Here is a 229,064-nt window from a genome sequence, read left to right as displayed (position 1 = left end):
GAAAGTTAAGGCACTTGCCCCATTTGAACTTGTTCTCCACCAAAGATCCCAATAACTAGAAGGCCCTTTTAAAAACCGTAAAACTAAAAGTGTAAAAATATGAAATGTAATTCCAGCCCTTGTTTGAAACCTTCCATGGCTTTCCATAGGCTTTATGCACTGGCTCCCTGTGTCCTCTGCACTTTCCTCACTGCTCTGAACTGGTCGTCTTTGTCCGCTAAGCTTTTTCTCTTGTGGGATCTGAACACTAGTTGCTGCCACCTGTTGTCTCGAGTCTCCTTGGAGGACATCCCAGACAATCTTATGTAAAAGAGCCACCCCGTCCCACCCTATCACACCCTCTTGATTTAATCATAAGTCTGGACAACATGGTGTATGCATTCATTCATTCGTTTGTAGCTTTCATGGGTCCACTAGATGGAGAGAAAGAGACCCTGTGAATGAATTATGGTTAACTTCTTTGCCACGAACCTCTTCACAATCATTTAAGAAATTTTCTTATCTACAGATAATTGATCCAAGTTTTGTTGCCCACCGAATTAAGAGTTTCCAAGGTCACAAACTACATCGGTAATTGTATTAATCAGGGTTCTCTAGAAGAACACAATCAAAGGAAGTATAATGATAAAAAGTTGACTTATTAGGTTAACTGGGTAGTCCACGAAGGCTGCTGCAGGCTGGAAAGCTGGGAGAATCAGTAGCTGCATAGTCTTAAGAGGCTGAAGCCCCCAGAACAAGAGAGGTGGATGGTGCTACCCTAATCTGAGACCTAAGCCTTTTGGAGAATCACTGTCCGCTTTGGAAGAGTCCAGAAGAGAGAATCCGCACCCTGAGGGCAACAGCAATCAAGAACCCGATCAAGAAGAATTTAGCTTGAATCTGCTGCTGGTTCTTTGTTCTTAAAATTTTTATTTCATATAAGCCATCCTATTGATTGGTGCTGCCCATGCTTGGGGAGGGTCTCCATTTCAGTAGACTATCCACAGGCCAATTATTCCTAGGCACACCCCCATAATCTTTTTAAGCCTTGGAACCTCTTAATCCAATCAAGTTGACGATTCAAAAATTAACCATTATAGTAATCAACAATCAATACCTGGGTTCTGATTCTTATGCTGCCCCTTTAGAATGGGGACAGATAGTCTAAATGGGCGTCAGTATTCTCACCTTTCAAAGGGTAGTTAATGGGCTAGCACCGACTTTTTGAAAGGATCAAATAAGTCAATGGGATGTAAATTACTTTGCAGCTCCCTATAGATTGCCCAACAAGCAGAACCTCCATAATTGCCCATTTCTGGATGTTTATCACGTGTCTCATAGAGATCTTCACATTCATATTTTAGTTAATTCTCACAACCCATCTTTTTAGAGGAGACCCTATACCATGAATCTCCTTTTATATGAGAAGAAATGAGACTAGAGATTTTGGGTGAGTTGCCCAAATGCGTATGGTTAATAAGTGACAGATGACTTTAACCCAGTCACATCTGACTGCAAAGCACATTTTCTTAATCCCTACATTCACTATACTATTCAAGTGTTAAGAATCTATCCACAACCTTACATATAATAGACATCAATAAAGACTGGTCTAATAATGGCTATCATTTTCTTCTTTTTATTCCATATATATTATTCTGCATTACAGATGAAGAAATTGAAACTTGGGATGTTGTACCAACATCATACAACTGGAAGGTAGTAAATATATTTCTGAGAACTGTCAGATGTTCAAATCTAAGAACACCCAGCTCTTAAGTGACTCAGTGCTGGGAAAGGTGCTACAGAAGCTTTAGTTCAGCCATTGGAACCTCTCTCAGTTTAACATCCTCAGCTGCTGCTTAATATGGTGCCCCCCCTCAACATCCTCAGGGGCCCCATGAAGGTGGACTTTGATCTGTCATGCCTATATTACCTTCACTGATGCTCCAATGGCTCCACAGTAATTGAAGGAAAAAAAAAAAAAAGACAACCAACTCCCCCCCTGATGGAGAGCTGGCTAATAATCTGCTTTTCTTTGATAACAGCAGGTCACCAGCCTGGCCAGCCAATACCTAGATCTTTTCACCCCTCCTACCTAAGCCTAAGCATTTTCCCTCTTGTTGGTCTCAGGGTTTATAGGGGTGGCCAGCAACCTAAGGGCTACATATTATAACCATTACTCTGTTCCAAACAGCTTCACCAAAGAATAACTAATGTGTATTAGCTGGGGGAATTATGGGTCAATAAGGAAGTCATTTTAGGTTAGGGACCCCATTAGGATCCACCATCTCAGTACTTCCTGAAGACCTGTTTTTTTTTTTTTCCTACATGGCATAGGCCACTTCCTCTAAGACCTCACCCAACCTTAGGATGACTTTCACTATTTATTGGACCATTCCTGATTTTGCTCTTCAGGAGTCATTGTCATTGCTCTAGATGTTGTACTGTTATTTATTTTTTTTAAAATTCCACGTCTTAAAAATAGTTGACAAAAACTCAAGTAAATAAATTCAAAACATCAAGAGGCTGGCAATGTAGTTAAATAATAGAGCACATGCTTAACATGCACAAGGACCTGGGTTCGTTGCCCAGCACAAAAGAAAAAGAATTTACAGTGAAAAGAAAAATCTCCCTCAGGCCCTATCCATTCTTACCCAACGGTACCTTTCTCCAGTGTACAGCCCCTGTTTCCTATGTTGCCTTTCACATTTATTCTATGCCATCAGTTCTCGATTGTGGCTGCACATTAGACTCTCTTAGGGGAATTTCTAAAAGATACCAGTGTTTGGGTTCCATCTCCAGATATTATAACAGGTAGTATAGAGAGAGTTCAGGCATCAATAGTAAAAAAACAAAAACAAAAACAAAAAACCCTCTTCAGGAGTACACTTGGGATCAGCAAACCAATGTTCTATGCATATACAAGACTGCATGTGTATTTTTAAAATAAAAGTGGCATGTAGTATACACTAACCTGTACTTTGAAAAAGTAATATACCTTTAAGATTGTTTCATATCAAGGTACAAAAAGCTGCCTTTTGACTATATTGCTTAGTAAATCACTCTACAACTTAGAGAATATATATATATATAATATATATTTTACAGTTTCTGAGGGTCAGGAATTTGGTAAGCTCTGGTAGCTTCTGGCAGATTAACTCGAGAGTGGCTAGAAGTAGGATAGAATTGGGATAGAAAAGGGGCTCAGCCCTTTCCCTTCATGGAGTCTCAGGGTCACTCCTGTGCTTCTCTATGGGCCAGTGTCAGCTTCCCCACAGCACAACAGTTTCAGGGCAGTCCAAGCTGATGTGGCAGCTAAAGGTTTCAAGATCCATTGTCCCTGCAAATAAGGAGATCACAGTACAGCTTTTTATGACCTAACCTCAAAAATCATTCAGGATCATTCTATTGCAGTCTGTTAGTTTAACGTGATAAAAAGCCTTTCCAATTTCAAGGGGAAGGAAATATATATCAAGTGTCAATACAAGAAGTGTCAAAATCACATTGTATAGGATGAAAAATATCATCGTGGCCATCTTTGACCTCAGCAACTTCCATTACATCCATTGTTTGGATGTGTTAAATAAAAATCATAGGAGGCCATTGTTTTGGACTAAGATCCTGCACTGGGCTCCAACAGACCAGACTAAAAATCAAAATGGAGTCACCCATGCTGAAGTTCCATATAATGCAATGAAAAATAAGTCCTTATCTGACCTAAAAAAAATCAGGAGAATGAGACAACTAAATTTCCCAAACAGTCCCATTAGTATGACAATGAAGTTCCCTTTGCATATATCCTTCAAAATTTTAATCCTTGCAAAAACTAACCTAGAGTAATCTGATATTAACCACTGAGCAAGAGCCTGTCTCAAAACAAAACAAAACAAAATATTAAAAGGACTGGGAATGTAGCTCAGTGATAGAGTACCCCTAGGTTCAATCCCAGTACTATAAAAGTAACTTTAAATAATCAATCTACTTTGTGGAGAAAGCAATGTCTTGATGTACACCAGTATACCAGGGATTCTGGTCATACAAACAAATTAAACAAACTAAACAAGCGAATGCTGATAATGTCACTGTTTCTGCAACCTAACATATAAAACCCTTCTCTCAGTGGCAACTGGTGTGGAACTGAGGGTACTATGGGAAGGATGCACGTCACTTATCCAGCCTGCCACCACTAGATAAATACCATGAAGGAAAGTAGGTCTGCGACGTGAATCGCCTTGAGGAAAAAAAAAATGCTATATTTTCAGCCTATCACACCTAACTCTAATTGGAGCAGTCATTGATCTCTTGTAAGCTTTCCCTAATAAATCCTGTCTAGCATGCTGCCTCTGGGCACTTTTTTTGGCCTTTCAGCAACCTACCCCATTAACCTGGCACAGCTGAAGTAGGGATACTATTCCATCAAAACATTTATTCTATTTTATGGAGTGATAAAGCTAACCAAGATCTTTAAATTGTTGTGTAGTTCTGTCTTTTGTTGGGTATATTGTCACTTATTTAGGCATTGATGGACTTTCATGTTGGTTAGATTCTTACAAAATTCTTAGATTTTATAGTTGTTACTATTATAATTTTTGAGGTGGCAGGGATCATACCCAGGGCATCACACATGCTATGCAAGTGCTCTACCACTGAGCCGCATCCCCTGCCCCATTCTTTTAATATCACAAATAGTGCTTTGCATTCATAGGTGTTTTTCTTCTTCTCCGTCTCCCACAATTCTGAGTAGGGATTGTTTCTTCACGATGACTTGTGTCTACTGTGTGGCAGGGGGGAAAGCAACCATTCTCGCTATTGGTCTTGAAGGGAAATTAGGCCAAATTGTTCCAGAAGGAGAGAAAATGAAAGGCCAAATAGCTAGGGAAAAAGAAGATTTTTGGAAGCTTCCCCCAAAACTGAAAAATAAATTGAGTTTTTCATGATCCTTGAGTGAAGAGGCCCTTTTCCCTCTCCTGCATGGGTGGCTATTGGGACTCTGGGAGTAGAAAGCCTTAGCCACAGCAACAAGATTTGACCCCCAACTGACAGCAGAACTGCTCCTGGCCTTTTAGGGGCCACATCAGCTTGGATGAGGTGGATATTTGTGGTAGCAGAGTGGACTGAAGGCCAGAGAGCTTTTATGGGACTAGACTAGTTTAGCCCAGCAGGGCTTCACATGACCTGGGGTGGACCATCCGTCATAATAATCATTGGGATCACATGTCCTGCCAGCACTGTTGGGTGGAGTATTGGAGCATATAAAATTTGACTTGGATAAAGAAAAGAAATGTGACTCTTAGATCCAGGGGGAAGGGAAAACAGATTACTTCTGATATAAATATTTAGGCACTGAAAACGATCTGTTATTTGACTTTTCATGGAGATGGCAAACCCTAGCATCCAGATCTCTTCTTTCAGAAACATGGGTTAAGAGCTGTGGGAAATGGTCACTCAAAATGAAATAGGATCTTTGCATTAACATACTGACTTACTTAGGATTTCTTTATATAAACTCAAATTTTTGGATGGCCAGGGTAACGTCTTAAAGAATTAGTGATGATCTTGTTCTATCTTTCTGGTCAAGTTTTTGGTTAAGAAAAAAAAAACAAATATGCAAAGATTTAGTACACAAATATTTATTTAAGAAACAGAAGAGGGGATGGAGTTGTGGCTCAGTGGTAAAGCACTCGTCTGGCATGTGTGAGGCACTGGGTTCAATCTTCAGCACCACATAAAAATAAATAAATAAACAAACAAACAAACAAATAAATAAATAAAGGTATTGTGTCCATCTACAATTTAAAAAAATATTTAAAAAAAAAACAGAAGAAAAAAATTAGAAACAGTCTAAATAATAATTGTAAATATGTTGAATAAATTATGGTACATCCACCCAGTGAAAGACTATGAGGCCATTAAAATTAATTAGTAAGCTCAATATGGTGACACATACCACGCTTGGGAGGCTGAGGTAGGAGGATTGTGAGTTCAAAGCCAGCCTCAGGAACTTAGCAAGGCCCTAAATAATTCAGTGAGATTCTGTCTCTAAATAAAACATAAAAAAGGGCTGGGGATGTAGCTCAGTGGTAAAGCACCCCTGGATTCACTCCCCAGTACAGGGAAAAAACAATCAATTGGTAAACTGGACATGGTGGCACATACCTCTAACCCCTATATTTTCAGCCTATCATACCTAACTAGCAATTTAGGAGGGAAGCTAAGAGAATCAAAAGTTCCAGGCCAGTCTCAAAACTTAGTGAGACCCTGTCTCAAAATAAAAAATTAAAAGGGATGAGGATGTAGCTCAGTGGCAAATGCCCTTGGATTCAAACTCCAATACTAAAAAAAAAAAAAAAAAAAAAAAAAAATCAACTAGCAAAAAGGAACATTTAATGGCAGAGAAAGATGTTTATGTATTGTTAAACAAATAAACCACAGCACAACCATAGTTTTGTTTAAAAATTATATGATTGGAGGGGCTGGAGATGTGGCTCAGCGGTAGAGTGCTCTCCTAGCACATGCAAGGCCCTGGGTTTGATCCTCAGCACCACATAAAAATAAATAAATAAGGGCTGGGGATGTGGCTCAAGCGGTAGCGCGCTTGCCTGGCATGCGTGCGGCCCAGGTACAAACAGAGATGTTGTGTCCGCTGAAAAAAACTAAAATAAATAAGTAAATTCTCTTTCTCTCTCTCTCTCTCTCTCTCTCTCTCTCTCTCTCTCTCTCTCTCTCTCTCTCTCCCCCTCTCTCTTTAAAAAAATTAAAAAATAAATAAATAAAATAAAGGTATGTGTCCAACTACAACTAAAAAAATTTTTTTTTAATTATATGATTGAGAAAAAAGGATGCATATCAAGATGTTTCTCTGGATTATGACTATTATGTTCTTTTTGTTTATATTTTTTCAACTTTCTACAACACAAAAACATATGACTTTATAAAGAGATAATTAAATTTAATCATAAAGATAATTAAAGTTTTGAGTTTAAAAAATGATAGGGAGATAAATACAGCTGTATTACTTTTGCTTTCTACCAAGTATTACTGCCTCATACTTAGCTTACATTATTAATTTGTTACATTTATTGATAACCAGCTGTCAACAAGTTTTAATATATAATCCTCCCAACAGTTCTATAAGTAAGTATCATTGTTCCCCTCAACTTGCAAACAAAGATAATGAGAGCAGAGACTAATAGTTCTCCCCAAATCAAAGTTTGAAAATTATAGGAAAAGAATTTGAATTCAATTCAGCTGTCTCTGGTTCCAAAGCCTGAGTGTCCCCTTCTTGTCCATTGTCTTTTTGCTACTGTTGTCAAAACACATATATTTAAGACCTGATTATACCTGACTTTTCAGGATCACCCTACTATGGTTTGAATATTGTTTGAATGTGTCCCCCAAAAGTTCATGTTCTAGAAGCTTGGTCCCCAATGTAATGGAGTTGAGGTAATGGAACTTTGAAAACATAGACCTAGGCTTTTCTTAATTTTAGTACTGAATTCCTCATTTTAACATAAGTGCTCTTTCTAATCCAAAAGTTATGTTCTTTGGGGATTCTATGCATGGGGTTCTACTGATGTTAAAATAGTTCGGGGGGAAAAAAAGCATCAGTTTAAGTCCTGTAATCATTTCAAGTGTATTATCCATCCTTCAAAATTAAGTTCATGAGATTTAAGACAATTATGTTTTCATTAAGTTCTTTTGTTATGCATGTAAATTTCTTTTTTGTATGATTAAAGAAAGATTATGATAAAATGATTAGTTCATTTGTATTCATTTGTAGCAATTACATAAGAATTTGAATTTCCATATTTGAACTCGTTCATTCCTGTGAATGATTTTCTTTTCTTTTTGAAACCCTCAAAGATTAAAAAGAACTATCGGGTTTCCTTAAAAATTACTCATTCATTTAAAATAAAAAAGAAAAAGATGGAATCTAGTGGAAGGAGATTAGGTCATTGGAAGCACTGCCCTTTAAATGGATTAATGTAGATTTTGAGGTAACCTAAGATAGCAGATTATTATAAAAAGAGAAAGCCAGGTCCCTGAATCCCTGTGGCTCCCTGTCTGTTCACATGTCATTAGCCCAAAAGTCCTCACTAGAGCTGAGCAGATGCTAGCACTATACTCCTGGGTCTCCAGACTATAAGCTAAATAAACCTCTTTATAAGTTTCCCAGCATCAGGGGGTTGGTTTGTTTGGTTTTGGTTTTGGTTTTTGCTCGGGGTTCTTTATTTTTACAGTACTTGGGGATTGAACCTGGAGATGTTCTACCTTTGAACTACATGTTCACACACCCACCCACCCACCCACCTGTTTTAAAATTTTGGGACAGGCTCTTGCTAATTTGCCGAGGCTGTTCTTGAACTTGGAAAACTTCCTATCTCAGCCTTCTGCGTAACTAGAAAACAGACTTGTGCCATTGTGATAAGCTTCACCATCAGGTGTTTTGTTATAGTAACAGAAAACATACTAAAACATACTCCAATTTTCCAATGTTTTAATAGTAGATTCCTTTGAGAATCTGAACTTGAGAAAAAAATGTACATAGGTTAAAATGCACATAAGGACAAATTTTTAAGGCCTGAACCATGGACCCAGGTTAGACTCTTAAGGTAAAACAAAGAGGACTTTGCAAACCGGCTAAGCTCTACATATACAGACCCAACAGGAAATCCATCCAGCTGAATATAAAGTCACTAAGTCACCATACAAGTAGAAAGTGACATCAACTCAAGGTCAAGGGTAAAATGAATGCAATATGGAAGTGAGCCACAAAATGTATAAAAAGAGGGTGGAGACCAATAAGGGTATTCTGGATCCTGTAAGGGCTGGCTGACCTAGGAGGGAACCAGTCTCCTGTGGTTTCACAGAGGAAGAGGAGTTGGGCGAGCCTTGGAGGAGAAAGGTCTTCCTTGAAGAAGTAGAGGCTAAATCAGGATATATTGCCAGGGAAGTGTCCTGAAGCAGGAGGCCCAGTGCTGAGTTTCCCACAAAGGCCCAATGCACACAGATTCCCAAGTTCACACCACTGCTTCTCATGCTTCCCTCTCCCACTCAGGCAGCATGTCCTCCATATTCTATATCTTGCTTCTATACTGTTTCGGTTCTCTCTCTTGTTTGCACCTGCTTGCTGACTTTTAGCCTCAGGTTTATCTACCTATGAAAATACTCATGGGTAAATCCTCTTTACCATGTCCTCCTCTTACATACCTGCAATGGCATGACACTTACCCCCTATAAGGTAATCCAAATCTTTTATAGTGAAAATAACTGATATAATAATTATTAAATATCTATAGTAAATTAAACAATAGAAAATTGCTTTTTGGGTAGGATGAATATAGTCATTGGAAGTTTTAAAGGGTTTGACTTAATATACACCAGGTACATAACTTTACATTATACATTGCATTATCTCATTCAATCTTCATAATATCCATGTAAAGTAAGTCTAATTTTACAGATAAGCAAAGCTAGGTCCAGAAAAACTTGATTAATTACACAGCTAGCAAATATCTGACCCAGACTCAGTCCCAGGTTTAACACTAAACTATCTCTTTTAAGTACTCTGGATGCTGTGTTTTTATAATAACCTATGCCTCTGTCCTGATAGCTTATCCTGCTCTCTAGAACCTTCCTGAACAAATTGGCATGCTACCCCCACTTTCAATAGGTTTTTAGAATTTCCTTCTAGTTGAGCACCCCCAGCTTCTTCACCATTGCTCTTGGCAGAAGTGATGAATATCTTTTGCATATCTTTTGTTACTCATACACATGTTCTTCTAGGCAACTGGTAGAGTGCTTCATACCCCACACTGGAATCTGTGGCCACTAATATGTCCACATTCAAGCAGGTCCTCAATTTCAGAATTCTATTCTTTCCAAATTGATACCTCACAAAGAACTTCTTTGTCCATTCATTCCTTTCTTGTTCCTGTTATTTTCTTCTATTCTATCTTATTTATCTCTAAACTTGGACTCCAAAAAAAAAAAAATTCACCTGTGGGATGAATGGATAAAGAAAATGTGATATATATACACAAAGGAATATTACCCAGCCATAATGAAGAATGAAATTATGGCATTTACCAGTACATGGATGGCAGAACTCTATAGTTATGCTTTTTTAAAAAAGATGCAGAACTCAAAAGGAATGAAAAAAATATTCAGAAAATAGTGAATGTTTTTACTAAGAAATATAAAAGTTCCTTACAACATCGTTCATAATGCTATAAAATCAGAAACACCCTAAATATCTAACTAAGGGACAATAGTTCTCAATTGAGGTGGTTTTGCTTCTCGAGGGACATTTAGAAATGTCTGCAGATATTTTATTTATGTGGGGGGTGGTTACTGGGGATTAAACTCAAGGCACTTGACTACTGAGCCACATCCCCAGCACTATTTCATATTTTATTTAGAGACAGGGTCTCATCAAGTTGTTTAGCACCTCACTTTTGTTGAGGCTGGCCTTGAACTTGAGATCCTCTGCCTCAGGCTCCCAAACCACTTGTCAGCAGGTATTTTAGTTGTCATAACTTTCAGGAGTGATATTGGTATCTAACAGGTCGAGGCCAACGTAAGCATTCTCAGTGTTCTGCCTTTCACAACAAAGAATTACTGAATACAAAATGTTAATAGTGCCAAGGTTGAGAAACCCTGCTGTAGAGGGTGGTACTGTGTGGCATTATGGTCCCTCCATACAGAGGAGTGCTCTGTAGTCACCAGAATGAATGGGAGATCCTCAGAAAGATGTTCATGTTTAGCAACACATGTTACAGTCTGGTATAGATAGGTATTCTCAAACTTTTTAGAGAGGTGGGAAAGAGCATTTGGACAGAGTGCTCAGTTTACTTTGGTGGGAGTGTTTGAAGTTTTTTAAAAAAATGATGGGTAAATAAATTGTAGCTTATTCATCCAATGGAATACTATACAGCAAGGAGAATGAATGAACTTACTGCTACACATAGCATATAGATGAATATCACAAACATAACTTTGAATTTCAAATCTCACAAAACTAATCTGCAGTGTTTGGAGTTATAATGTTAACCATGGGTCAGGTGGACACCTTTGTACACAGTACTAAATGTGTCCAATGCCCAAAGGCCTTATACTCTACAACAAAAGAAGTAATCTACTTTCCAATAAAGTTCATTTACAAAGTTCAAAGTGCCAGCCACTGTTTATGATCATGCATTCTACAGTGGTTACAATGTAGAGACATCAAGGAAGGGAAAGTAAGGTTCACCCAGAAAGTAAAGTGTTCTTTTGCTCCTTCCTGGTGTGCAGGAGGGGCACTTCAACAAGGATTCTGGTATTTTGAGATTCACTGCAATTGATAGTCTGTGGACCACTGGGTGTATTTCTGATGAACAATCCAAGAAGTTACAGGCTGGAGCCAGAGAAAACATTTTAAAGTGCCAAAAGAAGGTCAAGTGCATTGAAGGGAAACAGATTTTTAAAGGTAGGCCTCTATGGAAAGGACAGATTATCTCTGAGTAGCAGAATTATGGATGATTTTAGTTATCATCTTCATGCGATTTTCTACAGAGAACATGTATATTTTTGTAATAAAAGAAGAACTATGAAAGGTGTGTTGTTTCTCTAAGGACCCTTAGAACAACAGAATCAGAATCACTGAAATCTAAGACTGAGAAAAACTTTCGCACAGAAATCGTGAAATCCGGCCCCTCAAGTGCCAGTCCTGTAACGGATAGGAAGGAAGCAGTCTGAGTGGCCGCTGGGCAAAGACAAGGCAGATACCGAAGAGGCTTTGGGGAAAGCGTGGGGCCGGGAAGAGCAGAGGAGGCTGGTGGACAGTCATCTCCCAGCTCCAGTCATTTCTGCCATGGAGGAATGTGGAAAGGGCTGTTAGATGTCAATATTCTCCAGGAGAAGCCAAACAAATCTCCTAAATAGCATTAGGCTTCTGTGTCAAAGGTTTAAGGAAACGATCTTAAAGGACAGAAGAACACATACAGAGATAATAGGCTAGGCTGTTCCTGTGAGGCCCATTGCAACCTCCTGCTTGAGTGGTGTTTAAGTTCGCCTCCTGCTCTGTGCACAAATCTCTTCTCTGTTTTAGCAGATCAAGGTGAAGAGGGAACTCTCACCTCCCACCCTGGGCCCAGCAGCATCTGGAACACACTGATCCCCATAATCCTTGTTCTTGGGAAATATTAATGACTTAATCTCCCAAGCTCGCTCCCACTCCTATGTGTCTTTCTCAGTGAGATTTCCATGCAAGACCCAGAGAAGTCCAGATCAGAGCAGGGCACATTCTGACTCAACTTGCCACAGACTGCAAAAGTGTCCTCGGAAGGCATCTGTCTCAGTGCCTCCAGAGAAGTAGGCAGAGGGCTTCCCAGCCATGGGTGAGGTGACAGCAGAGGAGGTGGAGAAGTTCCTGGACTCAAATATTGGCTTTGCCAAACGGTATTACGATCTCCACTACAGGGCCAAGGTCATCTCAGACCTCCTTGGGGCCAAGGAGGCAGCGGTGGACTTCAGCTACTACCACCCGCTGAGCAGCGTGGAGGAGAGTGAAATCATCTTTGATCTCCTGAGGGACCTTCAAGAGAACTTGCAGGCTGAGAAGTGTACCTTTAATGTCATGAAGAAGCTGTGCTTCCTCCTGCAGGCAGACCGTATGAGCCTGTTCATGTACAGGGCCCGAAACGGCATTGGGGAGTTAGCCACTCGACTCTTCAACGTCCACAAGGATGCCACCTTTGAGGAATGCCTGGTGATGCCCGATTCCGAGATCGTCTTCCCTCTGGACATGGGTGTCGTGGGTTATGTCGCACAGTCTAAGAAGGTCATCAATGTCCCCAACACAAAAGAGGTATTCTGTTCCCCATAAGAGAGGGTGGTGAGATATTATTCAGTGGGGCTCTGGGTACAAATGGGTCGGGGAGCTGCTGGTCACCACATCTGGGCTGATGACAACACGGTGCCTCTAATTATTTACTTATTTTATTTTGAAAAAAGTTCAGACTTAACAGAAAAGTTTAAAATACTACAGATAACTGGATATTTTCATCCAAATTCACCAATCATTTGTATCTTGTTAAATTTGTTTTCCGACCCACTTGAGAGGAAGTCGCAGACATATGCCCCTTTGTCCCTAAGTACTTCATTCTGGATTTCTAGAACAAAGAAAGGTTTTATATCGCCACAGTATAATGACTGAATTCAGGAAATGCAACATTGCTGCAGTATTATCATCTAACACACAGGTCACTTTCAGGCTGTGCCAACATCCTGGTCATGCCTGTGCAGCCCTGTCTCTTTAATCTACTTTAGCCGGAAACAAGTCCTCAGTCAATCTTTGTTTTCCCTGGGGCTGATGTTCTTGGAAGTCACAGACCAAAATATATTTTCAGAAATGTCCTTCATTTGGCCTTGTCTGATGTTTCTCTATGATTAGATTCAGGTTGTGCACTCCTGGCAGGACTATCATTGAGATGGTATTGTTTTCCTGGTTGACATCAGGAGGCAGGATGGATGGCTGACTCTCTGGTTCCTGGAAATGTTAACAATGATCTCTTGGTTAAGCACTGGGCTCCTTCTAAGAGTCCAGAAGTCCACTGGATTCTACCAACAGTTATGATAAAGTTCTCTTTGGTCACCATGGGCAAATCGTGTCTCTTTTCTGGACATAAGCTTTCAAAATCTGCGGTCCACATACTACTCTTCACTGGCCAACTCCACAACTCCAACCCATCCTTTAGATTGCTGTTTAAAAGTCACTTACTCAGGCTGGGTATGGTGGTGCATTCCTGTAAACCCAGTGAATCAGGAGGCTGGGAGGCTAAGTCAGGAGGATTGCAAGTTCAAGGCCAGTCTCAGCAATTTAGCTATGCCCTAATCAATTTAGCAAGAACTTGTCTCAAAATTAAAATTAAAAATAAAAAGGGCTGGAGATGTGGCTCAGAGGGTAAGCACCCCTGGCTTCAATCCCTGGTACCTTTCCCACCCAAAAAGTGTCACTCAGGAAGGCTCTCCTGATTTCCTTGTTATAGATTGCCCTTCCTGAAATTGCTTGTCACAGTAAGCCCGCAGCCAGGGCCCGTGTCTGCCTTATTCCCCAGGCATTTATCCTAAGATCCAGAACAATGTGCAGCACAAAGCAGGTGAGGAAACACAGCATAAAGATCACAGCCAGGTAATTATGCAGTAAATTTCTTGAGTCTGTGTCACACCCAAAAGAATGACTGCCCCATAGTAGAGGGCCCGTGTGGGGCTCACTTACCACCACATTGGCCAAACCAGGAGCCCAAGTTGAACCATTTTCAAGATTGAGAACCTGGACTTTTTGTGTCTTTGTCCCTACCTTATTATGGCCTTATTTCAGATGAAGGGTCTTCTTAAGTTAAAAAAAAAAATGGAGAGGGAGGTAGGGCATCAGAGATAATTTTATTCAACTGTTTTATTTAAGAAAAACAGGTCCAGGAAATCTCAGAAAGGGGATCGTGCAGGATCACCAGAGAGTTATGGCCAAGCCAGGACTCCATACCTACTATTGCCAGTATTCAAGAAGGTCATCAAGTCCAGGCTTGAGCCTCTGTGGGACACACACCAGGTGGACTCCCTCACGGCGTTAGTTTCTCCTCTTATTTTCCCTGGGGCTTTCAGTTTTCTATTTTTTTATGATGAATACATAAATTGTAGTTTACTCATCCAATGGAGTACCATACAGCAATGAGAATGAATGGATTTACCACTATACATAATAATAGAGATTAATATCGGACTCCAGATCCTACTCAAGAGTCTTTCAGGAGGACTTGTCTAACTGGATTGGAGTCTGTTATCTTTCCAATTCTCTCCAGACTTTAATTGTACCCCACAGGATTATCTCATTGCTTTCATAACCTTTGATAGCATAACTCTTAATATCTCTGTCCTATAGATGATGAAATTGAAAGCCAGAAATATTAAATAACTTTTTCAGAGTCACACAGTAGAAAGTAGCAGGCAGGGATTTTAAACTGGCTTTTTTTTTTTTTTTTTTTTTTTTTTGGTACTAGGGATTGAACCCAAAGATGCTTTACCTCTAATCAATATTCCAAGCCCTTTTTTATTTTGAAAAATAGCTTATAATAATTGCTGAGGCTAGCCTTGAACTTGCAATCCTCCTGGCTCAGCTCCTGAGTCACTTGGATTATAGGTGTGTGCCTGGTTACTCTCTGGCCTTTAGACCATGATCTTAACTCTGACGTTCTATACTTTCTCAGTATCTAAAACATGAGGGCATGGGATTGTGTGTCCAAGAAAGGTCATTTCTAATCAAAGAGAAGAGAGTTAAGATCTTATCCTTTGAGATGAGATCTGGGTGTGAAACCTGTCACTTTCTAATTATATGTGCTTGGCAAATCACTTAGCCTGATTGGATGGATTTCCTAATTTATAAAACAGTGATAAGAGAAGCCTGGGGCCCTTCTTCCTTTCTGTAGCAGGAGGTTTCAATCATCTGACTCTTTATATAACTCCTCCATTATTTTGGGGGACTCCTGTGCATATATAATTAATTAAATGATCTTTTCTCCTGTTGTACATAAATTTAATTTGTAGCCCAGGCAAAGAAGTCAGAAGGGCAGAGGGAAGCTATTTTTCCCTCCCCTACAAATAGACTCTCGAATTAGATATCTCAGGTTTGGGAGGTCTGCTTCAGCTTCCTCTGGTAAAAGAGGTTGAAAACACTAACATGTATCTCAGGGTTGTTATGAGGATTTAATTCATTAAAATTTATACACAGAACAGTGATTGGTATACAGTTAAAAAAATCAAAGATTTTGATAAATTCTATTTTTATAGATAAGGAAACTGGCACAGAGGGCTTAGGTAATTTGCTTTAGATAACAGCTAGTTGCTGGGCATGGTGGCACATGTTTGTAATCCCAGCAATTCAGGAGGCTGAGTCAAGAGGATTGCAATTTCTAGGCCAGCCTCAGCAACGTAACAAGGTCCTAAAGAAAAACCCTGTCTTAAAATAAGGAATGAAAAGGGCTGGGATTTAGCCTAGTGGTAAAGCACCCCTGGGTTCAATCTCCAGGACCCCAAACCAAAAGCGAACAAATAAAAAGCAAACCGCAATAAGATTTATCATCCAGCGTTGTAAGGATTAAGCAAAATCATTCTTTCTCATCTAGCGGTGTTCTTGGCACATTGTAATGGCTCCCATTGGTGGCCCCCATTCCTTATTAGTATTATTATGTTGTTAAGGACTTAGATTCTAAGTAATGGGTACTTCCCTGGGTCTCTGTGGAATAGGAAGAAGAATCTAGTCTTATCTTTCTAGAGCTCTCGGTTCAGATTCTGTTTGTGGGAAAGCAGAGAACAAAGGTGCTGAGAGCTTCTGAAGACTCGGGCACTATGGGATGGAGGATCTTAGAAAGGTCTTTGGATTTCCCATATCTAAGCCTAACAGTTTATGGAGCCACCGAGCTAAGGGATGGCCTGTGACTTTCTCTTCAACCCTCAAACTTCACCCTGGCAGCCAAGCCTGTCCTTCCCTGGAAGCTCTTGAGCCTGGGACAGTCTCCCTAGCTGTGACTCAACCCCGAGGGCAAAGTCAGACCAGTATTTGGGTGTTGTTTGCTTCTGTCCTCCTTGGGAAATCTTACTCAGTTCTTGCCTTTGGGCAGGACACAGTCTTGGCTGCCAAAGAGAAACTGGAAGTGAAGCAGGGGAGGAGGAAGATGTTATGGACCGGGGTCTGGGTTGTCCCTGAAACCTCAAGTCATACTTTTAGCCCTCAGTGCTGGCAAAAACCTGGGGAACGATTACAATCGCTGCACTGTTGGGGTAGGAAAACACGAATGGAGTTTTCCATGCTCTAACGTACCTCCCCACCCTAGAAGACTCCTATTTATCCTTGGGGTCTCCTTAGGAAGACTTGCAGTTAGGATTGCCAAGTAAAATATAAGATGGCCAGTTACATTTGAATTTTATATAAGCAAAGAATAGTATTTTGGTATAAATATGTTCCATGCAGTATTTAGAACATATGACTAAGGAATTATTTATTACTCACCTGAAATCCAAATTTAACTGGGTATCCTGTATTTTCTTACTAAATCTGAAAACCCTACTTGGCACTCAATATTTATGAGTGTATTAAGCTTTAATTCTTTCTCCTAGCAGGAAAGCCCATGAAGCTGCCTGTCCCCAAGCACAGTTGTCTTATTCACCACAGGTGACCAGCACCTAATCTAGTGACTGAGACAGAATGGGACGCTCTTTGCAATTGACTGAGTGAGTGAAAGAGTGGACAGCAGCCCTTTCCCAGCACCTCCTGAGGTCAACCAGTCCCACTTTTGAAGGCTGAACCCTGATAGGACAGCATTCTAAGACACTCACGTTTAGTCTTTCCCTTCCCAGAGATCTGGGACTTGGCAAATTAGACAAGGAAAAAACCTCCAGAAGGGCCTGAGCCCTCACTCTGTTTTTGCCAAAGGGGAAACCAAGGCTCAGAGGGATTCCAACTACTGATGGTGCATTGAGTAGCTCCTAAATCCAATCCTAGAACAAGCCCCTCCCTCTCTGGGGCCCCAGCCATTCTGTGAAGGGCTGCTTCGTATTATGGTTTGAATTGTATGTTCATGTTTTACAGGATCCCCTACTATACTGTGAGAACCCAATAAGAACAACCTCATATTATTGGTCTTGGCATACTAGTGCCTGACCCAGAGCCAGGCTCAATAAATATGAATGAATGAATGAATGAATGAAGTGATGAGCAAAACAATGGATAAACCAATAAGTCAGTGAATGAATGAGTGAAGTGACTGTGGCACTTAGCAGTAAAGGAGTTGGCTATAAAAATGAGGGGGGTGAGAGTTTATTGTGGCAGGGCTGATGTAAATTAATGAGGCTATATGTGAAAACTGTCTGGTCCTGAGCCTAGCCCATCATTACTAAATCATTAACAGATCTCATCACGGGATACAATAAAGCTTAGCACTGTGAATGTTTGAAAAAGAGAATTGAGAATCAAGAATGAGAAGGGTGCTACATTGCTTTTCAAAATCTAAACTGTAAAATAAATAAATAAACAAACAAATAAATAATAAAATCTAAACTCTACCATGTCCTCCAAGACCCTGATGAATGCGGTTTCTGCCCCCTGTCTAACTTCCTCGCCCTCCATTCTCCCTCTCCTTCTAGATGCTTCAGCTATACTGATCTTTCTGTTTGTCAGAGCTACCAGGCTCATTGCCACCTCCGTCTTGCATTCTTTGTGCCCCTTACCTGGCTCCTTTCAGCTCTCGGCTCAGCATCACATCTCTAGAGAAGCCTCCCTGTCTACCATCATTAACCAAAGTGGCTTCGGCCTGTCACCTCTTCCATCACTTCCTACAGCATCACCCAGTTTATTTCCTTCAAAACTGTTATACCACAAGCTGGAGGGAGAATGCTTACCATGAACCTGCTTTTTGTTGGTCTTTCCCATTTAAATGTAACTTTTAGCACCCCTCTTGTTCACTGGTACGGCCCCAGGCTCCAGAGCAGTTCCTACATATAGAAGGGGCTTTGTTAATTCTAACCAAATAAATGGATGACTTTGTGCTTTTCCTAGCCAGGCTTCTGATTCCTGAGCTTCAAAATAAATGGTTTGAGCTACATGTCATCTAAGTCACCTTCTGCCTCTGATCATCTGAAAGTGTATAATATGATCATTTAGAATGTACTGAACACATGCAGATGACAATGATTGCATAGATGCCAGTCAGTTGGTAGCTGGAGTGCTCATGAGGGAGTTCCAGGGCTGGTGGATTCATGGAAAAGAGGATTCTGGTGGATTTAGAAACATCTGCTTCAAATGCAGGCAAGGCTCAAGGGTCTGCTTTCTCTATTAGAGGCAAACTCACTGCATGAAATGAATGTGAGCATGCCCTATCCTAACCCATACTCAGGAATTCGTCAGTGTCCTTAGAGAATGACACAGAAAACTCTTCTTGGCTAATGCCTCTTTAGAGATTTTGCTTAATCCTCAAATGCTAATTCAAGTAGAATGCTACAGGCTTCTCTTAATTCCTTTACCCTTCACCTGGTTTAAAACTGCTTCACTGACAAGGCCATTGTCTATTTAATCTCACTCTAACCAGAAGAAATCCAAAAACGAAGAATATCACCCTCAGAATTTTTGAATCATGGGAAAGATTCGGCAGACTTGGTTTTAGAAAAGTTCTATGAGTCAGGCACAGTGGCACACACCTGAAATCCCAGTGGTTTGGGAGGCTGAGGCAGGAGGATTATGAGCTCAAAGCCAGCCTCAGCAACAGCAAGGCGCTAAGCCACTCAGTGAGACCCTGTCTCTAAATAAAATACAAAATAGAGCTGGGGATGTGGCTCAGTGGCCAAGTGCCCTGAGTTCAATACCTGGTAACCCCTGGAAAAACATCAAGTTCTATGAATTGGCTCTGTGAAATACATTTCCATTCTCACAACGGCATGTGCTATGCATGTTTGGGTTGGCTTGTGTCCTAAGCCACATTGAGAGTTGGGAAACTCATGGAGGCACCAGCAGCAGAAAGGTGCATTCTTTCAAATTCAAGATAACAATCCAGGCTCTGTCTCTTCATTCTGCACACATGGACTGCACCACAGCCTTGACTGGCTTCCCAGGCTGCTTTCAGTGGGGGATGTGAGGGGATGTCTCCCCTGCATCCCTATAACTTTGAGTCAAGCTCTATGTCCCTGTGTTACTATGACTGATTTATCTGTGAGAGGCCTGAATCTTAGTCATCTCATATTCCTGGTGTTTGGCAGAGGTCTGACACATAGTAGGGCTTCCATTGAGATTTATGGGAAGGGGATATCTGTTGAACTGGCTGTGTGGTACTGAAACTAGATGTTAGAAAAGCTGAAAATAACAAATCCTTTTGTCCAATGACCTTGACCCCATGCTAACCACATCCCAATTTCTGTGAGAGGCAGCAGAACTGAGGACAGGTTCTGAAGTCAAACACACACACACACACACACACACACACACACACACACACGTAACATTAGCTTCGACTTAGTTCCCCCTTCTGTAAGATGGGCTCATGGTACCTATTAGGAAGAATGTATTACTTAGCTTTTCATTGCTGTGATGAAAATACCCAACAAGAATAACTTAGAGGAAAAAAAATGTTTTTGACTCACAGTTTCAGAGGTTCAGCCCATGATTGGCTGAATCTATTGCTCTAGGCCCAAGGAACAGCAGAACATCATGGCAGAATGGCATGGTGGAAGAGAGAGCTGCTCAGCTCACGAAAGAGGGGAAGCAGAGAAAGAAAGTGCTCTGCTCACCAAGGACAAAATATAAACCCCAAAGGCACAACCCCCTTACCTACTTCCTCCAGTCACACCCTACCTGCCTACAGTTATAACCTAGTCAGTCCTTTTAAATTATTAATCCATCAAAGGGATTAATCCACTGGTTGGGTTACAGCTCTCTGATCATTTCATCTCCTGCATTAACACAGGAGTTCTGGGGGGACACCTCATACATATCAGGAAATGAAAATGAAATGATGAAGGCAAAGTGACATGCGCAAATACCTGCAAGTGATCGTCATTATTATACTCATTCAAGATTCTATTTTGGGCTTAATTGTCCTGATCTCAAAAGCCTCCTCCAAACCTCCCTCTCTAGAATGTCCCCCCTCCAATCCTCAGGCCCCCACAGGTCTGCGTCTCAGACCTTCTGGATTTTGGAGATTCATCTCTGGCAGGAGTCATCTCTGGTTGCCCTGCTCTTGCCCCAGGGGAGTAGATGGCAATGCCTTCATTCCCTCCTCAATGAAGGGCTCTGGGTCATTTTATTGTCCTCCCATTTGCCTCCTCATGGTGGTCTCTGCTTTCCTTCAGGATGAGCATTTTTGTGACTTCGTGGACAACCTCACAGAGTATCAGACCAAGAACATTCTGGCTTCCCCTATAATGAATGGGAAAGACTTGGTGGCTGTATTGATGGCTGTGAATAAAGTAGATGGACCCCACTTCACTAAGGGAGATGAAGAGGTAAGAATGCTTTAGAAGCTGCTGGGGTGGCCATGCTGGCACATTCTCCTAGCTCATGAGGTCCCGCAAACTGTGCTATTTGGCTGGCCTCAGTTTTCCCATCTGTAAGACGGGGATTGGTCTGAGGCTCTCTGAAAGAGGTGCGGTAGGATAATGGTGAAGATGCTAGGTTTTGCAGTCAGGAATAAAGGAAAAATTGTTCTTGCTTTTCCAATCTCTCACTGACTTGGGCAGGTCACATAGCTTCTCTGAACCTGTTTTCTTATTTGTAAAATGGTGATGATTTTACAGAAAGTAATAGCTGTAATTAATATCCTCACATCAACATTCTATATTCTGTGAGTTTTACATTCATAATGCAACATTTTATGAGTCTGCTTTCTAAATAATCCTTCTGCTTAAATCACTTCTGATGAAGCTTTTAAAATATTCAGACATTTGCTGATGGCAAAAGTGGCCAGAGAGTGGATTTTTCCTTCTCATCTGCTCCTCCTATGCTGTTTGATTTTTTAGATTCTTCTCAAGTACCTCAATTTTGCAAATCTACTCATGAAGGTGTACCACTTGAGTTACCTGTACAACTGTGAGACTCGGCGTGGCCAGGTAAGGGTTTGGCTCTAGGAATGGACTGGACATGTCCTTTTACTGAAGCACTGATGTGGTTAGAACTGGCAGGACAGGTCGGAACGAAGGTGCCTGGGAACCATTCTACAGTCTCCAGTGAGAATCCCCAGTGGTATCAGGCAGAGGAGGTTTGTAAAGCTGAAACCCAGAGTGATTATATACACAAAGTTTCAAGTGAGACAGCTTGGATTTTAATTCCTGCTCATTACCTACTCCTACACCCTGAGCATATCAGATGGCCTCTGAGCTTTAGTCTTCTCTTTTGAAAAATAGAGCTAGTTATGGTACCACCCTCAAAAGATTGCTATCAATAGTAAATTATGCCAGGCTGGATGGCACACACTAAAATCTCAGCTACTTTGGAGTCTGAGGCGGGAGGATTATAAGTTGTCCAACTTGGGTAACTTAGCAAGATCCTGTTTTAGTTATCTAGCATGCTTAAGGCCCTAAGTGGAATCCCCAGTACCACCACTCCCCCTCATCCACATAAATGAGATGAAATATGTAGGGCATTTGGGTCCAATTAATATTCATTATTTATTTATTTATTTATTTATTTTGTAGTAGTGGGAATCAAACCTGAGGCCTTGTGCATGCTTGGCAAGTGCTTTACTAAAAAGCTACATTCCCAGGCCCTTTTTATTAATATGTTCATTAATAACATATAAGATAGAAAAAGTACAGAGTTGATCACAGTACTTGTGCATGCTTGGCAAGTGCTTTACTAAAAAGCTGCATTCCCAGGCCCTTTTTATTAATATGTTCATTAATAACATATAAGATAGAAAAAGTACAGAGTTGATCACAGTATAAACCAGCCAGTTAATTCACCTCTTCAAGCCTCAGTTTCTCAATCTGTAATATCTATTTCTCCAGGTTATTGTGTCAATTAGATGAAATAAACTCAAAAACTTTACAGGATTGTTATTTTTATCTAGCTGAGTGAACTACTGCTCTGTGCCTCAAAAGCTCTGCATACTTTTTTGTATTTCTGTAGATACTGCTGTGGTCTGGGAGCAAAGTCTTTGAAGAACTTACAGACATTGAGAGACAGTTCCACAAAGCCCTGTATACAGTCCGTGCCTTCCTCAACTGTGACAGATATTCTGTGGGTCTCTTAGACATGACCAAGCAGAAGGTGAGAAAACTTCAAGGTCAGACATTTCCAAAGAAAATCAGTGCCATGACTAGTGTGTCCAGTCTAGCAGTTTCTGGCAAGGGGCTATGGGGGATTAGAAAAATAAAGACTCACAGATGCAGATTTTGAAGATAAATAGCTGGGATCAGGTGGAGTGCTGATGGAGAAGCAGATCTAAAGAGATATGCCAGCAATCTTTATTTATATATGTCTCATTATCAGGCTAAAGACTATGCAAGTATTATTCTTGGTATTCTGAAAGTTACCAGGCAGGAAACATTTATGTAGCTTTTACACAGTTGAAGTTTATCATTGCAATATTAGGAGCTTTGTGTAGTTCTCAAAAAAGTCCATTGTTTAAAGTTACTGTTAAGTGGGCAGCTTCCAAAGTAGTGGACCTGGTGAAACACTGTTGTTGTCTAGCAGGAGAGTCCCTCAATTCCCAGGAACTATGTGCCCGATATCAATGTCGAGGCTGATAAGACTCGGCATCCTGCACCCTTGCAAAGGAACACTCCCAGGCCCTAGGCTTGCCACAGCCATGAGGTCATCAGAGACCCCAATCTCAGACACTGTTCTCCCATTCTCTGTCACTGCTTTCCCGAAGAAGAGTCTTTTTTTTGGGGGGGGGGGTCACACATGTCATCGCACAAGGAAGAGGCTGGGGAGTTTGCATGTTGTGAAATTCTTACACAGGTCCTAATTGAACATAGGCATACTGGCCTTTAAAGGGGAAAGGTTACTCTAGAGCTCAAGTGTAGCTTAAAACAAGTTTACACTCCCGGGTCATTTAGAAAGGAAAGTGTAAGTGAGAAGAAGGCTGGTGAGGTGAGTGAGAAGTTTTATTGGTTGGCAGTCCAGAAGAAGATGGCCAACCTCTGGATTTCTTAGAAAATGTACTGAAAGTTGGGTATAAAACTTTCCTATGGTTTGTCAAACCCAAGGCTCAATGGAAGTAGAGACAGGTGCTTCATCGGGTCCTTAAAAATGCTCAGGGGCCAGATTTGTAGCCCACATGGCAGCTAAGGAGGCAGAGTTTGATGCGATCCCAAGCAATGGTTCTCAACTATGTTCTCCCAAACTAGTTCTCCAATTCCTTTATTCATCTCTCTACCTCCTGAGACTAATCATTTTCTGTTTTAGAGGAGAACTTCTGATTGCCCAGATTTCTCCTGCACAAGGTGCAGGAGGACTCAATTTCCTTTTATGTGCCTTGTTCTACTGAGCATGGTGCATAGACCATTGCGCACCCTCCTCATATGGAGTGGAGTGCAACACAGAATCTGGGGTTGGAAAAGGCCTCCAGATTTGACAGTTCATCAGAATCTACTGAGTGGCTGAGTCAAATTGCTGGACCACATTTTCTGATAGTCTACATCTTTTGCTTAGTGTTTTATAAACAACTGTCCATACCAATACACATCAATTCTTTTTAATAAGCCTTTATATTGAGGCATAACATAGACCCAGAAAGGGGAATTATCACAGACTGAATCTCCCTGTGTAATCACTATCAAAACTAAGCAATGTTACCAGCCCCTCAGCAGTTTCTTTCAAACCCTCTTCAATATTCCCATAGCTGACTCCCTGAAGGTAACCACCATTAGACATTGACCACCGTATTTCTTCTGCCTATTTTGAGGCACATTAAATGGAATCATACAACACACATTCTCCTGTGCCGGCTTTCTTTGGCTCAACATTTTGTTTATAAGGGTCATCTTTATTGATCTATGTAGCAGTTTTACACTTGTTGTATGTTCCATCATATGAATAATCCACAACAATTTATTGATTTCTACTGTTGATGGAAATTTGAATTTTCGGATCTCGGATGGTACGAATATTGCTAATGTGAATGTTCTAGTATGTGTCTTTTTTGATCAGTTGTACCTGTTTCGGTTAGGTATTTAGCTAGAGTGCATTTTGGGGTAATAGCTTTAGAAGCCATTGCTTATATCTGATTTTCCAAATGATTGTACCACATTTTGTACTCCCACCAGCAACGCATAGGGTTTTCACTCCAATACTTGGTGTTGTCATTTTTACTAACTTTCCACTCTGGTGAATATGTGGTGTTTTTCCTTTTGATGGTAACATGTATTTCCCTAATGATTGATGAGGTTGAACACTTTTTCATGTTTACTGGCCATTTGGATATCCTTTTTTGTGAACTGACTGTTCCAATCTTTCCCCATTTTTAATAATTATGTTGTCTTTTTAAAAAATCATTGATTTGTAGATATTCTTTACAAATTCTGAACACAGGTCTTCTGTTGATTATATGCATTACAAATATCTCCTCTCCCCCCCCCCTTCATTCTCTTAATGATGTTTTTATTGTTGTTATTTTGGTACTGGGATTTGAACCCAGGGGCACTTAACCACTGAGCCACATCCCCAACCCCTTTTTTATATTTTATTTAGAGACAGGGTCTCACTGAGTTGCTTAGGGCCTCACTAAGTTGCTGAGGCTGGTTTTGAGCTCATAATCCTCCTGCCTCAGCCTCCCAAACTGCTGGGATTACAGACATGTGTCACCATGCTGGACTTAATGGTGTGTTTTAATTAATATAAGTTCTGAATTATAATGTAATCCAGTTTATCAATATTTCTTTATGACTATTGATTTTTGTGCTCCATTTAAGAACTATTTCTCACCTCCAAGGTCATAAAGATATTTTTCTATGTCAACTTCTAAAAGTTGTATTGGGTTAACTTTTACATGTAATTCTACAATCTACCTAAATTTTTTAATGTATAGTGTGAGTAAGGCAAATATTAATTTTTCCATACGGATATCCAGTTGGCCTAGTACCTTTTATTGAAAAAAAAAAACAACCCTCCTTTTCCTACTATTCAGTTGAAAAGATCATCTTTCTCTATCATACCTTTATCATCAGTCAAATATGTGGGAGTCTATTTCTGGATTCTGTATTTTGTCTCATTGGTATGTTTATCTATTCTTCTACAATACCTTACTGCCTTGATTTTTTTATATTTGTAAACATACTTCCTAGTTATAAAATTAGCTGTAAATTTGTTGCTATATGTTAGATATTTTCACTGTTTTGTGTCTCTAATATGACTCTCTGTATTTTTACTTTCATATTTTTGTGCTTCAACTTGAATATTTCTTCTGATTTATCTTCTGTTAATTACCTATCTTCTCTTTGATTGTGTCTAATTGACTGTAAAACTTTATATTGAATTCTTCATTTCAGCTATTTTTATTTTAAATTTTGTTTTTCTTGGTGTGAGGGATCAACCCAGGGCCATGCACATGCTAAACACTGGACTACTAAACTATATCCCCAGTCTTCATGTATACTTTTTTCAATTTTAGATTTTCCATTTTATTCATTCACACTTTCTCTTTCTCTCTGTAATTTCCAGTTTTTTTGTTAAAATTCTCTCCCTTTGTTTGTCCTTCCTCCTCCCTCCTCCCCTCCTCTCTCCTCCCCCTCCCCCTCACTCTCGCTCTCTGTTCATTTGTAGTGCTGGGGTCAAGCCCAGGGCTTTAAGCACGCTAAGGAAGTGCTCTACTACTGAGCTATATTCTCAGTTCTCTATATTATATTTAATTTCTTAGACATAAACATGATTACTTTAGAATCTATCTGAGCCCGGCACTGTGATCTTGGTACTTTGAAAGCTGAGGCAGGAGTATCACAAACTCAAGGCCAGTCTCAGCAACAAACAAACAAACAAAAAAACAAGGTAGGGTCTGTATCTGAGAGCAACAGTATCTGTGGATACCTTCTATAGACCTGTTTCTATGATCTGTTTTCCTTCTTGATCTTTTAGTTAATTCTCATCTTTTACATTTCTGATAATTTTTGCTAGACCATTAGAGATACGCATGAAAAATTATAGAGATGATTTAAAACTCTGGAACAATGTTATTTCCTTCCAAAATGGATGATTTTACTTCTGGTAAGCAGTTAGATTGCTTAATCAGGGATTATGCTGCTTTCAAGCGGGTTTGCAGTCTCTGTGAGAGCTGGTCTGCTTCCGGTTCAGTTTTACTCCAGGATATAAACTTTGCAGGAGGGTGTGGATCCCAGCCTAGGGTGTTTTCAAGGATTTCTCTTCCTTGACAGGCCCTGAATTACAATTTTGTCCTTGCCCAGTGAGTCATCTGTCAGCTTTTATCAGATTCTTAGCTTCTCAACAACTTTGGCGTCAGCAAGTGGGTTGAAATGAAAAGTAGAATCCGGTCAGGCTTCTAGCACTGGCATCTTGGCTCATTAAGTGCTTGCTGCCTTGCTAGCTCTATGATTCCTTAAATCAATGTTTTTACATACATACACCCCAGATTTTGCAATTTTCCTATTGAGAGGCTTGATTTGAAATAAATAGCCATGATTAATCAAAGTAAAAATCCCTTTTTTGTTCTGTAGTTCATATCTGGGGTTTTTGAATAGTCTGGTTAATTTATCCTTTCCCCTGTTGTTGGGCATTAAATGTATTTCTAAATATTCTTGCAATTAAAGACAAAGCTGCAATAACAACCTTAAAGTTGAGTCCTTATGTTCTTAAGTGAAAATGTCTACAGAGTTGTAGAAGTGAAATTATTAATTTTTATTTCGATTTTCTCAAAATTTTTTGTCTAAGGGCTATACAATTCTCATTCTCACTCATACTGCATTAGAGTCTTTTTTTTTTTTACCAAAACTCTTACCAATTCTTGACATCATACTTTCCACCCACTCTGGGTAAAAACTGGTGTCTTTTTTTCTTCCAGTTTTTTTTTTTTTCACTGATTACTCAAAAAAAAAAAAACTATGTCCTTTTGTTTGTGATTTGATGTTTCTTTCTCCCTGCACTTTCGGACATATCACATGTCAGTTGTTAAGAGTTGTCTGTTTCTTGTTAATTCATAGGAGCGCTTTGTATATGATGGAGATCATACATCTATAACATGTGCTGTAAGCTTTTTTCCCTATAAATTATATTTTAACTTTGTTTATGACATCTTTCAACATACAGAAGATTTAAAATTTATTTTATGACTTCTGAGCTCTAGTTTTTATTTAGTAAAACTTCCTTACTGCCAATGTTATAAAGATAATCTGAAAAAAATCTCATGTGTTGACTTTTAGTGTTTTTGTAGTATTTTGGGTGTTGGTTGTTTTGGTACTGGAGAATAAACCCAGGGGGTGCTTTACAACCTACATTCCCAGGGATTTTTATTTTTTTTTAATTTGAGACAATGTCTTGCTAAATTGCTGAGATTGGCCTCAAACTTGTGATCTTCCTGCCTTAGCCTCCCAAATTGCTGGGATTACAGGTGTGCACTAACCCAGCCTTATAGTTTTGATTAATATAATTTAATCTTTTTTTATCTTGAAATTAAGTTTATGATTTGAGAAAGGGGTATATATTTTTTTCCTTCTATTTTTCTCCACTTAAAAAACAGCCTACCTTCAGGATTGGGGATTCAGTGGCAGAGTGCTTGCTTTGTACATGAAAGGTCCTGGTTTTGATTTTTGGCACTGAAAAAAAATAGAAGAAAAGAATGGTCTACCCTTTAGCCATTCTTTAGCATGCTACCACTTTGAATCCTCTTTAATACATATATTGCATTTCCATGTACCACATAGGCTTATTTTTCTGATTTTACCTTTAAAAATAAATAGCTCCTTACACGATTCTGGTGTAGTTGGCTATATACTATGATATTAAGGGACTCTAATTCTAGTGCAAATATTTATATGACTTTTATATTTTTGAGTCATATATTTTTACCAAATATTACTAATTCCAGCAATATACTCTTGGCTTCTCCTTCAGGAAGTAGCAAATAAATTAATCATACAGATAAATGATTCCTTTTTAACCAAAATAATTTGTTTTCCTACCTTTCCTGCATTCTTTCTTTCCATTTTTATTTTAATTAAAAAAATTTTTTGATAGAGTCTCACTATGTTACCCAGAATGACTTAGAACTCCTAAGCTTAAGTGATCCTAATCCTAAGTAGCTGGGACTACAGGTGTGCACCACTATGCCCAGTTCTCCCCCCACCCCACCCCCCGCCCCTTCAGCATATTTATTTGCAGTGCTGGGGATTACCCCCAGGGCCTACTAAGTACACATACTAAGTATACTAAGTACACAGTATACTACTGAGCTATATTCACAATGCAATCAAAAGAATATCCAAGCTGGGCACATGCTGGTAATTCCAGCATCTCTGGAGGCTGAGTTAGGAGGATCATAAATTCAAGGCCAGCCTATTATTTTTGAGACCCTGTCTCAAAATAAAATAAAAATGGGTTGGAGGTGAAGTTCATGGTAGAACACTTGCCTAGTATATGCAGAGCCCTGGGTATAATTCTCAGTACTGCAAAAACAAATAAACATCAACAACAAAAAATTCTGAATAGTCAAATTTCCACCAGGCGCACATCTTAATCACAGTGGCTCAAGTGGCTGAGGCAGAAGGATCAAGAGTTCAAAGCCAGCCTCTGCAAAAGCAAGGCGCTAAGCAACTCAGTGAGACCCTGTCTCTAAATAAAATACAAAATAGGGCTGGGGATGTGGCTCAGTGGCCGAGTGCCCCTGAGTTCAATCCCTGGTACCAGGGATTGTACACTTCAAGTGGATTCATTTTATAATATCTTAGCTCAGTTTCTGTTGCTATAACAAAATTCATGAAGCTATATACTTTTTAAAGAAAAGAGGTTTATGTAGCTCATAGTTCTGGAGCTGAAAGTTTGGCCTCTGGTGAGGAAACCAGGGGCAGACGGAAACACATGTGTATAACATCACATAGTGAGAGAAGCCAGAAAAATCCAGGGGCCAAGTTCTCTCTTTATAACAACCTGGTCTCTCAGGAACTAACTCGGGTTCGTCAAAAATTAAATGACAAGGGCAGCATTACATATGACCTAGCCACCTTCCACAAGGCCCCACCTCCTCAGGGTTCCATCACCTCTACATTGTCACGCTGGGGACCAAGTCTGCAGCACAGGAAGCTTTGGGGGATATACTGAAAGCATATCCTAACCATAATCTATGATACATCAGTTGTATCTCAATAAAGCAATTAAGAACAAAAAGAGAAGAAGGGAGGAGAGGGAGCAAATGAGGGAGAGAAATTTGGCCCCCTCTCCACCCGACCCTGCTTGGCCATTCTCTTCTCCTGGTACAGCCTTCAGATCCACTCAGTGTTTGGCCACACAAAGCATCAGCCCAATGTCCTTGTTCTTCTGGGCTCCTCTGGCCTCTCCCATCTCCTTCCACCACTGTTTCAGTTCTTGCTCCATCTACCTGAGTACTCGATCGTCTCCTTCGTGGGGTGGTGAGTTCCTCTAGGAATAAACCATGCCTTATTTATCTCTGTATATCTAGCAGCAAACAGGTTGTGGGGCTCAGCTAGGCCCCAGTTTACATCTTCATCCAGTACTGAATTTCTTCCTGTTGCTAGTCATCTAGAAAAAGGGCCCAACTGGGCAGAAGGCTGAGGACATGAAGGCTGAGTTCCACGTGGATTCCCTTGTGCTTGTCCTTTGGATGGTATGAGAACAAGCAAACCATCATGATAAGATGTGTTGTTCAAACAGAAGAGAAGCAAAGGAAAAGTGCGGTTGGCCTCCTACCCGTAATAACCCAGGCTAGCCGAGTACAGTTTGTGCCTACATATTACAGCTTAATGAACAGCCCTGGAGGTGGGAGGACCCAGACTTGACCCAACACAAGGTTTGCAGCTCTGCCTGCAAAGGAAACCCAGCTCAGTAGCAGGCCAGAGACTGTGTGGGGTCCCACTGGCTCCTCCTCCTGAGACTGCGTGACCATACAGATCCTCTCCAGGCTCTTTTCTCTCTTCTCTGCCTGTCTTGACCATGGGAAAAGAAAACCTGAGGACAAAATTGATGTAATAGAGCTTTCTTGAGTAAAGAATGATTCATGAATTGGGCAGCACTCAGGGCCAAACGATGTCCAAGAGACATCTGCTCTGCAGCATGCTCACTGAGGTTTTTTAGATTGAACTAAGAGGTAAAAAATACAGACATAACTTGTCTTGTTAAAGGTAGACATTTGCCTGATTTGGACCCGATCCAGTCAGTTGGCTGCCTGGGATTGGCTGAAACTTCTATTTGCTGTGAAAATATGTTCCTAAATTTGGTTTTTGTTCTTTTACATAGTAAGTCAGGTTGCACTTTGTATTGTGGGAACTCAAATTGCTATGCAGGAACCCAAAGTACAGAGACAGCCTCAGGCTAATAACCTCCTATTTATTTTTGATTTATTAGCTCCTCATTTTAGAGGCAGCAACCTTTCTTATTGGAGTTATCTGTTACATTTGGCACCATTGTGTATTTTTTCTTTATTTCCTTCTTTTTTTCTTTCTTTCATTCTTTCTTCCTCCTTCTTTCCTTCTTTCCTTCCTGTACTCAGGATTGAATTGACTGAACCATATCTTCAGCCCTTTTGGCTCAGGGTCTCACTAAGTTGTTTTAGGGACTAGAGCCTCACTTGGTTGCCAAGGCTGGTCTTGAAATTGCCATCCTCCTGCCTCAGCTTCCCAAGTTCCTGGGATTGCAGGTATCCACCACTGTGCCCAGTTTGGGCACCTTTCCAATCAGTACACACACATCTGTAACGTCATTGTTAATAGATTATTATCTACTAATGTTGTTAATAATTATGTGCCATATTTATTTTAATAAGTCCATCTGGTTGGACATTTAAATTGTTTCTTATTTTTCACTGCTATCAATGGTACCGCAGAGGGTAATTCCTTCCATCATATATTAGTGTGTCTTTATGGTAAATTCCTTAGCCATGGAGACTCCACTTTCCCTTTTGCATCCCACCACACTGAGGGTGCCCCCAACTCAGCTCCAATGTAATGGCTAACAATTAGACAAACCCCGTTCATCAGTATTTTGTAGGGCAGATGTGATTATCACGTAACTGCAGTTAGTGATTCTAGTGAGTCTCACTGCTCTTCCATGCTTGGATCTCAGCAAGCTCTTCCCACCTTCTGGATTTTAGTGACAGATGATTCATATCTGTTAACCTTCTTTTCTTAGTCTCTTTTTCTTTACCTATTTTCAAAACACCTAAACTGATTCCTTCATTCCTAGGAATTTTTCGATGTCTGGCCAGTTCTGATGGGTGAAGTACCTCCCTATACCGGTCCCAGGACCCCTGATGGAAGGGTAAGTCTCTCTCTAGCCTTTTCAATATAAACAAATGCTTAATAAAATTCAAATATAAGATACAGTAGACTGATGAAGGACACTTTTTTTTTTGCACATGCTTTTATCTTCTCTGGGTTTGTTTGTCTCTCTTGAGTTAGAATAATTCTTCACAATCACCCAGGCCTGTCTTTTGCAGGGTTATCTTTAAATACTTACTGAAGTTTCACAGTAACCTGGTGAGGTAGATTAAGGAAGAAATCAGTACCTTCATTTCAAAGGTCTTCTAAATTCTAAATTCTAGAAAGACTTTTTTTTTTTTTTCTGTTCAATGCTGGGGTCAAACTTAGTGTCTCATGCATGCTAGGCAAGCACCCTACACCAAGTTACATCCCCATCCTGCAGTGGGGGCTCATTCTAAAAATGAGGTTCAATATTTAGAATGAAAGATTGAGATGCCAAAAATATGTGTGTGGGATGTGGATGTGACACATGGCACATAGAACTGGCACTCAAACGGCCTACAGAACCTGTTGAATAACTGAAGAAGCTTAGCAGGAACCTCAGAGGATCAGAAAATGTGTTAGTCAGTTTTCCATTGCTGTGACAAAATACTTTATAAAATCAACTGAAAGAGGGAAAATTTCTTTTGGCTCATGGTTTCAGAAGCTTTACTTTGTGGTCTCTGGACTCTGTTGTTTCTGGCCCTGTGGTCAAGCAGACCATCATGGCAGGGAGCATGTGGTGGGGTAAAGCTGCTCACCTCATGGTAGCCAGGAAACAGGGGGAGAGAGAGAGAGAGAGAGAGAGAGAGAGAAAGCCTTATAACAAAGGCTGTCTGCCCAGGCCCACTGAGCTAGGAATCCATCAATGGATTAATCCATTCTTGAGATCAGACCCCTCATAATTCCTTCACTTCCCAAGGCCCCCCATCTGAACATGGCTGCTTGGGGACCAAGTCTTCAACACAGGAACTTTGAGGGAACTTTTAAGATCCAAACCAAGCTGGGTGCCATGGTGCACACCTATAATCCCAGTGCTCGGAAGGCTGAGGCAGGAGGATCACGAGTTCAAAGCCAGCCTCAGCAACTTAGTGAGGCCCTAACAACTCAGAGAGACTCTGTAAAGAAAACATTTTTATAAAGGGCTAGGGATGTGGCTTAGTGGTTAAGTGCCCCTAGGTTCAATACCAGGTATAAAATAATAATGATGATAATAATAATGACCATGATGATGATGATAAGATCCAAATCATAACAGTAAGAAAGACAGTCTTATTCTGAATTGAGTATTAGTTCAGCTCTCTTCCCATAAGAATCTTCATTCTGGGTGAAATAGTATATCAGTTTCTCCCAGAGGCCTGATTCCACCCAAATAAAGAGCCCAGAGTGTGCACTCACACATGCCTGTATGACTGTGAATGATAAAGAGTCTTAATGATAAAGCTCTTTGTGAGCTTTCAGATGAGATTTCAAACTTGGAATTTATTTTGTCTGCTATATTTTATCCAAAATGACCTTTGTAACCTGTTGCCATCCAGTTTCAAATTATGTTTTTGCCCACACAATTTTATGATTGCATTTCCAAGGCTGAATCAGTGCTGGAGATGTAGCTCTGTGGTTGAGTTCTTGCCTAGCACGTGCAAGATCCTGTTGTACCATCTAGGGGGGCTGGCTTCGTAGTCTCCATTCAGCAAAGAATTGAAGAACAGAGACAGCAAATAGGAAGTAGGTTTATTGCAAAGATGACAGAGATACAGAGACAGACATCTCCCAAAACCCTAAAGCTGGGAATCCAGTGGGGGAGTTTTGGCCTATTCTTTTAATGGACTCTGGAATTTCCTCCTTTCCTTATCTACTCCCTTGTCCATGTGCTCCTCACTATTATTGATTAGTGCCTCCTCTGTCCACGTGAATGTTTTTGTGTTTCTGTTGGATCCCCCACTTAGGAGCACAAGTACAGAATTATCAGTTTGTTTGGGTCCCCCATTTGTGTCCACGAGCACTTTTATCAAGCAGGAAGTGGACATCATCAGAAGACCCTCTCCATGCTCATTTGTTCTGGCCCAGCTCCCAACCTCCTCACTTGACATCTTGCCCTGACCACCTGAGCACTTCTACATCTCCCTCACTGGGTTTGCACAAAAAATAAAATTAAATTTAAAAAAAATGCATCATGTCTTGCTGTCAATACTATTTCAAAAATACTATGTCACGATGGGCACGATGGTACATGCCTGAAATCCCAGCGCCTTGGGAGGCTAAGGCAGGAGGATCACGAGTTCAAAGCCAGCCTCAGCAAAAATGAGGTGCTAAGCAACTCAGTATCTCTAAAGAAATACAAAATAGGGCTGGGGATGTAGCTCAGTGGTTGAGTGCCCCTGAGTTCAATCCTAGGTACCTCCCACCCAAAATATTGTTTGGGGTCTCCTCCTCCTTCTTTTTTCTTTTTCTCTCCTTTGGTGCTGGGAATGAAACCAAGGGCCTTGCACATGGTAGGCTAGTGTTCTGCCACTGAGCTAAGGCCTCAGCCTGATGCCTTTCCTTTTCAAAGACAGCTTTTAATGTGCAGCTTTTCCATGTTGGCAGAGTTGATGTGTTCTCACAGGGCTTTTTTTTTTTTTTTTTTTTTAAAGAGAGAGTGCGAGAGATAGAGAGAGAAAAAATTCTTAATATTTATTTTTTAGTTTTCGGTGGACACAACATCTTTGTTTTGTATATGGTGCTGAGGATCGAACCCTGGCCGCACGCATGCCAGGCGAGCATGCTACCTCTTGAGCCACATCCTCAGCCCTCACAGGGCTTTTTCTCCAGCTCACATACAATGTGAACCTATATATTTTGGAAAACTAGAAGCTGGAGAACTGGAATAGAGATCCTCATAACTTTCGATAATACCAGCTTTAATACACTCTCATTGCCTTGGCTGAGTTGATATTCAACTCTTAGAGCTGAGCCCTTAGGTCAGAGGTCAGAGACCATCTTCAGCTCCAGGTCAGCCAGAGAAATGTCAGGAGCTAATTCTTCACCCTCAAGCAGATTAGAGCACGTGTAGTAACCTAGAGCAAGAGAGCCACCCACCTAGGACCCAGGAGGCCAAGAGGCCCAGGGGAATCCGGAAGATCAAGAAGCTCTTAAGAGCTTAGGGGTGGCCATGCAATGGCACAGCATGATATCCTGTCCAAGTGGCAAAAATGTTATCTGATGGCTTTGGAACTATCTAACATGAAGTCACAAGTAGACTGCCTTTCAGTCCTGCAACAAAAGGAGGAGAGGAAAAGAACAACATGGACTTTGACCCTTTCAAATCAATTGATGTGTCCCTTTATTGTGTGCCAGGAAGTTCTATAGAGGCTCTTACAGCACTGCTTTCAGATCATGGTCAAGTGCAGCTCCACTGGAACAGATGGCAGTGTGTGTTCTGGGGTGAGTTCCAAGGACACCCGAGAGAAGTCCTGCACAAATCCATGATGAATCTACTGAAGAAACACAGCAGAGGAGGCCAGTCAGCCTTGCGTTTTGCCCACTTAAGAATGACACGTAACTGTGTTCTGAAAGTAGCAGAGACTGCAGACAGCTGTTTATTTCTGGGGACAAAGAGAACGTGATTAGTCCTGTTTTAACTGGATCAGCTGATTTTTATCATTCTGATATGTTTGATCAGAGGTCACAATGAAAGCTTTAGAATTAATGAATGCAGGTGCCAGGCTTGGTGGCACACATCTGTAATCCCAGCGGTTTGGGAGGCTGAGACAAGAGGATCACCAGTTCAAAGCCAGCCTCAGCAACTTAGCGAGGCCCTAAGCAACTTAGCAAGGCCCTAAGCAACTTAGCAAGGCCCTGACTTAATAATAAAATAAAAATTGCTGAGAATGTGACTCAGTAGTTAAGTGCCCCTGAGTTCAATCTCTAGTACAAAAAAAAAAAAAATTAGTTGATGCATCCTATCGTAGTGAAATGGATCCAACCAGCTATTGAGTTACCCACTGAAATCCTCTCTAGCTTGAAATCATTCAAGAGAAGAAATTAATAGACAATATAACCATCCAGGACAGGGACAAGTACTCTTGGAGTTAGAGATACACTAAAACGCTTTTGAAAATGGAAGCTATAGAGATTCTAATGGTTTGAAAATCTGGATATATTGAGATACATTCTTCATTGCTAAAGCATGGAAAAGGACAAAATTCTCTATCCAACTCTGGAACAAAAGAATGATAAATCTCACTTCACAAAAAGACAGGAAAGAAACATGAGCTGATTGAGATCACAGATCCAACATATCAGAGTAGTTTGCAAACAACTATAAAAAAAAAAATGAGGGCTACATTGAAAATTGTCACAAACTGAGCATGGTGGTGCACGCCTGCAATCCCAGACACTTGAGAGGCTGAGGCAGGAGGATCACAGGTTCAAGGTCAGTTAGGGCAATTTCATAAGTCCCCGTTTCAAAATTTTAAAAAATGAGAAGGGCTGGCATAAAGCTCAGTGGCAGAATGCCCCTGGGTTCAATCCCCAGAACAGAAAATAAAAGAGAGAGATAGAGATAGAGATAGAGATAGAGAGAGAGAGAGAGAGAGAGAGAGAGAGAGAGAGAGAGAGAGAGGAAAAAGAAAATTGCTACAGTTAAGTCACAAGAAGGATCCCAGTTTGTGAAAGAATTTGGTAGAATTACAAGTATTTCACAGCACTGAGCAGACTTCCAGGGAAAGGGAGACTAAAGAGGAGATGATAAAGGCTTTGACCTTGATGACTACTAGGAAGTCAACATGGGTCCAGCGAAATGTGCCCCACATCTGTCCCAAGGAGCATATCAGTGGTGGAATCCCAGCAGATCCCTGACTTACAATTAGAATATATCTAGAACTTAATCCATGAGCTTTGACTGTTAAGAAAACTGGAACAAAGCCAGACCCAACCCTATACTTTACTTTGTTATGGTGTTAGCACAGCCGTCAACGATGAAGCTCCTAAATGCCACTTTGGTCTAACTTAAAAAAGAGGATTATCTTACTTTACCTTTACTCCATGGTGAAATTGCTCTTTTATCTTGTGGGAAAAAAAATGATTTTTTAAAAACCTTCATACATAGAAGCAAAAATGCTTTTTATCTGCTATAAATCTTCAAAAGTTAATAGAAGTAGTGAAAAAAAAATTCTTTCCTCAAATCCTTCCTCATCTCAGTCATCTGGGGTTTAGTCTTTGCAAGAATAAAGTTGTCATGGAAAAGACCGTGGTCCAGAAAACGAGGATTGGGGTTTGGCTGGTTGCTTGACTTTAGGCTGAGCTTGACCAAATAGCTCCTCAGGTCTTTGACCTCCCCAGCCACTGGGTGTTGTCCGTGAACTCATCTCTGAAGTCAGCCCCAGGCCTCTGACACAACTGTGAGGAACACATGCAGGGGCCTGAGCTGGGGACCAGACAGACATCCTCAGGACTGGCCAGAAGTGGATCTTCTGGCAAGGGCGTGGGCTTGGTGGGAGAAAGCCTGAGTTCTAGCCTTTGCTCCACTAGCTAGTTTCTCTCCAGATGGCTGGCCTTCCTCATCTGACACATCCGCCAATCAGGCTTACCTAGCAGGGCCTGCTTCTAACTCAGAATGCTTTTCGCTGTGGTAACCGTAATTACCATCATGCCTTTCATGTTCCCTGTGATCATTGATCAGGACCCTCACATTCATCTCCCACATTCACCTCAGAGATACGACTTTTGTTTGGGAGGGGTGGTGCATCCCTATAGTCCCAGTGACTCCAGAGGCTGAGTCAGGAGAATCCCAAGTTCAAGGCCAGACTCAGCAACTTAGCCAGGCCCTAAACAACACAGTGAGACCCTGCCTCAAAATTAAAAAAATAAAAAAGGCTGAGGATGTGGATCATAGCTTATATATCTTTTTGTTTGTATTCCAACCCCTTGAGTCTCCCCAAATCCTGGATCTAAAACTCCCTCATAGCAGCTACCTCTTGCTTCATCTCCTTTAAAAATTAAAATGGTGTGTATTTTTTTTAATTATTAAAAAGTTATATAGGCTAATTGGGCTTCATGAAAAAGCAAAGTTTTTTTTTTTTTTTAAGCGCTAGTTTTTAAACTGCTGCATCTCTGTGTACCACCGTCTGGCAACAGCTATACTGGTGACTTTTCCAAAGCTCCTTGTGTTAGAGTGTGAGTCACTTAGTTCAAGGTAACAAAGGTGCCCTTGATGGTTCTGTTTGGATTTCCCAGAGTCTGGTGAATTTAAGTGTGAATGTGGCCTTGTAGGCAACAGACTAAGCTATAGTATGTTGAAAAAGTCCTGTTTACCTAAAGCACACTGGTTTTCTTGTTGCTTTTTCTGAAAGCACATTGATTGATTCTGCTGTGGGTTTAAAAAAAAAAAAATCTAGAGAGTCTCATGGAGACATAGGTAAGGCAGCCTGCCAGGCCCGGGAACCTGGGGCTTGCTGGGGAGTATAGCAAGCAGCCAGGCCAAGGGCAGATGGCCTTAAGGCAAAGACATGAAGGTGGTCAGGAAGGTCCTAGAACTCCCTGGCCAGGGGGAAGCAGTTTTGCCAAAGCCTCAGCAGATGACATGACTATCTTTTCTTTTCTTTTTGGCACTAGGGATGAAGCCCAGTGCCACCATGTTACTTCTCAGGTTCTAATTGTTTATTTTGAAACAGGGTTTCACTACATTGCTGAGAGGCTCACTAAATTGCTGAGGCTGGCCTCCAACTTGTGATCCTCCTGCCTCAGCCTCCCAAGCTCCTGGGATTATAGGTGTGTGACAGGCACTATCTTTGCTTTTTTAGAAAACCATTTACAGGATGCAACTTCACTATTTTAAAATGCTTTGAGTTAGAGGGAGCTCAGTCACAGGGTGTTTGCCTAGCATGCACGAGGCCCTGAGTTTTACCCCCAATACCAACATCCCCTCAAAATTCTATACTATTTATTGAAAAAGCAATACATGAGCACAGTGAAAAGCTCAACTCTTACACATTGAAGCTTCCCTCCCTCTTGCCCAGCCTCCCCAGGCAGCCACAGTGCTAGGTCCATCTGTCTGGGAACGTCTACACACACATCCAGATATTCAGGAGAATTCTACCATCACCACCCTCAATAAATGTAGTGACTCTATTTTGTGCCTTGCTTTCTGAAGTGCATATCTGGGCATCTTTCACGATTAGCACAGGTGCAGCTGGAAAACTGCTAATCATCCCTGTATGGGCACAGATAGTTTGTGGCTTATGATGGTTCAACTTACAATTTTTTGACATTAGAATGGTGGAAAGTGATCTTCATTCAGTAGAAACTGAACTTTGAATTTGGATCTCTGTCCTGGGCTAGCACCATGCAGTATTGTATTCACTCACAATGCAGGGCAGCAGCAGGGTGCCATGGCTCCAGCCAGCCCCGGGGTCATGAAGGTAAACTGTTCAGTAGGTTGGGTGAATTTAATGCATTTTGACTTAATGATATTTCCAACTTACAAAGGGTCTATTAGGATGGAATCCAGCACAGATCGAGAAGCATCTGTACTCAATTTTGTTTAATCCCCTTCCTAATGTTAGATACACAACTGTTTCTGGGCTTTTTGTTTTATTTTATTTTTTAATTAGTTCATTTTAGTTATACATTATATTGGGGTTCATTTTGACTTAATTATACCAACATAGGATAAAATTTTCTCAATTCAGTCCCCAGTACTTTCCCTTCCCTCTCTGCCTCCATCCTCTGTTCTCTTTTCTTTCTTGATCTTTCTTGTATTTATTTATTACTTTTTTAAAAAATTGCATGCTATGGAGATAATAAAGGTGCAATTCACTATGGCAAATTCATGTATATGTACTTAGAAATCTCCTGGCTTTTTAGAGCAGTGTGGATGAGACCCCTGGATGGGGCAAACCATACTTCCACTCATAGTTGGGGATGTATCTACAGGATCACTGCCATATGTGGAATCACTAGCTTAAAGGAAATGTGCATTTTAATCTGGAGGGATATTGCTAACTATTCAACTTCATTCTTAGGGTCACAGCTGGGAAGAACTTTAAAGATTATCCTGTCCAAGTTTTTTTTTTTTTTCTTCCATTTGCCCTTAAAACAGTCGAGTTGGTTGGGCACGGTGGCACACTCCTGTAATCCCAGTGGCTCAGGAGGCTGAGGCAGGAGGATCATGAGTTCAAAGCCAACCTCAGCAACTTAGTAAGGCCTTAAGCAAGTTAGCAAGACCCTATCTCTAAAATATAAAAAAGGACTGGGGATGTGGCTCAGAGGCTAAACACCCTTGGGTTCAATCTCCAGTGGCCCCCCCCAAAAAAAAATCAACAGAACAAAACAAAAAAAAAAACAGTAAAAGTTGGCAGCAGCTGCCTTGACCAGGGGAAAACAGGGAGGAGGAGGTAAGGAACAGGAGTGGGAGAGAGCACAGAGAGCTGCAGGACCTGTGTATCCAACTTGGCTTCTATTTTATGTACTTTATGTGATAAGATCCTGAGCTTTGTTTGGCGAAAGAGGTCTGCTGCTTAGCAACAGCTTCGAACACTAACCTGATGTTACAGCTGGAGACACTGAGGCCAGAGAGCGTGCATCATAAAACCAAGACTGGACCCAGTCTTTTCCGTCTCGGTGGAGTCCTAGCTCCATGCCAGTCCTCATGTGTGGGGTCACCTGGCCTCCCGCTTGGATGCTTCCTATTCTGGGGAGCTCTCCACTCCCCGGGCAGCCTACACATTGGGGCAGTGCAAAAGTTCTGCCTTTGTTGGTCCAAGTTTGCCTCTTGGAAGTGTTCGGTCCCAGCACCATGACCAGCAGTGGGCTTTAAGGAGTAGGGCCTCGATTGCAGGAGGTTGAAGAAGGTCATGATCATCACTTTCCTGTCACCAAATGGGCATTCAGACATTCTTGCCTGGGTCAGGAATTCTCTGAGCCTGGACGTATCTACATTTAAATATCTAGGACGGAAAAGACACAGCAAAAAGTCAGCTGGTGGTAGGTGTGGAGGAGAAAGGGGGCCAGAGCCAAGGAGGCCCCCTGTGTGGAGGCTGGCTGGGTGAACTATGATTCTAAATGGATGGGAACCTCCGTTCACCTTCCCCTCCCTTTTCTCGACTCTAGCAGCAGTCTTTATCTCTTTCTTCTTGCACTCCAACTTCAGATCCCCTTAGAAAAGGTCCCATCCCTCTTCTCAGCCTCAGATCCCAGCTCCCTGCCTGGCTTCTGTCAGCTGGTTGCACAGAGAAGCACACTGAATCCTGAGGGTCAGCTGAGGACAGAGATCACCAGAAGCTAGGAGTGAGCACCCTCAGAAGGAGGCATGGCAAGCTGGGTGCTTCCTGAAAACCACAGGGCAAGTGACAGAACAAGATCTGGGAGTCCAGTACTCCCATGCCCCGGGCATGTAACAAATCCTGTGTGTTCTTTTCCCTCTAAAACAACAACATCAAAAACAGCAAGATCGGTCTCATGGTCACACTCCTTTTGAAGTTCTGTCTCTCACCCTTAATGTACTATTTTTCTATCTGTTTTGCCAGGAAATTAACTTTTACAAGGTCATTGACTACATCCTGCATGGCAAAGAAGACATCAAAGTAATTCCGTAAGTTTCATCTCAAAACAAGCAAAATTGTGGGCACCTTACCTACGTCCATAGGATACTCATTCCTGGATGAACACCAATCCATCCAACATAGCCAGGCTCTTGGTTAGAGGCAGAGAAAGCAGTGGAGGCATTGTGGAAAGGTAATGACGCAGGTGGGAGATGAGACCTGATAGGGGAAGGGATTTGATCCAAGTCGCAAGGGGCCAGTTGTTAATCAGGGGTTCTGACTTCCAGGCTCACAGCCAGTGTTAATAAGTAGCCTGTAGGGGCCTCAGTTTCCCATCTATGGAATCAGTGTATGGGATCAAGTCAGGGTGTGTTCTTTTCTCTCCTTCCCTGTCTGTCTTTCTTTTGTTTGTTTTTTTACAGTCTAGGGGATCAAACCCAGGGCCTCTCATATGCAAAGCAAGCACTCTAGCATAAAGTGGCATCCCTAGCCCTTTTAATTTTATTTTGAGACAGCGTCTTGCTAAGTTACAGGAGCGTGCCCCCACACCTGGCAGATCAGGATTTTTCAGTAGTTTTCCAAGGAGCTGCTTCTGGGGTCCAAGAATGGAGAGCAAAAGCAAGATACTGGCAAAGAAAGTGACTCAGCCCGAAGGAAAGGTTATTTTCTAGTGTTCTCTTCAAATGTGACCAAGAAGGATAATGAAGAGGACAGGAAAGGACTCTGTAGAACCTGATTGTAGGTAGCAGGGACTCAGAGACTGTTGAAGAATTGAACAGTGCACTCCTGTAATCCCAGCCACCCAGGAGGCTGAGGTTTGAGGATCACAGTCAAGGCCAGCCTGGGCAATTCAGCGAGATCCCGTTTGAAAATAAAAAAATAAAAAGGGCTGGGAGTGTAGCTCTGTGGTAGAGCACCCCTGGGTTCAAAACTCAGGAGCATGAAAAGAAAAAAAGAGTTAAACGTTGGCAGCCCTTTGTAGCATAGGCCTGAACTCTTGCCTGCAGAGCATTTGCAAAAACTTTGTCACCTTCTTATCTATTTGAATCCTCTCCTTGTTCCAGGATCCACACCCACAGCTCTGTCTTGAGATAGGGCTCTCTTTCTCAACGTAATTGCTGGCTCCTTGAGGCTGCAGTCAAGCTCTGTGAGAGAGTCGTGCCTTTTGTCTCTTTCCCCTGACCTCTAGTTCACCTGAAGGGACTGACTCTATATTGTCCTAATCCTCAAACCAATCCTCAAACTGTGGGTGTAATTGGAAACGCTGATTGTACCCTGGCCACCAGACCAAAACTAACGATTTTTTATCTTTTGCTAGTTGAGGATGAGAAGTTGTGTCAAGTTCTTCTGTTTCTAGGTTTTTTCTATTATCTTCCATTCCTGCTTGAGTAAGAACTGACTCTGATTCTGGTCTGAGCTCATCTCTTCTTTTTAACCTTGTCAAATGCATATTCATCTGCCATTCTGTTTTCTAACCCCTTTTCTAGAACTACAAGTTTATTAAACTCATTCCCTGGGTTGGAAATGATCAACGGTCAGTAACTAGCTCCCCGATGTTTTATCATCGCTTGTCAAGTATCACTTCTGACTAACCTCTGTTAGCATTACCTTGTCTTCCACTAAAGTAACCTATTTTAGACTTTTTTTTTTTTTAATGGCAGTATTCTGTTTCTAATACTTTTTTTTTTCTTGGCTAAACTTGGTATTGAATCCAGGGGTACTCTACCACTGAACTACATTCCCCAGTATTTTGTTTGGTTTTTGAGACAGGATCTTGCTAAATTACCCAGGCTGGTGTGAATTGCAATCCTCCTGCGTCACCCTCCTGAGTAGCTGGGATCACAGGTATGCACCACCGTGCCTGCCTAATATAAATTTTTGAATCAGTAGGATAGGCTACGTTGTGCTGTGGTAACAAGACCTTGAGATCTCTGTGGTATAAACAACAGAGTTTTATTGTCCCGTCTCCTGTGTCGCCATTGCCATTTGGTGAGTGTGGTTGGAGCTATAATGCATGGAATTGTGGTCAGGCAGGGACCAAAGCTGATATATCAGCCACCATTTTGAACCTTGAAGGTTTAAACCCAGAGGAAAGAGAGAAATGAGGAAACACCCTGGCTTGTAAAGTGTCCACCTGAAGGTGACACATCACTTCCACTCACTCACATTTCAATGGCCAAAGCCAGTCACACAGTCATATTTGACTTCAAGGGACAGACAGTGCAACCTGACTATGTGCCCAGAAGAAGGACAGCCAGGATGTTGATAAATACTCTGAATGGCTCACAGCATATGCCACCCATACTAACAGAGGGGAAAACTGAACAGTAAATCAATAATTCATCTAACCAAAAGAAGGCCAAATATGGGTTTAGGAAAAAACAGAAAGGTAGGAAAAATAGAAAGTAGAAGTAAAATTGATATTTAAATCCAAATGTAGCAATAGTTTCTTTAACTATAAATCAACTAGATGTTCCAGCTATAGAATAAAGATTGACAGACTGGATAAGGAAAAAACCTATTGCATTTCATTGATTCTGAGAGGCACAAGTTTCTACTTTTTGACATTTATGAAGCAAAATCAATGATGTTGTACAGTTGCTGTGAGCCACGCAGCAGTCTCCACATAGTTATCTTTGCCTGCGTATGTGTGAACTTGGTCATAAGCATATATAACTTCACTTGAGTTAGTGTTGAGCAACCACTATTGGATGCTATCCACAGGGAATTTAATTGCCACATAAACTAACAGGAAGAGCTGGGTGTGGTGGTGCATGCCTGTAATCCCAGTGACTCAGGAGGTTGAGGCAGAAGGATTTCAAATTCGAAGCCAGTCTCGGCAACTTAATGAGGCCCTAAGCAATTTAGGGAGATCCTGCCTCAAAATAAAAAAAAATAAAAAGGGCTGAGGATGCAGCTCAGTGGTTAAGCACCCCTGGGTTCAATCCCTGGCACCAAAAGAAAAGAAAAGAAAAAAAGTATCTGGAAGAGACAATGCTATGAACCGGGTACAGTAACATATGACTAATTCCAGTCACTCAGGAGTCTAAGGCAGGAGGATCCTAAGTTTGAGGCCATCCTGGGAAACTTAGAGAGAACTTGTCTCTAAATAAAAATATTTGGAGATGTAGCTCAATGGTAGAGCACCCCTGGGTTCAGTCCCCCATACTGAAAAGAAAATGATTCTGCTCTAGAGGTATTGAAACAAAAGTTGTCTCGAATGGCACAGTGAAAATAAAATTACAAGTGAAAAGCACGACAATGCAGATCAATCAGCAGCATTTTATCTTTCTCCGTCACACAAAAAAATTGGTTCCTAAAAAATGATTATTTCCAGTGGACAAAATGGTGTATACCTATAATTATGAGGAAGTTAAGGCAGAAGGATCACAGATTCAAAAACAGCCTGGACAACTTATCAAGACCCTGTCTCAAAATAAAAAGGACTGGAGAGGAGATGTATCTCAGTAGTAGAGCGCTTGCCAGCATATGTGAAGCCCTGGTTCAATTCCTAGTCTTTCTCTCTCTCTCTCTCTCTCTCTCTCTCTCTCTCTCTCTCTCTCAAACACACACACACACACACACACACACACACATATTACTTCCTAGATATGATGAAATACCATACACCCTGTCCAGTACTGGGGATTGAACCCCGGGGACACTCTACTACTGAGCTACATACACCTCTGCCTTTTTAGTTTTTATTTTGGGACAGGGTCTTGCTAACTTGCTCAGGCTGGCCTCAAACTTGGGATCCTCCTGCCTCAACTTCCTAAGGCTGGGATTACAGGCATGTGCAAATGTGCCTGGCTATAGAAGATTTATTGGAAGGATAAGAATAGAGAAGTTGAAAATAAAAGCTTAAAAAGATACATCATATGAATGCTAAACAAAAGAAAACTGGCAGAGCTAAAATTATGCTGCTTTTTTTTTTTTTTTTTTTTAGTGCAAGGAATTGAACCCAGGGACTTGTGCATACACTAAGCATGCCCTTACCACTGAGCTGCACTTCAGCTCTGGTGAAACTATTTAATATGAAATTTTAAAAGATGATGTACTGAATAACTTAGTAGAAATAAAGGTAGTCCCTTTTTAAAAAAATTAGTTGAAGATGAACACAATATCTTTATTTTATTTATTTATAAGTGGTGCTAAGGATTGAACCCAAAGCCTCACAAATGCTAGGCAAGTACTCTACCCCTGAGCCACAACCTGCACCCAGATAGTCCCTTCTTAATAATAAAGGGATCAATCCACTTTGATCATACAAGAAGGCATTATACTTCTAAATTTGCATATATCTAAAAAATATAAAGCAAAAACTGACCAAAATACAAGAATATATAGACAAATACAGGTTCACTAGTCACTAGGAGGAGAGTAGGACAGAGTATACAATATCTGCGTAGCACAGATAGCAAACATAACCTAATGCATCTATAGAGAACATTGCTCCCAACCTCCCAAAGTATAGAACACTCAGTTTTTTTCAAGCATACAGGCAGTGTTTACAATATTTGCTTATATACTGATCCATAAAGCAAACCTTAATAACTTTCAAAAGATTTAAATCATACTGGAAATGTCCTTTGCTCATAATAAAAATATAAAAGTCCAATTACAAAAAAAATAATCAGAATCTGGGTGCGGTGGTGCACACCTGTAATCCCAGTGGCTGAAGGTTAAGGTAGAAGGATGTTAAGTTCAAGGCCTGCCTCAGCAACTTAATGAGACCCTGTCTCAAGAAAAAAGACTGGAGATGTAGCTCAGTAACAGAGCATCTGTGAGTTCAATCCCTTGTATCTCAGAAAGCACAAACACAAACAAAAAATAATAAGTAATGGCCTGGGGTTGTGGCTCAGCAGTAGAGCGCTCACCTAGCATGTAGGGCAAGTGCCCTACCACTGACCTAATCCCCCAGCACAGTGACAAATACATTTATAGAAGAGACTCCATTTCATTAATTTTGCAGAGGAATGAAAAAGAGAACACAATGTGTCACCATTAGAATCCACCAGAAGGGTTATGATTTAAAAGTATGGAAATACTAAGTACTGGCAGAGACTTAGAGCAAAGGTAACTCCAACTCCCCCTGATGGGAGTGTCAATCACTTTGGAAAGCAATTTGACCATTGAAGAGATGCACAATTTTTTTTTCCAATCCTGAGGATTGAACCAAGGTGTACTCTGCCACTGAGCTGCCTCCCCAGCTCTTTTTATTTTTATTTTGCTATAGGGTCTTACTAAGTTATCAAGACTACCTTCAAATTTGTGACCTCCTGCCTTAGCTTCCCACATCACTGAGATTACAGGCATGCACCACCATACTCAGCTGAGATATGCACATCTTATGACCCAGTATTTCTACTTCTAGGAATATGCCATATAAAATTGAGAGCATATACTTATTGGAGTGTTCATAGAGGCACTGTTCACATTACCTGTTTACATTGGCAGAGGAGATGCCCATCAACCCTTGAATGGATAAATTGTTCTATTGTTCTGCATGGGGAAATTGCATGCCAATAAAATGAATGAATTATGGCAATATGAAAAAGAAGCCAACCAGGTGTGGTGGCAGAAGAATTACAAGTTCAAGGCCAGTCTAGGCAACTTGTCTTAAAATAGAAAATATGAAGGACTAGGGGTGTAGCTCAGTGGTAGAGGGCCCTGGATTCAATTCCCAGTTCTGCAAAAGAAGAAGATAAAGGAAAAGGAGAAGGATCCAGATAGAATAAAATAATATACATTGTTAATTCTATCTAAATGAAGTTGGAACACAGGCAAAATCAAATTAGAAGGTATAAGACATCATACTTAGATGGTACAACTACAGAAAAGCAAGAGTGTAATGATCATGCTAGAATAATTATTACGTTTGGGGTTAGGGAGAAGGCTATGATTGGGAGGGGCATGTCAGAGATCTCCAAGGTGCTGAGAACACTGTTCTTGACATCTATATGGATTTCTATGCATTTGTATTCTAATGCTCAATGAATTTTAATGCATTTTTCTCTGCATATTTTTCTCCCAATAAACAATCAAAAAGTAATGAAATTATACTTCACTTAAGAAAGGGGACACATTTATTTATTTGTTTAGTTGCTTATTGTACTGGAGATTAAACCCAGGTGTGCACTACCACTGAGCCACATTCCCAGCCTTTCTCATTTTTATTTTGAGATAGCCTCTAAGTTCCAGAGCCCATTCTTAAACTTGCAATCCTTCTGCCTCAGCCTCCTAAGTTGCTGGGGTTACAGGTATGTACCACTGCACGCAGCTAGGAAAGGGACACGTTTTGAGAAATGCTGGGCAATTTTGTCATGGTGTGAACATCAAAGAGTGTGCTTACACAAACTAAGATGGCTATGATATTATTAGATGATATGATCTTATGGGACTTTGTTCATATGTGTGGTCCACTGTTGACCAAAACATCATCATTTATGACACATAACTATAGTACCAAAAATTATAATATTATTATTATCTCCACCAAATATAAAGCATTTAGCTTAGTCACTAGTCCTGGCAGGAGCTCACTGTAGATGAATTTTCAACTCTCAATATAGTATGAAACCAACTCCATGAGGAAAAGTGATGGAGTTTGTGTTTTTGCTTAGCAGTCAATAATAATCTGTGAAATGGATGTTGTCACTTTTCTTGGGTCCCCAAAAGTCCCTACATTGAACTTCACCATTTGTCTTTACAGGAATCCACCTCCTGACCACTGGGCTTTAGTAAGCGGTCTCCCCACTTATGTTGCCCAAAATGGCCTGGTAAGTAACACAACTTGAAAAGGGGAAAAGTTTGATTAAGATGAAAGAATGAAAGGATTTCAGATGGAGCAAGTGGGAAAAAATGGGGGGGGCGAGGAGTGTGGATCTCCAAAGCCCGAGTCTCTTGTTTTTCAATTTACTCGATAGAGGGTCCCTAGAGATAAACAGAGAATTGACATTTGGGCAAATATGAAACGCAGAGAAATAATCTTTAGATGGAAAGATGGTCACTGACAAATGTGTCAGGGACAAAGGCATGACTGGGTGGTCTACCAGGCTCCCCAGGGACTAAGTCTCAATCTCTCATGTCAGACTTAATTGCCATTGTCCACCTCCCATCCCCACGTTTCCAGCCATGTTACACAAAGCAGAGCTCCAGAGCTTTACCTCCCACCTTGCCCCATTCACTAAGGCCAAGGGTGAAGCAGTGGTGTCCCCAGCGCCTGAGAGCAGGGTCATGTCTGCTGCACATCACCCCCATATTTGGTCCTGGTCACACCTATATCCTTCCCCCAGAACATACTACACAATGGTGCCCCTGTGGCAAGGTGTTTCTTTATTGAGCATTTTCTATTCCAGACAGTGTCATAGGCTCTGAGGATGTAAAGGTAGATGGATCATGATGTACTCTTTCTCTTCTGAAACTCATAATCGAATGAGGAGATGCCTTTATTAACAGATATTTATACTGCGATGTGATAAAGCCACCACAGGGGATACAGAATAGGGGACATATAAACCAGTCTTCATTTCCTAGAGTGTGTTGGTCTGAGTTGAATTTGAAATCATTAGTTCTTAGGCAGGTGGGGGCAGGAAACAGGATTCCAGGTAGAGGAAACATCATGGGTGTCAGTCAACTCTCCATTATTGTAACAAAACCCGGAGATAATCAGCTTATAAAAAGGAGAGTTTTATTTTGTTTTCAGCCTGTGGTTGGTTGGCTTTGTTGCCTTGGGGCCTCTGGTGATACCATACATCATGGTGGAAAGCTTAAGGTGGAGCTAAGCTGCTCACCTCATGGCCAGGAGGCAAAGAAGAGAAAGAGGAGCGATGGGTCCCACAATCCCCTTCAAGGACACGCCCTCCAATGTCCCTAAAGATCTCTCACTAGATCCCACCTCTTCCCAATAGTTTCCATCACTTCCTAAGATCCCTGAGTTGGGGACAGAGCCTTTAGTATATTAGCTTTTCAATCCATATCCAAACTATGGACAAACAACATGGGCATAGGAGTTTGGAGCAGGACACTGTGTGCAGTTTAGTGTTGCTGCTGTGTTAATTTTGAGAAAGCAAACTCCAGAGGGAGAGAGGGGCCAGATAACAGGCTTTGGATGCCATGTCCAGCGGGTAGGACTCGAATCTACGGTGATGGCTTTTAAAGCAGGAGACCAGTACAGCTGCTTTTTATCTTATTTGTTTGGGTCTTATTGTTGTTGTTTGCAATACCAGAGGTTGAACTCAGGGCTTGGTGCATGCTAGGCAAGTGCTGTGCCACGAAACTACCTCCCCAGCCCTGCTTTTCATTTTAGCAGGATAATGCTGGCAGGTCCATAGAAAATGGATCAGAAGAACTAGGACTGGAGGCAGAGTGACCAGTGCATGATTCAAGTAAGGGATGATGAGAATGTCAACAAATGCAGGCACCGTGAAGAATACTGTCCTCACTGCCCATGGCCATCTACGTAGTGCTACGATGAGGCACCACATAGATGTTCTCTTTTAATACAACATTCAACAAAGACAAGATGAAAAGGAGATAAGGGGCTGACCTGAAATCCAGAGGGCAAAACTGGCAGGACTTAGCCTTGGTGGGGAGCAGAGAGGATGGAAGAGAAAAGAGTCAGAGCTCATTTTAAGCTTCCAGGCTGAGAGTGCTGCCATCAGGTTTGGATGTAAGATGAGGAGGTCAGTTTTAAACAGGGTGAGATTGAGACATTCTTCAGGAGGAAGTGATCAGCAGGTAAATGAAGCTATGGAGAGAGAGGAAGGGTGGATTAGGAAGCTCTCAGGACCAGGTAGTATTTGAAACTATGGTGTTGACAACACCCAGGGAGACGTGAGGAGCAGTGGGTTCCCAGGGTACAATATTGGAGGATTTCAGAATTTCCAGAGCAGGTGGAGAAAGGGGTGTATGCAAAGGGGGGAAGCAGGAGGAGAATTCAGAGGTGTTTGCAGACCCAGGAGAGGCAGTCATGGAAACCAAAGAAGTAGAAAGTTTCAACAAGGAGAGAGACCATCCAGGTATGGTGGTGCACATCCATCCTCCCAGCTACTCGGAGGCTGAGGCAGGAGGATTCCGAGTTCAAGGCCAGTCTGGGCAGTTAATTCAGACACTGGAGGGATGATGAGAGGATGAAGAAAAGACAAACAGACACACATAGAGAAAAATCTGGGGCCAGGTGGTTTAAGCCATGGCTGGTGAGGCTTGTTTGACACCAGAGCTAGCTCAGCACATTTATTATACAGGTTTTTTCATCAGAAGGTTATTTGTGAGACAATTTTAGCAGAGCAGGTAGTCTGAAGGATGCAGCAAAACTTGGGAGATGTGGAGGTCATCTTATTATGCCCAGAATTCTCTACCCCTGGGAGTTGGTGTCTGAATCCAAGATTCTGACTGTTAGAGCCACGCACCTTTGCACATAGCCACCCCTGGCCGGCATTACCGTAGCAACTGAGCAATCTTGACCTGCACCTTTGCACAGTCAGCTCCCAGGGCAAATGCAGTCATAAGGGAATCAGGGACCACGGTGATTTGAACCACCCTGGGAACCCAGAGTCTCACTCTCCACAGTGAGACTCTTTCTAAAATAAAAAGGGCTGGGGACGTAGCTCAGTGGTACAGCACTTGCCCCACATGAGCACATGGATTCAGACTCCAATGCAGAAAGGAAAAAAAAAAAAAAGGAAAAGAGAAAGAAAGACAGGCAGATAGACCAAATGCAGCACAGTGATCTGGTGAGACAAGAACTGAAGGCCCCATCGTATTTGTCAATTAAGAAGTTTTGGTGGCCCTGATGAAAGCAAATTTGGTGGCAAAGTGGAGGCAGATACTAGCATGTGGTCCACTGAGGAATGGCATGCAGTAAAAGGTAGAGAAGGCAAGAGAAAAAGGGAGAGTACCTGTGGGTGGTTGCTATGGAGACCATGCTGTGTGAGGGAAGCATTTTGAGGATGGGAGATACACAAGCTGGCTCATGGGCTGAGGGAAAAGGGCCCGTGGAGAGGTTGCTGATCAGGAGGGAACAATGAGAACGGACGGACCAGGTCCAAGGAGAGGCTGGAGGATGATAGAGTGAGTAGGCAGTCCTTGGACAGGAGCTGGGCAGCTCAGCCTCTGACACCAGACAGTCCACGTCTGTGTTGACGGGCAGGGTTGCTGTAAGCCCATGTAGTAGCCTTTGAGAAGTAAAAGCAGGCCCTCTTCTCAAGGGAAGACTACAGTGAGAACCCAGGCTGGATCTCAGGGCCAGCCGCCCCTCAGCAGGTGCAGTTCGTACACTACCTAACTGCAATGGTGGCCAGCCACAGGAGGGATCAGATAAGTGTCATTTGGTTCCTTTTTTATTCTCTCCTTTTCAGAAGAGAAATCTAGCAATGTAGATCCCAAATTACAACACCTGCCATTTCTTGTTCTACTTTGAGGTTTCTACCCCAAGGAAAAAATGCTTTCCTGCCCAAGAAAGCAAAACAGAACCCCAAATGTACATGAATCAAATATGTTTTGCGTAGCACTGTTTCAGTTTAGAAAAAGCAACCCAAATGCTCAACAAAAGAGGAACGGCAAAATGAGACACTATTAATAACAGCAGCTTGTATCCTTAATTTTTGCAAAGTTTAGAAATAATTCGAGATGGAGCCAATCCTGAGAAGTAAGGCTTGCAAGGGGACTTTTCTTTCCAGTATCCTCTCTTAATAATCCAAAAGGATCTCTGGTGTAGCTACCTGTGAAAAAAAAATGTGAATGCTGTTGGCAAGGATATGGTGTTTGTGAAAAGAGCAGGCCCTTTACCACGTGCCCCTCGGGGCTAATGGCAGTCCCTCTTCCCTCCACTGCTTTTAGATTTGCAATATCATGAATGCACCTGCCGAGGACCTTTTTGCATTTCAGGTAAGACATTTTGGATTTGTTCTCTGAGTCACATGACTTTCCTCTCCATTTGAATCCACCTGCTTCCTTGGGTAGCCATCTAAATGGAGTGAAACCAGGATGGAAAAAAGCCATGTGCTAGTGGAGATGGGGAGGGAGCTGGCTGGGCCAATTCCAAGGTCTTATTCTATTTCAACACTCGCACTCTTTGCCTTCTGGCCTCAGGACCTTCAGCCACCACCCTCTCCTGTCCAAATTCCCCGTGTCCTTCAGTAACAATCTCAAATGCTACCACTTCTAAGAAGTTTTATTCTGATTTTTGTGGCTGTGTATAATTTCTTTTTGAAAAGTGCATGGAATATCGTTTAGCATTTCATTCGGCTTTGGCTTTTATCATGTAAGAAATGCTGGTGGAAGCCATCTTCTGGGCTAGGCTTTGACACAATGCTACTCTGGCTACCATAGTGGAACAGAGAGACCTGGTGGTTGTCTTCATGGGGCTCATAAGAGAGACACCTGAGTCATGGTCAGTAGAAATGTAGGGGCTAGCCTGGTGCAGTGGCACAGGCTTGTAATCCCAGCATCTCGAGAGGCTGAGGCAGGAGGATCATGAGTTCAAAGACACCCTCAGCAACCTAGTGAAGCACTTAGCAACTTGGTGAGACCCTGTCTCTAAATAAAATATTAAAAAAGGGCTGAGGATGTGGCTCAGTGGTTAAGCACCCATGGCTTCAATCCCCAGTACCAAAAAAGAAAAGAAGGAAGGAAGGAAGGAGAAAAGGAAAGAAGGAAGGAAGGAAGGAAGGAAGGAAGGAAGGAAGGAAGGAAGGAAGGAAGGAAGGAAGGAAGGAAGGAAGAAGATAGAGAATGTGGAGAGGAACTCTCAGGAGCCCTGACCTGACCTGAGAGAAATCAAGGAACATGTCCTTGAGGAAATTATTTGTGAGTAAGGACAGGGGAGAAGGCTGCAGCAAAGAGACGGATAACTGGAAGGGATAGCGTTGGCCAGCAAGTGAGAGACTTGCTGAGTAAGAGACTGAGAAAGGTGTGGATAAGCCGATTCTAGAGAAGTGGATAAAAAACAGATCACGCAGGGCCTGGAAGGGCAGACCAAAGGGGAATTTGTCTCTCTTACTATTTCCCCCTTATTTCATCTTTTATTATCCTTAGTTTTGCCTTGGACTAATTTCTGCCAGTATAATATTGGCTTTCTTGGATCAAGGAAGGGTTGGTTCTTACCTTTCTTGACATCCTCAGCTCTAGATGTCTTATCAATGTTCTTTGGGTTGAGCATGCCAACCACAAGAAAAATCATTAGCAATCAGGACATAATTAAGAAGGAGATAAAAATCATGCAAGAAAAATCTGTGCTTTTTTTTTTCTAACTTTCCTGTTTATTGAAATACAAATAACAAGTATTTATTTGTTAATACTTGTTATTTGTATTTCAATACAAATTGAAATACAAATAACAATTTACCTTAAGAATCTTGACATTTCAGAAATGGAAGATACCTACTCCAGGAAGCCATCCTTGACTTCTGTCTTTCCTCAGGCTCCCAGGGGACATAAAATACCGCACTGCAGTGACATTGCTGGTTTACTTTATGGAAAATGAGCCACCTGAGGAACATCTGCCTTACTTGCCTTGGTTTCCCCAGGTGGTAGCTTGGTTTCTTATACATTGTAAATATTGATGAATCCGTGAAAATAGAATCTAGAAATGAGTCACATTATCTGTTTGATAATGATGAAAGCAAGGCTCCCCACAGGCATCCTCAGCTGACCAAGAACCTCATTGCTTAGCAAGGCACACACTCCTCCCCATCTGTATGTAGGTAGGAAAATCAAGGCCTAAGGAAATAAAATTCCAAGCCAAAATTACACAGAAAGTCAGGCCAAGGGCAAAGAGTTAGAGGATATAGCCAGGTGATTCATTCAAAATTACGAAAACCACCAGCATTTGGTTTTTCAGTGCTGGAGGTTGAACCCAGCGGCTCTTTACCATTGAGCCACACCCCCAGAGCTATTTTTTTGTTATTGTTGTTGTTTTGAGGCAGGGTCTCACTAAATTGCTGAGACTGGCCTTGAACTTGTGATCCTCCTGCCTCAGCCTCCCAAGTGGGATTACAGCGTGCGCCACCATAACTGACCCAGAATTGTTCTCTGAAGCCAGCCAGTGCCCTCTGGTTTTCTCCTGTATATGAAAGAGAACTACACTCCCTAGCATGTTTTTGCACATTATTGTATCCCTGGCACACAGTCCACTGCCAGGCACCTACAGCCCTGAGCTCTTAGGGACGGAGACAATGTGGCTACCTGGTTTTGTATCAGGCACTCCACTAGATGGGCTGTTTGCTCAGGCTTCTGTGGCTGATACTAAATCCATACAAAATCCAACAAGCGCCACCCTCTTGCCAACCCCTCTCAGCCAATCAGGGTCCCCCCCACAGCCCAGAGTCCATCACAGCTGCCTACACAGCCCAGACCCAGAAGAGAACCTAAGATCTGCCCCTCTCTTTAGAAAGAGCCTCTGGATGATTCTGGATGGATGATCAAAAATGTCCTTTCAATGCCAATTGTGAACAAGAAGGAAGAAATTGTTGGAGTGGCCACGTTCTACAATCGCAAAGATGGGAAGCCCTTTGATGAAATGGACGAGACCCTCATGGAGGTATGGCGTGCTGGGAGGTCCTTGCATCTGGGATTCAGAGTCTGCTTGCGGCCAGGTGTGGCTTTCAGAGATGCACATTGCGACAGGAAGGCCACCTGAGGCAGCCTCGACCACCACCTTCTTTACTCTCGCTTCTGCCCCACATGTCATCAGAGAGATCCACATTCTGCTTTTTTTAAAAATTTTTTTATTTATTTTTATATACATATAACAGCGGAATGCATTACAATTCTTATTACATATATAGAGCACAATTTTCCATTTCTCTGGTTGTATACATAGTATATTAAACACCATATATTAGAGCAGTTTTAGGTCCATAGAGAAATTGAGCAGAAAGTACAGAGTTTGTATATAGTCCCCACGTAGGCAAAGAAGGGTCCCTTTTTGGGAAGCTTTTACATATAAAAATGATGCTTAATGTCTATTAGTGCTTTAAGAAGGCGCATTCACACCGTTGTTTTACCCTGTAATCACAACAGCTCTGCATGGTGGGCAGCACACAACCCCTGTTGTAGCTGAATAAAAAGAGTCCCAGGGGAGTCTTGCTCTAAGAGTCAGGATCAAAGCTGGGTGTTCTGTCTGATTCTTCCTTTCTTTCTTTTCAGTCTTTGACTCAGTTCCTAGGCTGGTCTGTCTTGAATCCTGACACCTATGAGTCTATGAACAAACTTGAAAATCGGAAGGATATTTTCCAAGACATTGTAAAATATCATGTAAAGTGTGACAATGAAGAAATTCAGAAAATCTTGGTACGTAATATTCTTTACTTGTTTTCGTCTTAGTAGAGACTAGCAGAGTTGAAGTGAGACTTGAAGTCCACAAAGGCACAGCTTGGGTGTGGGTTCGCTCAGCCATGTTCCTCCAGCTTAGCACAGAGATGTGGCAGCCCTCAGATGATGGATGGATGAGTGCCCAGAAGGTGGTGGGTACTAACAATCTTTGTGGCCTGAAGACAGGTATCCCTTGCAGGATCATTTCTCAATCTGGGGCCCGACCTTGGCTTAAGAGCTCTAGAAACTCCACTTTTCACTGTATCCAGGGTTGACTTGGAGACAAGATCAACCAACATAGCCCCTAATATGAGAAGAAGATTTATCTGATAGACCAATGGACCAGGGTCAGTTTCTCAGAGCCTCACTCTTTGGTTAGCTCACAGAAGACCCAAGAAAGTCACAGAAGAGTTTAGTGTGCAAAGAAGTAGTTCACAGTGAATAATAAGTCCTCGCCACTTTACATTTTATAAAGCAAATTCACATTTGGGCTCTTTTTTGATGCTTGCAAGTTATTAGTCCCATAAGATGGGCAGGATAAAGGTTTCTATTTTTATTGTATAAATGAAGAAATCAAGGCCTCCAAAGTGGAAAGAACTTGTCCCCGAATCACCTAGACCGTGAATATGTCTCACTTAACCTTTATCATAATAATGAATAAAATTCTCTACCTCTCTTGTGAATGGGCTGCCTCAGGAGGTGATGAGCACCCCAACACGAGAGTTATCCACATAAACACTGGATGACATGTATCAGGGATGCTGTAGAGAAACATTGCTCCCTGGAGTGGGAAATTGGACTAGATGCTTTCATGGATATGTGAGAATTGTTGATTCATTGTTCCTGAGGTTTTGGTCTTAAAGAGACCAAGATCTTAATAGCACACTGAGTTGGCCAAATGGTATTGGCTATGATGCCCAGCCAAGCTCCCAAGACCTTGGCTTATAGATAGACCTCTCAAGTTGAAAAAAAAAAACAGAGGTCAGTATTCTCAAACAAAGTTCCTTAAGCTGGGAAAATAATGTAACAAATTGATCATTTAATACCAATAACTGGTAAATTCAGAGAACAAAATATCCAGTTTGGATGATTTTCCTCATGGTTGGCTTGACTCAGTTCATAAGTTTCAATCAAATGATGGATATGTAGATCCTATGGAGGTGTAGCCTAAGTTAACCAGTTGAAAGCTAAGAGATTTTACTCTGGGCCAAGAAATCAGAAACAAATAACTGGGTCCAGGTTCCCTGCTCCTCTAGCATCTAGGGAATAAGCCCAGAGAGAGAAGAAACTAGCCTCAAGTCACCCAGAAAGACAGTGCCAGGATCATGGCCAAGCCCTCCTTACTCTCAGTCAATAATTAAAACAATAAAAATATAACAGAATTATTTTATTTTGGTGCATCCTATGTGCCACATACCATGCTAAGTGCTTAATTTGCATTATTTAATTCAGTTGTGCATATTTTTTTTAAAAAAAATGACTCTGTGGCTGGGGATGGTGGTACATACCTGTGATCCCAATTACAGGAGAGGCTGAGGTGGGAAGATCACAAGTCAGAAGCCAGCCTTTGCAACTGAGTAAGACCCTATCTCATTAAAAAGTAAAGTAAAATAAAAGGAAAGAACTGGGATGTAGCTCAGTGGTAGAGGTCCCTTGGGTTCAATCCCCAGTACTGGAAAAAAAATAATAAAAATTAGAAAAAAAATGACCTTGCACAATTGATATGTGCTATATGTGCTACACTGTCCGATTGCACAAATTTTAACTTACTGGTTAAAGGCTTTAATTATCCCCATTTTATAGGTGAAGAAACTGAGCTTCAAAGGCATTTGATAATGCAGAGCTCAAATTTAGATGCAGGTCTCCATAGCGCCAAAGCCTGTGACTTTGAATTTGTTCACCAATGAATGTTGAATGGCAGTTTCTTTAAGTGGGTGGTTCTGATGCAAAGACTTAGAAGGAAGGGCAAAAATGGAAATGGAAAAGTGGAGGCATATCAAGTTTTCAATATAATAACATTTCTTTTTCTCTCCTGTTTTGGGGCCTGGCAGAAAACCAGAGAGGTGTATGGGAAGGAGCCATGGGACTGTGAGGAAGAGGAGCTAACTGAGATCCTGGTAAGAGGAGCTGGAACAGAACAGGCCCTGATGTGTTTCTGCTCAGGGTGCTCCTGAGCGTGTGTGCGTGACTCTCTACAAAGCGTGTTCCTATCATTCTACTCTGATCCTCCCAGGACCCCAGGATGGAAACAGGGTGGCAGGGGAACCCAGGAACACTTCCTATCCCCTAATCCCTTGACTCCATTCCTTTTACAGCGGGGAGAGCTGCCAGATGTAGAGAAATATGAAATTAATAAATTCCACTTCAGTGACTTGCCCCTCACAGAACTGGAGCTGGTGAAATGTGGGATACAGATGTATTATGAGCTGAAAGTGGTGGAGAAATTCCACATTCCACAAGAGGTGAGATCAAAACAAACATCTGTGCTTTTCTGTTTTGTTTTTTTTTTCCCCTTGCTTAGGAAAAAAAATAAAGATCCCTCCATTTGTAAAGTACCTTTAAAAGAGTGTGCCCTCAGTGTTTGGGGTTTAAAGCAGTGGTCATGTTGCATGGTTGAATTTTTTATTAGAAAAGAGACACGCTGTTCCTCTGAACTTGGGATCTTCAGAGCTTTGGTTTCTTGCAGTGGGTTCTGAGCACTGCGTTCTGAAGGCAGGGAATAAATAGATATCTGACTAGGGTGGGAAACGTGGGCTAAATCCATTTTAATCAGGGTTCTTTCCCTGCAGGATTCCTTATGAGTGTTCACTGAGTCTGGGTGATGGGGACTGGCTAAGACAGTGGGATGGGAGGTATGCATGGTCTTCAGAGTTTCCCAGACTTTCATTAAGTAATGGTTCTCAAAGTGTTGCTTCAGAGTACATCAGCACCATCTGAGAAGTTTCTCTCTCTCTCTCTCTCTCTCTCTCTCTCTCTCTCTCTCTCTCTCTCTCTCTCTCTCTCTCTCACACACACACACACACACACACACACACACACACACACCTAGAATCTATTTTAATAAGCCCTCCAAGGTAATTTTGATGTTCTTACAAATTGGAGAACCACAGGATTAAAGAACCCTTTTTGCTGCTGCTGCTGCTGTGAAGCACCTGTTAGTGTCTCTGAGGACAATTGCTCTCTGAGGCACAATTTGGGAATCACTGATGGACGCTCGACCCGCAGGATAAGGGGAATGATTCTCTTTTACTTTGTTTCTAGCAACAACAGGCATCTTCATAGCATGGAGCAAAGTGCTTTCATAGCATTTCCGCATCTGTTGCTAGTTCCCACCTCCTAGTGTCTTCTAGCAATGGAGAGCCCTGGGCACCTGGGCAGGTGTGCACTGTCTCGCTGACGTGGGTGTATTCACAGGCCCTGGTGCGGTTCATGTACTCCCTGAGTAAGGGCTATCGCAAGATCACCTACCACAACTGGCGGCATGGCTTCAACGTGGGACAGACCATGTTCTCCTTGCTGGTGGTAAGCAGGGCAGGCCTGGTCCACAGAGTGAGAGGATCTGCCTGAGCTGTGGGCCCAGGTCATGTGGGACAACCTCATGCAGACTCCATATGGCAGTGACAGCATTGTTATCCTCTACTGCCTTTTAAGAATTCCAAAAGTAGTACATGCATAAAAGAATCCCAAGAATAAATAAAGATAGCAAATAAAACATGATAGGAAGCTGCAGTCTATCCCAATCCTGGTCTGTTATTTGGAGATAACCAAGGCACAAGTCCTTCCAAATTTTCTTTTTGTATACACTTGCATACACACACACACACACACACACACACACACACACAGAGAGAGAGAGAAACATGCACATCATTTATTTTGTTCATAAGCAATGGGATATTATTCTGTTTTTCATTTGAAAATGTGTATTATCACATTCTTCCATTTTATAGGTAAATCATACTCTTTCATTATGTATGCATATATATATATATATAACACATTTTCTATTATATGCAACACAATATTTAATCAATATTGCATGTATGATTCAGAGACATCAAGTACATTCACAGTGTCATACAACATTTACACTAAAACTTTTCATCGTTTCAAACTCTATACCCATAAAATAATAACTGCAACTCTCTCTATTCTGCAGTCCCTGATAGCCCCTATTCTGTTTCCTATCTCTATGAATTTGACTACTCTAGGCCTTCATGTAAGTGGAATCACACAGAATTTGTTCTTTTCTGTCTGGCTTAATGTCTTCAAGGTTCATCCATGTTTTAATTTTACAGCTGCATAAAACAGTCATCCTTGATATCCATGGGTTTTTTTCCCCCTAGGACTCTCCTCCCCACACATACTAAAATCTGCAGATGCTCAAGTCCCTTATATAATGACATAGTATTTCCATATAAGCTGCACAATCCTCTTATATACATTAAATCATCTCTAGATCACATTTAGTACCTAATAAAATGGAAATATAAGTGGCTGGGCATAGTGGTGTGTGCCTGTAATCCCAGCAATTTAGGAGGCTGAGGCAGGAGGATCACAAGTTCCAGGCCAGCCTCAGTAACGTAGCAAGGCCCTAAGCAACTTATGAGAATGTGTCTGAAAATAAAATATAAAAAGGGCTGGGGATGTAGCTCAGTGGTTAAGTGCCCCTGGGTTCAATTTTCAGTACCAAGAAAGAAAGAAAGAGAAAGAAAAGAAAAAAAAATGCTATTAAAAATAGTTATTATGTTGTAATGTTTAGGGAACAACTACAGAAAAAAAGTTAGTATATGTTTAGTACAGACAGATTTTTTAAAATATATATTTTTGGTCTGTAGGTGGTTGAATCCACAGATGTGGAGCCCACAGGTGCAGAGATAGGGCTGGTTTTTTGTTGTTGTTGTTTAAATTTACCATGATTTCTTCACCCAGCACCCAATTGTGAGTGTGGACATTGTTTTCAATCTTTGCTGTGACAAACAGTGCCACTGTACCCTCTGGGGGACAGACCTTCATGCATTTGTATCAGTACTTTTGGCTCAGAGGGTTCCAGCCCTTTATCTTTCATTGGAAAGCGTTCCCCATGCAGGGCATGACACAAGTCTGTCGGGCTCACATTCCCTGTCCTCATTCCTTTCCCTTCAGGGCTGGAAATGTCAGGCCAGAGCAGGTGCCGGAACCCAGGGCAGGCATTCTAGCCAGGCCACTGCCAGAGGTGACAAGGACACAGCTTAAATCTGGTTTATTCAGTAGGATCAAAGTCAGCATTGCCTCTCCACAACCCTTCCCCAACCCTTCTCCAGCCTCTTCTCCAGCACCAGCAGGAACAAGGGTTAACTATGTGGAGAAGCCCCAGGAAAGGAGGATTCCTCCGGGCTGTGCTTAAACCAGTAGACCAGGTTTGGGAGGTTTGCTTTACCCGTCTGGCCACGTTCATAAGCTTTCCAAATCCTGAAACTTGATGGTTCCAAGTTTCTCAAAAAACATCCAGAGCAACACCCTCCACCCCCACTGTGCAGATTGGGATACTGAGGCCCAGAGGCGCATGAACCCAGCTAAGGTCACCTAGTAATAAGTGGCCAGCTCTCCCTGTTTGCCTGGGATCATCCCAGTTTCAGTATGGAAAGTCCAACTTCCTGGAAAACTCAGCCTGTGGTAAAGCTCTGCTCACCTCAAGGTCAGAACCATGTCGGTCAGCGCCAGGCTTTCCCCCCAATCTGCCCTCTCAGCCCTGCTTCCAGCCCCCACAACACAGGAGTGACTTGTACCTCTGATTGCCCTTCCAGACAGGAAAACTGAAGCGATACTTCACTGACCTAGAGGCCCTGGCCATGGTCACTGCTGCCTTCTGCCATGACATTGACCACAGAGGCACCAACAACCTCTACCAGATGAAGTGAGTTAGCCCTTACTGGCTCCCTGCCCCTCCCCAACCCTCACCCCAGGATTTATCACCTAGGTCTTTATGTTCCCCGGGCTGGGTGACCAAGGAAAAGGCCCACTGTCCACATCTTCCCACTTCCTCTTGCCCCTGGGATCCAGCTCTACTCCTATGATAGACAGAATAATGGCCTCCTAAAGACGTTTACATCCCAAACCCCAGAGCATGGAAATATGTTATGTTGACTTACATTCAAGACAGACTTGCAGCCAGGTGCAGTGGCTCACGCCTGTAACCACAGTGACTTGGGACACTGAGGCAACTCAGTGGAGAATTGCAAGTTTGAGGCCAGCCTGGGCAACTTAGTGAGACTCTGTGTCAAAATTAAGTTTTTTAAAGGGTTGGAAGTCAGTGGTAGAGCACTTGTCTAGCTTGTGCAAGGACCTGGATTTAATCCCTAGGGCTGGGGAGAAAAGAAAAGGTGGGAGGGGGACTTGGCTGATGTGGTAAAGGAACTTGAGGAATAGGAATGGTCTAGATGGATTCCTTATAGTCCAAAGGGTCCTTGTAAGAGGGAGGCAGAAGGTCAGAGAGGAGAGAAGATTCTCCCCTAGGGTCTCCAGAAGGAGGCCACCCTGTGGACCACTTTAGACTTCTGAACTCCAAATCTGAAAGATAATCCATTTTTGCTGTTTTCAGACATTAAGTCTGGGGCAGTTTGTTACAACAGCAATAGGAAACTAGGAGATTAAACTCCCACACTCTCCTCCTCTCTGTCCTACCTGCTGAACTAATTTGAGCCAAGATGTTAGTAACCGATAATGTTCATTCATTCACATGTATTCTAATGCTTCTCATGTAGATGGTGAACTATGCTGGCCAAAGGAAGTACCATGTGAGCAGAACACATAGTGCCTGTCCTCATAGTGCTTATATTCCAGCTTGCCTCTGAAGCACAGTCCTTGAACTGTCTTGATGGATCCTTCTGATCACTGCATGGGCTGGACAGAGTAGGGGCTAGTTTTATCCCCATGGCACTGATGGAGAAACAGAGGCCTGTAACTCACTAATAAGCACTAGGATTCATTCTTCTGAGTCTTTTCAATAGTCCACGCTGCTCCAAGAGTGGAGATCGTGTTTACAGTTTACACTGTGGGAATCCAAGTATGGAGTGTAGTGCTCATCACATAGTAAGTGTTCAACAAATATTTATTACACTTAAAAAATGAACAAACACACTGCTGGAGGGAATTCAGTGGCTTCCCCTTACGAATGGAGGACTAGGGCTTTGTTGATCTTCAAAGCACAGCCCAGTGCCAGGATGAATGGACAGCTTCAGGGGATCCATAAATCTCTGCAGCTGCATGTGGTATGATGTGGGTTTGTGACTTTTTCTGAGGGTAAGGGTCTCCACTGCTCAGCAAATTCCATGAGCCAGACTAGGGTCAGAATCACTTGTGGAGAAAAGCTAAAGGCAGAGCCAAGAGATTTGGTATTTGGTCCTAATTTCCCCTCGTCTCACTGTGCAAGGACCCATGCAGAATCCTTCTCAATCTTGTACTTCAGCCGTTCTACTTGAAGATTTAGAGGTGTTGGGACTGGATAATAAAGTCCTTAACCTCCATCTTGGACCCTTCCATGTTGACTTTTTCTTTTTCTTTCTCTTTCTCTCTCAGGTCCCAGAACCCGCTGGCCAAGCTCCATGGGTCCTCCATTTTGGAAAGACATCACCTGGAGTTTGGCAAGACATTGCTGAGAGATGAGGTAGGACGGGGCTGAGGCCTCATCTCAGAAGGAGCCTGAGCGCACCCAGGCAGCCTCCTTGCATTGGCCTAGGCTGCCATGAACTCCCGCCATCTAAGGTGACCACTGGGAGGTGGCTTACTAACCGCCAGCATCATTTCTCACATCTCCCCGCTGGTGTTCTCTTTAGAGTTTGAATATCTTTCAAAACCTCAACCGCCGACAGCATGAGCACGCAATCCACATGATGGACATCGCGATCATTGCCACGGACCTCGCCCTGTATTTCAAGTTGGTATTCTTTTCTCACTTTCATAACAAGAAGACCAGTGATTATAACAACAATAGCAAACGTAGTTCCAATTGATCTTTATTATGTGCCAGGCCCAACACAATAGCCCTGTGAGTTATCATTCCTCTCATCCTGTGGATGGGGAAACTGAGACTCAGGGTAGGAGATTTGCTAAAATCCAATAGCAAATCGGCACAGACTGGGTTAGAGCCTGTCTTCACTCCCAGCCATGAGTTTGGCTAAGTGTGTCCATTTCATCAGTCCCCATCTGAAATGAGCAGTGTGAGCAGCACAGGTATGTCTTAACCTAAGACTTGCTTCCTTTAACAAACTGATGTGTTTCGTAGGAAGAGGACCATGTTCCAGAAGATCGTGGATCAGTCTAAGACATATGAAAATGAACAGGAATGGACACAGTACATGATGCTGGAGCAGACGCGAAAGGAAATTGTCATGTGAGTTGAGGCGGGGCTAAGCCCTGACCCTCGACAGCTAGGGTCGTGAGGTGGGAGGCTGCATGGGTAGATCTTGCTGCTTTTAAAAGATCTGGGACATCTTCCATGTTGGAGGCCTCCAGTTTATTGGGGAGGGGGCAGTTATTCCCAAACCAAACAGCACAAGTTATAATAGAGGTTTAGTCTTTATTTTAGCACTAAAAATATAAGAAACCACATCATTTATTTCTCTGTACACAAAAGGTGTAAAATACAGGATTTGGGTGGCAAAGTGATAGAACTTTCAAGTTTTTTTTATAAAACAACAACAAAAATACTAGGCTTTTGTGATTCACCTCTATGGAGGATGAGGTGAGAAGTGAAAGTTTGTGATCTTTCTGCAAATATGTAGCCCAGGCCATATGGTTCCTGCTTCTCTTTGATGGGTTCACAGCATCGATATTGATAATCAAGAAGGGTCTCAAGGGAGGATCACCAGGTCCCAAGGAAGCATTTCCTTGTTTATTCATCCCCTGATCCTTCTGTGGAAGTGAGCTGTGATTAAGTCACAGCACTGTAAATTGCTCCACAGAGGAGAGACAGCCACTGGGACAGGGAAAGGAGGGCCAAGATGCTCCTGCTGCAGCCCTTTAGCTGTCCAGTCAGGCCTCTAGAAAGGTCCCCTGATCCTGGGGAGCAGCATGACCGGCTCCTACTCAACAAGGGTGCATATTCAGGTTGGGACTGCTCCCAGGAAGACCAGGAGCTGCCCTACCAGACATTTCAAAATGGTCCAGCAGAAGAATTGAATCCATTGTAAGATTGGGAAGTTATCTGTTCTCCTAATTAGGTATTCATTTAAAGTGATTCCAAGAAAAATACCTACTGTGCTTTGGAGGAATTAGGAAGCTGATTCCAAAACTCTCATGAGGAATATGTACGCAGAAATCACCAGAAAGTTCTGAAGTAGAGCAGTAATAATGCAGGTCGGTCCTAGGCACGGTTAGTTGTCAGGTCAATGGAACACGCTTGAAAGACCACGCGTGTGCTAAAAGTGGATCTCCTACTGACAGAGAAAGCATAAGATCATAAAGGGCACTGGGACAACTGGGTGGTTTGTACAACAAAGTAAATTCCAGACAAATAAAGAATTTTTAAATAATAAGGGAAAGAGAGAGACAGGATGGGGAAAGTATGAGAGAATTAAAAAGAATAATTTCAGATGCGTTTTCCTAAGTATGGACTGTAATTCACATCATAAAAAATAGGTGAATAGATTTGATGGCATAAAAATTAAGAATTTCTGCACAACACACACACAGAAATTCAAGGCCAAAGTCACAAGGCACGTGATAGGCTGTAGAAAACATTGCAACACTTCAGACAGAAAAAAAAAAAAAAAAGAACTCATCTCCTCAGCAAAGTATTAATACAATTCAAGAAAGACTAACCCAATCAAAAATGGACAAAAGACATCCATTTGGGTCATCAAACAGATGTTTCCAGAAAACATGTTTTCAGAGGCATGAAAAAAAACAATGAAAAATGATGACCTTACTCCAGAGAAGTTCAAAACAGAACTGCAACAAGTTGCAATTTCTTACCCCTCCTCTTGGCAAAGATGAAAATGTTTAACCCACGGTGTTGGCCAGAGCCAGGGGAAACAAGCGATCTCATTCACTATGGTGGAAGTATATGGAGGCATAGTCCTTATGGAGGACAACTGAACATTACCATCAAAATTGCAAATGACCCTACTCTTCAACCCTTGAGTCCCACATATTTCTCACCAGGCATTCTCTTACATGTGCACCAAAGAGTGCATACACACCAGGTGTGGTAGTACACACCTATAATCCCAGCAACTCAGGAGGCTGAGGCAGGAGGATCAGAAGTTTGAGGCCTGCCTCAACAACTTAGTGAGGCTCTAAGCAATTTAGGGAGCCCCGATCTTAACTTTAAAAGTAAAAAGAGCTGGAGATGTGGCATAGTGGCTAAGTACCCCTGGGTTCGATACCCAGTATCTTAAAAAAAAAATAAGTAAATATATATGTGTGTGCATGTCTGTGTGTCTCTGTGTGTGTATACATATACATAAAATATATATCTAAAAATATGTATATATGTACACACACATGATTTGTATTCCCAGAAAATATTGAAAACAACCTAGTACCCAACTGGTGCCCAAGTTACAGAAGTGACAGTGCTTTCATACAATGGAATGTCATACAACCTTTGCAAACAAATGATGTCATATAAAAGATGTGATGTTTAATTTCTTTCAAAAGCCAGGAGCTGGACTTCGGTTGTAAAGGCAAGGTAATCTTAAGCAGGAGTCTTCAGGCTGAGAAGCACGTGTTCCCAAGGGAACCAAAAACCTCCCAAACACGTATGGGCATCAATAGCTTTAAGGGAATCAGTATTCTTTCTTAATGCTAATCATCTGGAGAATGCGGACGCACAGCGGGTGGGGCATTCCCTCTCCTCCCACTTTAACAAAAGAAAACAGGTGATACTAGGTGGTAATACGAGGAATGGAACCCAGGGCCTGCAAGCATGCCAAGCAAGGGTTCGACCACCTAGCCACATGACAAGCCTTCATTTCACCCTTTCTTGTAGTGTATTGGTCCAGTGCAAAAATCTTTGGGTCATCAAACAGAGGTATTCTTTGACATACTGGTGACTTTTTAAAATTTTTAATTTAATTTAATGGTTTCTTTTTTGTACTAGGGATTAAACCCAGGAGTGCTTTACCACTGAGCTACATACCCAACCCTTTTTATTTTTTATTTTGAGACAGGCTCTTGCCAAGTTGCTTAGGGTCTCAGTAAGTTGCTGAAGCTGTTTCAAACTTGTGATCCTCCTGCCTCAGCCTCCGGAATTGCTGAGATTATAGACATACACCCAGCCTAAAGTTTTTTGTTGTTTTAAAAGCAAAACAAGGTATTGAGAATGGAGGATTTTGTCCTGCGATATACGATGAATTGGCAGCATCTTTCATTTTAAAATCATAGTTCCTTTAATAATCATAATTCTTTCAGAAAATATATCACTGCCCAGGGACCATAATATTAGAGCAAAAGCATATCAGAATAAGTACTGAAGGTGGCAGTTCCTGATTTTATACAAACTTCTATCTACATTCTATAGCTATCTGTCTTAGTCAGCTTTCTGTTACTGTAACCAAATACCTGAGATAATCAACTAAACAAGAGGAAAGGCTTTGGTTTTTGGTTCATGGTTTCAGAGGTTTTAGTCCATGGTCTCTTGGATCTGTTGCTTTGCAGCTGTAGTGGCAAAATATATCATGTAGTATTGCATGGCAGGGGAGGCCCGTTCACCTCATGGTGGCCAGGAAGCAGAAAGCTAGGAAGAGGAAGACTTAGGATACAAATTCCCCTTTAAGTATATGCCACCACTATCTCTCTTCTATCCTCTGTCTTCATGTCTGTCTATCTAATATACCTATAAACCTGTTCATCTGTCTATCTCTACCTTCCTTAGAATTAAAAATAGAAAAGAAAATAAATGAAAAAACTTAAAAAAAAAAAAAGATAAAGTGAGTATCATTGGGACACACTCTAACATGCTTATTTGATTTGAAAATTAAAGTCAACTTCTTTCTGAGAGAAACAAGCCTGATTTGGTTGCTTTAGTGACAGTGAAAGGCTGGCATTTCCTCTGATGTTGGATGGCAAACATTTTCATAAATTAAATAAGTGAAACCTGCAGCTTCCAAGTCTTGAAGAAAACACAATTGAAATTCATCATAAGATAAAAGCATTTTATTAAAAAGCACTGCAAATATATATTAAAATTAACATTTTAATTTATCTAACCCATTCTCAGTGTCTACAGCTAATCCAAGTATTGCTGAGAAAATTTCAGGGGTGTCATATGAAAAGTCTTGGCTAAATCTTTATGGCGTGCTTCCCAGAAATTGAAGCAGTAAAAGATTCTTAAGCTTTCTTTCAATTAAATGGAAGGAGAACATAATTGAATTGTCAGCTGATAGGTCATTCAACATAATGATCACAGTATAATTTTTTAACAGTTAACTTGGAAGAATTCAAAGAATTGAGTGATGTTGTTATAACTAAACTCCATTTTCAGGGGTTTTAAGTACTTGCACTTATAAAAATGAAAAATGGGCATAAAATAGATGCTGATTCTATTTCAGTCTAGCGATAAGAAATATTCATTACTTAATTGATTGTTAAAAAATAACGTTGTCCTTCAGGGAACAGTGGCTTACGCCTGTAATCCCACTGACTCCGGAGGCTGAGACAGGAAGATTCCAAATTAGAGGGCAGCCGTGGCAACTTAGGGAGACCCCTGTCTCAAATCAGTGAAAAGCCTGGGATATAGCTCAGTGGTTGGTAGCCCCCGTGGGTTCAATTCGCAGTATAGAAAAGAAAAAGAAAATCCTATCTCATTAAAAGATAAATTCCTAAAAACAAATTAGTTTTGAGTTTTAATGATTATTATAAGAATAGAAAATATATTTTGGTGTTTTTAAATTAATTTTGTAATAACAAAAGAAAAATTCTGAACACTTAAAGGCTTATTGTCAAAGAAAACAATCTTATAAGTACCTCGCGCTAACCGATTGCGCCACTGGAGCTCCAGAAAACAATCTTAATTATATAATTTCAACTAATGAATGTATTCAGTTACAGATAAGTATGAAAGGGTATCAGTGAAAGATTCTCTGGCATATGTTTGCATACATACAGCAGACACACATATCCATACGCATGTACACACACAGTACTAGGACCAAATTCTATGGGGGAGGTCAAGTAGAACTGTGAGTTTACAGAGAAGATCTTGTGCATATGTTTGTTTTTTTTTTTTTTTTTTTTAACCATGGATGATGGGTTAGTATCGAATTGCTGTGCTCTAGATTCCTTTGGACCTAAAGAATGATGTAGCTATGCCTGGTGGTGCATGCCTGAAATCCCTGTGCCTCAGGAGGCTGAGGCAGGAGGATCTCAAGTTTAGGGCCAGCCACGGCAACTTAAAGAGATCCTGTCTCAAAATAAAAAATAAAAAGGGATAGGGATGTAGCTCAGTGGTAAAGCACCCTTGAGCTCAATCCCTTGTACCCCCCCCCCACACACACACACACAATCACACTGGCTGATGTAACGGTTTTATTTTTAAATGTCAGTATTTCTAATATGGCATAAATTAGACCTTTGATAAATATTGGAACCTGTGATAAAATAGTTTAAAAGGTACAAGAACGTCAGCATTTTTTTAAAAAATGTTTAAGCTAAGCATGTTCAAAATGTTGAAGAACTAGAAAGCAGGGTTTTGCAACCTCAGCACTGTGGACATTTTAGGCCAATAACTCTTTGCTGTGGGGGCTGTGGGATGCTGAGCAGCATCTCTGGTCTCTCCCACTAGAGGCCAGGAGCAGCCCCTCCTCCCCAGGGGTGACTGTTGATTATCTCCTGAGAAGCACTCTATAGAGCAGTTTGGGATCCATCCATTAGTTGTATAATTAGAACTGCTTTTGTCCCGGGTAGAATGGGACAGTCATACACTAGGGGCTTTGGTGCCAGACAGCCTGGGTTCCAGCCTTGGCTCTCACTGTATTGGTGGCCTGACCTTGAGTTGTTTACTTCGCCTGAGCCTCAGGTCTTCAGCTGCTCAAAGAAGATAATGGCCCAGCTCATGGACCTGGTTTTCCCAGTATGAGTCTGATAAGCCCCTCCATCCATGTGATTCTGATTAATATGACAAAAATTCAGAGGTGGTCATTCTTATTAGCACAATTGGAACTCAGAGCAGAGCATGGCCTGACCTCCATACTCCAATATTCCCTGCGCTTGTGCATTGCCCTTGAATCATGTTACATTTTGCAATCAAGGATGTAGATCAAGGATGAGGGCTGGGTTTTGCATCTCAAAGGTTCGAGGGTTCCTGGGCATTCCTGCATTCTAGCACTTCATGGGCACTTCTCTTTTGAGACTCAGCATATCTTTTTCCGTATCCCACAGTCTCTCCCCTGACAGTACATATTTTGTGGGTTTTTGAGCTGGGGGTAGGAGGAGTGTTCTGCAGCATTGCTTAGGTAGAAGGTGGTGGTAGGCACTTCCTGTCATATAATAAGACATATGCATTTGGCCTTTGTCCCCTGTTCCTCACACAGAGTTCTTCAGACCCTTGGAATTTCCTGAGTGATGGGAGTATCTTTTGTTTTAATGAGGTCACTCTTGGCAAGACCCTCGGTAACTTCATGATGGGGGCTGGTCACCAGAAAGACCAGGCCTTTGTTAGAACTTGGTGTGTCAGCCCTGCCTCCAACCTCTAGGGAGGGGACAGGCTAGAGATGGAGTCATCCTCCATGGCTCATGGTGTAAGCCATCATGCCTGTGTGAGAAAACCTTCAGGAAAACCTCTGCACCTGGGAGTTTGGAGAACTTCTGGGTTGGCAGGCACACGGAGGCTGGCATGTCTGAAGAGGGCATGGAAGCCCTGCGTGCTCCCCTTCTTCTGCCCTGCATCTGTCATCTGGCTCTTCCTGAGCTCCGTCCCTCATAGTAAACTGGAAAGGAGAAGTAAAGGGTTTCCATGAGTCTGTGAGTCGATCCAGAAAATCACTGAACCTGAAAGAGGACTATGGAGATCTCATCATCCCAACATGGTAGCCAAGGGAGACAGATATGTGGTGACCTGGGATGGGACACACAGCCAGCCTCTGAAGTAAGGGTGGGCTTCAAGGCCTGAGCCCTTATACCTATGGAGTATAACTCCCGGTAGTTAGGGATTGAATTGGATTGTGAAAAAACAGAAACATTCTGAGATGTCCTAAATTTAGTTATAAGGTGAGGGATGGGGGAGAGGAGAGTAAGAGAACCTATTCAGCTAACAACTTCAGCCAAATCAACAACAACAACAACAAAATACCTACTCCATGTTGATAACCAGGTATGGGAGTGCACACCTGGAATCCCAGTGATTCTGGAGGCTGAGGCAGGAGAATGAAAGTCTGAGGCCAGCTTAGAGAAACCTTGTCTCAAAATAAATAAAAGGAAATAAAAGAGGCTGGGGATAAAGCTCACAAGTAAAATGCCCCTGGGCTCTTTCCCCAGTGCAGCAGAAAAACAAACAAACAAACAAACAAACAAATCCTATCTGTTCTGTGTTCCTGCATATATTGAAACCATAACTCAAAACCTCGGGAGAATGACTGTGAAAGTGCCATCACATTCTGCTTATATCCCCAAGTGAGAGGCAAGTGCATCTCCATGCAGACTATTCTATTCCCAAACTTTACCCACTTCACATTGCCCACCCCTCCTATCTCTAGCCCATGTGGGTTACAGAGCTTTCAATCCCCCAAATTAAAAAAATACTCTCTACTCTGGCGGCAGACACTTTCCAGCTGCTGCTAGTAGTTGTGGGAACTTGTCCCAGAACCTGACCCTTTTCCTGGCTAACATCTGTCATGGCTCAATAAACCTTCTTATTTCAGAGATCCCTTGATCTGTAGTCTTGGTTTTATGTGAGGAAACCCCAGTGGTCCTTCCGGTGCTTTATCTCGGAGTGCTCATGTCATGAGCTTCCTGTGGTCTGACGTCCACGCCTGACCCCTTGATGTGTCAGGAGCCAATGGACAGCAGCTGGACTCTTGCACAGCAGTTTCTCGTGTTGGTCGCCCTACTTCAGTGTGTTTAGTCTTGGGCCAGGTTGCCCAGGAACTCTAGAGAAAGGGTGTGGCTGCCCAGGCATCTCCAAGCCCTTTAGTGTCTCTACTTAATTCCAGCTTTTATTCTTTATCTTCCCCCCTGAGTACTGGGGATTGAACCCAGGGCTTTGCAGACATGCTAGGCAAGTGCTTTATCCCTGAGCTACATCTCCAGACCTTTCTTGTTTGGAGACAGGGTCTCTCTATAAGATGCTGAGGCTGACCTTAAATTTGTAATTCTTCTGTGACTCTTTGGGATTACAGGCATGTGCCACTGTGCCTAGCTGAGCTTCCTTCTTAGATGCCATGTCTACCCGGACACTTCTATCACCACCTCCATGTCTTGCCCAGACTTTGCAATGACTTCTTTGCTGGGCTCCCCAAGTATGTTCAGTTCCTTCTGCAGTGATTTTGCAAATCTGACCGTGTCACTCTTCTTCTCAAATGCTCAGTACGTTTTCCTATTGCCCTGAAGATGCAGACCTGCCCCTCCCTCTGCCCAGGCCCTGCACATCACTGGGGCCTCTCTCCCATCTCTCCCTCCTGCTCACCAAGCTCCTCCCACCGCTCTGACAGTGCCAGGCTCCCTTCACCAGGTCTCTGGCCCCAGGCATTCTCTTTGCCTAGGATGCATCTAGAATTTTTCCTTCATTCTGTCTCTACCAAGTTAATGGTTTCACATCCTATAGTTGTCAGCTCAAGGGTCACTTCATCAGGGAAACCCTCCTGACCTCCCAGGTCCACATTGTCATCCTCAAGAATGGACCCCCTTTCCTTGGAGCATGCGTTTTTAGGATAAATGTGCAGGTCCCCAAAACATCTGCAAGCTCTTTGAGTGCAGGGACTATGCAAACTCACCCCCACGTGGCATCTGGCACACATCTCTGCACAGGATGGATAGATGGGTGCTCCCTGTGGTCTAGCTCCTGATGGCCCAATGTCCCCATGCTCTCCACTGCACCTCTGCCATGGTATCCTTTCTTCTGTCCCCATCTTGGAGAGTGTCAGCTTGAGCTGCCATAAAAAATAATCATAGACTGGGTGGCTTGAAGAGTAGACATTTATCTCTCCCAGTTCTGGAGGCTGGAAGTCCAAGATCAAGGTGCCTGCTGAATTGGTTCTTCTGTTGTTGTTGTTTTATTTTCCGGGGTGGGGGAGGTTGCTGGGGATTAAACCCAGGGATACTCTACCCCTGACCCATACCTCCAGCCTTTTCATTTTTTTGTTTTGAGACAGGGCCTCACTAACTTGCTTAGAGCCTTGTTAAGTTGCTGAGGCTGCCTTTGAACTTGCAATGCTCCTGCCTCAGCCTCCTGAGTGGGTAGGATTACAGACATGCACCACCGTGCATGGCCAGAGTTGGTTTTTGCTGAGGGCTTCCTAGCTGCAGACAGCTGCCTCTGACTGTATCCTCACGTGGCAGAAAGAGGAAGCTCTGAGGTTTCTTTCTCTTCTTATATGAGCACTAATCCATCATGAGGTCTCGACCCTCATCTAAAACGAATTACCTTCAAAGATCCCGCTTCCTAATACCATCACATTGGGGGTTAGGAATTTTATATGAATTTGGGGAGACTCGAGCCTCAATCTGTATCTACGAGCTCCTATGCACCCCCAAGTTCCTGCTCTACTGTCATCTCCTAGATGCCCTCTGGACTGAGCCAGTGGCTCTCACTTTTGGATTTTTTCTTTTCGGTGACTGTGAGCTTCTCCACACCTCTAATTCATACCCAGCCTAGCATCCGGGGCTCCAGTTCATGTTCAGCGATGGTGCTGCCATGAATGTCATGCCTGTCTTTAGGGCCTGAGGCTTCTGATTGGCTGTTCTGGCACCTAGGTGTCTGCCCCCAACCCTCTGCACACATTGAATCTCTGTCTATAAAACAGTTGGGTGCGTTTCCCCATCTCTGGGGGTGTTTTTCATGTGATCTCTGTTGTCAAGGAAAACAAACATCCAATGCTCCCCTGAAGCCACATTCGTAAACTTAATATGTGAACAATGACAGTTACCAGGAAGACAGAGACTTTTGCATGCATGGCTGAGCATGATTGATTTAATCAAGTTGCTAGTGAGCTTCACATGTCCATGACACATGACCCTAAGCATAGGCCATGTATTCTGCTGTCACTCTAAAGCATGAAGGTGTTTCTAAATGTTTGCATTTCTGAAAGCTAAAAGAATTATGTGAATTTTTGAGGCTAATGTAATTAAAGATTTTATTTAAACTTCTTAATACTTGATGAGTGACTTTTTTCTTACAGCCTCCCAGACTAGCCTCTGTGAAATGTGCCAGGTTCAGCTGATTGATTGCCAAATCACTCAAGCAGCAAGTTAAATCCAGAGCTCCAGCCTCCTTTAACTGTTCCCTCTCCTCTGCCCCTGCCTGGCCTGCAGGTCTCATCTATGGCGCTCCCTGCTGCAGACAGGTGCTGCTGCAGGTCAGCCCTGTAGCCCTCCTGCTGCTGCCTGGGTTGCTGCAGCGGCTTCTTCTTTCCCACTTTCTCCTTTCGGCTCCTTCCTCTGTGGGCTCCCAACACGCCTTCCTACAGCACAGCTCTGAGGAAGTGATGGTAGGCTCTGAACCCTCCTCTACTTACCAGATATAGGGCACACACGTGGCCCTGGATTATCTTCTCTGAAATGCCTTCTCAAATTTCTGCCCCACCTCGTTCTCCAATTCTTTGTTTCTCTCCCCCCACCCTTTCATTTTATGTTCTCTCCACCAGTTTTGGAACACCTGTCCACCTTTCCATCAGTGAGAAACTCTGCTGAGAGTTCACCTCGGGACCCTTTCTCCCACCCACCCCTTTCTGCTCTCCTTCACACACAGGGCCCTTGCTCTGCCGGTCCTACAGCTCTCTACCCCATGCCTATTCAACAGGGGCCCATAGCCTCTGGTGGAGCCAAAGGTGGTTCTTGAGGGGAGGAGGGGAAGATCTTAGATGTTACAATGGTCTGTGGCTATCTGAGCAGATATACAGTGTATCTGTGGAATTAAGAGTTCATAGGGCTGGGGATATAGCTCAGTTGGTAGAGTGTTCACCTCACATGCACAAGGCCCTGGGTTCAATCCCCAGCAACACAAACACACACACACACACACACACACACACACATACACACGAGTTCATGGTGAGGGCAATTAAAATATATATATATATATATATATAAAGGATCTTTTGCAATTGGGGCAGGGGACAGAAATGAGAAAAAAAGGTTGAGAAACATTGCTCTTCATGCTCAGCCAGGGAGAGGGATTCTGCAGGTGTGGTGAGATTTAAATAAAACCGATGGAGCCCTGTGTGGTGGGGCACACCTGTAATCCCAGCTCCTCAGGAGCCTGAGGCAAGAGGATCATCAGTTCAAAGCCAGCCTCAGCAAAAACAAGGTGCTAAGCAATTCAGTGAGACCCAGTCTCTAAATAAAATACAAAATAGGGCTGAGGATGTGGCTCACTGGTCGAATGCCCCTGAGTTCAGTCTTTGATATTACCCCCACAAAGTAAAATAAAATTAAATTTATAGTTATTCAGTGCCTAGAATGGTGCCCAGTGCATACAAAAAAACACAATATGTGTTTATTGTGCACATATGGTGTCTGGGCACTACACAGAGATTTTTACATATAAAAATTGTCTTTTTTTAAAAGAGAGATAATTTTTTTAATATATTTTTTTTTGGTTTTTGGTGGACACAACATCTTTATTTTATTTTTATGTGATGCTGAGGATCGAACCCAGTGCCCCGCGCATGACAGGTGAGCGCGTTACTGCTTGAGCCACATGTCATACTTACCCTGTGAGGGAACTACCATTATCATCAGACAGGCTTAGGGAGCTTGGTTTCCTGGCTTAATGTCAAATCTCTGATAACCAAGAGGCAGGAATAAAACCTCTGTCTGACTTCAATGCCTGACCCAGGCCCCAACAGGGAAGTGAGCCCTGTCCTCACAACAGGGTGAAGTCACCTACTATTGGGGGACAGAGAAAGAGAGAGCAGTGACTTACCCATACATGCAGCCTGAAATTGCCTTGATCTGATGGAACTCCCCTGTGTGCCCAGGGCCATGATGATGACCGCCTGTGATCTCTCAGCCATCACCAAGCCCTGGGAGGTGCAGAGCAAGGTATGGGCCCCTCCTGACCCAGAGGCGGGGAGCCCGCCCTGCTGACAGCAGGTAATTAGGCCTGGAGTCTCTCAAGTCTGACCCAGAGTTCAAGCACCTTTGCTCCAGCTGCCTCTGCCAAGACTGAGGGAATTTGCTTTCTGTTTTTTCCAGTGACAATAAAAAGTGGGGGTGGCAAGGCAAGGGTGGGTTTATCTTTTTTGCTAAATTGGAAACACAAGTGGGGTGGAAGCAGGGACAGGATTGGGGTTGGGGCTCTGATCTGGAGTGTGTGTGTGTGTGACAGCGTCTATCTGTTGCAGGTGGCTCTACTGGTAGCAGCAGAGTTCTGGGAGCAAGGCGACCTGGAGCGCACAGTGCTGCAGCAGAGTCCCATTGTGAGTAGACAGGGGACGTTGGCTGATTGCTAGGCACGTGTGATCTCATCCTGACCCAAAGACATAACCCCTGGCATAGAGATGCATGACCTACCCTAATGCACGGCGCCCAGAGGGTCCCTGACGGCCCTCAACCTCATTGCCTGAGAACAGGTTAGAGATGCAGATTCACAGGCCTTCCTTCCAGAAGCTGGGGGCGGGGGGCTAGCAATATGTGCTCTGATGAGCCCTCCTGTTGGAGGACCTTGTTCTGGTGCAAGTGTCCTTAGCTCACTCAGCTGCACAGAGCCTGAGAAGCGGACACCACAACTTAGAGTCTTGTCACTCTTTCAGTGCCAACAGTGTAGGGGTCCACCTCCCCTGGGCCTGTGCTGACAGTGCAGAGTGAACAAGGGAAGACTTTGTGAGGCTGTGAGTCTGACACATTTGAAAGTTTCCTTGGCTGGGACAGTCAGCTGGCTTCCTGGAAGAGGTGGGGAGGCCAGACACAGGGTGTCTCAAAGGCCCTGAGGGCAGAGCTCCAAAGTAGAGGAGAGTTTGGAGAGGAGGGGGACAAATCACTCATGGGGGAACCAACTAAACCAAGAGTGTGTAGGGGTGAGGGGCCTCCCTGAGGAGAGAGTGAGCAGGAGGAGCAGGTAGGGTCATGAACGGGAGCCTTGAGGGACAAAAAAGAGTTGCGGTTCTTGCTGGGAGCAGTGGTGCCTGCTTGTAATCCCAGGGGCTGGGGAGGCTGAGGCAGGAGGATCTCAAGGTCAAAGTCAGCCTCAGCAACTTAGCAAGGCCCTCAGCAATTCAGTGAAAGCTCCTTCTAAATAAAATATTTAAAAAGGGCTGGGGATGTGGCTCAGTGCCTCTGGGTTCAATCCTTGGTACCAAAAAAAAAAAAAATGTGTATAACCATAATATAGACAAAAACATGCATACATGCATATGACCCAATATCTTCACCACACTCACAAGATTAATAATTATACCTTAATATCATCCAATCCTCAATCTCTGCTCTTTTTTCTTGATTGAGAAAAAGAATTCAGTTGATTTGTTCAAATCAGGACCCAGTCATGGAACAGACTGTCCCCAGTTATTATTCTATTAAAGTCTCTTTTAATCAGTAGTATGTTCCCCATTCCCACCTGCTCCCTGGCTTTTTTTTTTTTTTTATGACCTTTACTTGTTGAAGATGGTTGGTCTTTTGTTGTGAAGTTCCCTACATTCTGGATTTTGTAGATTTTACCCGTAGGGTATTATTTGATGTGGTCCCTATTCCCTCTTTTTTCTTGCAAAGTGCTAGTCAGATCTGGAAACTTGGTGAGTTTAGGATTTGAATTTTGTTTAACTTTTCACTATTTATTTCTTGGGAGGGGGGCATTTGTTGAGTATTTTTCAAAAAGTAAATGCATATTCAAGGGAAAATAATCCACCTTATCATAATATCTAGAGTGAAGATCTCCCTCCCCCCCCCATTTATTTCTTTTTAGTAAGAATGCTTCATTAGGTAGCGGGGGCTCTTACTGCCCAGTGCGGTTAACTCTTTCTCCCCCTGACAGCCCATGATGGACAGAAACAAGGCAGATGAACTCCCTAAGCTTCAAGTTGGCTTCATTGACTTTGTGTGCACCTTTGTCTACAAGGTAGGCCCTGGGCTTCCTCAAACCCAGATAGATGTCTTTGTTGAGCCTGGGATCCCTAAGAATTCAGGGGTAATAAACACCAGCAAGGTAACCAGGGGGGATACTTCACAAAGTGCTTTCCATCTCCAGTGGCATTTGGACCTCAGAGCAGCTCTACAGGGACAGGGTGATTGTGTCACCAGGCTGGAGCCTGGAGCTTAGCACACCTTAGTTACTCAGTAAATTGTTGGGGGCCAGATGATTCAGCCTGGATTCAGACTGGGGAAGAGGAAAGAGCACACACATAGCCTCCTAAACTGGTGGGAATGTGACAGGCCAAAGTCCAGAATTTTTCTTGGATTTTTTGTTCAAGGTTAAAGTCTCCCTCTGGAGAAACCCACTGCTTCCAAATGTACCTCCGCTCTCCACTCCCTTTAAATTTTTTTATTTTGGTGACATGATAGGTGAAGAGACAGAGTTTAGAGATGAGCAGTGCCAGGGCCACCTTCCCTGGATCCAGCCATGAGGCAGACTCAGTAGTCCAGGCTCTGGGCTCTGTTAGCAGCCCCTCTTCTGCTAGGAAGGAGACGCGCAGATGCCCCCAGAGGGCCCGAGAGCCCCTCTGGTGCAATGCAGACCTATGGGGCGCCTGGTCCACAGGGCTGCGTGCTAACGCTCGCCCTACCAGCGGCATTATGATGAAATGAGGGAGGCTGGGCTTTACCTGCGTAATCACAGCTGTCCTTAGGGTAGGCACAGTTACTGTTCTAATTTCTGGCTGAAAATGACCTGCCCGAGGTCACAGAGTTTGTGGCAGAGCTTAAACACTTACCCAGGCATCTCTGAGCTCAGCTGGCTTTGGCGGGGACTCTGCTGTAGTGTGTCCTTACCAGGGAAATCCATTCCATCCACCTGCATGTTTCCTACATGCAGGAGGGGCGGATCTTATACATCCTGGGATCTTCCCAAGGCCAAAGGAAATAAATTGCTTCATGAACTGTAATATGCTGTGCTGACAGCATCATTTTTTTAAAAAAAAATTTTGTTAGTTGTATATGGACAGGATAACTTTATTTTTAAGTGGTGCTGAGGGTTGAACCCAGTGCCTCTCATGTTCTAGTCAAGCACTCTACCACTGAGCTACAACCCCAGCCCCGACAGCATCATTTTTTGTCCTCAGCATTGTAAGAACCCTGAAGAGTCACCTCAACATCTAAAAATCCCAATTGCATTCTGCACATGTTTACAGTATTTTTGTGTCCCAGATCCTGGGGTCTACCAGGGCCACGCCGAGAGATGAGGCTGTAACGTTCCTGCCCTCTCCAGGTGTCAGCCTCTGGGTGAGGCAGGCCAGGGGACTCATTTCTAGCAAGTGAGATATGATACGAAAGGGCTTTGGGAGCTGGGTGCTGCGGTGCATGATTGTAACTCCAGTGGCTAGGGAGGCTGAGGCAGAGGGTCGCAAGTTCAAAGCCAGCTTCAGCAACCAAGTGAGGCTCTAAGCAACTCAGTGAGATCCTGTCTCTAAATAAAATATAAAAAGGGCTGGGGAGGTTGCTCAGTGGTTAGGGCCTCTGGGTTCAAACTCCGGTACCAAAATAAAACAAAAAAAATGGGGTAGGGGTGCTCTGAGAGGGTCCAATAGGGAGTCTGATTTACCTAGGGGGTCAGAGGGGTTCCCCTGAGGAAGTGAGGAGTCAGTGGAGTGTCAGGGAAGGAGAAGAGATTAGAGCATTCCTGCAGAGGGAAGAGCTTGTGCGAAGCCCACACACACAGGACACTGAGGAACAGGGACCTGGAGTGCCCAGAGGGCTCCTGGTGGAGAGAGGCAGGGGGCCCTGGGCTGTGGAGGGCGTGGACACCCTGGTGAGGGCTTGCCCCTCACCCCGAGGGAAGGCTGTGCAGAGCACATTACCTGGGGAGGAAAGGCATCACGGGATCCCGTGGATGGGAGGCCCAGTGGGCGCATCTGCATCCAGAGGCAGCGCATTCTGGTGCCCTGCATTTCTAATCGTGCCTGACCTCGGGCTGGGCCCCTGGGGCATGGCCTCTGGGCCAGAGGCCCATTCTCTCTCTGTCCCAGGAATTCTCCCGTTTCCATGAGGAGATCACCCCCATGCTGGATGGGATCACCAACAACCGCAAGGAGTGGAAGGCGCTTGCTGACGAATATGAGGCCAAGATGAAGGCACTGGAGGAGGAGAAGCAGAAGCAGCAGGAGGCCCAGCAAGGTCTGCCCAGGGGAGGACAGGAATCCATAGCCTGCCGCACCTGCTTACTGTCCCCATTCTGTGTAGGAGGGCACTGAGGCCAGTGGTCACTGTCCGCTAAGTGGCACAGCCTGGTTATCAGATGGAGGCCAAGGGGGCTCCAGGCCTCCCAGCTAGAGAGGCTGACTGAGGCTGTGGACACCCCACCCCACCCCAAGGCCAAGGAAAGAACTAGAAAGGTCAGTTGGAAGGGATTTTAGAGGCCATGTTTCCTTCTGAATCCTGCCTGTGCGTACTACAAAGGCTCCGGGCCTGACATGAGACTCCCACTCAGTGCCAGTTGGGTCTTCCTTGAACTCACCTGGTCCTCTTTGTTGAAGCTTCCATCCAGCTTCAAGTCGGGTTTGTCTGCTCCAACTCTTCCCCAGTGACACTGCCACTCGTCATTTCTTTGACCAGCTCCTCCTAGGACTTGGCTTAGAGTCCCTGCCCCACCCTGAGTGTAGTCTATACTCTGTCCCTCTTACACATGGTTGCAGTCAGGTGCACAGCTCTGCTCTGCTCTGGGCACTGAGATAGGATCCAACCTGGGCAGCTGCAAATATGGAGGCACCCTGTTGATTTTGCCAGTTGTTCTTTTCATACCTCCGAGGGCCTCCTACCCATTATAGACACATGCAGCTATTGCAGTTTTCCAGAAAATGGCAGCAAAGTCTCTGGAGGAAGGAGTGTTTTTCTCTAATTCGCATAAACTATCTTTTGAACTTGTGGCAGGTTTGTGTGAACTTGTGCCCTGCATTTTTTTTTTCAAATATGTGTGTGTGTGTGTATTTGGAGTGCTAAAGACTTTCAGGACCTTATACAGGCTAGGCGAGTGCCCCACCACTGAGCCATGCCTCGAACCCCTGCATTTTATTTTTAATGTGAATTTTCCATCCATATTTTAAAATTAGGATAGTTCAGATTTAAAAATACAGACTTCCAGCTTTTCTTTTTAAAAGATCAAGGCCTAGCCACATCAGCCTTTCATTTCTGCATAAGTGATTGAAGCTGAGTGGGTCTCTCCAGTTTGTCACAGTTGCTAGTCCCCCCGACTCCCGTGTCTCCCAGACATTAATGCCAAATGTGGATGGTCATTTGTTATCATCTCTGTCCTATTTGTGTGTGTGTGTGGTGGTGGTGGTGGGGACTGGGGAATTGAACCCAGGGGGTGCTCTACCACTGAGCTGCATTCCCAGTCCTTTCTATTTCTTTGAGACAGAGTCTCCCTAAGTTGCCCAGGCTGGGCTTCAATTTAGGATTCTTCCTCCTCAGTCTCCCAAGTAGCTAGGATTTCAGGTGTGTGTCACCCCCTGACGGTTATCTGCTGGTGTCCTAAAGCCCTTGAGTTTTCAACTCTTAGTACAAACCAGGTCAAAGGGGAAGCCCACTGCAGCCTCAAACCAGAGTGCTGAACCACTGAGTCACATCCCCAGCTGTTTTTATATTGTATTTAGAGACAAGGTCTCACTGAGTTGCTGAGGGCCTCACTAAGTTGCCGAGGCTGGGTTTGAACTCATGATCCTCCTGCCTCAGGCTCCCAAGCCACTGGGATTACAGGTATGTTCCACCAGACCAGCTGCAACCTCCTCTTAATCTGTCATGATCTCTTACCTGTCTGATTACAGCTGCCTCCGGAAACCAGCCTACGGGGAATCCTAACCCTGGGGGTGCACCTGCATCCAAGTCCTGCTGCATCCAGTAGCACCTCCGGCCACTGCTGGTCAGAATGGCACCATCTATTCGAGGAAAGAGGTCACCCAAGCCATCAGAAAGTCACACACCTTGAGAAGTGAAAGCGTCGCAGGATTTGAGTGATGATAGATAATCCATTTACATCTCATCTAGTGGGTTTTGAACATTTTTGTTTTCTAGCCTTGAGAATTGTCCATTAAGCTAAAACCAATATTCTAAGTTTCATAGACATCAATTAGATTTCAGGTTCACCTGCTTGCATGGAGTCATTTCTGTTCTTATACTTCTGTTTAATGTTTCATTATACAAGTTCTTGGTTACTCTCAAAAGTAGAAAATTATAAATTGAGGGCTGGGGTTGTGGCTCAGCGATAGAGCGCTTGCCTAGCATGTGTGAGTCACTGGATTTGATTCTCAGCAGCACTATAAACAAATAAATAAAATAAAGGTCCATCAGCATCTAAAATAATATTTTAAAAAAAGAAAATTATAAATCGAATCCCCAGGTACCCACCACCCGGATGTGAATATCAAGATTTGGCTACATTTACTTCATCTTCCTTCTTACATTTCTTTATTTTCTCTTTTCTTAGCTGAAATACTTTAAGGTAAATGTGACATACCTTATCACTCCATATCTTTTCACTCCTCTATCACGTCTTGAAAGGACCAAGGGATTTTTCCAGCATAAGCAGGGACTCACACATAGCACAGGAACAGCTTGTGTACCCAGGGATAGCCGTGCAGACCAGTCCTGAATGACAAAGTCCTTCAACACTGGACATGGGGCCCCAGTATCTGTGAGTGCTGTCAGCTGCAGCTTCAGTGCCAGCTCCTTCAGGGTTCTCCTCAGGCATAGGGACACTCTTTGCAATTCCAGAATTCAGCCTGGGAGGAATGAGTGCCCTATATCCAGCAACTGACTCATGCTGGAGAAGCCTGGCCATCTTGACCCACCATGGGGAACTCTGCAAGGCCTTTCTAGCTCCAGGTCTCCCACGGGGTCCATCAAGGCTCTTGATAAGTTCCCATCACCACTCCCCTCCCTTTCTCTCCCCAGGTCAATCGCCAGGCCCTCCTTACTAAGCATCCTGCAGACCAAGCATCCCTTTGAGAGTCTGCTTCCTGGGGAACCCAACTTGTGGCAACGACCCTTCATCAACTTCCCCTATTGTCTCAAAAATGTCTTTTAAGAGCTGATTTGCTTGAATCTGACCCAAACAATTTTCACACATTGAATTTAGTTGCTGTGTTCCTGTATACTTGCTAGATTTTAGGAAGATAGACTTATTCTTGAATCTTCCATTGATTTCAAGGTGTATACATAAGCTAAGGTAAATCATTCTTAATTGTAGACCTTCAGTTTCAATTCATGGCATTTCTGTTGGTTGAAAAATAGATTATTTCTTTAAAACCAAATCAAAGTACACTCTGGTGGGTCAGCAATGCCTGCCTGGTACAAGTAGTAGTCATGCTATAGTAACCGTGTTGAAAAAGGCAAAAGAAAATGAAAGTATGGTTCAATCCCCAGTACCAAACAGAAAACGAAAGTTGAAATTGGCAAAAGCATGCTGAAAAGTCTGCTCTAAGCTTCTGCTAATTGCCCAAACTCGAATTTTCTTTCTACCTTTTTCCTCTCCCCAGCTTTATTGAAGTAGAACTGATACATAAAAATGGCTTCTATTTAAAATAAATAGGTCTTCTGATAGACCTATATACCGGGGACTGTCACATGATGGAGCCAACTCATGTCACCACCTCGCACAGTACTGTGGTTCTGACTCCTAAGTCTCTTTCGGTGTCCAACAGTGCTCTTTCCTCTTTTCCTTCTCCAGGGACTCATGTAGAAGCGAGGTCACTGTCCCACATTCTGGACTGGTGTCTTTGTTCTGTGATGGTGTACAACACATTCCTGTCTCCTATTCTCTTGCAAACAGACATTTCTCCCAAGTAGGTTTTGCAGAAGCTGATGGGTTAAAGCAGTTGCTTTGAGGAGGCGGAACCACATGGTTTCCCGAACTATTCATAAATCCCCAGTCTACTCTAACTCCTCTTTTTATATAAAGGGGGAAATTGAAGACCAGTGAGAGGCTGGAACTGGGCCAAGTTCATGCGGTTTCCAGGTTTCCCTCTAGCACACAAGAACACAGTATGCAGGACACACACCACCGTGATTTCCATAGCAGATCAATCTGGGTTCCTGATGCACAAGCCCTGACCTTATTTGCAGGCCACGTCAAAAGGGAGATGGGCCTGGCCTCCCATCTTTTAACTCCCAAGCTAGATTTTGTCCTGCCACTCACAAGAGCATTGGTCTTTTAAGCAGGGGCATGTCCCTAAGCATATTATGTGTCGTGGTTAAGTGGCAGAGTGGAGAGGGAAAAAAAAAATTGTCACTTATAAACCCACAAGCATTGCTGCTGGTGGTCTTGGCTTTGCCACTACATTATTGAGTCCCCGGGACAAGTTCCTTCTGTTCTATTTCTCAGCCTTTTCAACCCACCAACTGAATATCAGGCAAGGACTCTGCCTCTCAAACAGGGCTATGGTTAGCACCAAATGAAACTGCAATGATGAGGGTCATGGTTAATGTTTACCAAGTGCTTTTACAGTGTGCTAGGTACTGTGTATATCCAACTTTGTCCCCACAACAAACCTAGCCCCATTTATCACATGAAGAGCAAACTCAGAGAGGTTAAGAAACTTGTCTAAGGACAAACAGCTTCTAAGTGATGGAGTCAAAACTCAAAACCAAACTGCCTAACACCAGAACTCCAGTTTGTAAACCTTTTCCCTATACCATGCAGCTTCTGATAATCAGTTTCTTAGAACGTAAAGGACTTTGAGTTCATCTAAGCAAATCATCTTGTTTCATAGTTGGGGAAACCAAGAGCTGAAGAAATGGTTCACATGATACAGAAGTGTGATGCAGAGTTGGGTCTCAAACCCAAGGCAGGTCTTGAGGCTCTATGGTTGCCGTTCTGTTCCTTGCCCCATGGGTGGTGCCCACTCAGACTGCTGGTTGGTGGGGCTGGTCGCCCTGCAGTGAATGGAGCAGTCCCGTTCTCCCAGGGCTTACTTCCCATCTAATGGGGTAAGGGGCAACAGACATGGGGCAGCAGTCACACAGAGGCCCTTCCTAATGACTCAATTCACACTGGAGAGCTCTTCTCTCTGTAGAAACATCCCTGTTCATTTTAATGGGAAAAATTATGATCCACTCCCCTCCAATTTGAGAAATCCAAACAATTTTCATAGACTGAAAATTATCACCTGAACAAGGAGAAATGCTTACATACATAATAAACAACAATTTGAGCTGGGCATGGTGGCATATGTCTGTAATCCCAGCAGTGAGGCCCTGTCTCTAAAATAAAATATAAAAAGGGCTGGGGATGTGGCTTAGTAGTTAAGCTTCCCCTGGGTTCAATCCCCGGTACCAAATAAATAAACAACAATCTGAAAATGGTTTGCACATGACATGAAATGTAACAGGTCATTGTAGCTGTTCTTGTTTGTGTGTAATTATCTTCATTGACATTTTGACCTTTGGGGGGCTCATGGGCATCTTGTATACAGACTGAAATTTAAAAATCAAGTTCAATTACCAAAAGCAACTTTAGAGCAAAATAAAAGTTAAACTCTTTTAAATAACATACATGCATGGGATACCCTTGGAAGATGACCCTTGCTCACCCAAACACGGCACACGGTTCAGATCTGCTCTCCATGAGACACTTTTGTAATTGTGGGGTGGTGAGTGGTTTTGCCTGAAACTGTCAAAATATCTCCTAGAGTACATTTATTTAGTGTGTGTGAAAAACAGAACAAGGAGGTCTTTGTTCAGGAAGTGCCACATGAGACTGCCTGTGTGGTTATTATGAACCGTAAAGAGTACAGTAAAGAAAGGCAGAATAGCTAAGAGAAAGTGACACTGGAACTGGAATCGAGTCCCCATTTATGGACTCGATGAGCTCATAGAACCAATAAAGAAAGACACACCTGGGCAGGGCTGTGGGTGGTATTGTCTTTTTAATCTCCATAGTGTATTTGTTAAGTTTATTTATAAGCAGATCACTTCACTATTTACAGTACATGAGCATAGAGATTCTACAGTTTTTGTGATGTAAACAATAACTCCACCGTGGGAGCTTGAGAAAAGAAGCCAGTTCTGAAGTATTTACAGACGTTAAAATAGAACTTTATACTCACAGAATAATAATACATAGAGCCATTTGGTTAAATTATCTATGAAACTATAGAATCTGACAATGTACAAATACAGGGAAACATTTTCTCATTTAGAAGGTAAGACAGATAAATCACACCAGAAATAAAATAGGGACGATGACAACCACAGGAATTAAATGCAAAGAAGGTTTCTTCCTTGCCTCTTACGGATAAAGTATTTATATAAATAAGGACACAACCCAACAAAATGGAAAAAATATATAAAAATCCTCTACCAATTAAAAAAAATAGCAAAACTAAAAACTCGATTCTCAATCATTAGCAGTGTCCTTTAAAAAATTAAAGTTTAGCTTTCTATTATAAATAACAAAGCAGATGTGTCCCTCTGTGTAGGTGAAATTCTTGCACCTTTCTCAAGAAATGCATCAATGTAGTTTCCACTCACACACTACACACACACACAGGCACAGATGTGTGTCCACGTGCATACGCAAGTGCACACGCGCGCACACACACACACACACACACACACATACACACACACTTCACAAACACAGCCTTACACTCACACACCCCAGGCTGTAGTTACCTTTGTTGAGCTTCCTAATAAATAATGCCCCCTACAGTAGTACCCCTGGGGATGACAAAACCTCACAAGTTTAGCCACTCCCTGGTTTGACCCTGTCACAGAGCCAGGGAAAGCCCTGGCTCCCTATTGCTCAGAATTCTCTAGGCTGCATGGTCACACCAAGAGAAAAGGATTTTGAGTCCAAGATTTGGAAATGCTGGAAGGGACCATAGGGACCACCTTGCCCTATCGATTAAGGCTAGCTACAGACACTGTCTCTAGACGCCTGGGGGTGGGGAGAGGGAGCTTGTGTTGGTTTCAACATTAGCAGCTGCCTCTGGAAGAAGCAGACTCGCTAAGCCAAAGTTAACAACATGGCACAAGGAGGTGACAGGGTGGGCATGAATTTCTGGAGCAGATTGCACTGAGCTGGACTTGCGGATGGTCACCTTCCCCCAAAACCATCTAGAAATCCAGTGGTCCATTGCCCTGTGCCACATACCACTGACCACACTCCCCTTGGGATTTCCAACTAGTTTCAATCGGAATCAGAATATCCCTCAAGAAACAAAGTTGGGAATAGTTTATGACTTTGTATTCCTAACATAAATACATTGGACAAGAGTTTTAAATACAAGATACAAAAACAAACAAAAAAACCTGTTTGGCTATTTGGTGGACCACATCAAGGTCATGGCCAGCGCGCCCCCCAAATCCCACCAATCCTCTTTGTTTGACCTGAAGGTGTAATGTGGGCCACTAGCAGAGGTTCACTTAACAAGGTCAGCAGCTGGGCTGCCAGTATTGCATTTACAGTAAACCCCTCCCGGGCACCTGGATGTAGGGTTCACTCTTATTTTCTCTACTTACAGGATACCTAATGCATTTCTCAGATTGCATGAGTCTAAGTGGCTGCTTCTAGAATCTTCTGACCCTGGTGTCACAGTGGGCTCTGAGCACACAAACAGTTCACTCATGCCATTATTTATTTAATTCCCACAGTTGGAGCTGGAACCTCAATATGGCCAGCTCAAGGGATTTATTCATCTTCTCTCAGTAGTGCTGATGGATACGGTCTTGGCCACTAGATGGCGAACGCGTGTTGATAAGGCAAAGTGCTGAGGTGGAAGCTGACCAATTCCCTTCACAAGTACCCACTGAACAGGATTGGCAAAGCGAAAAAGAAGGCTCTTGGGAAACCTTTGATTAAAAAAAAAAAATCACAGCACGGAGGGGGTTCTAGCTATACGAACACCTCTTTGAGGAACTGTGGCACAGCCTAGGCACTGACCACTGACCAAACCATATTTTACAGGCCCCCAATTTGGATAGTTAGATTTCTGTACTCCTGGATGTAACAAGCCATTCTTATGAAAAAATTTGCGAAAAGCCGTCCCCCTCAATCCCGAAGCCTCAGTCACTGCTGCTATACCATTAGAAACAAAAAAACAAAAGCTGCCCTAAACATATGCAGTGTGATCCGTGCCTCCTGTTGCCCCATATGTTTTACAATCATTTGAAAGAAATGTGTGAAAAGTGCCTAAGTTAAGCTTGTTGGGGGTGGGGGGAATAGTGTATTGCTAGTATTGTCTGAGAAGAGAGAAACAGCCAGTGATCACAACAAACATTCAGATTAAAAGCTATTCGAAGGGGACAATGACAGGGTTAATGTGAGATTTGACATCACCACCTAACCACGCTGGGGAGAACTAAAAGTTCCTCACTGTCCCTACTAGAAACTATGGCTTAGATCTGTCCTGGGGAGCTGGCCTCCTCACATAAGGCAACTCGGCCAGGACCATGTGGGGCCTGCTGCGGGCTGGCGACCGTGCAGAGAGCCCTTACCCTGGACCGGAACTGGGCTCGGCCAGAGAATGGAATTGGTTTCACAGGGAGTGATGAACTCCTCATGTTCCAGGATGGGAATGCACATATCATTCAACAGTCTCATTTGCTGGATGAAGAAGCAGGGACCTAAGGCCACACCTTGGGGTTTCTTATTCTCAGATGGCTTATAGATAAATGATTTGCTCCATGAACCCATTTTAATCAACGGGGCAATTTTTAATCTTTCTACAAAATTAGGTACCAAGACCTAAACCCATCATTCCCTGTTTCTAGGGCTTCCAACAAAGGCTAGCAGAGGGCGGCTCCTCCTACTGGCTCCCTGCTGGAGCTGCCATCTTGGAAGGCCCCTCTGCTTTCCTCCCTCACACCTGCCACCCTGTCCCAATGCCTAGGACAGCACCTCATACGGTCATAGGAGACCTATATTTGCCAGTGCAGAAACATGGAGCCAGGCTGAAGTGTTGGAGTTTTCTCAAAGTGCTTTTATTGATGAATGCAAAGTCATCTTCTGCCTACTTCCTGGGTGTCCTGCAGCTGGCACCCAGGGCTCCCCTTTACCCCATGTTTGTTCTGGGTCAAGGGCACCCCTGTGCATGTTGACTTTTCCAGCTCACAGGCTCTCCCTCCATTTACCCTGTACCTCCGGACTCTGCAAACAGTCCTGGAGCCCATCTCCGTGTGCAAACACCACAGGAACTTTGGGACCAGCTTTAACATATTGCACATAGATACTGGTTGGTTTCCTTCTGCCCCATTGGGAAGAGGTGAGAGGGTCCTCCTTTGGCCAATGAAATAGTTTCACTTTACTTTGCTATTCTACATCCGATTTCTTTCCTTGGTCATTTCTGACACTGGAATATGGAATCCCGGCAAACTAAGGACAGTTCTTCCTGTTTGGGATGACCCAACTCTCAAGATACAGGTTCAGCTGACAATTCAGCTGAACTCAAGGCCTAGGATGGATCATGGCTGGAGCTGTCCATGCAGAAGGATGGGCTTCAATGCCTGCCCTTCCTCTCCACTCACCTCCCACACAGGGGCCTCAACCGGTATACTGCGTGTCTAGGAAAAGTCACTCTTGAAAATCTGACCAGCAAGGCTTTAGGCCATGAAAGACATCAGGACTTGGGGACTCAGTCCTTGAGGCTCAGAGCATTCTTCCTTCCCACATTTCACTCTCAGAACCCTGCTGCTTTCCTGAGGCTCCATACTCCGTGCTACCAGATCTCCAGGCAGATGTAGACACCAGATAGGTGCTATCTGGCTCAGAGCAGTTTTCTGGTTGGGGTGGGGCAGGACGTGATGGGGAGGGAGTGGGGGCCTGAGCTGCTCGCCATCCACTCATATCCTTTACCTCTTTGATGCATTTTCCTTCAGTAACCAGAACCCCCTAGAGTGAGGATTCTGATTCAGCCTTGTACCGACTGAGGAAGGAGATGGAAGAATTCCACTTAGTGGTTGGATCAGACAGTTCTGGAAAACACCAGCACGGCACAGAGATGGACAGTACAGCTTGCCCTGCCAGGGCGGCTGTCGACACAGTCTACAGGAAGCTGTTATGGCAAATTACATGTAAACATCATTGAGAGCAAACACTAGGACAGAGCTACAATGAGATGGTTGCCAATGGCAGCTGCTCCCTCTGGGTTACTCCTTAATTTGGTGGGAAAAAGACCAAGGTTGCCTCGTCCTGGAGAAACCTTGGAGTCTCCTTGGTAAATAATACACAGCACCGAATGGGTCTTCCAGATAGAGGTTGTCTGCAGGGCTGATCAATGTTAGGCCTTGTTGCCTTTGTTCTATGGGATGACAGAGACTACTGGATGCCCTTGGCAGGCATCTTCTCTATCAGCAGCCCCCAGCCCTGACCCTAGGCACCTTAGGGCCCAATGCCAGCCACACTCAGGTCCCTGTTCTGCTCAAGGATGTTGTCTAAGTGACTTCAAGTGCCCTATACTGAACTGGTGTAAAGGGGAAGCTTCAGCTGACCCTGAAGCAGAAAAGAGACTCATCTTTTGCTTAAAAAAAAAAAAAATGCATTTCTTGAAGCTCAGGAACCAAAGTAAAACCTCTGGCCTTGTGCAATGGAGGAAAAAGCAGACATGGGGCTTTGAGATCATCTGGACTACTTTTCCCGAACTCTGTGGCCTAGAGAGGAAAGAGGCTGAGCAAAGTTACCAAGGAAATTCTTGGTGGTGTCGGGACTCAGCCAGTTCTCTAGATGTGAATCTAGTGTCTTTCCCATCCACAGGGTGAAATCTCAAGTTTCCTCCTTGATGCATGCCAATTAGGTCTTAGTGGAAGCAGCAGCAGGATTTTAATTCTGTTTCATTCCATAACCATTGATTATGTGCTTTCCATGTGTGATGCAGTGAATGGCTATGAAGGAATTTAGAATGATCTGTGGAAAGTCCCTTTTTTGGTCAATCCTGATAAGTCTCACCTTTTCCAAATATGTTCCTGTCTGCTTGCACTCCCTAACTTCCCTGTGTGTCACAGTAGAATTGAGAGCCTGTTGCCAAGGAATGGCTTTAGGAAAGTTTTCTTTCATAGATTGAGAGCATGACAGACAGGTATGGGCAAGCATAAACCCTAGTCAACATACGGCTCTGTATGATTGATGAAAATCTCCAAAGATTAGACCAGGTTGTCAAATAGATTAAACTCTGATCAATTTATAATGACTGCCCAGAGCACTGTGTTGTGGACTAATAGCACATCTAAGGTTCAAAGAATCAGAGTGCTATGATCGATTAGTTATGTCTGCATTGGCCAAGGATGTGGGAATAGTTGTACATGTGCTGGGTATTTGCCATCTTGAGCTAGACATTGCCTTAGCAGAAGTTAAGACTGTTAGAACTGCCTAATTCTCCCTCTCAATGTATTTTATGGAGAAGGAAACTGGGGTTCAAAGAGGCCAAATGACTTGATGCACATGAGTTCAAATTCCCTATGTCTACAAAAGCCCATCTCCTCCAGCCTTATCTGGAGGCAGAGAGCAAGTTCACAACCCAGAACAAGAGAGTAGGCTCAGTTTACCTACTGAGGTATTTTTTTTTTTTAAATCAACTACCAATCTCCAAAGACTAGGCCTGGCATTAGCAACAGATTAATTTGGCTAGTTTAGTTTTATGAGTCACTTTCAAACTTTTTTAACGTGGCAGGACCTTTTTTTTCCCCTTCCAGATTCAAAAATGTCCCAAAGAATCCTGACGCATGAAAGAGATCAGGAGGAGTCACTGTATGAAGCAGGAGCAGTGAGCTCATACTCTGCTTGGTCATAGTCTCCCTCCTGAATGGCCCCAAGGCACCCTTAGAACATCAAGCTGGACATGGCTTTGACATCGCTCAAGAACACAAAGTTTGAAGGAAGCTTGGAGAATGCTTGTTGATCCGCAGTCCTTGGGGCCTCTTCCTGCTCCCATGCCCCACCCCACCAAACAATGTTACAGATGAAGAAAGGCAAAGGCAGGAGGATGGGCTGGCATCTGGCCCCCAAAGGATAACTGCTCCTAGCCTATCTGTTTATCCCACCACCAGGTATGTCTCAAAGCCCTGATGATATGTCCATAGGCTGAGGTAAGCCCCAGGCCTGCTCAGGATCAGAACCAATGGCATGCCCAAGAATGTACTGGAGCTGGAATTCACCCAGGGCTGGGGATGTTGAGCTGGCCCCAAAGGAGTCCTTAGGCCTCTCTGGGCTGTTGCCCTGTTGAGCTGAACTCACCTCTATCAGTGCCTGAGCTTTGTGTCTTTACCCATCTACCGCAGCAGCCTGGGACTGAGAATCAGAAGGCTGGTGTGGGTCATTGCTCTGCCTTCTCTCTGGCTGTAGGACCTCGGGCAAGTCATTGTGCCTCACAGCACACTGCCTGCCTCTCTTGGAAACAAGGACAACATGCTCATCCTGCCTTCCTCTCAAGGCACAAGGGTCTGAGCACTCACAGGCAGGCACTCTTCAAGTGTGAGCTGGACACTAGACAAGGGCTGTCATTGTAATTTGACTCAAATTGCTCAAAACAGGGCAAGGCTTGGTAGAAAAGATGGAGAATCTTTCTCCATGGCTCCTAGTCATGGCTGCAGGCCATGATCCCCATGATTCCTGGGGATCAGCCTATCGGTTACCCAGCACCCAGGGCAATCTGGCCAGGGGAGCAGAGCAGCTCAATGGCAAACACCTCATGACAGTGCATAGTTAAAAATCAAGGAAGCAATACAATAATCCCAGGCACAGTACATCTGAGCCATAAATACATTATTTTAAGGATATACTTTTGTTTTTCTTCAATTAAAAAATGAGTTTATAATCCTGATTCTATTCACAAGTGACAATTTCATCATCACACACTACAGACAAGAGATGTTATGGTGAACACAGCTGCAGGTCTACAAGAGGAAGTCAGTCGGGCAGGAGGGGCAGAGGGTGACTGACCCGGCACTTCGAGGCGCACCCAGGACAACCCGTCAGAAGCGGGGACTCTAATGTGGCAGTGGAACATCAACACCATGGAAACTCACAGACAGAAGCAGCTTTGTGCAATGTAAACATTGATCTGTTTTGTTTTTTTTTTAAAAGGACAGCAGTTTCAAGTCTCTCACGCTCGCTCGCTCGCTCTCCTTCTCGTATACTTGTTTCTTTGAAAACGTAAACATATTGGAAGGGCCTTGTCTGAGGTATTGAGGTATTCCTCGAAGGTTAAGGCTGTGATCAATGCAGGCTCTGCTGGGCCTCTTTCAGTAAGCTGTCGAAATCCATGGCTTCGTACTTGCTTTTCCCGGAGGCGGGAAGGGCCTCTTCTGGATTGCAATCTGGGGGTCAGGGAGAGGGGAAGGCGTGAGCACTGTGGAAAGGTGTGATGCCTAGCAAATCCATGCTTGTCCATGGCCCTGTGGAGCGGATCTGGCCCTGGGCATCAGAGAGCAGGGACGAGCCCTGGGCAGTGAGCACTGATGCCATCCTGCTATGGTGTCTCTGCCACACCATCAGCATCTCAGAGCCTCCACGGCCCTGTTGTAGAACAAGGGGCCCCTGACCTAGGACATTCCAGAGCTCCTTTCCAGCTATGACATCCTAGAGTCCTCCTACCTCACAGCTTCTTGCCCTTTAGTTTCCTGTTATTGAGTCACATGAGGGAGGGCCAGCAAAGCTGGGATCCTGACCTTGTGCAGACAAGGGAACCTAATCCTACAAGCCTCCTGACACTCACCCTGTACTATGAAGCCCATCTCACGCTCTACCCTATACACTGCACTTCTGTGTCCTTCTTCAGCAATATGTACCCACAAGGCAAGTGCATGATGATGGTATTATTATACCAAGGCCCACTAATGGGCACAGCTACTGTCTTGTCAGGAGTCACCATGGAAAGCCCCTTCCTGGACCAAGGCAGCAGTGGCCCTGTGAGTTAAGAGGGCCAGCAAAGCCAGGGTTCCTAGAGGCCAAGGGAGACTTGACAGTCCTTAGTGCAAGTCACAGGACAGGACCCAGTGGGCCAGAAACCAGAAGAAAAACAACTTGGTAATAGGTCAAGAGCTGCAGTTATACCAGTTAGCACACAGGGTTTGGGCACGGAGCCACGTCTAGAAGGGGCATTAGGTCAGGGTATCATTAGAGGAAGTCGTTGCCTCTGATGCTCTGGGTCTTACCAAATGTGGCAGAGTACTTACCATAGTCAGTGTATCTGGGCCAGCAGAAGTGCCGGAGCCCCCCGGAGCTCAGCTGGAAGGAGGGCTCATTGCGCTTGCTCAGGGCAGCGCCATTCCTCAGGGAGAGGGCTGCATGCTCAGAACACCGGTAGGTGATGAAGCCGTACTTCTCGCCTCTGGGGGGAAAAGACAAGGGGACCGTGTTTCCAGGCTGGCCTGGTAGACGTTGTCAGAGCACGTATTACAAGAAAAACAGAAAGCCACAAGGATCTGCTGCCCACATCACCCAGCCCCCTAGTCAAAGAAGATGACGTTTGCTGGGCTGATCTCTGCTACATGATAATGAGAAGATGAGGTCATTGGTTGAATGTTTGTGGGGTCAGGTGTGAGGCATGTGTTTGGCTCTTTAGGTGTGTCATCTGCACCTTATCATAAGGAAATCACTTGCTGGATTCAAGGAGCTACTCAAGGGCAAGCGACAGAGCAGGGATTCAACCCAGGCCTCCCAAGGTTAAGGTCAGTGCTCCAGGCACTCTCTGCATCTCCTACTCTTGCTGTCCCTGCCCCTAACCTGTGCCATTCCCACCCACAGTAACTAAGGGGCCCGACTTCTCCACATCCTCACTAGCACTTATTTGCTGTTTTTTCAAGCCATCTAATGGACATGAAACGTTTGACTGACTGTCACCCAAGAAACTATTTTCTTTGATCCTGGGGATTGAACCCAGGGGTGCCTTCCCACGGAGTAACATCCCAGCCCTCTTTATTTTTTATTTTGAGGCAGGACCTTGCTAAGTTACTAAAGTTAACCTGGAACTCGAAATCTCCCTTCCACAGTTACTAGGATTACAGGTGTGTGCTACCACGTCAGTAAGAAACGGTTTTATTATTGACGTTCTTCATTATTTTTATTTATTTTGTTGGTACCAGGGATTCAATCCAGGTGAGAATTGAGACAGGGTCTCATTAAGTTGCTGAGACTGGTCTCCAACTTGCAATTCTCCTGCCTCAACCTCCCAAACTGCTGGCATGACAGGCACTTGCCACCACACCAGGCACTCATTATTATTTTTAAGTCACAATTTAAAAATGCTAATAACTTAGTTTGCAGGCGTAATGGGAGATAATTTAGAAAAATTTCAAAACTGATAGTTTTGACATCTCAATTGTACATTCATAGGCAGCCTGTTCTTTTTGCAGTTCCCCTGACAGACGAAACACTGTTTCCCAAGTGAATGAGGAAAAACCAGAGCTGCCTGCAGAAAGGAGGCCCAGTATTTCTACTGCAGAGGAAGGAAGTGGTGTGAGTGGCATCAGGACCAGGCGGGGCAAGGCCCCTGTGCAAGTGTGTCTTTCAGCTGCCAAAGGCTGTTGCCCTGCACTATGACACATGGGTTTCAGTTTTGTTTGTTCCAGGAAGGTGCTGCTCAGTTAACTTGTCTGAGTGCCCCCAGAAGGAGAGCAACAGAAAGAATAAGCATGCCTGTCATGCACATTCAAAGGTTAGACAAAGGAACACATGGGGACTGCCTGACACATAGTAAACCCTCAGCCATTACTGGCTGCATGACCACTGCTGCAGGCTAAGGTTGGATTTTGTTGCATTTGTTACACACAGACCTTCTCAGGTGCCTTCTATGCACCCGGCCCTGGATGGGGACCTGAGCCTGACCTGCTTGTCTTGACTCACCTCTTACTTCTTGTCAGCACCTGACACTCTACAATCTCGCCAAACACTTCGAAGCGCTTCTTCAGCTCTCGGGAGCTCATGTCACTGGAGAGATTTCGAACGTATACCACACGGCCTTCACCCTGTTCGAGAAGGGGGACACAGAAGGACTCGGTCATGGTCATTGCTCCCATAGTCTCCTCATCCCTGTCTATGCCTGGCTAAGCAGCAACACCAGCTAGAATCAGAAAGAGGACAACACCAGAGGACCTGCCCTTGTATGGAGCAGGGGCTCTGGCGTATGGAGGGAAGTGGCCTCCAGAGGGAGCAACTGTACACATGAAGGTGGCCAGGAGAGGCTGGCTGGGAGGGAGGGGGCTTATCACCCTCAACTGAATTGCACATTAGGTGCCTTCTCGCTTGTGTTTGGAGTGTGACAGGGAAAAGCTGGGTGGAACCACAGGACACTAAGGATGAGTTAAGAGCCAGGTAGTTTGCAGGGGTCACAACGGGCTGGAAGGAAGGGGGCATCAGGGCTATGACAGCCACCATTGTCTTTGATCTTCCCTGCAGGGTAAGGTGGTTGAAGCCGCAGAACAGACATTGTGACAGAGAGGTCACCTCTAGGAGAGCTTGGTGCTATGCCAGAAGGTGCTCAGAACAGCCTGGCAGAAGGGGGGGGGGTGGTGGGGAAGCCCAGGCTGCAATCTCCCTCTTCCCCTTAAGATCTGTGATTTGATCTGGTTGAAGTCATTGCATGGACACCTGTGCTCCTGTAGGCAAAAGAGCAGAGTGTGGTTTGGACACACTGTATTTCTCCAGGAATAGGCCATACTCAGCACTCCTCTAGCCACCCACCTGGGCACCCATAGTGTCCAGATGGCAAGAAAGAAAAGCAGGCCTGGGCTCCACAGCAGAATCGTGACAATGGTCACAGGAACTGTAAGCCTCATACCATGATGTGCCTGCGTGCAACTCTCTAGAGAAAGCCCCTCCTCCCAGCCTTCTGGGGGCTTCTTGCATGCTTAAAGCCCTTTCCTGCCCCCACCCAAACATTCTGTTCCAGAGTTTTGCTGGTTGCCCCTTTTCACGTCCCCAGGCCCGGCTCCATGAGACCCCTTCTCCTGAGACCCCTTCTCCCCAACCACCCATGCTCTCAACAGTCCAAACAGGACTGTAAATTTCAGACATTTTAGACACGATGTTAATTTCACAGTGCTTATCCCAATCCTTAATTCCATTGTTTTCTCCTTCATTTACAAGTCTATTGTCTTTCCCTTCTGCCCCAACCATGTGATGAGGGGGCCCTTGTCTGTTTTTCATGTTGTTATTGCCCAAAGCATAGGCTGGCACTAGGCTTGTCAAGACAGAGGCTTGTCAAGCAGGGGAGGCTTGTCAATCATGGGCTAGAGAAGATGCCATGCTCAGCTGTGGTTGTAAGCACTGCTTGCAGACAGCTGTGCACCTCTGGGGCATGCAGCTCTCGTGTGTACTCTGCTCCCTGAAGCACAGCATCCAGTGGGAGTCATCTGTCCTTTTGCATTTCTGTCCTACTTTCCCTCCCTCCTCTCTAGTGGTACCACACAGCTGGCTGGCTATAGCTCCCCACTGCAGGCTACTGATGGATCCTTCACAGCCTGGGGACAAACTCTGGGAGAGGATCAGGGAGGTGGGTAGAGAGGGGGGAAGGCTGTCTTGGTCTTTTCGCTCTGATTAAGTTGGGAAAAACCTTAGGAAGCACCAAGCCCAGCATCCTCATGTGCAGATGACAAAACTGAGGCTCAAGGAAGATTAGGACCTGTCCAAGGTCACACAGAGGGTGGTGGCAGGGCTGGCTTGTGACATGGTCAGCCTGGTTCTGCTCCCCACTACTCCACCTCTCCTCTTGGCCTCCTCAAGACCCCTGAAGCTAAGCTCTAAATCGCCACCAACTGTGTACCTCATGTCCAGCCTATTGGCTGAACTCTGCCAGGTTGCCACTTTTAATAGCCTTAGGTGACCCTGGTGATATTCAAATGAGGAGAAAAAACTGTGTTCTGCAGGCCACAGTCCCTTAGCCCAAAGGCATGGGTTGAAGGCTGAGCGGCCTCTCACGCCTGCTAGCCATCCTGGGGGCTCGGGGCTGGGGGGGCCCCAGATCACTTACAATGGCCTTTTCCCGCCGCTTCCTGGCATGCCGGATGCTTGGGGTTCCGTCTGAACACGGCCCTCTGCTCTCACATCTGTCAGTGAAAAGCAAAGCAGAGGCACTCACTCTCCGGAAGGAGCTGGACGGGCGGGGCACGGGGCTCCTGGGGGCGGGGCTGCTGGGAGGCGGAGCTTCTGGGGGCGGGGCAAGGACTTCTCTAGGGTCCACCAGAAGTCCAGCTTCCCCTGGGCGATGAGAGTCCAGGGTCTTGCGCTGGCCTCTAGGCCTAGATACCTGGACCGCTGGGGCACTAATTATGACTCCGCCCTTCTGTGCCTTGCCTTTCTCTGCCATTAGGGGTGGAAAGGGCCAAAAATCCTATGAAGCATGTTTTCCAGATGAAACACCAGAGCCTCAGGTTCAGGATGGGATTTGCCTAAGGCTAGAAAGGGGAGAGGTCTGAGTGAGGAGATAGTCTGGCTCCAGAACCAATGCTCTCTACTGATTGGTGTCCAGCCAGGAACAGCTCCCCACTTGTCCTTCCCAGCTCCCTGTGTTTGGCTGAGCTCTGGGGCTTATCATCCACATACTGCAGCCCTCCCCACTCTTCCCTACTCCAGTCTGAGTCCTTGAGAACAGAACTTAGAGGATAAGAACTCTGGCTCAGATAGCCAGTGTTAGGGCTGGGCTCCATCGCCTGCTGCTGGGTGACCTTGGACCAGTCACTTAAGCCCTCTCAGCTCTACTTCTTTATCTATAAAATAGGGATAATCAATTGAGTCCACCTCCTCTTTGGTCATTGGTGAGGATTAAATTTTTTAAAAATGCACATAAATGCTTCACCCAGAAACTACAATAAACACTTGCTCGGTTTTTTAAATTTAACCTCTCTAAGCCTTAGCTACCTCATCTATAAAATGAGGATAAAAAGCAGCTAGGCCCTCCACATGCATCTGTGAGGCTCAAATAGGGTAAGAGGTATGTGATTTGCAAATTTTAAAGTACTATAGAATAGGGCTGGGGTTGTGGCTCAGTGGTGGAGCACTTGCCTTGTACATGTGAGGCACTGGATTCGATCCTCAGCGCCACATAAAAACAAAATAAACAAAGATATTGTATCCATAAAAAAAAAGTGCTATAGAATAACTGGTCATCACTCATTTGCAACAGAATTGGTCAACATTCCCCACCTAAAGGGCTAAGAGTGTCTGGAAGGTATTGTGGAGTTCAATTTATGCTATTAAACTAGCCTCGACATGCTGCTTATTGCCTGAGACTGGGTAATGATGAAGATAGTGGGGCTGGAGAAGGACAAGTATGAGTTTGCCAGGCTTGTCAGGTACCCAGTCCTGCCCAGCAGCTGAGCAGGGACTGAGATAACCAATTTACTCCTTCTAGTGAGCAGACAAAGCCAAAAGTGAGATGAGAAAAAGGAGAACCTGTGGGAGTTCCAGAGAGGGTCTCAGCTCTGGGCCTGGGATTGCAGGCTCAGCTCTAAACCTGAGCCAAGCAAGTCAGAAAGAGGTCAGAGAGCTTCTGCTCTGGTCATGGGGGATGGCTTCAAGGTCAGGAGAGCTCTGGAAGTACTCTGAGTAAACCTTCACAAAGGATACTGTCTTGTGTGGAAATCAGTTATTTCACAGCAAAGCAAGGCTAGAACTGAACCTTGACCATGGAGGGTTTCAAGGCCAAAGCTGCCCCTGGAAAGAAGAATGCAGCCAGAAAGACAGGCCCAGAAAGACATCCTCAGAGAGGTCTGCTGGAAGACAACTGGGACCCATGTCTCCCGCCTTAGTACGGAAAAGGGCTGATTAGAGAAAGTGCTAGGGAACTCATTTTCAGGAACAGATGATTTAGGGCTTCTTAATGTTGGTTTTGTGGGGAGTCCACGAATCCCTAAAATTGATGTTTATGCGCAATTTAATGGGGAGAAAGGCCTTTGCTTTAAGGAGATGTTCAAACAATTAAGAGCCATGGGTATAAATGTGCAATTATAAAGCTGACTTTTTCTAAGAAAAGGTACATCTATATGACCTGAATTCTGATCTCAGAGGATGGCACTTTGGCAATGTCATCATTACCTGGGAACTGGTTAGAAATGCAAATTCTCCTCCCCCACAGATTCAGATACTTGGTGGAGCTTAAACCCTCCAGGTGCTTCTGCTGCTTGGACCCAGGAACGCCACCTAGTGGCCACTCAGGCACACCTTCGGCACAGGGGCAGGAAGGGCACTGACTGCCCACACCCCTGCCCAGGATGAATCAGAGAGCAGCCAGTTCCTCCAAATGTGCCAAGCCTCCATGCTCTCTGCCTAGCTCCCCAGCTGACTTTTGGACTGGTTCCCTCTCTTGTCTGGTTCAGTGCACAAAGATGGTGTGAGCAAACAAGCTCATGACGCATAGTCTCTCCACAGGGCTTTTAGAGGGGCGGCCCATGCTGAAGTCAGGAAGCAATGCACAGTTTAGCAGGACCAAGAAATGGGAATAAAGCTCATCACTGCTTTAATCCAGGTATTTTTCAGAACATTAATTATTTTTTTCCTTGTGATATTGGAGATTGAGCCCAAGAGCACTCTACCACTGAGCTATATATCCCCAGTCCTTTTTATTTTTTGAGACAGGATCTTGCTAAGTTGCTCAGGCTGGCCTTGAACTTCCAATCCTCTTGCCTTAGCCTCCTGAGCCACTGGGATTGCGGGCATGCACCACCACACCCAGCAATAGCTACATTAACCCTTCTTTTACGTGTTAATGTTGTATAGGTTTTAAACTATGTGGGCCTGTGAACATTTGCAGAAAACCTATCCATTTGACAAATACAGAAGCAGAAAATAGAATAGGAGCAATTTCATTGAGACAAGGCCATGAATGGCCAAGAGATCTGGAACACACCTGAGTGCCACATGCCAGGCTTTGCTTGCCTCCAGGAACACACCACAACTCACCCAAGAGGGGGCTATCTTCAGGGCCTCTGACCAGCACACAGCCACACCAGGAGATGCAGCCCTAGTATCAGAGGACTTTTCCCACATCTCCTTCCTCCTCTGGCACCCTGGGGAAGGGAGCCCTCAGCTGTCCACTGCCCCTCCCGAGGTCATCCAGCCTTACCTGAAGTTCCTCCGGGTGGCTGGTGACCAGGAGCGGCAGGATGAGGAGCCAGAGCTAGAGCGGCTTCTGGAACAGAGCTGCCGACTGGCCTTGCTGGGTGGGCTCTGGTAGGGGCAGTGGTCAGAGCGAGGGGGGCTGACCCCTGAGTCCTCTTCTTCATCGTCCTCCTCCTCCCTCTCCTCATCTTCCTCCTCCAGGAGGAAGCTGCTCTCACCACTGCTGCTGCTGCTGTCCTCAAAGACCGTGTCATATTCAGGACTCTTGCACGAAGCCAAGTCTTCGTCCTCCAGAGCCGTCTCCAGCAGCCCAAAGTGCTTGGTGAGGCTGGCGCGGATCTCGTGGTCTCTCAGCTGAGCGCTGTCCTTGGGCGGGGCACTGGCCTCACAGCTTCGGGCTTCCTCCTTCCTAGAGGCCTGCATTTCAGCCTTTGAGGAGGCACCTTGCTGGGGCCAGTCCTCAAGATGGACCCCAGATGGCTCCCAGGACCTCAGCACCTTCCTCTGCATAGTGCCCTCTGGCCTGAGCACCTGACAGTAATCATGGTCTCCAAAGGAACAGGAGAAGGGGCGCTTCTGGCCAGCCTGGGAGGCCGGCTGGGCCGTGGCATGCCGCAGGTGGGACAGAAGCTCGCTGCGCTCTGGGTGCTTCTTGGGCAGCTTGTGGGCAGGCCCTGTGGTGGCCGTGAGCTGGAGAGCCTCAGGGGCGGGGGTGCTGGGGGCTGTGTCTTGGCCCAGGCTGTGCTTGATATCCGGCTTGAAGGGGTCCTCCTCGGTGGGCTTGTATGGGGGTGTGGTGGGTGGGGTGAGTCCTGCCCAGCAAGGGGAGAAATACATGCGGTGAAGGCAGCTTCCTTCTCCAAGGAACAAATCCCAACCCTTAATTTGGAATTTGGGATTTAGGATGGCAAAGAAGTGGCTATGTGCCACCCCCACAGACAGAGGGTAGGCTTCACTAATTGATCCTGCACTACTGCTTCAATTCTGTGGAGTTGGCATGTGACAAAACGAGTGTGCTGTCCCTTCTGTGGGTTGGTAATGGTAGCAAAAGCCCAAGTCATCAGAGAGCTTTTCCTGTTCCACCTCCCATCATCCAAAGGGGCCTGCTCCAGGTGTCTCCCAGCATACATCAGGGCAGGCTGCATGGGCAAAACTGCCCACCTGGATCTGACTACCATCGTGTTCTTGCTGCTCCTGCACCTGACCCTGGCTTCCGTTCTCCCCAATGCACCAGAGGAACTTGCCCAGCTCCTCCTCTCTGGAGCTCCTGAAGGCCTACAGGGTCAAGACCAGACACCTCTGCATTTTAGCTCTTTTGTGGCTGCTTTTCCTGACCTGCCCTCTACCACTTAGAAAGACCAGGTGACCAGCATATCCAGTGTGCCCTGGGAATTCCACTCCTCCACACCTCCACCCCTCTGCCTGGCTGAGTCTCTTGCCAGGCACACCCTTCCCCTTTGTCTTTCCAATGTCCATTCATCCTTGAAGGCAACTCATGCCCCTTGCCCTGCACTCTGCCCAGCCCTGACCCTCCTGTGCTGTCAAAGCTTTTATGAAATAAAAGCACATCAAACAGCGTTTGACAGGGCATGAGTCTGTCCCTCACAAGACTGCGGGCTCCTCCAGGGAAGGAGGAGGATGTGGGACATGCATGGCCAGGAGTCTTGCCACGCCCCCAAAGGCACTCCACCAGCTGCGCCCCCTGCTCACCTGCCGTGCCACAAAGCTCCACTGTCAAGGTCTGCTCAAAGCTCTTCTTGCCAAAAGGAGGGTCACTGATGGGGGCAGGGAAGACAGAAAGGAAAATGGCGGTCAGTAGCGGGCTTCCACTGCCCTGAGCATTTGAGGGGGGGTGAGGAGATACTAAGATGGATCCTGGTTCTGCTGCCATGGAAGGGGAGTGGGGCACTGGGAGAATGTGCTGGGGGACCCTACCCTGGCTGTTGGAGGAGTTCAAGTTGCTTTTAGGAAACTCAGGCAAGGTTTGCTGGAGGGTGAGGAGAGGACAAGGTGGGCCTCCTTATTTAGACAGATGGGGCCACTGAGGTCCAGAGGGGGAACGGAACTTGCCCCAAGTCACATGGCATTATCAGCTTTTCCCTTGGGAGAAAAGCACTCTTTGCGGCGTCCTGGGGAGGGCAGCTTATGAAATGGCCTGGTGAACCCCTCCCCAACACACAAGTCCAACAAGACAACAGCTCACAGAGTAATATACCAATAATTTCTAAAAATCTACCTTTGTGACAAGGCCAGCATGAGGCACCTGGGAGAGTCTGAAAATAAGACAAAAAAAAAAGCAAAATGAGCTTCCCTCTCGTGGCATCATGAGCAGACGTTTCCCCTCCAGAGACCTCAAATTTCCAGGGGCGGGGCAAGCACCAAAGCCCTTTGGGCAGGTGACCCAAACACCGTGGCCATGTTAAGGAAGGACAGGAAGAGCTCAAGTCCACCTCCATCCCATCACCTTGACTCTACAGAAAGAGTAGATGGGCACAAGGTCAACCCCTTCTGGCCACTGAGGAGCACAGTGGCAAAGAGCTCAGACTGCCCTGCCCCTGTGGGTTCTGGACAGTCCTGCTCAGGGCGGATCACTACCCAGCTCTGGGCCTCACTTTCTGTGTCTTCAAATGGAGATGATCACCGTGCCTACCACACAGGTTTCTTGGAGAAATCAAAGGGGAGATCTATGTCACATTTCAGACCAGTGCCTGGCATGGGAAGTACCCAATAGATGACGATCACCACTGTCATCAGCATTTAAAATTCAGCTCCACTGTGGAGATGAACTTACGGACACATCTCTGCCACATCAGCCCTGGTCAGTCTTCTTCGGGCACCTACCGCAATTTGTGATCATCCTCCTTTCTGTTTACTTTTGGATTGCCTGTCCCCATCACTGAAACAGGCCCCAGGAAGGCCAGCATCTCGCTCCCTGTTCTTTAAGCAGTACCTTGACCATGCGTGATGAAAAACTCAGAGGTGTACTGGTGCCTTCCTGAAAGTCTGCCCCAAAAGCCCAGTGTACAGACAGGAAAGTGGGAAGAAAGCCAGAGAGGGAAAGGGACCTGCCACATGGGGTTGGGGACTTGAGCATGGGGGCTCCAGGGCCACATCCACCCTGCCCCTCTCTCTCGTAGACCACTGATGCTTACCACCTTTGGAAGGGAGGCGTGGGCAGCTGGGGTCCTCATCCGTGTCCCCACACCCACTCTCACAGGGGCTCTCCAGGGCAGAGATCTGGGGTCCTCGTAGGAGCTGCTGGTCTTGGCCACTGTCCTCGTCTGTGGGGCTGCCCAGCTCTCCTGCCATGTCATAGGCCTTGGGAGCCAGGCATAGCGAAGGCAGAGCACCTTGGGGCTCTGAGGAGACCAGCAACTCATCAGTGAATGTCAGCCAGGGGCCCAGCTCGGGGTTCAGTCTCCGGGAGCGGCGTACTGGGCACACAGAGCTCTCCAGCTTCTTCCCCAGCCTGCCCCACGGCAGGCCTCGGCCCGGCCTCTTCCTGCCCCACTCCTCCTCCTCCTCCTCCTCTTCTTCCTCTTCCTCCTCTTCTTTTTCTTCTTCTTCCTCCTCCTCTTCTTCCTCCTCCTCTTCCTCCTCCTGCTGCTGCAGCCTGGTAGAGCGGCTAATGTCCCCCTTCACCTCCAGGCGCAGCGGGCGCAGGCTTGGCCTGGGCCCAGTGTTCTTGGGGGAAGCCGCCACCCTCACCTCCTCCACCGGGGAAGGGTGAGCGGGGGAGGCCTGGTTGTCCTTGGGGGGCCTGGGCCTCGGCCGGGGAGTGAGGGAGGCATAGACTGGCGTGGCCAGGCGGTAGGGTTTGCTGACATCGCAGAGGACATCTTGAGCCAAGAGTTCCCGCAGGATGGAGAACTCAGCCCAGGAGGCTTTGGAGGGGTGCCGGGGCCTGGCCCTGGAGGGGCTGCTGCATGGCTGGGGGGGTGGCTCTGGGGCCTGTGGGGGCAGCTTCCTCTGGGGGAGGCAGTAGGTGTGCATGTATCGAATGAGCTGCACCATGGCCTGCACGTCCTCCTGGGGAACCTGGGCACTGGGGCTCGCCCTGCCCGGTGCCAGGGAGTTCCGGGGAGAGGTTGGAGCTGGCTGGGGACTCAGACAGTCCTCCCCTGGCTCCTCCTCCTTCTTGGCAAGGAGCTGGGGACTCGGGGGCAGTGCTGGCTGCAGTCCCCTGTCGGGGGAGGAGGCTTTTGCCTGGGAGCAGGACGGCACCGAGGTGAGGTGCTTATGCAGTTCTGCACAACTCCTGTTGGGAGACCGCTGCATGGGGGCCTTCTTATCCTGGGTGCTGTCCGTCTAGAATGAGAAAGAGGCCAGAGTGAGGAGGGAGGGACACACTACTCCCTCTGCCCCATATCCCCACGGCCAGAGCTGGCCCAAAGTCTTGCGCTGCATCATGGAAATAGCTAGGTTTCCTTCCTTTCATTTCCTGCCTTCAGCCCCGAACCTGGCACCCAGCCATATTTGGTTGGTAAAGAATGAAAGAATACCCAGCCCCTAACATGTCTCCCAGCAATGGAATTTGGCCCTTGCAGACCCTGCCAGATGTATCCAAGGCCTGCTGTGAGCATCCCACATCCCCACCCCACACCCATCAGCAATAGGGCCAGGAAGTGGACTGGTGGCTGCCTGGGGTGGGCTGTGGGAAGGATTTGCAATAAACAGGGATGTCGGGAAGCATTCTGGGATGATGGGTAAGTTCTAAAACTGGACCGTGGTCATGACTGCCCAAGCCTACAGAATTACTAAAAATCATAGAATTATTCTTTTTAAATAGGTGGCTTTCCAACACTCTGGGGGCTGAGTGATCACTTGAGCCCAGCCTGGGCAACCCAGTGTGATTCCCACTCAAAAACAAAACAAAAACAACAAACAGGGGGCTTTCATGACGTACAAATGGCACTCGAATAAAGTTGTTATAAAAAGAAAACAATTTAGCAGCTTCCCAGAGCCCAAAGGATAAGGGGAGGCTGCTTGGGCAGGTATCCGAGGTCCTCTGTAATCTAGCACCAGCTGACGTCACTCGAGCCTTCTCTGCCCCCCTCACCGTCCACTTCCCTCCCAGGCCCACTTGCAGTTTTGCTGGGGCTTTCTAACAATGGCTGTCAGCTGTCTCCCTTTCTGCTGGGCCTCCCAGCCCTGCAAAGGGCAGCACTGGCTCATGGAGGGTCTTGGTTGCTGCCCCTTGAAAAATGAAACACACAAGAGGGTAGGCCTTTGGGAGGTAGCGCAGGGACAGGGGCCTGCCCCCTGGGGACGCCAGCAAGGGGAGAGGCTCCCACACTGCACCCCTGTCAGGCAGGCACCTGATTCTGCTTCTAGAGTGCAGAACCATGTGCAGCTGTCCCCTGGAGGAGTGTTCAGGGGCAGAGGGCAGAAGACTGAATGTGGCTTTGAGGAGCAGGAACCCCTCCTCCTTAGGCTTGGACAATGAGGACCAAGAAAGAAAGAGGACATGCTTTAGCCCTTGGAGTTCAGAGCACCAAACTCTCCAATGGCTTCCCAGGAAAGAAATCCTAGTGCTCTGTTGACTGTGGCCTTCACCTCTGAGGATGATCCTACTTTGGTCTGTCACCCTGTTAGAACTTGAGCCCCATGCTGGCCACACCTTCCTCGGTCAGCTCTAACCTGTGTTAATGCCTATCAGTGCCTGACGCACGGAGGCATGTCAAAGCCCAGCGTTCCTTCCAGGAGCGCACTCTGCAAGGTCTATGTGAGCAGCAGCAAGAGAGGCTGCTGGGGACCAAACCTGCCATCCCTAGCCAGCGGTGACGGTGGTGCCCTAAGAGGCCGCCTGGGATCTCAGGTAGACTTCTGGGCAGGTGCAGAAATACCTTGACACAAGACCGCTGACTTCTAGACCTGAGGCTGGCCTGGCGCCAGGTGGTCCCCTCCTTCTGGATGTCAGAGCTTGATGTCGGGGAAGACGTAGCCAGGAGAAGCCTCTGCAACTGGGGGGAGAAGCAAAGGGAGAGATGCATGGCCAGCCCCAAGGCTGACCCCGCCCTGATCCAGCACCAGACTACGGGGAGAGCATGTGACAGTCTAGAATGATGCTCCCAATACAGTAAGTACAGGAAGTTGATTGTCTAGTGATCCTAAACACACACAAATGTCCCACTATCTTGTAAGTCCTTTCAGAATCACCAACCCAAGAGCTTAGCAATGACTTTGAGAAACCCAAACACATCATGGGTAATGCCTACCCACCTGCTGTTAAAACAGTACCAGGCAATCTGCATATACTTGCACTAGACACACACATGCACGCGAGTGCGTGCACGCGCGTGTGCACACACACACACACACACACACACACAACATCTGGGAGATTAGGTACCAAAATGATTCTCTGATGTGAGATTCCAGCGGATTTCCCTTTTGTTCATTCATACTACCTTTAAAAATTTAATTTCTTTGATTATGTAAGTAATACTTATAAATATCCAAATACTAAAATGGAAAATTAAAAGACAGGCTTCCTCCTAGCAGGGTGCAGTGGCTCATGCCTGAAATCCCAGTGACTCAGGAGACTGAGGCAGGAGGATCAAAAATTTGGAAGCCAGGCTCGGTAAATGAGATCCTGCCTCAAAACAAACAAACAAAAAATAAATAAAAATAACTGAGGATGTGGCTCAGTGGTAGAGCACTTCAGGGTTCTACACACACATGCATACACATAAAGAGTCTTCCTCCTGCCCAAGGTCCCTTTCTCCTTCTCGGAGGCAAGTGCCACTAACTACTTTCTTGTGACCCTATCCCGGAGATGGTGGCACTGATCATACAAGAATACACATCGATATGTCACCTCCAACCCACTCAGATATTTTTACACAGGTGGAATAATGTTACAGTTAGCTCGTTAGACTTTTGTTCCAGGTTTTTTTTTTTTCTACAAAGATTGTTGAACTCCCCTGCTTCTGAGCCCCGTGGGCAGGCACACAAGGCATCCAAGCTGAAAGAACAGAGGCTGAGCACATCTGCAGGTTCTTCCCAGGATCCATCAGAGCTGAGAACTAGGCAAGAAATGTGATGGAATTTTACATCCTGGGGGACATGCCCCCAAAGCACCCAGCGAACACCAAAGGCTGGGCCTCCTGAGGAGCCCATGATCTTGCTATACCCCAAACCACACGCAGGCCTGTGACTCTGACTTTGGATTGGAAAAGACCCTTGGCATACCAAGGACAGGGAGGCAAAATGAATGGACCAGAACCTTCTTTTTGACTCTCAGAATGTAACAGAAACTGCTGACCTCGGAAAACACAAGAGACATGCAGAGGTCCATGGATCCTTCGAAGTCCATGGGTGGATATTCTGGGATCCAGGACAAGACCTGGGGTCTGGATGACTTCATTGGGCCTTTCTAGAACTGGCAGTATACTGAGGGCCTAGACAGTGAGTTTGGTTCCTAGAAGTATGAGCCTAGAAGCGTCTATAACAGAAGTGCTCAGAGTGTGGGGTGAAGGCAGATGGAGACTTGACCAGGAAACCACCTTTGACCAGCAGGGGTCGCTCTTTGCCTCTTTAAGAAATGGCACTGAGGATTCTTGTTACTTCCAAGGGTTGTGCCAGGACTATGAATTAGCTAATGTCTACTGAGCAAGCATATATGCCAGGTACTGTTCTAAATGCTCCCTATATAATACCTGCTGTATAGTCTCCTAATAGCCTTTGAGATGGAACTATTATCCCACCCGAATGGGTCAGGAAACTGAGTCAGAGAGGCTTAAGGAGGCTGTGTGCCTCAGAGAACCACAAGCACTGATTGGCAGGGATGGGATTCACACTCAGGCAGTTTAACTCCATTCTGGAATGAAGCAGGGTCCCATTGGCAGAAGCCATGATGTGAGATTGGAAATATTCTGTGTCAGCACATAGTAGGTACTTACTAAATATTTCCCACTGCTTTGAGGACCTTAAAGACCCCAAAGAGAGAAGACAGAGTACCTTCAACCAAGAGTCAGAAGACTTGGGTTCTAGTCTTCACTGGTGCACCAACTTTCTGCTTGACCTTGGGTGAAGTCAGCCTCAGAGTTGGGCTTGGTGGTCACCAAGGACCTTTCCAGCTCCAACTCCCTGAGACCTAAGAACCCTCCCAGCCCTGACAGGTTCTGGTTTTCCGGCTGTGCCTCATTGGCCCCCCAGGAGCCACAGATCCAATGTGAGAGAAGAGCCCAAGACAGGCAGCACGACGCAGCCTGAGTGGAGGGCAGCCCCGGCAGTAACCCACGAGGTCCAGACCCTTTGAAAATCTGATCAAAGCTGACATCTTCTCCCCAGGAAGCTGCTCTTCCAAGCACACATTCCGACACTCCTCAGACACTCTCACAGAAGGCATTTAACGTGCTGGTGGGAGTGTAAGTTGGCATGATCTCTTTGACGGGTAATCTGGAAAGATGTGTCTAAACTGAAAAATTCCCCATCCACGGACCTAGGGGATCTGTTTCTAGGAATTTATCCATTTACCCGGGGCAAAGGCCTACATATGACGGCAGCACTATTGGGGACAATGGTGGAGTTAAAGGAATATAAATATCCATCTGCAGGGACATGGTTAAACAGATGTGACACATCCTCAACCAGGAACACTATACAGCCACAAGAGGGACAGCACAGCTCCATACGTTCATTTGGAAGAGTTCCCAAGACACATGTTAAGTGAGAAAGTAAGGTGCAGAATGGTGGAGGAGCAGGCTTCCTTTTGTAGTAAAAAGAAAAAAAAATTAGGTGAAGAGGAAAGTCACATAACAGATCGGTAACCATGGTTACCTCTGGGGAAGGACAAAGCAATTGTGAGAGGGCTGAGGAGGTTTTGCTTTTAACTGTCCACACTTCCTGCCTGGATGTTTACCATGTGTACATAATCTTTAGGAAAAAGTTTGCATGCAATTTCAAGGATTTAACATAGGACTAAGGTCAGTCTTTGAAATCCCAAGGAGCCTACAGAATGTAGATGAAGCCTAGTCCCACTGCACAGGAGGGAAAGGTGAGACCCAGAGAGGCCTCCCACCTCCAGTCCAGGCCCTCCCCTGGAAACCACGTCACCGTGATGCACAGGGACCCAGGTTGGGCTGGACTGGTGCTTTGCACTCCCACCCCTGCAGACAGATCCAAATGGCAGCCTCCACCACTGTCTCAGCTGGAAACAGGTTCTCACCATCGAGAGCTCATCCACGTCCGAGGCAGGGGCTGGGGGCCTCTCCTTAGCGGGGCTGGGGGGCGCAGACAAGGGGGCGGGCGAAGCTGCGGGGCAGCATGGTGCATCTCCTCCATCCAGGACGGGGAAGGCAGCCAGCCCCACGTCATCTTCAGGGATGTCGTCCAGGGTCTTGGTGAGCGCCGCCAGGAGGGCCTCATTCTCACTGTCGATCTGGAAGGAAGTGGTAGAGGGGGTCAGTCACCTGGGACATAGCTGTTCACCCTGCTGGACCACCACCCTCCTCCTGCCAACCCTCTCCTCCCTGTGCCCCATCAGATCCGCTCAGATTCCTGGGACAGCAGATGCCCAGTAAATGAGTCGGTGACTCCAAGGATCACAGAATTTTGTCAGCAGGCAGTAGGTGGGAATGGAAAGGGATCTGCTCTGGAGTGGGAGACGGGGAGCAGAAGTCTGTCCACCTGAGTGAGGCTGCTCTAAACATGAAGAGCAGGAGCTCAGTGCAGGCCCCAGACACCAGGACCCTGGGGCCCAGGCAGGGTGAAGTTCAGAGCTCAACAGTGACAATGATAAGCAGTTCAACAAGAAAGCAGCTACCATTTCTTTCCCTGGGGGACCCCAGGGCTTGCTGTCCTTGCTCACGCTGGGTGAAGGGGTGGGTATGGTGGTCAGGAGCTCTGGGTGAATCCCAGGGTCCAAAATACTTAACAACAGTGGGCCCCTGGGCAAGTCAGTTTCCTCCCCTGTCAAATGGGGAACAGTTCCTACTCCAAGAGGTTCTTGTTGGGGACTAGATAAGTTAATATAGGTAAGATGCTTCCAAAACAGTTCCTGGCACAAAACAAGCACTCTCTATGGCTTCTGCCGCCATGATGACTATACCGCCATGCTCCCATGTCTATGCTCATGACAAGGGGGTGGGGGGCGGGGTGGTGACGATTCCCCCACCTTCCCTCCCCTACCACATGTCTACTCTGCACCCAGCTTTGTGCTGGACACTGGTACACTGGTAATACAGCCACTACCCTCCCTGCGCTTACCCTCCAAAGGAGAGTAGAGGAAAACCAGGAAAGAATCAAGACCATTTCAGAACGTGGGAAAAGCCGTTAGGAAAATAAAAGGACGCTGTAATGGAAAGAAAGAATGTGGCCGAGGCTGCGGGCTATTTAGGCGGGCCACAGGAGCCCTCTCTGTACAGCTAACAAACCTAGGCAAAAGACAGGCAAAGAGCTTAGGAAAGAAGACTTGGGCAGAAGGGAAAGCCAGTGCAGAGGCCTCAATGAGGGCAGCACTTTCTAACCTTCATTTTCCAGGGGAGGAAACTGGCTCCCGGCATTTCAGAAACCTGTCAAGGGCAACCCAGCAAATGTGGGGCAGAGCCAGGTCCTGGACCCAGGGTCCCCCACACAGGTGAACAGAAGCATTTCCTTTTCTGCTCTGATCTCTGAGGGTGAGCATGCGCAGCCCAGCCCCGGGCCAGAGGTGGGAGCAGAGATCACATTGCTTCCAGGTCAGCCATGGGGGCCTCAGTCGGGAACCCCTGCTTCCCAAGCCTGTCCTGGCAGAAGCACATGCTGTCACAGGATGCCTCCCGCAGCACGCGTTCCCACCCCGGGTCAGGCTGTTTATCCCTTCCTCAGGAAGTTCATCTGAAATACACATCTCGTGACGGCCTTTTGGCTGCACTAAATCTGTTCCAAGCCTTGCAGCCGGAGCAGCAGCTGAGTAACTGGAAGGGGGGACACGGGGAGAGGAGAACAAACGCATTTGTAATTTTTAGAACAGAGCTAAGAATAAAAGAAGGGTCAAAGAAGAACTTGACGTGGCCAGCTTGGCTCAGCCCTGGGGCTAGGGGCCCAGAGACTGTGGCTCTGGCATATAATGAAGGCTCACCTGGCTGCCCCCATGCCCTACCTGCCAGCCTCCCGGGCACTCGGGCCAGACGCCCAGTGTTGGGTTCCCAGAACAATTTGTCCCATCTGATGGTGAGTTAAGATCTGGGAACTCGGGGCCCAGTGGCCATGTTTGGAGCTGGTCACACAGGGCTCTGCCACCGACAGAGTAACCCTGATCAGATTGTTCCCCACATCTAAATCTCATTCCCTTTCTCACAGAATGGCAAGATATGGCCCCTGCTGGTGTCCCCTGCAGGGCTCCAGGCAGGCCACGCCTGGAGTGGTGACGACAGCACCTAGCTCTGTGCCCTAACAGCCGTTAGGGAACAGCCGGGTTGTTGAATGAAGGAATGAATGAACCGAACAATGAACAATGGCGGGAGACTGGGTTCTTCCGTGTCTCAGAGGCCAGCGTCTAGAGGGAAGCCATCCAGAAATGACATCACCAGTGCTGGATGGGATGAGAATTCCCACTCTTTCCCAGGAACTGCAGTAAATGGCCCAGAAATATTGTGAATTATCACATAGATCAGAGCTGAAAGGGCTCAGGGTGATGTAGTGACCAGGCGTGTCAAACACGTGGCACCATACCACTAGGTGACTGTGGTGCTGGTGGCTTCCATGCCGGTTTCTCTCTTGACACAGGGCTCCAGGCTACAACTACTAATCAATCGTGGCTGGTGCTCCTGAGACAACCTAGCTGCTACTCTTTGGGCTGGAGGGGCCTGAGACCCCAGGAAACAGATCTGTCAAGGTCATTAAGCAAGTCAGGGATGGGGTCAAGGATGAGAACCTGGAACTTAGAGCGCTAACAATGGTTTTCCAAGTGCCAGGCCCAGAGCAGAAATGAGTAGGAAATGGCAGAGACCTCAAGAAGCACCAACCAGGTTAGGGTGAAAATGAAAATGACTAATGAAAGCCCACTCCCCAAGACTGCTCAGCTTGGGAACAGGCAGGCCGGTGGGGCTAGAGGCGCAGAGTCAGCTGGGAAGAAAGGCCACACCTGCCAGGCCAGCCCAGCTCCCTCCAGACGAGGCCATCCCATAGGCACCCTAAGTTAACACATCCCAGGGAGCTGGCCACCCTCTTCTTTTTTCCCTGGGCCCATTAGCTCAGCTCCCCCTGCTCCGCTTAGAAGCCGAGTGCAAATTAATGGAGAGTTAATCAGCTGAGGGAGGATATTAATAGACCCAGCCCCACCCCCAGCCTTCCTGAGCTGATCTCAAGCTGGAGGAAAAGGAGCCTTCGAGACATGTGAGGGAAATGCTTCACTGGGGAACTAGAGTGGCTTGAAGGAATGGCTCAGAACAGCCTTTGGGCTGCCAGGGCTAAAAGAACACCTGGAGATCCTCCACTATCCAGGGCCTTTCACTGAGGCCAAGAAACTCAGAATTACCTCTCCCCCATTTTTCTGGGGGAAGGTCCATGAATCTCATCAGAGTCTAAAAGAACTCAGGGACTCTCCTTTGTCCCCAACAGATTAAAAGCTACTGATCCAGTCCATGTTCCCTCTTCATGCACACACGAGAAAACAGAGGCCCACCAAAGGGCGCTACCTGCCCAAGGTCACTCAGCACAGAATGGTCCAACAGCTGCTTCATCTAGAAACAGTTACCAAGTGCCCTTGTGCTTCAGCCCTAAGAACCCCGAGGCACACAGAGAAATGGAACACAATGTCCCTGCCCCCAAAAGGTTGTCAATCTTTATAACTGTAGCTTGTTCTTCACCTTCTCAGGCTGTTTCCATAGCAATAGTGCCACTCAATTGTTAGAACACAGCTCGGACGCAGGCAGCCAGGCGCAGTGATTCCCACTCGTCTCAGGGGGCCCCCGGATCCCAGCTCAAGGCTTTTTGTTTGGTTTGGTTTGGCTTAAAATAAATATATATATATATATAGTTGTTGATAGACCTTTATTTTATCTATTTACATGTGGTACTGAGAATGGAAAACCTGGGCAAGTGCTCTATGGCTGAGCGCCAGCCCCAGCCCATTCAAGGTTTTGATACTGGTTGTGTCTGACCTGTGGCAGGAAAGAAAAACGCTACAATCAAGTCAGTGTGTGAGGGCCCCAGATGAAGATCACATTGTCCCACGGTCTGAAGACACATGTGTACTAGCTGGTCACCCACAGAGAAAGCCACTGCCCAGCTGCTTCAGGAGGAGGCAACTCTAGAGCCAGGAGTCAAAGGGTGTGTTCACTGGATGACCATATAGTAGGCCCTGACAGCGTGCAATGCCCAGGACATGACCCACAGTATGGACACAGACCCCACAGAGTATGACAGCTTCGTGGGGGTGAGGGCAGGCCCTATGCACACAATCAAATGCACAGCAGGTGCACAGGTGAGAAATGGACAGAGCCGGCCTTGGGCAGAGCTCTGCCAGCTGGGAGGACCATCTTCCTCACTGAGCTGGGGCCCAGGGGCTATGCCGGGCTCACTTGGGTCTGAAGCCATTCCATGCAATACAGGACTACAGCAGAGACCTGCTGGGGGGGGGGGTCTGGCCAGAAGGAGCAGGCGGGCCAGCACTGTCTAGGTGAGGACTGTCTCAGGAAGCAGTCAACACGCTCTACGCCTCAGCTCCGCGCAACCCAAGAGCATTTTCAGATGTTGGCCTCCTAAAGAGGGAAGGAGCCACACGGGGAGGGCCGCATCCTTGGTGTTCAGAGAAGAAAACAGAGGCCCCGGATGGAGCCAGGACCTCAGTCCAATCCTGCTGACTCCTCACGGGCATGGCAAAGGGGTTCAGTGTAGCAGTGATGGTATGGACTCTTTGATTTTAGCCTTCTCCCTGACCCTTCCTACTGTGTGACTTTGGGCAAGCTCCTTCACATCATTGAACTTCACTTTTCTCACCTGTAAAAACTTACAGCTAGAACAGCATCAGGGAAAATCCAGACTCTTGGCCTGGTGCACAAGATTGCAAGGTCAGGCCCTGCCTACCTCTCCTGCCCTTTGACCTTCATGCGGCTGCCTCCTTCTCTTCCTTGGGAGGCCTTTCCTGACCACCAGCCTGCAGAACCTTTTCTATTCCTGGGCTCATTTCCTCTAGTTCCCTGTCAAAAGTGACTGCAGCTGTTTCCTGGTCTGGGGAAATGCCTCCTGCCAGCCTGTGAAGTCCACTGATGGACACGGTGCCTGACACACAGGGAGTTGCGTGATCCTTTCTAGAAGGACTGATAAAATCTGTCAGGAGGACCACCTGAGATGGCGTGTGGCACACCAGCAGGGCCTGTGGCACAAGGTGTGGTCAAATTGCCATACAGGCACAGACAGCCACATGTCCATTCCCCAGTCTTTACGGGGGAGAAAAATTAAAAAAAAAAAAAAAAAAGAATGAATCAAAAGGAAGCTAGCACCCAGCTTCAACAGGGCCCGGCCTATTTCATCCCCTGCCCTCCATGCCTCACCCCCACACCCACGCACACAGAGCTTGCTTTGTCCCAGGCCACATATTCTTCCACCTATTGTGAGCCCCCAGGGCACACAGGGTTGAGAGGTCTATGCACAGTGGTTCTTGGCACTGCCTTTTGTTAAGCGTACGCAGTGCCGGTGCCACTGTAGGCCCCACCTGGAAGATGGGGACAGCTGTCTTTACAATTGAGAGTTGTCAGGAGAATTAAATGAGTTAATATATACACAGGGCAGTCCTACCACAGAACAGGTGCTCAAGAAATGTGAGTCCTTCTCAGAACGACCTGGCTCAGAAGGCAGACTGGGTTTGAGTCAAGTTCAGCTACTGATTAACTCTCCAAGCCTCAGTTTCCCTATCTGGAAAATAATGGCGCTGCTTCATGGAGGTTCAATGAGACAATGTAGGAAACAGACTTTGGAGCCCCCAGCCCCAGAGGGTGTGGCTCTATGGGAGGCACAGAGGGACAGGTCACACTAGCTGTTACTTTCTTTTCTTGAACCAGAGATTGAACCCAGGGGGCGCTTAACCTCTGAGCCACATCCCCAGCCCTTTTTATATTTTTTCTTTAGAGATAGGGTCTTGCTAAGTTGCTTAGGGACTCACTAAGTTGCCGAGGCTGGCTTTGAACTCATGATATTCCTGCCTCATCCTCCCAATGTAAGCCATTGGGATTATAGATGAGCACCTCGGTGCCCGGCTCTAGCCCTTACTTTCTGGAAGCGACAACACAGGCCAGATAAGTGGGTGAGAACTGGCCCAAGTCAGGTGCAGATCCAGAGGAAACAAGGTCTCAAGAGACTGGGTGGGTAGGAGACTCTTGGCATGAGAGGGTATAGAAGGTAATGCAGCAGGGCCAAGGACCTTGGCGGCAGACAGGAGTGCTGGCACTGTGGTGGGCTGGTGAGGCTGGGAGGGCCTACCTGGAAGAGCTCGGAGTCGTCGGGGCTGTACTGGCTGGGCTCAGTCTCAGAGGTCTCCGGGCACCACTGCAGCTCTCCAAAGCAGGTGGCAGAGTCAAAGTCGCTGGCGTCCAGCTGGGAGAGGTCGAGCTCAGGAAAGTCAGCGCAGAGTTGCTCCTCCCCAGAACCCCCACCCTGCGGAGACAGGAAGGAAAAAGACAGATCAGAGCCGAGCACAGCTTGACCCACGCAGGGCCTTCCTACACAGAATGCTGCCAACCCGGACCCTTGACCATGGCCAGATTTTGCCAAATGTCCCAAAACTATTAAGATCCACCCCACCCCTCACAAATCTACCAGTAGCTAAGCCAGGCCTGGGGGTACAACCTCCCTGGGGCTCTCGCTCCTCCTCCTCTGCACTCCTACACATCCCTCAAGCCCTGCCCACACGGTGCCTCTTTCCTTTTACTGAAACTGTTTTGTTGAAAACTTGACTAGAGCCTATAATCAGAGTTACTCCTTTATACAGGTGTCCCCACCTTCAAGAAAACTTCTTCTTCTTTTTAAAGAGAGAGAGAGAGAGAGAGAGAGAGAGAGAGAGAGAGAGAGAGAGAGAAAGAGAGAAATTTTTAATATTTATTTTTCAGTTTTTGGTGGACACAACATCTTTATTTTATTTTATGTGGTGCTGAAGATCGAACCCAGCGCCCTGCGCATGTCAGGCGAGCGCACTACCGCTTGAGCCACATGCCCAGTCCCTGCAAGAAAACTTCTTAAAGCTAACAATCCTCAATACTAATGAGGAAACAAAATATAGCAGCAATAATATCTGACATTATTGAATGATGACCAGATTCTGGAGAAACACTCATGTTCTCAGGGATTTTAGAGGTTTATCTGTGATATCTAAAACACACAAGGCCACCCATTTCAGAAGGCAAGAGGCAAATAAAACCATAGCACCCCTGTATCCTGAAACACTGTAGAGAATAAGGCAGATCTACGGATCATCTCCAAGATAAATCAAATAAAAGACTAAGTTGTAGAATATCCACAGGAATATAATCCCACACGTATAAACAGAACGAAACAACAATCAAGCTACAGATTGCTCTATGCAGCATAATAAATATCCAAACACACCTGCCTGGCAGTGGGAGTGGGGAGAAGGGGGTCAGTGGGACTCTGGTAACAGCAGGTGGTCCCAGGACCAGTGATATCAGCATCACCTGGGAACTTGCTATGTCAGAAATAATGCAAATTCTCAGGTGAGGACCAGCCCTACTGAATCAGGGGCAATATACTTTCTCCCTCCATTTCCCAAGTTTAACTGTCACCACAGAAGGGCTGCAGACTCAGAGCAGCCTTGCTGGGAGGCTGACACAGAAGTGGACACCACAGGGACAAGGAGGGCTGCCCGGGCCCGGCAGATCTGAGTTGAGATTTCCCCCTCCTCAGCCATGAGACTCTGGGCAGGTCCCTTCATCCCTCTGAAACCCAACTGCCTCATCTGCAGAATGGGGACAGAAACAGCAGTACTGCCTATGGAGCCAAGAGCAACTTACAGCCTGCTCCAGTAGGTGCTCAGTAAGTCAGCTACAAATAATGACACCAAATAATGGTGACGACAACCACGATGATAAAAAAGGTGTTTCGCGGCAGGCAGAGAGGGTGGGACCTGCCGCAGCAAAAAAAGGAAAAAAAAAAAAAAAAGGCAAATGGGTGACACTTAAGGTTTTGCTCAGGCCTTTTCCTTAATTGTTCCCACTTACGAGACTTCATCAATTATGAATAAATGTATATTATTAGCTCAACTTGACACAGGAAAAAGGCTTTTATCCAAATTTGGGTCAAATGTCTTAATTGGCATTTTGCAAGAGTCCTGCCTGTACGGGCAACATCACAGCCACGTCCTCACAAGTGGCCCATCTCTGGCTTTCAAGCCAGGCAGCACTGCGCCCAGCAAGTCTCTGTCTACAAGGCCATACCCGACCCCTGCGCCCCACCTGCCCCTTCTTTCTCCAATCCACACACATTCAGCAGTCCTAAATATTAAGTTCTGAGTTACTGTGAGCTGGGCCCTGTGCCAAAAGCTGCAGCCAGGGGTGAAAGAGACACCACTGTCCTCTTGGAGCTCATATGTTGGGGAGACAGGAGGATGATATTAACAAATTTTCACTCAAATAAAATGCAATTACAGTTGTACCCCCTTATCTGTGTTTTCAGTTGCCTATTGATCCACTATAGTCTGAAAATATTCAAAAGAAACTTCCAGAAATAAGCAATTCACTAAGTTTTACACGGGGCCTAGCTAAGTTTACACGGGGGAGGGGGGTGCATTCTGAGTAGCATGATGAAATCTTGAGTAGTTCTGCTCTGTCCCATCAGGACATGAGTCATTCCTTTGTCCAGTGTATCCATGCTGTATACACTACCCACCCCTTAGTCACTTAGTAGCCATCCTAATTATCAGATACACTATCACAGTAATGTAGTGCTTGCATTCAAATCCAAGTAACTTATTTTACTGACTAATGGTCCCAAAGTGCAAGAGCAGAGACACTGGCAACTCAGATACACCAAAGAGAAGCCATAGAGTACTTTATTTGGGTGAAAAGGTGAGGAAAGGGGGGTGGGGAACCCTATGCTATGGTTGCTAAAATCTACAATACAAATGAATCTTCTATCTATGAATCTGTGAGGAAGGAAAAGAAATTCATACTAGTTTTGCAACTGTACCTCAAACTGCAACAATTTTGATCACTGTGCTCGGTAATACTTAGTTAAGATGGAAAAGGCATTAAATGTGTGTATGTACGCATTGGGAAAAAACTAGAGTCCATAAAGGACTTGGTACTATCTATGGTTTCAGGAATGTATCCCCTGAGGAGAAGCCTTACAAATTGCGACTCCCCGAGGAATAGGTGAACACTTCTGAACCTGGTTGGGAACCTGAAGACGAGAGGGAATTGGAGCTGCCTTACCCTGTGGGTCCCCAAGGCAACCCCAGTCCCCTGCAAGCTCCTGTCTGCCAGCCACTTCAGTTATAAAGCACCATCACTCAACTGCTGCCCCCACCCCAGGAGATCCTCTCCTCTCCTCCTGGAAGCTCTGTCTCCTTCACACCCAATCAGACTGCAGGGATGTAGCAGCTTTTGCCTGTTCTAGGCAGACATTTGATTTGTTTCTAGTTTTCGGTCATTATGAGTTAAGTCTTCAATATTTGTGTACAAGTCTTTGTTTGGACATATGTCTTTGTTTCTCTTGGGTAAATATCCAGGAGTGGAATTGCTGAGTTATTTGGTAAGTTTATGTATAACTTTGTAAAAATGACAAACTGTTCTCCAAAATGTTGTAGCACTGAACACTGCCATCGGCTGTAGGAGAGCCCAACCGTTCCATACCCTCACCAAGACCTGGTATTGTCAGTTGTTTTAATTTTAAGCATTTATCCAGGGGCATGATGAGCAAAGGCACTGCAATATACAGACTCGGTCCCTTCCTTTGTTTGATGCCATCTTAGTGGGGATAGGGGATCTCATCAATATTTCATGCAAGATGGGGAGCAGCGTTCGGGGAGAGGGACCTACGGGGCCAAAGACAGTGGGGACTGAGCTGGAGGCGTCAGTGAGGGGAAAGGCAGGTGGGGATGGGATCAGGGAGGGATCATAATGGATTTGGTTTTTCATTTGTTTGTTTATTTGTTTGTTTTGGTACTGGGGATTGACTCCAGGACCACTTAGCCACTGAGCCACATCCCCAGCACTTTTTATGTTTTATTTTGAGACAGGGTCTTGCTGAGTTGCTTAGGGCCTAGCTAAGTTGCTGAGGCTGGCTTTGAACTCACTATTCTCCTGCCTCAGCCTTGCTGGGGTCACAGGCATGCACCATCACACCTGGCAGGATTGGGTACTACTTCAAGTGAGATGGGGTGGGGTAGCCCAGAGGCAGGAAATAGCTGAGGCCATTGGAGCCATCCAAGACAGGTTAGGCAAGGGCTGGTCGTCACCTAGGGCCCGTGGGACACAAGGGAGGGCCAAAAGCAGAGATACAAGGGTGCTGGGCAGAAGGGGGTCTCCCTGGCCAAAAAAAGTCCCCCCATGATAAGCTCTCTGGGGAGCTCTTTCACTGTGCTCCTGGTTCGTCCCTCACCCCAGTTACTCAGAGTGGCTACCTTTGTAGATCTGTTTCCTGCAAAGAACCTTAGAAGCAGAGTCACAGAATCAGACCAGCCAGGTGGCAGCAGCTCGGAGAGGTGATGGGGTAGAGGTTGGGGGTCATGGTGGGCAATTTGGGACATAGTGACCCTCCAAGAACCAGTTAAAGCTCCAGGTACACTCTTCCAAGATGCATGTGCACACACAGAATTTATATACAACTTTCAGGCCTTCACAGATGTGCCTTAAGAACCTCTGGCCTGGCTGATCTTCACTCTGGAAACTGAGGTTCAAGGAGGGAAATGGATTTGCTCAGGGTCATTAGTGAGTATCCTTCCCTTGAAACCATGCCATGCCTCCTTTACAAAATGCTCATAAATGGCCAAGACGACTGCACTTATTGATCACCCATAGGGGCTCGACATACTGCAAGTGTAACCAGCATGTGAAAATCAAGAAACCTCAGCTTCACGGCCTTGTCAATTAGGCCTAAGACCACTCTCTGGCTAGAAAGCATCAAGCACTGCATTAATGGTGATTTCTGGCCTTCTCTGTACTGGAGAGGCTTTTGAAGGGGTGCCTTGAGTGACCCAGTTCTCTTCAGTCTGCACTGAGGCCTTCTCGCCCATCCTGGCTGCTTTCTTCCCACAGGCTCTGCTAGTGGGGCTGGGCGGGCAGTGCAGGACTAATAGCCTCTGCGCTCAGGATCCTCCAAGGGCTGTGCTCAGCACCACATGCGCTTCCTCTTATCAGTCTCAAAACAACCATGCAGGGCAGGTGCTGGTGTCCCCTCGTCACTAGCATTACTAGTAGAGAAACTCCAAGATGGAGTCACTCGTGTTAGTTCGCTAGGGCTGCCAAAACAAAGCACTTAATCTGGATGGCGTCAACAGAAACATCTTGTGCACAGCTCTGGAGGCTGAAGTCTGAGACCAAGCTGTCAGCAGGCGTGGCTCCTTCTGAGAACCCAGGGAAGGTCTGTGCCAGACCTCTCCTGGACTTTTTTTTTGAGAGGGGGAGCAGTTACTGGGGATTGAGTCCAGGGCACTCGACCACTAAGCCACACTCCCAGCCCTATTTTGTATTTTTTAAATTTAGAGACAGGGTCTCACTGAGTTGCTTAGCACCTTGCTTTTGCCGAGGCTGGCTCTGAACTCACGATCTTCCTGCCTCAGTCTCCTAAGCTGCTGGTATCAGAGGCATGTGCCAGCTCTCCTGGGCTCTTTGATGGCAATCTTCTCCTGTCTTTTCACACTGTCTTTTCCCTCTATTGGAATCTGTGTTTATCCAAATTTCCCATATTGGATCAGGGTTCACCCTAAAGACCTCATTTTAACCTAATTATCACTGTAAAAATCCTGTCTCCAAAAAAAGTTCCATTCTGCGGTCCTGGGCATTGGAACTTCAATGTGTCTTTTTTGGGAAGACAACTGAAAAGCCATAGCACCCCAGATGTCAGAAAGGTGAAGCTGAGATTCAAATCCAAGTTTTTTCTCTCCCTACAAGGCCATCACCCACATCCTGTTTCTGAAAATGAGAAGCACCATTCAAGGCCATTTATTCACAGTTACAGATGGGGAGGTAAAACTTCAGACCCAAGCTGGGAATGGCCCAAGTCACATGGCAAGTTCATGGATGAGCGAAATCGAGTCTAGGACCAGAAGCGCTGCACTGTGCCCAGCTCCTACCAGCCTCTCTGGTCTGCTGGTCTCCCCTCTCCTGGTGCCGTGCCTTCAGCAACACCATGTCCCCCCTATTTGAAAGGGCTGAAGCTTCCTCAAGCCAGGGAGATAAATGACCCTGGCAGGGGATTAATGGTGTTTCATCCAGACTCTCACATAAGTGGCTTCATTGGAAGCTTGTGTATCTTGTTGGAAATCGATTCCCTGCTTAAGAAAGAATGCATCTTCAGGAAAAATTGGTGGCTCCACTTTCCTGGCTGCAATCAGCAAATGGCTGAGCTTGGTGCCTGGTCCAGAGCCGATTCTTAGAATTATTGGTAGAAGGAAGCAGGAGGGTAGAAGGAAGCAGGAGGGGCGGGAGGGTGGCCCCAGTGGCAGCTTGGGTTCCAGACCTGTCTGGTATTCACCATGTGTCCTTCAGCAGGTCACCTTCCCTCTGGTTCTCACTGTCCCTCTGGAATGGAGAACTTTAAACTAGCCAGACCCTCTGGACCCTGCCTGCACACATCTTTCTGGGATCCACGGAGGCTTTGGGGAACTATTTTGGCAGAACTCAGCATCTAATGAACAGATCAATGAGTGACTTAATAAGTAAATTTCCAGGGGGGGAGACAAAGGGCAGAAAGAAGGTCTTGAAATGGGAAGAAACTTGGAAAAGGTGGGCAGAAGGGCAGGCCCTGGCTCCGCTTCTGACCGAAGACTTCGAGATCAAGACATCAGCTTTCACTGCTTGTTTCTTTCTTTCTTTTGATACCAGGGATTGAACCCAGGGGCACTTAACCACTGAGCCACATCCCCAGCCCTTTTTCTATTTTTTATTTTGAGACGGGCTCTCACTAAGTTGCCTACGGCCTTGCTAAATTGCTGAGGCTGGCTTTGAACTTGAAATCCTCCTGCCTCAGCCTCCTGAGCCACTGGGATTACAGGCATGTGCCACCGCACCCAGCCACTGCCTGTTTCTAAAGGCAAAGTAGTAATCATACCTTTCCCCGGGGCTCTTACAAAGGTCAAGTAACATAGGTTGGGAGCCCAGCATGTGTCAGACACACCATGAATGGGAGTCACAGATTGCTATGGTCTGAATGTGTCCCCACAGAACTCATCCCCATGGTAACAGTATCAGGAGGTAGGACCTTTGTGAGGTGGGTGGTCAAGATAGACACAGCTTGGCCAAGTGAGTCTGAGTAGATACCAAGAATGGCTGGAGCGTCCATTGGGACAAGAGGGCTCAGTTGGTTGAGTTCCACTCTAGAAGTACCTTTGCCACTACTTGTGAAAAGCCTGCCTGAAGAGGAAGCAGCACGGGCGACGTGGAGAGGAGAGGGGAGAGGGGGGGCTTCTGACAAAATAATCTGTCACTTGTCACACTTGGAGCCAGCTGTGCTTGAAGCCAGCAATTCTCTGTGCTTTGCCATTAGGAGAGCAAATCAATTCCCTTTCTAGATTTCATACCAGTGGGAATTTCTATCACCTATCAATGAAAACGTGATGACTAATTTATCTCTTCCATTAGAAAAAAAAACAAGATTTCCACTGTCTTCTAAGTTAATACAAAACTGCTAAAGAAGATTCCAGAAGGACAGCAGCAAGAGTAGCTGAGCTTAGTCCCCAGTGAAATATTAAACAGTATCATCAGAAATAGGACTCAAACCATGCACATAAAGTAAAACTCCAGGAAAACTTGAAGAAAGGAGGGGCTCTAAGCCCAGCCTGAAAGGACCAAGCACCAGGAACTCGGAGATAAACCAGGTCACTGGAAGGGCATCCCCTCCCCCATCAAAACTCTCAAGACTAAAACCCTCAACCTGGCACTCAAGACCCCTTCCCCATGGAAGCATCTGGCCTTGGGCCTACCAAACCTGGTGATGGTCAGTCCTTTACAGCAGACCCAGCCAAGCAGGTACCTGATCAGGGTTTGGTTTAAGGTAACCCAAGAAAAGGTCCCCAGATAAGAATGAGTCCTCCTGCCCAGAGAGCAAGATGGGCCGTGCTCAGAACTAGGCCACCTGGCTGTGCCTGACCTGGCCAACTGTGAAGGAGCCCAGTCAGCAGTGTGCAGCTAGCTCCTAACGATAGGCAGAACAAGAGGGAAGAAGCCTGGGTCCTGAACACTGCCCTTGGCCTCTATCTGCCTTGGGGTCCCAGAGGACTCAACTTGGAGCTCATCTGGCCTCTGGCCATGTTGGGAGTTTTCTGTTACTTGCAACCAAACCTAATCCTATCCAGGTCCCCTCAGACTTTGGTACAATGCCTACCATCTCTTACCCGACCAGCGGGTTGGGTTGAGCCAATGCTCTCTGTCCTCCCATCCACATCCTTCAATATATATATGGCACCCACCAGCGGGCCTGCTCCCACCAGCTGAGCTGTCTGTGTACCAGGAGCCAGTACCCATTTATTACTACAATCACAAAATTCAATTAAATTGTTTAAACACAGAAAATATGAGGACAAAAGAAGAATTTCTCAATGAAAACTAAGTAGAAGGCTGTGGAAGGATCCAATAAACTTGAGTTGCTAACACAAAAACCTGCTGTCAGATTCTTTGTGGATGAGATCATGGTGAAAGATTAGGAGACACCTGTAATCATCTAGAAGGATTCTGCACTCACACGGCTTGACCAATGTCTAGTGAGTTCTTGGTCTGCTGGCATAAATACTCAAACTGGAAATTGGGGCCCTGGCACTGTGGGTGTGGACCATGCAGGAAAAATGACTTAGAATTTCAATCCTGGCACCACAAAGAGCCCTGTACTGAAAGACCAGCAAAAAAAAAAAAAAAAAAAAAATGAATGTGCAAGTCATAGGCCTTCATTAAGATGATGTTAGGCATTAAGTTCTGTGATTCAGTGCTTTACCTGACCTTTTCCCAGGAATTCCCCTCCCCAGCCTCCCCCTGACCTCCCAACTACAGTTCCCCTCTCATCAAATAAGAAGGTGCCAATGGTACAGGATTCCAGCCTTCCTAGCACAGGAAATATAGCCTCAGGCCAGACTCCCGGAACACTGCGGGGTGTGGGCACTGGAATTGTCTGCAGTCACTGCAGTCACACTTTTAGAGACCAGTATCTTATTTTGCAGATGATGAAATGGAGGTTCACAGAGAGGAAAGGAGGAGTCACCCAAGATCCACACAGCCAGCTCCTGGAAGGTCAGGACAAACTGGGATCTCCCATGTCTCCTGTCCAAAGCTCTTTCCAAGGCTCAGTGCGGTGGCGCCCGCCTGTAATCCAGCGGCTCCGGAGGCTGAAGCAGGAGGAGCGGAGTTCAAAGCCAGCCTCAGCCATTTAGCAAGGTCCTAAAGCCACTCAGTGAGAACGTGTCTCTAAATAAAATATAAAAAAGGGCTGGGGATGTGGCTCAGGGGTTAAGCACCACTGGGTTCAATGCCTGGTACCAAAAAACAAAACAAAAAAACCCAAAGCTCTTTCCAAAATGACAGTCCACTCACTTCCTCAACCGCTGTGGCCCATATACCCACCTTAGATTCACACCCCCCACCTCACCCCACCCCACCTTCAAAGGTGAGGGAAAAGGTAGAAAAGGAAGAGTCCTGGGGCAGCCTTATTTTCTTGGTCCTCTTCCTCTCTGCCCCTGTTGCCCTCAGGCAGCCCCCATCCCACAGGGGTCCGAGGCTTGGGGTTACCTGAGGGTGGCGCAGCTCCAGGATAGCCTGGCAGATCCCAAGACCAGCCTGCTCTCCTCTAGCACTGAGGTCTCGGAGGGCACCCCCTCTCCACCTTTGGCAGCATGGATCCTGGCATCTGGCCAGGCCCAGGAAAGCAATGGTGTTTTTAAACAAGTAAAGGTTGAATTATATTCGGACACAAGTGCAGGGCATTTGGGGGGCTGCGTGCTCTGCACGTTGTGTTTGCCTATGCTTACAGTCAATTTTAGGCACTTGAACTCAAGGGCCTCTTGAATTCAAAGGCAAGTGCAGGAAAGGCACTATAGCTGCCGCGTGATGGGCAGGTAGAGTGGGCAGGATCCATGTAGCCGGGGCTGGCCCTGGCCCTGGTTCTAACAGCTAGTTACAGGGTGCTCAGGCTCTGCAACTGCAGACCAGCCTCCCGCACGAAGTGCTGTGGGGCCTCAGCCCTGGCCCAGCCCTCACCTCCCCAGACAGCTCCCTTATCATCCCCAATGAAATGTCGCTCCCACGTGGGCTTCCCCGGCCACTGGACCCAGCTCTGGCTTCCCAACACCCTGCTGCAGTTCCCTCGTTTTGCACCTGCCATTCCCTGAGATTCCCTCCACTGGCCCTTTCACTATGTTTTAAACTGTGAGAAATAGCCAGGCGTGGTGTTGCATGCCTGTAATCCAAGGCTTGAGAGGCAGAGGCAGGAGGATTGTGAGTTCAAAGCCAGCCTCAGCAACAGTGAGGCTCACTAAGCAACTCAGTGAGACCTTGTCTCTAAATAAAATACAAAATAGGGCTGGGGATGTGGCTCAGTGGTCAGGGGCCCCTAGGGTCAATCCCCGGTATTAAAAAAAAAAAAAAGTGGGAAATACACATTATACAACATGAAATTGACCATTTTAACCATTTTAATCATTTGTGGCATTAAATACATCCACACTGCTGTTCGCTCATCACCACCATCCCCTCCAGAATTTTCTCCCATTTTAAATTCATCTACTTGTTTATTGTTGGCTCCCTCAACCACACGGCAGAGGCCATGTCTATCTTGTCCCCTGCTGTATCCCCAGTGCCTGACACACAGTAGGTACTCGATAAAGATGTGCTCAATAAACCTAATGAGTGCCATGTAAACTGTTACACAGAATTACACAGAAGTGAAAGAGCACAACGTGGGAACTGTTTCCATACAGCCCCAAGACAAGGTCAATTGCCTGGTAGCCTCAGTTACCAGATAACAATTTCATGTCTTGTCAAACTCTACGGGACAGAACCGCTGAGAGCTCCTTTTCTCTCCTGGTTCTAGACCCCTCTGCAAGGTCAAGAATGAAGACATACGATCACATGAGCCACCTGACATCAACACTCCCCGTTTCAACACCTCAGCTCTACCCAAGACAGCATTTTATCAGTGGCTGAAGGGCGGACACAAAAATAGACTGTAGGGATCAGATGCCACCCTCAGCTGCTCTCTGGACACTCAGGAATGGTTGAAAGGCCTTGGGAGGCCTGGGGACCCGGGGCCGGGGTGGGGTGGGAATGCACAGTAGTACACAGGGATCAGAAGGTGGAGCCAGAGTCAAGAATAGGGTGCCTTGGGCACCCAAAGTTTCCGTAGTCAATTTTCAAATGCGATATTTTTAAAATAGGCATCGATGCAAAAATTCCATCTGTAATTAATATAAATACTTACATCCTAAATAAAGGCAGAATCAGCACTGCCCCTTTTTCCTTTGGCTTCAAGTTCCAGTATGGCTATGCGTGACACTTGTGTTGTTCCTGCCTTTAAAATTTTTATATTTTGTTCAGCATGTATACATTCCCCTCAATTATTATGTTTTTTAAACACTGAGTTAAAATAGCATTTATTTTGATTGCTGAATTTTTTGACATTCCCTTAACTTGCCTGGAGCCAAGTGCCTCTTAGCCTCACCCCGGTCTCCACCTGGGGAAGGAGGAACTGTTTGTCCAGGTGACTGAAATGGAAGTGCACCCTTGGTCATGTCACTTGGGCCTCCGATTCAGTATCTCCACAAAGGGACCTATGAACCTGGACTTGCCATGAGATTATCCAAGCCAGGTCTGGTGAGGTGTTTTGGGTAGAAAAGTGTTTGGAAAACTGAGTCCTTCTCAAGGGTATTGCATGGCAGCGGGTGCTGATGGTTTTGAGGAGAGCTGCAGAACATTTGCCCTATTTACAAAGGAGTGAAGATTGCTAAATGAATAGTTTGCTTAAGGAGAGTCAGAAATGACAGCAGATCCCTGGTTCTCCTCCAAATCAGGACACCCTCTCCCACTCCCACCTGCTTCCTGAATGAGAAGGAAAGCAGAGCCAGGCACGTTGGTGCGCATGCCTGTAATCCCAGTGGTTTGGGAGGCTGAGGCAGGAGGATCTCGAGTTCAAAGCCAGCCTCAGCAATTTAGCCAAGCCCTAAGCAACTCAGCAAGACCCTGTCTCTAAAGAAAATATGAAAAAGGGCTGGGGATGTGGTGGTTAAGCTCAGTGGTTAAGCGCTCCGGTTTAATCCCCAGTACCAATCACTCACTCACTCACTCACTCAATCAATCAATCAAGGAAAGCAGAGTTTCGGCTGGCCCTGGGAATGTGCCATTCAACAGGCGAAAGGGCCATCACCAACATTCCAATCACACTGACAGCCGCTTTCCTTCCTTGCAATGATTTGTGGGCTTTTCTTAAACATGGAGTGTGCCTGGGGGAAGGGTGGAAGCCAGCCCTCCCACTGTGTTAGGTAGATGAAGGTATCTGGTTTGAGTTAATGAGAAAGTTCTGGAAATGGAGACTGGAGATGACTGCATTGCATGGGGAACATACTTATTGTCCCTGTCTCACATAACTTAAAAATAGTAAATATTACATGTATTTTGCCATGGTAAAACAAAAATTTTAAAACATCTCAGAGACCTAAAGACTTGCCAACCCTGCCAGGCGTGGTGGTGGACACCTGTAATTCGAGGCACCCCGGAGGCTGAGGCAGCAGGGTTGCAAATTTGGGGCTAGCCTCAGCAACTTGGTGAGACCCTGTCTCAAAATGGAAAATAAAAGGAGCTCAGTGGTAAAGCAACCCTGGGTTCAGTCTCCAGTAGCACCAGAAATTAAAGGAAAAGAGAAGAAAAAAGGTAGCACATTCGCCCAGAGGCCTTCTCCAGGGTGCTGCCATGTCTGTTCCCTGTCTCTGTTCCCGTGTCTCCGGTCCTGCCTGCCAGGAGAGAGGCTGAGGGAGCCGGGCCAGGGCTGGGCTGCACAGCCCTTGGCCTCTTAGCACTGTTATAAATAACACAGAGAAAGGCAAGAAGGGGGTCCTGGCAGGAGAGTGAAGGTCATGCAGCCCCTTTGTAGCATCTGAGGAAATGTCACGCTCAACAGGCCAGGGAGGTTCAAGCTCCCGTCTTCAGGCTGGTGCTGCCAGGAGGACTGTGGCCTTGCTGTGGAGCCAAAGCCCTGGGGAAACACGCCTGCCCAGGATGGGCAGCCTCGAGGTGGTGGCTCCTGGGGGTTCTGAGCAGGGAGGGACGGTAGGTCCTTGAGGAGTCCCCCTTCCCAGTGGGCTGGGGCCTGGGCAGGCAGAGCCCAGGCCAGGGCTATACACCTGGGCTTGTCGGCCAACACACACTGTGACCTCCCCAGGAAGAGGTGACTCAGCCGTCCTCCCCCACCACTGCCCCTGCAGCTGCACAGCACAGGGACGGCAGGGGACCTACAGCCCCATCTGCTCCGTGGTTCCCATGCTGGGCTCCCTGGGAAACCCCTGCCTGTTCTCCACACTCACAGCCTAGCCAAGGCCCTGGGCTTTGAACAGGGAGGGTTTGGGAGGGAGTTAATTAGGTTTTGCATTTTTATGAACCAAGAGCCATCCGGTAGAAAGGCATCATACTCCTGTTTAACCTCAGTGCATTCAATAGTATGTGCTTGGCAAAAGCCAAATCTCTGTCTCTTTCTTACACAGGAGAAATAAAGCAATGCATTTTGCATCTGGACTCCATATTTGCACAGGCTCACACACACATACCTATTATTCATACACACTGTTTCATGGGCAATTTAAGAGCTTTATGAGGTTAATTTGACCAAAACCCCAGATTAAACCACCACTTCCCAAGTACATGGCTCCTACCATTCAGTCTCTAAGCAGCTCATAAGAGCCCAGCAAAATGGGCGCGCCCCCATATTACAGATGGAGAAGCTAAGGCAGGGAGGGGGAGGGGCTAACACGCTTTGCTGAGCTAGAATATGAATCCAGACACAAGTCCCAAATCTATTACTGCCCCCTACTCAGGTTGACCCCAGCAATTAAAGACACTGCAGGAAGAGTTCATATCCTTGCTCTGTGCAAGTTCACGTTCAGTAGACTTAGAAATAACGGAGAGGGGACAAAGTCTTCAAGGCCTTTTTGTACCTTTGGGTGTCTTCTTGGGTTCAGGAAGCCCAGGCCACAGACCTTCGAGGGATGCCCAAGGAGGACTGGGCAGGGGCTTGCCCACCACCCCAGCACGCAAGGCAGGACTGAGACGGGTCCACCCTCCTATGGAGAACACTCCCCTGAGATCACAAAACTTGGAAGTCTTCATGAGGCCCATAAGGCCAAGATCAGGCCACCCCAGGGCCTGGCCTGCCCGCTCACCCACCATCTGGACCCAGCCAGGAGGCCGTCCCAACACCCAGATCCCCCTCACGATGGCTGTGGGTTAGCCTCGGCACCAACTCGGTGACCGGCTCCCCTCCAGAACACAATCTGTGAGGGGAGGGCCACCGCGTCCTCCACCGAATCCCCGGGGCCTTCAGCAGGTGCTCCCTGAACCTTCGTGGGATGTGATGGGGCCACTCCCAGGTCCCCTGGCATCTTGCCTCCCGCCTGCCCCTGCACAGTGTGGGGGAGGGTCCTCCTGCATCTGTGTGTCCCCATGGACAGCCTGCTTCCCTCCTGCAGCCAGATGATGAGAAACACAGACCCATGGGCTCTCAGATAAAGCTGGTGGGAAACAGATTCTCTCTGTCCCCAGCAGGCCCTCCTTGTCATGTGGCCAGTGAGGGCCAGAGGCCAGGAGGGGGTGGGGGGCTCAGCAGGCCCTGCGGCCCGAGGCACTGGCTGCTTCTGGCCACCGTGGAGTCCACTTGTGCAGAGTGAGAACTGAGCATGCCCAGGAGCCTGTGTCCAGCGACTCGGGTCCCAGGGTGGGGGCTGGTGTTCCCACACTCCCCACCCCCAGTCTCCTCATTGCACACTGATGGACAGAGGCACCCAGACTAAGGCAGGCGGGGACACAATCCTACAACGCCTGATTTCACCCAAGCCTGACAGGCCGCAGGCAGGGAGTCAGGAGTCCTCAAACACACCACAGTGAGATGGAGCCCCCCAAGTCCCTGCATGCATGTGACACCAGAATCTACTTTTCTACCCTACTAGGATTTTCCTGACCCACTGGGATTGGGGATCCTGGGGCTCAAAAAATCCTTTCAGCTCTAAAGTAGACATTCTCCCATTTGTTTCTCACGACAGGGTCAAGGTTAAGCCACTTTCCCAATAGGAAAGCTGAGGTTCAGAGAGGGGAAGTGACTTACCTAAAGTCACACAACTAAATTAAAAGGAAGCATGGGACTAGAATCCCAAGACCTCTGGCTTCTGTTTGAAACAGTAATAAAAAAAACACTGAACTGGGAATGACCTCGCTGAATTCTTTGTGCTAATGGCCCGGGAATGTGGATGGGTCCCTCTACATCTCTGAGCCTCAGTTCTTTGGGTTCCAACCACTGGCCAGACTTGGAGACCATGATCAGTCAATTGGGGCCCTGGGACATGGAGGGTCAGCATGTGACATCTGTGCATGATTGAAAGTAGGTACCGAGGGGAGGAAACAACCTAGATGCCCTTCAATCGATGAATGGACAAAGAAACTGTGGTATATATACACAATGGAATACTATTCAGCATTAAAAGAGAATAAAATCATGGCATTTGCAGGTAAATGGATGGAGTTGGAGAAGATAATGCTAAGTGAAGTTAACCAATCCCAAAAAACCAAAGGTCGAATGTTCTCTCTAATAAGTGGATGCTGATCCATAATGAGGGCAGGCGGGGGGGGGGGGCTGGGGGGAGCATGGGAGGAATGGAGCAACTTTGGATAAGGCAAAGGGGAGGGTGGGGGGGAGGGGGCGAGGCGGGTAGGAAAGATGGTGGAATGAGATGGACATCATTACCCTAAGTACATGTATGAAGACACGAATGGTGAGACTCTACTTTGTGCACAACCAGAGAAATGGAAAAATTATGCTCCATATGTATACTATGAATTGAAATGCACCCTGCTGTCATGTATAACAAATTAGAATAAATAAATAAAATTTTTTTAAAAAAGTATGTACCGGGGGACGGAGCGTCTCGGTGGTGCATGCTGCACGGTGGGCAGGTGTGTGGGAGACCTGCTTGCTCCTCACTGAGCTCCTCAAAGTGTGATTCCCCAGAGCAGCAGCCACAGCCTCTCCTGGAGCATGTTAAATACCACAGCCTCTGTGCTGCACCCCAGGCCTCCCCTCCCCATCAGGATTCGCTTGACAAGGTCCCCCCGGAACATGTGCACATTCAGGGTTCACAGGCAAGAAGTTCAGAATCGGTGAGACCTAGAGAGCGATGAGGTGCCAGCCCCAAGTCCCCCCAGCCTGCTCTCCCCATCAGTGGAGGGGAGACCACGCTGCACTCCAAGACACCAAAGGCCAGCAGGCCAGCGACAGTGACCCAAGTTGCCTGTTTCTCTCCCTCCCAAGAGGCCGGAAGGAAGGAGACCTCTGCGTTCACTGTGTATCTGGGAGGCCAGGAAAAGACCCCACGGGGGTGGGGGATGGGGTGGGAGCACAGAGGAAGGAGGACAGGGAAGGAAGTGGGCAATAAAAAATAAAAGCGACTGCAGGGCCCAGGCAGCTCCCAGGAGGCAGGCGACATGGGAAGCCTTGGGCCCCGGTGGTTTAGCTCACATGCTCAGTCAGGAGCTGCCGGAAGCCAGCAGGCCAGGAGGGGCAGAGGAGTAAGGCCCCCACGGCCAGGCCAGACACAGCACTCACTGTAGGAACCATGCAGGAGCTGGGCAGTGGACCTCACCCTGAGACGGGCCAGCCTGGAGGACATTATGTCAACCAGAAAAGCTAGACAGTGGGCCTGAGAGGTGTAATCCTGGCCAAAGATGGAAAGAACCTCTTTGGGCTCAGTAAAACAGCATGAGAATTGTCCCCTCTACTCCCTTAGAGTCCTCATGAGGAATTAATGAGCAGACATTTGCAGAGCACGTGGTGCCAAGTGCTCAAAAGACAGTGGCCATTAGTGAGTCCTGAAGCAACAGCTGGAACAGCGGCAGCCTCTCTGGGCAGAAGAGCCTTTTTGCAGCTTCCTTACCACTCAGTCACTGAGCAGACCCTTAAACTCTGAGACTGGCTCCATCCACACCACCACCAACTCACACCCTGAGGTAGCCATGGCCTCCTGCCTCTGCTTGGGCCCCCCCTTCTAGGCTGCTGGACATAGAGCAGCCACGGCCACAGATGTAAGGTGTAGATCTGAACCACCGGCCCCTCCATTCCCTCCCAGGCAAAGACCAGATCCCTGACTGTGGTCTGCAAGGTCCTGAAGGGTCTGGTCCTGCTTTCTGTGAATCTGCAGACCATGCGAGGAGCCCTGAACCTTCCAGAGCTTATCACGGTGGCAATGGAGTTTTTAGTAACGCCCACTATTGTATCCCTGGCTCCCAGCACATAGTAAATGTTCAGTAAACACTCGGGGAGCAAATGACTAGGCGCCCGTGTGTTCTCTGTCCGCCATATCACCATGGGTCTTACAAGGTCAGGACATCCCCCCATCTACACGGGAGGGGGGGGGACCCTGAGGGTGCCTGATCCTCCACCCACGCCCGTGACCCCCAGGGCCAGCACCAGAGGTCCAAATGTTTCTAGATCTGATTTTCTTGAAAGCAGCTTTGGGCCACAGCCAGGGAAGGCGTGTGCCGCCGGCCTCGGAGCGAGCGCAGATGAAGCCGTCTAGCCAAGACAGGGACATGCCAAGATTTAAAAGCATCCGGAACCCATTTATTTATTGTTGTTCTTGCACTTCCAGGCTATTTTGAGCTTCAGATCGATCAGTCGGTCCCTCCTCCCTCCAAATAATCGCTCCTGAAACACCCAAGATGCACCTGGCCCCACCTGGCAGGCTCAGCTACCCCACCCTACCCATCACAGGGCAGGTCAACGGGCAGCAGCCCAAACAGGACTGTCTGTTCTCGATCATCGGAGGCCTCTGTGAGTAGTAAGTGCTTTCCCTGAGAAGTCCCCAACAGTCCCCAAGGGAGGTATTATTAGTGCCAGTTGAGAAGTAGGGAAGTTGGAACTCAGAGAGGTGAAGAAACTTGTCCTGGGTCACACAGCTAGGAAGTGCTAAGGCTGGCATATGGCCCCAAATCTTCCACATACAAACGCCAGCCTCCTGGTACCTTGGCAAGACTGCCTCCCTAGTTCTCTTGTCGAAGCTCCCCATATGTCCCCTGGGTTGCTCATTTCTGAGTTCTTGGTACCACCTTTGTCACCATATGCAAAGGCCACCAGTGTTGTTGCACCACTGGAGAAAAGGTACCCTCTCCAGGCGCACGACCGTGGCCACATGGGCTGACTGGAAAGGCAGGTGACACTGAGTGACCCCACTCGTTATTCAAGAGAGGAGTGGATGAGCGGGTCATCTAGCTGTCACAGCTGCACACACAAGGAAACAATTAAGAGTCTGAGCCGGGGGACGCAGCACATGCCTGGGATCCCAGCGGCTCGGGAGGCTGAGGCAGGAGGATCGTGAGTCCAAAACCAGCCTCGGCAACAGCGAGGGCTGAGCAACTCAGTGAGACCCTGTCTCTAAATAAAATACAAAATAGGGCAGGGGATGCGGTTCAGTGGTCGAGTGGCCCTGAGTTCAATCCCCAGGACCAGAACCAAAAAAAGTCTGAGGGAAGAGGAACGAGGAGTTGATGGGGATGGAGAAGGGCAGAGAATATTCACTTTCTAGTTAATATCCTTTGCTCTTTGAAGGTTTTTATTTACTATCTACAGGCCTCAACCCAACCTTCAAACCCTACTGCTGTCCCCATGGAGGCGTCCCTCGTCACCCCAGCTTGTCCCTCCCCTCGGGATCGTTCTGAGCATTTAGACCACTGGGCCTGGTCCTCCAAGGCCTCAGCAGGGCAGAAGGCTCAGCGTCTGTCCCTCCACACCCATGTCCCTCCACACCGGGCTGGGCCTCTGCTGGAGGCAGGGTGGGAGCGGGCCCCAGCATCCTGAGGAGTAAATAAATAGCTGCTTTCTATCTTGGTCCTTGGCCCCCTGAAGCGGGAGGAGCTGGGGGGTGGGGAGGAAAAGAGGACAGCAGAGACGCAGGGTAAATTCCTCTCCTGGCTGCCTGCCCAGTGCTTGTCCCTGGGAAATGACTCAAGCCCGACTGATGCCAGCAGACAGTCCATTTGGGCCCTGAGGTCACCAAACCTCATCATGGCCCTGCTTATTAAATACAGAGGTGCATGAGATAAAGCCACCACTTCTCGTACTGAGGCAGGGACAGATGGGGAATCTGTCTCTGTCCCTCCCTCCACCCCTCGGCTCACCGAGGGTGCTTTCAGCCGTAGCCAAGGCGGCTCTGTTGGGCACTTGGCCTTGGTTGGAGCTTTGCACCTGTCCCATCTCCCCCAGATGGCAGGAAAGGAACTGTCCTGGGCAGCAGACCCCCTCCTGAGGCCATCGGAGAGCTGGGCAAGGTTTGGCCCCTAACTGTTGAGCCTCTCCTACGTGCCAAGAATTTCACTGTCCAACAACCAAGTAAAGGCAGGCAGATAGGCCATCAGGCCCATTTTGCAGATGAGGAAACAGAGTCCCAGGGATGGGAAGTAACATGCTGGAGATCACAGAGCTAAGGCAGTGGTAGTCGGAGCTCGACCAAGGTCTGCTGTCGCGTGGGCCAAGCCAAGGCCGAGAAGGGGAAGGGCCAGAGCTGACTGCACCAGCCAGGCTACATGCCCACGGCCCTCTGCCTTGGCTCAGTGAACACCTGCTCTCAAGGAAGCATGGGGCCCACAGTGGGGATAGGACAAGGTGTAGCCCTACTCAGAGCTCCATTTACCCCCAAGATTGACCACAATGGAAAGGTAGTTCATTTAACTAGTAAGGAAAACGTTTCCTATTATTAAAAAAAACAAGAGCACATTAATGACTAGGCAGTAAAGGCTACATTACTGTTTTGACAGATAAGATATAAAATGTTTTTTTTTGCAGTGTGGGCTCTGTTTAAACCAGCTGTAGATTTAGCAGTGACAGACTGTTAAGAACATTGATTTTGGAATCAGAAAGATCTACATTAATTTTTGGCTTAATCACTCAGCCAGCTGTGTGACCATGACTAAGATACTCGACCGCTCTGAGTCTTAGCTCCTTTATTTGTAAAGTGGGAATGAAGGGTAAGATCACGGTCGCATAGTAAGGGGCCTGGTCTTTTTATTGAGCCAAGGGTCTCTCTGCAATGGTAAAGCCTATGAACTACTCAGAATGTTTACGAATAAAAATAAAATAAAAATAAATGTTTTTAAATGCATAGAATTAGGATGATAAAGGAAACCAATAACAAAACAATACGTTTATAAAAGATTAAAAGAGTGAATTTCTGGTACGTTTCCTTATTAACATATTAAGTCATGAAAGCGAGTGGCAAGTCTAATTATGACCTATAATTTCAAAGTAGCAATGAGCCTAAATATTTCTAGAAAACTGCAACAATTATAATGTGATATGAAAATATCTGTGACTTGCGATGGTGATAGTCATTGGCACCACTGGTACTGTTCCCCCACCCCTACATTCAAGGAAATGCTAGATTTCAGTCAGAGGTTAATGCAAATGAACACAATTCCCCCACACACACACCCGGCCCAGTTCAAAGACCTGGCGGGCTAGACCAGGCTCTATCCCCGGACACAACAGGGCTGGTGGTCCCTCCCACCCGTGCGCCCACAGGGGTGGCTCTGCGCCTGTGCAGGGCTCAGGGTAGGATGTGGGTCAGGCCAGGCTGCTGGGGAGAGAGGGAGGTCCGCACAGCTAATCCAGAGCTTAGGCCAGAAGAGGGTTAAGCCCCTGCCAAACACGCACAGGGGCTGCCTCAGCCCAGAGCAAGCGAACATGAGGTCCCCTAGCCTGTCCCATCCTGCGCCCTGGTTTGTCCCCATGGAATGCTACTCCGGCCCAGTCCAGTTTCCCTTCCGATTTCCCACGTGGGGAATGGCCTGGCAAACCCCACCCAGCTGCTGTCAGCAAACTTAGGCCCCTCCCTGCCCCTCGCCCCGCCCCTTGCCCCGCCCACTGTAGCCCACCCAGCGGGCAGGGTCCAAGACACAGCACTCTCATCCCTATCTCTGCGGTCTCCATACCCGCCCACACTGTCACTATCTCTTACAAAGACTTGGAATAGATGCTACACTAGTGTTCCTCTCCCACCCTGGTCACTCCAAGTTGGCCTCTCCCAGAGTCACCAAAACCATCTTTAAACATGGAAATAGGCAATGTCCTCCCACTCTCTGATCAGAATGCTCCCAAGATTCTCCTGCTGCACAGAGAAACCCAAATGCTTCCTGCTCCCGGGGCCCTTGCTGGCCTCCAGCATCCTCTACTGCCACTTTCTGACTCATCTCCCCCACCCCAGGCACCCTGACATTCTTCACATTTGTAGCTGGTCACTGCCCCCGCCCCTGGGCCTTTGCACAAGCCATTTTTGCATGGCTGGCTCCTTCCTCACCGCCAGAGGCCCTCCCAGACCACTTCAGAATGACCCCTCCCATCCCCTCCCTCACACTCTCCCTCCCAGGGTCTAAATAAATGGCTTCCTGATCCATATCATTGTCTGCAATGATGGGGTCCACTCTGCTCACATTTGTGTTGTTTGAAAGCCCCTGAATGAATGCTGACTTGCTTCCCACTGGATCTCAGCACACAGTAGGCACTCTTCAGATTGCACAGAGTGGGCATATTTTGTGTGGGAAAATGAGCTAAGCTCTTGGCATGTATCATGTCATTTAATCCAGCGACGGGCATCGTTCTGGTTTTACAGAAGAGGAAACTGAGGAGCCAAGTGGGGTTCCCCAGCTGCTTGAGGGATGTCTGAGCCCAAAACCGGGTTCTCAATCACTGTTATTACACTGCTTAAAAGAAACAAAACCACGCGCCCCACTCCTGCCTAAATCAACCCCACAGAAGACGTAGGAAGGAGCCCACAGAAAAATAGGGACAGGTGGGGCTATGACACTGCATCCCAGGTCCTCTGATGTGTCACCTCATCCTGCTCAGAAGCTGCAGCCCCCAGGACCCTGTGCCAAGGGCAGCGGGCTGCAGGCTACAGCACCCACGTTGGCCTCAGATGTGCAGGTGGCGCCCTGGAAGCTGCCCCTGCCGCCTCCTCCTGGGTGCCCTTTCAGGGCCTCCAACCTCCCGATCAGGTTTCCAGAGCTGTGTTGTGTCCTTGGCTTAGGAAATTCCCCAGGGAGATCTGCCTGCAAAGCTGGAGGGCCAGACCACACACAACCCCCAACCCCGCCCCCCCACACACACACACAGGCACAGACCTTGGAAGCCACTTTGTCCAGCCTCCTCCACCTGAAGCTTTACTGGCCGAAAGGGCTGCAGGCACCTCATGGGGGAGGTCCTGGCTCATCTCCATTCTCATCTCCACTTACAGGAAAGGAAACCTGAGGCCCAGAGAGGTTTGCTAACTTCCCTGGGAGACACCCAGCTCAATGCGTAGCTGAGCTGGGCTTGGAACCCAGGAAATCGGATGCCCTCAACCCTTACATCTAACCATTATGCTTGAGTAAGAACAAAGGCTCAAAGGGAGGCCCAGGTGGCAGAATTCCAGAAACGCAGACTGACAAGGAACCTGAGCCACAAGGGGCGCAATGCTCCTGTTGTTCATGGGAGGAAACTGAGGCCCAGAGTGGGGGAGTCTCCTATTGAGGATCTGGCTGACCCTCTGACCGCATCAAGCTGTCCCCAGAGCCCCCAACTCCACGTAGGGCACAGAGGGAAGGCACATGCCCGGGGCACCAGCCCAGGACCACAGCCCCATGGAGAGGGCTGCATTCCGATGTGGTTACGGCAGGCAGGGCAGGTGCTGGGCAGGCAGCGCCCATCACAGTGGCCGAGAGGCAGCTGCTGCACGGAGCTTGCCCTGAACAGAACTCCCTGTGACCATTTTAGCCCTGTTGCCGTGGGATGGGCTTGGCCAGGATAACGGCCTTCTTATATAGGGTAACACAGGAATCCTTCCAGTTCAAAGGCACTGGGCACAGAAAAGACAGGCTCCATCTCTGCCCTTTAGAGGCAAGCACACGTCTGGGCCGTCTCACTCTTGGGAGTTGGCTTGTGCGTATGGTAGGCCCCTTGCCTCTGGGGGCCTTGGTTTGCCCACCTAGATACACAGGATTCCAACTAGACCCTAACCCCCTTCCTGGCATGAATCTACAGTAACTATGGATCCCAGACCTCCTGAATCTTCCCATGCCCTGAAGCATCAACATGGGGGCCACAACACCTGCCAGACTGCGGGAAAGACCTTCCCCAGAGATTTCACCCCTCTCTGGCCCTTGTTTAACCAAAGTTGTATTTGAACCCTCCTGAGATACTCAAATCGTTGAGGGCTGGCAAACGCTTTCTGTAACGAGCCAGGAGTGAATAGTTTAGATTTTTTGAGCATTAATTCTCTAACCACTCCACTCTGGGGTGCAAAAGCAGTCATAGACCACCCATCCCACAGGGGCAGGGCCAGTTTCCAATAAAACTTTATTTATAAAAGCAGGTGGCTGACTGGATTTTGGTCCATGGAGCTGTACGGTAGTTTGTCAATCCCTAGAATCATCACTGCCCACCCCCACCACCCCCGACACACACACACACACACACACACACACACACACACACGCACGTTCTTTTCTTTGAGACCATGCTGTGCTGTCTTGGGGCACTGAGGTCTTGAGAGCAGATCTCTGTTCAGCGGGTCAGGCTAAGTGCCACCCCCCAGCCCTCCTCCAACCCCTGCAGACACACACATTCAACAAACTATCTCCCTGCCAGGAACTGTTATGCTATCCTGGGGACTTCCAACCCTCTCTGCTTAGATACTGTTTCCAGCCTGCAATGACCGGTCAAGAATCATCTTGGGAACAGCACAGCCTGGTCCGTGATGGCGTTCTGGCCACTCGGAGACGGAGGCTGCGGGTGAGGCTGCACTCCGAGATGGAGGCTGCGGATGAGGCGTGTCAGGAGGCACCAACACTGGCAGCCGGAGGTGCGGCGGTGCAGGGCTCTGGGGTTTTCCAGAGGACAGAGGATGTCCTCATGAAGCCACTTCCTCCTGTCTTCCGCTGGGACTGAGTGATACACTTCTCCCTTCTGGCAGGAAAACGTCTCCTCTGAGTCAGGGGCTCCTCCTGCCAGGCAGAGCCACCCTCCTGCCCACGAGGAGCTGCCCGGAGCCTCCACCCTGTTCTCAGGAAGGCAAAGAGGAAAAAGCAGCAGCAGCCACCCCACAGGACCAGTGAGGGGTCACCAGGCCAGCCATACCCAGGGTGGAGGCAGAGGGACCCCCGGGGGCCCACAGGGGGTGGGGTGGAGAGTACGCCCACCCCCTGCCCGGCTGACCAGAGAGAGCAGCCAGCACCTCTGTGTCTTCAAGGAGAAGAGCTACAGATGTCTTTTGGGGGGTTCAAGGGCAGATGCACAACACCAGCAGGTGGAAGCCATTTCCCCACAGGAGGAAGAATGTCCAAGGGAAGGTGGCGACACCCCCTTTGCTGGGATTTATAGAGAAGTTGGCACTGCTGACTTGAGAGGGGGCCCTGAGCGCTAAGGACGGCTTGAATCAATCCACACAACGCGGTAATGAGGTTGGACTCCATCCTGGCTCTCATCCTCAGCATCCACCTCAAGGTAGAAATTCATATTAGCCCACCTTGCAGATGGGAAGACTCCAAAATGTTATAAGAGGGAGGCAACAGTAGTCCAGCCAGCCAGAATTACCCCCCCTCCAGCTCTCCAGTGCCAGCGCCCGCCTACACCAAATCATCCTCCTGAGCCAGTCACGGTGGTGGCACACCTATAATCTCAGCCACTCTGGAGGCTGAGGCAGGAGGGTGGCAAGTTTGAGGCCAGCCTCAGCAATTCAGCAAGACCCTGTCTCAAATTAAAAAATAAATAAAAAGGACTGGGGAACGTAGCTCAGTGGCTCAGTGGTAGAGTGCCTCTGGGTTAAATCTCCAGTGCAAATAAATAAAAATAAAATTCACACTCCTTAAATGAAACCAAGAATCCCAGCCCCAACCCCATTCCAGTCCTCACCTCCCCAACCCAGTCCCACCCCCATCCCACAGGTGGAATGAGTTTGTTCTGGAATAAAGTCTTAGGTTTTCTTTGACCCCTCTTCCTGCTGGGAAATCTCCCATATCTTGAAGATTTCTGCCCCGCTCTCACTTCCCCAATCTACTCCATAAGCCTCCTGGGGGAGATCTGGAAGAGCCCTGAGCACTATTGATGCAAAGTCTATTTGCTAATTCCTGTTTTACAGCCGAGTCCTGCCCCTCCTCACCCCTTATTCCAAAGGCTCAGAACAGCACCCAGCACCACCTCCATGCCTCCGTACATGCTGTTCCACCTTCCCCCACCACACCCTGCCAGGTGAAGCTGTTCTCTGCACAACTTCTTCAACCCTGTGCCCCTCAGCATCTTGCCCAAGGGTCCCCCCATCCCCGTGCCCTGCTGACTCCCACCCTCATGGCTTCAGCATCACTGCTAACAGGGAAGCTTGGACCCCAGGCAGTGAGTTGCCATGTGCCCCAGGGATCCCCCCCGGGGCCTGGCAGGCGCTCCTTCATCCCATATTTGTTGAGTGAGTGAATTTTATAGACATATCCTTTTATATATAAACGGAAAACCAGCCGGCACTGGGATATGGCCCTTGTTATCTTAATCTCTAAAAAGTTATAAAAAGAAAGGAAGGGTACCAGGGAACACCAGACCAACCTGAGTAAAGGCCACTTGCTGTCTCTTCCCTCACTGGGCCTTCATTCCAGACTGTTTGCAGAGGGCAGTCCTCCAGGAGAAACTCCCTCTAGCCCTAAGGATCCCTTAGGGCTATTAGTCCATTCTGCAGAAATGGATTTTTGCTGCGAAAGCAAACCCCAGCACCACAGTACCAAAGGCGAGGACGTGGCCAGCTTGCCGCCTGCCACCCAGACCAGCCACGCTGAACTCCTTGCACACCTCCAGGGACAGGGTGCTCCCAGAGGCAGGTGCTTCTCCAGAAACTCCAGCAGACACTCGGGCTTAGAGCTTTGCCAGGTCCTTCTGCAGCCCCAAGAGAATGAAGCCCAAGAAAACCCAAAGGAATCAAAGTTTGTTTGTTTTTTAGGGTGCTGGGAATCAAACCCATCAAAGAATACTCTTAAGAAGAGACTCGGGCAAGGTGGGGTGGTGCACACCTGCAACCCCAGCAACTCAGGGGGCTGAAACAGGAGGATAGCAAGCTCAAACCAGTCTCAGCAACTTAGCAGAAACTCTGTCTCAAATTATAAAGAAAAAAAAAGTGGGGGGATTGGGGATCCAGCTCAGTGGTAAAGTGCCCTTGGATTCAATCTCCAGTACCAAAAGTAAAAAAGAGACTCAGGATTCCTCCAGGTTTGGCTGTAACCAACTGCTGCAGAATCTTTCTGGGGAAGCTTGTAAAACCGTGGTGTCCTGGGCTTCCCCCACCAGAGGTCCTGAATTCCTGGGGAGACCCAGGAATCTGCATTTTACCCAGCTCCCAACTGGCGAAGTAACCATTTCTTGTCCACCCCCAGGTTCCTGGGGCCAGGAATCTGTGTCTCTCTCACCCTGTGGAGGCTGGGCCCACTACACAGCTGGGATTCCTGAGTGACTGACAGGAAGCTCCTCAGTAAGAGCTTCCTACTTGCTCTTGGTTTATCTCACCAGGATTCCAAATGCAGGCACCTGCACAGGACACCCAGCACCAGGGGACTCCCCCAGGTGTGCTTCTCTTGCTGCCATTTCTTAAGCAGCAAAGGCTTCCAGGAAGCAGGCTGCAAACCAGCTCACTCTGGATCTGGCTGGTTTGGGGCTGTGGCAGCAGGAGACTGGGACAGCTGCTGACTGCAGGGCTGAGCAGGGCCAAGGCAAAGGCACAGCCCCCAGGGTTAGTGAGTCCCGCGTTCTGTGAGTGGGAGAGTGGTGGCTTCTGCCCACCCAGGAAGGGAGAGTCTGCTCAGAGCTGACCAGAGCATCACTATTGATGAGGCTGCAGAAAGGTCCTGGTCCTGAGAAGGAAAGACACGCCGACCACTTTGGGTCCCTTTGACCTCTGCACTGTCACCCTCCACCCCCCCCCATGCTGAGTATTTCATGTTACCAATCATAACCCTTAGGTTATCCCATTTATTCCCTACAGTAATCCTACACAGTAAGTAGGATTACCCTCTCTATTTATAGATGAGGAAACCAAGGCTCAGAGATGCTAAGTAACTTGCCCCAGGTCACCCAAAGAGGAAGTAGTAGAGCCAGGAAGTCACCCAGCAGTTTGATGGACGATTGGGGGCAGATCCTTGGGGGCAGATCCTTAGGTCCTACTGCTTCCCCTTCCTCAACTCCCTCAAGGTCTTAGAAAAGTGTCTCAGAATCCTGCAAGGTGACACACAGACCAGAACAGACTCATTTCACCTCCATGAGGGTAAGGAGGTTTGAATTTAATGAGGCATCCCCTGAGCAAGGAAGGACTTGGAAGTGCTGCTTTGGGAGAAGCACCTTAATGAAGGAATTCAGAGCTGTGACATCAGAGTCTGGGTCTGAATCTGCTCTGCAGCTGTATGATCTTGGAGATGGGACCTGACATTTGTGCCCAAGTGTTATTTTCTACGAAACAAGGCCAACGATAGAAACTACTTCATAGGGTTGTTCCAGGGATTAAATGAGGCTATAAACAAAGCACTTAGAATAGTGTCTGGCATGTAAAAAGTGTCATTTAACTGCCTGCTGCTATTTTAGGTAGGACAAAATTATTTCATACTTATTACTTCCTTCAGTCCTCACCAACAACCCTGCTTCGTTCACAGGGCCAAAGGGTTTGCCCCACCTTGCAGATGAGGAAAGTGAGTTTCAGCAAGGAAAATGACATCCACAAGAACATACACCCAGGAGCATAAGTCTCCGAATTTGCAGGTCACTTCCCAGGTGAGCGCTACCTTGCACTGGTCTCTTTTGAGCTAGGAGATTTATTCTGTTGATGCACGTCTAATGTTAAAGAGCTGAAGGAAGTCCATGAATGGCCCACAACAAAGGATCATGCCAAGAATCTTAATGGCCTTCCCCAGAGCAGACATTACTAATCAATCTCAAGCTTCCCTCCCACTAAGCCACAGCAGAGCCCTGGATTGCAACACACAACTCTTTTTCGGGGGGTTGGAGGGAGTCAGGTACCAGGGATTGAACTCAGGGGCACTCAACCACTGAGCCACACCCCCAGCCCTATTTTAGATTTTATTTAGAGACAAGGTCTCGCTGAGTTGCTTAGCGCATCAGAGGCTAAGTCACCAAGGCTGGCTTTGAACTCGCCATCCTCTTGCCTTAGCCTCCCAAGCCACTGGGATTACAGGCGTGCACCACCGTGCCTGGCTTCCAAAAACGCAACTCTGGACAGACATTATCAGTTGATCATAGATGGGAGACAACCAGACCCAAACTTTCGATGGTATATGCAGAGCCTTGTATCCAAACTCAGGTTATTTCTGAATCTACTTATGTCTGAAAGACAGGATCCGTCAGTCCTTGTCCCTACACATGTCAACCTTTCTGCAGTTCCCACTCATAAATTATAGTGTCCCCGTGGGCAGAACGTGATCACAGCAGCATCCATCTTCCACCTGGCTTAGTGCTGTCCCCACAGCTCCCATCAGGACTGCTGACTCACATCTGCAGATGGTCTTGGCATTCCGCATCGGCGGGTCTCCATGGCATGACTGTGGACACTGGTGAAATGTGTGACAAGCAATCTGTCACTAGTCACACTTTAAAATCTTAATCTGAAGAATGATTGGGTATTTAATATAAAATATAAAAGTGAGGTGGTTTGCAGGCATGTTCTTGTCCCTCCGACACCTCTGAGGAACAAGACCTCCCATCCCAGGTCTCGTGGGTCAGTGAGACTGGGCCCATGTACATCCTCTTACTCTGGTCCTGGGCACTCAGAGAGCCATCATGACTGGCTCAGGTCTGTACGCCCAGCTCCACTCCAGTCATCCCATGGACATTAGCTAGTGCTACTGTAAAAGAAATACTCTTCTGTTGTCATTGCTAAACCGATTCACCCAAAACCTTGTAGCCATTTCTTCCATTGACTGGAAAAGCCTGTAAGAAAATGGAGCCCCCATAGAGGAAAGTAGAGGTGACTGATAGAGTTGCTGGACCCAACCCAACCAGAACCCCACATATTCAATTATGGGATCCAATCAATTCCTTTTGGAGAGATGACTTTTAATCAGCTCTCTGTCACTTATAACCAAGAGAACCGACAGCTAAATACATTCTGATGCGGGTGGGAAAGAAACCGAGAGGGGACGTGGCACCTGCAGTTTCTTCTACCTGTGCCACAGTTGGTGGTAACCTGGGCACGCCCAGGCAGGCAAGTCTGTGTTCTCCAGCATGCATGTTGCCACAGGGAAAGAATAGGTTTGAGAATCACTGACTTTAACCCAGTGGTTTTATTCTGATATCTGAGCCACACCCCCAGCGACTTGTCTACTAGCGACTTTGGGCACCTAATAAAAGCCAGAGAGGTTGATGCTCAGGCCTGGAAGGAGATTCTGCTTTTATTGGAAGGTGTTGATTCATTTCCCAACATTACTGCTGGTTGCTAGTTTCCACTCTAACCCTGTGAATTCTCCACCTTTTCTACTATGAAAGGGATTCCTCCTCTAGACCTCCCAACCTTCAGTTCTGCAGACAGTCCGCAACGTGCATGCGGCGCAGGCCAGACATGAGGCTACCCCTGTGACAAGGTGTCTAGGAAAACATCTGTACAAATACCTGTCTCTTTACCTTGGCACCTGCCTCTGGGACATCTTCCCATGGCTACTCCCTAGGCCAGTTCGTGACAGTGGGCACCAGGTGGAAGGGAAGAGAGATGGGTAGGTTGAACTATGTATAGTCTGTATTCTGGGGTAGGATTGATGAGACCCAGTACTGGGCAAGCCGAGGGCCACAGGGAAAGAGAGTTGAGTACTCCTTGGCGTCAGGCCTCAGTGCCTGGTAGAACTAGAGAGGCAGAATGGGAATGCAGGGCTACAGGGAGGAGCTCCATCTTGCATTTGCTGAGTTAGAAGTATCTAAAAGTGGGTAAGCAGAGCCATCTGCCTCTCAGGTGATCTGTCACACTCACCTGGCCCAGGCTAAACTGCACATGCATGCAAGGGTGCAGGCGCTGAGATGAGAAGGGATGGGAGAGCAGAGGTGTTAAGATGGCAAGCACCATGCTCTATTTTATAAAAAACTACAGGACAGAGGCACAGGCTCTCTCCTCTGATCCCCAAAATATCCCTGTGAAGCTGTCTCCCCATTTCCCAGATGAGGAGCCCAAGACCCAACAAGATCAGATGAGTCCTCCAAGGTCGCAAGTCCAGCCCATGTTTTCTGTTTCTCAGGTCCTATGCAGTTGTGGTTAAGGTCCCTGGATCCCCTTTATTCTGACACTTACTCTTAATGAAAAACTATGCCCAGGCTTAACTGAGTTCCAACAGGACAAACGGGGCACACAGGCTGGGTGTTGGGGACACATTGCATCTCTAGTCTCATTTGTGGCTGTGTGTCTGAGAGGAAGTTAATTGGCTTCTGGGGTGTTGAGGATGGCAGGCAGGGGAACAGTGGCGAGGACAGCTTAAGCAGGCCAATGATCTCTTTCTCCCTTATCCCCGTGTGACATCAATACTAGGACCCAGGAGTTCCAGTGCCTGCTCCAGGGACCTCTGCTCTGTGTGCCCTTTCCTTCTGTCTCTCTGCAGGCTCAGAACACTTGGCCGGCCGGCCCCACTGGCTGCCTGCACACAAGCCCTTTCTTCCTTTCTTCCCTTGTGCCCCCCTACCTCTGTCTCAGTGGACACTTGGCAGCCCCCCAGAGGCCCGCTGGGAGTCAGAAGGGAATGCTGAGCATCTGGCCAGAGCCCAGGCCAGCGCTGTAGGGTCACATCAGGGCACCTGCTAATGTGTGAGACCCTGGGGCCAGCGGCACTGTGATTGGCTGGCGAGGCCAGGCACCCAGCCGCCTCAGCACCCAGGACCACATGACCCCAAATCCCAGCTATAAATAGATGAGAACCTGTCAGCCCCCCTGCCCATATGCCTCTCCCCTCCCTATTGGCCAAGAACAGAAAGAAGGGCGCCGTGAAATGATGCAGAGGGCCCGGATGCTCAGCTCAGCAGCTCTGGGCCCAAACCCTCTGCTGACCTCAAGGCAAATACTCCATTTTCTAGAAATCCAGAAATCTGTCAGCTCTCCAGGCCCTGCTCAGCCCACGTCTTTGCCTCTTCCCCCAGTAACTATCTTGGTGTCGCTACTGCTTTCAGCCCCCAGATTTCTGAGTCATTTGGATCTCACTTTTATAGGCTGCCACCAACCAGGCATTCATTAGGAACTGGATCTGGGGAGAAGGAAGGGTAGGCATGGGCACATGTGGATTGCCAACACCAGCCTTTGGAAAAAAAAATAATAAATAAATAAAATTGAAAAATCAGCTTTTTTACACCTTACTGAAGATCATAGAGCACATGGGTGCAGAGAAGGGATCAGACTGTTTAGCCGGGTCATCCCCAGGATGACCACGAGCCCTACCCAGCCCACCACTTAAGCTTCTGCTTAGGCCATGCTAGTCCAGAGTACCCTCCTTGCTTCTCTTCTCTTGATCCTCCCCTGGCCCCTCCTGGGCTTAGCTCACGACCACCTCCACTAGAAGATGTTCCAGGCTGATTCAATTTAGCTCACAGCTGCCCCAACCCCACTCACTACCCGCCAACGCATGCTCCCCTTAATGCACCGACTGAGTCACTTGCTCGGCCCTGGCCAAGAATGACATTAATGGTTATTTTCCTTTCTTTAAGAATGGTAAATAGACCTACCTCATAGGTCAAGCCCTATCAGTTAGTAGCTGTCACCATATGGGTAAAGATCAGAGGGACAGTGTGGGGATGAGTCGGTGGCGCTGTCTCCCCGAGTGACTCCATCAGCACACATGGCAGGTGTTGCTACACCTGGCTCAGTACTGACCCTCCACTCTGCTGCCCCCAAGACTCCAATCCCTAAAGCAGAAACCCAGCTATCTAGATCAGCCAGCTTGGGCTGGGAGAATGGGGATTTGCCCCGCCCTGTCCGGCGTGGTAGCAAACACCACTGGGGACTGGGGCAGGTGGAACCACAGTGATCCCTTGCTGGCCTCAGTACACGCAAAACACAGAGGCCGCCGGAGCGGGCGCCTCTGCTCGTCGGCAATGTGCCTCGGAGACAGACACGCGTTCTGTCTCCCTTTCACAGGAGGAAACAGAGGTTAAATGACTGTCCCGAGGTCATTCAACAGGCCTGGGCCTGGACCCAGATTCCAGAATGGCAGCCACCCAGAATCAGCAGAAATCATCCAGTCCAGTGCCCCAAAGGACCAAGGATAGCCAACCTGTCAGGTGACCACCCCATGTGCCCTGTCATGCTTCCCGTGACAGGAAACTCCCTACCATCCACAGCAGGCCAGCTCATCCGACTGGGGTTCTTCCAGCTGCCTGGGAAGCTCCTCCTCAGCCCACACTAGATCCTCTCCTGTGACCCCCATTCACCAGGGCACCCCTCTCCTGTGGTGAATATCTGCAGGAGGCTCTCACACCCTCTGTGGAAGCTAGTATCCCTCCAGATCACACACTTGAACAGTAGTTGCCCACGGAGAAGAGCTGGCTCAGGGTCCCCTTGCTTTTTTTTTTTTTTTTTTAAATATTGTTTTAGCTGTTAATGGATCTTTTATTTTATTTTTTTATTGATATGCAATGCTGAGGATCGAACCCAGGGCCTCACACATGCCAGGCAAGTGCTCTACCACTGAGCCCCACCCCCACCCCCGCTTGCTTTGTAGTCAGTGTTCTCTGAGAGCGCATCTGTTTGCCCACTGTGGATGGAGTCACCTCCCTAGTTCTAGGCCCCAGGCTGCTATTAATGTAACCTAATGTTAGAACTATCCGTACTTTTTTGAGATTCCTGTTTCACACTATCCATCCTCCTACCTCCACGTGAAAACACCCCTTCTCTGCCAAGGATCTGCAAAACCACAAGAGGAAATCACAGCCATTAAAGCCAGAAGGACTTACAGACCCTCATCTAAACCTCTCTAGGCCTCATAGTCCCTGCACAGATGGGGGCTGTGAGGCCTAGAGAGGGAGAAGAGCCCTGTCTCAGGCCCGATGATAACACTGGACAGGGATCTTCCCCGACTAGGCCTCTACCCCACAAGTCATGCTCAGCTTGAAACCCTGCACCCAATGCCAGGTCAGGAGGGTCCCACTGAGGGCTGGGGACCAGGGAGGTTGAGAATGTCAACCCTACAGCCTGGGGCAGGCCTTGGCCACACGTGGCTCCTGCTGCCCTCCCCATACAGCCCATGTAGGCTGGAAGCTGGGCTGGGGGTGTGCTCTACCCTGACGAAATTCTACTCTCCACTCCTGCCTGCCCGCCCCCCCGCCCCCCACTCTGCAGCTCTGTAGTAGTGGCCTTGTTCCTGTGGGCCTAAGGAGTCCATCCTTTGCAGCCTGCCCAGCATGGGAAGCCCTTTCACCCAGATCTCTTTTCAGTTTCTCCGGCTAGGGGCAATCACTGGCTGCCAGGCAGAGGGTGTTAGGAAACACCACCATGAAACGGGAGCCATCTGGCCCAGCTCAGTCCACATGGAGGGGCTGGGAAGGGGCTCCATCTACTCCTTTATCAAATGTCACAGGGACCAACACCCCCGCCACTCCCCTCCCACGCCATCCTAGATATATACCCAGGGCCAAGACACCAGGACACAGGGTGCAGCACCGTCCTACATTCCCACCCTGGGGACCTTTCTTGTGTCTCCCCGTGTTCTTGCCACACCAGCCTCCTCCCGCGTTCCCTCTGGGCTCTTTCAGAAAGATATTCTAACATGAGGTTACTCAAGAAAGAGTCAAATGCTCTTCTTGGCAAGAGGTCTCAAAAGTCCCTCCTGGAACACGCCTTTCCTGATGCCCCCACACCGTTTCCTCCCTCCCTCGTCTCCCCACAGCTGTCTGATTAGCCACTGTGTTTCTGTGTCTCTCAACAGTCCCCCACATGCGGCAGTCTATTGCTCACGGTCGGCTCCTCTGCGCCTGGTATGCAGGAGTCACTCAATACAGACCTTCCAGAGGCACAAATGTTGCAGTGGGGCCTGAGGTGGTGCCGTGACACTTTGGGGTGAGGGTGCCAAAACTGAACCTGGAGGGAGGAAGAGGCAGCCCTTTCCCCAGACACAGGAGAACCTGATGTTTTCCAGTCGCTGAGAACAGGAGGCGTGGGGCACCCTCACCCTCTATACCCTCACGTCCCACACCCCTGCCTCTGGGCCTCGCACACGCTAGGCGGGCGCTCCACGGAACCCCATGCCCAGCCCCCTGGCCTCTGTCTTAACAATGAGAAGACAAGTTCAGAAAGGTTCAGATCTGTTTGAAATGGTGCAGGCAAGATGCTGCAGTGAAGGGATTCAAAATTCAGGGCTCTCCCACAGGCTGCCACTGGATTGTCCTGAGGAGGAATCTGGACTTTATCTAGAAGCTAATGGAAATCCCAGGAAGACCCTTCTAAAAACCAGGACTTGTTGGAAATGGCAGATTTCTAGAGTACTGTCTCCCTGGAGGACTGGTCTGGGAGTAAGACTCCCCCACAAACACAGAGACGAGGTCTGGGTCATCACCACCATGAGATATTTCTAGAATTTTCTGGATGATCTCTTTCCACTGAATCCTAGAAACTGGGAGACTGGTTCATGATTATACAGTCTGCCACACTTGGGTGTTCTCAACAAGGAAACTGAGGCCACGAGGACCAGATTTTGCCTGAGATCACCCAACTTCAACTAGGCAGTGACAGATCCAAGCTGTCTTGTCTGGGGTGCTGTTGGGAGAACCCAGAAAGAAGGGGGCATGAAGGGCTGTGACCTGCAGGAAGTCCCAGGAGGCTGAGCTGGGGCCTTGGGTGGAAGCTGAAGTTATTACTTGTGTCTCGTAAGGAAGCCCTTGTGACAGTCAGAGCTGCCCAAAGATGGTCACAGGCAGCCTTACGAAGTGGTGAGGCCTCTGTGACCGGGCGTGTGCAACCATGACTACCCAGAGGGAGGGCAGGATGCAAGCACCAGTGGCCAGCAGTTTCGATGAGACAGCCTTGACTTTGAGAGCCTAGCTTCTGCCCTGGTCTCCTCCTGCTGCCTCCAGGGTCTCTCTGGCCACTAGAGATCTAGAGCAAGTCAGGGAAACCCATAGACCTTTTCGCCTCTTGCCACCTTCCAGGCTGAGAGTCAGGACCAAGAGACTGAAGGCTCTGGCCAGAAGCATGGGCCTCTTCTCACACCCTTGCCTTGGGGGCTCCCTTTCTTCTGTCGTGCCTACAGACCCAGGCCTGTGCGGAGTCCCGAGGCAGGCTCGTACATGTGGGCAGCCGGATCCCGGATCCCGTGTGAGTGTTTAAGAAGAGAGCTTGAAAATCCCTGCTTCCAAGTGCTCCCCTCTTGGGAGGCTCGAGGCCCTGGGGGGAGGATGGGGTGGTGCAGCTCTCATGGGGAGAGGACCAAAGAAGGCAAGAAGTTAGGATGCAGGGGGAGGGAGGCTGCCTAGCCGTTTCCTGAGGAGACCCAGGCTGTAAAAGGAGAGAAGAGGCCTCTGTGATCCATGGGGGACGAGGCAGCCACTTAACTCTTCCGCCCAGCCCAGCCCAGCCCAGCCCAGCGTGGGAGGGGAGTGGAATTTCCCAACGCATTCCTGGGCTCCCAGCCAAAAGGCCCCCTCCCACCCCTGGCTCTCAGCACAACTCAGGCAGGGGCAGCCAGTGGCCCAGCAGGCGGTGGCTAATGCAAGGAGGGGTGGGCAGAAGAGGAGCAGGGCTCTAGAGACTGGGGAAAGGGGCAATAGGGGCACAGATCTCTGGACTTCTCTCTGAAGAGCAGGTTGCACATCTGCAAAGCGGGTGAAGCACACGGGAGTGTACGGTCCCTAGGTCCCTACGTGTGCGTGCACATGTCATGGGATAACTGAGAGAAGAATTCTAAAGCCAGAGCACATGCTAAGTGCTTGGTAAATGGTACACAAAACACACCACGAAGCTGCCTCAGAACCAGTAACAGCAGCAGATCTGTCCCGGCCGACTCCAGCCCTGGCCTCAGACAAGTCGAAGTCCCTTTCTGAGTCCACAGCGGCACAATGCAATGCCAACCTCCCTCTGCAGACTGAAAAGAGTGGCCTGGGAAGGACGGCTACTACCACCGGGAGAGCTGGGCAGAGGGCGGGGCAGGCGCTGGGTGGCCAGAGCAAGGGTGTGTGCACACGTGTGTGCACAGAGTTCAGGGGCCTGGCCAGCCTCGCCCTCTTGACTGCCAAAGGGAAAAGGTTACTGGGCTGTTTCCCTCATAAACCGAGAACCACACACTGTTCAAACTTGCCCAAAGACCCAGAGCTAGCCAGTGCTGACCAGGGACTGATCTCAGGTCACTCTGCATGGGGGTTCTGGTAGGTCACCCCCTGAAAGTCTTCATTGCATTCTAAATGCAGCTGGCACCAAAGCGCCCCCAACCCTCCCCACACCTCAAACGTAATTTCAAGATCCTCTGGGGTCAACAAGTGCCAACCACTGGTGGCACCACTGCCAGGGAGCATTTGGGTTCCACCACAGCATAGCAGTGTGATTTAGGGGCTGGGGATAAGAAGTGTCTTAACTGCATGGAACAGTCCCACATGATGAAAAATGGCCCAGCCTAAAAAACTTTGGCTTCCCTTTTTGGGAAACACTTTTCCTAGTGCCTAGGGAAACAAAAGCCCAGGGAGGGAAGGCAATTTCCCTACAACCACACAGCAAGCAAGCAATGGAAATGAGGCTATAGTTCAGGTCTTTCTATTTCCCATCCAGTGTTCTATGACCTTCGCCAACCATGCCGTTGCCTTTTCTATGATCCATATTATAACCACAGCAGTGCGGAAAGGGTCTGCAAGAAATCGACTAGTATGGGGAACTTTATAAGCTCAGAGGACAAGGAGTGGTGGGGGTGGGAAACAGCAAGGAAGGAAGGAGGTGGAGGGGAAGAGGGATGGGCAGTCTGTGCTCCTGGTACTAAGCACTAGGGGGCAGCGTTGGCCTCAGACAGCTTGGTTGTGTAGGGAGAATGTTAAAAGGAGGCCAGCCAAGGGGAAATGAAAGGACTCCATTAAATATTGATTTCTATTACACTTGATTTACTTTCCTTACAGACAGTCCAGTGAGTCTATTGCCACGACTCCCTCCAGCGTTGCCTGGGGAGGGAGGTTTGAGTTGAGAGAGAGAGAGAGAGAGAGAGAGAGAGAGAGAGAGAGAGAGAATTGGATCCAGAGATGGCTGCAGATCAGAAAAGCCAGAGCTCTAGAGCTCCGGGGACTTCCTGCTTCCCCTCCTAGGACACAGGAAGGAGAGCGGCTGTCACTAGCCAAAGGTCTCACCACAAAGTGCACCCAGCAGCCAACTCTGTGGCCCTTTCTAGATGGCTTAGATGTCTCATCTCAGAGGCATCTGAGGCCCAGCCATATTCAGAGGTGCAGTGACTGATTAGCCCCTCTTCCATGGGTGCTGGAAGTGGCATTTCAGCCCTTGTGCCATCTCAGTCGTGACCTTTATTCTGTCCACAAAACACCAAGTGTCTGGCCCTGCTGCATCCTCCAAGCAACCTAGGCAGCGGGCAGGGCAGGGGCTCTCTGGAGCCCCTTCAAAAGGAAACTGTGCAAGGTCACACAAGTCCATGAGGTGGTGGGAATGAGAAGCTGGGACTTGACGGCTCCAGCATGACCCAGAAGTGCATTTTCACAGCTGCAGTTACTGCTCTGCAGTAAAAGCCAACGAGGGGCGAGAGTTCAGCCACGCGGGGCTGTCAGGAGGCTGTAAGAGTCCCCAGGCAGGGAAATGCCCTGCCCTGTCCCTACACACCCCTCACACACCCTTCAGCTGCCCATGAGCACACCCATCAAGGCAGGGCGGGGGCAATTCAAGGTAGAGTTGCATAACCAGTTCCATCCTTGGCATCTACCCTAGAGCTGCCAGGACCTGTGCGGGGCTCCCTGCTCTCCAACAGCGGGGACCTGTTGCTCAGCTGAGCCCCAGAGGAGCCCATCTAGAACCAGGGAAGTGCGGAGAGGACAGAACCCAGCCACCGAGCACACAGCTCCCAAACCAGCAGCCTCATCTCCATGACTCCCTTGAGCAGGTCCTGAAGAATGCCAGTCACTTTCTGAGAAGGCTGACAGGGACTGGCTGCAAATGGCATGTCGATGCCAGTGCTGGGGCAGGAGGGAGAAGGAACGAGGCTCAGGCCTTACCCAGCTACCAGATTACAAATGAGGCAGGACCCCAGTCATGTTCATCCACGAGGGCCTCACACTCCAGAAAAGCCTGGCTCCTAAGGCATATGGCCTGCATGTGGGATGAATGAATGAAAAAACAAATGAATGTCACAGCTGGGAGTCAGAGATCAGCCCAAACTCCAGGAGTGAGGTGCACACCTTGTAATCCCAATGGCTCAGGAGGCTAAAGGAGGGGGCTGAGAATGTGGCTCAAGCAGTAGCGCGCTCGCCTGGCATGCGTGCGGCCCGGGTTCGATCCTCAGCATCACATACAAACAAAGATGTTGTTTCTGCCAAAAATTAAATAAATAAATTAATTAAAAAAAAAAAAAAAGGAGGCTAAAGGAGGAGGCTAAAGCCAGTCTCAGCAACTCAGTGAGGCCCTGTGTCTAAAATAAAATATAAAAAAGGGCTGGGGATGTAACTCAGTGGTTAAGTGCCTCTGGGTTCAATCCCAGTACCAAAGAAAGAGAGAGAGAGAGAGAAAGATCTTCCCAACCCATTCCCCACAATGCTGAGATGCCAGTAACTGGACAGGTGGGTCACCATGGATACAGAAGGATAACAGGAACAGCACATCTTTACTGGGTCCTTTCTATGTGCTAGGCCCATCACTGAGCACTTCCCTCTACTGTCTCATTCCAACTTTGCAAGCTTCCAGGGTATGTAACATTGTGCTACCTGCCCCACCCCACCCCTATGCCCTGCTTTGAACTCTCTACTGTGGTGTCCCCTCATGGCTGCTGCACTGTGCTGCCCCCAGATTTCCCATGGGGCCTTGGATGCTCATGTCATCATGGCTCTCCGAGAGGACATTCAGGTCAGAGCGGAGAGGGGAACGCAGGACAAACACCTCATCTGCTCTCCTAATTGGGCTAAAACAGCCATACCGGCGTGTAGCCTGGGCTGGAGTCCTGAGGCACATGGCCAGAATATTTGGTGCTGCCTGACAGGTGTACCGTCTGCCATGGAGCCCAACATAGGGCAGCCTGGCAGGAGGGGATAGGCATGCTGAGCCCTGCCAGCAGTCACCTAGTTCTGTGGGTCACCATGCAGCAGGCAGCCCTGTCCTTCCTGCAGAAGTACACTATGCTCCCACAACCAAAGACCTCCCTGCTCTTCCGAAGCTGCTTCTCCCCAGGCTCCAGTTGCCAGCCGGCCCCACCTTGGTCCTCCCTGCTGTTCTAGCTTCATGACACTCTCAGTGTGCACTCACACAGATCAGGACACTTGATTACTGTCCATCTTCCCCCCGCCCCCACCCCTTCCAGGAAGGCAGAGATGCTAGGGATCCTGTTCATTTGCTCAGTTCTGCAAATGGTGGGCCATCAAAACTGCTTATTCAAGCAAGGAGCAAACCCCAGTGGGGAGACCAAATGCACAGGAAGTTGGGTAGTGAGTGTTCCCAACAGCAAGGGCCAGCAAGAGCCCAAACGGGCAGAGATTCAGGGCTTGGACAGGCAGTGAAGAAGGAGCAAGGACAGAAAAGGAGCTAGGTTTTGCAGGGTGGAGAAGAGTTCAGTCATTTGAAGAGTAGAACCTCTCTTGAGGCTGAGGTACAGCTTCTTTCTGTGGGGAAGGTCAGGCTGGAAGAAAGTAGCTGGGTAGAGACCAGGAGCCAGAGTGTCTTCCCTTCCATGGGCAGCAATGGAGGAGGAAGGTCAGTGACCAGGGGCTGTGCACCAACCCCACAAAACTTGCTGTGGACAGGTGCTAATGGGAAGCCAGGGGCAAGTGTTGCCTCCCAGGGGCTTCAAGAGGCACAGCTGTGCTTCCTCTGCACGTGCATTTGAAAAGACATATAGGTCTCACCCACCTATTCAAGCCACCACCACAGTGATCCCTGCCCCATGACCCCAGTGACAACCTGTATAGTCATCCCAAATACCAAGAAGGTGCCAACCAAAAACACCAAGCCTGGACATGGCCAGCAGAGTGCAGGATGATGTCCAATGAATACCAAGCACCATGCTCTGGAAGAAAACAGCATTGCCACAAAGACCAGCACCCCTGACACCCTCCTGTGACAGACATCAGCACAGCCCAAGCCACACCTTGCACACTAGGTATGGTCACCATCTGTCCGCTGACACAGGATATGGTCAGGGTGAACAGTATCTTCACAAGGTCACAAGCACTTTCCCATCAAACCCCACCGTAAAACCACCACCACCCCGTAGGCTGTGCTGGACCCTCTAGAATCCAGGTGGACACCCGACTATACTGACGGAGCCACCTGCAGCCCTGCTCCCCATGCAGAAGCCAGAGCCAGCAGGAAGGCAGGGGCACCTGTGGCCTAGGAAGGTGGCTTAGGTGCTGCTGGAGAAAGGTTAACTGCAGGGGGCTCTGGGGATGAGGGGCCCATCCCCACTACAAGGTGAATCATGTCACCCAATGATGTCCACAACCTAATTCCCCAGAACTGAGAAGATGCTACCTTCAGGGCAAAAGGAACTTTCAGATGAGATAAAAATAAGAATCTTGAGATGGGGAGACCATCTGGGATTCCTTGGGTGGGTCTTTATAAGAGGGAAGCAGAAGGGCCCCAGTCAGAAGGGAGATGTAATGACGGAAGCAGAGGTTGAAGCCACGTGACCGTGACCGAGGAAAGTGGGCAGCCCTGAGAAGCTAGAAAGGGCAAGGGAATGGATTCTGTCCTGCAGCCCCAAGGAAGGAACGCAGCCCTGCTAACATCTTCACTCCGCCCAGTGAACCCCATTTTGGACTTTTGCCATCCAACACAACAAGACAATAAATCTGTGTTAGGCCACTAAGTTGGTGATGACGTGTTACAGCAGCCATAGGGAGCTAATACAACCCACATTCAACGTGTAAGTTGAAAAAACTAAATCCCAGAGAAAGGGGAATGGCTGGGGGTCCCTCCGCTGTGAAGAAAGACCAAAAGACAGGCAAGGCTCATTCCTGCACCCTGAAGGGGAGAGCTTAGACTGTCAGGTGTCCAAAGGGGACACCGTGCTCCAGGGAGAACATCCCCCTACAGCTGCTCAGTGGAGCAGACACAGCACTGTCCAGGGCGGCCACGAGAAGCTCTTACCTGGGGAAAAAAACAAGAGCAAAAGATATCCATGAGTCCATGCTTTCAGAAGGTTCTAGATTTCTGGAATCCTGCTATATTGTGAATGAACCTCAAGTCTCCCCCCCCCATAACTCTAAGATCTGACTCTGCTGATGCTGCTGAGACTCGGGATCATCTCATCACACCCTCCAGGCTTCCCAGTGCCTCTGTGGCCTCCGAAGAAAAATCAGGAAGAAGACCTCCCCTGAGTCCTGAATAAACCATCACTTCTACACAGTTATTTTATTATCAAGGAATCTTTCCAGTCCGCCTCACCCAGATCCCGTTCCTGGAGCAGGGTAAAGAGCCAGAGGCACAAGAACACATGTGTAGGCTCTGGCCCTTCCCTGCACAAACACCCCCTCAGGTCCCAGCGTCACCTCCCTAAACCTGACACCCCAACCTACACCCTGTTCTCCCAGCAAAACCAGCCTGGGAAATGGCCCTACATTGTCCAACTTTCCAGAAAGAGAACTGTTGTTCTTCAATACAGGGCAGACTTCCTTCCCTGGTGAAGGGGGACATCCTTGCCAGGGGCCAGGGAGTCACTAGAACAGCTATCTCCCCACTCATGCAGGGGGCCTGGTCCTCATTTCCATGACACCCACACCAGGCTAGTACCACCAGCCAAACTGACTTGGGAAGGAAGAGGCTGGTTCTGCCCCCTGCTTACACCCCTGCCACCCTCTCCACGCACTGGGATGGTTCCCGTCCCAGGTTCTCAAAGTGCAAGCAGGAACCTGGCTTGTCTCAGAGCCACTCACATAAATAACATCCACTTTCCTCAAAGAGGCCACCTGCCTGATGTGGAGGGAGACAGATAATCATCCCACATTTGTCTCTGGTGGGATCCAGTGAAATCAAGTGGCAGAGTTGTTGGGAGAATCCCAGTCCCTAGGGCCAAATCCAAAAACACAGTCCTTAAATACTGTGGGATCCAGCAACAGGACAGATTATTGGCCTCACCATGGTTGGGAGGTTATTTACTTACTAGTAGAATCACAGTGCCTAGTCCAAATTTTAACTCTGTCTTAAACAAGCTGTTTGTTGTCAGGCAAGTTAGTAACTTCTCAGTTCCCTTTTTGAAACATGATGCTAATAATATTGTGCTCTTGCCAGGCACAGTAGTACACCCCTGCAATCTCAGTGGCTTGGGAGGCTGAGACAGGGGGATTGCAAGTTCAAAGCCAGCCTCAGCAATGGTGAGGTGCTAAGCCACTCAGTGAGAACCTGTCTCTAAATAAAATGCAAAATAGGGCTGGGGATGTGGCTTAGTGGTTTGAATGTCTCTGAGTTCAATCCCCGGTATCCCCCCCCCACCCCCGAAAAGATACACACACACACACACACACAGTGCTCTTGTTGTAGAGAAAGGACTTGGAAGGATAGATGCAAAGTATTAATCAGATTGTTTGGCTTACAGAAAGTACTGTAAATGTGGATTAGTCAATCATTAGGGCTCTGCTAGGCCTGATATTCTGTAGTTAACTTGATAAAAATACATTATTTTAGCCTGTCTTTCCTCAATAACCTGTAACCATATAACTTTAAATTTTCTGATTGATCTGCTTCATTTGGACTACTCCATTTTTATTTAAAAAATAATGAGCATAATAAATTATAAAGAATTTTTAATTATTTTTAGGATTTGTTTTGTTGTTGTTTTACAAATACTAAACTTGCAATTTGGGTGGCAGATTTTTTGATGGCAAAGTTAACTATAAAGTCCAACATTTGCATGAGAATTCAGAGGTAATAGAACTGTACATATCACAAAGAAATTTCCATATGCATTCTCTTTTATTAATTAAAAAGAAAAGAAAAGAAAAGAAAACTATGAGGCTGGGGATGTAGCTCAAGCAGTAGCACGCTCACCTGGCATGCGTGCGGTGCGGGTTCGATCCTCAGCACCACATACAAACAAAGATGTTGTGTCCGCCAAAAACTAAAAAATAAATATTAACAAAAAATTCTCTCTCTCTCTCTCTCTTTAAAAAAAAGAAAAAGAAAACTATTAAAATGGCAACCTTAAATAAATTAAACAATTACTATGTGCAAGGTAATATTAAAAACATTAATTCATTTAAACCCAAAACCAACCTCAAAGATTGGTGTCTTGTTATCCCCCATTTTAGAAGTAAGGAACTGAAGGCTCAACAGGGTGGAAAGACTCGCCTGTGACCTGAGACCTGGGTCCATCCTGGGGCTGGCCCTAAGCAGCTCTTCCAGCAACCCCCATACCTTGCAGGTCAGGGAAGTGGCATTGACCCTCCCACTTTCTCAGCCACACAGCTACGAGTAGCCTGGGCTTGACCCCAGTTCAGTCTCTGAACCCTGGGTTGGAGATGGCTGCTCTGTTGGATTGGAGGAAGCCTGAGCTCAAAGTCCCAGAAAGAAACCTAAGTTATGACACCCTATCCCCACCCCTAGGTCCTGTCTTCTCTGCATTATTTTTGGGAAGAAGCCCATCCCAGAAAGACAGTAGGATATAGGTATTTGAGTTGTGCCTTCTGGCCTAAGGAGACTCACCCTAGGGAGTTCAGGGACTAGATAGGTGGAAGCTGTCCATCCAATCCAGTCGGGTCTTGTGCCTTGGTCCCCAAGTGCCAACCTCTGGAATGTTAACATAGCTTTATACTCCTCTACTGTTTTTGCTTAACATGTGTTTAAATCCACTCATTTTTTTTCCTCTTAGACTTGTCCTTAGCAATAAGTTATATGTACTTAGTTATATCCTCTCAAATATGCATTTTAAATAAAAACTTAGTTACTAGAACAGAACAATCTAAATTGTTGGCCATCTCAGATCACCAAGCAGAGCTCCCGTGCCATGCTTTGAGGCTGAGTTAACTCATCCACACGCACTGCCCCCATCCCAGTCCCCTGCCCTACTAGGCCTATTTGTTCTGTTACATTCTCATCTTTGAGGTCTTTCAAGCCTAGGCCTCCTAACAGGCAAACTTTTGTGTGTAGTGTCATTCTTACATAGAGAGTCTATCTCCCTCCAGTCTCAGGTCCGGGATCCAGGACCAAATAACAAGTAAAGCTCTAGGAGGAACTGTCCCCAAGGCCCTCAGGCACTTCTGCTCTGACTCCTCCAGACCCACACATTCCACTCAGCCAGGCCCAGGACCAGCAGGTACAGCACCCTGTCAAGGATTTAAAATGCCCTCCCCCTCCCTGAACTCCACCCTTATCACTAACATTCTCAGCAATAAGAAAGAAAAACACACCAATGTCTGAGTCTTTCATTCAACTAAAGACCCAAGGTGAGCTGTCACTTTAATAGGAATAAGAAAGGTCTAAGAGTCACCCAGGGACCTGAGGCCAGGGTGGAGCTATCTGGAGGAATTCAGAATGGGACCTGCGGGACTAGAGCCAAAGGCAAGAGGGAGGGAGGCTGCAGGACAGAGAAGGGGGCCAGGGAGGGGTGTGGAGGACAGCGGTTCATCTTTCTAAGGAATCTAAGAAGGCTCAGGGGCCTTCATACCCAGGGTAAGAGCCAGAGGATGGAAGCTGGATTCAGTTCGACACCTGAATTGCCAACACAGTTTCCAAAACAATACAGGCTGCCTCTGGAGATAGCAAGCATCCAGTCCTCCTGTGTGTGCAATTAGCAGGCGGATAACCGAAGCCTGCCCCCAGAGGATGTTGGGTAAGATGCCTCCTTTCCATTCCGGAGAGCCTTGGAATTCTCCCTCTGGACAAAGAAAAGACTGGGGTCTTAGAGGCTTGGTGGAGTAGGTCAGGATCCCCAGGGAGGCACGAGGAGGCTGCACAGGAGACGGTCACCTACCTGCTCTCTGTTAATCACTGCCTCTCACCTGACACCCATCCTATGAGAAGTCTACACAAGGATCTGGGAAGCAGCCTGAGCTTCTCTGGAAAGAAGAAGCAGAAATCTGAGTCATGAGGGCAAAAACTGAGTGCTTAGCACTGTGCTAAGTTCTTTAAATGTGTGCTATCTCGCTTCTCCCTGGAGAGATCACAATGAAGCTGGAGCTACTGTCAACTAGGCATGCGCGGGTGTCGGTGAGCCAACACACTGCTCCCCTAGGGATGGTGGGGATACTGAGGACAGCAGGGAGGATACTTTGGCAAGTTTATACATCACAACCTTTTCTAGAGTCCACATATAAACAAGAGTGTTGGTCTTTCTGCACCTGGCTTATTTCACTTGGCATAATGTCCTCCAGCTTCATCCATGTCACTGCAAATGACAAGGTTTCCTTCTTTTTTTAAGGCTGAGTAATATTCCATTGAGTACAACATTTTATTTGTCCACTGGTGGCTATGTGGGTTACCCCATATCTTGGCTATTGTAAATAATGCTGCAATGGCCGTGGGCATGCAGCTATTTCTTTAAGGGCCTACTTTTCATTTCCTTTGGATACATACCCAGAAGCAGGACACACAGAGAAGAGAATGGCCATGAGCAGGATTAGGGGTGGGGAAATGAGAGGCCTTAGTTGAAGGATACAACGTTTCCATTATACAGGATGAATAAGTTCTAGGCATCTAAAGTAAAGCAATGTGACTATAGTTAACACTATATTGTATCCTTAAAATTTATCACGCACCTCCGATACAGCATTAATCTCTAGGACATACAAAGAACTCAAAAAACTCAACAACAAAAAAACAAATAGCCCAATCAATAAATGGGCCAAGGAGCTGAACAGACACTTCTCAGAAGAAGAAATGTAATTGATCAACAAATATATGAAAAAGTGTTCAACATCGCTAGCCACTAGAGAAATGCAAATCATAACTACTCTAAGATTTCATCTCACTCCTATCAGAATGGCAATCATCAAGCATACAGGCAACAATAAATGTTGGCAAGAATGTGGAGGGAAAGGTACGCTCATACATTGCTGGTGGGCCTTCAAACTGATGCAACCACTATGGAAAGCAGTATGGGGATACCTCAGAAAACTGGGAATGGAACCACCATTTGACCCAGCTATCCCACTCCTTGGTTTATACCCAAAGGACTTAAAATCAGCATAGTATAGTGACATAACTACATCAATGTTTATAGCAGCTCAGTTCACAATAACTAGACTATGGAACCAACCTATGTGTTCCTCAATAGATGAATGGATAAAGAAAAAGTGGTACATATACTCAATGGAATATTACTCAGCTTTAAAGAAGAGTGAAATTATGGCATTTGCCAGTAAATGGTTGGAGTTGGAGAATATCATGCTAAGCGAAATAGTTTGATCTCACCAAACCAAAGGCCAAATGTTTTATGTAATATGCTAATTCAAAATAAGGCAGAGGTGAGGGAGTATCGGGGTGGGGAGGCACTAGGGAAGAATAGTGTTACCTTAGATTTGGTAGAGGGAAGTGATGGGAGGGGAAGGGAGAGGAGGGAAGGGGATATGGGGATAGGAAAGATAGTAGAATGAAACAGACATTATTACTGTATGTATAAATATGACTTTATGACCAATGACTCTGCAACATGTACACTCAGAAAAATGAGAAATTATATCCCATCTATCTATGATGTATCAAAGTACATGAATGCATTCTACTATCATGTATAACTAATTAAGACAAATTTTAAAAATTTTTAAAAAAAGTAAATTGCAAATGCTCTCTTAAGCTCACACACACACTGCCTTAACTGTAAGATGGTGGCTATGTTCATTAGCTTGATTGGGGATCATTTACAATATATAGGTACACCTTCAGAATGGACTTTTTTTATTCTTGGTACCAGGGATTGAACCCAGGGTGGCTTAACCACTGAGCCACATCCCCAGTCCTTTTATTATATTTTATCTTGAGTCAGGGTCTCACTGAATTGTTTGGGGCCTTGGTAAATTGCCGAGGCTGGCTTTGAACTTGCAATCCTCCTGTCTTAGCCTCCCAAGCCACTGGGATTATAGGCATGTGCCACCGCACCCAGCAAAATGACAACTTTTGTCAAGCGCCTTAATAAAGCTGGAAAAAGAATAAAAAATAATCACAGAGTCAGAATTGGATCCCAAGCAGTCTGTCTTCAGGACCCACAAAACCTTACTCTTAATGATGGCCAAGGCTGTTCTTGACTGTTGGGCAGCCCAGGTCAATGGGATCCTGCCACACACTGAACCAAAGCCCAGAAAGAAATTCCACTCCTCCCCTCCCCTCCCTGGAGGCAGCCTGCACAGCCCCTGGTGCCTTTTGTGACTGCAGGGCAGGTGCAGGAGAACTTCCCTAGGACAATGTGCCACATTTGCATAGCATTTGAGCTTCACTTTTACTTTACAATGTACACAACCTCAACCCAAGTCTGTCCCAGGCTTCTCCACACCTGCTTCCCTTCCCCATAACTGGGGATGATGACCCCATGGCTGCAGAAATACATTATTCCTCTTCTTCTCACTTAATTCTTGAAACTACCCCAAGGTAGATGCCATAGCACCCTCTTTAAATAAGGAGGAACAGCTCGGAACTGCAGCAGAAGCCTATAATCCCAGTAACTAGGAATGCTGAGGCAGGAGGATGGCCAAGTTCAAGGCCAGCCTGGGGAAATTTAGGGAGACCCTGTCTCAGAAAATAAAGGGGGGGGAGGGTGGTTGGAGGAGCTGAGTATATGTCTCAGTGGTAGAGCAACGCCCACCCCCAACTCAGTTCCCAGTATTAAAAAAAAATTTAAATAAAAATAAACAGGAAGGAAACTCAGTTACTTGCCTCAGGTCACACAGCTTGTCAAATAGCAGACTACTAATATCAAGGTTATGTCCCTGATTTAGGGGCACTGCAGCAGGGGTAGCCCCATCTTTGTCCCCACTGCAGTAATTCTTCCCAGGTGCCTCTGCCCAGAGCCCTCTGCCACCAACACAAAAGTGCTTTCTGCCTGGCTGGAGCCTCCAACAGCGTGCTGTTTGCTGTTCCACTGAGGCCCATTGGCTCAGGCTGTGTCCACAGGGCTGAGCCCAGGCCAGGAATGGTGTGTACAGAGGGCTCTCCTGCTTCCTCCACACCCACTCCTCAGTTTTCTTCCCAAAATAACACTTCAACCCACCAGATGAGTGAGCCGAACAGGAGACATGTAGCAGAAAAGTCCTGGGTTCAAATCACGGCTCTGCCACTAACAAGCTGCCTGACAAGGAAATGGCTCAGCCATGCTCACTGAAGCTCAAGATCCAAGGCAGGTGTGGGTGGGCTCTTGGTGGCCAAGTCCCTCCCCAACTCCAAGGCTGGCCCACACTCCTGGAAGCCTGGTAAGGGTGGACCATTCTTAACCAAATGCACTTCCTCCCGTTGGTGAGGATGCGGCAGGAGGAGCCTCATCTTTGCCAAAAACCAGACCACCCCACCCAGGGCTCAGTCCTGCCTTCATTTGTATGCAGATCAGTGTGACACTGGGCAACAGCCAGTGAGGCAGGTGACTTAACCCTCAGCCTCCGGCTCTGGCCCAGAATAGGAAATGGCAGCGTCTCCTCGGCCTCCTGCTCCTGGGAGTCCCCCTCACCAGGACTCCTGAGACAGGCACTGCCCCTTTTCCAAGTAAATAAAGAGGCAAAAGTGCCAATTACTCGCCTGAGGTCATGAGTAAAACTTAACTGGCTCCCAAAGAAGAGAAAGAAAAAAACCACAAAGCAGAATCTCAAGCCCGGTTCTGCGAGGAATCCTACCTGCTGTCATCAAAAGGGCAAGTTAAAAAACTGAAGGCCATGGAAAAGACCTTCTATAGACCTTAATGAAGATTAATAAGACCTTAATAAGGACAGATTATACAACAAAATGCGAAATGAAAATGTCGCAAAGACAGCATGAGCAGATTTTTTTTAATTTTTTTTTTTTGGTTGTAGATGGACACAATATCTTGATTTTATTTATTATTATTTTTTATGTGGTGCTCAAGATGGAACCCAGGGCCCTGCACGTGCTGGGCAAGCGCTCTCCTGCTGAGCCACAATCCCGGCCTCATGAGTGGATATTTTTTAAAAGGAAAAATGTATATGGGAAGAAAAAAAGATGTTCACAGTGGTCACTTCTACACAAAGAAATCATGAGTGCTTTTTACTTCCTTTGGAAGAATGTATCTGTACTTTAATTTTCTTTAATAAAGATTTAATTCCTTTAAAATTCAATAAAATTTTAAAAGTAAGTTTGTGTTTTAAATTTCAAAAAACAAAACAGGAAAAGTCTCGAATGAGACAAAGGAATTGTGAATGTAGAAAATTAATAGCCAATTCTTTAATTATGTCTTCTAAAATGTGACAAAATGTACAATTATTCAATATTTGTCAAATTAAACTCAAAGCAAGATGCAACCCCACAACGGAGATGCAAGACATCATGGAGCCTGAAAGGAAGACTCTAGAATATGGGCAGGGCTGGCCTGTGCCATCGCTGAATCCCCAGTTGATGGTTAGCAAACCCTAACCGCCCCACCACTCCTCCTCCCAAAAGATGGCACTGCCTGGGCGCATGACCACACAGGAGATTCCACGAGGAAGTGCATCCGTCAGCCAGGTCCCAGTATATGTCTTTGAAGGTTATGTCTCCCAACATAAGCTAATGTGCAGCGTCAGTGATAAAATATAATTCTAATCTAACAATCATGCAATTCACAAGGCTGCTTCTTCCTCTTCCCAGTAGACTTCATTACACTCTGTACAGGGATGATCTGCTCCCAGCACTCATGGAGCCCTTCATGGGCTGTGATTCCATAAGTATTTGTTAAATAAGTGAACAAAGTACGTATGATGGATAAATCAAATGAAAAGTGAATGAATGGATGAATGAGTGAATTCTGATCCACCATGATCTACCATGAAGGGAATGACTGGACTTGCCCCAGTGACAGGGTTGACCCAGCCCCGGTCCACCACGAGGTGTGTGACCTTTGGCCTTACCACGGTGAGCTGAACCCGCACATGGCCTTACACTGCAGACCTATCCCAGCACCCACTAGCGCTGACCACAGACAGTGCTGTGTGTGCAGCTTTGGGAGCAAGGGTCATGGGATTAGGAGAGACAAGGAGAAAGGTAGCCACTTCTCAGGCTGTGGGAGGGAAAGATGAATCCAGGCCAGAAAATGTCCCAAGCTGCCCACCTAGACTTTTTCTAGAACTCAAAACTCCAGGGATCTGAAGACTCCCTATCAGAATAGCAGCATCAGTGGCACCCAAGGCCCATATACTGGCCTCACCCCTCCAGCCCTGTGATGGTGGGAAGGGCCCTGGGTCTGGCTACACAGGTTTCTCTGTGTGGTGACCCTGCCTTGCACCCAGCTTCCAGCTCTAGGAACCTCCCGTTTGTTAAGCTACCCAATTAGCCCCTCTGACCTCCACTCTGCACAGCTCTCGGAGCAGCCGGGCATTCAATCGCAGATCCAAGAGTGAAAATTGACTTTGTGTCTACGGTGGCTGCAGACGCTGACACCATTAGATGGAGGGTCAGCGAGGAAGCCCTCATCCGTCAGGACAGCCTGCCAGGGCCCCTCTGACTCCAGGAAGACCTCGATTCTGCAACTCACAGAAGCCTTGTGGATTTTATTCACTTCAAGTAAACAGTGGAGCTCCAGCGATGGCCCCCAATGCATTTATCCACTCACTTCTCATGGCTGACATGGCCATCCTCTCAGGAGCGGCCTGCACGCACTGAGACCTAGCACATCACCTGCTCTGAACAAAGGCTCCAACACACCAGCGCTCTTTCCGTAACCTCCCTGTTGTTTGTGTACTTTGTGAAGAAGGACAAACTCCACAGCTCAGGGCCTTTGCACTTGCTTTCCTACTGCCCAGAACGCCTTTTCCCCCAAAATGGCTCCCTTTTTGATTTCTCAACCTTGGGCATGAGCATCACCTCAGAGAGGCCCCTGGACACCCTTCTCTAGTGCAGCCTTCTACATCACATGTCCTTGCCTTTTTATTGACTTCACAGGCTTGACTCTAGCTGGAATCTTCTTGTGAATTATCTGGCTCCCTGTGACAGCTCAAGGAGAGTCCTGGGAGGGAGTGAGCCAGTGCTGTGATCCCCAGGTCCCAGCACAGTCGTGGGGCCACAGAAAACAGCATTAAGCACAGACAGGAAGGGCATGCTTCCCTTCCAGGACAATTAATAACCAGGAAACCCAGGTCGAGAGGTCCAGGAGCCAGACCCGGCCCAGGAAGCATCCAAAAGCCACCAGATCACAGGGCAGTCAAGGAATCTCAGGTGGCCTCTGCTCACAGGCCAGCCAGGAAGGGCCCAGCCACTTGTGGTGGGGAAGGGGCCGAGTGGAGGCTGAGTCAAGTTTCCTAGGGTTAAACAAAGGGAGCATCTCATAGGACGATGAGTAGAGCCTGCTGTGACAGGAAAAATCCCCAAATTTCCTCAGGACATGTGTCCTACAGCTTTTAGGAGGGGCCCCACAGAATCTACATCAAGACCCAATGGTGGACCCTAAGGCCAGAGCTCTACTTCTTTTCTATTAAATCCCCAATATCTAGACAGTATTGGCATATAACAGGCACTTCAGTAAGTTGTTTTTTGTTTTTTTTTTTTTTAAATAACATTAATTTAGGAAGTACTACTCCACATGCAAAACTCATTCATTCTTCAGACAGGACTCCTGTTAACTACCTCAGAGAGATGAAGTAATATGCCCAAGGGCATGAGAGGGCCAAGCCAGGCCTTGAACTCAGCCATTCAGGCCACCACACCTCCTGCAAGGCCAAGAATACAAATGACAACATCTACCAAGCTGCCAGCAGGTGCCAGGTGGGCAGGGCTTTGGCACTGTGGTCTCAGTGACCCTCTCCATGGCTCTGTGCCCTCCACAAAGAAGACAACCAAGGCCCACAAAGGTTGAGTCCCCTGAGCAGGGTCTGGAGCTAAGAGCTAGCTGAACAGGGGTGCCATCCTAGGCATTTTTCAGCTCTGAAGGTCAGCCATGAAACAGAAATGCTGTCATGGTTGTTGGGATCATTAACTCCACATTGCCCATGGTTCCTCCTAGAGCAAGAAAGATCAGGGCCTCAGTACCCATCAGGCCCAGCCTCTGAGGTGTAAACTCTGCAAGGACCTTCTTTCTCTAAGCCTCGGTCTGTCGACCTGTTTAACCAGATGACTCAGCTCTAAGGTGTTGGGTATCTAAAAAATAATCACTCAGAAATCAAGCGAATATTAATGTGATATTACGTTGTGACAGCTTTCTATAGTTTATAAAAACACTTTCATATGGAGTATCTCATCCAACAACTGTGCTATTGAACTAATATGTGCACTTTACAGCACAGAAAAGCATGTCTCAACTTAAGTGACAGTCACATTCCCATAGTAGATAGGTGGTGAACCAGAGTAGGGACCCTAGCCCTAGTTCAGGGAACTTTCTGCTCCAAACAGGGCTGCCAGAGGAAAGAGGGGCACCCAAGAAGGGTACAGGGTCATATCAGGTTATGTGGGGTACAATAAGCTCACCCACACAAATTGATAAGGGACGAAATCAACAGCCTGACAGGCAGTTCATAGGAAAGTAAACACAAGTGAGTCTTCTCCATGCAAGAAAGACTGCAAATCAAAACCCCAGAGAGACACCAGATTGACAGAGATCAAAAAAGTTGAATAACGTAACAGATTGGGGATGATGTGAAGAAACAAAATTTGTCATTCATTTTTCTGGAAACAAACTGATAGAATTTTTGTGAGAAATTTTAGAGAACTATGGCAACATTCATCAAAATTTAAAATGCACACATCCTTGGACTGGGCACAGGGGTCCAGGTATTCATCCTATGCATAAACTCACATGTGTGCAAAATGATACCCTACAAAGATATCATTGCAGACCAGTAGCATGAAATTAAGAATAACCTGACTGTCCAACAGAAGACTAAACAAACACTCTGGCCAAAAAAATGAGGTGGAGCTTTACATATTGATATGAGAAGATCTTTACAAAATAGCAAATGGAAAAATGCAAGCTGCATAAACTAAGCATTTCGGAGTTTGCTTCTGTTGCTATTAAAAAAAAAAAAAGAGGCAGGAAGTCAGACCATCTATCTGCATGTGTCTGCATGGCTTATCTCTGGAAGAACACCTTAGAAATTGGTAGAGAATTGCTCTGGGGAAGGCAACACAGGAATGGGAACACAGGGGATGATTTCCATTTGCAACTCTTATGATTTTTTAAACCAGAGCCTTTATTACATTTTCAAAATACATACAACAGCAAATCCATTTGTCTCTTTCCCGCTGAACCATGGTGTAGGCTGAAACTGGCATGAAAATTGGCTGATCGGGCAGCTGGATCTTCCTGGGGGAGGGGGGTCTGCTTCCCCACCCCCACCCCCCTGACCCTCACCAGTCTCTCTCCCTTGGGTCTGCTCCAGTTGCAGCCCGCATCACAAGGTGGATCAGTTAACACTTCCAACAGCCCGGGTGAGTAACAGATTCTAAATCAGGAAGCCTGGGTTTGAATGCCTTCCCTCCCAGCAAGGCTGTTTATCTTGATCTGTCTGTACCCATCAACAAAACTATGCAGAGACAGATGCAGTATACAGGGTGGACTCAAGCTGCACCTTGAGGGTAACTGAAGCCTGAGGTAAATGGCTACCGGTCATGTGAAACACTTGGAGGTGATCTGATATTGTCTAAGCCAGGTTATTATCTGAATTACAACAGGGAGCCGCAGCAGGAGCCCTGGTGTGCACAGGCTGCTAAAGGCACAGCCCAGCCGTACCTCTGCTTATGACTCTGTCTTGGAATGAGCTTCCAGATCCAAGACGAGTGTGTTCTGACTACTAGTACTGCAGTGACTGTTCCCATTTTATAGAGGAGGAGATAGAGGTTCACATGGTGGGGCAATAAATTATGACTACATTCTTGTTCTTTCTATCTCAAGGCCGCGGGCAGAAATCAGCCCATAAATGAGGGCTGGGAAACAGGAAAAGTGTGCTCAAGGAGGGAAGAAGCTTGGCTTGATACAGCTTACAATGTTACCTTTTTTGTTTCTTAAAGCACTGCTTAAGACTGATTGTTTCTGGGTGCAGGGATTATTTTTACTTTGTTTCTTTTGTCTATTTGTATCCTCTGAACTTTCAACAAATTAACATTTGCCACTTTTCTTTTCACAAGAAAAAATACAGTGCAGGGGCTTGAGATGAAACTCAGTGGTAGGACATTTGCTTATCATGTGCAAAGTCCTGGGTTCAATTCCCAGTAACAAAAATAAATAAATATGTTCATACAGATGTGCATGCACATGTGTGTGTGCCTACACACACACACACACACACACACACACACACACAATTTCTACCAAAAGAAAAGTTGAAACACAAACTGCTAAGGACTATTTCCTCAAAAGAAGAGACTATGGGGTAGGGACAGCCTTATTTTCTCTGACAAATTAGTCCCTATCATTGGAAATGTTTAAAATATCACTTTAAAAGATGTTTGAGACATTAATTTTTAGTTTTTAAAAACACATGTTCCAGGGCTGGGGCTGCGGCTCAGTGGTAGCGCACTTGCCTGGCATGTATGAGGCACTGGGTTCGATTCTCAGCACCATGTAAAATAAATAAGGTCTATCAACAACTAAAAAAAAAACAAAAATTAAAAAGAGTGAAAAAAAATACATGTTCCATTTGTTGAACAAAACAATCAAGATACAAATGAAAAAAATCTCAGGCAAGAAGTAATTTCTCCGAAACACTTTGAGCTTGATGATAAACTATGGCACAATTAAAGAAATGTCTGAGTTATATCAATGTAAATTTTTTTTGTTTTAAATTTCATAATTTTGAGCTTCCATATCCTAGACAAAATTGCTTCTACATTAGCTTGTTTTGTTCAGCTTGGACCAGAGCCTCCACTGGATATGGGTAGATCCCATCTTCCAGGCTGAAGCGGGGCCAGGCCGTCTGCCCAGTACCCAGTTGGTGCCCTTGGACATGCCTGTCAGCCCGCAGTCACCTAACTCACCCGGCTGCCCAATCCTGTATCTGGCAAGGGCCAGGCAGAGCTGGGTGCCTCTGGTGTTGAGTTGCCTCTTGGCCACATGGTATGGTGATTGTGGTCACTCTTTCCACTTGATGTGAGCTTTCTTTAAATAATTACAGACCTCATAGTTGAGCTGACAAGTGGCTCTGTGTGAAAGACACCAGGGACAGGGCTCCAAGAATGGCCATCCTGAGTCTCAAAGAGTACCCACAGCCAAGTCTAAACCCCCGAGATTCTGAGAGTTCACGAACCACCTTCCCTCCCCTATTAAAATACTTTTTAAACTAAAACAGAGAGAAGAGTTATAAGGCAATTGGATTTATAGATTAAAATAAATTTCCAAGAAAGAAATCATTTTAAATATATAATCTATCACTGGAGGACAGATTATATATTTGAATGACTCGCTCTTAAAAAAAAAAAAATCTGGCCTAAAGTTCCCAATTTTCACCCAATCTTGCCACCCCCGTTAATGACTTATCCAATGTTCCATGATTCACTGGGGAGGTGGGGAATCGGGGATTCTCTTGCCTGAAGTTCCTCCTCCGCTATCTCCTCCTTCCAACCCACTGTTTTTGGCACATGATCCCTTGACAAATTTCTTCCAAAGAGCAGTTCAAAGAGAAGTAGCACCTGTCACCAGGAAAGGGGATCCAATCTGGGCAGCTAAGCACCTGCAAGTGTCTTTGCCTACTGCATGTGGGGGAAACACATCACCCATCCTAGATGGGCCTGTTCCCTGACTCCATCTGTCTGCAGAAAGTCCCCTCTCTCCTCTCTAATACCTGGCAGTTCTGCTCCAAGCAGCATTGACCAAAGCAACACAGCCTGGTGATTCATAATCTCAGGCTTGTGACACTAAAACAGCTGCTATATAGAAAGATGAGACACAGATGGCAAAGATGGGAGAGAGGGAAACTCAAGCCCAGAGAAGGGGCAAGATTTGTCCAAAGTCACACGGCAAAGAGGGACAGCCCAGGCGCGCCTCCCTCCAGACTCCCAGGCACAGCCCAGCTCTCCCGGCTCAGGGCTAATCTCCAGAGCAGCTGCAACATTCTATTTGTTCTTCCCTAACTCACAATCAAGAGGAATCCATGGAAGTTACATTTTTCTGGGGGAGTTTCACAGTTGCAACTGTTACAAAATCACACAATGAGAGGATGTTGCAACTCCAGAAAGTCTGGCCATTACTGCTCCAAGCAGAATTGGAGATAATTTGGGGAACTCCGCCTAGGCCAGGCCCAGACAGGAATGGCTGAGGGGCTCCTTTCAAAAAATCATCCCTTCTCCACCAGGCAGACTTGAGGGGTCAAAAACCTCACACTGCTGTTAAGTTCCTGCAACAGTGACCTTATTGAGCAAGACACTTCAACATCCCTGGACCTACAAAATGGAAAGGAAAAGCTTCACAAGGGTATGAATTATGGATGAGCAAACGCTGTGTGAATTTCACAGCGACGTGCCACGAGGCATAACAGTAGTGGTCATAATTATTATGGCAATAATTATCATCATCATTAAGTCGGCTGAGGGCTCACTCCATAAAGTAACCTTCACCAACGACAGAGACCATTGCTCTATTGGACAAGGACTTTGAGGCAGGACCAGTGAAGAGAACTTGGGCCCCAGGCTTCCTGTCCATCCTAGGGCAAATCCCACATGGCTTCCCCTCAGCTTGGGGCCTGCACTGAGCTGTGCAGATCACAGGTGACACCACTCATTCCACTAGCCTATGAGACCCAGGGGAAACCTAGTCACTCTCAAAGTCACCCTCCTCCTGAAACCCTCCCAAGACTTCACTTCTCCAGAACAGCCACCAGCTGGGACTGGAGCTGGAAAGCTTAGTGTCACTACTCGTGACTCTTCTAGACACTTGGTTCATCCTGTTCTGCACCCTCCCGGGTATCCTCCAGGAAGCTCAAATCTTCCAGCCCCACCGCCTACCCTATCACCCGCTGCTCATGCACCAGCCACACAGGCTGCTCCTTCCCTCCCCCACCACATCAGCCAGCTCCTGCTCACCCTTCAACACCCTTCTGCTATAAGAGCTATCTGGACATTCTCCACTGGCCACCCTCCAGGGCCTTCTGCAGATCTGTTTCCAGGGCAAGGAGCAGGGCTTGCTCAAATCTGCAATCCCATTTTTCCACAGAATGAGGGATTGCTTCATAGATAGAAAAAGAATAAGGAATCCAATGCTTGTCCACAGTTCTGGAACTCATGGGATGGACAGGTTCCCTCCACAAGTTGTCATCAGACTATCCAGTCGCTGGTAATTAGTGATTATTAATGATAATAACAACACCCAGATGCCACACCACGCTCTCCATTGACTGTATCTGCTCATTTTCAACCACCCTTTGAGCTGCATAGTTTTACCCCATTTCACAGGTGAGAAAACTGAGGCTAAAGCAGAGTAAGTGACATGCTGTATGTTGCTCAGTTGCTAGTGTCAGACCCTTCTGTCACCTGACTCAACTGTTCTCGGCAATCTGCCTACTCTGACCTTCCAAACCCCAAGCCCCAGCTGTGCTCATCACCTGGGACAGTGGCTGTCTTACACCTGGATCATTAAATATCCAATTCTGAGCAAAGAAAGGATTTCTTCTGGGGTGGACTCTCAGGCCCCTCCCCGCCTCCTGCTTGTCTCTGTACTTCATCCTGGAGCCCACCCTGATCTCCCCAGGACTTCCACCACCCATCTGGCTACTCTGAGCCGGCCGATTTGGGTCTACTCTGGCTCCAAGGAAACTGTAGCAAAGCAGTCTCCACCCAAGACACCCTAATTGTCCTCTGGGCTTTCCAGCTACAGTTCCTGGCCCAGGACCACCACCCCTACCACCCCCAGGAAGGTGAGGCGACAGACCACAGGAGAAGGTTGTCACATTCCTGCGGAGGGGGACAGGGAACAGACCAGAAAGTACAAGCCAGGCAGCCTCTCCCTCAGCCACTAGGACAAAGAGCAAGAGCTGGAGAGAACTGGAGGCCCAGGGCTCTGCAGGGCAGGTACCTGGGCCACACCCACAGGACAGGGAGGAGCTTCGGCCTGACCCCAGGGAGAAAGTGCTGTGAGGTCACTGGGGCACTGGGGCAGGGCTTCTGAGCAGGACCCCATCACTCCTGCCTTCTGGCCCCTGGGGACCTCTGCATGGTTTGGTCAACAAAGGAACAATATCCCCCAGCCCTACTACTTCCCTCTGAGCCCTAGGTCTCTCGAGTGAAAAACAGGGTGCCAGAAGGGTTCAATGAGCTAGGCATAGTGGCCAGTCCAGATTAAGGGATTAGCTCATTCATTCAGTGATACACAAGAAAGTGAGCCCTTACCTAACAGCATAAGCAAAACATAGCTCAAAATGGTTCAAAGAGCTGGACGCTGTGGTGCTCACCTGTAATCCCAGTGGCTTGGGAGGCTGAGGCAGGAGGATCACGCATTCAAAGCCAGCCTCAGCAACAGCGAGGCGCTAAGCAACTCAGTGAGACCCTGTCTCTAAATAAAATACAAAATAGGGCTGGGGATGGGGCTCAGTGATCGAGTGCCCCTGAGTTCAATCCCTGGTACCTTTCCCCTCCACCCCCACAAAGCTCCAAGGCCTAAATGAAAGACCTAAAACTATAAAATACTTGGGAGAAAACACAAATGGCCAAAGACTCATGACATTGGATTAAATCATTTTCTTAGACACAACACCAAAGGCACAGGCAACAAAAGAGAAAATTGATAAACTGGACTTCATGAAATTTTTAAACCTTTATGAATCAAAAGACCCTATCAACAGGGTAAAAAGGCAACTCACCAAAAGGGAGAAAAAAATTTGCAAATCATACACCTGATAAGAGATTAATATCCTGCATAAAAATCTAAAGCCAACAACAAAAGCCCAAACAACCTGATTCAAAACGGCCAAAGATATGCAAATGACCAACAAGTGCAAGAAAAAACAGCTCAATCACGCGGGAACTGCAAATCAAAACTATAATGAGATAACACCTCACATTCGTAAGAATGACTCTCGGTATCAAAAAAAAAAAAAAAAAAAAAAAAAAAAAAACCCAAAACCAAGTATTGTCCAGTGTGTAGAGAAACTGGAAGCCTGGGGCACTGGTGGTGGGAACATGAAACAGTGTGGCCCATGGGAAATAGCATGGTGGTTCCTCAAACAGCTAAAAATAGAGCAACCATAGGATCCTGCAGTTCTACCCCTGGGTAGATACTCAAAAGCACTGAAAGCAGAGACTCAAAGTAGATCTTTATACTCATGTTTGTGGCAGCACCATTCATAATAGCTAAAACATAAAAACAACCAAAGGTCTCTCAATGAACACAGAAACAAGATTGAAGCAGGAGCCCTCAAAGGAATACACTTCCACCTTATTAAAAAGGAAAGAAATTTTGACACGTGCTACCACGTGGATGAACATTGAGGACATTATGCTAAATGGAAATAAGCTATTTCAAATAAATAAATAGACAAATATTGTATGAGTCCATGTACACAAGACACCTGGGGGAGTCAGAGCAGACAGGCGGTGCAAGGGTGGCTGTCCAGATTGGGGAGGTGGGTGGGGAGTCATTGGATACAAAGTTTCAGTCTTACAAGGTGAAAAGAGTTGTGGAAATGGATAGAGGTGATGATTGTACAATATCACGAATATTTAATGTCGCTGAACTGTACCCTTCAAATAGCTAAGATGGTGAATTTTATGTTACATGTATTTTGCTACAGTGAAAACAAATCAGTTGAGGGGAAAGGAAGGAAGGAAGAGAAACACTGGGTGAGTGCCCAGCCTGTGCAGGGCCCCAGTCTAGGTCCTAGGGATGCAGTGGGAGCCATACAGGCAGCACTACCCTTGTAGAACCTCCTTGCATGTCCTGGAGTGTGACATGCCTTAAAGAGAACTGGGTCCTGGAATACATGGTGGTGGGGAGCAGGAGGGTCAGGGGAGGCCTCTCTGAGCAGGTGGCACTTAAGGACCTGAAGGAGGGGAAGGGGCATTTCAGCAAAGAGTCTCACGGCAGAGGGAACAGCAAGTGCAAAGGATCCTGTCACCAGCAGGCAGACTCGGGAGCCCCAGCAGCGTGGGTAGCTGATGGCCGTGATGTGAGCATCAGAAGTGGATTCGTCTGCTGCTCTCCCTAAACTGCTCTCTGGCCTGGGACATTGACCAGCACCCTCTAATCTCTAAAGGTTCTGATAAGTCAAATGACCACTAGTCTAAGGGTCTGTAGATGGTATACATTCCCTCTGGCTCCCTCTTCCCCCCCCCCCCTTTCAACCCACCTGACTCTTAAAGTAGTCCCCATTCAAATAGGCTGTCCCACATGCGGGCCTGTGGCTGAGGCTTGAGGAAGGTAGATGTGCGATAAAGATAAATATCTGAAAATGAATTAGCGGTAGCATCCTAGCATGTCACCCTGGGGAACTCCATGTTCCCATCCGTAAAATGGGAACACTACCTCTTGCCTACCACACAGGACTGATGTGAAAATCCAATAGAAATGCCAGCAGATAAGGAAGCTAACCTGCTTTATTCAGGCTCTACAACTTGGCTTTCCATCTGTCCCCTGGTCATTGTCAGCTAAATGCTATCCTTTGTTCTTAACTATAGTATACAAATAGTATCTGGCCTTTAGGGCCAGAGCAGGGGTGTCATTGGAGGGAGTTTTTTAAAACAGAAGTTCAAGGGCCTGTGCACAAGGATTCTCATTCAAAAGGTCTGGGACAGCCCCCAGATGTGTAATTACAGGTATTTTAACTGCAGAGCTGATTCTGATGTGCACTCATGGTGGAGAGCTACTGATTAGCTCTCCTGAGCCTGGAAGATAAGTCCTATTATTACTCTCATTTGGGAGCTGGCTAACTAGAGCACAGAACAGCTACCTAACTCTGTAGATCACACAGCTAAAAAGTCATAAAGCTAAAGTTTGAACCAGACAGGTGGACTCTGAAGCCAAGCTCCATTAATCACTAAGCTACACTATCTTCCGAGGCCAATCAGTGTCCCCAACGCCCGGACGCACACTGTCCTCCCCATGCAGCCTTGGAAATCTGAGAGACAATATCTCATTTTCAGACTGTGCTAACTTTCAAAGAAAGCTTTATGGCCGGTCTAATTTCTCATTCATCTGGCATCATGGAGGAATAACATGCGCACAGTAAGCAAAGTTTATAAGTCACTTTAAAGGCTAAACTTTTTTTTTTTTCTGCTTTGGATAGACTTCCTATTTTTTATGGCAATATTGAAATATATGGCATGATCCTCACTCCCTCAGAGAACACTGAGCAGAACAGACCTGTCCTCAGGCACCAGATAGCGCTTTTATGGCCAATTAACTTTGCACTTTCATATGTTAAGATATTCAGAAAGCAGGGGACAGTGTTAGGTTCCTCTGCTCCTTCACTAACTGGGGCCGCTAACGTCACCAGGGCAGCTATTCATAGGTCTGCCCCTGGTACACCTCACTCCTCACCCCAGGACTACAGAATCACACTAACAGAACAGATTGGCTGCCTCTCGTGTCATGAGGCCTGGACCTGACAACCAAGTTTGAGAGAACTGTGTGCAAACCAAGAGTGAACTGGCCCTAAAGGAGGAAGGCCAAGGGTGGCACATTCAAGGGGATTCAAGGAAGCAAGGACAGGTCAACACAGCATGGAGCTAACCCTCTTGGGCTGGAGACTATGATCACGGGTCCCTGAGTTCCCCCTTGCCCTTCACCTCCTCTTTCTTCTCCTGAGGCCAGTTCCTCTGCAGTAAGCAGCTAGGTCATGAGCATGAGGCTCCGTGTGAACTACTGGTTTCAATTTCCCTAGAACATGGGGACATTTGACCAAGCACCTCTCTGCACTCTCAAGGTTCCTAAAGCTCAAAGCCCCTCCCCAGTGGGATCAGAGCCACTGGCTGGATTCCTGACAGTGGTTTGACATTCCACCAAGCCCTGCCCTCTACAGGGGTATTCTGATAGGGGTTTCTAGAGGCTCCACAAAGTGTTTGCCTTTGATTCCTCTGTGTGCAAGGCTTATCTTTGGTGACAAGGGTAGTGTGCCTCTTATATAATACCCCCACACTCGTATCACCCACTTATCATAGCAAGGCTCCAAGTACAGAGAAGGAGCCTATGGGGATAGGCAAATGTTAGGTGAATTTTCTGAAAAGTCAAACAGCATTTGTTCATTCATTGAGTCATTCAACAAATATCTATTGGGGGCCTCTGGGGTGCCAGACACTGTTAAGACCCTGGGGGATTTGATGGTGAGGCCCGCTTGCAAGGTCTCCTTTCCTTAGGGAACTCCAGTCGTGACTGGAGAGGAAGGCAAAGAATAAACATGAACAAAGGTTGTAAGAGGTAGAGACCTTGGTGTCACATTTAACCAGGCTCGGGAGAATACCAGGGATGGGGACAGGCTTGTGCACAGTGGGTCCTGAGCAAACAGGTACCCTCCCCAAAGAATCCTTCTCCAAACCAAATCCTGCACCCCCTCTTGGCTGGTGGGCTTCTCTCCCACATCCAACTCACTTCCATGAGATCTACTGCAGAGGCACACAAGCGCACCGCCACCCACCGGCTGCACCTGGGATGCCTCGTCACCCCATTTCCCATTCCAGTCCTTTCTGTGTGCTCAGCCAGATTAGCCACACTGCAGTGGTCAGGACCATGTGCTTAGAAGACAGGCAGTTCCTCTGCAGTAAGCAGCTAGGCCATGAGCATGAGGTTGAAATCCCAGCCCAACCCCCGCCCCACAACTGCCTGGTCAGGTGATTTGGGGAAAGTCACGGAAATTCTCTAAGCCTCTTCTTCCTCATGCATCACAGAGGTGACCTTACCGGCAGAATGAGGTTCAACACGACAGTGCACCTAAAGGTCCTGGGTTAGGTCCCAGCACATACCAGGTAGTCTCTAGGTGCTAGTCGTTTCACATGATTACTCTGAACCACGATGATGGTGGGGCGACAAGCTCTGCACACTCCTCATTGCCTGCCAAGGCAAACTCCTCACCAGGACAGAAAGGGGAGCAGCTCAGTGGTAGTAGAGCAGGTGCTGGCATGAAGGAAGCCCTCCCTGGGTTTGATCCATAGCACCAAAACCCAAAAAGAAAAAAAAAAAAAAATCCCTCAGCAGAATGACAGAGAGCACACGACTCTAACACAGTGCAGAATCACAGAGCAAAGAAGAGTGCACTCGTGAGAGGGGAGAACCATCGTGAGAGGGGAGAACCATCGTGAGAGGGGAGAACCAGCAAAGGTGGCCCTGGAGCTTGGCCTTGGGTCATGCAGCTGGAGATGACAGGAGTGAGGAGAACAGATACTTCACGGGAGGAGCTCCAGAGGCTGCTTGGTCTAGGTAGCACCAGTGCTACCAACTCTGGGCACAGCCTCTGTCCTCCCAACTGTGACATGGGATAATAGAGATGATCCCATTGAGATTAAAAGGGATGACACATGTGAAGAATTTAGCACAGGGGGCCAGGGTGGTGGCTCAGCAGTAGAGCACTCACTTAGCACCTGGGTTCAATCCTTAGCACCACATAAAAAATAAAGGTATTGGGGCTGGGGATGTGGCTCAAGTGGTAGCACGCTCGCCTAGCATGCGTGAGGCACTGGGTTCGATTCTCAGCACCACATAAAAATAAAATAAAGATACCACCTAAAACTAAAAAATAAATATTAAAATAAAATAAAACAAAGGTATTGTGTCCAACTATAACTAAAAAATAAAATATAAAATATATTTAAAATTTAAAAAAATAATTTAGCACAGGGCCTGGCAGAGTGGTTTCCTTGAAAGTGTTAGTGATAAGGCCAGAGTTCACATTATGTGGTTGTGCTCTTGCCACAGGGGGTACAATGGAATGCTCTCTCTCTCTCTCTCTCTCTCTCTCTCTCTCTCTCTCTCTCTCTCTCTCTCTCATTTGATTTGACAAATAGAAGGACACTTGGATGGATGGGCATCTGGGATCTCCAGTGCCCACCCAGCCCAGGAGTCTGCGTCCGCAGGCCAGGCAGGGTGGGTTGCAGATGCTTTGAGCAGGGGCTGCTGTGTGGGATCACCAGCAGGATGAAGGCCGGGCCACCCTCAGTGTCAAGAAGCCAGGGCAGGGCCCTCTCCAGTGTTCTGGGTACCACACTTCCCCGAAAGGAGCCGGAGACCAGAAATAAAGGCATGAGCAGCCACCACGTTGCCAAGGCTGTTTGCCATGGCAACATCAGGGAGCGACTGGTGGGCCGGCTGCTGCAACTGCTCAGGGCCTGGTTCCTAGCGTCTCCTCGCTCTCCCTCTGCTAAATGACTGTGTTCTGCCAGGCAATCACAGGGAAAAGGACGACTGCTGAGCTGTCTCGGAGCATCCATCTCAGCCAACAGCTGAGTTTCCAGACAGTGGGTCCCAGACAGTTGAGTCCTGGCCACGCAGACCCCAGCAGAGGGGCCTATTCTGCCTCTGACGGGGACCTGGGGGCATCCCTCATCTGTTCCCCGTCTGTATGCTCACTTAAAGGTAAGAACATTAAGCATGTCGGTCTCTAAGGCACACCCAACTCCCTGAAAGCTCAAGTTGACATTTGTGGATTTTTTTATTTTATATCATTGTCATTGTCATCTTAATTTATAATTGAGTCAAGCAGTGCTATAAAGCTTTCTGTGTCCTCTGCAATTTCTTTAAATTATCCTAGGAAGCCTGTAATCCCAACAACTCCGGGAGGCTGAGGCAGGAGGATTGCAAGTTCAAAGCCAGCCTCAGTAATTTAGCAAAGTCACTAAGCAACTCAGCTAGACCCTGTCTCAAAATAAAATTTTAAAAAATAAAGGGCTGGAGATGTAGTTTAATGGTTAAGCACCCCTGGGTTAAGTCCCCAATACCAAAACACACACACACACACACAAACGGAAAAAGTTATCCTAAGAAGAACACACTATTGGGCTGGGAATGTGGCTCAAGCGGTAGCGTGCTCGCCTGGTGTGCATGTGCCCCGGGTTCGATCCTCAGCACCACGTACAAAGATGTTGTGTCCGCCGATAACTGAAAAATAAATATTGAAATTCTCTCTCTCTCCTCTCTCTCTCTTTAAAAAAAAAAAAAAAGAAGAAGAAGAACACACTATTATTATCACCAATTGTGTATATGAAGCAATAAGGATCAGAGAGATTAAGACATTTGCTTAAGGTCACACAGCTAGGAAGTGGTAGAGCCCTGATTGGAAACTTAGGCAAACTCCGGCAAACTCCAAAGCTTAGAATTCTTAACCACTATCTGTGTTTCTTCACCTCTTTTCAAGTGGCATCTAACTAAATTCAGTTTCCTAGAAGTCAGTATTGCAAAATTTGCTAAGGCGAGATTTCCTCTCCAAAATATAGGGGAAGCTGGGCGTGGTGGCACATGCCTGTAATCCCAGCAGCTCTGGAGGCTGAGGCAGGAGAATTGCAAGTTCAAAGCCAGCCTCAGCAACAGTGAGGTGCTAAGAAACACAGTGAGACCCTGTCTCTAAATAAAATACAAAATAGGGCTGGGGATGTGGTTCAGTGATGGAGTGCCCCTGAGTTCAATCCCCAGTACCACCCCCTACCACCACCACCAAAAAAAAAAAAAAAAAAAAACAAAGAACAGGGTGAGAAAATAAAATATTCTAACAGAGGAACCTCAGAGCCTAGACAGGGTCAAGGGCCTAGAGTTCAGAGTCAAAGAAACAAAGGGTAGAGCTGGGGATGCAACTCAGTGGCAGAGTGCTTGCCTAGCATGTGCAAGGCCTTGGGTTTGACTCCTAGCACCAAAAAAAGGAAATTATATATATATATAAAATCATTCTGGTAAAGTTGGCCAAGCCTGAATCCTAGCTGTTTGGAAGGTAGAGGCAGAAGGATCAAAAGTTTGAGGCTACCCTTGAAAACTTAGCAAGACCCTGTCTCAAAATAAAAATAAAAAAGGCTGGGGTGTAGCTGAGTGGCAAAGCACCCCTGGACTCAATCCCTGGTCCCACAAATCAGTAAATAGCTGGGTCTACATTATATTCATCTTCTTCCATAGTAAGGGCTACTAGTGATTGAACATCTCTAAATACTTTCCAGGCACTGATTCAACTAGTCTTCACCAAAACCTTTTAAAATGTGTGCTATAAAATATCAGCCCCATTTTTTAAAAACTATTTTTTAGTTGTAGTTGGACACGATACCTTTATTTTTATTTATTTATTTTTATGTGGTGCTGAGGATTGAACCCAGGACCTCACATGTGCTAGGCGAGTGCTGAGCCATAGCCACAGCCTCTCAGCCCTGTGATTTAGATAAGAACCATAAGGCACAAAGAAATCCTGTGCCAAGGCCACAGGACTGACTGACCCTAAACAAAGCCCAATTCTAAAACTCCAAGTCCTCTAAATGATTAGGGCAAATGTTTGTTTTCTTACCTTAAACACAGAGAAGTAATTAAGGCTTTGGGGATATTTAATCAATGACTTTTCCCTCCCATTTTGTAAAAGTCTTTCTGGTCTACTCTAGACCAGGTGGCATCTCAGTCTCTGTCCTAAGAAAAGAGCAGCATGGGGGGGTCTAGCTGCCACCCTGGCCCTGCGCACCGTGCCCAGCCCAGCTGTGTGACCTCAGGCCAGGGCCCTCCTCTCTGAGCTCTACTGACTCCACCCCGCTGCTTCCGGGTGGGCCCTGCTTCTTTTACTGAATAGTCCTAATGAGACAATCCAGTCACCTTCAAGAGGCACAGGTGGGGCCTTTGACATTTAGGAACAATAAGAGCAGGAGGAGACTGTGGCCTGTCCAGAGGTGCTGGTGGCCACCCAGTGTTTCTTACAGGGATTCCCAACCCTCCCTAAGAGCCATGTCCTAATGCTGAGCAGGAACTGATCAGAGGCTGGGGCCTCCCTGGGCACCTCAGTGCCTTCTCTGCTGAGAAAGCAAGCTGGATTTGGTGTCATCCAAGGGCCCTCCCAAGCCAGAGAGGGAGCTGCTTGAAGTCCCAGGTCAGCCACTCACCAGCTGTGAGACCCTAAGCAAGTGATCCAACCTCTCTGCATCTCAATTTCATTACAAAGTGGAGAAAACAACCAACCTTCTGGGGTTACTGGGAGAAGCCCATGTCATAGCATCAAAAGTCTCTTTACAGCTGGGCATGGTGGCGCACCCCTATAATCCTAGTGGCTCGGGAAGCTGAGGCAGGCGTATCATGAGTTCAAAGCCAGCCTCAGCAATTTAGCAAGGCCCTAAGCTACTCAGCGGAGCCCTGTCTCTAAACAAAATATGAAAAGGACTGGGGATATGGCTCAATGTTTAAGTGCCCCTGGGTTCAGTCCCTGGTACCAAAAAAAAAAAAAAAAAAAATGTACCTAAGTCTCTTTACAGCTAAACTGCACTCTCAGGGGTGAGATGACACGACATGTGGGCAGATGAAACCAGAGTGGCCCAGGAGTCGGTAATGGTGGGAGTTGGGTGGTGGGAGCTGGGGGTTCACTACACTGTCTCACCACTGTCTACTCCGGGACAGGTGACATTCTCCATGGTAAATGTACAGAAGACAGAGTTCTTCTCAGAGCACACCACACGCAAACACACAACACTCTTCTGCACTAAAACTCATCCATTCAATGGGCAACCACGATGCCGATCTGGGATAGAAACAGTTCTTCCTTGCCCTCCAGAGCCCTCGGTTGAGTTGCTGGTCCACTCTAGGGTCAGTGAGAGGCACAGCCTGGGGGTGGCAGAGGAGGACCATTGGCTAGAAGGGCATCCGAGAAGACAGGCTTTCGAGCTGGGCTTAAAATTCAGGGGGGCTCTGGATGTATTAGCAGGACACGAGGACGGTGGCCGCGGACATTCCAGTTCCCTTCCTGGCACTCATCCACCAACCATCCTTCTGCAGCACGCAGACTGAGGAGTGAGGAGGACTGTGTGCCTGAAGAGGCTCCGTCTAGCACATGCGCTCGCTCCTAGGGATGTACACAAAGCTCACTGTGTGCCGGGAACTCGCCTGTTCCATGCCGGCAAAATGGCAAAGGAATCGGACAAAATCCTTGCCCTGGTGGAGCTCAACGTTCTGGAGTAACTCCCTAAATGACATAACCCACACAAGTGTGTCTGTCCCTTCTGCTTCATGTACGCCAGGCACATACATGCCAGATGACCTGAGCCCAGGTTGTCACTTGATTTTCACCCACTACTCCTCACCACCTCATCTGGCAAGCACCGTTACCCATTATCTTCCCAGATGAGGCCGAAGCTGGGGTAACTGACCCAGGGAGGGCTTACAGCCAGCAGGGTGCCACCGCATCAGGTGGCTCTGGAGGGTTGGGCCAGAGCAGCAAGGGAATCCCTCAGCAATGGCAGGGCAGCTGGGCCTTACAGGATGAGTGCATAAGTGTGGAAATGGAGACACAGGAGACCACAAAGAACCCTGTGAGTCTATTCTCCTGCTTCCTGGAGGAAAATCCAGGGCATATTTTGGAGTGAGCCTCAGAAGAACATGCTGTTATTATCTCCAGTTTTTGTATATAAATCCACTGGGACCAGAGAAGTTAAGTCACTTGCTCAAAGTCCCACTTCTAGTAAATGGTAAAGTCCTGATTTAAAAATTAAGGAAACTAGACAACTCAGGATAAAGAATAACTCTTCAACTTCAAGTACCTGAAGGCCCTCAAACACTAGGTTTAAAAGTCCGGGCTTCAATTGAAAAGCACTGAAGAGCTGAGCTATCAAGCTGTGAAAGACATGAAGGAGCTCTCATGCAAATCACTAAGAAAAAAAAGTCAACTAAAATGTTCCATATTGGTTGATTCCAACTATATGACACTGTAAAAAGGCAAAACCATGGAGACAGCAAAAAAGATCCGTGGTTGCCAGGAAGGAGGGGACATAGGAATGAACAGGTGGAGCCGGAGGATTTTTAGGACAGGGAAACCACTGTGATACTACACTGAGGGATATGGGTCATTATACACCTGTCCAAACCCGCAGAATGAACACCACCAAAAGTGAACACAACTGTAAACTGTGGGCTGTGGACAGTAACAACGTGTCCATGTAGGGTCATAAACTGAAACAGGTGGACCGCTCTGGTGGGGAGAGTGGGTAATGGGGAAGGCTGTGTTGGGCAGGGATATATGAGAAACCTCTGGAACTTCCTCTCAATTTTGCTGTGAACTTAAAGCTTCTCTTAAAATAATAAAATAATAATAATAATGCTGGACACGGTGGCATACACCTGTAATCCCAGTAGCTCAGGAGGCTGAGGCAAGAGGATTGCAAGTTCAAAGCCAGCCTCAGCAACTTATTGAGGCCCTAAGCAACTCAGCAAGACCCTGTCTCTAAATAAAAAGGGCTGAGGATGTGGCTCAGTGGTTAAGCACTTTGGGTTCAATCTCTAATACCAATAAATAAATAAATAAAAAATTTTTAAAAATAGTGATATCAGTCATGCACTCTAAGAGGACTGATCTGCTATCAGGACCAAGGACAAATAGGAGAAGGAAAGTCTCATAGGGCAAAGATCTATCCCATAGTAATTTTAAAAATCCAATTGTGAGTGGGACAAGGACCTAGACCAAAAGAAGGGGAGAGAACAGAAAGATCAATCCAATCCTAATAAGTCTACATCAATCTAGTGTCCAAGGGATGAATCTGAAGCATCCATTCAATTACCTTGGAGGAAGACAAACAGGAACGGACCCTGCACATTATCTTCTAAATAATTTTATTTGGGTTCCATTCATTCTTACAAAATAAAAATTATGCTTGTTTACATTTATTAAAAAAAAAAAAAGACTGCAAGCAGAGTAGTTAGCTCTAGGCTTGATCCTGTCCTTCTAAAGTATTTCAAAGACAGAATTCCAAGTTTTAAAGGCAATAGGTCAATGCTCATATTATATACATCATATTATTTCATTATAATGGGCCTGAGAGTGAAGGCCTATTATACCCATTCCATAGATTATGAAACTGAGACCTAGAGAAGCAGAGGGAATTCAGAGTTCTACCTTCTTCTCTATGTACAACATGCCTTTATTTGCCCAAGGTGCTGGAAAACAAGGATGAACAAAAGCAGAAAGCAATCCCTGTCTTCGGGGAGTCTGGGGTCAGGTGGGGTCACCACCCATTAATCTTGGCTCTTCCACTTACTCCAAGGCAGTGTTGGCAGGTACTCTTCAGTGAGTTCTCTCAAACTGTGAAATCTATAAAACTGTAAAAGAGCACCTACACTGTACAGCATCTTTGTGAGAATGAAATAGAGCAGTGCAAACAAAAGGCTCCGCAGAGTGCAGTGATCTGGAGGATGCTCAACAACTGTGGCTGATGGTGACGATGAAGGAGAAGACAGCCCTGCATGCTGCAATGTTCTTGTCGTGACCTCACTTCCAAGCCCAAGGCCCATTTGCAAGGCTGCTTCTGACTCAAGCCAGTATTCCTTCTATTATTTCAGGGGAAAAAAAAAAAAAAAAAAAAAGGTGACTCATACCATGAACTAGTGGAGCTCTAGGCTGGCCTGCACCAGCTGGAGAGAGGAAGGCCCCAAGGTGAAGAGGAAATATGAGCCTCCAGGGCCCTGCAGCTTTCCTGGGTTTCTTAGGCACCCTGATCATTAGCACCAGCCAGGGAGCACAGGGAAAGTAGAGCTGAGGTCTCTGGGGAACGTGTTCCTAGCTGAGCTCAGGTGAAGAAATTCCTTCCTCTGATCTCATGCAGACAAAGTGTGGGCAAATGCAGCCAACCAGGGCTACACTTCAACCTGCTGCTATGCATGGCAAGAACCCTGACTTGGCAGGTTGGCCCTGGCTTGTAGGGCTGTGGAGGCAGTGATATTCCAGACCTAGCAAGGAGGCACGAGGACTTCGAATCATTCTCCCAAGTCTTCCTTCCAGAGGCAAGGGCCCCGTCTGGGTGTTCAGTTCTAGCTTTAGAACCCAGAGACAGATACCAATTGCAAAATGCACCAAGTTCACAAACAAAACTTTGCTTGTAATAGAACCACAAATGGCCATGATCCTATCGGGGAAAGCTCAGCATCACAAATTATCCAACAAAAACACATTAAAACAAGAAGGATGCCAATTTATTGATGAACAGACTGGTAAAAATGCAAATACCAAGAGTTATCTGGGTATGGATAAACAGCATTCCCACACACTGAAGGGGAGTGTGTAAATGAGTACAATCTTTCTAGAAGGCAATCAGATGTATGTTTATCAAATGCCTGCATAGTTCCCTTGATGGAGTAATTTCACTTCTAGGAATTTAAACAAAGGAAAGAAGGCACACACACAAAGATACTCATTTCAGTATTGCTTACAATAGCAAATAAAATAAAATGGTGAACAACTTGAATAAGCAAAAATAAAAAAAAAATTCGTTGAATACAATGAAAACCAATGAAATACATATAGCCATTAAGATATCAAGATATTAAGTAAAATATTTATTGATGTGGACAAACGTTCACAGCATACTGTTTATAGAGGGGAAAAGGCAAGTTATAAAACAGGGTGAGTCCAAGTTACAAATTGGCATAAACAGAATGAATGACTCTTTTTTAAAAATTTTTATTTTTTTTAAAGAAGTGGCCAATATGAGTAGGAAATAAAAAAGTATGGAAATATGCATATGAAACTAACAGTGATTATCTTTGGATAATTGTTATATATTATTTTTACACATCTATTTTTTTCTTAATCCTTAGCAGTAAAAAATGTTTTTAACAATTCTATAATTATTTGTAAGTAAGGTGTTGGACTAGATGATTTATAAAGTTCCTGCCATCTCTGACATTCTGGGCCTCCATGACTGATGCCCCAAGTGACTTCAAACAACCTATATTTAGTGTAGGCTTTTGCCCTCGGCTGCAGCCTCTGCATTCCTTTCTTCCTGCACTCGCTGCCCAGCTGTCTCCCCTGTCAGCCTGGGAACTTCTTCTTGGCAGGGCCCAGCTGTGCCCCTGTGTGCAATCCATGTGCCTAGCCAAGAGCCGAGCAAGAACAGGGCTCAGTACGCTGACAGGTGTCATGCCAGCTCAAAGAATTAAAAGGCACAATTCTAGCATCTAAAATCTTACTGGACACAGGACTCATACAATAAAGTGCTTAGTTGTAAAAGGCAATAAAAACCAGGAGGGAAAGCAGGGCAAGCAGGGCCAGGAAGGCCTACTAGAGGAGAAGGCCATGCAGGATAGGTGGGCAAGGCACTCCCAGCAAGGGGCACAGCCTGAACAAAGGTGAAACCAGCCCAAAGTCCTTTGAGATGCATTCTTTAAACCTTTCCAAGAAACTTTCACAATCCTTGTTCTGCTAAATTTTTGTACTTTGGCCCCAATGGGTAAAAGTTGAGTCTATCCTAAACAGAAGTTCTCCCTCTAATTTAGCCCCAGGTTAGACATTAAAGACAACAAAAATCTTTTGGACAGGACAATGAATGAATCACATTTTTATCCACTTTCCCCAACCCTCCCAAGGCAAGAGACAGAGAAGGGAAGAGTTTAGGAAGGGTTGTGAGGAAGAAGGGGCTGTAGGAACAACCAGACATCTCACATGCAAACATTGCTCACCCCCACCACCAGTCATTGGATTCTCTTGCAGGTACCAAGTCCCATTTGACAGAGGGAGGAATGGAGGCTCCCAGAGTTACAATGGCTTGCTCCGGGGTCACCCAGCCAGAGAGTGGGGAAGGTGACTCCACTCAGGCCTTCTGACTCCAAGTCCAGTGCTATTTCGAGGTAACACACAGGACCTGGAGTCAGGAGCCCTGGGTGGCTCTGTCACCCGCTGGCTGAGTGGTCCTGTACAAACCGCTCACTCCTCGGAGCCTCTTTCCCCAACTGTAAAATGAGGAGGCGCGCGAAGGCCCGCCCAGGTCCTCTTCCGGCTGGGCTCTCTGCGCCTTCTAAGGGTGACAGCAAAGCTCGTCCTATCAATTACATTTCCCAAGTTGGGCCGGCAAAGATCATCATAAGATCCTCGGCCTGTCACGTGGTTTAAAAAAAAAAAAAAAAAGCAAACGTCCCAGATTAACTTTCACTGCACTGCTTCTGCTGACAACTGATTACCCAATTTTCTAGTTTCCTTGGGTTAAATAGTCCTGCTGGGTAGTCTAACTGGCAGCTGAAAGGGCAAATAATTAATTATTGGTGAGCCAATGAAGATGGAGTTAAAACCCACGTCCAGACCGGACAGTGCTTGCGGAGAATCCCCGCACCAGTCTTAGTCTATCTCAGGCCTCCCTCACCCGTGTCTTAGTGTAGAGGGTTAGAAAAGACCCCAGGCAAGTGCTAGATGGTGGGGGGGACAGCGTCTTCCCAGGGGCCGCTCCCCACTGTCACCGTCTCCAGCCCAGTCCTTATAGTCCCAGACTAACGTCTCAGGAGGTCCTGAGCCTGGGACCCGCCTTCGGCGCAGACACTGGCGCGGGGCGTGTGACGGAGCCCGGCGACGGCGGCGGGAGCTCCACCGCAGTTTCGTCAGAGGTAAAGGTACGCGCCTGGCGCGCGCAGCGTGCACACACACACACACACACACACACACACACACACACACACACACACACACACCCGCGCACAGCCCGCTTACCAAACACTCCCCACGACCTGGAGAAGCGCGATCACACGCCACCAGCCCCTTAGGCTTCTGCCGAGAACCCAACCCATAGCTCCTGCCACCGACCACAGGGCCCCGGACGCAGCGGTGTCTGCAGAGGGCCAAGACCGGCCTTTTCCCGCGCGCGGCGGGCTTCTTCTCAGCTACACCCCGCGACGCCGCGCCGTCCTAGCCGCCAGCCCCAAGTCGCCACCCGGAGTCTACCGGGAGCCGAACGTCTCCGCTGCTGCGTCCCCCTCCAAGTCGCGTCTCACCGCAAGGAGTCAGCTTGCAAGCCTCTCCCCGCCCACCCGGTCCCATGACAGCTGCTACCGCCCAAAGACTGGCAGATTATAACAAGAAGCAAAGTTTCCCTCTCTCCTCCCACCTCCCGGCCCCCCTCCGTCTTCCCCCTCCCTTCCCGTGTTATGCAAAACGGGCCGGCACCGGCGTTCCCACTCCAGGTACCAAACCAGCCCCCGCGAGCCGCGCCCGGTTCGGCAAGGCGGCCCCTCTCCGCTCCCAGGCGTGTCCCCGCATCCGGGGTCTCCTCCAAGCATCCACGGCATCCCCAGCCTCCCGGTGTCCCGCAGTCGGGATCCCGCAGAAAAAGCCCCAACTCTGGAGCCAAACTTTATACTTGCAACAGGCATGGGGTGGGGAAAAGGGGGAAAAGGGTGGGGGGCGCACACGCCTTGCGCAGACATTTTCCGTAACTGCTTGTCCCAGCAGTACCCTCCCGCAGGTCTCCAAAACACCAGCTTACTCGCCCTCCCCCTCTCCCGGTACACCAGAGCACCCTCTCCTGTCACGCGCGTGTCGCCAGTGGGGCTCCGGGGCTCACCCAGAGCTCGGGACGCCGCCTCGCCTTCCCTTCCCCCCGCATCAAGGAACGCGCGCCGGGGCCGCGCGCCGCAGGGGGACCCAGGCGCCCCCAGATAGTCCTTCCTCCCCCATCCTGCCTTGCTTTCCCCCTGGGGGGCTCCGCCGGATAGCGAAACCAGGAAGGCGCTATCTCCGCCCGCATGCCCACGTGCCCCGCAGACCCTTATGCCCTTAGCCGGCAACTGGCAGGAAACTCCGCGCTGCTGGCGAGGGTGGGGAGCTATGGGGGGCTGACAGCAGCACTTGCGGGACCGGAGGCTGGAAGACAAGGAGTCTCGGGGGATGGGGGTAAGAGCCGGTGCCGGGGCCACAAGTCCACGTGAAAGTACGGCAGCAAGTGCCGGGCGCTGAGGGCGCGCCTACAGCACCCCGCGCCAGCCTGAGGGTCCCTCACACCTTGGCCCGGCTCCACCTCCCCAAGGAGGCGCGGTGCCCCCAGATCTGCCCGCGGTGGGGGGGGCAGACTCCAGGTGGCCCAGGCTAGACCCTCCCCAGCAGCCGTGCGCCCCCAGTGCTTCAGCACGCGCCGGGGGACCTCCACTTCCCTACCCCTGTAACGGTGCGCATCGCAAAGCAGTAAAAGGGGGGCTCTGCAGCCTGGAACCCCCGATCTCCCCAGTGCGCCCACCGCTGCATGCCGGCCTTCACCGCTGCAGCTGCAGCCCCTGCAGCTCCGCACTTCGGCCCCGGCTTGCGGCTCCGGCTGCCCGTACCTGCGTGTCGGCGAGATAGTTGAGGAAGAAGGAAGAGAGCTCTTCGTCCAGCAGCGCGCCGCAGTCGTTCCCCGCCATCTTCCAGCCGCGGCTGCAGCGTGCGGCGGAGTCAGCGCCGAGCCGGCCCGGGGGGAGGGAGCGAGCGAGCGAGGGAGGAGGCAGCGAGGCCGGCGGGAGGCGGAGGGCGGAGCTCGGGTCCCGGCTGCCGCAGGGCCTCTAGCTGCGGGGGCGGGGCCGCACAGAGGCCGCGCGAGCCAGGGGTCGCACCCCGACTTTCCTGCGCAGCGTCTGACGCCTCGACCGGGTCCCGCAGCCCCCAGCAAGGAGAAAAGCACCCGCAGCCAGGTGGCTGTGCCCCAGCCAGCAGCCGGATGCCTGCGCAGCAATGCGGGCAGCCCCCCACTCCTGCCAGAGCGAATCACGTTGCGTTAGCGCTGGGCGGGCACTGCGAGACAACCTGCTTCTGCACAGCTTGGGAAACTGAGGCTCAAGGAAGCGTAGAATCTTCTTTGAAGCACAATGTGCTTCAGTCGCAGGAGGAAAAAAGCTCCGAAGGCCTGAGATTGTCTACCCGGCTGCAATACCAGAGAGGGAAGGAGATACCACAAGTCAAAGGCAAAGAAATCGAGGGAGGCTCCATGGAGGAGGTGGCATTTTTATTCTTTCTTTGAAGAATGCGTTGACCCATAGTCCGCTAAATTCGATCATCTCTCTCTTCCAGTGTCACCCAATAACCACCATCACCACCACCCCAAAAAATCAATGACTTCTCTTCCATAGCCAATAATGTCTTCAATTGACTGGGCTCCCATCAACTTCCCTAGACGGGATGGCTTTCCAGTTCTTGGGATGAAACCTCTCACAACCGGCCTCAATATCCAGCAGCTGTTCACCTAGTAAAGGCGTCTTCTGGACATCTTTTCCCATCACCCTTCAGACTATCAACCCAATCTCTCCAGTCCCTCCCTCATGGGCTCCCTTAGGTCTAGAAGCCTTTCTTTGAATACTGGTCACTTACCACTTTATGGTTTGATTCAGTGAAGATGTCCGATTTATTTATTTATTTATTTATTTATTTATTTATTTATTTATGTGCCAGGAATTGAACTCAGAGGTACTGGGCATTTGAGCCACATCCCCAGCCCTATTTTGTATTTGATTTAGAGACAAGTTCTCACTGAGTTGCTTAGCGCCTCGCCATTGCTGAGGCTGGCTTTGAACTTGCCGTCTTCCTGCCTCAGCCTCTGGAGCCGCTAGGATTACAGGCGTGTGCGCAGCTGAGATATATGATTTTTGAGTTTCTCCTTCTTAGACTCTAAGACCCATGAAAGCAGGCCCCAAATCTGCTTCTGGGTTCGGTGTATTTCCATAGCAGTTTGGTATATCTTCATAGTGGTGTTTAATAAATAGTATATTCTCTGAGAAAGCTGGAGGACGTGGATGCCCCACCACCACCATGCACATGGTACATAGATGAGGAAACTGACAATGGCAGGAAGTACAGAACCAGTGCTCAGGCCTCCTGAGTCTGGAGCTCTATCATTAGCCCTGCAGTCTGCCAGGCAGAAGGTGACATGCCACCTGGGTGAAGGCGGGAAGATAGAGGCCAGTTTTATTGGGCATGCCTGCCTCCTGCCCTATTCCCACCCTGTACTCCTGAGGACTGCCCCACCCTGCCCAGCCAGCAAGGCCTCCTTTCCAGCCAGAGGAGGAAACAGTCCCCAGCTCACCTGCTCAGACTTGAACAGCAGAGCCAGAGCTTCCTTCTTCTCCAGTCTGAGGTTCCCAGAACCGCAGGGTGTGATTTCACTCTTTGGGCTTCAGGCCAGCATGCTTTTAAGGAACAATGCATGCCAACCAGGAGCCTACATCTAGCCTTGGAGCACTGGACTGGGAGTCCTGGAGTCCTGGGTTCTGGTCCAACCCCCCTGCCGCATCTTGTTCCAGTGTTGGCCACTCAGGAAGTGAAGAGCATGGGCAATGGAGTCACCCTGCCTGGTTTTGAACCCCAGAGAGTTATTTGGTCTCAGACTTTGGTTTCCTCATTTTATACAAATGCAGATCATAAAATTACTTACTTCATAGGGATGTTATGATGATCAAAGAGATAATATATGTAAAGTGCTTGGCACAGCGCCTGACCTAGGAGGGAAAATGCTAAGCTCTCTGGTCCTGTTTCCTCATCTGTAAAAATTGGGATAAATATAAATCCCTTGAAGGGACCACTGACATTACTTATTTGCCTTCCTCCCAGCACTTACAGCCTGATAGCTTAACTTGAACTTGAATCTTGGTGTAAACTAGCCAGGAGTTATTCTTTCACTTTAAACTAAAAAGATCATTTACTTAATCTCTCAGAGACCCAGTTTCCCCATCTATTAAAATGGTCACTGAGGGTGGCCTGTGGGGAAGGAACAAGAAGCTTTTGAAAAGAAAGCCGGATAACTCAGGTGAGGTGCCTTCTCACCTAAGTGCCTTGCCAGCCCCAAGCCTATTCCAAGGACACAGAGATTAGTGAGAAAATCCCAGCAATGGTGCTTCCCCCCTTAGGGACCTTGTAAACACTGAAGGAAACATACATGAATACACGACCAGTGTGACTCCACATCAGCTCTACATCATGTACCACCACAAGAATGGGAAGTCATATTCCATGTATGATATGTCAAAATACATCCTACTGTCATGCATAACTAAAAAGAACAAACTTTTTTTAAAAAAGAAAAAAATATATTGAATGAAAAAATTGTGTGTCAAATAAATTGCTTGGCCTCAAATCTGGCAGATAGGAAGTGCCCGTCATCACCGTCATCGTCACCATCATCACCAAGGTCTTGAACTCTCCCAAGGCCCTCTTTTGCTATTCCTGCTGGACACCAGTTTCCAGAGACATCCCCATGCAGCTCGCCTCTTGATGGCTGTGGTGCCCTTTATAATTCAAAGGCCAAACTTGGAGAGTCCCCCAGGCCAGGCATCTCTAGTCCTGGTCACCCAGCAGCCTTCAGAGCCTTGCCAGGGAAGGCCTCCACACCACTTGCCCAGAAGCTTTTTCTTTTGTTTTTACAATAGAAAAGTCATAAAATGCCCAGTTTCTGGGATTTTTTCACAATCTCTGCATTCTTGGAACAGGCAAAAAAAAACTTAAGGAAGAAGGTACCTCTCCCAAGTTATCCAGCTTCCTTTTCAAAAGCATCTTGTCCCAGGAATTCCATCCTTTCGGGCCTCCTTCCGTCTCAGCCTATCAATCACCTCTCCAGTTCATGCAGGAATCTGAAGTTCTTCATTGAGATTCAAGACCCTCAAGAACCCTTAGAGCTGAGTGTAATGGTGCACGCCTGTAATCCCAGCAGCTCAGGAGGCTGAGATAGGAGGATCTCAAGTTCAAAGCCAGCCTTAGCAAAAAGTGAGATGCTAAGCAACTCATTGAGACCATGTCTCTAAATAAAATACAAAAATGGGCTGGGGATGTGGCTCAGTGGTCGAGTGCCCTTGAGTTCTATCCCTGATCCCCCCCTACCCCTCACCTCCCCCCCAAAAAAAGGGAAAAAAAAAGAAACCTCAGGTGCTAGACAATCTTAAGCCATTTGCCTGCTCTACGCCCTCAGTGACTGTTCCCCCCTGGGAAATTTAAGAGGCCCAAGGTTGCAGGAGCCTCTGTAGACCTCCCAGCCCAGATGTGCTGGCAATTTATAGGTCTCAGCCAAAACTTTGCAGTCCTTCTGTACTGAGCGTGTGCCAGACACCTGAGCTCACAACATCTCTAATCCTTTCAACAACCCTCAGCAGGGTGAATCATGATGTCCAGTTTATGACTGAGGAAACAAAAGCTTAAAAGGGGTTAAAGTGATTAGCTCCAGCGCAAGCAGCTAGAGACGCGGCAGAGATTTGAACAGAGATCTGTGCAGCTAACTGCCCCAGGGAGACTAGAACAGTGGCACATTTTTTATTTTATGACTTCCAAGTGAAGGGCAATATTAATGCCAAACTTGGACTTCATGTGGCTCCACTTCTACCTTCTCTGCTTTTTTATTGGCCTTGCTTCCCCGGAGAATAGTGAAAGTGAGCCCTGAGCACAGTCTGTGCAAAGCCCAGTGCTCTCCAGCTCCTCAGCAATGGCAAGGGGAAAAGCAACCTACAGGGGTTTGGCTTGACTATTTTAGTCTCTACCGGCAAATGCTCAAATGTGAAAACATCAACATTTTCTCCCTTCTGATAATAGAAGAATGCTTTATTCAGATACTATGGCTATGGTACTCCAACTCTGGAGGGCATGACAGTCACCTGGGCCCTGTCACCAGAAATTCTAATTCAGTGGGTCTAATGGGATTCTAGTTCAGCCTTAATAGGCACCTCTAGATGACTCTTTTGCAAAAGGCTACCCACCATTCAGCAGAGGTTTAATGAGCACCAGCTATGTGAGCTATGTGCCAGCCATGGGACTCGGTGCCACAGATAAATCAATGAACTCCACAGCTGCCATTCCTGCCCACATTCTATTCAATGCCAACTACTTTGTAAAATTGTGTTGAATGAGGAAGGGAAGACATGGGTCTTGATAATCACTGAGGTTTCTTACCAGTGACCCACGACTCTGTGATTCTGTGGCCCAGGCCAGATTGCCAGGTGCTCACCAATTTCCCAACTTCTGTCCAGGAGGCAGGGACTCCTGCCAAGAGAAAGCCATCTTCACCTTCCATTGAGCAACAGGACTTGGGAACTGTCGAAGAGCAAGAGCAATGGAAAGCGAGCTACCCACCTGCTTCATTGTAAAAACAGAAAAGTGCGGCCTGGTCACATGGCCCCCTCAGTGACTCAGCCAAGACCAGAAGCCAGGACTCCAGATCATGTGTGAACTGCTCAGGCAGCTTCCACAGGACAAATTTCTTTTCAGAGATGATCCTTTGGAAAGATATCACATAGATAGTGTCATTTAAGGGTCTCAGTTAAGGACTTTTTTTGGTGAGGGGGGCTACCGGGGATTGAATTCAGGGACTCTTGGCCACTGAGCCACATCCCCAGCCTTATTGTGTATTTTATTTAGAGACAGGGTCTCTCTGAGTTGCTTAGTGCCTCGCTTTTGCTAAGGCTGGCTTTGAACTTGGGATCCTCCTGCCTCAGCCTCTGGAGCAACTGGGATTACAGGTATGCACCACTACACCCGGAAGAGTTAGGAACTCTTGAAAGCCTTTCATAACAAGGCAATGTCTTCCTTTTCCTATGGCAGTAATCTGTGAATTCACCCATATATTTGGGGAAACATTTAACAGGTCACTTTCTCTCTCACATGTTACAAATGCTTAAAGGGTTTCCAAATCCACAGGTGAGGGGCACAAAGTGCTCTCGAGTCAGCCAGGACTGTTTCTCAGTTTTGCAAAGACTGTTGTCCATGTACCCTCCCCTGCCTGGTAAGTGTCAGTCAGCAGGAGTAGAAAAACATCCATTTTTTTCTTATCTCTTACAGGGAAAAAATCCTAGATAAAATAGATAAGATGATAAAACAGATAAGATGATAAAACAGATAAGATGATATTCCCCAAGGTAGAATTTTATAGGACTCTTCTTATACCCATTGAATAAATGGAGAAAAAAGACCCAGAGTTGTATTTTTTGTCTTTACAGAGAGGCAAATTCCACCAGGTTATTGTTAAACATACAGGTGTATTTTATATATGTACACATATATCTGTATTAGAATGGCATATAATATGTATGTAAACTAGAATGGCAACATTTTAAAGATACAGTCACTTAATATTAAAGGACAACACAATTATGTATAGTTTGTATTAGATAAAATTTAGTAGACCTATCAAATAAGACAAGCAGATGGAACAAAGACCTTAGTTCACTGTCACTTACTGGCTTTGGGATCTTGGGAAAAATCACTCCTTGGGAAACATCATCTTATCTGTTTTACTTGACCCAGAATTTTGTGTGGATCAAGTTCACCTTATGTAAGACTTGGAAGTTGACATTCATTATTCTAAAGCATCAACAATGCTCCTTTGGGGGAGTTTACCTTAAGAGTTTGATTCAAAACATGATGTGTGTACATACTTTGATTCAACAAACACTTTTAATTCTAGGGCACCAGGCACCGGGCTCCACGGTGATCAGGATGCAGTCTTTCTTCTCATGTAACTCACAGCTCTGGTCTGCACAATGTGCAGAGGAGAGGAGAGTTGCAGAGCAGTTTGGTAGGGGCGCAGTAATTTCTTTAATGGAAAAAGTTGGGGGACCAGAAACTGGAGATGGTGATGACAAATCTCTTTTCCACTCTGAGAATCATATTGTCCCTCTACACAATGAAGGGCTTGAACTGGATCAGCCATCCCAAACCTCCTGCAGATGGGGATCTCCCGGGTCTCTGCCTGAACTGTGAGATGTTCGGGTTCCCTCTCTCATCTGCAGGAAAAGTCATCTGGACTGTCCGTCGTTTGGCAGCAGAGGCGGTTGGAGTCAGGATACTGAGAGGAGAATCCAGGTCAGTAGGCCACTCCAGGAGGTTTTTTATATGGGGAGTAATTGCCTGGGCTCTTAGAGCAGCCAGGAAGACTGCAGGATCCCAGAAAAAGGGCGCGTCTTCGCAGGCGCGGTGTAACATCATGGGGACGGCATCTGGAACAAGCAGGGAGAATCAAGGGTGGAGCGGAGCATCATGAGTACTCTCCTGCTCTCTGGGCTTCCCCAAGTATCCTGATGGACACTTCAGGAAAAAAACAAGGAGAGAGAGGGTTGGTGTCGTAGCTCAGTGCTAGAGTGCTTCTAGAACCACAAGGCCCTGAGTCCCATCCCCAGTACCAAATAAACAAACAGCAACAACCAAAAAAAAAAAAAAAAAAAAAGGTTGAGAGAGACTATTCCACCTTTGACCAGAGTTGTTTTATTGTTTCATTTTTAAATCATATATTATTTTAAACTATACAGGTGATAGATACAATTATACTATCTTTGTATTAAAAACAGAGAAAGGACAAGTGTCTCCAACCACTCCCCTCGTAAGAGATGCCCACTATTAATGTTTCATGAGTGGTCCTCCAGATCTTTTGCTTGGATTTAGACTCATTTAGTTATAGAAAAACTCAAAGTTTTGTTTTTACAAAAACAGAAACTTACTGTAATTAGTATTTTGAAATTTCCTTCTTAGTGTGTTGTGAAAGTCTGTCCATATTAATATATATAGATCTTTATATATTTTAACTTAAATTTATTTTTTAACTGGTACAAAAACATAAAAACTGTACATATTAGCCAGGTATGGTTGTGCATGCTCGTAATCCTAGTGCTACAGGAGGCTGAGGCAGGAGGAATGCAAGTTCTAGGCCAGACTCAGCAACTTAGTGAGACCCTGTCTCTAAAGATAAAGGGCTAAGGATATGGTTCAGTGGTAGAGCACACTTGGGTTCAATCTTCAATATGGGAAAAAAAAAAGGTACATATTAGTGGGGTACTTTGCAGTGTTTCAATACATGATTATAATGTGTAATGTTCAAATCAGGTTAAACATACCTTATCATTTCTCTAGATGAAAACATTCAGAATTCTTGCTTTTAGCTTCTTGTATCTCATCCTTTAAATGGCTGCATGCTATTCCCCAGTGTGAGTGTAGCATGGACTTGTTTGTAACTATGGGTCCATCATGATTCTAGACTTGCATTCTCTAGATGGTTATATGATCCTGGTTATATCACTGAAAAATATGCATGGGGGGAGAGAATGGATGAGACAAAAGGGAATGGAGTGGGCTGAGGTTGTGGCTCAGTGGTAGAGCACTTGCTTAGCATGTGTGAGGCCCTGGGTTTGATCCTCAGCACCACATTTAAATAAATAAAATAAACATTAAAAAAAGGGAATGGAGTGGGGCTGGGGTTGTAGCTCAGTGGTAGAGCACCTGCCTGGCACTTGTGAAGCACTGGATTCAATCCTCAGTACCACATAAAAATAAATAAATAAAATAAAGGTATTGTGTCCATCTACATGTGTATTTTGGAAGTTAGAGATTAGTTAAAAAAAGAATTATAATTTTTTTAAAATGTGAAATGGGAGCTGGCACTATAGCTCAGTTGGTAGAGTGCTTGCCTCGCATGCACAAGGCCCTGGGTTCAATCCCCAGCACCACAAAAAAAGAAAAGAAAGAAAGAAAAGGTGAAATGAAGGGAAGGGAGTGGGGATGGGAATAGAAAAGATAGTGAGATGAATCAGATATAACTTTTGTATGTTCATATATGCATAGACCACAGTGAATCTCCACATCACATATAACCACAACACCAGGACCCTAATTAGAGTAAGTTATATTCCATGTATAGGTAATATGTCAAAATATACTCTACTGTCATGTATATCTAAAAAGAACAAATTAAAAAATGATTATGTAAAAAAAAAGGAAAAATATGCAGAGTTTACTCAGAAAATAATGACAATGGATTCATTCAGCCAACAAAAATCTTTGGAACACTTGCTTTGAGACTTCATCTTTGAATACACAACGAAGCCAGATCTGCATGTATGTGTTAGTGAAGAACATTAATCATGTTGCTGCCTTGTTTGAAATTCATTTATCATTCCTTCAAGAGCAGCCTACTTTGTGCCAGGCTCTCTGCTAAGCTTTGTGGAACCATTCGAGTTGTGACTCTTTTGATTGCAATAAACAGAAACCTCTGCTCAAACTGGCTTTAACAGATAACATATTGGCTCTCCTAGTGAACACATGAAGAGGGAGGAGTATTGTCAGGAAGAGGTGGATGCTCACTTCCAGCTCTTCTGTCCTCCGCGCTAGCTTTCATCTGGAGGCAGATGCTCTCTTGCTGGTGGCAAGGTGATGTGTTCCCGACCCACGCCCCACCCTCTCAGCAAGGTCCGCAGAAAGAGCCCTCATGGGCATCCAGCAAAATCTTCGATTCACTCTGCATCCATTTGGTACAAATGCCCATCCCTTGGCCGGTCTGGGCTCTAATTGGCCAATATTGGGTGATGTGCCTACTTCTGAATGCAGGAATGAAGCAGTTCCATATAAATCCCTGAAACCAGAGATTCTTAAGGAACCATTAATTTGGATGAGAAAAAAATTATATCTCTTTTTACTAATTTCTAACTGAAACTTAGCATTTCCTCTGTTATGAATGTGGTCAGCAAGTTACAATACTATTAAATATAACCATATCTGGGCTGGGTTTGTGGCTCAGAGGTAGAGCGCTCACCTATCATGCATGATGCACCTCATAATCCTCAGCACCACATAAAAATAAAATAAAATAAAGATATATGTCCACCTATAGCTAAAAAATAATTTTTTAAAAAAATATCCATATCTTTGGCCTGAGAATATAGCTCAGTGGTAGAGTGTGTGCTTGACACATGCAAGACTTTAAGTTTTATTCCTAATACCAGAAAAAGAAAGAAGCCTGAAGTACATATAACTTTGTCACTAATAGAAATCACAGATATTTCATATTGCATTGCAATTGTTACAGATATCTCAAAATATCATTAGACCAACTAGATTTAATGTGTTAATGTGTTAGGAAAGAATTACATAGATTTTTATATATAAATTTTTCATTCTAACAATTTGATGGCTAAGAATTTGATATCTAATAATTTGACAATTGCTTTCTTTTAGACCATATGCCATATATATTACACTTTCAAAAACATCAATCTAAAGAGAGTCCATAGGTTCTCATAAACTACCAGAGGGGGAAGACAGTAGAATGAACCTGATGTAACCTTCCTGTGTCCACATATGAACACACGACCGGTATAACTCCACATTATGGACAATCACAAGAATGGGAAGTTATACTCCATGTATATGTCAAAATACATTTGTGTATGTCAAAATACATTCTACTGTTATATAAAACTAAAAATAACAAATACCTGTAATGTCTCAGCTGCTCAAGAGGCTGAGGCAGGAAGATCACAAGTTCAAAGCCAGCCTCAGCAACAGTGAGGTGCTGAAAACTCAGTGAGACCCTGTCTCTACATAAAATACAACCTAGAGCCAGGGATGTGGCTCAGTGGTCCAGTGCCCCTGAGTTCAATCCCTAGTACTCCCCACCCAAAATAAGAACAAATAAAAAATAAACTACCAGAGGGATCAGAGCGGCCCATGGCAAAAAAATGTCTGTATATAGTGTAGAAGGGGGGTATCTCCCCAAAGAGAACGCAGGTGCCTTTGACAGAGGAGGAGGAAGGTGCTGAGCCAGCAGAAACAGCAGATGTCCACTCCAAAGATAGAGAGGAGCTGGATGGGAGCTCCCTCCAAGCCAGCTTGACTGCAAAGCTCCTGGAAATGCTTCAGTACAGCCTCTTCATTGAAAGATAAGACACAGCTAAGACTGAAGAGGACCAGGACTCACCAGAGGCCATTCAGCAAGTAGCAGTACCAGGTTCAGCCATGGCTCCCTGCATCTGTACCTGGCTGTCTCACTCCAACCCCTTCAAGGTAAATGGTGAGGGTATAATAAGACCCCCCCACACACATTCCAATAGTGTACATGACAGGAGGAAAATGCGCGTATCCTGAAATGCTTATATTAAAGAAGAAGAAAGATCTCAGGTTGATAATGTAACCCTCCATCCGAAGACACTAGAAGAAGAGCAAACTCAATCTAAAGTGAGAAAAGGAAGGAAATAATAAAAATTTGAGCCAACATTAACCAATAAAACTAATAATTGCTCCTTTGAACAGATCAACAAGATCAATACAAATTTAGTCTGTGCTGGGGATGGAGACACATATCTGTAATCCCAGGAACTTGGGAGGCTAAGGCAAGAGGATGGCCAGGGGAGGCTGACCTCAGCAATTTAACAAGGCCCCAAGCAACTTAGCAAGGCCATATCTCAAAAGTTAAAAAAAAAAAAAATTAAAGGGTTGGGGATGTAGTTCGTGGTAAAATCTCCAGTACCACAAACAAAACTTTAGTGAAAAAGAAAGAGGAGACTCATATTGCTAAAATAAGAAATAGGAGAGGGGACATAATTACCGATCTTACTGAAATAGAAAGGTTCATAGCAATAATTTAGAAAACTCAGAAAAAATGGACAGATTCTTACAAAAATACAGACTATTCTAACTTACTCAAGTAGAAACAGAAACTCTGAATAGGCCTTAAACAAGAGCTTGAACTAGTAATCAGAACACAACCACAAAGAAAAACCCAGACCCAGATGGCTCCACTGGGAATCTATCAAACATTTACAGGATTAATACCAACTCTTTACAACCTCATCCAAAAAAGTCAAAGAGGAGGGAACATTTGCTACCTCATTCTCTGAAGGCAGTATTTGCTTTGTTACCAAAACTAGACAAAAACACCACAAGAAAAGAGAACTATAAACCAATATATCTTACAAATATGGATCCCAAAACAGTGCACATGAGAATTTAATGGTAGAAATTAAATATCATAATAGAAAGATATGTATAAAGATGTCTCTGGTTCCCAAAAGATTCAAATCACCAAATGCAATAAAAGATAATGGAGATATATCAAGTTAAATTTAAGTATAAAAGAATAGTGGGACCATTTTGGAAAAATATGCATGGACAATTCATAAGAATTTTTTGTTCCACCCAGGCACAGTGTCATATGCCTGTAATCTCAGTGGCTTGGGAAGCTGAGGCAGGAGGATCTCTAGTTCAAAGCCAGCCTCAGCAACTTAGTGAGACCCTGTCTCTAAATAAAATATAAGAAAAGGGCTGAAGATATTGCTTAATGGTTCAGTACCCTGGGTTCAATCACCAGTACCCTCCCCCCCAAATGTTTCTTGTTCCATAGCAGGATTAATAATACTAATATGCTCTATGTCCCCAATCTTTTTGCAATTATTTTGAGGATCATTTAAGATAAAGGAGGTGCAAGCATTTTAAAACCCTCTAGTAGGATAATTACCACAGGGCTCTTCACAGTTAAAGAGCATAACACTATTCATAAAAATCCATTCTGTTTCTTTTTTTTTTTTTTTTTTGGTGGGGTGTTCTTGGGGATTGAACTCTGGGGCGCTCAACCACGGAGCCACATCCCCAGTCCTATTTCATATATATATATATTTTTAGAGACAGGGTCTCACTGAGTTGCTTAGTGCCTTGCTTTTGCTGTGGCTGGCTTTGAACTCGTGATTCTCCTGCCTCAGCCTCCTGAGCTGCTGGGATGATAGGTGTGTACCACCGCACCTGACCTCCATTCTGTTATTTACAGTGAATTTTCTGCTGCCTTTGCACCTGCTGTTTCCTTGACCTCAGATGCTCTCCCTCAGCTCCCCTCCAGCCTGCTCTCATCCTCATGCCTTTTCCAAGTCTCATTTCAGAGAGGCCTTACCTGGCAACCTGATATAAACTAAGTTTCTCAAATGATCCTGGTTATTTATTTACTTGTAAGACCAGAGCAGTAGGAGGATCAGGAACCTTCAGAATCCCATGGTACCCACCAGGGCCCAAGACAACTGTTGCCTCATTGAAGATGCCGTTAATGAAGAGTCATCATCCACATCTCTAGGAAGCAGAGAGCCAGGCCCATTGTACAGATGAGGAAACTGAGACTCTGGGAGAAATGACTTGCCCAAGTTCCAGAGACAGTGAGAACGATCATATAATTTATCATCCTACACGAGGAGGCTTTTTGCTCTGGACAAATACTAAACTGGACAAGACGTGGGATGACAGGTATAAGGAGGGACAGCAAGCAAAGACATGTGCTGACATTTCAGAAGGAGGACTGCACACTGGCAAGTCTAGCCACTGCATTCCTTCCACTATATCCCGAGTTCTGAGAAAAGTCAAGTTCAGCAAATTACTTTCCCCACGTGCACCTGATCCACAGGGAACACTGTCCTGCATAGATAGCCCTTGGAGCCAAGGCTGAACATCACGCCTCTTTGCTGACTTTATTGTTGCCCAGAAGTCGTGAAGAGGCTGTTCATAGCAGGAGCCAAGATTCCCTCCACTACAGCAGAGGCAACAATAGAATGAATAAAATTAAACCCAGATCTCCTTTGTCAAGAGGAAGGATGAGGTGAAAAAAAGACTTAGGTAACACAGTACTTACAGAGGGTTTGCTCTACAGAAGTCTTATCTCAGCACCAGCCCAACAGCGTCCTTGCCCTTTGACCAGGTCTCCCTGTTCTTAGGAATTCACCCCAAAGAATGAGGGAAAAGAAGAGAGAGAGCTAACCAGGCAAAAATGCTCCCTGAGGTGAGTGGGCCGGAGGACTGAGTTCTGAGCCCTGCATCAAGCAGGTGTTGGAGACCCCGTTCTTCCAGTGGGAGGATGTCAGCCTCCAGTCCCATCCATCCTCCTGGCACCAAGGGTAGGGTCTATTTCCCTCTGGACTTTGACCAAAAGGATGCAGCAGAAAGGATGTTGTGCCAATTCTCGAGCTGGTTTTTAGGATGCCTGGGAAGTCCTGATTTTGCTCTCTAGGAAGCCAGCCACCATGGAAAGAAATCCAGCTAATCTGCTGCACACCGAGCATGTGGAAGGAGAAGAAAAAAAAAAAAAAAAAAAAAACCACTGGAAGATGAGAAACCGCACAGGGACAGAAACCCAGCCAACCCTGAGCCATTTCAGCCTCCCTTGCTGAGACACCAGGCATCGAGTGAACCATCTTGGATCCTCTAGCCACGATACAAATACACTGGTTGGAACCCTGGGCAGCAGAGATGAGCCAGCTCCACCAATCCTGTCCAAATTGTGGGATCATGAAGAAGTAAGTGGTTGTTGCACTCTATAACAAATTGCTCCCACTATTTTTGGGGAGCAATTTGTTATAGAGCCTTAGGTAACTAAAGGACCGGCTGTATGAATTTTGGCAAGTTAATAATCTGAGCCTTAGTTGCTTCATCTGTAAAAACGGATAATTTTAGTACTTACCTTACAGAATTGTGCTGTTGCTCAAAGGCCACATAATATTTAGTGATTTTGTGGATTATCTAAGATATAGCTGGACCTCAGTGTCTACAGATTCTGTATTCACAGGTTCCCTATTCCCAGATTCAACCTTCCAGGGATTCAACCAACCATGGATTGAAAATGTCAGGAAATATTCAGGGGAAAAATTGTACATGTACCGAACACATACAGACATTTTTTTTCTTGTCATTATTTCCTTGACCATACAATACAACAACTACCTACATAGTTTTAACATCGTACTGGGTATCATAACTAATCAAGATGTGATTTAAAGTATATGAGAAGATGTGCATAGGGTATATGCAAACATAGTGTCATTTTATAAGAGGAATTTGAGCATCTTTGGATTTTGGTACCCTCAGTGGGCCCTGGAATCAATAGCCTGAGCATACTGAGGGACAGATGAGAATGTGATGTGATTTCCTTCATGAGTTAAGTTTTCATGTTATTGATGAATTTCACTGAGTAGAATCATATGGAACCATTAGAAATCACAAGCATACAGTCAATGCAACAACTTAATTTATTGAATAATTGAAGTAAAAAAATAAAAAAAAGAAGACTAACACAAGTTGGGCATGTGGCACATACCTGTAATACCAGGGACTAGGGGGCTAAAGCATGAGAATCACAAGTTCAAGGCCAGCTTCAGTAACTTAGTGAGACTCTAAAGCAACTTATCAAGACCCTGTCTCAAAATAATAAATAAAAAGGGCTGGAGATGTTGCTCAGTGATGAAAGTGTCCCTGGGGTCTATCCCCAATACCAAAAAAAAAAAAAAAAGAAAAGAAAAGAAAAAGAAGGAGGAGGAGGAGGAGAGGAAGGAAGGAAGGAAGGAAGAGTAACACAAAAGTCTGGATAAATGTTAGAAAGCAATGTGAAGAAATAAAACTGTCAGTAGGTTTGAGTGGTCAGCTTTATATAAGAATTTACCTTAACCAATGTGATCTTGCAATCTGTACATGTGGTAAAAATGGGAGTTCATAACCCATTTGAATCAAATGTATGAAATATGATATGTCAAGAGCATTGTAATGTTTTGAACAACCAATAAAAAAAAAGAAAAAAAAAGAACTTACCTTTAGGATTTTCTTAATGCTGTTTGCAAGTTCTTAATAATAAATCATCGTAATGCAATTTCCAAATGGGAATAAAAAGATAAAAACATTGTATTTGAGTTCAGATTTTAGAGAAAATGTTCCCTACCAAAATTTACTTTAATTTGATCTTCATAAAAATAATTTAAGTGCAATTATTAAATAGAAAAACTGGTCATTATGTAATTTGTCCAGTGCTATTATGGGCCCAGCAGGGAAGTAAGTGTTTGCATTCCTTCCTTTATTCAATAAATAGCAAAATCCAGAGCCAGAGGGGAAGGTTTTCCATGCATTTGTTCTTTTTTTTTTTTAAATATTTATTCTTAAGTTTTTTTAGATGGATACAATATCCTTATTTTACATTTATATGGTGCTGAGGATCGAACCCAGTGCCTCACGCATGCTAGGTGAGCGCTCCACTACTGAGCCACAACCCCAGCCCCTCCGTGCATTTGTTCTTTGATGCCTGTAGCAATTCTACAATGTCATTTCTGTTATTAGCTCCATTTCACAGATGAGGAAATGACACTTGAAGAGTTTAAACTGCTTGCAAAGTCATTCAGCTTGGAAGAGGCAGAGCTGAGATTTGAGCTCAGAGCTCTGGAGTGGCTTCTCCCAGAAACCCTCACTTGGGCCTACAGCAGTACTCACTGTGCCAAATGTCTGGGACTGAATAGGTGAACAGGGATAATCATGCAAGTTAGTGAGCAACCAGAGGCCGCATTCTCACCAAGCAACAGTGCCGGGTCAGGAAACCTGGACTTGGTTCAGCTTCACTGTGCGGCCCATGCCACTGGCCTCAGACTAGCCTCCCAGGCTGAATGAGGGATTTAGGAAGATATTTGGAAATGCCTGGAAACCATAATCCCTGGGACTTTAATTTTAACTGATTATCATCAGTACTTTAATCCTAAATTTATACGAAAAATATGCCAATGGTACTCAAATTCTATTCAAAGTAGCAAGAGTCCCAAGATACAGATTCAAAGAATGGTTCTACTTTTAAACTGCTTTGGGCCGTATTTCTAGTATACTGTCTCTCACTTTCTTTCTTTTTTTTTTTTTTTTTAGTTGTAGATGGACTCAATACCTTTATTTTATTTATTTATTTATTTATTTATTATTTATTTATTTAATATAGTGCTGAGAATCGAACCCAGTGCCTCACATGTGCTAGGCAAGTGCTCTACCACTGAGTCAAGACACCCGCCGGTCTCTCACTTTCATACAGTAGTAAGCCCAACCTCTCTCATCAATCATGTGGACTGAGTGAGGTAACCACTGGAAATAACCAAGTACGCAGTAAATACATATGTATCAACTGAAGCCATCATAATGAAGAATCAATGGAAACTTACATAACCTTTACAATCAGCATAAATCTGTTTTGATGTTTTCTAATCACTTAGCAAATCTTAGACGTTTCCAATAGCAGAAATGATGGTTTTTGTTGTTGTTGTTGTTTGGGTACTGGGGATCGAACTCAGGCACTTGACCACTGAGTCATATCCCCAGCCCTATTTTTTGTATTTTATTTAGACACAGGGTCTCACTGAGTTGCTTAGTGCCTTGCCATTGCTGAGGCTGGCTTTGAACTCATGATCCTCCTGCCTCAGCCTCCTGAACTGATTACAGGTGTGCACCACCATGCCCAGCATAGTTGCCATGAGGATAGGAAGTGAACTTGTAGCTCTCAAGTAGGATTCTTTAGACAGGGACAGGTCTGCGTAGTTCGTGGTTGCCTTCTGGGTCAGCACGTGTCTGGTCCACAGAAAGAGTTCAGTGAGTGTGTGAAGAATGAATGACCTCATGTCCACAGCTCTGTGATGTCACAGTCAGAGCCAGGGTGGAAGTACCTCTGAATACTCCCCAACCTCTGCCAGCCACTGTCACCCTGCTGGGGAGAGTGCTCCTCCTCATTCCTCTCTGTACCTTGGGCTTAGTTCTATTGAGCACCAACACCTTGAGAGAGAAATTTTTCTTTTTTAAGTATCTGTCACCCCAAACAAGTCTGCAAACGGATCAAGGCCAGGGCTAGCTCTTCATCATCTTGGGTACATCAGATCTCACAGTGATTGCCACAGAGCAAGGGATCACTGAATATTTTTAAACTGAAATGAGTCAATAAACAGATCTTAGACATTTCAAACAGCAGAAATGATTGCCTTAAAGTTATGCCTAGATTTTTTTTGTTTGTGTGTCTATTTTTGTGTTGTTGCTTGGTACCAGGGATTGAATCCAGGGGCACTTAACCTCTGAGCCACATCCCCAGCACTCCCCCACACCTTTTTTTTTTTTTTTGTATTTTATTAATAGACAAGGTCTCACTGAGTTGCTTAGGGTATCACTAAGTTGCTGAGGCTGGCTTTGAACTATGATCCTCTTGCCTCATCCTCCCAAGCGGCTGGGATTGCAGGCCTGCACCACTGCACCAGGCTAAAGTTATATCTAGTTTATATGAATAGCCAATAAGCAAGTGGAAAGATGTTCTATATTATTAATCATTATGGAAATGCACAGGAAACTCACAAATACTACTACTACAAATTCTCAATGATGACTAAAATCTAAAAACTAACACTACCAACTGAAATTCAGCTCTGACCTTATTGGTCTCCTGCCTAAAAATTCTTTCATGATGTCTCACTACCCCAAACTGTAGTCCAAATTCTTCAACCTGGCTCACAGGGTCCTCTGTGACAGACAATGGATTGAAAGATCAGCTAGTGGGTATTGTTGTATCCCTGTGGGCTGGAATCGAAGAAGGGACAGGAAAGAATCGAACTGAGAGATATTTAGGGAGTGAACCGCCCTGGATTCTGGCTCTTTCTATATAGCCCAAATCTTAGTTTCCCCAGATTATCCAGCCATGAGATGGGTGATCTCTAGAGGACCTTTGAGTTCCAGGGTTGTGATTTTATGCTTCTCACTATGTTCCTCTCTGACTCTGTCTCTCTGTGCGCTCTTATCACTCAACAGACACCTTTAAGAAAATCGTTATCTGCAGATATGAGTCAGAGATTATTACCGGCTCATCTGCAGGAGGCTTCACAGCCCATCCTGCTGACAAGATTCTCTGCCCAGAGGAGCTGACAAGACTCTCTACCCGGAGGGTCATGTTACTGACCTGAAGTGCAAAAGAAAGCCTGGTGAGTGTCCTTTGAAACGGGACAAGAGGGAATGTACTTAGAACCATGGAGACTCTCCTGGAGGATGCATGTTCTCTGGAATCTAGAAAAAAGGATCGAGGAGGAGGAGGCCTGGCCCAGTGTCTCAGATCCCTCTGATGCTCTGTGTCTGAGGCACTGTAAACACTACTGGGAAGTGTTTTCTTCCTGGTCAAGTGGAAAGGTCACTGAACTGGCCGTAAATCAATGGGTCACTCTGTCTTGGCTTTACCTTGACAATGTGGGTTGACCTCAAGCTCAATTTCTTTAGCAGCTAGTCCAACCCAATAAGGACAGCTCAAGCTCATCCAACATTTCACATTATTTTCAGATTCACACAAGCAGTAGATGTTGATTAAAGAAAAGTATAAAGCATGAATAATCAAAAAGAAAGGAAAAAAAAACCTCAATCTTACAATCCAGACATGAGCAGATGTTTTTTCTATTTTAACCAAAATGGGATTGCAATTGCATATCCTCTTCTGTACCTGATTATTTTCTTTTAACAATAGATTGTCAACATCTTTCCGCATCATTAAATGACACTTGATGTGATTGGATGCCCCTGGGTATTCTCCAGTTGAGGCCAGTCTCTGTATTTCATTTCACCCTCCAAAGACATAGATCCAGTCCCAAAGAGCTGCCAGGAGCTGTGTATTTTACTGGACACTTTGTGGGCCACAGGGGAATGAGTTAAAATGGTCACCATCCAATAAGCACCTGTAGACATCCCACTCATTAGCCATTTCTCTCTATATAACCCCCAGTTATTCCATTCTACTTCTACCCCATGCAGCAAAACAACAGCCAGGCGGGATGCTCCTTGCAAGTTAATTTTTCCTCACTTACCCATTCAGTCCTTTGATAAATGCTGAGCGTTAAATGGTGGGCATTGTTTTGGGGCTGAGGGACTCATCACTGAATAAGAGGAAAAAATATTAGTTTTCATGGGACTTTAATTCTTCACTGCTCACAAGTTCATTGAGAGAAATCCTATTGTTCATTTAACACTCTCCTCTTTTTGGACATGTAGGCCAGTTCCAGTCTCCTACGTCTCCATGGTAAACAATACTGAGGTAATGACATATGTCATAAGTTTCAAAGATCTTGCTTTTCTCGTGATAATATTAAGAGACTTCACTAAAAAGAAGGAATAAAGGCTAAGAAAAACCAAGTCATTTCTTCAAGGTTATATATCTGGTTTCTTTTCTTGGTGGGGAGGGGATGTACCAGGAATTAAACTCAGAGGCACCCACCCACTGAGCCACATCTCCAGCCCTATTTATATTTTATTTAGAGATAGGGTCTCAATTAGTTGCTTAGTGCCTCACTTTTGCTGAGGCTGGCTTTGAACTTGCAATCCTCCTGCCTCAGCCTCCTAAGCCACTGGGATCACAGGTGTATGCCACTGCAACCGGTCTTTATATCTGGTTTCTTGGTGGCAGATAAAAAGCATATTTTCAGGAGGAAAACATAAATCCATGCCACCTTGAAGCTCCTGTCTCTGAATTTCTTTCCCATGACCGTAGCAACTGGAATTTACAGAACACTCTCTATGAGCTACCAACTCCAACAACTTCCAACTCACTTAATCCTCTTGCATTATCATTCCCATTCCACAGGTGAGTACAAGGACAACAAGTGACTAGAAGAAGCCCAGTGAGTCTGGCAACAAAATCCAGGCTCTGAAGAACTCCCCTTCCTTGGCTCATGGCTTTGGGAGTTCCTGACTCCCACCACAGCAACCTTGTCTTACAGTCTTAAAGCCTGCATGAAGGTTTGCTAATGCTTCTGACAAAGACCTTTCCTACACTGGCCAGTTATTTGAGGAAACCATTTTTACCAGAGTACCTTAATAATAAACATCATTCCTTCTCTGTGATATTTTTACATTTTCACAATCTCATATGCTATTGCTCGGTTGATTCTCAAAACAAAACAACCACCACAACAACAAAACTCATCCTTCAAGGCTCAATGGAGCATTTGCTTCTCTGAGAACACCTTCGAACTCCCTCTTCTATTGGCCATATAGGCCACCAGTGCTTTTGGACTGTTTCTGACCCTGAAAATAAAACCAGGTCTTATTCGCTGCCAAGCACCATATCTGGTTCATAACAGGTATTTCATAAAAGTTTGTGAGTGAAGGAGCACATTAGACACTCTGCAGATTCCTGGGTGGGAAATGAAGATTTGAGATTAGGGTTCTTCACTCCAATTCACCACCACACTAATTTTTCCAACACCTTGAGCATTTCAGGTAGTGAGTTCTGTCTGATATATTTTATTGCTAAAAATGGGTGGAAGAGTGGATAGAGGACAGAAAGGAAGGAATAATGGGAGAAAATGAAAGGAGGTAGTGAGAGAGGGAGGAGGGATGGGAAGGTGAACAGTGGATAGAAGCAAGAAGAATGGATGGACAGATGAGTGGATCCAGTGTTGGCTTATCTAGAACCTCCCTTTGGAATCACATGCCCAGAGAGCATCAAGTAGGGGAGTTCTCCTTTCACTGAGATTTTGCATTCTAAGCCTTAACCAATATTTCATATGCTAGATGAACCCAGGGATCATAAAAGTGATTAAGTTTGTGCAGATAGTCAAACTTGATAGTTAGGACTCCCAAACTGAATCTCTAAAGGGCGGTGAAATCGATTTTCATAGAAGCATTTGCTTTCTATTCCATCAAAGAGATAAAGTTATATGAGGCACGGAAGAGCAACAAGGAAACAGAAATCTTGAACAATGCTATAAACCAGCTCGACCTCATAAACATCTCTAGACCACTCCAATTAACCAAAGTAGAACATACATTCTTGTCTAGTGTACACAGGACATTCTCCAGGCTAGACCCTGTGCTAGGCCAGAAGACAAATTTCAGTAAATTTAAAAGGGCTGAAACCATACAAAGTATGTTCCCTGGTAACAATGGAGTGAAATTCAAAATGAATGACAGAAAGAAATTTGGGAGATTCACAAATATGTGGAAATTATTTGTGGAGTTGGAGCATTAGTGTCGGGGAAGGAGTTCAAGTTCACAGAACAGGAAGAACAAGGTGGCTCTCTAAAGGCCCATAGGCGGTCCAGGCACCAGGCACTGCTCAGAATGGCTGCAGGGGTGGTGAGTGGTGCTGGTAAGAGCTGGAGGGGGATCTGCACAGGTGGACTGCAGCCTAAGAGCTGAAGCTTGAGTCGGAAGTGTGGGAGCTGAGGACCTTATCTGAGCACAGAGGAGAGCCGAGCTGATATTCAGATGTATAGGTCAGCATATTCCCTGCCTAAGCTGGCTAGATGATAAGATCTTCTGAAGAGCTGGATGAAATGCAGATGTCCAGATTCAGGGACTGGAAGGTTTGATTCAGTCATTCTGGGAAATGTAGAGGGGAGGTTGGGTAGCAATCCAGGAGCGACAAGCGTGGTTTTGATCTGTGTCCTTCACATCAGGGCTGACAGAGTCCTCTGAGTCCTCTGACGACCGTGTGTCAAGTTTAACACCCTTGAGTTTTGTGGGACTGATAGGTAAACAAAGCATGGCGATATGTTCTGTGGCGTGATATGCAGGAGGATCAATAGGAAAACATCTCCTACCCCAGTGACCCCAATCCCAATGAGCCCAGCCCAACACTCATGGGACTGTGGTCATCTCCTCTCCCTCCAGCCTCGTGTGTGCTGGGGAGAGGCAGCCCTGCCAACTGGTATGAACTTTGGTCCTTATGTTATCACTTTTCCTGAGAAATTTAAAAGTGGCCAAGCAATTCAAAGGTCTTTTATGACCAAGAGGACAAAAGTCAGCTCCAGCCATTAGCCATTGATTACTGCTCACCACACCTTGGGTGAGATCCTTGCTCTAGTTTGACAGAGTGAAACTCCATTCTCAGGATTATTCCAGCAAATACCGGTATGATGTCAAGAGGCCTTATCACATTCCGGTTTGCTCGGAGAGGGAAGTCTTCTAACTTCATACTCATTAGAGGTGTGTACGCTGGAGGGAAAGAGACTCCGTTTCCTGCCCCCAGACAACAGATTTACACTTAAAACAGAATTCTCCTTCTCCTCACAGGAGTGTCAATAGTCATCTGAATCAAGAACTTTAAAGAGATCCAGACCCTTTTGCTGCAGCAATTTCATTTCTGGAAAACTCGTGTAAGGAATGAATTTCAATCTGGACAAAGCTCTAGACAAAGTGGTGGTTCATGTGGCCTTATTTGTGCTAGCAGCAAAATGAAATGTCTATGTTAGCAACGTACGGATTGCTAACGTTTATTGTATCAGATTGTTGGCAAAAGCATTTTACCTGCATTATCTCACTGAATCCTTTCAGGAGTCCCATAAAGTAGATACTGGTGTTATATCCCATTCTACAGATAAGGAAACTAGCACACAGAGAGGTTGACCAAGATCATATAGCTAAAAACACATCAAAGCCAGCAACATGAAAAATAGGTTTCTGTTAAGATGCTTTTAAAAGGATCAAAATTAATGTATGAAATGTCACAAGTAGGTAAAAAAAAAAAAAAAAACTGATTTATTTTTAAAGACTTCAGTGAAATTTTCCAAAATACTATGGAGCTTCTCCTAGGTTGTATGACTTTTGGAGGTACAGTAGATGGAACCCAGGGGCTCTCCACCAATGAGCTACATCTCCAGCTCTTTATGTTTTTTTATTTTGAGAAGATCTCACTAAGATGTGGAGGCTGGCCTTGAACTTGGAATCCTCCTATCTCAGCCTCCCGTGTTGCCACCATGCCTGGCTTTTGTGTGACTTCTTTGGTGGAGAGTGAGATGGGTTATGTCTACTTTTAACAGTAGAAATACAGTAGAAATTCAGAGGGGGGAAATGACCTTTTTGTGTTTGTTTGTTTTATAATGGGAATGCATGCCAGGCACGGTGATACATGCCTATAATCCCAGAAGCCTGAGACAGGAGGATTGCAAGTTCGAGGCTGGCCTCTGCAACTTAGTAAGACTCTCAACAACTTAGTGAGAAACTATATCAAAATTTTAAAAAATTAAAAAAGGGCTGGGGATATAGTGAGTGGTAAAGTACCCCTGGGTTTAATCCTCAGTACCAGATTAATTAATTAATTAAAATAGAAATGGAGAATTGATAATGCAAAAGGATGGTTTGGGGTGGGGGGGGATTCCAGGCAGCAGAAGAGCTACTGGGAGCAGTAAGGGCCTGGCTGGAGCAGCCCCCAAAGACCTTGGCAAGTTCCTGACTGGCCCACTTTCATTGACCTGGTGTCACCTCTGACATGTGCAGGGAATAACAGAGCAGAGAAGCCAAGATGGGGAAAGGTTCCAAATCCCAGATCCTGGGGCAGCCACAGGAGGTCTTCCAATGGCACGGCTGGGCCCAGGAGGCTGGGAGGTTGTGCTTCCCTCATTCCTCTAGGGAGGGGTTGGGCAGTCAAACCTCACGGCATCCACACCAGAGAGGGTGGCTCAGGAGCTGGCCCACTTCTCTACCTCCATCTGGCTCCCCCCACCTGTCCAACCCCTTCTTTAACATGGACAAATAATGTTTGCTCAACCCAACATAAACCATGAATAACAATATCTTTTGAAAATTTTATTTTTATTGGACTATAATATATTATCAAAGTGAAAACACAGTGTTTGCTAAATAAACAGAGCTTCAAAATAGCCCCTGCACCCCCAGCAGAAATCTGAAAGCCCCCTGCCCTTGTCCCGCCCTGCCTCTGCCCAGGGAGTCCTGAGGGCTGGACCTGGCAGGCCGCACAGGGCCCGTGAGGGCAGCGGGACAGGCAGGGCCCAGGGTCTGTGCCAAGGAGGCTGCAGAGAGCAGGGCCAGAGGGGACTCCATGAAGGTCAAGGTCAGGCTAGCACTGCTTTACCAGCTGCTCCAAACTCCTAGCTTTATGTTTAAAGCTCCGTTAATCATGGACCTTTTCCAACATAAAATAATAGACACATTATAGAAAATTTATTTCTGTGATGCCTGTATTTATTTTAAAATACTTTTTCTAATAAATATCTTTTCCATTTGAACGTAAGCTGGAAGGAACATTCTGTTTTTACTTTAAACACTTCTGGTTGTTCCAGTGTGCTAAGAAATATTTGCTGTTTTTACCTGTCAAGTAATGTCAATTGTTATAAAAATGTGCTAAATACAAAACAGGACAGAAACCAAAAAAAAAAAGTAATATATTTCCCTTAAATATCTTTGATCTTATGATTCAGAAACTTGTTTTACAGGAAAAAAATATATCCCTTGGAAAGTACTAAATTCGTACTACCAAGTCAAAAGGCAGAGAGATGGTTTATACAGGGAAAAGTCTATTTCTCTCCCTCTCTGTTTCCCAACTACCCAGCTGCCTTCCTTGGTAAAAAAAATTCTTGCTAGTTTTTACTCATTTTGACAGAGTCTCTTTGCATCTGCAAACATATGTGTGTGCCCCCTTTAGTGATTTTTGTGTGTGTGTGTGTGTGTGTGTGTGTGTGGTGTGCATCACACTTAATTGTGGTACTCTGTCTTAAATTTTGTTTTTACACAATATGCCTTGAGAATCTTCCATGGACACACAAAAAATTCTGTTGGCTGGTGACCCCATCCTTGGCCTGAAGGCCCTATCTAGAAACCCTCTCTCCTCCATCCTGATGCAAACCTGGGTACATCTCCAAGTGGAGGAGAGAAGAGGGGATGAGATCAGGGATTTCCCTCCCTTTCTTCCATTCCTTTCTTCTGTCTTTTCCTTCTTGATTTCTAAAATAAAACTGGCTTATTGTGTTTTTTCACTCTTATTATTAATGAAAAAGATGCTTATTATAAAGTTTTCAGGTAGTACAAAGAGAAAAAAGGAGAGAGTAAAAAGTCACAACTACTGTTTACCCCCAAATAGTTGCTAACAGTTTATAGTTTGTTGTTCCAGTCATTTTTCTGGAATATCCACATTTTTTTTCACCATTTTTGGGGGAGGGTACCAGGGATTGAATTCAGGTGCACTCAACCTCTGAGCCACATCCCCAACCCTATTTTGTATTTTATTTAGAGACAGAGTCTCATCGAGTTGCCTAGAGCCTCGCTGTGGCTGAGGCTGGCTTTGAACTTGAGATTCTCCTGCCTCAGCCTCCTGAGTCTCTGGGATGACAGGCGTGCACCATCATGTCCAACTTTTTTCCCCTTTTTAAAGTACAATTCAGGGCTGGGGATGTGGCTCAAGTGGTAGTATGCTCACCTGGCATGCATGTGGCTCGGGGTTGAATCCTCAGCACCACATACAAACAAAGATGTTATGTCTGTTGAAAAAAACTAAAAAAAATAAATAAATATTGAAATCTCTCTCTCTCTCAAAAATAAATAAATAAATAAAGTGTGCAATTCAGTGGCATTCAGTACATTCACAGTATCATACAACTGTCACCACCATCTATTCTAGAACATTTTCATCACCCGAGAAGGAAACCCCATGAGTCACTCTTTTTCTTCCATCCCAGCCCCTGGCAACCACTGATTGCAACCACTAATCTCTCCATGGATTGTGTATACAGGGCTTCTCATATAAATGCAGCAGGCAATATGTGGCCTTTTATGTCTTCTTTCACTTCGCCTAATGTTTTCAAGGGTGATCCATGTTATAGCACCACAGCACTTCATTCCCTTTTCTAGCCAAACAATGTTCCATAATATGGATATGCCACATTTTACATATCCATTCATCATTTGAGGGACATGTGGATTATCTCCACCTTTTAACTGTTGTGAAAAGTGCTGCTGTTAACATGTATGTATGCATTTTTATTTAAACACCTGTTTTTAATTCTTTGGGGCTTATAGATAGAGTGGGATTGCAGGGCCGTTCTGTGGTTAGCTTATTGAGGAAACACCAACTGTTCTCAGTGTGGCTGTGCTCCCACCACCAGTGTACGAGGCTTCCAATTTCTCACCATCCTTACCAACACTTGCTATTTTCCCTTCTTGTGTTTGTTTGTATCATTCCGACCGCCATCCTAGTGAGTATGAAGTAGCATCTTATTGTGGCTTTGAATTGCATTTCCCTAATGGCTAATGGCATTCAGCATCTTCTCGTGCATTTGTTGACCATTTGTATAAATTCTTTGGAGAAATATTTATTCATGGCCTCTGCTTGCTCTTCCCCACCCCCAACTCCAGTTTTGGTGATTGAACCCAGGGCCACACACATACAATCCAAACCCTTTACCACTGAGGTACACACCCAGCCCTTTATTTTCTTTATAATTTTATTAGTAGTATATTATTTGTACTGGGGATTGAACCCAGTGGTGCTTTACCACTGAACTTTATCCCTAGTCCTTTTTATTTTGAGACAGGTTCTTGCTAAGAATCTCACTAAGCTGCTGACGCTGACCTCAAATTTTTGACCCTCCTGTCTTTGGGATTATAGGCACATGACACCATGCCTGGCGTATTTTCAATTTTGATGAAGCCCAATTTATCAATTTTTGTTGCTATTGCTCCTTTTTCTTTTGGTCTAAGAAACTGTTGCCAAATTGAAGATTATGAAGATTTGTCTCCTAAAAGCTTCATAGCTTTAGGTATTATAGTATTATATTTAGGTCTTTATTCATTTTGAATTAGTTTTTGCACATGGTGTGATGTAAGGTCCAGCTTTATCCTTTGGTATGTACATATCCAGTTGTTCTAGCACTATTTTTTTTTTTTAAAGAGAAAGTGAGGCGGGGGGGACAGAGAGAGAGAGAGAATTTTAACATTTATTTATTTTTTCTTAGTTCTCGGCGGACACAACATCTTTGTTGGTATGTGGTGCTGCTGAGGATCGAACCTGGGCCGCACGCATGCTAGGCGAGCGCGCTACCGCTTGAGCCACATCCCCAGCCCCCTAGCACTATTTCTTGAAGAAGCTGTTCCTTCCCCCATTGAATGATCTTGGTAAGCTGGTTGAAAATCAATTGACCATCATTGTGTAAGTATATTTCTTTTTTTTTTTTTTTTTTTAAGGTTTTTATTGCTTTGCTGTAAAGGAGAAACACAGGGCACCTTTAATTCTGTCCATCAGTAGGAACAGGTATTTTCTTTCTGGGTTTTTTTTTTTTGGTCTTTGTTTGTTTGTTTGTTTGTTTGTTTTTGGCAGGGCTGGGGATTGAACCCAGGGCTTTTTACATGGGAGATAAACACTCTACCAACTGAGCTATATCCCCAGCCCGTGTATGTATATTTCTGGCCTCTTAATTTGATTCCTTTCATCTATGTGTGACTATCCTTATACCAGAACCACATGATTTTGATTATATATCTTTGTAGTAATCTTTGAAATTGAGAAGTGTGAGTTTTCATGGCTTGGTCTTCTTTTTCAAAACAGTGTTGGCTTTTTGAGATCCCTCACAATTCCAAACGAACTTCATAATCAGTGTTATCTACTTTGGCAAAATGGCAACTGTGAAACATAGGGATTTTGATAGAGTTTATATTCAATCTGCAGATTATTTGAAGGAGTTTTGCTATCTTAACAAAATAAGTCTCCTAGCCCTTGGATAAGCAATGTCTATTAAGGTCTCAGTTCACTAACTTTTTTAACCTTGTACATGCGAGGCTCAACATTTTTTTTTTTTTTTTTAGTGTTAATAAACAGGGCCTGCATCTCCTTGGTTAAATTTATTCCTAAAGCCAATGTGATGGTGCACTCCTGTAATCCCAGCAATTTGGGAGATCTAGGAACCGAGGAAAGAGGATCTCAGATTCAAGGCCAGCCTAGCAACTTCATGAAGTCCTAAGCAAGACTTAGCAAGAATATCTCTCAAAATAAAAAACAAAAGGGCTGGGGATATAGCTCAGTGGCTAAGCACTCCTAGGTCAAATCCCTAGTATAATCAATCAATCAATCAATTTGTTCCTGAGTGTTTTGTTCTGTATAGTACCGTTACCCACAATTTATTTTATCTTATTTATTTATTTACTTACCTATTTTTGGTGCAGGGGCTGAAACCCAGGGCCTTGTGCATGCTGAGCAAAAGTTCTATCACTGAACTATACCAACGTATACACAACTTTTTAAACCAACTTTTTTTTTAAAAAAAAAAAAAAACATCATGCGCATCTCTTCATGTTAGTAATATAGAGATCAAAAATTATTTTATGTCACTTACTGAATATACTACAATTTGTTTCAACAATCTCTTATTATTAACTATATTGGTCATTTCAAATTTTTAACTATCAGAAAGAAGGATGCAATGAGCTTCTTTGTAATGTACATCTTTGTGCACTTATCCAATTATTTCCTTTGGATAAATTCCCAGAAGCTAACTTATTAGGTCAAAGGAGAGGCATACTTTTAAAGCTTTGATGAATGTTGCCAAATTTTCCTCCAAAAATATTAGACCAACACCCACTCTGAACAGCAGGGATGTTCAAATTGCTTTTCCCCAATGTCACTTCCAGGGGAGAAAACAGGGGCCCTGACATGCTCCGTCACTGGGCAGAAATTTTGAACAGGATGGCAACAGTCCTCAGTCAATAGAGATGTCTTCCTCTTAGACCAGGAAGGGCCCTTCACAAACCTTTGTGGGAATTTTTATTGCAATGAAATTTGAGATTTTGGTCTGTTTCTCCCTCTAGACTACAAGCTACATGTGGCCAGAGACTGCCTAGCTTGTTCACCATGTGGGCCCAGAGTCTTTAAAGTGCCTGGCACAGAGAAAGTCCTCAGAAAATGTAAATTATCACTAGGATGGGGGTCAAGGCAGCTTACCCTAAGCCCAAATTCCACAAGGATGGCAATAGCATGTTTCCCTTTTGTGTCTCCAGTGCTAGCACAGATTTTGGCATACAGCTGCTCGGGATTTGTTGTTGACTGAATAAATGAAAGCAGCTGGCTTTAGAGAGTCACTGGTGGTAAGAGATCTGAAAACTCCTGAATCCTTGTTGTTTCTGCCTGCTACACCCCCTTAGTTATTTACTTTTGGGGGGAGGGTACTGAACTAGAGTTGGCAGGTGGTGGGGTGTGGCAGGAAGTGTGAGGGGCCAATGGTGAATTTCATTCATTATGTATTTAGTGAGCATCTACTGTATGTCAGGCTTTGGGCTAAAGGCTTGCTTAGATTAGGAAGAGCATTTGGGACAGGAGTCCAGAGGGTCTTGAATGCTATTCTACTGTTTTTCCAATAAAACACAATTGAGATCAAAATGTGGTGGTGGACACCTTACCACATCCCTGAGCTACATCTCCAGCCTTTTATATTTTTATTTTTTATTTTTATTTTTATTTTGAGATGGGGTCTCACTAAGGTGCTTAGGATCTTAATAAGTTGCTGAGGCTGGCCTCAAACTTGTAATCCTCCTGCCTCAGCCTCCTGATTAGCTGAGATTACAGGCATGTGCCATCACATTGAGCTCTGTTACTTTTATTCTAATGTTTGCTGCACCTTTCAATATTCATGCTCCTTTGGTTTCTGTGCTTCAATAAACAACTATATTTCTGCTTGAAGTATGGAACATCACCTGTCAGTAGTTGCAAGTCCCCTCTAACACTCTCAAATGATTTTCCAGTGGTGAGGACCAGGAAGGGAATTTCCCCGTGCGTGCTCAGCTCTGGCTCATCTGTGTCCCCTTCCCTTGGATGCTGTCCTGTGGGCTGGAGTCAGCATGAAAGCTATTTTTGACTAAGTGGCTACCTAATCTTACATAACCCTCAGTGATTCAGGCCAAGGTCATTCGACTTAGTGCATGAAAGACACTTCAGACGCCAGTGATCACCCTTCCCCAGAGTCCCTCTAGAGACCCAGAGCTGGGAGGGCAGCACTCAAGATGATGGCTCTAGGCCTGCACTGCAAAGCCCAGCTAGGACGGTGGTAACACAGTGCGCCTGTGCAACAGCCCCTGTGAGAGTCACCCAAAGGGCTTCTTCTCCAATTTTTCTGGAACTTCAGTAGAATTATGAACTCAGGAATTAGGGTGTCAGAACACTTGCTCCACTTCTTCTTTCCCGAGACACGTGTCCTGGCCATGTTCAGGGTCCCTGAGTAAGGAAGACATGGATTCCTCCTATGGAGGAGCAATTAAAACCCGCATTTTGATTCAATTTTGTTTTATTGGAAAAACAGTAGAATAGCATTCAAGACTCTCTGACTCCTGTCCCAAATGCTCTTCCTAATCTAAGCAAGCCCTTAGCCCAAAGCCTAACATATAGTAAATGCTCACTAAATACACAATGAAAGAAATACACCATTGGCCCCTCACATTTCCCGCCACACCCCGCCACCTGCCAACTCCAGAGCCTGCTGGTGAACCCAATGTATGCTCTAAGTGCGTGCCCAGTTCAAACCCTGATATCTCAAGACTATCTTTCCAGATCCCCCTAAATAGAACTGGTTGTCCCTTGGTCTATATGTTCCTAACACATTGCTCCCACTTCTGCCCTGAGCTGGTTAACATATGGGCTAACCAGTGTATACTCATCTCTCTTCCACCAGACCAAGAACTTCTGGAGGGCAGGAAATGGCCCTTAGTGGTCACTGTGTCTCCAGCACAGATCATCTCCCATCACTTCCTGGGCCCCGGTGAATATCCACTTATTGGCTTAGACACATGCCTGGATGACTGGCAAGGAGAACCAGGGCTGCAGCTCACAGCATTCCGTGCATTTCGAATCCAACAGGAGCCGACAGAGGAAGAGACACATGGCCGGCGGCTCGAGTGCACATTCCCAAGCCACAGCCAACACAGCACCTCTCTTTCAAAAAAGTAATCTCGCTAATAATTGGTATTCATTATCGAGAACACAACCCAGCTGCAGGAAAGCCACTTTAAACATTTTAGAATTGTCTTAGAGCTTTGCCACTGTGTACCCCTGACTCCTATCTTTACTGAAACGGTGCCTGTCAACAAGTAGGAGGCAAAGGAGTGTATCAGCCCTGCTCTGTTTCTTGGGTACCTATCTTCCCCTTCTCTGTTTAATTCAGGGGCTCCCAGATTAAGTCAAAGATACCTGCTCCCTGGTCTTGGTATCTTTGGACCAGGGGCAGGTCTTGACCCAAGCTAAATGAATCACAGCCCCCAGCGGCACCTCCCATAACTGACTTGAGGTACTTGACTTGAGGTGGCCAAATAGTCCTTGCTTGGGATTTCTGGATTTGGGGTTAGAGAAAGTTTCAGGTAGACTGTTTCCTGGGTCCCCAACCTTGTTAACACTATCTGGACTGAGCTAGGAAGTGAGGCAAACACAGTGGATGGAGAGGGGGTCCATCTTGGATTCTAGTTGTTCTTTAGCTTTGGTCATACTGTGGTCCTTCCCCATGCTACTGAGCAGCTGCTAACACACACACAGTGTGTCACAGGTAAAAGTTCATGAATATAATAACATGCACATCACTTTTTTTTTTTTTTTGGTACCAGAGATTAAATTCAGGGGCACTCATCCACTGAGCCACATCCCAGCCCTGTTTAGTATTTTATTTAGAGACAGGGTCTCACTGATTTGCTTAGCACCTCCCTGTTGCCGAGGCTGGTTTTGAACTCTCCATCCTCCTGCCTCAGCCTCCAGAGCCGCCGGGACTACAGGCATGTGCCACTGCACGTGGCAGCACATAACCTTTAAAGGTAACAGGGTGTTGCCTGGATTTCCACTTTTGGCTAATCACCTGTGGATGGATATCTTGATTGTTTTTTTTTTTTTTCCACTGTGATGAGCAATGCTGCGATAAACATTCTCATAAATTCAGTTTTGCTCCCATGAATTATTTTATTAGAAAGGATTTGGGGGGGTTCAGTTTGCTATGGCAAAGGGTGTTCAAGGACTGCTTCATTGCTTGCCCTGTGCCTAGTGCCTCTTTCAGGGTCATTGGACACCTTCACGGATTATACTATAACAGACTGAGTTGACCCAATGTTTGACCCTTGTTTGTCCTTTGGGAAGAGGGTCCAGGCTTTGGGTGCAATCTGCCCATAAACTGTGCCCAAACATTCTGTTGAAAAAGTAGGTGTGGGGTCAGCTATGGTCATGAGAATGTCCAGGGGATTTGGAGAGCACAAGGACAAGTCCCTGAGTGCACAGTGGACCATGGGTCTTGCTGGGCCTGGGGGTGTGGACAAAGGAATGCCCAGCTTCAGGGTCACTGTTTGGATCCCTAGGGGTTAGCCCTCAAGGCAAGGGAAGAACATGGCTCTGAGGACACACGTGGCATGCAATAGCAGGGCACAGGGCACAGTCCTCGGCCTGGGAGATCAGGGGACAAATCGGTCAAACCCTCCCCTTCCTGGCCACCCCCCACATTGTGACTTCTGTGCTAGTGCTGGGTGGCAGTAGGGGACAAGGCACTGGAGCTCCCAGATCATCTGCAAAGACTGATGCTGTAAGGAGAGCGAAGGTTCACGCCGGGACAGAGCTGGTGACTTGGGTGAACAGGCAGCAGCCCATCCTGCTCAGGGAGTGTGAAACCTTCCTGGGAAACACTGGCTTTGATCTGAGACTTGAAGAATGTGCACTGGTAAGTCCAATGAAGAGTGAACAGTGGCCCAGACACAGGACGAAGCCTGCTACAGGCTGGAAATAAGACAGAACCCTAACCCTTCAGCAGAAAGCCCTGCCTGATTTAAATCAAAAGAACCCATTAGAAGACCGAGGAGCAGCAGGCACAGCAGTGCCCATCTGTAATCCCAGTGACTCTGGAGGGTGAGGCCGAAGGATCACAAGTTTGAGTGAGATCCTGTCTCAAAATTAAAAATAAAAACTGGGTGTAGTGGCCCACACCCTTCATCCTACTGACTCCCGAGACTGAGGCGGAAGGATTATAAATTCAAGTTTTGTCTCAGCCATTTAGTGAGGCCTAAGCAACTTAGCCAGACCCTGTCTCAAAAAATAAAGAGCTGGGTATATGGCTCAGTGGCAGAGCATCCCTGGGGTTCCCAGTAACACCCGCCCCCCACACACAAAAAGTGACAAATGCTCCCACCAGGCCTGGGGGCTCATGCTAAAGATTCTCATCTGGGAGGAATGGGGAGCCTTGGAGGATTGTAGAAAGAGAGAGGTATGATCTCTGTTCTCCAGGGGCAGGTATGAATAGATATTCGATCAAAAGGTAATGGAAGCTAGGCATGGGGGTGCACACCTATAATGTCAGTGACTCAGGAGGCCAAGGCAGAAGGATCACAAGTTTGAGGTCAGCCTCAGTAATTTACCAAGGCCCTAAGCAACTCAGTGAAATCCTATCTCAAGAATAAAAAACAAAAAGCTCAGAATATGGCTCAGTGGTAAAGCATCCCTGGGTTCAATCCCCAGTACAAATAATAATAATAATAATAATAAAAAGTAATGGAGTCCCTGTCTTTTTCAAATGTGGCCCATCCCGGTTCCCGAGGCTGTCTGAACGAGTCTCTGCATGCTACAATTGACCCCCTGGCTCAGCCTCCTGTAGAGTGACTGGCCTCAACCATCTTTCCCACGGTGGCTGGTGCTCCTACCCAGGGTCTGCTCGCTTTTAATAGATGGATAGGGCCTGCCCAAGTCACAGGGCTCACATTTCTAGAGAAGGACACAAAATTCCCCAACTCGTCCACACCTTGCCTCCCATACAGACAAGTATCTTTGTCATGAAATAAAATGGAACAAGGTATTGGAAGTGAAAGTGCTTTGTAAAAAGAAAAGGGGCTACAGAACTTTATTTCTCTCTTAAGCAACCAAAGTTGTTTGGTTTTTTTTTTTTTCACCAAATAAAATTTTACTGCACACCCACATGTCCAGCTGCTCCAATGAGGTTGCCCTTTAGAAATACTGTGAATGTCACATGTTCAAAACTAAGGCGCTGGATTCCGCCATCTTTTCCAACTTCTCCTGCCTTCTCCTCTGCATCTTGGTTCTGACTCCTCCAGCCACCCAGGTGCTCAGTGCAGAAGCAGCCCGGGTGCCCCCCGTTGTCACCAGCCCAGGGGGCTCTTCAACATGTGTCCCTGGTCCACCCTCATGGTTCCATGGCTGTCACCACCCCTCTGGCTGACCACCACTCACATGGATCCTGCAATAGCCCTACTTTATCACCTTTCCCATTTGCAGTTCATCGCTCACATATTGGCCAGAGAATCAGGTACAAGTCATAAGCCTTCATTCAGCTTGACAAGTTTGCCTCCACCGGACTCACCTGTGGATCTGACATCCGAATCAGGGCGCAGAGCATCAGCAGCCTTCCAGAAGCCCACCCTGTGCCCCTTGTCCCCCAGGACGACTCCTATCTTGACTTCCAGCACTATGGATTCATTTTGTCTGTTTTTGAACTTTATATGCATGGATTCATCCAATGTGCACATTTTATGTCAGCCTTAGTCCACTTGTCACTGTTTGTGAGAGTCGTCATGATGCTGTGCTTATCGTTTGTTCATTTTCATTGCATTAGAGTGTTTCATTCTATGACAATCTCATGATTTATTCAATCAAGTACTGAGAGGCGTTTGAGTGGCCTATGGACTGAAGCTATGTTCTCTGGTTCATCGGTCGGTCTTTCCCCCCTCCTCATTGGCAATTGAACCCAGGGGTGTTTTACCACTGAGTTATACCCCCAGTCTTCTTTGTTTTTTGCTTTGAGACTTAGTCTCCTTAAGTTGCTGAGACTAGTTTTGAACTTGTGATCTCCTGCCTCAGCCTCCCTGGTGGCTGAGATTATGGGTATGAGCCACTGCACAATGCTTGGGGCTGTTTCAAACAGAGGGTATTGTTTTTAGTCAAAACACTAAAAACTATGACCAAAAGACCCAACAAGAACAGTTTAGAGGAGGGAAGGTTTCAGAGGTTCAGTCTATAGAAGGCTCCCCCACGGCTCTGAGCCTGAGGTGAGGCAAAATATCGTGGCTAAGAATGTGGTAAAAGAAAGCAGCTTGGATACAGGATAAGTCAGGTGGGAAGCAGAGGAAGACAAAGAGTTCCATTCACAAAACGCAACCCCAGAGGTACGCCCCAGAGACCCACTCCTTCCATCCTATCTACCTACAGTTACCACCCAGTTAATCCATATCAGTGGATTAATCCACCCATTGTGCTACAACTCATAATCTAATCATTTTATCTCTGAAAATTCTTGCATTGTCTCACACATGAGCTTTGGGGAAAATACCACATATACAAACAGCAATGGGTTATCATCAATATTTTGTCTTTGGTGCACATAAGTATGTGTTTCTGTTAGGCACCTACGAGGAGTCGACTTGCCTTATTATGAAGTATGTGTTCACACAGTGATGTTTTTAAAGCACAAACTGTGGCATTCCCTTGCTTTTAGGTTAAGTCCACAATTTTGTCTCAGCCTACAAAGACCTGGTTTGCCTGGCACCCACCTTCCCATCTCAGATCCTGCCCTCTCAAAATCTGCTTTCCCAGCAGATCGACCTTTTTCCCATTCTGGAGGATTGCCAAGCTCTCTCAAAAAGCCCACCCACTTGATATGCCACCATTTCCACCTGACCTGCTCTGCTCATCCTTTATATCTAAGCTCAGTTAGAATTTTCTCAGGCCTCTCCTGATCCTCCAATCTGAACTAGCACTGTTTGTTACTGTCTCTAGTTGCTTAGTGCACAATTGCAATTACCACAACTTCAAATTGATTGTTGATCACCGCTTTCTTGCTCAGTAGACTGTAAGCATCAAGAAACTGGGACTTGGGCTGGGGATGTGGCTCAAGCAGTAGTGTGCTCGCCTGGCATGCATGCGGCCCGGGTTCGATCCTCAGCACCACATACAAACAAAGATGTTGTGTCCGCTGATAACTAAAAAATAAATAAATATTAAAATTCTCTCTCTCTAAAAAAAAAAAAAGAAAGAAAGAAAGAAACTGGGACTCATTCACATTTACCTGGCATTGAGCAGGAACATACTAGGTGTTCAATAAGCATCAATGGGCAAAGAGATAAGAGATAAGAAGTCACACAAAGACCAGAGTAATGTCAGGCGCAGTAATGCACTCCTGTAATTCCAGAGACTTTAGAGTCTAATGCAGTAGGCTAGTGAGTTCAAAGCCAGCCTCAGCAACTTAGTGAGGCCCTAAGCAACTCAGTGAAGTCCTGTCTCTAAATAAAATACAAAAAAGGGCTGGGGATGTGGCTCAGTGGATTCAATCCCTGGTACTTAAAAAAAAAAAAAAAGATTAGGGATAAATCTTAGCTCCATTCACGCTACCCTTGTGCCTTTAGCCTCAGCCTCAGTTTCCTTCTCTGTAAAACAGAAATAATCCTGCTGGCCCCTTGGGCACCCAGACAATGTAAGGCTGAGTAAAAATGCATGCATGTACATACCGTAGCATAGGGTTGAGCACATGGCAAGTGTTAATTAAGTGGTGGCTTCCATGTATCAACTCCCTGAAGCCTCCCCACAATCCCAGGGGCAGGTACTACTCTAAATCTTCATCTCACAGATGAAAAACCATAGAAACTAAGGCCTGTCAGGTGCAGTGGCACATGCCAGTATTCCAGCTGCTTGGGAGACAGAAGCAGGACAATCTCAAGTTCAGGGTGAGTCTAGGCAACTTAGTGAGGTCCTATCTAAAAATAAAAAACAAAGAGGGCTGGGAATACAATTCAATGGTATAGCACCTCTGGGCTCAATTCCCAATATTACAAAAAAAAAAAAAAAAAAGGAAGAAAGAAACTGAGGCCTGAACAGATATTAATTCCTGGCCCAATAATTCCAGCTCCAGAGCCTGGGCTGTCCCCCATTAGGGTTCTTGTGGTCACATGGGAAAGACCAGTGAAGAACAGAGGAAGGGGTGGTGGTGAGTCCCTAACCACCAACAGCCCAGTCACCCCTTCCCCTTGACATTCATTCATCCCCATGAAACCCTAAGGTTAGAGCCCAGTATGAAAACCACTGGATTACACAAACATCCGCAGTTATTAATAGCTAGAAAGAAAGGGGAAAAAATAGAAGGATCTGTTTACGTAAAATGTTAAACTTCTGTACAACAAAAGATACCACAAACGAGGTCAAAAGATAAATAAAAGTGTGGGAGAAAATATTTAAACTTCAGATGGCAAAGGCTTACTATCCCTGGTGTTAACACGCCCTTACTCATTAATTGGAAAAAAAAAAAATCTATGAATGACCCAGTGGAAAAAGGGGAAAAGACAGTGAATAGTTTACAGAACAGGAAATGAAAATGGGTGACCAACATGTGTATAAGTAAGGAAATGGAAATTCAATAATG

The 229,064-nt window shown here is 46.3% G+C and overlaps 2 protein-coding genes, 1 long non-coding RNA gene and 1 other non-coding gene across 7 annotated transcripts; 1 reads left to right on the top strand and 3 right to left on the bottom strand.

Moving 5' to 3' along the window:
- Positions 1 to 12,172: 12,172 nt before the first annotated feature.
- On the top strand, positions 12,173 to 82,316 carry Pde6a (phosphodiesterase 6A). 3 transcript variants are annotated; one of them, XM_005324172.4, is made up of 22 exons: positions 12,173 to 12,829; positions 20,851 to 21,003; positions 21,517 to 21,606; positions 22,625 to 22,765; positions 31,862 to 31,936; positions 41,424 to 41,488; positions 48,154 to 48,220; positions 52,281 to 52,328; positions 54,832 to 54,981; positions 55,590 to 55,733; positions 57,806 to 57,871; positions 58,070 to 58,216; positions 59,169 to 59,276; positions 61,541 to 61,650; positions 63,312 to 63,399; positions 63,569 to 63,669; positions 64,018 to 64,125; positions 75,869 to 75,932; positions 76,235 to 76,309; positions 77,860 to 77,943; positions 80,006 to 80,153; positions 81,800 to 82,316. In XM_005324172.4, the coding sequence occupies exons 1-22, from the start codon at positions 12,356 to 12,358 to the stop codon at positions 81,874 to 81,876; spliced, it is 2,583 nt and encodes an 860-aa protein (XP_005324229.1). In that variant the 5' UTR covers positions 12,173 to 12,355; the 3' UTR covers positions 81,877 to 82,316. The 3 variants fall into 3 exon arrangements, with proteins under 3 accessions (XP_005324229.1, XP_021581360.1, XP_040129753.1); XM_021725685.3 differs by having other exon boundaries at positions 79,982 to 80,153; XM_040273819.2 differs by lacking the exon at positions 59,169 to 59,276 and having other exon boundaries at positions 79,982 to 80,153.
- A 3,562-nt stretch (positions 82,317 to 85,878) lies between these two features.
- Positions 85,879 to 192,085, bottom strand: Ppargc1b (PPARG coactivator 1 beta). Of its 2 annotated transcripts, none has more exons than XM_013358137.4 (12): positions 191,745 to 192,076; positions 116,425 to 116,598; positions 110,192 to 110,404; positions 106,866 to 106,982; positions 104,172 to 105,327; positions 103,256 to 103,292; positions 102,730 to 102,794; positions 101,024 to 101,831; positions 97,934 to 98,009; positions 95,809 to 95,930; positions 94,140 to 94,294; positions 85,879 to 93,281 (listed from the first exon to the last, which is right to left on the bottom strand). In XM_013358137.4, the coding sequence occupies exons 1-12, from the start codon at positions 191,820 to 191,822 to the stop codon at positions 93,181 to 93,183; spliced, it is 3,102 nt and encodes a 1,033-aa protein (XP_013213591.2). In that variant the 5' UTR covers positions 191,823 to 192,076; the 3' UTR covers positions 85,879 to 93,180. The 2 variants fall into 2 exon arrangements, 1 of the variants encoding a protein (XP_013213591.2); XR_013438120.1 differs by lacking the exon at positions 85,879 to 93,281 and adding an exon at positions 98,965 to 98,993 and having other exon boundaries at positions 94,157 to 94,294; positions 191,745 to 192,085.
- On the bottom strand, positions 187,616 to 190,539 carry LOC144377282 (uncharacterized). Its single transcript, XR_013438125.1, has 2 exons — positions 190,141 to 190,539; positions 187,616 to 188,535 (listed from the first exon to the last, which is right to left on the bottom strand). It is a non-coding gene; the product is annotated as an uncharacterized LOC144377282 (long non-coding RNA).
- A 26,928-nt stretch (positions 192,086 to 219,013) lies between the features above and the next one.
- On the bottom strand, positions 219,014 to 219,090 carry Trnag-ccc (transfer RNA glycine (anticodon CCC)). Its single transcript has one exon. It is a non-coding gene; the product is annotated as a tRNA-Gly (tRNA).
- Positions 219,091 to 229,064: the final 9,974 nt, after the last annotated feature.

Source organism: Ictidomys tridecemlineatus, chromosome 1 (assembly GCF_052094955.1).
Source record: "Ictidomys tridecemlineatus isolate mIctTri1 chromosome 1, mIctTri1.hap1, whole genome shotgun sequence".
NCBI classification, from domain to species: Eukaryota; Metazoa; Chordata; class Mammalia; order Rodentia; family Sciuridae; genus Ictidomys; species Ictidomys tridecemlineatus.
Note: the sequence above shows the minus strand (reverse complement) of the source record. Positions and strands in the feature narration are given on the sequence as shown.

Excerpts from the sequence above, each read along its gene's own strand:
- Ppargc1b (XM_013358137.4), bottom strand. The coding sequence starts at position 191,822 with ATGGCGGGGAACGACTGCGGCGCGCTGCTGGACGAAGAGCTCTCTTCC. Across the intron at positions 116,599-191,744 it reads ACTATCTCGCCGACACGCAG|GGTGGGGGTTCTGGGGAGGA; the intron begins GTACGGGCAGCC and ends CTGTCTCCGCAG. Across the intron at positions 105,328-106,865 it reads GTCAGCGGTCTTGTGTCAAG|ACGGACAGCACCCAGGATAA; the intron begins GTATTTCTGCAC and ends TTCTCATTCTAG.
- Pde6a (XM_021725685.3), top strand. The coding sequence starts at position 12,356 with ATGGGTGAGGTGACAGCAGAGGAGGTGGAGAAGTTCCTGGACTCAAAT. Across the intron at positions 52,329-54,831 it reads AGGACCTTTTTGCATTTCAG|AAAGAGCCTCTGGATGATTC; the intron begins GTAAGACATTTT and ends CCCTCTCTTTAG. Across the intron at positions 64,126-75,868 it reads ACGCGAAAGGAAATTGTCAT|GGCCATGATGATGACCGCCT; the intron begins GTGAGTTGAGGC and ends CTGTGTGCCCAG.